Raw genomic sequence first — 281,485 nt, forward strand, 5'->3', positions numbered from 1 at the left:
TTTTGATGAAGCGACCCAAACAGAATTGTGAGTGGTCTAGCACCAAACTTCTTCTCTTATGGTGGGGAAACAAAGCAACAACAACATTTCCGCCACATGTCTTGTTCTCCTTGGGGACACAATCTTCTTCTTCTGTCTTCTTTTCCTGCACTTTGTCTTTTGCCCCTCAGGCCACACACTCGCACAATGTGTATGTGTGTGTTCTCTTTGTGATCAAATATGTCTTTAGTGCAGAATGTATCGGCGGTGCTCCACTAAACAGGTTCTTTTCTTTTTTTTTTCCTTTTCATGCCCACGCTGCCTTTGACCATGACCGTGAGAGCAAGTTGATCAAAAGCAATTTTTTTTTTTCCTCGCTCGCTCAGCTCGCCAACCTTGGGTTTCCTGGTGTGCACCCGCCGCTTCCATTGTCACCCCGCTTGATCCATGTTCAAGGCATAAATAGGAACAAAAATAAATAAATAAGTGGAACCGCATTCAATAAAAATACCAGCACGCTGGTGAAGGGAACACGTCCTTCCGTTTTCAAGTTACTTTTTACACCATGCTAATGCTAAATGCAAATGAGCAGTTTTCCAGCAAGCCTTAAGGCCCTAAATATTTGGCTTCACTTTGCTATTTGTGGAATTTGACGGTAACACTTGAGCGAAATTTAGCACTGGCGGGTTTTCTGTGCAGCCCTTGAGAACTGTTTCCATCATTTTTACATTTATGACCCAAAAAAAAGTCAACCAGCACTTTTTTTTTTAATGAAATTAATTTGATACAGACTTTTTATAGGGCACAGCTTTTTATCAGAAATGAATGGATTTTACCGTGCAACCCTTAAGACCCATTAGATACATTATTTTACTTTGCGATAATGTCGTTGTAGTGTTGTGGTTATTGTATTTGTTTAATTTGCTGCTAACTGTCTATAGGAATTTAACATTAGCAATTGTGACTTTTTCCAAAATCCCCTAATACCCAATGCTTCAAAGCCTTTCTGTAAGAGCCAATCAATTATATTGAGTTGATGTAGTTCATCATCTCTGTTCGTTTTGTTGGGAACGGTTGAAGTAATAGTGTTTCATTTATCGTATATTTTTTTAAAATAAATATAGCCAACCAGGAGTTTCATTTATCGTAAATTATTTTATTTATTTTATTTTATTTTTTAAATATAGCCAACCAGGTGTAAGACGTTCATGCATCTTGCTAGGTGCTGCTGTTTTGGTTAGTAACAGTGTTCAAATGGCTCACCATTCAACCATTTTCCCCCTTTGGCCGAAGGAAGATTTTCAGAAATTTGCATGGAGAAAGTAGGCGAAAGTGAAAAGTAGTAACGAGTTGTGTGGTACATTCAATGTCCTCCAATAAAAATATTTCTCTCTATGCACTTAGTATATACAATTGCCTTGCAGCCTGAATGCGTAGTGATGCATTCAAGTGCGCGGGGGGTCAGCGGGACACCACACGTGTATCCTTTTTTGGTTTGTTTTTAATCTTATAACGTCCTTGAGCCCGAAATCTTTTCAAAAGCTTGCGTTGATTTGTTTTTATTTATTTATTTGTGCTCTGTAAATGGAAACAAAATTAAGATAAAGAAAGTAAACATTGCAAATAACATTTGGAGTGTGGAGTAACTCTGAGCTCGAGATGCGTTTGGAGAGAGCGTGCTTGTGGAAAAAGGAATGAATTAATGAAATGCGGTGATTAAAATTTGAGCAACCGCAGTCTTGTTACTTCCAAAGGCTCCTTTTATTAGTTTCCTTTTTTTAAGTGTGAAATTGTGTATATGTTTGCGCATGTTCATGTGTGTCTGTTTTTTTGACGATGTAGGGATGTGATTAATTGCGACAGAAAATTACCTTGAATGTAATTCACACATTATTTTATGTACCATGTTCTGTATGTATCACAATATTTACATCTCTATAACAAAAGTGCAGTAGAAGTGGCTTACATGACGAGACACGTGAAAAAAGAAGCCTGACGTGAAAAGACACAAAAGTCAGGTATTTTTGGTGGTTTGCCCTTTTCGGCACAATTTGGTCATTTTGGGCAATTTTTGAGCATCCTTGGATAAGTCCAACACAATTCATTGGTGTGATTTGAACTCGTGGGCATAAATAAAAAAATTAATTCCGATTTTGAGGAAAATTCAGCCCCTAATGCCAGTTTCACTTAGCAACCGAAAATTTAGTAGTCGTGTCTATTATGAGTAGATCAACAAAAAAGTCTCAAGAACCCACGCCCCAAAAACACATACAAAGCTTTCCATATTGGATGAAAGCATCATTTAAACTGACTTAGATTGAGTTTCCCTTCACTGTCTTATTTTGTATAAGCCATCATATCAAAACAGAAGCGTTTATTTAAGCGACATTTGTTAAACTTTAATTGTGACGCACGCACGAGCACACGCTTCCCCCTTCCACCAGTCCTCTGGGACCCTCTAACCATTAACATGCCGCCGCAGCACGCCTTCTCCATTTAGGTCTTGTGTGCAAACACACACAAACACACAAAAATGAAGATCTCAGAGGATTTGTGGCGATTATTTTGCCTGCAGACGACAATACTATTTGTTTTTTTGTGTCTGTACACAATTGTGATATAATTGTTTGCTTTCCATGAACCAAATCATAACAGAATTGTGAATTTGTTTTATTAAATAAAATTACATGGCGTAAATAGGAATTGAAACTTCCTGAACGACATCCTTAAATCGAAATGGACGACTTAACTGTCTTTTTGAGCCTTTTTTTGTGGGTCTACTAATGATTGTTATATGTCGCTAAGTGGTGCTGAATTTTCAGTGGTATCCAAGTCACCTACATTGACTGTGAAAATGAGCCACTTGTCAACTATATAAAATTAATAATAACGTTTTTATTAAGACCAATGAAAGACACTTGAACTGTCTGTGCATGTTAGTGTGTTTGTGTGTGTGTGTCAGATGACCTGTGTGTTCCTCACTGGTGCTTGTGCATTTATATGCATGTGCACAATGAGGATGTCGGCAATGCCGGCAATAATTCAATAACTTTATTTCTGTATTGAAAGGAGAAATAAGAGCAGTAAGCATTCACCTGCTGTGAGGACAAGTAGATAGCAAACGCATACGCCACTTGACAGATTTTCTTTATTTATTTTAATGCAAGTGCGGCAGAGGGCAGGGCTAGCAATCTGTTCAAAGTGAATATGTAATTAAGAGCTTGTAATTGCAGACGTTCTCAAATTTTTTAGTTCGACTTGAAATGGGGCCCGAGCCAAGGTCACAGACCCGTTGATACATATTTAATACGTGAATATGAGTTTCATTAAAGCAGCTTTTGGCCCATGACCACATTTACTGTATTTACTACTCATGACTTTCTCAGATTTATTTCTACAGAGATATTTTTATAATGACATTCAACAAAATAACTGTTATATTATGCTAAGGAGCGAGTGAAAGCGGATCTTAAACCAAGCTGATTGTATAATATGCCGTTCCCTCGGTGCTGCTGTTTTGACTAGTCGCAGAAGACGTTAGCTCTTTAATTTCCGTTATTTCTACAGAGGCATTTTTATAATGACATTCAACAAAATAACCGTTATATCATGAAAGTGGATCTTAAACCAAGCTGAAAATGATTCATTGTATAATATGCCTTTCCCTCGGTGCTGCTGTTTTGGCTAGTAACGTAAGACGTTAGCTCTTTAATTTCGTTGGGTTGCACTTTGGCGCAATTTTCTCCCGACAATCAAATTGTCAGCTAAGCGCGGCGCTGAGTTGGTGACATCTACGCCGGGCTCCGGTGGCTCGGCACTCTGCCCCAAATGACTCCGCCCCAGTAATGGCACCCTTATTGTTGACGCGCTATTCTTCCGAGGCGCGGTGATTGAAAAGAAAATTGAATCTCCTTTTGATGTGTTAAATTTGTCCATTAGCGCGTTTGCACACAAAGTGTTGGTGGAAATGACAGTGGGGATTGCAGGGGGCCTCTCAGGGGCGTCCATATTTCATTTTCCTGGTAGCTGCACCTTACAATGCCAATAAAGGCTTTCTATTCTATATTTGATTGGACAGGAAATATAAATATACTGTATGGACATCTGAAATGACTTTTTCTCTTGACAAATGAAAGGCCTTGATAACGTGGCAACTGGTAGACTCCATCAAAAAGGTTAAACGCGCGCATAAAGGATGCCGGTAACAACCGTTTGCCTTGTCAGTAAAGGAATGCTCTCGTTTCTCAATAGTCGGCAAAAGAAAAGGCGGCTTTGTGTCTCAATAAAGCATTCACCTGTTCTCTGTTGGGATCTTAAGAAATGTCACAAAAAACCTATTCAACTTTGATTATACGGTGTTGAATTGAAAAAAATAATAATAATCTAAAAGTTTTCTCACCAGTTTCAAAATTACACATGAGTGTTGGTGTTTTAAAAAATATGATTTGAAATGTTTCTTTAAAGTCATAATAATATTTCAAATTCCCAATTGCAATCTAGAAAATGTAATCCATTTTGAAACTTAATTCAATAGGCTGAAAGCAATTCTCAGTCTAAAGTTGAAAAAAAATTCAATTTCACAACTCAAAAATTTCAACAATGACAGATGGCTGGTGTTTTTGTTCTACACAAGACCTTTAACACAAAAAAAAGAAAACAAAAAATCCCACAACCTCCTCAACAGCTGACATATGAATTCTGACATATTCCCGAGTAAAGACAGAATGAATCCCTCCGGTTTTGCTTCAAAAGGCCAACAGAGACACTTCAGTAACCTTTTTGTTGGCCGTTTGTTCATCTAGTTGTCAATGATTCATTCCCAAGGATCAAAGACCTTGAAAAGTTCACATCTTTTCATAACAACAACAGCAAACATGCGACAGGCCGCATATGCAGCAGGTGGCATCCAAACGGTGAAAATAAAAATAAAACCATATGTCTGGCTTGGTGTACATTTTTAATGGAGCTGCTCTTTGATGCTGAAGATGCTCTTTGATGGCGAGCTGGCGTCTAAGCGCTTGTTAAGTATTTGGAGCAATTACTGTTACGTATGCAAAGGAGTAAACATCACGGCTAAATTATTTAAAAAGAGCCCCCTTCCTCCCTCAATACCCCGATGAAATGCATTTTGTTTACCCGATTAGCTTTAGTATAAGTATACTAAGTACAAATAAACTAACTATAAATAAATTAAGTATACTAAATATAATATAATACAAAATATACAAAATATAATATATAAATATGTATAAAAAGCACTTTTCAACTGCAGAATTTCAAAATGTCGCAAAGGGTGGTCTTGGTCCCCCTTGGCCACCCTGTAGTGTCACACTTGATTGAAATGCTCCAACGCTCCAAAGGATGAGTGCTGTAGTCCAGTGATGCTCGTTAATCAGTAAACTGCTAGTCATGACAAGATGTCCACGGGAACATTGGCCTCGGAGCACAACACTCCAGAGCTTGTTTGGTTCAGCAGACGGGACGTAGCGTTGAAACGTTTGGAAATTTGGAGAAGGTGTACGTTGATGAAATGAAGACCAGCGATGAACTTCTCCACATTGACGTCCATGTGGATCAAAGTGAAGACCGCACCTCCGTCCTGGACCTCTTCAGGACGCTGAGACCTCACTGGAGGCCACAAGACATCCGAATGAAGGCCAGTCGCCTTTTGTGTCCGCTGTCTTTAGCATCAGATGTTTGTCTGTTCCTCTCATGCTCTTTTGGCCCAGCCACTCTGCGACATATCTGTCTTTCACCAAAATTGGCATTCCACAAAACTGGTCACGACGTGTGCATCTGTGTTTACGTCACATGTTCCTCTCGCTATGTTCCACCCAATCTGCATCCCACCTATTTCTCCTCTCTAAGCACCAACCCCACCCGATCAAAGAAAAATACCAGATCCTCACATTGTGACATCATAAAGTGAGGACCCCCCTCCCCCGTATTTTTGACGAACGCTGTTCTGATTTTAGTGCTGTATTTTACTTGTCATAGCCGTTTGGTACATTTTCTTTCCCTGTCATTCTGAAATGTCCTACTTTGTGCGACCTCCGGGTTAGAAAAATATCGAAAGAAATTTGCATATTTCATAATAAATAAAATGCCATTGTGCCACAGGTAATATCTAAAATATACAAGTATATGACTATAATTAACTGTGGAAAATTAAAAATAGAATGATACTTTCATATTATTTTCATATTTTCTCCCATTTTTTGTCAATACAGAGCCACAAAACAGTAATACGTAGAACTAAACCACAATGTCTTCAGAATAGAGGTGTGTTGGGGTAACGACAAGAAACTCATTGTGTCGCCATGTTGGCTCAATCAGAGTCTGAAATAGAGTTTATGTTTGTTAGGTGACATCACATCGGCCGGATGACCTCTCCATCTGCGGCGGGTCTACTAAAGCACACACGCTTTAATCACGTATTGTGCTTTTATTTATTTGGGGGGGGGGGGGGTGGGCGACCACGTACGAGTGACACCTGCTCTGGGACTGCAGCTGAGAATGAGAACGTGTGAGCGATGTGTACATTGTGTCATGTCTGGTGTCAGCAGATACTTCAACGGGGAGCCCCGAGTGTCAGAACCGGACCGTGTTCATTTTGAATGATGTCGGACGGGCTCGTGCTAGTACTGCTTGGAATATTTGACCTAATCTGCACCAAAAATTCTTGGACTGAAGTCCAGTTAAATTCATGACATTATTTTTGGCCACCTGTAGTTGGTTGTCTGTAAAGTCCTTGCCAGAGGATCTAAGTATAGCAGACGCAGGGAAAAGAACTCTTTTTGATGACCCATTTCAACATGAAATATTTGTAGATCAATGGATTGATTTCTATTCACTGCTTCTTTTGATTACCGACTCGTTTTCGCTAGTCGAACATTCTTTCATGATCCTCAGACGTTCACCGAGGGCATCACCAACCAACTGCTGGGATGCTCGGTGGACGAGTCCGACTGCGTGCTGGTACGAGTGTACGGTCAACGGACCGAGCTCTTTGTGGATCGCCAGCGGGAGATGGAAATGTTCCGCCTCCTGCACGCTCACGGCTGCGGCCCGCAGATCTACTGCAGCTTCCGCAACGGCATCTGCTACCAGTTTGTTCCTGGAGACGTGCTGGAGGACAAGCTGCTTTTCCAGCCCTCCATATACAGGTCACAACAGTTCATCCTCCAATCATTGCTGAACCTTTGAGCTTGGGATTTTTGGGGACGGCTGTGATTAGGTTTTTCTAGTGCACAAACCGTAACAATAATGTCATATTTCGTTGACATAGAGCAGAAAACATCAGGAGATAAGAAAGTGTTCTTCTCCCCCCCGCAGATTGATTGCGACGGAGATGGCGAGAATCCACTCCATCCGTCCAGCAGGCGCTCATCCCCCCGAGCGTCTACTGTGGACAAAGCTGTCTCGTCTTCTCACGCTCTTAGAGGACAGTAGCAAGAGGTACCCTAAGCATTCTCTCAGTGGTTATGAGGTGAACCCTTGTCAGCACCGTGACAGAATCCAGCAACATTTTCTTGTGCCGTTATCTCCTTCTCAAGGCTTCCTGGCATACCACGCTCCGTTACAGGGAGTCAACTTATTATCATGACTTATAATACAATGTGTACACAGACAGTATTTACATTATCCTTGACAAAGGGAGAGATAGACTCACTTAAGGACATTTAGGAGTAATAAGTCATTGAATTCCTACCATGTGAGCACTCAAAGCATTTTACAATATTGTATTTTGGAGTTATGAGCCACCACTTGAATAGAAGAACCACTCAAATATTAAAATTCAAGATTCAAACACTTGCAATAAGCTGCTGTTGGCCACAGCTCTCATCCAGATGCTCACTCGCCAACTTACCAATCAACTCATCTCACCCACTAGCCCACGCCTCCTAGAGGCACACACTATTGACAGCAATATGTACATTCTCTTTTGTTATATTTTATTATGATTCATAAAGTACATATTTTGTCTTTAAAAAAGTGAGGTTGTACAATTTTTTTTAACGCCATTAGAATTAATTTTCAATTTTACATCTTCTAATAATTGCGACGCAACAACAAATTGTAGAAAATATAAACACACGCCTAATATTTATCTAATGTCATTCACCCTTTTTTTTTCAGCCAGGCTGCACCTCCCATGGAGGCCCAATAGATGGTGCTATACCGTGAGCCATAATTACCATGCCACTAGAAGTACCAGCATGTATGTGAGCGTGTGTATTCATTAGTCTTTACAAGACGAGGCATCAGAGGCACTTTTGTACTCTTGAGCGTGAATGTGATCTTCAGAGGAAACATCCAAAGAAAGAGCAGGAAGATGGTGCACCTGCAGAGGAGGTCTTCAGCCTCGGTGCCACCCGCTGCGCATAGATAGGCGGCGTGCAGCTGCAACACACGCTCACGCACACGCACACACACCGAGGGCAATAGTGCATGCAAAAAAAAAAAGAAGGCCACCCGCTGGGTCGCTGGCATGCACTGGCGCGAGCGTACAAGAGCACAAAGAAAAGCCACGGTGGCGTCGGAGTCATATGTTAATAAGTCGCATTGATAAACGGAGGAAATTCCCGTTAATGAGCAGGAGGCGGACGCCCAGAAAGATGGCGTCGGGTTCAAAAGATAACGCCTAATCGACGCACTTGAGCAGAAAGGGAATCAGTCGGTTTTATCATGTCGGGGCCGCGGTTTAACGCAGGTGATCGACTGTAATTATCCAACGATTGCTTTAAAGGAGACTTTGGAGGCCGCCGCAAACAGGAAGTAGAAAGATGGAAGATTTCAGTATGTTCAAAGGTTTCCGAAATCAGTATTCTCGTTTTCCGTTTCACTGAAAGATGTTATGACATCTGATTGCGGCACTACGACAAAAACAACCAATGCATATGGTGAATGATATATTTATTTTTGACATCTTGTCACCCAAAACTTCCAAATGTGGTTTATTTTCTTTTAATTGCATGACTAAACTAATTTGGACTCATCAAACTTTACCACTATGATCCGCCCGCACACATCGACAAAAACTCAATGATTTGCAATTTACTGTCAACCCACTAATCTGTCCAGATCGACGTACTTCAGATTTGGCAGTGATCTGACAAAAGGACAAGTTTGTATTTCAAGAAATCATGGAAATGGCCTAAATGAGCCTCGGTGGCTGGTTCGAACCAAAATGACAGACTTCCTGTGCGTTTTACGGCATGGCTTTTTTTTTTTGTGGGCCTACTCATGATAGATAAGCCCTTCCAAGTTTTACTTTGCAGAGTAATTCTGGCTTCCTGAATTTTCTTCAAATTCTGAGGCGCACGACTAGACCAATGACATGTCATTAGACTCTGCCACCATGCTCTTTCAACACTTGCAAGCAATCTGTATAGGAGCTGATACTCTAAATTTGGTAGTGATCAAACAAAATCTGTAGGGTGCGGTTTTTTTTTTTGAAGGAGTCCTAGGAAAGGCCAAAATGAGCCTAAAAATGTCCACCTCAACCCAAAATCAAAGGATCTCTGTGTCTTTTCGGACATAAGACTTTTTTTGTGGGTCCACTCATGATAGACATGTCTACCAAATTTCAAGTCACTCAGTGAAACTGACTCAAGGGGGGGTGGGCTGAATTTATAAACGATTCACACCCTACTTCATCCCGCTTAGGTCCTAAAACCTCATTCTGAAGTTGTTGTGAGGACAGTGTTACCATTGAACACGCGATGCTGCCAAAACGTTTCAATTAAACATGTTCCTAGCGATGCAAAACATTTCGTCCCAATCATGCAAACTCGGATCTAAAACGCAATTATTTTTCTTTGTGGTTTGTGCCATTCTGCAGTTCCACATTCAACCCTCAGTTGCCCGGCTTGGCGAGGTTGTCGGCGGAGGCGGAGTCACTGGAGCGACACCTCTCGTCATTGGGCTCGCCCACCGTGTTGTGCCACAATGATCTCCTGACCAAAAACATCATCCATGACCGCCAACAGGGTAAACCGACAAGGGGGAGGGGGTTGCTTTTGGGGACGCCTTATGAATTATTTTCACATGCGGGCATGTCGCAGGGCGCCAGCCTTCGCTTGTAATTAACCTGCATGAATACTGCTGACAATAATAAAAAGTCTGTGGTGGGTTTATATGAGGAAAAAATGGTGGTGAAGTAATCACTTAAGAAAACTGCAGTAGTTGCTCTTACTGTGTGACGTGTTTCATTTAAAGTTGAGTGCACTGTCAAAATCAAATTAAAAAAAAAAATAAGTGTACAATGCTTAGATTAATTTAGTTCCTTATCATCCATGTTTGTTATTTATTTTTTAAGGTCTTCAGCATGATTACACTTTTTTTTTTAATGAAAGAAGCCAGTGTTACTAAGAGCTGTTTTGTCCATTTTTCTACGGCAACAGGGAAGGTAAGATTCATCGACTACGAGTACGCCGAGTACAACTACCAAGCCTTCGATATTGGCAATCACTTCAATGAATTTGCTGGTAAGTTCCAGTGTTGTATTTCAGGTATATGTATTTTTTTTTCTGAATCTGAACTTTTTCAATTGGACTTCAGTCTTGTATCTTTTCTTCTCCAAAGTGTGAGCCCTTTTGCCACCTCTCAATTATCAACTGCAGTTAGCTCATGACACGCAGCCATTTTCTTGACGCCAAGTGATGAGGTCATAGCGCGTAAATCATGACAGAGACAGCTAAATATCCAGCAGACATTTTGTTTTGAACTGGCAAAATACTACAATGAGAAGTCACACAAGACAAAATATGAATAAAACCATCTAGAAAAGGATCAAGAATTCATTCAAATCATAATAATCCAAATGACAGAACTTGCCACGAAAAAGTTTCTTCTACAAATTTAAATAAAAACCAGTACACGATTGATTTTCTTTTGTGCTCGGAAAGGCGTTCAGGATGTGGACTACAGCCGCTACCCAAGTCGCAGCCTGCAGAGCGACTGGCTTGAGGCCTACCTGTTGAGTTACAAACACTGCACAGGGCAAGACGTCAGCGTCACCCGAGACGAGGTGACGCGTCTCTACGTACAAGTCTGCAAGTTCTCCTTGGTGAGCGCTGCCGCTTCATAACGACTGAGAAAAATGGTGTGATTGTCTGACCTAGCATGTGATAGCGACACTGCGAGTTGATTGAAAAGCGACAAGTAAAAGAGAGATGTAAAAGACTTTTTTGAATGTAATTGTCCTACTTATCAGCCTTAAATGTGCTCTTGCCAGTCCAACAATGACACAAGAGCCACGTGAATATTTTCAAGATGAAACAGGCGGAAGAAAAGGGAAAATCATTTTGAGACAAAACCCACAGAGTGTTTCTTGCAAATCTACATAAGGGGGTCCTTGAGACAATTTTGCATCCATCCATAAAAATGGCATTGGGAAATCGTTTTTCAGGAGTTTCCTTTTTTATAGCGAACGATCATCTAACTCAGGGGTGTCAAACTGATTTTTTCGCCGGCCACATTGTAGTCATAGCTTCTTTCGGAGGGCCATTATGACTGTCAACCCAAATAAATGTACGAGCACCTCATATTATATACAGTAAAAGCTACAAAACAAACCGACAAATAACTCGTTTTCAAATCAGACGAGTAAAAACTGGTCAAATATTTAAAAAAAAAAGATATTAAAAGTGAAGACAATTTGCAATTCTTGTCATGACACACGAATTTGATGCACAATTTGTCTTCGCGGGCCACATAAAATGATGTGGCGGGCCCTATCTGGCCCCCGGGCCTTGAGTTTGACACCTGTGATCTAACTGATGACTTTTGTACTTTTTACTCTAACCAGGTATCCAACTTCTTCTGGGGTTTGTGGGCAATTCTCCAGTCTCACTACTCCTCCATTGATTTTGACTTCCACAGGTTTGTGCTTCCTTCAATTTATTTGGTACACGAAAAATAACCACATCAATTACGGCTTTGAAAAGTCCCCCCCCCCTCCGCCCCCGTCTATCGTTCTTTGTGTTTGGCCCGCACCACTGTGATGATCCAAATCACTATTGACACCCGGCAGCCTCCCTCCCGTGCGCCCCCGCTCGTCCTTCGTAACCTCTTGCGAGATCAACAGCAGCGCCCTCGCCTCATTTGGATGCGGACCTCGTGAGGAAATGTGATCCAGAGGGGCGCTGAGGCACAGAGGCGCTATTGTTCCCGTCGGGCCGTCGCACCCGCGTCCCTCGAACCCCACCGCCGCTACCGCCGTCTGCTCCCAGGTCGCCCCCGAGTTAGCGCACAGCCGGGTCGGGTTACCCTCATTTAAGTGTTAACTGTTGCCGAGCACGACGGGAAATTGACGGGATGGCGGGTCTGCAAGGCTCTACGACCCCCCGAACCCAAATACGCATACAGTGATACCCTGACATACGAGTTCTTAGTTACCCACAATGTTGTGTGATTTTAGTTTGTTGTGCGGCTCCATAACATTAGCAAGTTGTTTGTCGACAATGTGTGGATTGATAACTCAGACATATAATCATTCCACAGTGTTGTGTCGGTCCATGTTTAAATTCTGAAACACTTTGCAACTTATTGTCTTGCATCCAATTCGTCTCAATTCGTATGTTATAAAAAGCTAGCATGTTTAACAGCCATGAGCATTCCATGTTTTGTGGACAAGTAAGCTGTTGTGTGGGGACTCCGCAATGTTGTGTGCAAGTGCATGTGTGTTTGTGTGTGTGTGTGGCACTTAACATGAGTATGCTTTAGTACCCCAAAGTGCTTTCAGAAGAAGGTAAAAGGATCAACATCAGACTTTTAGAGTTAGAGGTAAGTATCCATGAAACCAATGCAACTAAATGTTGTAAAGGTTGTCTGAAGTCATGGAAACGTGTGTGCATGTGTGTGTGTGCCCATTTCCTCCCACTGTTCTCCCACTGAGCCAAATCTCCACTGACTTCCCGACGAGTGACAGGCGTCTGTGCGGCCTTGTGCTTTAATCCGAGCCAGATGTGCATTGTGACAATAGGAACGTCTTGACTCCGTATTTACTTTGCTCACTTTTTGTGTGTGTGTGTGCGCGTGCGGTTTAAATATGCGGCGGCGCTGGCTAGACAGCCCTGTTATTTTGACAAAGACATTATTATGAGGAAATGAACAAGGAGGAGGTCCACCATAACTGCAGCTCAAGTCCATTTTTGCACAAAAAGGACATTGTGAAAAAGAATACCTGCTTTTCATTTTTCCTCTCACAAAAAAATGTCTCAGTTTCACCCGTGATCAGGATAAACGTTAAGTACGCCACTTTCTGAAGTTGTCAGCTTGAGTTAAAGTGCATATGAAGGGCACAGACTGTGATGCTTCATTTCAATTTAAAATGAATGACATTGATGATATTTGAATGTCACGATTGTCATATTTGCTAAATATTGAACCAAACTGATTGTCATAGTTAAATCTGTTTTTCTACATCATTTATTTTCATGGTTCTGGCATGTTTGAGGACACAAATGAAGATGAAGCAAGACTGGGATGGATAAAATGACTCAAAAAAAACAACAACCCACTAACAGGACTTCAGGAATTCTCTATGTCTAGACAAGCAAAAAAAAAAAAATCTCAAATCTCAGAATAAAACACACCACTAAAAGAAATAAAACAATGTGACAGTGACAACAGGTGAAAACAAAATCTAATGAGTTAAAAAATACAAATGTAATCTATATATGAACAGAATCGAGACAAAAGTCGGTAAAACTCCCCCCCAAAAAAAAACGAATGGCCGAGCCGACTGAACACTGCTTTGTCAAAAATTATATTTCAAAAAGGGCCAAGGCTGGTGGCATTCTTTGAGGACTTTAATAACATTCTTCCAAAAGTACCTTTTGACCCAAAATAAAGGCGAGCCAGACAACTAATCCACAAAACCATCCGTCCTTAAAAGTGTGACCTGCCACCATTGGTGCGAAAAAAAAAAAAGTAATAAAAAGTTGAAAAGAAAACTTGAAAAGTTTGTCAACTGCAAACTAGAGAACAGATCGATATTAGGGGCTCCTTAGAAATGAATTATTGTCTTAATATGAGGTGACGAACTTTATTCGGAAAAATTACGATACATTTGAAGATCGGTGAAAATATTCCGTTTAAATCATCATTTTGTTGTCCTAACAACTTGTTTGTGTTTTTGTCTCAGGTATGCCATGGCGCGACTCAACCGCTACTTTGAGAAGAAAGAAGAATATTTTTTAATGGAATGAATCGACCGGGGAACGTACAATCAAACATAACTGGAGTATGAACACTCTTTGGAAATAAATATATTAATAATCCAGTAAAAAAAAGTATTTTTGATATCCAACTATTGGTGTGGACTCTTTTTTCCCCCTTCCCTTCTCTAAGCCGCAATATTACAACTCCCGTTATTGATAATGAATAAATGGAAAGATTTTGTCCAACAACAACGTTGGTTCCAAATGAAACGTACAGCTAATCGTCATTTAACGACATTCATTAACGAGTGTCGCCCTGGTGACGTCTGCTGGGTTTGTTTAATCGTTCCATCAATGCTTACGATACCCCCCCGCCCCCAAAAAAAAGAACCGCACCGCTTCTCCGATTTAACAGTCGGCTAAATGCATGAAATGCTTTCTTTCCATGAGCACATTGTTTCCAACGCCGCCATGCCCGCGCTGGCCTAAACATCATCACAAAGCTCTTAATCACACTTTACTTCACTCTCTGACACCACACACACACACAGACACACACAATCCACACCAACCTAAAAGCCAAAGACTTGACAAAAAAGGCTTTTCTGTTGCTTCGAAACACGTCACATCTCATTCAACATTACCTTCAAATGTTATTTTTCCTCATTAAAAAAAAATCTATTTAAACTATACTACCAATAGTGCGTGGTCTCTCACTAATTACCGTAATTTTCAGAGTATAAGTCGCACCGGAGTATAAATCGCACCAGCCATAAAATGCCCAAAAAAGTGAAAAAAAACCATATATATGTATATAAATCGCTCCTGAGTATAAGTCGCCCCCCCACCCAAACTATGAAAAAAACCCGCGACTTATAGTCCGAAAATTACGGTAGATATCGAATGCATAATTAAAAAAATAATAATAATTAGGGTTGGGAATAGGGTTAGGGGTTAGCGTTAAGGGTTAGCATTAGCGGTTGGGGTTTCAGGCTAAGGTTTTGGAAACAGATTAGTGTTGTGGAATCAGACGTAGAGTTAGCATTGGGTTACAGCCAACCACCATTAATATCAGAAATATTATTTTATTTGTTTACAGGGGTCCATTTGTACATTTCCCCTCTGGGTTTGACACTTAACAACCCCACGTTTACTCCACCCGTCCAAGCCACACTCGAATAGCAAAGGTTCATCGTCTAATCTTTCTGAAAGTTTCGTTTATTGTGTCCACCATGGCGAAGGTGGCGGCCACAATTCTTTACTTGTGCCCACGGTCGTAACACTGCTGCACTCACCAAGGCTGCAGCCGTGTCTGATTCAAACAATCGGCGCTACATTTAAAGTGGCGTTCTCCCCCTCCCTCGCCGGTCTCATACGTATAATATTTAATTAGTAGACTATCACACTTAAAAGTACCCAAGGACTTTGCCTGAAAGCTGAAAGAATTGGCCTTTTGTCCATCGGAAAAAAATTGCTTAAGATTTCCTCTAATTGCATTAAAAGAGAAGTATAGGCCTTTATGCTACCTTTCAAAACACGCAGCTACAGCTTCCAAATGATATTTAAAAAATATATATTTAATAAAGCGTTCTTTTATGTGGATAGTGCATTTATTGTCAAAGGCTTGCCAAGGCTGCTGACCCCCCGCTGTTCTGCCAACACCCCCTCACCAGTAGATATGCCATCACTTTTCATCGCACAATACTAACACTGATTTCTTTTCACATATTTATATTTTGAGTCCTTGCCTCTGTCACGCACAGCAGTATTTCAAATGATCACATGTTTTGGCATCAAGTGTGGTCAACTTTCCTTGAAACAACTTAGCAACAATAAAACAGTGGATATTTTATCACATCAGAACATTTTACTTACCTTATGTGTGGTTCATCATATGCATAGTCCAATTTTTGGTTTGTAATCCAAACTGCAGGAGATAAACATCCATCCATCCATTAGCTGAATTGCTTTTCCTCATGATGGTCGCAGAAAAACACGTTAAGCTGTCCTAGACTGGTTTAGACCAGGTTTAGGGAACCCTGGTGGCATGAGAGCCATATCCTCCATGTTTTCCACGTCTGCCTGCTGCAACACACCTGATTCAAATGATCAGCTCATTACCAAGCAAACTGATCATTTTTAAACACAAATTTATGGTTTTGGCAAAGTTACAAACTGTCCACAATTCAATTTTGAACATTTCAGAGACAGTCTGAGTTTAACTGTTTCGCTGAATTTTAGCTGATTTAATGGAACAAGAGGGGTCCTGGGATTGACCCCTGGGGAACCCCACAAGTCATAGGCCTTTGGTCGGACAGTTATCAATGCCTTCCTTATCATCATCATCATTATGATGATCATCATTGCTATTGACAGTATCCATCCATACGTACATCCATATTCTACCACCCACCACCAAAACTCCCTAAAATGTCATTTTCCTACTGATTACATATACTTTTTGTATGAAATTGAAGTATATTTTGTGGTTCCACTCTGGCATTAAGGTTATGATGAAACCGCCGCATATTCACTACATAAAAATAAAACACACACAAACACTTGGGCGCGCACACAAAAGATGTGTGTGACACACAGGGTGGCGCTGAAGTCCTTTGGGGAATTACAATTAGGATTTACGATGTGGCGGCAGAGGAGGTGGCGGAATCGGCTGACGCTTGCCGTGCTGTCAGGATGTGTGGCATGATCTCACACACACACACACACACACACACACACACACACACACACACACACACACACACACACACACACACACACACACACACACACACGGAACAATAGGCCGCATTTACTGTAACTGTCCACCAAAATATAAAGAAGATGTGGAAAAAAAAAAGCTCAAGTTTGGGAAAAGGAATCTGTGTGTTGGAAACAATTAGAAGTGTGGAAAGACATTGGCGCACCAGCCGATGGTGTCATGGAAGTAAAAGCTCGGGCAGCGGCACCTGCAACACACACAAAAACACCCCAACACGGCGCACATGAGCGTAAAAATGAGGAATGATCAAAATGCTGTAGGAGTCTGGTGAATGAAAATCTATAGTTTGCTATTTATACGGCATTTATTTCTTCCTTTTTTTTATTTTCTTTGACATTTTTCAGAAACAAGACTTCAAGAAAGCAGTTTTTATTTCTTATTTATTTCTTTTTTTTTCTTTGATTGTCTTTGTCACCAGTATGACGTATACTGACACTCTTTAGAGCCACATCTGGCTAATAAATACAATGAAATGTTAAAACGCACAATTTGAAACACCAAAAAAAAAAAAAGTTATCACAGGAAAAAACTGTGTGTGTGTAATGAGGTTTAACAGAGGCCACATTGGAGGAAAATGAATAAACAAAAACCTGCTGGCCAAAGACTACAACTTGGGACCAAAAACAACATCACCTCAGTCAATAAATTGAAGATAAAATTGAAGTAAAATATACGAAGCTGTATCCAGTGCTTAGGATGTGTGAGGCGAGCAGGAGTTGGCTCCCCATGTAACGCGAGTTATGTTCAGGCTCAGCTTGTGAAGCTCGTCTAAATAGTATCTTTAAAAAAATGCTAGCCCCCCCCCCCCGCCCCCAAAAAACAGAGGTAATGAGTGTAGAAAGTGGAAAGCTGTTTTAAATCATCACAAAATTAAATAAAATGAGTGAGACACTACAATTGGGGAGAAAAACAGTGCTCAAGTTGGGGTGCTTTACACAGACCATGCCCATGTCTAATGTTGCTATGATTAAAATATATTGTTTATATTTATGATTATTTTTGAGCATTTGATCATTTTCACCAACATTATTAGTTCACAAATGACAGGAAAAGAAAACAACAAACCCTTCTCCTTTTATATTCTGCCCTGTGTAGTCAAAACTAGTCCTTATTTTTTCCTTTTCCTTAATTTTCTACTACAGTGAAAACGTCGTTCTTGATATTGCGTCTTTCCCCCGGAAATGACTTTCTTCAGGTTTCTGATTGGCTAAGATGGCCTTACAGTTAAACTCTGGATTATTTTTTTTTTAAACAGTTATAGCAGAAAATGAACATGGGCATAGGATTTCAATAAAAACTGAGCACATCTTTTCCCTCAATTGTTTTCCTTAATAAATTACTTCCAAATATACATGCCGGGTAGAAAAAAGTACCATTAAAAAAAAAAAAACAGACCAAAACTACTTTTTTTTTTTTTTTTTTAGAACAAAAGTTTGGTGTAAGTCACCTACCCTTGGCCTAGACATTTACAGACGTCCACCAGCCAAATAATTTTTTTCGCAACTATGGAAAACACAATTAGAAAATACAGTGACGAGAAATTTTCTCATCCTACAGTAGCGCCATCAAGCTGAATGAATTGTAAGTGTTGGCCTTTGGCCGCCGAGGAATTCCGAGCAATGTGGTTCACGAAATCGTTGCTGAGAAGCTTAAATGTGTAAGACTTTTTTTTTTTTTTTTTTTTTTTGCAGCATTTGTGGAAGTTAAGACTACACCATACTGAGTGAATGTGAATGTAGGTTTGGCACATTTTGTGAAAAATTTGTTGCAATAACATTAAGAAGTAATATTGTGTCGGACGGGAATTGCTCCCTGTGATTGATTGACATAACACTTTACATCTCTCTCATCGTACAAAACAAAACACATTCACAAGCTGGCACATCATACCTGAGCTGGGATATAGATATAATAATAATGTTGCGAAATGATAATAATAATAATAATAATAATAATTGTAATAATAATAAAATTGATGTGCTGTATTTGTTTGAGACATGAATGTAAGACTATAAGATTATAAGAGCTAGGATTTTTTGTTGTTGTTTTTTTTATATTAAAACTCCTCAAATTTCAAGTTGTGCCAGTCCAGAGTTTTTGTACAGGCAGCGAGCGAACGGCCCGTACGGCAAAAAACGTAATCAACATAAAACACCAAAAAAGTCATAAAAACATCAACATCGTTAAAAAATAAAAATTGAACGAGCTCACTCCTTTTAAAACACTTAAGACCAAATAGCTGCTGAAGAGTCCATGCATGCTGGTTGCAAAAAAAAAAAAACGTGACGCCGGTATTGTCGCAGGTTCGGCCCCTTGTCGTTAAGGTTGCCCTCCGAAAAGTCCTTTGAACGTATTTTGCAAGCGAGCTCAGTTGGCACTGATGTCCTGCCGGGTTTCGTGCTCACTGCTGTAGTCTGACTTTGGCTCGTCCTCGTAATCGTCGTACATGTCCGTGTCGTCGTCGCCGTTGGCGGGGTGGCCGGACATGTCCATGGCGGGCTCGGCCTTGACCGCGTCATACGCGCTCTGGATGACGGGCGCGGTCGGCTCGGGGCTTGCCGAGTTGCTGGAACAGTCTGAGGTCATGTGAGGTGAGGGAGTCGCTCCTGTCGCCATGGTGATGCCGCCCGGGTAAACGCCCATGCCGCCTGCACTGTTACCTAGGGGTAGCGGAGCCTGAGGCCTGTTGGATAAAATATGGAATATGATTAGAATCACATCATATGTGCATATATATATATATATATGTATGTGCATATATTATATTATATTATATTATATTATGTTATATTATATTATATTATATTATATTATATTATATTATATTATATTATATTATATTATATTATATTATATTATATTATATTATCCATGCAGGGCAAGAAAACTCCACCGGCTAACACTGGTCTGTATAATGAACTCATTTGTGCGATGAAGAGAGAGGAGGTGAGCTTTGGTGAGATGTTCTCTCCTCTGTATCGTCAATTAGCGCCATTCACTCTGACACTTTCTATGTCGAACTCTCTTTTTAAAAAAAAACAAAAAAAACAACAGCAGCAGTCTTGTTGAAGAGTGTGCTTGGTTGGTTAGTCGGTTGGCGCAGCGCTGATTGAAAGCACAGGCCTTCTTCAATGACAGGCTTCTCTTTGCTTTAGCTTGACCACACACACACACACACACACACACACACACACACACACACACACACACACACACACACACACACACACACACACACACACACACACACACACACACACACACACACACACACACACACAGACACACAGACACACATACACACACGCACGCACGTACGTGTGCAGGCGCAGTCAATGTAGCATTCAAACATCTGCTTACATTTCATATTCCACCACGTCTGTCTGCGTCCAATTCCAGCGGCCGCAAACTCGCCGGTATTGTCCTTGTTTTAATAAATGACACACTATTAAAAAATGGCTCGCGTTGGAAGCCTTCTGCTAAATCCATCCGTGAGACGCGGACGGCTTTAAACGTGTTCTGCGGCCTGGATTCCATTAATACAATGCCACTGTTCTCTCTTTTTGTGGCACACGCGTTGCGCTCTTAACATGGGGAAAATATGCTCAGGGAATTCTGAGAAGTTCTTTTTTTACTTCAACAAATAGACGCGCTTAATATTTCTTTTATTGTCAGATGCTATGCGCCAGGAAAAAGGCCTTGTGTGAATTGCATTCGTGACATTTCTGCAAGCGTCGATCATTTTATACGCGCATGTTATGATGTACACAACCACATGTCGGAGTCGAGTGAAACACAAAACATTGTTGAAGCAAACCGCAAATCATGGGCGCACACAACTCCTACATTCTGGACTTACCCGACGAAGAACTGCCGCATTTCCTGACGGCGCGAACGCATCATTTGCTTGTACTCGCCGATGCGTAGCTTCTTGCCGTCAATGATGCAGGTCCTTTTGGGTCGTGGTTTGTACTTGTAGTTGGGGTACTTCTCCAGGTGGATCTTACTGAGACGCGCTTGCTCCTCGTAGTACGGCTGCTTCTCCTGGTTGGCCATCGCCTTCCAGCGGGAACCTGAAAAACACAAGGTCGGAAGGATGGCATTATAATTTTAAAACCGTTTAAAACTGCTGTACCATGTAAATAAGAGTGCAATCAATGTCTTGTACCGGACAATCCAAAGGACGGACGTTTATCGATGTTTATCACCAAGCGACCTCACACATTAATGCTGCCAGTTTAAAAAAAGCAATGAGTCCAGCTGTGTTATGATGTTCGGAAGACACTCATTGTACACATACAAACAGCTCTAAACAGTTTTCAGGACCCCCTTCAAGGAGTCATTTGGGTCACAGGATTAATGCAGAAGCATTTTTACAAAAAAAACAAACAAACAATCAGGCAGATGTATGTCCTATGTAGTTGAAGTTTTTATTACATGACTCGACTGGCAAAAAGTTAGGGCCTGGGACTTGCTTGGCTAAAAAAAGACAGATAAGCTACGGTGATGTCACAGTTTAGCTAACGATAGCCGTGGACTAAATTTAGACATGGTGGAGTTTGGGTTCAGACGATTACAAATGATATGATTAAGACTGTATTTGTAAAGCCAAGACTCAAATTTCTTGAAATTTAGTCAGGACTCAACTTATGACTTTGTATATGTGACTTACTCCCACCTCTGTTAAGATCTGTTCAAAGTTCTTAAGCAGAGTCACACCGTGTGAATAATGGTCACAATGTCAGAGCCTTCATAAAGTGTAGAAGCAACACTGTGTGAACTGTCACCTAAGATGGTCAGGAAGATACTGATTTGTATCATATGCTAACCGGCTAATCGGCCCAGAGAAGCCATCAAAGGGCGGAACTGGAAATAATCGCGGATTTTCGTTTTTCACAGAGATGTCACAAGCAAACTGGGAAACATTTTCACACCTGAACCATCTCGTGGGAACCAATTCAAGAGCCATGTCTAAGTATGGACTCAAGCGGGTCATCTGCCATGTTAGCCGATCTACGGTTAAAATATTAACTATTCTCATTATAAAAATTTCTGATCATTCGCACAGATTTTAGCAATTAATATAATATTAGACCACTATCCATACTTTTAAAAATGATCACATTTTCCTCAATTTTACTTGAGTCCAGCGACAGTGCTTCAGCATTTACATGCACTTATAAATAACCAAATAAATAAAATGCCATTGGAGGATAGTATCGCAATCCTGTCCACTCACTGTGTCCTTAAAGTTTTACTTGAATTTTGTTTTACTATTACTTACCCTTGCATGGCAGTAAAGGAAAGTTCAATTGTGATTTAAAATATCGCCTGCAATTAAGAGCAATACCACATGCTCACCGAGGATCTTGCTGATGTTGGAGTTGTGCATGTCTGGGAAGGTCTGTAAGATCTTCCTGCGCTCGTCCTTGGCCCAAACCATGAACGCGTTCATGGGCCTCTTGATGTGCGGCTCAGTGTTGCCCCTGCCGCGCGCCTCCCGGAAAACGCGGGCCTCCGCGATGTTGCTTCCTGCAAAGAAGAAATGTATCATGTATTTATTTGTTTATTGGTACTCAACATTTTTGAAAAATCAGCCCCTCAAGACAGTTTGATTTAACAGCATGAAATTTGGTAGCCATGACAATTATGAGAAGACCCATAAAAACATGTGAAGAACCCAAAAAAAGCCACAAAATGTCGACTATTTTTATTTTGGTTTAAAGCAGCCATTTCGGGGTAAAGTTGGCCATTTCTAGCTGTTCAACTTTTCAGAGACATTTCGTATTCTCGACAGAAGGGTGACGATAAATGTGAATATGAATTTTTGTAAACTTCCCCAGCCAAACCTAGTTTCATTTCGCATGAAATTTGGAAAGCATGTCTATCATGAGTAGACCCGCAAAAAAAGTCTTGCCTGCAAGCTTTTGCAACTGCAGAATTAGAATGCGGCTTTACTGGACTAATAAAAACAAAACGTTCGAGAGGCTAACTTGTTGACCTTGAAACGTTGTGTTTAGTTCTTCTTTGCTGAGCTTGACAATAAATATTTGCATTGGTTGAATCCCTGAACGAGGCACCGGGACACTCTTTGTAGCGGAACAGCTACAATGGGACACCAACCTTATAAGGCTTCATTGACATTTTTTTAGCATTGCAACATACCTTGACCTTTTAGGGGAGATGAGTTTGAAGTCCTAATCAGTGGCAAATTTTGTATTTTATACCAATTAGATTGAATACAGAGCAATGATTTAATTGTAAAAATTGATTAAACGTGTCTCCTAATCCTAAAATTGGTCAATTAGCCCAAGGATGGTCATTTATTGGTAAGTTATGATTGACCCCTTAGAATTATCTTACATTCGTACCAAAGGTTGAAAAACTATTTTAGGCTATGCAACACTCTGTAATTAGGTAGAATTAAGTCAGTATAAATGTTTTTTTTAACTCATTTATAGACAATAATATAATGAAGAAAAAAAAAGTTTTTTTCCTTAACCAAAACCTAGCTAGCGCAAAGTTTTATGCTATGCTACAACTTAATTGTATGTGTTTTTTTTCAGTGACAGAAGCTGGTGCTGGTTTTTAGCTTGGCACAAGACACAAGGCAGCGCCCACGGCACATTCCTGTAACAACGACCAAAACCAAGCGATAGCTCACCGTCCAGATCCTCCGGTCTGGTCAGGTCGATGACTCGATGGACCATCTTCCCAGCATCCTCCCCGAGCTTGCCCAGGTGGTGACTCAGCGTTTCGTAGTGCAGACGCTCCTGCGGGAAGCCGGGAAAACAACAATGTTTTGTCATCTGTCATATATATTATTTTATTTTTCCATTTTTACTAACAATAACATCAATTGACACATTTCTGTCAAAATTCTGAACGGAATCATCTCTTATCCTTCTTTGCCGCTCTCTATTTTTATACATCTGGTCTTGGGCTCTTCTAATTTGAACGTCTTTGATGGTAACGACGATAAAACTAATTGCCGGGTTGATCTGGCCCGTGTTCATACGCCGCCGTGGTCTGTCTTAAAATCTAATATGAAATTCCCATCATGCACCGCGAGAAGCCAAGAAGCAGCTAAAAGGACAAAAGTGCGGTGGAAAACATGGACACGCTCGGCGACTCTTCCTCCTCACGTCCCTCCTCCTCCTTTTTCTGGTGACAGAGGCATTTTGTTTGACGCAAGAGATGGTTGCCGCGTGAAGTCATGCTGGCAGAGCGACTGGAACTTGTGGGCCACGGCGTATAGAAGTGTGTGTTTAACTGTGTGTGTGTCTGAATGTGTGTGTTGGAGGGCCAATGTCAGCACCACGACGGGGCTGTAATCAGGGCGGCCGCAGAACATGTGCCCGGGCAGTGCCGCGCTCACCGCAAGGAAGCCAGCGACTAACAAAGGCAGCTCACAAGAAGAACGAGAAGAAGAAAGACAGAGGAATGGAAAGTGGAGAAGTAGATAGTGAAGAAGATGGATGACAAAGGTGAGAGAGAGCGAGAGAGAGAGTCGTGGGATTGCTAGTCACTTAAAAGCTTGTTTTCAATGTTGTGTGGCTTTTAAAGAAATTCTAAACAAAAAACTCCCCACCCTGCCTCCGCCCCACACGCACTACACTATTTAAACACAGGTACGAATAAAAGAAAAAAACTCACGAAAAACAAGAAAAAAATTGTAAGACTTGAGTGAATTGACTAAACAAGGCCTCCGTTAATGAAATGCGACGAAGGACACTTTGCGTCAAGACGAACAATTAAATCGAGCGTTAATTAAAAAAATACATCCGCAAAGATCGTCGAGTCTTTTTCAAATATTTCATAAACAACATCCTTCAAATATGTTGTGTAAATTCCACTCAGAATGCCGTCGAGTTGTCTTTCCGAAGCTGACTCGAGTTTACGGTGTCAACTCGTCAACGGTCCGCAACGTTGCGTGTCCGTATGGTCAAGAATTATTCCGCTTACTGAAAGTCTTCTTTCACAAACATCTTTGTGCCGCGAGAAAAAACGTCTGCCTCCATGGAGAACCTCTGTGAAAACTGCCAAAGACCTAAACGGGAAATCTGTGCTTTTCTGTAAACCTCGCTACTGCTAGCTATAATGAAACACGGGAAAAAAAAAACCCAATCTCCCGTATAAAAAGTGACTTTTCCATGCAAACTAACAAAGAGGATACGGCAGGTGCTCATTCAGCCGCCATCAACGCTTTAATGACTCAAGAAGCGGCACACACATCATCTCCCGCTTGTGGCATTGTTCATAAACTCGTCTTTTGTATCAATTTTACTCGCAAGCGACTGTGGGCAAAAGTCATTTATCTACACGCTTCGCCGACTCGGCGCTAACAATAGCATTAACAATCCGGCAGCGGCTTCCTAAACGGGCCGCTTGACTCTTAAGTGGGCTCGGGGAGGTTTTTTATGACACACGCACGCACGCATAAGTGCGCACACACACACACGTTCGGGCTATTTCAATCGTCTTTGGCAGCCGTGAGCCAGCTGGAAGCGGCGTAAGCGTAAGGCAATACTCCACAATGCCGCTAACTGGCCAGGCCTCTCGTCTGCACACCGGCTAGAATGACACGGACGCAGTGTGTGGCGTACACACACAGACACACAAAAAGGAGATTACTTTCAGCTCTTAGTTAACGTTGTCTATGCGTCAAATTGAAGCAGTCTGACAGAGACACACAAACATTATGTCCAGAAAACCACATTTGCTCTAACCGCTGTTCTTTTATTTATTTATTTTAAAAAAAAAAAAAGGTATTTCCTTTTAGACCAAGTCAAAATAACTTATGCCCACTTGCACCTAAAAGGAGGCGGAGTTAGGCAAGCAGTCCTTTGATTGGTGGATTGTTAAGTGCAGGTAAATGTCAATAAAATCGGAACAAAACTAGCATATAACGCAACACGGCTTTGTAAAAGCAAAATTGTTGAAATTCAAGGTAAAGAGAGCGAGGCGGAGGCGCTGAGTCACTTGTTCTGCGTAGCATTCACAAAGTTCCATTTATGAATTGTTCAAGACACAGTCAAGCCTGTTTTTTTCCCAAACTGTGTTTGAAGTGCTGTTGTTAGGTAACCAAAATGCAACAACAAACACTCGCGCGGCAATGGTTATGCGGTTATGCAGGGAACATATCTTTAATGACAATTAGTGTTCCAGTTGCTTTTCACTTGCGGTCGCTGCACAATGTTGTGTATCCGTGTTTATGTTCCAAGGACCGAAATCATTTATTCGTTAAATCCGGTCTGCAATTATAATCTTAGGCCATACTGACACTGCATCCTGACAGCTATCAGTAATCCGATGTGTGGTCACTCCACAACTTTGTGTGCGTCCATTTTATGACATGTCGAGTTAAATGGGGGGCGGGGATGAAGTGGTACTGTCATGCCCTCGCATGTGGGCAGGGCAAGCCACAGTCACCGATGCACTTGCTTATTGAATGGGATTGCAGACTAACCAGCCAACCAGACTCCAACCAGGCACGCATCCAAAACACAGATACTACATTATGCACATGAATTGCACTTTATATAACCAGTTTATTTATTTCCATTCTATTTTATTATGTTTTATAGAATACAGGGTTATTTTTGTTGATTAAAAAGCCCCCCCAAAAAAATATTTTCCACAATGTTGTGTATCCATGTTTATGTATGGGGAACTTATTCGGCAGTTTGAAAAGTTCCTCTTCATCTTAATAAAGAATTTATTAGTGCACACTGTTTTGGATATCTTCTCAATGTTTATCAGCATAATGTCTCTAAAGAAAATAATCTTGGGAGTTAATAAAATAATAATATAAAATGAGATCTGACAAAATTTGGAATATGGTGAAGACGCAAACAAGCCCAAAATTTAAAACAAACACACAAATGCACCACTGGTGACCTACTTAGGCTGGTTGGGTTCAAAGGCTGTGCCCCCTAAAATATTCATAAGGATCCTAATCCTCACCCGCCTGTCTAATCATTCTTGCCCTGGTGTCTAATCGTGTTTATTGGAGACGTCATTGGGGATGCCCAAAAGGAAAGATGGCAATGGTGGAAAGACAACATACACATTGTCCAATAGCGTGAAAATATATTTAACATAGAAAGGTTTTTTTTTTTTTTGCATAGATTTTTTCACACACACTAATTGTATCATTTTACTGGATCAGTCAAAATGTCTTTAAAAAGATAATTATCTCTATTATAAAATGTTAAAAGTTGTGCCACATAAATGGAAAAACGCAAGAACACACAAGGAAAAAAAAAAAGCAATTTGACCAGATGGCTCACCTTGTTGCCGTTGTTGAGGGTCATGTTGCTCAATGCCGACAGTTTGGCCTCCAGACTTTGGTGTCCAGGAGGAGCAGCATGATGGTGATGAAGATGATGATGAGGTGGCGGTGGGGGCGGTGGCGGAGGTCCCTGCTGGTGATGGAGCTGCTCTCTCTGGATCTGCTCCCTCATGCTCCTGGCCTCCTGGATGGCCTTCATCACGGCGTCCTGGTCCTCGAATAGAGCCGTGGAGTTCAGGCTGGAGAGGATGTCTGACAGAAAAAGAAAAAAAACCCAGAAAGACTGTGATGCTTAATTTGGTGTCCGGTTATTCAACGGTTTCAAATTCAGTAGCGATTGGGGAGAAAAAAAATCTCGGATGAGTTTTTGAAGGACCTCAGGAAATGAGTCTTGAAGAGTTTGTTGTCTAGCAAAACTGGCTTCTTGGGCTTTTTTTTTTTTTTTTTTTTTTTTTTTTAAATCAAGTGCATCTTAAAACTCAAATGCATCTATTATCTATCTATTTGTAAAATAGATTTTTATATTTTTAAAATATTAAAATATTTATTCATGATAAATATTTATTCATTACAAAATATTTAAATATTTATATATTTTATACTGTAATAAACTGCACAAAATATATTTAAAAATAATTTTCACATGGTAATAGTTTTTCCAATTTAGATTTTGGAATGCAAAACTCTACGGAAACCACTAAAGAAATACCTTTACTGTGTTTATTGTGCTAAATTGCGTCTTGTAACTTTAACAACATCTTTGTCGCAGTCGCTCGATGTTTTCCGGCCACCTTGTTTACGCGTTTCCCATTCATGAAGCAGATGTACATGTAAAGAATAAGAAAGCGGGTAAATAAAAGGACGCCAAAGTTTCCGTCGCCTTTGCCGTTTTAACTAGCAGACGAGTGAGGAAGCACTAAATGCTTGGGTGGCCGTTAAAACGGGGAAGAAAATAGCACGGTCTGGTGAAATTGTTTTCATGAGCGGGGGGGGGGGGTTGCAATGAGAGGCTTTAGATTAGCTTTAATAACAGATAACAGATAGGTGGGCTCATAAAAAGGTCTGGGGCTCTGGCAGACAATAATGTGAGGAAGCTCTTTAAAAAAAAAAGAAAAAGAAAAAGGGGGCAAATTAACGTTCTGGATTTCACTGTTTCCGCTGGCAGACTTTTCATGGAGGCTAAATACAGGGCTTTGGCCTCCAGTAAAACACAACCCGAGGTGTCTGCAGTCTACCGGGCACGTGCCACCCTGGCTGGTGGGGGTGCGAATGGGCTCTTGTTTTGACTCTGGCATGCCGACAACAAAGTCAGCTAAGGTTCGTTTATGTTGGCGATTGTTAGCTGCGGAGAAGCACATTTGTGCCCGCCTGGGAATGTTGTTTGGAGTTTTTGAAACGCAACAGGATTGAACATTTTGAAAACACGACAATAGTTGCTTCAAATCAAAATGGTAGACTCCCTTCTGATGCTTTGAGAGTGGAGTGCACCTTACCCAGGGAGTTGTTGTAGCTCATGGCGGAGACCGGGCTGGGGATACGGGCCTTGGCGGCGCCGGTGGGGCTGCTCTTGTTGCCGGAGAACAGCGTTTGAGCGGTGGGCGATGTCGGCGACATCTTGGGCCGGGCCGAGAGGTTGAGCGGCTGCGTGGAGCCTTCTTCCAGCTGACAAGAAAAAAAAAAGATTATTTAGTTGTATGTAAATACGACAATATTTAGAGGACTGCATTTTTATTTGTATTAAAATGCACTAATTATTCAATAGTGATTTAAGGATTTGGACTTTTTGAGTGTGTGTAATGTATCGGAATTTTATATGCGTAGAAATTCAGTCATTAATTGTAACAGTTTAAATCAAAGTTATTAATTTTTCTTAATAGACTTTTTACTGGGCAAAATCATTTGTGTTTATTATAGGTAAGGTGTTTATTAAAGGAAGTTATTTATAATAGTTGATTAATATTAAGAGTATTAGTCTGACTGATACAGGTACACGGAATATGTGCTTACTTCATATTAATGAATCATACATGTATTTGAAAAAATGTATCCATCAATTTTCTGTGTTTTTGTGTGTACGTGCGTGCGTGTTAGACTAGCGGGATGCCAATTGACTCAGTGTGTGTGTGTCTGTGTGTATCTGTTAGACTGCGGCGGGATGCCAATGGGCTGAGTGGACGTGTGTGCGCGCGCGTGTGTGTGTTTGTGCGGTTGTGCACGTGCTTCGTGTCTGGCGTGGAGTTCTGAAGGCGCTGCGTTCGAGTTTGAGTGCGGTGAGCGCTGACGTGCGCCCATTGTGACTCGCAGCTGCTAACCCACGCACACACACTCGCTCAGCGAACACACACACACACACACAAGCACACATGTGGCTTCCATTATAGCGCCCGCTCGTCAAATAAAGACGAGGCGTGCGCTCTCTCCACAGTGAAGAGGTCTGGCCTGCAGCCAAACAGCAGCCAGCGCCAGTGTCACTTTGTCAGTGTGTCTGGAAGTGTGTGTGTCGGTGTGTGTGTGTGTGATGGTATTTGAAAAAGTAAAAGGGAAAGTAATGGATTTCCACACTCACCTTCACCTGCACGAGGGGACTACCCGCTCGCTTCTCGCTCTTGAGGGCAGAGGGCGACAGCGGGACGGGCGTGTTGCGCCCCCCTGGCGGGGCGGCCGCCATCTTGGCCCCCGGCGAGATCTGCATACTCGCCAGCTGGGCGGCGTACAGCTGCTGCAAGAAAAAGAACGTCAAGAAAAACCGACAGACTGTTCGCGTCGGTCGGTGGCTTTTTCCTCTTTGGCTCCTCCACGCACACACGGAGACACACACATGTACACGGAGACACACACATGTACACAGCAAATCACACGTCAACAACTCACTCAACAAGAGTGTGCCACTAACAGTTTGAGGCGATTGTTTCGCTTTAATTCGCGTCCAAACACCAAGTTCTTGCTCGACTGTATCTTTAGAACACCCACGTCGTGGCGCTTGTGCAAAAAAAAGCTCTGGTTGCCACGGCGGCTGCGAGTGGAAACCACTCAAATTAAATGAAAGCCTTTTTCATGCTAAATTCTCAACATGATCATCAAACTTTGATGCCGCACCAAAATGGCTGCTTTACACTAAAATGGCCGACTTCATGTTCATGGGTCCTTGAGACTTTTTCGTGCGTCCTGTTATCATCGACATGCCCGCACAGATTTGTGTTCAACTCTTTTCCTTTTTGTGGTCAGTATTCAAAATACTTGTCAAACTTTTATGCTACGCCCACATTGATAAACAAATAAAACTTTTTATTGCCACCCATCTGTCTGATATTTGCTTCCGATTTGCTCATTTGGGCACATAAATTATTCTATCGATCGGTTAGTCGGCATTAGTGGGCCAATTTTGGTAGGAAGGTAAACTGAACACCCATGAACATGATGGAAAAGAATATTTGAGTAAGAAAAGCCCTTTAAAGTGGATTTTTTTTTATTATTATGACCAGAAGCAGTGAAAAAACAACAGTAGAACATAAAAAAAAAAAACTTGCAAGTGATGATCCTGCAGCAGTGAAGGGGGGAAAATAAACACTTTTTTCCGACCGACCTACTTAGCAAGAACCACAGACCAGCAAACCAAAGTCTGGACCATCCGAGTATTACCCAGACCACAAACAGGAAGAAAAAAATGTGAAAAATATGTGATATTGTTCAAACTCTTATAGAATGTGAATGGACCGCTAACATTTCCCTGAGGAACTCCACTCACAAAAACGTTTGACATCGTTAACTTTGTATCTTCTAGTGCAAAAATCGTATAAATGTACTGTACATAATACAATTTTGGGACAAAGGTGTACCCGGCCTACCGCTCGAGGACAGATGGGATAGGCTCCAGCGCGCGATGTTTGTGATGCATCTGTTTGTGTATATTTGAAAACAAGCCAAAGGAATATGCAATGTTAGCTTCTGTGCAGTTAGCTCAATAAATGTCTTGGCAGGTTTTAGGCAGCAAGTCACATCTGTTTATTTTAAGTCTACAAGGAGCGGTGAGTGAAGATCATGGTGTTAGCTTCCTGTGCTAACTAGCTAGCCGGTATAGCTAATACAGTTTTTCTGATGGGAGCCTTTTGCGTGCTTTCGCTCTTTCTGCTCTAGCATCTGTTCCATCCCATCTTTATCCTCTAATCCCCCTCTCAGTCGAAAAGAAGCCCACTCTTCTCCTCAAGTAGTGGCAGATCCGATTTCCCTGTAGTCAAAACTGCAAAGCTGGCGGTTGGGTTCTCGATATTAAACATAAACAGAAAAAGGGGCCTCGCCGCTGCCCGACACAAAGCCTGTGATGTCACAGCACTTGTTTTCCTTGGAAAGCCTCGGTGGGCCGTCAAAATCCCCGTCAGAATGCGACGTGAGCGGGACTAAACGCTGTATGGTGGCGAGGCCCGGCTCCTGTCAATCAAGACCACAGCAGAGCTGCTTCTCCGAAATAAATTTTGGGGGTAAAATGACACTATTTAGGGGCAGTCTGGAGCCCTGTGTTAGAATAAAAAAATAATTCATAAAATGTTTGGATACTATGTCTAAAAATGAAGGCCTCCCTTTTAATAATTATTTATATATATCATTACATCTGTATGGATTTTATACGTATATAAAAAAATACAAATAACTTCATAGAGTATATTTTTACAATACATACTTTAAAAGTAATTGCATTCGCTCTAATGAACTAATTATTGAATGTTTGTATTATATAGTTGTGAGTTAAAAAAAAAAACATCGAATATGCAATATAAAACATTAAAAAATGTCTACAGGCCTTCAGCACAGTAAACATCTGAAAAATTCTCTCCAACATATTCCAAAAAATTCTTCCGATAATACTTATAATTGCATTTAGGCGCGTTATTGTTTTGACAACAATGTCCAAACATGTGCTGCGGGCCTCGCTGCCTCGCAAACATTACTGGCATAATTGCTCCCTCGTAAACAAACTCCCTCCGCGCCTCTGATGAAACGTTTTCCTCTCTCATTCAGGTTTTCGACTCGGCTGACGCTTTCACTGTGCTGTGTCAATAGCAGCTAACGAGACCCCCGGTACACGACAACAATGCGACCTCAAGCAATAAGAATGAACAAAGTGCGCCTGCCAAACCTTTTCTGTCTTTTTGCAAATAGACGCTCCGATAACCATTAACGTTAAGTGCTATTCTCGCAACACAGGTGTCAAGCGGCCGTAAAGAGTATGATGAATTGCCCGTCCAGGTGTTACGCTTTCGGGAGGGACGGAATTCCTTGTGCCGCGATTCATCGCAACCAGACGCTTTTGTCTGATGGGCGGGCGGACGATAAAAGAGCGCTCGTTCGCTCGCGTGGCTCCCCGAGCTTGCTGGCACACGCACAAAAGAATATGTTTTGAAACACGCCGAGCACCTCAATCACCTTTAATTCTTATCATTTGTCATGATTCTGGCAATTCGCATTTGTATTTAGGCAACTAACTGGCCTTTTGTGGAGGTTTCATTCTTACTGGTATCGTTGTGTCAACTTAAGTTTTCTTTTGGGGGAGGGGCTTAATTCTGGGGGCGAAATACCGTATCGCACCACTTGAACTAAAGGACGCGTTTGGAGTTTGGTTTATCGGGCCGATGATTCTTCCTCTACAGAAAACAGCGGCTTCAATGCTTCGTGTTTCGACACTTGTGTTCAAGGAATGTTTTCCTTTCCCGAAAGGCTGCTTTTGTTTGCTTTGTATGCTCTTTCTTTCAATGAGGATGTAAAGAAACGAAAGCGTCTCTTATTCCATCAAAGTAAACCAGCTTTTCTGTGATGCCGAGGTCAAGGCAGTAAAACCGTTTATGGTTTTTGATGGGTTTCTTTTTTTTTTTCCTACTGCCAAGCATTGTCGAACAGAAAAATGCACCAAGCCATCGCCGATTAGCATCATCATAAACATCGATAAATTATTCAAAAATCTCTGGAGTTCCTTACAATACCAATTTTACTCACTTATATGTAGAAAATTATTGTTATTAATATTATGATTATTATGATTATTATTATTAAAATTCTCCAAAAGTTTTATTCATTTTAACTTTATGTTGAAATGTTGACAGCTCACTTAATTAGAAAGAGTCAGCATTCGAGTGTGTCACCTGTAGCTGAAGTGGACTGAGCCCCGACGCTGCGGCCGCCGCCATTGTGGAAGGAATGAACTGCATGGGGTAGTTGTCACCTGTAGAGAGCACACAGCGGCTTCATGTTTATATTCATATCCTGGTCAATTGCATACACTTTCCACTTCCACTCCATTCTCCCGAGGTTGGATTCTTAAAAGGCTTTCCATGTCCGAGCCTTTGTTCCAGCCAATAATAACTTTTCAACAAGCACCCCTTACCCTTAAAAAAAAAAAACAAGTCTAATAATAATGTTTGCCTCTCTTGAGACAAGTGTGCTCATGTAGGAGGACATTTTGGTGGAACACCTGGAGGAGCACGAGGAAGAATGCGCGACTATACTTTTGTGTGCACCTTTGTGTGTGTTGTCGAGCCCGCGTATACTTGGATAGTGTACATAGTATATGTGCACCTAATACTATAATTGACTGCTGTTGTTTTATTGAGGTCATATGTGAGTCATTATTATGTGAGTCACCAATTACGATGAGCATGTTATCAAACTGGCTTGTACCTGAATAGTGTGCCCATCAAGTTACAATGAGAATGTTTTTTTTATTGCTTTCCCACATTGGGCAGCACATTCGGATCCAAAATTGCCCAACAGTCTCATTGTAGCGTGACTAGATTCAAGGTGCTCAGCGCCGGATGTAGCAAAGCAGCCCCAGACCGTAATAGAGCCTTGTATACCAACAATTTTGTTTGTGCAATAAGAAAGAAACACTGTGTATTCGGGTGTCACAATTCTTTCCTGAATATAATAAAATCGCAGGCATGCTGAAGTAAAATGTGTGTCGCTGAGAATTTCTGAGGCTGCTTTGATAATGTCAGGACCATCAAGGCGTTCAAGAGTGAACTTTGTGTGGTTGTTGTTGGTTTTTTAATACGCTTTAAATTGTTTTTATGTGTGAAACATGTCTGTGCCTACCTGAGACGCGTGTGCGAGTGTGTGTGTGTTTGTGACATGCCCCACACTGCAGATGTTTTGTGCAGCTTTCAGCACGCAGTAAAAAGAAAAGAGACATGACATTCCAGCCTGGGCTGTGTCCAATGTATTGTTGAGCGCCTTGTAAATCTCTCCGCTTGTTTCCAGAACATTCCTCACCTGACACACCTCATTAACGTAGACTGAGTTCCCAGTATGTGCGTGTGTGTGCGCGTATGTGTGTGTGGGACAGTGTGGGAGGTGCCGCTGATAAGAGCTGTCTTTGTCAGAGAGACAGATTGTTTATCCAGAAAACATTTATTTCCTCCACATTCATCCCCACATTGTTCCATGTGTGTGTGTGTGTGTGTGTGAGTGTGTGTGTGCATGCATACCTGGCTTGTACGACATGCCCGGTGGGAAGAGGAAGCCTTGCTGCGCGGCGGCTGCAGCAGCCGCCAATGATCGCTGGTCGTGAGGGAACACAGGGATCATGAGGGGCGGCATGTGACCTTGGACCTGAGAGGTGGTCGAGAGACATCAGCGTGCATGGACAAAGACAAAGAGAGAGAGAGAGAGAGAGAGAGAAGAGAGAAATGTTACTTGCAAAACTTTGTAAATGTTACGCACTGTTTCCCCAAAATAAAAATATTGTTTCTATAGAAATTATGATGGAAGAAAAGAAAGGTGTGCCTGCGGGAATTCGAGTGGTTTACCTTGTGTGCGTGTATGTGCGTGCGTGTGTGTGTGAGAGAGAGAAAACATGATTATTATTCCCAAATCAATAAGACCGTTGCCCTCACTTAAAAATGTCCTGACAGGGAAGATTTAGGAATAGGTTTTTGGGAAAATAATGAAAAAAATACAGTTCTAAAAGTAAGTACTAATAAATCAAAAAAAGACACAAAGGTAAATAGATAAATATTGGACATTTTGAAATAAATAATCATATAAAATTTCAAATAAATTAGAACAAATATGGAAATTATTATGAACATATTTGGTATAACTTACTGAACAAAACAGAAAATACAGAACAATCTAATAATCATACATAATTAAATCATGACATATTTTATAATAAAGTTTAATGCAAAAAAGTCTTCATGTGAGCTTATGTGATGTTAACCCGCATGTAGATGGCGGGTAGCATTAAAGGGGGTGGGTTCATTGTAGAGTGGACCCCCCCCTCAAAAAAAGCCTCCATTCATTGTGCTCCTCTGGGAACGCTGGGACTGACTGGGAGCACAAACACACAAAGATCTCCTTTTACCCACAAGGTGCCGAGGGTCCCGGCCCTGCCCGGCCCCTAAGAAAACACAAGGGCCCCTTCCTCACTACACACACGTGTACATACGCTGACACACTATTAATAGTCGTCTTGTGCGCGGGGGCAACGAGGATGGTGACGTCTCCATGGCGACCAATCGGGCGAAGTAACAAAGTGAATTGGAATTTTTGAGTGAGTCATGTGACTGGTCGGTTGCCAGATCTGTTTTAAAAGATTTGTTTGCAATGAACAATACACTTCAGGCCTTTTCAAACAGACCATTTCAAAATGTTTGCAAACATCGAAACGGCCATTTTGTGCCAAAAATCCGAGCAACAGAAAGTCACTTGACTTTTTGGACGCTTTCGATGGCAACTGATGTCGACGGTAATCCCGACGAGGAGTGCCAGCGACGTCATTTGACGTCAAACGTTAACTGCGTGAGTTGGGAAAGTTCACGACCAGCAGATGGCAGCATCTTTAGGAAATGCTAGTTCCACTCAGCAAATGACAATTTGTAGCAATGTTTGTCATGAGTTGAACTACAAAAAAAACGTTTAAGATACCAAGCTTGTAAAAACACACACCATTTTGTTTCTACCACCATTTCAGGGTCACCCAGCATTTTTTTCAGAAATAAACCAGAATATTTGAAAAATTCAGCCTCTGAAGTCAGTTTAATTTATAGATATTAAAATTTGGTTGGCATGTGGACCCACAAAAGTTTCTTTCTCGAAAGAGGCAATTGTAAGGTCATTTTGCTAAACGAGACAGTTGGACGACACTTAAACATGAGAACCTTAGTCATGGCATCGTCATCGTAACATAAGTTAGTCATTGGAACATGGCGGTGAACTTTGACAACATGCCCGAAAACACAAAACTCAACTAAGTCATCTTACGCGTGTGTTGTGGTATTATATTGCTCTCATAAATAAAATAAATCTTGGTTAGAAAATTGATTGCATCATGCGTTTTCATTTATTTATTTTTTTTTCTTCTTCTTGCTTTAAGGACTTCTGCACGTGACAGGAAGCGTTTCAATTGTGAGTCACGGCAAACAGTAACCCCAAAATGATGTTTATAGGTTTCTATAGTGATTCAAATAACACATCACGTTGAAAATATGAAGTGAGGTCTGACCATAATAATAGAACAATACATAAACAACAACCTAAAGATGGAAGCGGAGGAAAGCGCTTGCACAAGAGCTATAAATGAAGAAGAAGAAGAGGAGGAGGAGGAGTGTGGCTTTGCAGTCATTAATTAGCCCCGTTAGCTTGGGCCCGCGCACTGCGGTCGGGACCCGAGCGCCTTTGTGGGTCCTGAAGGGAAATGGGCCACATATGAGAGCTATTACGGGGACGGCCCTAACAAAGACGCGCGCCTGTCAGCCAACATGCGAGCATTGCTAACAACACACACACACACACACACATATATAACAATGAATGATAATAATGAATATCATAAGTGCAAGTTCTGTGGGAAAAAAACATCCATTTAGGGACAACTTTGCGAACAAAAGGTCAAGGATTCATTTATAAGAACATTAAAGGAAAATGAAGGCTGCTGAGAAGAGTGTTAACGCTTGACACAAGGACATTATCATTATAATAAAAGGTGGGACCTCGCAAAAAAAAATAAAAATGGCTTTATACTTTGCGTACTTTCGTCAATAGGCAAACTTAATGTCACTGTGCAGACTTTCAAGCCTAGTTCAATAGAAAGAAAGTGGAAGTGTGTGTATGTGGAAGTGTGTGTGTGTGTGTGTGTGTGTGTGTCTGTAACCATATCTATAAGAAAAGGGGGCCTTCGGAAGTATTTCTTTAACCCATGGACATCCCCCCACTGGCTCTCCACACCATTTAAAACCACATGACAGGAAGCCTGGTCACTTTGAACTCTACAGCACACACAAACACACACACATACAATTTTACGGGAAAAAACATGCCTCTGAACTCGCACAAGTTGGGAAGCTGTTTTTTGCAACACTTGTTAAGAGATGTGTTAAGAGAAGAGAAGAAAAGAAAATATGTAGGAAGCAGTAAGACACCAGCTTTTGGCAGCCGTGTTAAAATCAACAGGTTTTTTTTCTGAGGGGGGGGGCTGTTGTGTCTTGTTCAAATTGAGCCAATGATCACAACCCCCCGACACACACGCACACACACATACTGAGCCCATACTGAAGGGTTTTTCAATAAGAGCGCCATCTGTGCATCCAATAACAGTGAAGCTCTGCTTCTTGACAATGAATAAGTCTGGCAGTGGCTTGAAAATGAAATGATCTTAGCACAGCCTGGCTGGCAAGTCATGAGTAGAAAAGACTAAATGGGCCGTTCACAAGAAAACTGACGATTGCGGGCAGGACCAATATTGTATAAAATCAGTCATAAAGTACTTTTTTTTATTTTTTATAATGTTCCTTTTGTTCCCCCTCAAACTGCACACAAAGTGTGTCTGCAGGGAGCACAAACAGTAGCGCGTGGTCATCTCTGCAGAGAATTCGGTCGAGAGGATGTCTGGATTTGATAAGTGGAAGCAGACCAGCTGAACAAACGGAGCGTTTTAGTAGCAAAAGAAAGAGAGGCCTTTTGAGATTTTCTCTAAGCTCTTTATGGATAAATATAGAGTTTGGATTCCATTATCATGGGGGGAAACTAGCATGAATGTTAGCGCAAAGCTATAATTTCAATGGCATCAAGTAGCAAATTCCAGAAAAATAGTATTAGCCAAATGCAACTTTTCTTTGGCTAAATATAGTATTTGGTCAAATACAATGGAAAAAAAGATTTACCAGACTAATTGGGGGAAGACGTTATCCATTCGAAAAACACCCCTAAATATGTTTAGTCGATTGGACACACTACTTTTGAGCTGCTAGCTAATAGTGATGCTAAGCTAATGTCCATCGTCTCCATTTTCTTTGATGGGACAGTCGCCCCTGCCAACATGGCCGCCATTCTACTGTGTCTGCTTATCTACGACAAAAGAGCAGCACAAGCTGGAAACACGTCAACATCATTCTTTTGATGGCACCAAAGCACTGCTTCTAACCCATCATGTCTCGCTCTGGCAAAGAGCGGACGATTGCGAAGAATTCCGAAATTTACAGACATGGTCCACGACTATTCATTAGGTCAAAAATATCGACGGATAGTAGGAGTGAGCGGCGTTGTGTAAATGAACGCTGTGAGATGTTGCTGGGGGAAAAAGAAGCTCCAACTGTGAACAAAAGCTTCTCAGTTTATGCTGGGCCTCCATTTCTGTCTGTTTATTTGATCAAAGCGGCGACCTCGTTGGACAATCTCGACCCGCTGTCATCTCCAGGGCTATCAACCCCCCTACGGACCGCCTCCTTTGGATCTCTCATGCCAGCTCCTTACGGTGTGATGTAGTTAACGAGCTCTTGTGTTTTTTAACTTCGTTTCGCCACGAGGACCCCCCCCCCCCCTCCCCCTTGAACCTTAATAAAGCTCGCGTCGGACTTCATTAGGGCCGCCGAACCGCGGGGGGGCAATAACTGGGATGCCGGTCCATGCTGTGAAGCTCTGCAACCGGAGCTGGTTTCAACAAACCGCTCCTGAAAGCATAGCAGCGTGTGATTATGGAGATCTCAGCTGGACCGCTTGTTTCACGCCAGGCCGGAATTGCTTCAACGTGCCGCAAAGTGCGCCAATGAGGAAACAATGGCACGTGTTGGCCAGACGCCAAGAGCTCCGTCCGTCGTCATGGCTACGGTCCAGGGCCCGGTCGCCGGTGGGGGGGCGACCGATCCGCTTCCATCTCAACCAGAAACATTATTTATCATCACAAAGTTTTCATATTTGGCCATGGTGTTTAGAATTGGAGTTTTCCCTCGATATTATCCATCTAATAAAGTCATGTGTTGCATTCAGGAAAAATCTGAAATCACAGCTTCCCCTCATAGCTGATTGTGCTGGATAAAAGGTGTTGTTAGAAAGTGAGAGAAGAAAGCACAGGAATGAAAAGAAGAACGAGGATGAGTGGGAGGACGGCTGGGGGCATCGATCGCTGCCGGGGTGATCAATGCGAGGGTGAGCGACCCGGCATGAACGCCGCAATTACGGGGTCACCGTACACCCGTGCGTGTGCGGCCAAAGAGGCGCACCTCTTCGCACGGAGAATAAAAGGCAAGGTCTGGACCTGCCGTGTTATTACCGGCGCCCAACAACACGCCGATCGATGGGAAGGACAATGGACGTGTTTGAAAGAAGGACAGAGGGCGAGGAATTAATGACAGGAGGCATGTGTGTGTGTGTGTGTGTGTGTGTGTGTGTGTGTGTGTGTGTGTGTGTGTGCGTGTGTGTGTGTGAGATGCAGTAAGTATCTAGTGTTTGTTAGTTTTTTTTTTTTTCAAAATGCTTTGTTTCATTTAATTTTAGTATGTGGCTTTTCTTTTATGTACATACAGCATATTTGTCAAGTGAAAGATTTAAATAAAAAAAATAAAATAAAATAAAAAAGGTCACCAAGTATGGTAAAAAGTAAAATGATTGTTTTTGCTGCAGCTGTACAGTGATGCCATCATAAATATTTCGATATTTAAAATGACTATATATGAAATCAATATTTCAATATTTAAAATGACTTCCAAAAGCCCATATCAATCTACAAATGTCCAAATATTTTATTCACCAAGCAAAAATTTGAACTAAAGCTAAACCTGGCAACATGAAGCCTTTTATAGCAAAGTAAAACCTTCCCATACACTCGCGCAGCCTTTTTGTGACGAATATTATATTGGAATTTCTTTATTAGGAGGAAATATGGGAACATTGTCAAAACGACCTTCCTAATGGAACTAGAACATGTCAGGCATTCACCAACTCACCTGAATCTGCTGTTGGAGAATGTTGATCTTGTGTTGTTGCTGCAGAAGCTGCTGTTGTTGTCTGGCTATCTGCAAACACGCGTTCGACTTTGTTAGATTTGAGGAGGCAAGTTTCACTTTTGGATTTAAAAAAAAAAAAAAAAAGTGGTGTTGATTTAATGATTGACATGTCAGCCTGTCCACTGCAATTGACTGAAATGAACCGCTAGCTAACGGCGGCATGGAAAGCTAGGTACTTTCCTATTCTAATAGTTCAGTTTCTTTTTCTTTCGTTGATACCATTAGGTAGATTTTCTCTATTTTTAGGTCTGGAAAAAGTGGACGTGTCTGAGCCCGTCTGGCATGTCACAACTCGAAGCGATGCATTTTACTGAGCTAGCCTTAGCGCACATCCGTCGACACCCCCTTCTCAGTTTGTTTTGCTTCAAACATCACAGCTCCATCGCCGAAGGTGAAGCACCTGACGAGGAATAAAAAGCGAAACCGCTGCCTCCGAGACGGCTCGTTCGGTATATTTATTCCGCGACGTAATTACAGGCCCGCCGAATGGAAGGCGGCAACCCATTTGCGCACATGTCATATTTCATTAAAGGCACGTTTTGTCTGCAGGGCGTTAGCAGCCTATCATGTCTCAACAGCCGGATGACTGCTGGATGTGAAGCTATCTTTTCTTCTCCCGCCATCTTTCCTTCCTTTGTCCGCCGGCGAGCTCTGGAATGTAATTGTGACGGGCGCCCGGCCAAATACGCAGCCTGTCATACGCTGACCAGACGCTAACGCCGTCGGTGCTAACGAGGGGCGACTTTACCGCTTTGGTCTTAATAGCCACGTGCTAATTGTTTATTAAGTGTGACACCTGCAAACCCTTTTCACTTTGGGCTGATGTGCTAATGACGCTTTTCAGCTAATAACGCATTTACACAGACAGGAAGGTGACACCTGCAACTTTTCCAGTTTACGATCAAAAAGTTTTATTTGCTCGTCAACGGGCCCAAGGTAAGACCCATGTTTGAACCCGTAATGTAGTGAGACCATAAAAAATATTGTTTTCTAACAGTTTTTTACCCGCTTCGCAAAACACAATGTATTTAACCAAGCCAGTTCAATGCTAACATGATTTTAAAAAACAGCAGAGACAAGCAAATGGAAATGAACATCAATTTAAACACTTTTTAACACATATAGAGCACAAATTTACTGTACCTGTTCCTGCTGTTGCCGGGCAAGCTCCATCTGATGCCGTTGCTTTTCCAGCTGCGAGGCAGCCATCTTCTTCTGCTCGTCATGGGCGCACAGAAGTTGCTCCCTCAAGCTGATCAACTGGCTAATCATTGCCGATAGTTGGCGTTCCTTCTCCTCCAGAGACTCGGCCGTCCCTGCAAGCACAAAAAAAAAGACATGTCTAAAATACAGTTCTTTTTACATTTGAAAGACCATTTATAGAAGTTTTTGATTATTTCTCGAGATGGATCATTTGCTTTGATGGGAAAAAAAAGTTTTTAAATGTAAAGAAAAATGTGTTGGAAGATATTTCAAATGTCACAGACGTCTGACTCACTTCCCACTCAGTTCAAGTCGTGCACATTTTTCTTTTCAACCTTGTTGAGGAATTTATGAAAGCCCCACCTCAAATTATTCATTTTCAAAACTAATGAGAATTTCCACTGAATGTAGCTTTGAGTGCTCTTTACTTTCAACTCAAAAGACCGCTTCAGCCAATGTCACGGCAAACTTGTAACAATACAAAGTTCTTCTTCACGCCGTGGAGAAAATCGGGCTGCTTATTAGTCATGCCCGCACACGCCGAGCCAGCATTTGTCACGTTACGTCTGCGCTCCCACAACAATTAAAGCCGCTTGCTTTTACAAGCTTTTGTCACATACTTTCGTCACATACTTGACAGTGTAAGCAGAAGGTTATATAAAAGTTGCTGATGAAATGGCAGTTTTGTTTTTCAGTGCTGATGCACTTGTTTCAAAATGGTGGTCCACAAAATGTCTCAACGCACTATAATACGTTTTATTATTTTCATTTTAATTGAAGAACCAGCTTGCTGTGCCACAAGTGGATTTGTCCAAATGTAGAAGACAAAATTGCAAATAAAGTTTGTTGGAGGAGTTTGACGGCTGTGCGTGTCGGAAAAACAAGCGCGATGTGTGTGTTGATGTTTGGTTGCAGCGTGTGTGTGTGTGTGTGTGTGTCTACAAGGTCCTGCCCTGGGGCCATGTGGGGAGACTGAAGGGTGGCCCCGACATTACCTGCATACTAACAAAGTCTCCATTGTAGTCCCCCTTTTGTGGGGGCCCCCCCCAGCCGAATATGCCCCCCAAAACACACACACACACACACTCACAGAATTAGCCCATAGCAGCCCCGTATCAAAGGCAACATTCTCCTCTGTTTTTGTCTTTGTTTTCGAGGCTCTTTACTCTTTTCTATGGCAAGCAAACAAGCTTACCCGGCTGGGTTCTCATCGTCTTCCCGATCCAGCTCCTCCAAGTTAGGATTGGAACACGGTCGGGCAACCAAACCAGAGTGAGTCTGTCCTGACAATCAAAGTTTTTTTTCCTTCTAGTTTTGATTCAGGTAGTCGTGGATAAGCATGTGCGGCGAACGTGGTGTGTGAACATGTGATTGGTTGGCTGGATTGAGGATGGATAGATTGGTTGATCAATAATGGTGGAATTGTGTGTGAAGCCAACTGAGACAGTAAGCATTGTGTTTTTTTCCCCCCCACATCATTTTCATTCATGTAAAACCTGAAAGTAGCGCCAGGTCAATATTGACTCGGCTGTTCATTGGCAGTTCAATTCTCAGTAAAACACAAGTAAATTTTCCGTGTTTGTTTTGCAAATGTTTGACATCGGTCTTTGTTCATTATGTTCAAACACAGACCAGACACGCCCTCTGTGCATACATACTGTAGACTGCATAATCAGCATTCATCGTTTTAGCATTACGATAATAGAGAATGCTGATAAGGACTGAAAGACACTGAGCCTCAAGGGCCAAAAAGATTAAACAAGAACAAGTTGTCATTATAACGCTTACCCAATACAAATAAATATAAATAAATAATTATATATATATAATAATATCAAATATATTTTTCAAACATATTTTTACCAAAATTATTTTGAACATATATGCATACGAATGTTTTTTACATTTTGTTTTTTCATTTTTATAAGAATATTTTTTCCCAAAACATTTATGAACATAGCACTCCCGCGACCCCCGTGGGGACTAAGCGGTTCAGAAAATGGATGGATGGATATACATCCGAATATGTTTTTTTACATTTTTATAAACATATTTTTCCAAATTTATTTTGAACATATATACATACTATGTATACGTTCAGAAAAATTTTAATGACTTAAAAAATAAATCTATACTTTAGTAAAATTATGGTTTCCTTGTTGCAAAACTTGCTCAAAATGTGTAATCCATTTTACACATGCATCTACTCGCTCACGTTGCAAAATCTCAACATGACGCCGCACTTTTCCGGCATTTGTCATGTGGGAAAATGTGTTTATGGACGTCACCGCCTCTTCATCAGCGCCACATTTACATTGTATACACTTTCCAGTCAACTCTAATGCATCCGGGAGCGCAAGCACGCTCAAAGTATTCACATGAAGGAGAAGAACGACAGCGTGTTTGCGCTTTTATTAGCCGTTTGATTTACACGCGTTCTTAGTTTACATACCACCTGCCTTGTTTTCCCAAGAACAGACATTATTGGAGAGTCTCTATTTAGACACAGACAAAGATAGATCGGCAGACTCTACCGACCTTTGACGTCGCCCAGCAGCTCGGTGGCGTCCAGGCGGTCCACGCGCTCCTTCCAGTCTTTGGAGAGGAGACTCTCCATGCACGTCGATTCTGAAAAGGCAGCGAACGGCAGAGCGGGTGAGCTTTGATGGCCGTGGAAAGCAGTTGGGATGATAATATGAGATTTGGTTTAAAAGTTAGGCATGGCCAAATTGCAATTCCTTTGTAGTTAGGACAAGTTCAACAAAATGTGGCTTTTATTATGTGGTTGCTGGCTTCCCCAAAATGATCAGCGCAATCAGTTTATTATTTCCTGTCATTCATTCATATGATGTTGACAACCCTCAGAGTTAGCAAAAGCGTCTTTTAAATAGCACCCCCCCCCCTAAAAAAAAAAATCCTCAGTCTCAAGACACATACACACACTTGTAACAACGCGGCCCCCGAGGGCTGGACTGATTTGGAAAGGCGACGTCGGGCAACAATAGCTCGCTTGTGGCGGTCGGATGGCGACAAAAGGCCGCACTCACTGGGGCGGCGCACGTCGAGTCTATTGGGAGGAGCTTCATTGTCACAATCACGAGACGCCTGCTGCCTCCATTAAAGCTCGAGTCGGACGTTTACACAGAGATGAAGATCGAGAAGCGCCAAGCGACAAATAATAAAATCAGACCCCTTGTTGAATCCAAATCCTGATGCTGGGTCAAAACCTCAACACAATTCACCGAGCACAAAAAACCAGCACTGATTCGAACCTTTTAGGACCCAACGGTGGGTTAGCTAATATTTCACCCAGTTTGGGTTACTTTCAAGACAGCAGTTTTAGGAGTATGAGTAAGTATGCCAGCGGGACTAAACAAGCCATTTTGCCAAATTGAGCAGCAGACGGTGACGTATGAAATCAACTCATTTCGACGGGATTTATCGCGCAAACCGACTCGTCGAGCGCTCCCGAGGAACTGCAAGATGACGCCGGGCCGCATTTGCACACAATTTATAGATGCACTTAAGCAGGAAAACGCAACTTGTGTGGACGATTTACGATACCTCCCATGGCGGTAAACACAACGTACGAAGAGGAGGCCGTGTTTTCTTTACCCTACATGGATCTTTATCTGTCGGGATCAAGTGCTGTTTAGAAAGGTGGCCTGTATGAAAATTCCCCGACGTCTCTTCGTCAAGTGGAGGAAGAGAGAGGTGGCTGAGAAGTGTTGAGTGAGAGGAGGACCTTGCTCAGTTTTTGGTTATTTCTTATTGAAGTTAGCTAAGCCTCTATTGACCAGCCGCCACTGGATTGAAGTTTCACACAAAGATTCAGCAAAATCGCATTCATCCACCGTTTGCCTTTCACACGGAACCCAGCATTGCGTTCATCACAACAGGGCTGGAGAAGTCAATGTCACATGTTCACACCGCTCTTCCCGGCATTGCCACTTTTTCACACAGAGAACCAGCAAAATGTGTGCAGTATCAGAAAACTGGCATTTGTTTATCACACAGAAGCAAGTGAAAGTCAAGAAGAAATAGGAAGCGAGCAACAAACAGGAAGAAGGGAGGAAAGAGAGGAGGAGGAGGAGTAGAAGTGGCGTGTGCGAGCAGCTGTCCTCACAGCTGTCCTGCACCGCTGATGTCTGTGTCAAATCAAAGTCAACATATGTCCAAACATCAGCACACACGCTCACGCCCACATACAAACTGATCATAGGATACCACTGTACAGCTCGGACCTTTAATTGTACACGCACAAACACACACACGCAAAAAAACACACACACAGTACATCAGTGTTGTAAAACCATTATAGTGCAAAGCGGTTTGCCCGGCTGTGTATAGGCACGGTGTCTATTTCACACGCACACTATTTTCATCGGTCACACGACACCCACTCTCGCTGGTCACAAAAACACACACAGGCAAACATGCAGCAGGGTTGAAACATCAGTGTATGTGTGTGTGTGTGGCGGGGGGGCCTCAACGGTCGTATAATACATTTTAGCCCCATGTAACACTTTTCTCTTTCATTTCTTTTTATTTACAGGAGCATACAATCTCTTCTATTTTTGTATTATGAAATGTTTATTTTAGTATATAGTATATACAATTAAAATATGAACTATTAAAAATATATAAAATATTAACTATTATTAGTTATATATATATATATATATATATATATATATATATATATATATATGTAAAATTAACTATTATTAGTTAATATATATATATATATATATATATATATATATATATATATATATATATATACATATATATTAAAATATCTTTTTATTTAAGGATGTGTCACAATGAGAAACTTGCAAATATTGACTCAAAATAATACACAGAGAATATGTTTGTATTGTGAGCAAACGAAATATTTGAAAAACAGAAAAATGGATTCTTCCATTGTTTCCTCTAAGCGGGGTGCAAAAATGCTTTGAAACACAAAAGGCAAACATTCCAATAACATGCACGCTATGAATCATCCAAATTGTTTGTCTATTTTAAAGATGAGAGCGTCTTATGCTGTCAGGGGGCAAAATTGCTTCTTTGTACTAAGCACGCTGCCGAAAACCTCAACCGTTCAAGAACCCTGCTTCTGGTTCCACTTTAGTCTTGATACATGAAACCGCACGCACGCACACACACACACACGTGTGTGCTTTAGACAATACATGCGTTGTTTTGGGCCCTGAGCCCGATGGGAGTACCTCTGATTTGGGTCACAGAGGAGCGATAGCAGTGAGGGGGGGTAGTCACAAGGGGCGCATTTTATCAAGAAAGCGGCATGCGTGCATCAGTCGGGGTTACCAGACTCCCTTCTTTACATTTTTTTCATTTGTGTTATCGTATGTCCCCCCCCCCAAAGAGCAAATGCTTACTGCTGCTAATATGTCGTCAGCCTGTTACAGTTAAATCACAATGCTAATCTCAACACACTCGCACATGCACACACTCAGCTCAAAGTGGCAATCTGGCGGAGTCAAGGCAAACACGGTGCCCCCGAGCCAAGACCTTGTTAATTAGCCAATGAGCTTAGCTCTCGGGCCCGGCCCAACTGGGCTGTTAAGCTGTCATCACAACGTCTTACACCTGGCTCGTTGGATCCATAAGCCCCCCACACATGCACAGGGGTCAACGTGGGCACACTCCTGGGAAGGAGGGGCAACTTTTTTTTTTTTAATTTGAATTTGGATGTGAATCCTAATTGTGTCTTCTGCACTGCCCATTTGAAAAAAAAGGTCTTGCTTTGGAATAACAGCCAGAGTTGACCCTCCGCCGATTATTGATGCGTGCGAGTGTCACACGGCATCATCGTGCACGTCAACACAGTGCGTGCTCGGCGCTCATGAAAAAATCATGAGTCCAGCGTCCGTCATGGTATGAGACAACATTTGACGTTTTGCTTTGAATTCCTACAAGCCGTGGTTACTTAGCTAAGGCTGAGCTGGCGTGAGGGGGCGGGGACAACGCTAACCTGCGTGACTTCCGCGGCGCCGCCGATCTGATCTCATGTCATGCCTGAACATTTTATTCAGTCCTGTATGAATACGTTTTCAATTTCAGTTTTTGGGTAAAATAGAAAAGTATATTGATTTATTTATAAATATCATTTATTTTGTAAAATGGTCAGATTATGTGGTAGGTACAACGTTTCCAAATTGTTTTGGTAAAAAAAGTTTTATTTTTTGTATTTATTGCAAGAAATTTTGCAAAAAGAAATTATGACATTTCTGTTCAAATGTTTAGTTGTTGCTAAATTAACTCAGTTGAAAAAATGCCCTAAGGTTAAAACCATATATATATTTTTTTATTAATAGAAAAAATACATCTTTTTCATGTTTCTGTAAGTCTACGAAACATATAAAAGATCAATTGGAAATTCAAGCTAATGCGGAAATGTGAGTGGAGCTGAAATTCACCTTTCCGATCTCAAACCTGTCTTTTCATAAAGGACGTCTTTCCCGCTGTGCGGCGATACAGCGAGACCGCGCCACCTTAACGAGCACTTGATGGCACTTTTAAGGAGCAAAATCCATCGCATTGTGTTCATTAGCGTGCTTGCTAACAGGGACGCCGCCCACATTCTCGTTCCGAGCTAAGCGAGCACGGGTCACGTTGTGTTTGATGGCTTTAACTAATGAGGGCGGGCCCTTTCCAGCAAGGGGAAAGCGGGAGGAAACCATTGTCCAGCTGTCAATCATCTGACAAAAAAAAAAAACAGCTCCTGCACGAGAACCTGTTCACCAGGAAGGCCTTTGACTCCAAGGAATTGACATCTAAAGCCTCACTGATCAATAACAAAGACACGTTGAGCCAAGTCATTGACCAACTAATGAGAGAAAAGCTTGGCAGCTTGCTGGTCATCGCTTTCCAGGCACTGAATGACGCTTTAAGCTTTAGAAAATCGATTAATTGAGAAAAAAGTCATTATGAGGAACCTGACAGTCTGCAAGCGGGGCAACAACGTTTCACTTGTTCACGACGACGCCAGCAAAATTGGTACGACAGGAAGACATGCAACCTGCGACATCGAGAACACAAGTTCATATCTTGCGACGTGACGGGAAGAACGTAAGAACGCCGGGCGGCCATCTTTCAAGTAAAAAGACTTCACGCTGGATAACGCCCGAGGCCGTCGCATTTAGCGCATCAGTGACAAAGTCAAAGAGAGATCAAGCGGCGCTGTGATATCCAGATTACTACGTGGCGCCGTGACAGGCTTCGTGGATGGCGTTCCGCGCGCGTCCGAGGGCAGGCCCGGGCATGCTGAGAGACTTCGACGCTTCTCCGTGCGAGCGCTTCACATCAGACAGGCGTGAAAAAAAGAAACAAGCTGCATTTGCACTGATTGATATCGGCATCAAACCAGCCAGAGTCGTTGTAATTTGGCGAGTTCAAAAAGAAACTTGCTGGTGCAGAAGACAAAGTAGTTTCGGAATGTACACACACGCACACACACGAATTCTACGCATGAAATAAATATACGGTTACAAGTTTTGTCATGAAACAAAATTAATTCCTTAAGTAAAGAAAGCAGTGACAGCAATTAATATCCAAATGTATTAATGAGAGGCGGGGTCAATTCCGGCCAATCACAGACGAGCATCCTAAGCTCGGACACTTACCGTCTTGTTCTGTCTTGGTCATCTCCACCAGCTTCTTCTGCTTCAGCGTGTCCACCACGTCCGCCAGGCTCCCCTTGCGGCGTTCCGGGGTCCCCAAGGCCAAGCCGGCGCCCGTCGCCATCTGCTCGCCGCGATCCCGGGAAGACTCGTCGGGCTTGGGCGGCGAGGTGGAGCTGGACCGGTATGAGTAGATGACAGAGGAGCCTTTATTTGGGCCCTCCGTTTCCTGAGAAGGAAAAAAAAAAAGCTCAGCTTGTTCGTACATTTCGGACATTTATTGTTTTTATAAAAAAAAAAAAATTTTGTTAGACTTTTAATAGTTGGTTTATTTGTCTAGAATAGTCAAATTTGTTTGTTGTTGTTGTTTTTCACCAGTTCAAAGTTTTTATTTTGACCTTTTGTTAACTTTTAAGATTCAGATTTTGAAACACACACACACACACACACACACACGGAGTAAAGCGTCAAAAGTCTCCAGAGGAGGACCCTCACTGGGCTGCCTCCAGCAGTGCCTGCAGCACACGAATACAGTTCATGCGTGTGTGTGTGTGTGTGTGTGTGTGAGTGTGTGTGCGTGCGTGTCTATATAACTATGCAAGAGATCTCGCCTCTCGCGCATGTTTCATGCGTGTTTCATGAGCCGTGTTCCCTCTCTCACCATCGCAGCCAACGCAACGTTGTCCCAAGAGTCACCGTCTGCTCGCTTCTCTCTGATTGGCTGCGGCTGCTCGGGCGGGGAAGGTGACGGCGTCTCCTTGGGGCCGTGGTCGTCCAGCCAGGCCGCGTTGGTGTTGCTGCAGCCGAGCGCCCCCTCTCCCTCGGGCGCTGCGTGAAACGGAGGCGATGCTCGCATGGAAGACATCATTCTGGGAATGGAGAGGGGAGGCCTTATATGGATAAAATATTCAACAATGTTGTCGGTTTATTAAACTTAACACAAAAACAGGCTCGATATTTGGTAGGAAAGAGTGGTCCGATCTTTCCTGAGGGGTTGGGTGAGGTGGGGGGGGGGGACCCGGCGACAAACAATCGCCCATTGTGGGCGGCGGGACGAAGGGAAACCTGTGACAGATGAGGAGTACCCCCCCCCCCCCTCCCTCCCAGAAATAAAGTAAGCACACAAAACGCAGCATTGAGCCGCCAGGTCCCTTCGGCCACGTGGAGCCCAAGAGGAAGATTCCGGAGGCAAACAAACGGGAACCGGAGGACTTTCTTTTCCAAGAATTGTTTTCCCCTCTCAGCTAGAAGAATGAACAAAACAAAAGACCACCTGCTGGCTTTCCATCCAACGGCGCACTTGAATTCCCTCCGAGGAAATCATGCAAATTAGAAATGAAACAAAACAGCTTTGCTACCCGTACAGCAAATCTTTAGAGTCATGTTTGAAAATTCTTTACCGGCCTAAGTGTCAATAGAAATGACGACGCACAGTTCGGGTTGATTTGGATTGCCTCTTGGGAAATAACGTATCGGCATTATTGTAAGATATTAATCCAACCACACACAATGTCTAAACACCTCGAATGTTAATGCTTCTACGTTTTTCGAGCATGCTTCTTTGGGACGACACCCAGGTGCGAATAAAATGCAGTTGAGTGGACAAATAAAGACAGAGAGGGAGCGAGAGAGAGATAATAGGCCTTGTGTGTCTCAAGCCTGTGAGGAGCCTTGTTAGAGGGGGCGCTGTCAGAGGTCAGGCCTCAGGAATGCCCACGCATACACGCCCGTTTTTTCCCCCCTGGGGATCGCCCCTCGACCACCACTGCCATCATTCCGCCGCTGTCACCCAAAATAGAAACATTCAACGGCGACACCTCTTTGACGTGGCTTTGAAAGCTCTGTCAAAGGCCTTGTGGAGGTTTAAAATGCAATTTTTGTACAAGTGTAAATACTGGGGAAAATATGTGTAGGTCTTTCAGGGTTCATTCAAGGTCACAAACGTTTGCCAAATGTTCTTTAACAGTCCTGTTAATATTTGTTTTAAATATTTTTTAATTCTATTTTTTATTATATTTTATATATTTCTTTTTAAATATTTTTTAATTACCGTATTTTCCGCACTATAAGGCGCACCTAAAAACCTCCAATGTTCTCAAAAGCCGACAGTGCGCCTTATAATCAGGTGCACTTTATATATGGACCAATATTGAGCCACTACAGCAAGCGTGTCCAAAGTCCGGCCCGCGGGCCAAATGTATATATCTTATATATGGACAAAGTTTTAAAATGGGCCATTCATTGAAGGTGCGCTTTATAATCCGGTGCGCTTTATAGTGCAGAAAATACGGTATATTTGTTATTATATTTTATATATATATTATTTATTTTTTATTATATTTTAATAAAATAGCTGAAATAGCTAATAGTTAGCTCCTCAATAAAGTCTTTTTGCCGAAAATGTAAAAAAATACTAATCTTTTGATATCTAGCCCCAAAAGAAAGCACACTTGACAAATACGCAATTGTGCATGTGTGCAATAAAGGCGCTCTCTCATCATCTCATGAACTGGAGTTTGTTGCCTTCGTTAGTACAGAGATGGAAAATATCAATCAAACGAAGGAATGTGTTTTTCTACAGATAAACACGATGTTTGTACAGTGGGTGTAAACGCCGACGACTATGCCAACTGTAAACCGCAGTCCAGAAGTGGACGTATTGACCAACACCCCGCCTTGTTTTTGCTGGCAGGGCAACACACCCTGGCGAGCGCAAACACAAGAGTCGGCATACATTTATCGACTTCACGCGTACACAGGGAGCCATTGAAGGCGGCCATTGAAGAACACTGGGCCCTATGGACGCCTCGTCTCACCTATCAGCACACTCGCTCGTTCTGTCAGCACTGAAGCGGAAAAAAAATATATAAATCACCAAATATTAAATCATTTCTGTCAAGTTGAGAGGACAGACAATCGACTTTTTATTTCCATTTTTTTGGTAGTCTCAATCCACAAATCCGTTTGAGCAAACGTTGATCTAAAAGGACAAGACGGCACCGCGGGATAGCATGATTGAAAACCACAGATTGCACAAAGACTTTTTAAATTTAAAAAGCGCACAATGCGTGACCAAGTTCTAAAAATATCTCTCAACGACCATTGTGTTCAACCAGGGCGTAAAAGTTTGATGCAACAAAAGGATGAAGAGCCAAACAGGTGGCTTTTAGCGCACCCGCGAGGTGCTAAAGTCTGCTAATCTCAGATTAGGAGTGACAAGTCATTTCACTGGATGCTCCCTTGATAATCCCAGTGGCACTTTTCCGTCCCTTCCCTCCGACAATGAGCTTTGTTCCTCCCGTCTGATCCGATCCGAGGAAACGCTGTCGGGATTTCCTCACGACCGCGCACACTCGGAACTCAATTTGAACCTCAATTATTGATTGTTTTAAATATGTAATGTGTGCAGATGGCACTTTTATTCAAGGTCAACGTAATTCAAAAAAACTATTTGGAGCTTGGTCATAGAAATTGAGTTTCTGAAGTTGCGAGAGTGACTACAACACACACGTCCGCTCTATTTTTACCGTACAAGGTATCCATTGTGCATTAACGGCGCCTCGGCTAATAGACATTGTTCATGGTTTCGCTTCAAACCGCTCTGTAATCTGGCCAATCAGAGCGCCCGTTATTAGCACGAATCTAATCCTTCAAATCGGGGCAACTATTTACAACTCAAGTATGTTATTGACGTGCGAATGCTGGTAATCTCTGCACTTTAAGTTTTCCTCTTTTTTTGAGAATATTTGTTACTCTGCCTTGGAAGACGAACCGAGCGGCTCTGTGCTTTTCGTCCAGTTCCTGAAGCTGATCTGAGAGTGCGTGTGAAAGTGAGTCTGTGCACGCACACTCACGTGTGGTGTGAATCGCATCATCCCGCCTCCATTTGTTGTGTGTCACCATCAATTAGTCCCGTCCCGCAAAGAAAGTCAACCCGAGGGGATTGAAGTCTTTAATTACAGTGTGCTAGTCTGCACGAGTGTAATCTGAGCTGTCGTGGCTTGGTCACTATATTAGGTACACCTGGACTATGTGGAAGATCTGCAAGAGCCGCTTGATACACACACGTCTTTCAAACGTCAGCGGAATCAACTTGGATTTTTATTCTACACGTGACCCATGGTCGTTTAGAATTCGTCGGCCGAATGTTTGACGCCTCGTTGATGTTAAACGAGAGTGTCACAGTCTACAATAGAGTGAAATGGGATCAAGAGGAGGAGGAAGAGGCTTTGTTAAAAGCTGGCCTCAATCCCATCAAGCAAGAAGAGCAAACGGGAAGATCAGCAGCTGTCCCTTTGCAATAATGTAAAGACGAGCGATGCTAGGCAATATTTCCGATATTGCACAATTATAGTGCCGCCGTCTAGACGAGACATGCAGAGTGAGACATGCTTCTGATGTCTTCGGCTAGCATCTTCTTCTTAAATGTTGTCAATCTACGATATGGTTTTTTTTTTTGTAATTTTAATGCGTGACTTCAAACCTGAGTTGTAACGCAGAGCAAACAAGCAAAGTGCAAACATGACGAGTGACTCGCGCACAAAAGTCACGCAAGGTCGCTCGACTACTTTGATCTGAAATAAATCCGCTTTTTGACCAAATTCCTCATTGGCGACCGCACCAGATGGGATAAAAAACGGTATCGATCCATCCCGTCCTCGCCGAGGCCATGCGTGACCTCAGCCGAGGAGGATCCGCCCGGAGCAGACAAAAGCGCTCATCTCCAGGAAGACGCCGCTTGCGGTTTCCTTCGGGGAGACGACACGCGAGTGGGGAAAGAGTGACTCAGCCCGACAGCTTCCTTTCTTCTCGCCGCAAAAACAGAAGAGAAGCGGGGGGGAGTGATATGTGGAGCAGACCCCCGCTTCCAGAGACAGCTCGGGCGGTTTGGGAGGAGGCCCACAAGACTCGGGGATTGTGCGCTCGCCTCGATGGGTATGATTTATTTCCAAGTAGGGGATGGAGAGCCGAGTGCAACTCAAGAGAAATTTGAGCAAAAATGACGAAATTCTAAAGAAATCTCCGACATTAAAAACATGCATCCAAAAACAAGGTTACAATGAGCTCAAAATTAAGGTACTCCAATTTTAAGAAAGTTAAAAAGTAGTGAAGCCTGTTCACTGTTTAAAGTCATCACAGCAAACCTCACCAATTTTATGAAGGAAACAATCAGCCTGAATATTCCCCGCGGGCCTTTTTGAAACGCAAACATTTTGAAGCGACATTAATTGTGTTCAACTCTCACGCCTTCGCTACACATCAGCAAAATGTGGCTCCTGTTTTTCCCACCGCCGAGTAATTCCCTTTCCTCACCGCCGTCCAAATGGGATCAGTTAGCCAAAGTCGAAAGCTGATCTAATGTCCGGCCGCCCCTCAAATGACGCTAAATGATGTTTCGTGCTGCTCATTAGCACAGCTGCTTGCAACCTAATGCGTAGAGCGATGGTGAAGGGAGATCATTATAGCTAGCGGACCAAACAGGTAACCTCAGCGCGCATATTAGCTAGTTAGCTCGTTAGCTCGAGATGTCCAAGTCTTTTCTTTTGATGTGTTTAAAGCAAACATGCAATTGGGGAACATCTGTAACATTTGAAGATCACCTGACAATGGCGCCTCTTAACCTCATAAACATGGCGCTAGCATCCTAAATGTTGACCGTGGCGCACATACATTGTGTGAAACCAAATTTGTACTTCTATAACAAATAATTCGACTAGTTGGGTGAACAATCTAGTTGGTATATCGGGGCAAACCAACAGACTTTTTTTTACACATCAAATTATATTTGCACTGCCTCTTGTTGCTAGGCAGAGTTTGCAGGGGCACTACCGTGGTTGCCCCACTACAGCCCAATTACAGACATCAAAATGAAACTTGTCAGTCAGATTCATGATGACGATGTTTGCCTGGCAACCTGACAACGGATCCCAGGACAGAGAAAATCGGCAGTAAGAGGAACCACGAGAATCCTCGCCGCTGTTACGGCAGCATCAGTGATCTCAGAGATTTCGTTAGGGCGCTCCTGTCATCTCGCCGACGACACGTAATTGCATCTACCCGTTGAAAGGACGGCGTAATGCCATTTGGGGCGTCGAAGAAATTAAAGCGAGCCTGCACGTAAGTGAATACCCCTGCTGGCAAGCTGCAATCAAGACTCGGAACGCCACTTCAAAGAAAAAGTCGGGCGTCCGGCCGGAGCTTAATTACATATCGTGCTCCAAACGCCAAGGAACAAACATCATCCAGTTACGTCAATCATTATTCAAACGATCCCCGCTTGTTTAAACCGCATGCTCGTTATCATTTAAAACACTCCTCCTGTCACATGTGGAGTGGATCAACAGGTCTCGGTTTTAAGATGCACTTAAATGCTGTTATTTTAGGGAAATTTGAAAACGAGCGTGCAACTGTTGTCGGTTTTTACACATCAAGTGATACATTGTCTTACACGATGAATTTCTTCTCGACTCCAAATGATATTCCTACTTTTGCCCCCTATTGAGCCACATGGTAGCGTGGAATGCTAATTGGCATTTAAGATGATGTCTATAGATAACCTAAGACACAGGTGTTAAATTCCACACAAATCCAAAAGAGCATTTACAAGCTTGGCTCGGGGCTGCTGCTGTTTTGGTTAGCAACAGTACGCTGCTGTTTTGGTGAGCGACAGCACTCAAAAGGGCCCCACCTTTTAAGTTTTCCTCAAAAATCCATTCAGAACCTTCACGGGATTAAAACAATTACATTCTGACAAAAGAAAATTTGAGTCAAAGTATAAATCAAACCCTTGGAAATCAAAGCCCCCACCCCTCCTTCCTCCCATCAGCAGGATGCAGATTAGCGCCGGAAACCCAACACCGAGCCTCGTCGGCCCGCAATCCAAACGGCCACTCAGTGACCTGCGGCTGACACCGCTCACGGGCCGCCGTGGCCGGTCTTAATAAATATTCTTAAACGGGAGGATTAGCCATATGGCAGGATCACTCTTTTCTCCAACCTCTGCCATCTGCACTTTTGGTACGCGCTTTCTCGCTGGGCTAACGCCAGCTTGTGTTACCGGCGGACTCCTGATATAATCTTTATTACTAGCGTAGGGGGGGAGTCCATTAAATAGGTGCACTGTCGAGGTCCCCGTGTTGAGAGCTTGCTGGCACGGCGCCCGCTGGCCCAATTTTCTCCACACGCCCGCAGAGTGAAAGCGGCTATTGAACAGCGCAGCGCTCGGTGCACCGCGCTAAACAAGCGAGTAATCAGAAAAAAGGAGACTCACACAACTAAGAGGTTTGAACAACTCCGGCACGCCCTCTTCTCACTTGCGGACGACTTGGAAATTCCTGAACATCACCTGCAAAGACAAGAGAAAATCTTGTTTAGGGGATTTACTTAACTGCAGCTGGGAGAGGCACAAAAGAGTACAAAAAAAGAGAATTATTTTATATACACTCCCAATCCTCACAAATTCTGTACAGAGAGTGTACAACGGCTTTGATTCGACAATGTGAGGCTAATTGAGAACAATCAAGAAATAAAGAGCGATCAGAGCGATATGTGATGTTTTATTCATGCCAGCCAAACAATTCGATCGGTCGCTAACAAGTTCTTCTTGTGAACATAGCAAGTCATTAAAATCAAACATAAAAAAATGATTTATGAGCTTGAATTGTTTTTTTTTTTTCTTTGTTGGTGAGCTCATCTACACATGTTCTACAATGTCAGAAGAACCGGTTTGGTGTGCTATGCAATACTTGGCTTCACTTGCGCACACCAAACCTGTGGTGCACCTCACAAGACCTGACCTCTTACAATTTTTAAGAACATAGATGAAAAGCAAATAAAGGCACAATGGATACTATGGATCTCCTTTGAAGTTTACACCTAATGACGTAATTGCTGAGAATTCGAGCATGCCATGCGTGATGGCGGCATAGCATGATCAATGTGTCATACGTACAACGTGCGAACTCTCAGCGAACCCGGAGGCGCAAGACGCTGGCTGAGAAAATTGAAGAAAGAAAAAAACATTCAGCCTGTCTGAATCTGTCCCGTCAAGTGCATGTCTATTCTTCAGCCAGAAAATCTATATTGTACATGACTACCACTGACATAGTTGTGTTTGGCCGGGCTGAATTAATATATAATATAATATAATATAATATAATATAATATAATATAATATAATTACTGTTAATATGTAGACAAGCAGAGACAAAAATACATTGTAGCTTTTTCTTCTTCCTTCCAGCCGCACAACAAACAGAGGAGACAAATGCTGTCCAGCAGCTGTCAAACAAAATGTGCCCAGCTCACATTTCTTAGGCAGAGCTGGCAAAAATATTCACATGCTGTAAACATTTACCTCTCACCTATGTTTTTTTTTTTTTTTTTTTTTTAATGTTATTCAACATTCTAAACGCCAGAAGCTGGTGGTTTTCAAATTTACAGAAGTCTATTAGTCCAAAAATCATTCTTGTAGCTGACAACAAACAAACAAGCGTCTTAAATATTCTTGGAATGTTCTTCTGCTTGTTTTTTCCACTTCAAAAAAACACCACGGTCTTAATTAATCAACATATCTACCATAGTTGACTTTTATTCTATCTATTGTTTTTTTTTTTCCACATTGTATCGTCAACCATGTAGGTTAGAAAAAGTTATTCCCACAAACTACAGAGACCAAGATCAAGCTCCTTTTTGTTTCCACCCCAGACAAAAAAAACAATAAAATATTTAGGAAGATGTTATATGTTGTAAGATAAACCCGCTACAATTTTCTCAGAAGCTAATTACAAAGTTGTCAGCATAACAGTCCTATCAGATGGACATTATTCTGAGGGTGAATACCCACCGTGGCAAACGCAGGCAAACAAATGTTGCCACATCGCAGCTGTCAGCGCCATTTGCGCTAACCAACAATGAGCGCCGTCTATTTCACGCGACAGGAAGCGCACCGGAGCTCCCACTAATCACACGGCCAATTAAACCACAATGAGCCGCAGTTGACCCATAAACGATGTCTCTCTCCGAGGACCGCTTGTTGTCATTTGCGGTTGATCAAATGTGACGAAAGCGTGAAAATGTGATAGAGTCCCGACGGGCAATTGAGATAACCGGAAAAATAAAATTAGCTCAGTTTTTTTTTTTTTTTTTTTACAAGACAAAACCCGTATTGAACTATTTTTGAGCCTTGAGGGCCACCATACATGTGCTCACAATGGTTAGGAGAGTTAAAAAATACGAAACATCCAAATATGTGAATCCGTCAGTGCGAACTGCGAGTACTTTTTGACCCTTGGAGTGCACCGTACTTTGGAGAAAATCCCAAATTAAAACCGTCAAGAACTTTTCTCCGCTCTGCATTCTACGTGAGTGGTTTTACAATTCTCAACAAACGGTACACGTGACAATCCATGACCATCGCGGTTCAGTTGCTCGAAGCAATCAAGAGTTTCAGTTCACGTCAATTGATCAAATGAAGAAGCAGCAAGTGAACCGGTATTTACGACAATGACGAACGTGTCTTCACTTGCGGCCTGACAATGACGAATGGTGGTTAATTACAGACGAAATGCTTGTCTAATTGTTCACATTGTTGGGAAAGGGCCAATGTTTCAGTCTGGGTTGGGCCTTGAGCACTCAACTCCTTTGTCTGAGGCTTAGCATGGGTAGGTAAGGGTACTCCAGGAATTTTAAATTTTGGTTTTGTAAGGCGAAGTCATTGGCCCTAACTCTTTCAACAGGTTTGGGTTTAAGGGTTTAAGGCGGAGTTTAGAGGGTGGGGTTAGGGGTTTAAAGTTGGGGTTAAGTATTCGGTTAAGGGGTCATGGTTGGATTTAGGATTTGGAGTGAGTTTAGGGTTAGGTAGCCTTATGATTGAGGGTTGTGTTAGAGTTCAAGGTTTGGCTTTTGAGATAGGTTAGGGGGCTTACAGTGGAATTTGGGGGTCTGGTTCGGGTGAGGGGTTTAGGGTGTAGGACTAATCTACTGGAAACAGACTTCAGGGTTTGGGTGAAGGTGGGATAGTGGTTCAGGTGTGGGCTTGGTTTAGGTATGGAGTTAAATTTGGGCTTTAAGGAAATCCGGGTAGGGTTAGGGGTAAGGATTCGCAAAGGTGAGGTTATGGGGTTTAGGGGTAGGGGTTCAGGGTGAGGCTTGAGGGTTTAGGATTATGCTTAAAGTTAAAGGATTTAAACTCGAAGCTCGGTCAAATAGTGTAATAGTTAATCTCAAGGTTTGAGTTACCGCAATCTCACTTAAGACAAGTCATCGGGATCTTTGGATGGCAGATGCGTGTCTTTTGTTAAAACACATGTGCACGGGCAAGTTGTTATGAGCACACCTTTGACGACTTGGATCGACAACGAGGATGTTTGCATGAGTGCAAAAGCTTTTGTGTTGTGCGTCTCATAAAAGAGCAAGTGAGGCTTAAGTGACAACACGCATTCTCTCCGCTGAGTCACTCGGCGTGAAATATCGCCAAGACGGCGAGGAGCGGCTCGGGGCCGGGGCAAGCGCCGGCACATACGTCCGCACCTAAGTAGCCCCGAGGAGATTACATTATGGGCGCACGCCATTGTCCCGCGTCTGCCAGACAAAGCTGTGCAAACGCCGCGCCTTGCCGGGACTGTAAAAACAAGAGGTGAATGTCAAAAGCATCTCTTTTGTCCGACCGCCGAGGTATGCACAAACACACTCGCTTGGCGTGACTGAGAAGAAAGGAGGGCCTTGTGAAGAAGGGAAGGAGTTGGGAAAAGAAAAGAAAAAAAAGAATGTCTTTACGTGAAAAGAGCGTGAGAAGACCTCCGCGGAACCCCCCTGGCAAGAAAAGACACCATTCAGACATAACATGCGCTCATTTGATGACCCGTGACTGCAAAGGACAAGAGACGCAAATTGTGACGTATTCTGAAAATTAATCTGGTTGGAATCGAGATAAAAGTTCTGATTCTACTTTTGATCCAAGGAAGTAGCCGGCTGGTTAATAAAAAATTGGAATTGTATTCCCCCCTCCCCCCATTTGAGTCACAATTAAACTGTCCCCCCCACACCTGAATATAAATGGTAGCATCCCAAGAACCAGGAAGTAGGTCGCAAAATGGAAGCACAACAAACAAAAATACATAACACGTTATTTTAACACTTTGGCATTCGAGTCGCAACCCCCACTTCTGAACACAAATGGTAGAGTCCGTGCCGTCTCCTCGCATGAAGCCATTCTCCACAAACCAGGAAGTAGTCTAAAGAAACACAAGAATGATGCATGACTCCGAAACATTTAATGCAAATGTCAATCCTGTGTCATCACCAATCAGGAAGTAGCCTTCTCGCAAACAAGAGAACAAACAACAAGACGAATATTTTCACTTGTCTACTTTCCTACCCACCCTTGCCTCAGGTGCCAAAATGGTACACTCCTTTCACTTATTGACATCCTTTGTGAACATGCCAACTTGTTACCAGCAAAAGAAGAAAACTAACAATCATAACAATAGCTTATACTTCTTTAGGACTTTATTTCCTCTTTTCTCCATTTGGGTCATGATGGGAGCTCCCCAACTCCTCCAAGCATTATAAATACCCATCAACTGATGTTATTGTCTGTGTGCTATTCATTTAGTTTTTTTTGCTCATGGTGAATTATTTTTTTAGCACCAGGCTAATCAGGTTCACTACTTCCTCGTTTTCGTCAGGGCGCATGCCGCTGATTGCAGAAATGACTCGAACAAAATACAACACAAGCCAGTCATTCATCATGGAAGTCAGCCGCCGCCGCCACTTGTTGAAAATGAGGATCAGATGTGTGAAGGAGCGCCAGGGGAGCAGCGTCCCGGGCTGGAGTCAACCTTGTCACGACCCGAACAAGGCTTTAACTGTCACGGGCAATTAATATGAATGGGGGTATGGGGGTATGTGTCGCCCCCCCCCTCCCCTCCCGTCTCTAATTTATAAGGCCGGTGCCGGGCTGTAATTAATTGCCGCATGCATAAATGTAAATGCTGGGAGCAATTGGCGAGAGAAGCCGAGTGATTTAGACGACAGTGCGCAAATCTGCAGCACCATAAAACAGCATCCCAGCTCACTGTATAAGGGAAGGGAGTGTTGAATAAAACCGTCGGCATTTCCATATGTGTACAATTCACAGCAGGGAGATCTTATGGGCGACATCTTATCTCAACTTTGAAAAAAAAACTCTGATGAATACCCATTTATTAAATAAATAAATAATTGATACTCGCAATAATAGGGTAGTCAATGGCTAATTATAACGCGAAGTGGATACAAAAAAAAAAAAAAGATGGTCATTTTTTGGTGGGGGCGGCTATCTATTATCTGATTTCAGAGTCTCGTGTCTCTGTGGAAAGTGCACGATTCTGCAGAAAGTCGCCATTTTCATCCTGTTAAAACGGTCATCTGTGTCATGTACACAGGCCCCAAGACTCCTTGTAACCAACTTAAGCCTGCCGGAGTGTGAGGAAAAACACACACACGCGCGAACACACGAGCCACAATAGAGTCTTTATGACATAAGCTCCTTTCGACTACAAATGGGATTTTTCCTATAGGCGGCCTCCAGCAATAACAAGTGACATCACAGGCACAGAGACGTATGTTTCCCATATTAAAGCGGCTGCTGCTGCTGCTGCTGGAGAGTGACACTAAAGTGTTGCTGAGTTAGCGTTCCTTGTATTTATTTATTTATCATCCCTCGTGCACATTAAACGCATCATTTGCGCCCGAGTGTCAGCAGGCCAACGTCGCGGCCGCCGTTGTCGTCGTAGTCGTCTCCTTGGCTCGGACTGCATGGTGGAAACCCGAGGCGGGAGCGTAGTCAGCAAGAGTTTCAGTTATTTTTTTTACCTCTTATCAGTGTTGTGAAGTAACTGAGTATACAAACTTTGTAACTGTACTTAAGTCGATTTGAAAAGTTTAAAATCCTTTTTACTTGTGTACTTTTAAGTACTTTTTTTTAAACTAACTTCAGGGGTTGATATATTTTTATATTTGATCAGATTTTATTTTTTTTTTACTTTGCATGACAGCAAGCCAATGCCACCGTGGTTTCTCCTCGGCTCGAGTTGCATTGCGGAAACCCGAGGTGGGGGCGCAGTCAGCAACAATATGGCAGCATTGCGCGTAGCTTGTGCTAATCCAGCACTATGTCCAGGGCACATTACACGCATGTCGGCCTCAGCATCGTTTACCGATACGACTCGCCGCCAAATGTGGCACACCAGGAGGAACTTCTGGAGCTGTCCGTCAAATGAGCTATTTTGGGACCATTGCAGAGACAGTGCTCGACAAAAAGTGTCATATTGTGCTTTAATATGGACACTTTCCATTTTAGTGAGATGTCTACTTTATGTTGAAATCTATAGCATTTGATGACCAGTATTTTTTTTCCTTTATTTCACATATGTACTGTTTAAATATATTTCAGCTTTTCATTTCTCAGAGAAATTAGCTTGCACATCATTTGTACGACTGCTCATGAAACCTTGCCGACAATTTCTATCATGAGAATTTACGATGGCTACCCTGAAAGATATTATACGTATTTATTTACATTATTTCCGAAGGGGGAATAAAATAGCATTGAACGCTGTTAGTAATATTTTGGCCGGTGCATCACTATCTGGATGTGAGCGACAGCAGACTATATAAATACATTTTGTGGTCCAAAGTGGTTTTTATCGCCGGCGTGGTACTGATTAGTCAGAGTGAGTGGAGTGTGCCAGCAACAATGAGGCACCGTGACGACGGCGCCACCAATATTTCATCTTTATTTTTTTGACGCTCCTAATAGAAACCTGCTGCACCACAATGGTCTCTCCAGTCTGAGTCAACAATGCGAGACACAATTACACATCACTTTCAGTCTAGCATTAACACTCTATTTTTTTTTATTTGTTTAAGGCACAGGGCGTGTTGCAGGGGCGGGGTTGATGAAAAGAAGTCTTAAAAGTGTTTTTGTTTGATTAAAGCTTATACAATAAAAAAAAATACCATGCTAATATGCTAACATGTAGCAAAATAGCAGAGTAGAGATCGATAGAATTGATACAATTATAACATGCTAACAATTGGTAAGCTAACACAGCAGGATAGTAAACTGAGTAGCAAAAGATTATGTCGCTATAAATGTACATCTGCCACTAAGTCATCTTCTCACTAATACTTGAACCCCACATCAGTCATCTGCTAACTCTCTTTTTGGCTCTTGACCATTATTTTGTAAGGCCCTTTGCTTTCTATAACTATTTCAGTTCATTAATTCAACAAATATATTGTTTGTGTATGTGTTTAGCAAGCATTACCGGAAGATATATTTTATCCTTGTATAGTATTTCCACTAAGAATGAGAACAATGCTAAACATCTGAATGCTAACATATAGCGAAATATCAACATGACTAGAAGAAGCGGCATGACATTGAGAAATATTCTAAAGATCTACATTTTTTGTATATTATTTCCATTACAAATGTATACGATGAAACGTGTATTTACTCCAATCCAAAGTTAAATAGTTTTTGTGTATTTGTCTAATTCAACCGTTACAGCAGAGATTTGTCATATGAAAAAAAAATCACTTGCGGAGAGATGCATTTTTTAAACAAAAGATAAATAATTGATATTAAAGGTTACTATTGATATTAAAGACACAGACGAACAAAAACTAAACTAAAGTAAATCCTGGGAAGAATTTATGCTAACAGTGTACTAAACTTTAGCAACTTGGACAAAGAAAATGCCAAGTTTGGGGTCCCGTGCGCATGTGTGTTTCATCTTCATTGAACAGGGCCTCAGGCGTCTTTCTTTATTCTTTGTGTTTGCAACGCTGCAATTTGGGTGTGCCCGAGATAAATATATACTGTATAGGCCTACTAATGTGCACTTACAGTAGGCTTGGAACACTTGCGAGTAAATGTAAAATTTGCGTTTAGACAACATATGTAGCCTACTAGTCTATGGCAAATCATTAGGAAAGGAAACGTTTCAATACAGACACATTACATGGCTTGTTAGCATGTTAGCATTTCATCAAGAAATAGTACCCAACAATAAATGTAAAATTATTATGAAGCTTATTTAGATGACGCAGATGCAGTTCAATAAATCAATGTGGAACTCGGTTTGGTAGAAGCTTTATAAGCTATATTAAGCTAGCGAGCTTTTGCGTTTGTGGTCTAGCTAGCAAACGGCCTTGTATGTGGACCGTCTTTAATAAAGGCGTTTAGTTCTGTACTTATATAGTGGTGGCGGTTCTGACTAATGCCAAAAAGCTTAAGTGCGTAATTGTGGTTAAGTTTCGCCACACTTAAGAAATGCATACCACTGAAAAGAAAAAGACTTAAAATTATAGCTCAACAATTGTTGAAACAATTGCACATATTATGAACGCTGATGTTCAAACATGTTTTGTTTTTACAAGCAAATCTTCTTTTTACACTTGTATGATATTAGCAAAAGTAACAGAGGATGTTACAGAAGTATTATTGTGCTTCCTCAGTCGCATTTCTTGTTTTTTTTAATTGAGGTGTCACTAATTTTCCCCGCTTTTTTGTCAGAAACTGTTGCTTTTGGTGAACCCACCCCATGCTCGACTGCTGATTACTAAAGAACAGGGAAAAAAAATTACAGTGAAAGAAGTGCGTCTCCCCTGACAATATGAGCAACTTTGAAAATGGCTGTCCACTATATTAGAATATCCAAATATTAGGAACAGCCATTTGACACGCTACTTCCAAACGCTCTTTGTATGATTCGCAGTGAACGCAGAACTTTTTCTTCTTTCAACCGGGATATCTCTTGCGCTCGACTGATTGTGAGGAAGAGGAGGAAGAGGAGGGGGTGGGAAGTCGCGGGTCTTCGCAGAACAGCTATGCAGGCCGGGGGACAATGTGCTGAATTGACAGCCTATATATAAGTCTGCCATTTGGACGCACTAATGCCACTTTACCTTATGAGGGAACGTTGGGCCGCAGCACCTGCTGCGCACAGAATGCCATAGGAGATCAACTTCTGACCCCCCACATATAAGACCCCCACTCAGATTGTTTTACACACAGGACAGAAAATATGGTGTGTGCTATATTAAATTGTCTCCGGCAAACAAACCCCCCACAAAGGAATTATTATTTCAGGCGTCAAATCACTTTTTGTGTGTCATTTGTGCATGCAGAAAGCAAACACGCGTGAGCGTTATCTATGAGGTGTAGCGAGGGGACCACCCCGAGGAGACCGCTATCAGCCGCCTGCAGGACAACCCCCCCCCCCCCGCCCCCCTTTTCGAGCCAGCGTGTCCTCCCGTACCCTCTGCCAGCCACTTGCTGACTTCACAATATCAACGCATGACGATCAGGCCTTATTGTCTTCTCCTCATGCTTCTACTCCATGTTGTGATGCTCTATTTTTACACATGACTCATGTCTTCGGACCCCCCACCCCATCCCAAAAGAGGCGGAAAGTTAATAGGATAGGACCACCACCCACTTTAACCACCCCGCCCCCCCCCCCCTCCCCCAAAGTGGGGTCAGCTAGTCATGTTACTTCGACACATATTAGCAATAAATAACAAATTCACTTGGATAATATAACGTATGTGCGTCGAAGATGTACAACGTGTCATTAAAGGTCTGGCATGAGTCCAACGAGTACATTTTGTACAGAGCAGACAGTACGGAAATAAATTGTACCCGATTTACAGATTCAACATACACTTTGAATGTCTCACCTTGATTTATAGTTCCCATATTTGCAATGTTTTTTCAATTCAAAAGGATTAAGGAGGCTACTTGTGGTTATTATTCACATTTTTGACATCAGTCAACATTTTCATTCAATCCACTAAAGGGCAAGTGCTAAAATATTGATGTCCTACTGCGGTCTTTATTTACATTTTTACGTGAAATGTAACATTTTTGCAGAATGAATGAATCTGCTTGCGGTCATACTTAATATTTGGATGTCAAATTGAAAATTTTTGCAGTATTGATGGTCTACTGGTGGTCACCGTGAACAGTTTTACTTCAAATTTGAAGTTTTTTTATAAGACTGATGAGTCTTTTGTGGTCATTATGAACATTTTAATGTGTGCAGTATTAGCGGGTCTACTTGTGGTTTTTATAAACATTTTTACTTAAATGGATCATTTTTACTGAGGCTCATTAGCAACATTTTCCATTTCCACATTTTTGCAGCATTATAAGTGTGTTGAAGGTCACTATCAACATTTTGACTTCAGATTCGAAATATGACATTAAATTACATTTGTTAATTTATATTTTGCAGCATTAACAAGCCCACTTCATTGATTACTGTTTTTTCTTTAATCAACCAGTGGTCTTTTTAATGTTGAATGAAATGCAACATGTTTGGTGTCAAAAATAAACATTTGTGCAGTTGAATTTGCTTGTCGTCTTGACTCACCTTTTTTTTTACAGAATAAATGAGTCGACTTGTAGTTATTACAAACATTCGGACTTGAAGTTCAATATTCCTGACACATAGATGAGTCAAGATGGCACCCCGGAGGTTCTTCTAAACATTAGTGCACTTCATACAAAATAGTTTTGAGATAATTACAACATTTTGCCAATGATTTAGTGAAAGCGAAAGATGTCTATATTAAGATCATTTTAGAATATTCAAATTGTTGCTGCATAGTGACATATTGCTTTCATCTGAAATGATGCAACTCACCAAATAGTCATTTTTAACATATTTGCCAACTTTTTCCAAGTCTCCTGCAGGAGTTTTATGTCGATAGTGAGAGTTGTTATTCCTAAACATTTTTTTTCCTGTAAAAAGTCACTTTTTAAAATCAGCATTAGTTGTCTGGAGTGACACATTGCCTGTCATGATTCATATTTGAACTTATCTTACTGGAATAATCGGAAATGTGACAAATTGGACGTGAGTGACGTTTCATTATTCATTTTTTGTTTAGAGGACCAAAACTTTTTTTTCTGAAAAATAATGGATTTCACGACACTATCTGAACGCAACACATTCTTTTTTCATGCAATATTAGTGATTCTATGGGACATAACTGTTTCCACAATTTGCAACACCAGATAGTTTGCGCCTACATCAAACAGTTATTTATTTGTAAAATGCAAAACTATCATTTATCTCATTCAAATGTAAGATACTTGCTGCATTACTAAGTCGCACTGGTGGCTATTAAAAAATATTTTTACTTTGTCTACAACTTGTTGCAGTATTAGTAGATTTAGACTGATTGTGCAAACTTTAGTGCATTTTGTGCGTTGCTGCTTTATGATTATCATAAAAAAAAATGTCGCTTAACATATTTATTTGACGTCATCAGCATGGTGTGAACTGAGTAGGTCTTGTTGAAATAAATAACAAAGCATGATTAGGGCGACTTTTTGTACAACTTTCCACAAGTAAACGTTTCTTACCTGCACGCTTTTGCGATGAGACTCTTGATGCCGCAACTTTGAATCACAAGAAGCCGAAGACGTCCAATCCCGCGCGTAAAGTCACCATTGCGCACTTGGGATGCGGTGGATGGGTGGATGGGTGGGTGGGGGCGGAGTGGTGGGCGAACAAGTCCTCACACACCCGGAGAGAGCGTGAGAGTGTGTGTAGGGGGGGGAAGTAGGGGAAAGTGGGAAGTTGGGTCCCGGTCCCGTAGTGCAGTTCTTGTTGTTTTGGGGCGGGGGGGAAAAAAAGAAAAAGTTAGTCCTTCCTTCCCCGTCCGGCGCGATGTGGACGTGAAGTGAGAGTGTGTGTGACCCAGTGACTGATAGAGAGACACGGAGCGGAGAGTTAACCCCTCCTCTCTCTCACTCCCTCTTTTTCTCTCTCTCTCTCTCTCTCTCTCTCTCTCTCTCTCTCTCTCTCTCTCTCTCCCTTGCTACCTCTCTCGCTCTCTCTCTCTCCCTTTACCCATGCTCTCCTTGGGGGGCCCGTTCAAGAACTTTGGGAATAAAAAGTTATCTTTCGTTCTAGCACCGCTGCTCTTGCATTTATGTCATAAAATAAATAAAAGAAAACAAAGTAAATAGCATTATAATCTCACTGGTAGTTAAGTAATTAAATACCTGTACTGGCAAGTCAGAAGCAAAGAATTTTTTTTAAAAATGTTGAATGGTTACTTCACTGGTTCTTCTATATCAAACAATTTTCTTAGGTTCATTTACCTGACATGTTTCGGCGGGTTCTTTCGCCTTCATCAGAGTGTCAGTGATGTGATTGTGACGCGTCTTTATCAGCAACAACTAATGTTGAATGGTGTTGTAGAGTCATGTTTTGGATTTACAGGAAAGTAAAAAGGTCAAATGATGGCAAAAACGTTTCACGTGATCAGTTTTATATTCATAGTGGATAGTTTTGTACAGATTTGAATAATATGGCAAAATAAAATTGGATTTTATTGAAAATATGTTGCAGAAAGTGTTTCTACTTTGTCCCTCAGTCTGCAAAAGTAACTATTTTCAAGAAAAATGTGACTGGGCAAAGTTATGATGCAAACATTTTACATTTGCAACAAAAATAATGAAGGCTAATTGACGTGACGTAAACTAACTAATCCAGCAGAAATGTTTGTTAAATACAACATATTGTCCAAATACAGAAATGTGGTTAAATGGTGGATAATGTTGTTAAAGTGACATTTTAGCTCCATGAGAAGTCAATGACAATGAAGTAAAATGAAATATCATGGCTTGTATTAAGTCTATTACCACACCATATTCTAAGTATTTTAACATGACAAAAATAATTGGTACATTTTATCGAGATCTTACTGTTATTATTTATCAAAGATGATTTGAAAATGGTACAATCGTTAAAATAATAATTAACGGCATTGCAAAAGTTTTTATTTTACACTTTAACCACGGTGTACCTAATCTTAACTTCAGTAGAAGCCAATCAATGAAGACAACCGTAATCATAAGAAAAATGACCAAAAATACAAACTAATGCCTACCTAATACCACACATGTGTCAAACCGGAACAAAATCACCATCCGTTAAAAATACGGACGAAGAAAGTTTGTGCGTCTCTTTTACGTTAATACACTTATTCTAGCGACATCTATTGGTAGGTCTTATGCATGACAACCAATATGTGCTGTAACTCGCAGCTAAGGAAAATATTAAATAATTTGGGAGTGTATAGCAATAATAATAATAATAATAATAATAATAATAATGCAGTGTAAAAAGGTTCGACTTTAAATTAAAAATTAAATCATATATGTTTTCCACCACGACATAAAATAGTCACGTGAAACGCTTTTATTGACTTTTTAGTTTAAAAAAAAAAAATGTTGCAAAATGTTGATGTTTATGATAGAATAGGCAGTTCTTGCTGAAGATCGATTTTAACATTAGTTTGTTGAGCTGACGAAACTGTTGCAACATAAAATTTTAAGCCTTCGCTGAAAGTTAGGATTTCTGCATACGGTAACAGACTGTCATTAAAAACAACCTTTTTTCAGGATTAGTTTTACGAAATAAATTAAATTGTATTCCCACAATTCTACCGCAGAAGGCAGCAGAGGGCCAGTGTTGCATTGCTACTCTGCAATCCTTGAAAACGAAGAAGACTGAATCGGAAGTGACGACACAACGTCCAGTTATAGCCGTTTCTGCATGCCACGACTGTTTTGTTATTTATGGTGTTTCTACCCAACTAACAAAAACTATGAGTTCTCCGCGTGAGAAACACGGCACTAAACGACCAGCGTCTTCGAGCGAAGTGAGTCAATTGATCGAAATGATGTGTTAGTCGGCATAAAAATCCGCGGAATGTACGAGTAGAGGGTTAGCTTCTGATTAGCATTTCGGCTAATGTCCAAAAGTTCACCCTGCTACCTGAACGCAGCGGTGGTCTTGTAAACCATCTTTAAAACAGTCAAATGAGAGTATTGCGCACAATTAACAGTCGATAATTGATGTATAATCTGTTGTGTTTGCTTGTGCAGGAGGAGTCGACCCAGTGGGCCTCGGCTGACCTGGGAAGCGACGAAAGGAAGCAGAAGTTTCTCCGGCTGATGGGAGCCTCCAAGGTGGTCCGCATTAAAGCTGACATGTTTTGCACGTCCTCTCACTAATTCGGAAATGGTTCCGGGTAAGGTTGAGGGGGAGCTATTTGTTGCACACACCCTTGTGACTAGAAGAAATTTCGTGAACGTGAAATGTTTGCATTTTCATGAATTTACAAAAAAAACAAATTGGAATACAGTTTTCGATCCTCTTATTTCTTTAAATGATCACCTATGAGTTTGGTGCCACCCATGTTTAAGTGTATTGAGGCACTTCCTCATTGCTTTTACTCCATCTTGCAGAATTTATTAGCCATAAAACCTCTTTAAATTTTGTCTGTTTGTGGCAAGGTTTACTTCCGTGGTTCTGTATTTCCCAAATCCACCATCTCATTTACATTTTTCCAAATGTTTCTCGCTATCATTGAAGACTGATCTTTTTTTTTCTGAAGCGTTCCTGTCAATGTGAATTCAGAGTGACGTTTCAAATGTCTTTTTTTTTTTATTTATAGAAAGAACGCACTGGACGTCTTGTCATTGGCGACCACAAGTCGACGTCACACGTCCGCAGTGGTAAGAATAAATTAACTACAATTGTAACCATTAAAACTTTTAGAAACAATTGTCTTTTAACCAGATATTTCACCGCAATAATAATGGATTACAGATTAAATATTGTAGTTATGTAATCTTGTTATATGTGAATAGCAAAAAAAATATTATTTTTCTTTAGGCACAACTAACATGTCTTTTTTTCCCCGCCCGCCCGCTCGCCGCGCCACTCTCTCCGTGTGCGGAAGTGAAGCGTGCGCGGGCGTGCCGTGACTACTGTGTACTCCACAGGAACGGAGGACGAGCAAATTAGCGAGCGCCTTGAGATGCAGTACCAGCGCGGCATGGACGAGAAGTTGTCGGGGCGCAACCGGCGACACTGCGGACTCGGCTTCAGCGAGGTGAGCGGAACGCGCCGTCTCACAACCAGAGCTGAGTTTGAAGTTTTTGTTACCCCACAGTCTGAGCCGAGTGAGGTCGTCCCGCCTGCGTCGGAGACACCCACTACCGAGTCCAAAGACCTTGAGGACAAAGTGTGCGACACAAACAAGACGGAGAGCGCAGCAGAAAAGGACACAAGCGTCCCAGAAAAAAGCGGGACGGAAGTGAGCGAACGGAAAAGTGCTTACAAAATGTCTTTTGTCAAGTCATCATAGGAGATATTAAAGAATTATTTTTTCATTTTTTGCACCGTGCGTAATTAATGTGTTGTTGCATGTCCCAAAATCACTGGTTTACTTTAAAAAGAGACAACAGACACAGGTTCCTCTTATTTGTTCATTTAGTTTGTAAAGTGAACGATTAATCGTCCTTGTTAGTAGCAAATACATACATTGTGTGACCACTAGATGACGCTACAAACTGGTCAAACTATTTCATAAAAAATAAAACTGTGATGTAAAATGTTTGTGTTGCGTTTTTAATTTAAAAGGTCTCCCTGTGTTCCGACATTGGGTCTCCTTTTGAGGGGCAGTGGAGGTTGTCACTCGCGAGCAGAGGCAGCAGCTTTGGCTAAGGGGACAAAAAAAAAAAAAAAATTGTCACTTATAGAACATATTGACAGATAAAGTCAGAATTCAAGAGTTGTACTTTAAGTTTGAAGCTGACAAATACAACTGTTGGATATGTTAATGATCTTGAATGTGTTTTTTCTTTAGAATGTATCAACAAATGTTCTTGTCTATACTTAACCACAACGCTAGAGGGAGCCCGTGAGTCAGGCATCACTGTTCATCTGACATGAACTACAATGCAAGACTGTAGTAAATTCCAAACCTGCCACCAGTTTGCTCTTCCTGGACGCCTGCGAAGCGAGCGTCTGCGATGCCTTCATTATCTTCTCCTGCTCTTGAAGAACCAAGTCCAGTTCACTCAGGTCCAATGACGCTGACTGCAAATTCTGAACGCTGGGGTCACAAATGTTTCTTAGAGTCAGACAGCCTGGTGACCCATCCCAAACAAGATGGTGCTTGTCATTTTGTAAATTAATCTTAATTCGACGTGTTCCTAATCAAGGGTCCGGTCGCTTACTTGGACTTTGTGAGGATCTTCCTGATACGTTCCGTACGAAGACTTCGCTTTTCCTCCTCCTCCGGACTCAGCGGTTCCTCTGGATCCGACTCCACATAACGCTCTGGGATGGACACCTTCTTTGGCTTGGACAGCTGCAAGACACAAGATGGTCATCATCACCATCGTCATGGACACCATCATCGAGCATGTCCCACCTCTCTGCTGATGTCGAGGTCGTAGTCCAGAGGCTCCACGTCCACTTCTCTCACCAGCCTGGCCTTGGCCATCAGCCATTCACCTCCTCCCTCCTTGTGACCTTCATCGCTTTGGCCTTCTGCCCCGGGACGCTCCTCCCGACAATCGAACTCCTGAGGGAGGCAACCAAGCGGTGAAAACGTGATAATTCTACGCAGCCACAAATCAGCACTGCGGATTAATAGAATGTCCATCCGGGTAGATTTTAGTCTCATTAGGCAGGCACAAGATTAAAATCTTATATTACATCAAGTGTGTGTGTAGTGTGTGTAGTACTTGTGTGAGTAATCATCCAAAGCCATGCAATGCGTCCTCCGGGTGCAGCCGGCAGCAGCTGGCCACTTCCGTGCTTGCGTTCAGGGAAGAAGTAGTGACAAAAGGAGAGAAAGAAAAAGCATGCAGACCCGATGCGGGCCATAGACGAAGAAAACGGCGGTCCTGGGAAGCAAACACTCTTTATTGTGGAGTGCAAATGTCTACAAGAGTTGCTTCTTGGCGGCATACAGTTAGGAATCTACTTGACCTAAACGCCACCCCCCACCCATCCCCAGTGAAAAAAAATAAAAAGCATGTCAGGGATTTATTAACTTTTAAGTTAAATCTTTTTAAATCATGTTCGAAATAAAGATTCATTCATTCATAACTTTTAAGTTAAAACAATCAACTTGTTCCTTGTGTTGTTTATTCATTATGACTTCTGATAATATTTTATCTTCAGTGATGTAATTTATATATATATATATATATATATATATATATATATATATATATATATATATATATATATATATATATATATATATATATATATATATATATATATATATATATATATATATATATATAAGGCAGCCTCTCAACATGGATGCTAAAGTAGTGAATTTAACACAATTGAAGACGGGGGTGGCGTTTTTGGCCTGTGTTGACATCTCATGTACTTTTTTTTTTAAACACACAAAAATGCTATAATTTCCGTTTATCCCAGTGGGATAGAGTTAGCTGCGTCGTCTTGAGTCCTTGTTTCCGTTTTTGGTTCCCATCAGTCATTTGCTCCCTTGTTAAAACTATTCTTACATACAATATATATCGTTTGTATTATTGCATTTCTTCAATCACGACCGCATTTCAGCATAGCTTCAAACCAGCTTGGCTGGTAAACAACAGACCGCGAACTCGGTTAAATCCTTTTTTAGAAAAAAGAAAAAAAATGGCATAAAAGTATCGGTACGTTCGTGGAATAAATAAGATAAATAAAATGTAAGGTTCGACGTCCTGGAAGGTGATCAAATATTGATCACTTTGTTGTGATTGTAATGAACTTAATGGACAAAAAGTGCAATTTTTAAGCATGATGTCATCGTTAGCGTTATTAGCATCACTCGGTAAAAATAAAAAATTTGCTCAACTGAAGTGCCGTATTATAGAAAACCTATGAGATTTTCAAAGATAAAACAAAAGTGATGGCTAAAATAGTAAAACATTTGGGACCAAGGCAAAATCGGATGGTGTGAAACAAGGCACTTAGATTTTGATGAAAAGAACAAGGTGTGGGAAACCATCTTTAGCCACCAACATTCCCTGTCCAACCTGAAAACATACCAACTATGGCCTCTAGATCGATAGAACGAATCGCTACAAAATATATTCCTGTATACTGTACAGCTATATACTGAAAATATCCCTCAGTAGATAAATAAACGCCTTAGCTTCTCTGTGGTTCACATTCAACGTCCGGTCAACGAGGTCCAACAAGGCTCTCCCATTTCCGTTGTTCTTAAAGCATTAACCAAGCTAGCTGGTAGCTCGTTAGCTCATGCGGCTTAGCGCGTTAGCATCCCTGCTAGGTTACTATGCGGCTGGCTTCTGCGGGAAAGCGCAAGGGTGGAGGCCGTCGCCGCCGACTGGTGGAGGTAACGTACGGAGGCGGGCGGCGGGGCACTCGAGCGCTCGCCCTGGCTGAGGTTGCGCTTGCGCTCGCGCACCAGCGCCCTCTGGTGGCGCTTCATGCGCTCCAGCTGCTCCTCGGCGCTCATTCGGCCGCCGCGTTGGGGAGGAAGCGTGCCGCCCGCGTACTCGGAGGACAGACAGTCCAAGGCACTCTTGGGTCGCTCCTGCTGGGAAACACACAATAGGGAAAAAAAAATGTAATATACAGTTTTGGAAATGATGACGAGTTCAGTAGGCGTGACCCCTCACCCTGTCCACGGCGGTACCGGGGCGTCTCCTCAGCGTGACAAAGGACGACAGGGCATCCGACTTGTTGGCCATCTGCCATGACGCGCCCGACAGACCTGCTAACACGTGATTGAAATAAATAAAGATGACATGACAAAGCTGCTAATAACACAAGCCGAGTGTTACATAATACCTTTATGATCAAGGTGGTGGTTGTCTGCATTTGTGTTTGGGTGAGTAATTGCCAGCAGCTCAGGTTCGCTCAGGTATGAACGCAAGTCAGTCTGCAAGCACGCAAAAATATCAAATATTACAATTTAGGAATGCACTGTGGAATTGTGTGGAAAGTGGATGCGACCGTACCTTACAGTCTCCATTGAGGACATAGGGTGTGCCCTCCCGGTCCCTCTTCCTCTCGTCAGACTGTCGCTTGAGGCCTCGCACCGACGTGTGGCGGATGGCTGCCGACGCCTCCTTGGGCAGCGGCGGCACGGCGGGCGGCGTCTCCTCGTAGTCGTACTGGCGAGGGAGCGGCGGTCGGGGGGGAGCGCCGTCCTCTGCCTTGGGGTAAACCACAATTGTTGACAGCGGATGTTCATGCGTGAGATGACACACCGTTTGTTATGGTCCACATGTCAACATTTTAAATAAGCAATGATGTAAAAGCGCTTTTCATGCCGCTGACCTCTCAGACCCGACTAGGCAACGCTTCACTTACCCACTTTGGCACAAAGTTGTGAGGCAACGTTTGCGAGAAGACGCTCGGGACGGAGCTACGGGGAGGCGGCTGGACGTCGGCGGTGGAAGAAGGCACGCTGGGCTCCGACACGGAAGGCACTAACTTCCTCTCTGCGAGCAATTTCATCAAATGGTTCAATTAAAAAAAAAACAACGGATTTTAGGGGCGAGTCCAGCCAACCAACCCGGGTTTTGCACAGAGTCGATGGTAACTTTGTAGTTGGTTTTGCTGCCGCTCAGTCCCGCCATCACGTCCTCGATCCTCCACAGCTCGCGCTTCATCTCGCCTTTTTCTTGCTGCGTCGGTGCACATGCGCACATGTAAATTCTGTCCCGTCCTGATGCACTACCGGACCTCACCTGAGGGGTGGCGCTGTGGTTCATGCGGGCCTGTAGCGCCGTCCTCAACTGCTCCACTGAATTCTCCAGCCAGCCGTAGTCCTCCCAGGCGTGTGTCATTTCCTGCGGCATATCACAGCAACACAAAAGTTTGTTCTCCACAAAGCACGGTTGGACGAGGTGAGTGGGGAAGACCAAAAATCCCATCAAGCACTTCTTTGTACCGTAGAGAGTCGGGATATCTGGGCCCTTACGGACACCAAGTCCTCTTGCAGGAGTCTCTGCTGGTAGTAGATCTTTTGGGCGTGGGCCGGCTGCTCGTGAAACAGCTCCATCTGCTGGTGGGACACGTCCAGCACGCTCTCCAGCTTGTCCTAAGGGTTGTCATGTGTTATTTACAATCGCACACTTTTATGACTGCTCAACACGCCTTCACCTTATCCTTCTTCAACGAGCTGATCCGCACTTCCAAGTCCTTCAGGATCTTGTCTTGCTCGCACAACCGACTCAGCTTCACCTGCAGGGGGCAGTAAAGAGCTTTTGAGTTGGTACTTTGCCAACCATAGAAAAGCAGCTTTAGGTTGGAGTCTTTCAATTATCTGACGGCTGAATGCAATGCAATGGCCCGCCTTTGCTGTGTTCCGCATCAAATGTAAAAACGGATAATCACCGGGACCGGTATTGAGGTCGTTACACAAAGTGGATGTGTCTAGCTGACACCTTGAATTACTGTCAGGGAGGCAATGCGTCTCATTAATCAAAGTGCGATTATGTCGGTGCAAAGGTTGCTTCACTTTATCAAGCGTGAACATTCATGTAATTATGTTGTGCCGGGAACAAAGTACTCCTCCGTGTCGGAACTTGAACTGGTCACCAGATGAATAATTGATTCTGCATTTTTTTTTAATTTGATCCACGGTGACGCATTTGGATTTTACAAACCTCAAGTTGTTATGAGAATTAAAAGTCGTATAAGGTGAATAAAAAGTTGTACTACAACAATTGAGATTGTAACAATGTGAATACTCACATCCACGTCACTCTCTGCCACCTTGACGGGCTTCAGCGTTTGACTTCCGGCCACCTGCAAAGAAGATCAATCTTCCTTTTCTCACATTTTGGAACTTCGAATGCTGCAGAAACAATGCAGATTGAACACAGACTGCGATGCTGTGATGCAACTTGGCGTGCACGACAACAACAAATACAGTAGAACAGCGGTTGCCATGGAGACCACGATGGACACTTAGAAGCCCTGCACAAGTGGACGCGGCCGCCAAAATCTCAACGACTCAAGTGGGGCGTTCGATTTTCGACTAAATGAGCGGCAGGGTTCTCCTGTGCTAGCATAGCGCGCTAATACCGTGGGGGTGGGGCATTTTTTGATGCCGGCTCAGAAAAATCACTCGCGGAGTATCAAAACATTTACCTTTTACTTGTTTCAGTTACTGTGAAAGAAAATCCTTCACAATGAAAAACATTCAAAACGATCGTGCCACCACCGGCAATTTCTCAATCGGGGTGTTATGATGACACATCAGAAAGGAAGATGGCGCTCCAAGCAACTGGCGTCATTTCCACCACCACGCATGCACTGCCGAGCCGTCTCATGCCCACTTTGCGCCGCCGCCGTGTGTGTATGTGTGCGAGTGTGCGTGACAATGAGTGGGGGTGGGGGGGGACACGTGACGCTGTTCAAGATTCAATTGAACAGTCGCCTCCACATGCACCAGCACGCTGTATATGGAAGTGAATGCGCACACACAGAGCTTACGGTCAATAGAGGCCTGAGAGGCCCAGCAGTGCAGTGCAGTAGCAAACTGTGAACTGCGAGGATCAGGGGCTCTAGAGCTCTGATCTGCGAGTCAAGAAAAGAGCGGCAGTCACATGTTGGCGGCCGGCCGCCTCTGCTTAAAAGACTCGGATTAACGTTATCGCCGTGATTATTTGTGAGTGGGGGAGGGGGGCCTTGCAAGTTAAAAGAGGGCTGGAGAAACGGTGGGCTTCACATGCGTCAGTGTTGTTAAGAAAATCAGCAAGAAAAAAAAAAGGTTCTGACCTTCAGGTCCAGATAATCCAGGTCTTGCTTCAGCTGCTTGTACGTGTCATCCACCTGCAACCAAGTGATATTTTTATTTCACTATTATCGCTATGAGATGATAAATTGTGTGTGAATGCTGAGACGACGTCGTCATGCTAAAGAAAGTCATTGAGGACCAACAGGTTTTATTGCAGTACCACCTTTCACCACTAGATGGAAGACATGTCCCAAATGACTTCAATTATGTTGGGATCCATTAAGCAACTTGACAGCTATGAGAGAAATGCACGTCTCAGCACTCACACACAAATCAAGTGATATTTGCATGGACTACAAAAACAATTCAAAAACAACTCAGCCCATTTATCTGCACAAGCGTCACCACTGCCGCGAGCACAACGCTAATAACACAAACCAATGAAAACATGGTCAGCCCCAGTCCAACCAATGTCACTTCCACAGTCAGCAAAGCAACCAAAGCAAACAGAAGCCAGGGAAAAGCTACATGCCACATGCCAAAAACAAGCAGCACACGGAAGCCGACCAACCAACACGGCACGCTGCTGCCTCTTTGTAAACGTGAGCCTGTCCCAAGATGATTGATGAGGATTTGGAGGTAGAGGCTGCCACTAAACACCTGTAATTTGCTGGTGAGCTAGCAAACATTGGTTTCTCGCATAGGGGCAACCTCTACCAGGGCCTCGCGATGATGGTGGACCGCCCACCTGCGTTTGGCTCAACAGACTGAGGTGGTTTAACGGAGGACTGGGGACGGCGGTGAGGAAGGGGTCGGCGGTCGACAGGCCGTGGTGCTGCAGCTGCTCCAGCGTGCGCTGGCGGGCGGCCGCCATCTTGGCCTGATGGCGGCGCAGCTGAATGAGGAGCAGGGTGAGCTCATCGGGCTGTCCGTCGTCGTCATTTTCACCACACACACACCAGAGTGTTATATGTCTTGTCAGGCTTTACAGATTGAGTTTAATCTGCAACATTTTTTTTTTTTTTTAAACCGTAAAGTCCTTTGAGTTGCACATGTTGTATGATATAAGGTGCTATACAAATAAATTGGATTACAAGGATGAAAACCTTCAATTGAAACCCAAGCCTCAAACCCTTGAAGCCATAACCTAGCCTCAAATCCGACTTTAGCTGAAAGTTAGAGGATTAGTATTACGTGACAGTTAATAACACAAGAGTCACGGAAAATTCATCTCCACCATTGTTGCATAGATCATTTTTCAAAAGGATATTTTACTTGAGTCAGACTTACCGTTTTTCCGTGGAGGCTGGGCGCACTGACCGTGTGTGTGATATAGTTGGATGGAGGCAAAGAGCGCCTCTCCATGGTGGACACCTACAGCACACAAAGTCTATCGTGATGCAACCAGGCTTTAAAACACAAATTTAGGAGGAGGAGGTTTTTTTTACCTTGAAGACTTGAGACTTGGTCCTGCGAGGTGAAATGGCAAACATTGTATCCATTGCCGACGCGTCGGTCGAGGGTCTCACTGTCACGCGGTCGATCGGCGTGTGCGGGGGGCGGGCGGGCGACAAGGTCCTGCTGCTACCCGGCGGAGGCCCCGGAGGCGGGATGTCGGCGGGCGAAGGCGGTACGGACACGCATCGTGGCGGCCCGTTGTGCTTGGCGGCTGGAGGAAGGGCGGACGGCGGGCGGGGCCCGAAAGGATAGTCCGGGGCCGGCGTGTAGATGGGGGCCGTGGGGCTGCCGTGGCGGTACTGCTGGCGCTGCTGCCACTCGTACAGCTGCAGGATGGTGTTGGAACCCGGGCCGGCCAGATCGGGGGTGAGGCGGAAGTGGCTCATGCGGTCCTGTGCGTATTTGTACTCGCTGGGACGTGCCGTTGGGGGGCTATTGCGGGGGGTCTTTGGCAGGGTCTGGTATGCTTCCAGGGTGCCGAACTTGGGCTGGGTGGGCGGCGTTCGGCGGGGGAGGGTGTTGTCTCGGGATGGAGGACTGTTACAAAATACACACAAGTGTCACGACTTTGACTCGACATTCTTTACATTGTAGCGGATTGGCTGCATATGTTGACAAATTCGCCTACCCTTTCTGCACCTTGACCCACTGCTCTACTTGTTCCAGAGTATTCCGTCTCCTCGTTTCCTGGGGGGCTTCCGGCGCCCTCTGGTACGTCTCTGGCGCCCTCTGGTACGTCCCCGCCGCGATCCCGTTAGGCTCCAAGATGGGGCTGTGCACCTCCACCAGACCGTTCCTGGCGCTGACGCCCGGGGGCAGCGTGGAGGCGGACCGCGAGGGCGCACGAGACGGCACCCTGGAGACGGGCGCCGACGTGGACACGTGGTCCGACGCCAGGAAACCGGTGGCCGTGAGGTTGGCGGGGAGGGAGGCATGGGTGTCCATCTCCATGGTAACGGGAGAGTCTTTGTGGAAGCTGCAGCGGTCGTCCATGTCGTGATGTATGGGCTCCAGAAGGACCTCGTGGACGGTGTGTCTCTGGGGTTCTGGAGCCTTGTGGTTGTTGACGTGGTTGTTGGTGTGCGTGACGGTCTGATGCTGCATCATCTGGAAGTGAGTCGACTGCTCAGATGCTCTGTGGAGAGTCAAGAGCCAAAATTGAAAACCCAACCCTGACTTGAAAACCTAACTTGAAGCATGACAAAAAAAAAACAGTCCATGACTTAACCCCCAGGTCCAAATGCAGCATCTGAATGCTTCACTGAGGATTTTTAAGATGCCCACAGTTCCCAACTGCGTGTGAGGAGAGCTGATGTTGTTTGCATGAGTTGTCGGAAAGCTGCCAAGTCAACTTTGAATTTAATTTGGCCTGACCTGACTGTTTGGGAACTCACTTAACGGGCAATTTAAAGCTCCACTGCTTTTGTTCAGAAGGGACTTGGGAGGGTCAAGTGACGGTCAGGTCAGCCACAGAGGATAAACTGGAGTATGGCTGGACCCAAAAGTCAAACCAAGTTCAAGAATGAATGAATGAATAAATACGTTTTCCTGACCTGCCGCCTGTGTTGACGGGGCCTCTCATATTGGCGGCTTGGTTCATGGCCCTCAGCCAGGCGTTCATGTCCTCTTGCGTGTCGGCGCTGAAGAAGTACGTCCGCATGCCCGTGTGCTCCGCCTGAGAGCCAATCACAGAGCTGCGTTTGTAAACGTGCGAGAGCCCGCTCGGGTGGACGGCCTGCGGGGGGGGACAGAGAGCACAGCAAAGGTTTTCACCAAATCCGAGCAACCTGAGGGCAGACAAGGCTAAGTACACTGAGAAACGAGGACAAAGACAACGGCGGCAGCCAGTCACGACTAACAAAGACAGCTTTTGAGCAATGAGAGGGAAGGAACAAAACAAACAAAAGCCCAAATGTTTGCGTATATCCGTTTGTGATTATTTTGCATAATTATTCCAACAGGTGTCCATCCCGACAGCAATGTGAAGACAAAACACAACACAAATACATCACTAGCACAAAAGTATTGAGACGTGGACCATGATATCAATTATTGTCATTTTTTTCCTTGCTCAATGGCACTGAATGCGCATCTCTGAAGAGCACCTAAGGGAGTTCATCAGAGTGCTTTTAGTGTCCGCGTGGGTGGCTACGCGCTAGCGTAATATCTGCAGGAAAGTAAGAGGTGGCTATTTGTTTTCTTGTCCATGAAATGTGGCTATTGTGGGAGAAGAGGGGTGTTATTTGCTTTCACTAAAAATGCAGGATATTCATCTTTCCTGGTAGTTGGTTGAGCTTTATGAGGCCAGAGATGTACGGACACAGAAACAAGCATTCACACCCACGGGAGAGCAAACTGGGTTCATGTTCAGGCCAGACTGAATACTTTCTACAAACTTTATACCTGGCTAGTGCTAGCTGCCTTCAAACATAAGCGCAGTTCCCCTATCTTAGCGAGCATATAAACTAAGCGCTCGAACGCCCCCAACTGGACATGAAGAGTAATAACAGGCAAGATGCTCTTAAGTGCCCCAAACGTCTGTTGCTAATGCTAACCAGCTAATCTGGCTAATTGAGCCACGTCACGAGTAAACACTTAAAATATCCGATTTTTTCTTTTCAATTTTTAGACCCCCTCCCAAAAAAAGTCATCCATCAAGTCAATCCCTAGTCTTAAAAAGCAGTTAGGTTTTTATATGTAAAATTCACAAAATCATTGGATGATGTCACAGTCTTTAAGCGGCTAATCGCGCTCCCGCCTGGTTTCCTTTCACTCGCCTTGCTTTACTTTCCATTCATCGCTTCCTTCCTGTCCTTTTTCCACGCACATATCAGTCTCGCGTGTCGTCGGAGCTATTTAAAGGCAGCATTGTGCTCGTAAAGATAAGCCTGAGCGCCGCACAGCTCCTCCTGATAAACATGCATTCTCCCAAACTGAGGATTGATTTTAGAGTGGGAAAAAAAAAAAAAGTATCCAAATGGAGACAAGAATAGCCTTTGGGTGTCTCCCTTTTAAGTCTGCTGCTTTAATGGAAGAATACACACTCAGTGCTCTCCATTTGTAAAGATGCATTAATCGTGTAATGAGGAATATAAACCTTTCAAAGACACATCTTTTTTTTTCCCTTTCTTTCTTCTCAGAGCCATTATTCAGTGGCCGCTAACCACTCGTCCACGGCCCCTGAAATTTCGCACCATGATCCAGTTCCTGGCCTAAATAACGTTGGGGACCACATCATCGGCGGACTGCATGCAGAAAAAGTTAGTCTCGACTTGAACAAGAAACCCACAAATGTAAAAATACGAAGAGAAAAAGCAAAAAGAGCAAATTGACACGACAACAAGTTGCTCACCATCATGCAGAGACAGATGACAATGTGCAATGTACAGTTTAATCCCACATCCAGTAAAGGGGGAGCGAGTAAGTACCTATTTTACGCGAGGACTGTCAATGGCGACACACTCGCAGGGGTGTGTCCCGGTCGGCCAGCCAACAAACGGAAAGAGAGGTGGAGGGTGGAGGTTTAAATTTTCACAATCATCATACACCAATTGATCAGCCCTCACCTACAGACTTGTTGCTACTGGCACTGAAATTTTTTGTCATGTATTTCTTTAATTAATTAAGGAAAATAGGATTAAAGTTACTCATCAAGACAAGTTGACAGTTTTATGTTCACCTTTTCTCTATTATCACCTAGTTAATTACAAATGACAAGATGAAATATTAATGACACCATAATAAGTTCTTCAATTGAGCTTGGCTGTTTGGGATGCCTCTAATGACGGCTGTGCATGTTTTCCCTTCAGCGCCACGTCCAAAAATAAGTTTTATCTATAGCCGGAGGCGCAGAATCCCCAAACGTGATCCAGCGTGGCCGCAAGCAGCTCCCACGACGGCATGCCGACAATAAACACAACGCCAATAATTAAAATAGGACTTGGACATTCATTCGTAGTGGCATCAGCAAAGTCTTTTGTCATTTTTTGGTCAAACAGCAGTATGCAAAGCCACAAGATTATTCTAATCCGGAATGTTTTCCCCCCCCATTATAGAATGCGAGCGAGTGCATAATGTGCTTGCATCCCCGCTAAGTCCAGTAGCGGAGTTGTGCCAAAGGGAAATCCACTCCACAGCAGCGTCAATATTAAAACCTCCTTTGACAGCCGGAACAAATTTGACTACAGCAGGTGCTCTTTGCCAAATCACGCCGGAAGGCTTGTTCGCTTACTACGTTACAACGTCCTGTGTATTTACGATGGAATCTGCTTGCTATTGCTATCCAATAAACTTGATTTAAAAGTATGACGTCTATTCTCGTTAATGGTAGTTAAAGAGTTAAAATCTGTCTTCATTTTTGCCTTCTTAAATTAGATGTTACTTTTTCATGAGTCCCTTCAACGTGACTCTACTTGTTGATTGCCCTTTTTTTTTTAAAGTCTGGATATTACTGCTGTGAGAATCTAATTTTCCTCACGGGGCTGAATAAAGTATTTATCTATCCACCAGATGAAACGTCTGCTCTTGATGACTCATGAGCTCATTTAGCAAAACAACAAACACCGGCGATAAACAGATAAGTGATCATACTGCCGACAGTGCCAGATGTGTTCATCTCCTCTTTTAGCAATCACTGGTACCCGTCTGTGACAATCAGAAATTATGCCAACCTTATGTCAGACTTAAGGTTTTGACTCTTCTCCATCATCAGTATTTTTATTTTTATTATTTTTTTAATATGTCATACTTAAGGTTTCGACTCTTCATCATCAGTATTTTTATTCTTTATTATTATTTATATTATTTATTAATATTTACTATAATTTATTATTATTTACTTTTTTTTTTTTTATTAAAGCCAGATCTCAACCGTATTTATTACGCGGGATGCATTCCGAATTCATCGTTAATTAGTACATTACAATCGCTCGGTTTCTGCATAAGTTAACGAAGCTAAAGCGAGGAAGAGGCCAACGTACCTTGAAGGCATACTTGCGGCTGATGTGGTCCTCAGGTCCCACGGGTGAAATGACATAGCTGGGAAGCGGAATGCTGCCCAGGACCGCCTCCTCTCTGCTGTCTGTGTGTGTGTGGGGAGGGAGGGAGGGAGATGATAAAATTATGTATCATTGGCTAATTATTAGGACAAAAGCAGAATTAACCTCAAGCGGCGCTGAGAGAAGGAAAAAAGATGTTAAAAAAAGACCCTGACACGTTGTTATTTCCTAGAGAAATTGTGTTCCACCTTTGAGGTTAATTAATTAAACTGAGCCAATGATTTAACAGCAAAGTGAAAATCAACAATTCCCAAATAAGCCAGCATCTTAATGACTTTCTATAAATAACACAGTATTTGTTTCTGCTGTGCATGTGAGAGAGAGAAAGTACTGAACAATTATTACATCATAAAATGTACAGTACAAAGATGCAGAAGAACCTGTGCCCGCGTCTGACGGCCCGGGTGCTGATAAAGCCGGACAAAAAGGGGTGGTAATTGTTTAAAAATAATACAAGGACCTTTGGAGGAGACATTCCCGAAATGTCAGACAACACTGCACTCTCACACTTGCATGATGGGCCGGACTGGAGTCAAACGGCTTAAAATGTTCTTGAAGCTCTTAAGCAAAATTGAATGGCGAGGCGGCTTTTCATCATGTCGAGTGCAGAAAAGAAAACATCTTTGAAGTCATGAGAGAGAAAAGGGCGAGGGGGGGGGGGGGGGGAAGGAGATGAAGAATTGATTTCCTGGCTTGAGGCGAGGAGGCGTTTCTGAAAGTGTTTTGATTGACGTGATGAAGATAAAATGACACAGAAAAGTCACGAAGAGCAGACGGAAGGGGATGTCGGTGTAATTCTTCATCTTAGCGAGACATTTCAGACAGTTCGTTAGGCTTTCCGATACTTTTTTGCTGTCGCCGATGCAACAACCGCGAGCATTCAACCAAAGGATTAATGAAGATTTTACCTTTGTAGTAGAAGAGGCAGAATTCAGACAAGACGAACCACTTCCTCTTCCAAAGGCGCATCCCGGAACTGTCCTGGAAAAGGAAGAAAAAAAAAAGGATTAGCCGAGTCGAGCAGTTGAGACATATCGCTTGTCCTTGTTCAATGGGTTTTTTGGAGTCGTGAACACAGACCTGTTTATACAACCATCCTCGGACCACAACAGGTACATTGGGGTTCCTCTTGATGGCATGATCTCGCTTGCCGAAACTGTGCACCCTGGCGCCGACGGAGCGAGAACCCTGAATGAAAACGTCAAGTTCGGTCAATGGCATTGAATGGATCAGTTTGCACCTAGTCAATGTTTCATGTCTTATCATTTGGGCTTTGCTTGTTGTGGCTACTAAGAAAAAAAATGAATTCATGTTTGGATGTAGTTCGTCCAGTCTTGTCCTATCCATGTTATTGCATGCATTAGTGTTCTCTTGGGTCAATTACGCTAAGGCAAGTGAAGCTAGGATATTTTAGTAGTAGTAAACAAATTGACAAATTTGTAAAATGACATTGTGCATAGGACAGGATAGAATTGATCATGCCAATTTACTGGCATTTTAGTCCCTGCGGTTGAATTTAACATGATGATAGTCAGCGCATTGGTGTCAACAATCAAAGAGCAAGTAACCCTAAATACTGTCTGCAGGTTTATTGGTCGGGTCACATTGACTCGGAATAAGAAAAATACATACAAGCTGCAGCAATGTGCTTAGGATAAGATGGACTGAATTCTATTAGAAAATATAATATAATCAAATTGAAGTAACCTAAATACTGCGCAAGTTTATTGGCCGGGTCAAATTGACCCGTAAGAAGAAAAATACATGCAAGCTGCAGCAATGTGTTTAGGATGAACTGGACTGAAATGAATTAGATAATACAATATAATCAAATTGACACAAATAAACACATTTGGCAACAGACTACAGTCCCAGCAGCACTTTGTCTTCCAGCGTGGACCTTCGCCCACACGTCAGCGTGATCTTTTTCAGGAAGGCCGACTTGTTCTGGTTACATAAGCGCAGCTCCACATGCATTAGACCACCGGCGACCGAAAAACTCAATAGGCTATTAGTGAGTGGGAGGTTTCAAGAGCTTTCATGTGACCTGCAAGGCTACACTACGACAAGAGAAAGATTCAGAAAACTGAAAGCATCACCTCAAATATGTGTCAAGTCGTACCATTCGGGGAGATGACGCAAACATTTTCCGTTCGAGCACATCTTGAAGTCGGACCCTCAATTCAGTGAGGGTGAAAGGAGCAACACGCTATCATATTTTTTGACATTTTCATATCATACACTGCCGAGAACAGAATTCATCGGAATCCCCATCAGTTCAGCTTACAAATCAATTCAGCAAATCACAAACTGTTTGATCATCGTGTGCTTGTACCAGGAATAACCGGCCTTATCCGCTGTGTACACATTCATCAAATCTCATTACACAATCTTCTGGTCGGATATATCAGCAGAAAGCAAGCTTCGGGCACTGTCCGTACACACACAAACAAGCGTGCACGGGACACACACTTATTACGACTGTATGATTGAGTGAGACGCTACGCGAGGTTTGCACAGCAACAAGTTGCTCATTTGGAGGCGATTGGTTGTCCAAGCATGATGCAAAGTCACACACAGACACACACATTGAGAGAATGCTAAGCATGTTTCATACATCCTTGCTGTCTGTTTTTAGCTAGGGGCTAATGTGCTAACATGCTAACAGGTCAGAAAACAGTGATTCTCTTGGAGTCTTTTTTAGCTGGAGGCTAATGTTCTAACATGTTAACAGGTCAGAAGACTGAGTGATTTCCTTGGGACTCAAAAAGTTAAGACTAAAAAGTTTTAAGAGCGAAAAATTGAGGTTGCTATTCGTTAGCATTTTTAGCACTCTCTTCAGCGAGCCTTTCAAGCGTCAAAATTCTTTGCGAGAACCTTTTGAAACATGGCGACTCGGAAGTAAACTTGCCCTGAGCTGTTCATCAAAAATTAAAAAAAAAACTTCCCCTGCTTCAATCGGGGAGGACAGGCCGGCTCAGGTATGTTTTTCAAGTCCGTTTTATGTGGCAAAGGCAACCCACGCTGCAAACTTTGAAGCCTCAACTGTCTAGTCTGACATCAAAAACAAATATGAAGACGTTGATGTGCAAAAAAAATTTTGCTGGGCGGGATGCAGAGGAAAAACAGCTTATTTACATCTGCTTACCCATTCATAACAAATACTACATTTATGCTTTTTCAAAGAAGGCAGTGAAGAGGGAGACAGAAATGAAGTCGATGACTAATTCATCTCTGACCCATCATTTTAAAATAGCAAATATCAAAGTGCATTATTGACAGTGACTTCTTCCCAACCTGTACCTCATGGTGTCAACTCAATTTGTTGGCAAAATGCTGTCTAATCATCCCTTGTGATGTCTTCAAAGTGGATGATTTTTTTTTTTTAATCCTTACAAAAAAAAGAAGCCGAGACGAAATAGGCCGCAGCAGGAATTCCTAAATGGCTCTTTCTAGCTTTGAAGCTTCTTACTCGAGAACATCACCAAATCTGAACGAGGGGGGGCGATGGAAATGAGAGCTCAAGGGAGGACAATTGTGACACACGACTCGAGGTGGAATGTGCGACGACGCGCTTCCTCTGATGTTTTTTGTCAGAGGTGGAATGAATGAGATTCATTTTGCAATGGCAATGCGCCACACCGGGGGGGTCGGGGGGGGATATCTTTCCTCGGAAACTCTTGTCACAATGAAGCAGCTACATTTCCCTTGATGTTTCATGGCAGGGCTGATGAGCCAGAGCACTTGGGGAGGGAGGGGAGGGGGCAAACAGAGGGCACGGTTATGGTGGCGGGGCATTTTGATGAATGCCCCGTCATTGAGCCATCTCACCCCCGTGGCACATTTTCAATCTTACAGCTGAAGCACCTGTTGAGCGGTCATGCAATGTAAAGAGCAGCAGAAAGAGACAAGAGCAACTGGGCAAATAGAAAACAAGTCGAAATATTGAGCTAGGGGTGGAATAAGTAGATGTAAGCGAGGGATAGCAAAGGCTGCTGCAAAGAAGTCTAGATGAGGAAAAAAAAGTGAGGCCAAGACAATGAACAAAACAGCGTGACAACCAAACGTTGAATAGAAAGGCTTGTCAGATCGACAAGAAAAGTTAGCTTTGATTTCTACAACTCAAATGACGCGGAAAGCCTTGCAGCGTTTTTACTCTTTTTTTTTTTTCTTTCTTTTCTTTTTAATCACGTTGGCAACAGCTGTGATGGCTGCGAGGCCAAACAGACAAAAGAGCCAAAAAAATAGAAGACAATAGTGTGTGTGTGTGTGTGCGCGCGTGCAAATCGCATCCACTCGGCTCACACACAAAAACAAACAAAGCAGTTATTAGAATCGTTTTGGATTCGACCCAAATGATTCTTTTTCTTTTTTAACATCTCACCCCAATAGCACCGATAAAAAAATGGTGGCCAACCAACCTACAGCATTTAAACTGCCCATCCCTGGCTTAGTCTTCAAGCCAAGTACGTCGGGGCTGGATTAATTGTGTGTCACTGACCTTGCCGTTGGGGGCGGCGTCCGCGGCAGAAGAGGTGGTGATGGTGGAGACCTCGCTGATGGTGGTATTGGAGAGCTGCTCGACGCCAGGGTGGGACATGACGCGAGGACCCGGCAGCCTGCAAAGTGCAGAGAACATTTTTGACACTTCTCCAAACTGGCATCGTCACAGATAGAAAATTCAACCTGAGTAGAATTTGAATATCTACGGGAAGGGAATGAGGCAAGCGCTTTGAAGTTACCAGCGATGGAGACGAGAGCGAAACTCCCGCTGGGATGGCGCTTATTGAAAACCGTTCGTGCTGCTTGGGAATTTTAAGCGCTTCTCCTCACTGACAAAAATGCGTTTCTCAATGAAATGTCAAAAACTAGCTAGGTCACATGACTCCCATTCAAAAGCAACAGAGGTCTGGCTATATTTCAAAACAAGAATATAAATTTGATGTTTACGATGTGTCGTTCCATCTCTGCCTCGCTCGGTTGTCCCTCCTCACCCCCCCTTCCCCTCTTGTGCTTCATTAAACATGTCTGTCCTCCTCTTGTGCTCGTGTGTGTGCTCGTGTGTTTGTGAGACGAGCCAGCAGGTTACATTGTTCCCGCGCTGAGTCTGCTGATGGATCGGTCTTATTAGCGGCGGCGGCGTGGGCGTCAAGCAGGCCCGTCGTCCGAGCCGCTCTGATCGAGATGTGATGGCGAAAGCGGTGCCATTTTCTGTGTGCGCGTACGAGCGCCACTTGAGAATGCCCGCTTTCTACTTTCTATCATATTCAAATATATGATATTTTTGTTTCACGTCAACTCTGACAGCTCACGTTGAGTGGAAACTGCAAGTGAAGGCTTGGCCCGGGTGTGTGCGTCGGCCGGCTGGTGTCAGAGAGGTTATCGCAAAAGAGTGGAGTGGCTCAAGTATCAGGACTTTATATAAGTGTGGAGAGCACCTTATCATGGTCTCTTATTTTGGAAACGCCGGAGAGTCCTTTTCAAACAATTGAACACAAAATTTAATGTCAAATAGAGGTGACAGAAGATCCCTAGTCATTGCGCAATGCTAAGCTATGCTAATTTGTTGATCATGCTAACAGTTTACTAATATTACCTCGGAGAGCCTTATCTCGCTCTCTGTGACCAAACTATTCAACACCAACCTTAAGGTGCATTTTATATAATATTACATCATAATGTCTATAATAAGTCAATTATATTATAATAATGATATCATATTAATAATTCATATAATAAGGAAATACGAAAAAGTCAATCGTTCCTCTATTCATAACCAAAACGGGTTTCCATAGAGCTACAAAGCGCTTTTAACAGCTTTCTGATTGCAAGTACTGTAATGAGAGCACTCCAGCAACGGAACTGCTCGTCCTTGACCCACCAACATTTCCTAGTTTGCCTCTTTATTTAGAGAAAAATAACATGTGGAGAAATGAAAGCGACACTGCCAGACAAAAAAAAAAACTCCAGCGCAGACATTCTGGAAAAATTATGCAAAATGTAGTTAAAAGAGCTGTCTGACTCAGCATAAAAAGAAGCAACAAAGCATCACTCACTGTTCTTGAGGGAGAAAATCAATGTTCTCTGAAGAAACTTGCCCGGTCACGGGATGACGAAAGGTAGTGCTCCTCTGGTTATGACTAAAACCAAAGAAAAAATAACAAGAGGGAGAGGTTAGCAAAGTTCGCTCGTAGCCTCAACGGGATGACAAGCCAAACAGTCTGAGCACAAATGGGATGATAAAAGGCCCACCCACACCCCACTGCCCTCGACAGTGTATAGCCTATGTGGACTCAGCACAAAATACTGGCTCGAGCAGGACTGGGCCTCCACGGTATTCAAAGAGAGATAAACAAAATGGCCGACCACTATTGCCGCTAGTTAATACATCAAAGTAATCCAAAGAAAACTTGGTGATACCAAAATAAATAAAAAATAATAAGGCAATGCTGTGACATCATCCTCACAAAGGCATTTATTGACTTTCAAGTTACAACTTCTGAGTTGTAGCGTTAATTTTTAGCGTTAGCCAGTGCTAATTTAGCTAGGTGCTTTAGAATTGGCTCCAAACAAGTATTAAAGTGATGAAGGAGTACAAAAAACAAGTCGTAAAGACTTTTGAGACTTCCTGTCTCTCCAGTTTTCTTGAAACGTCTTATGATAGACATCCAGACTAGGTTTTGTGTAACAAACTGGGTTTAAGGGGCCGGCCGCTCTTCTGAAGCAATCCCCCTCTTTCTAAGAATCCCCGCCACCGAGGAGCCGCCATGTCGTTGGCGTCATCTCACCCTCGCGTTTGACCTTCCATCCAAATGTGAGTGGCATTTACCAAAGTCAGGAGGTAAATGCTGAGGGGGTTACATAAACACTTGGGGGCCGACTTTTGTGTGACACAAAATAGCCATCTTGCTAACCCCCCCCCCATCCCATGTCATGCAAACACACATGCACAACACATGATCTGGCCTTGCAATGCTGCACCTGTTGTCGCACACAATTTCACAAGAACATCCATCACTTGACAGTTGCGACTGTGACTGGTACCTCAATTGGAGGGCTCTAAAGAGCTACACGTTTCTAATCTACATCCTATGACTGAATATCTTTGGCCATTGGGGATGGCCCTCAATGAGATATCGATGTTGTCCTTCCTTTAGACAGAAACCCGGATGTGCGGCAGACATTGTCGTTTCAAGTTATCTGGTAGTGGGTGTTCTCCGAGTCAAAGGCCCGCTCTATTTAAAGGTTTTTCCACACGAAATGCGTTTGAAGTGCAGCGAGGCGGAGCGGCGTGGCGAGAGACAAGGTCATTCCCATTCCGCCACCTTGTGTGTGTGTATGTGTGTTGGTTGGTTTAGAACAAGTACAGTAGGTAGAATAATGAACCCTATAAAGTTGACAGATCTGAAAATATTTCCGTGTGCACGTTCAGCCATCCACAGTTCATAATTAGAAGACATATCTTCTTGATGTACGAACATCCGTCCAGACACACACTTGCCATGCCGCTGCTAAATAAATCCCGACAGGAAGCAGGCATGTTGTTTACCTTTTGTCCGCGTGGTTACTTTAAGGGCTTCACTACTTCTCTATTCCTCCGTGCGTGAAAATGTGCCGACTCTCCGCCGGCATGCTCAGAACTAGAGGCAATGTTGTATGCAAATACACACACACACACACACACCCACACACTACATTGAGTCAATGTGCTGAATTCCAAGCCGGCTTGAGCTGTCATTGAATTCCAGCGAGCATACGGTGCTGACACATTTGGTTCGTTGCTGACATCTTCTCTTGATCGGGTTTCACATGAGAAAAGCGGTGAGAAGCTTTTTAGGATACATCAAATATTTGATTAGGGGGTTTATGATATATAAAATACAGCCTTAACGCTCCATGATTGCAGTTTTAAGTTTGCACCGTTAAAATAACAAAGCATACAAAAAGCCGATAATAAAACACTCCGGTGTCTCATTTTGAAATGGATGCTTGTCAAACTGTGGAGTGCTTCTAATTATTAATGATGAGAAAAACCTTCAAGTGAGCAGCACTTAGATTTCAAATTTTCTTATTCTCCTAATCAACTCGAGAAAACTGAAAGAAATTAGTCGCCGGAAGTTCAGAAAGGCAACACACTGATGATTACAGTGCTGAACAGGTGAGTCAAAAGCACGGGCAGAGCTAACGGGGGGGACGGCAGGGGCACTCCCCTCCCTCTTCCCTATAGGGCACATATGAATTTTGACAGCATTTTTTGAAGATTCAAAGTTTGTAAAATTGGACCCTCAGATATCCTTGTACCTTCCACGACCACCCCCAAGGAAAAAAAATCTTATGTAAGCTCACAGAAATCGAAAGTATTAAAGCGCATCGTGATGCTTGCAGCTAGTCTCATAAATTTGCTAAGCACTGCCTATTAAGATTCACTGCTTGCATATTGCTGTCATGGCACCATCGCTTCCCGTCTGTGGCGACTCAACAACGTATGCGTCAACTTGCCAACAAATGAGGGGAAACACCCAGACAGGCGTTAAAGCTCGTCTCACGCCGTAAACACTTCACCCGCTCCGTCGCTCTGCTTGATGCCAAATGACAAATGGTGGAGGAAAAAGAAGCCCCGTGAGATAAATATGCAGATGTGGAAGCTGCGAGACACTCCGAATATGCGATAATACGTCCACAGCAGTTTCAAATGAAGCCGTTCTTTGAATATAAGAAATGAGTGTTAATTAGCGGCTGGAACATGGGTTTTATGCTGAGCGAGATGGATGATGCAAAGTGAAAGGAGAGGCAGAGGATTACGTTCTTAATTCTAATTCATTCATGTAAATGGGGCATTAGCGACCGCTAACACTTAATCCCATTGGCGGCAGTGCTGGTGGAATAACAAATGAAGACAAATACAATAATTACTAAAGGCCGGTCTGTCATCTGGAGGTCGTGGTAGATACGGGCGCTTAACCATTTTTGACATTTTAACCAAATTTCTAAACATATAATCAAACATTTGATGGGAAGATTTCGGAAAACGGCTCAAATTGGTTCCAACAAATTAAGATTCTTCCAAGATAGTCTTAATACAGGTTTACCGAGGAACCAATAAGTGGCGCCGAAGTTTGTTTCAGAAGCTATTGCTAAGAATCAATAATGTTCCTGCCCTGGGGTGCTATTTTATTGCTCCTTTCAAATCTTTTAATACCACTCTGCTTGGTGTCGTCTCCTCTGCTCTTTCTTTTTGCAGCCCTTGTCACCTTGGGTTAACGCTGTAAAGTGCCACTTAATTGTCGCGCCGCTGAGAAGCGCCGTGACAATTCTTCAGCGCTGATGAGCCTTCTTGATTGTCTCCGCATTTGCGTCTTGTTTTGGGAGCGCGAGGGGAGGTGGGCGGGTCGGGCGGTCCGTATCGCCGAGGCTCCATCGGAAAACAGCAGCCTGAGCCGCGACTACTTTGCATTATGATGCCGTAAGACAGAGGAAAAGTAGCCCTCAACGCCCGCCCGCCCGCCCACTTACCCAACCAGGCCCCTGAGAGGTTTCAGGACATCTTGTTGCCATGGTAACTTCTAGATGAGACCATCTATAGCTTTAAATAAGCCCCCCCTACTTTCATGTCCAGCGCTGGGATGAGATTAGAGTACTTCCAGCAACGCCTCATCAAAATATTGTGCGTGCGTGTTTATTTGCGTGTCTGTGTCGAGCTGTTAGGAAGGGAAACGAGGCAGTCGGCATGGCGACTGACAGCCTGGCATGCTAATAGACGACACGTCGACAGCGCATTCACATTCAAAAAACATTTCGCAGTGTCCTGAAAGGTCCTCACAGGACAGAATTTGTGTGTGTGTGTATAAGATTTGAATCAAAGCCAAAGTTTACATAGCGGGGGAAAAAAATGGCAAATATCAGGCATGTCTCAAGGACATAGAAAAATTAAATTGGAATGATTAAAAATTAAATTTGAATGATTGAAAATTGCTCTTAAAGATCAGGAGATGGGTGACTCATGCTGGACGATGTCACTGGTTTTAGCCATCCTCAAATTTTTCAAATTCCCTTTTTTCATAGCGAATCTCAAAATTGCCAAAGACATGTACCGTATTTTCCGCCCTAAAAGGCGCACCGGGTTATAAGGCGCACCTTCAATGAACGGCCCATTTTAAAACTTTGTCCATATATAAGGCGCACCGGATTATAAGGCGCATAAAATAGAAGCTATACTGCATCAAACTGAGGTTGACTAGGGTTGCGGTATGCATCCACTAGCCAATAACCAACGAGCCCTCTGTAAACAATCGCATTTCTCAAACGATCTCCTATAAAATGATCAGAACTGACTAAAGTTCGATCTAACGCATTGGTACTACTTACCTATGTTTCCCTTCCATATCGATCCGTAGATTTACTCGAAACATTAACAGAGCAGCCTATTTTGACATGAAATAGCCTGGTACGTATAGCAGCTATCGCAATAGCATTAGCCATCCGCAAAGTCTCACGAGCCTCAGCTCGCAATCTCCCATGAGCCTCAGCAAAGTGTAAACAATCGCGTTTCTCAAACGATCTCCTATAAAATGATCGGAACTGACTAAAGTTCGATCTAACGCATTGGTACTACTTACCTATGTTTCCCTTCCATATCGATCCGTAGATTTACTCGAAACATTAACAGAGCAGCCTATTTTGACATGAAATAGCCTCGCGGGTACAACAGCTATTCGGTGACGCCCCCTGACTACAGTTGCCGTAATGCTGGGAAGCGATGCGACCTTGTAATTTACTAGTCGTACTAAAACGTACTGAAACATTTTGGCAGAGCACTGTGTACAACCAGTATGGATCAACAAATTCATCAGTTGATCCATATATAAGGCGCACTGGCCTATAAGGCGCACTGTCGGCTTTTGAGAAAATTTTAGGTTTTTAGGTGCGCCTTTTAGGGCGGAAAATACGGTACATACCACGTGAGATGATGTGGCCGTAAAAACCCTGCCATCATGCGTCTTTGCTCCTTTATTCACTTCCTGGCAACAATGAATAAACTATAACAGAATAGCGGAGGAAAGATACGTCACACACAATTCCTATCTAAATTTAGCAACAGCCGTAAGTCCAATTCATATCTTACTTGCAAACATCACCAAATATGATTAAATATCACGCTAACGTCACATTAATACACACACATGAAGCAACACTCACCGATGAAACCACAAAAGCTCGCTACGTAGCACAAGCTAGCTAGCAACTGATTGCAAATCGCTTCTGCTGTGCCACAGTTGATATGCTAGCTACTTCAAAGACACAAATGTCCACGCCCTTTCAAAGACCCGACCAAATAAAAGGTCTAAATTCAGATTAAACAATGTGACAACACACATGACCTGAGCCAGCAAACTCTTCGAGGGTGCATAAATCAAGTGCACAAAAAGTGGTTACAATTACGACTCATTTGAGCCGATTCCTTTGTAGGAAATTGTCCAAAAGGTGATTAACTAGTTGGAAGTATCTTAATAAACAGTGATTTCACCACCCAGCGCTTCAGGCTTGAAAAACATTTTGACCTTATTTTCCTTTGCAATTTCCAGGAAGTCTCGAGTAAAAGTTTGTTTTCGTGTTTCCAACATTGCGTCAATGTTTGCACGGCGCTAATGAGGCGGCGAGTGCGACGTACTTTCCCGAGCCGACTCCATTTTTCTTTTTCTTTTTTTTAAGCTCCTCATTGTGTGTGGGCTTGAGAGCTTTGCACAATGACAGGATCTGCCCTGCATTGACATTGAGGATGTGCTGCCGGTACGACTGGCTAAAGCACCCAAACGGGTGATAAATGACAAGTTTAGTGGCCGGCAGTGCTCCATTATGATGTCACACAAATACACACCGGCGCCTCCGATTTCATCATCCGGGTGCTATGCAATAAACTACATGAGTGATGTTAAAGGCCTTGCTAATATGACTGCAGACAATTTGTAGTAAAACACCCTCGCAAAATCTCAAGAATCAAAGATTATCTGAGTAACGGTGCTTTTTGCGGTCTGACTAGAAAATACTCGCCGATGAAAAGATGATGAAATTAACACAGCAGGAGGGACCCCTGATTTAAAAATGTAGTTTGCAGCTCCACTCATCTCCATTCATCACTTGCCTTTCCAAAGTAAACACATTAGCTTCCCCATTAGGGACACAAAAATATACAGCACTATTTATTAGCTAGCCATGCATAATATAGAAAAGTTGTACAACATAGGAGAGAAAGTCAAAAATGATTTCTATTTTTAGGTTATGTGCTCCAGTTCTGAAATTGAGCATACACAGCGGTCGTCGTCCTGCGCGTTTTGGACCTCGGAGGGAAAAGGAGGCGTATTGAAACGAGATGCTACGCTTCATTAGGAGGTTGCGACGGGAATCACGTCAGGGAAGACGAGCGGCACAAATGTGTTTGGATGATTCTGGCCCATTTAACTGTTTTCACTCGACGCCTTTGAGGCCGCCGAGACGTATGACAGAGTCGCCGCAGAAAGTCTCCACTGAATGCGTTTTAAAATGACATTTTGTTTCGAAGCGCAGTGCATTTTCAGCTTGTTTTTTAATAATGGGCGGCACGACAGGGTAATTAATATCTCTAATTAAGTATGTTTGAAAGGGGCCATGTTATGAAAAAATGACTAATTACAGTGATTTCCGAATTACAAAGAGCATCTGATTAAAAGCCATCACAGCTAAATTTGGCTATTAAGAAAATGAGTACATAGTTATCTCTACATTAAACAGATGGATTTAAAAAAATTTTTTTTCGATATTTATAAAAAAAAAATAAAAAACATTTAGCCAAAATAAAGAGTAGGCCGATACTGAAACCTTGCAGTAACCCCATTGAGAAAATGGCTGTCATGATTTGGCGCCAACTAGTGGCCAGTGCGACTAATACAGCCCAAATCTGAAAGAGTTGGTCTTAGCTCAAAGCTTCAGTGTCAGATGTCACTGTGAGGGAAAAACAAGTCTTGTGTCAAGGAATGCTGAATGTTCCGTCTGAGCGGACTGCCACCGTGACCTTCGGGGTGTAATTCCGTGAGGACCTCATGTCAAAGTGTCAGTGGCCTCCAAACAAGATCAAGAATGGGAGAAAATATCCAGAGTGAATGACAAGTCTGCTAGAATTGGGAGCTTGATGTCTCCAGAGGAAAGGGGCAAAAAAAAGCTGGCTAACCATAGCATCGTTTGTTTTTAATTTTTTAAGCATCCTTTTCGAAATACATTTATTTCCCGACCTGCCCCCAGACGGTAGCGGCAGCGAAGGTGGTAAACGATTCGGCACTGGAAAGACTTTCATCTGTCACACACATTACTCAGCGGCGTATCGTCCATGCGCACACATACTGTAAATATTTAAGAGACTCATCAATCATTGCCTGACAGACGTCTTATTGCCGCCGCCGCCTAACAGGCTGAAAACGAGAGTTGGAGAACATCCGCAGACTTCTTCCAATTTTAAATATGCAGTGCATTAGTATTCGCCACTTCAATTTTTGCCACGTTTTTAGTACAGCTTTGTATCTTTTAAAATATTAAAACATTGGAATAAGTTTGAAGGTGAACAGGAAGTCCCTGAGTGGGATTTTTGTATCTGCCACAGGTGAGGGGAAAAATAATCCAAATGAAGCACGGCGACATTGAAGCATCAGTTGAAGGACAGTTATTTAGAAAGAAAGAAAGAAAAAAGTATAAATGAGACAGCAGAATCATTTCAACTAACTATCTCAAATTTCTTAAATGCAGAAAACGGTGGCGACGAAAGTCCCCGTAGATTGCGATAGGAATGATGACGATTGAGTTGTTTCGGACGATTTATTCAGATGAGGGCAAACTTCGGTAACCTGCTCGACGGTCCGAGCTGTGAGTCATTCCGTGGCTAATTCCCTCCGCCCCGAAGCAATGATCACTGCCTACCAACACCGCCTCCGCTGCTGTTCACAAATAAGCACAGGGATTTCAATAAATAAATAATCTTTACTTGTTACTTGATATCCCATTAAAAATATCCACAACACAACTAAGTTCAAAATATCCACTAAAAATGACCAAAATGGAGTATTACTTCCCAATAAACATTTCTACCATGAACGTTAGCTTGTAGCTAGCAGCATTTTTTCCAAACACTCCCAAAAAAAAAATGAACTCTTGACTTCGCAACTTGTTTTTGTTAATCGTACCTATGACAGAACTTTGAAGAGCCGATTGGAGAGTAAAGAGGCCTTTTATAGCCAATTAAGGACTTCCTTTTGGGAAATCTAATTCAAGACATTGCGGAGCTGCATGAATAACACATAGCGACAATGAATCAGCGTCACAGCGCCCCGGTAGCGACCGTATCTGATATAGAGGCAGACGTGGGCAGGGGTCTGCTCTTCGTCGGCGGCCATTCCCTCGGGGAATGGAGCTGAATGGAAGGAGCAGGTTGGAAGAGCTTTTTGGTGAGATTTTTTTTTTCTCAGAAAGACCAACAGCTGCGTAAACTACATCACACAATACATGTATTTTTTTTTCGAGTCGACTTTGGTTCACAGGTAAAACCAGTTTAGTATTTCGGTTGGAGCTGAGTGCACAATTAACAAGCGTGGAATAACCAGTTTGACCGCGAGTCACCGAGTGACCTAGTATAATTTAAATCAGGCAACGTTTAATCAGACTTTTATCTCATATATAAGAAATGATATTATGGGTGAGCATCACTCAATGAATAATAAAATCGCTACTGCAATGAAAATATTCAAGCAAGGACGATTTTGGTTAGTCAGAGTTCACCAAGGCCCAACAACCACAATTTATATCCAAAACATTTATTTCCTAGCACAAGCTTCAGCTCGACACAAGGTTTTGTGGAAAATACGTCATAAATACCAAAGACCAATTCAAAGGATATCAATGTTTATAATGAATGGAGGCTTTATTCTCTCCAAATCGAGGTTTTTGGATTCAAATGTGCCAAAAACGCCTTAGGAGTAATTCTGCATCTAATTCACGTCAACATCTCGACACGCACAATATGCAGATGAGCCAAAGAGGGGGCGGGGTCTTTGAGCTAGCGTCGAGTACAGCTGTAGTTTCAATTTTCTAACAAAGCTTCACAATGCCTCTGCATTTTGTCCAATTGTGCGTCAAAAGAGATCAAACCACACTAGATGAACGCAGATAAATTAAAGATGCAAAGTTAGAATGAGTGATGCCCTAGTACAGACACCTGAGGTACACCACAGATGAATACAACCCTTTTAAAATCAAAAACAAGACTCTAGAATGCTATTATTCATCAAGACTTGACTTTCCAAGCGAGAATCTCACCAAATTCTGTACACACATCAAGGCCGGTAAAATTAAAACCCTATTTTGATTCCATTTTACACAAATTTTACTTGTGTGTTCTACAATTTGCGTCTCTTTCGCTTTGCTAACTTCTACAAAAAATCTTCAACATAATCTGGAAGTACGTGAGACTGAGAAGCGAACCTGTCATCCAACTGAGTCAGGTGTGGCTAAGTGTTTTTTGTAAACCATTTAAAACATACTTCTAGCAAGACAGCTAATTTGGAATGCGGTTTTGTAGGTCGCATACCTGCAAGGAGCGTGGTAGAAGGGATATCCAGGTTGAGGTATGTGATTGCAGTATCCCGACTGATTCCACATGATGATTTGATTTCAAGTCCAAAAAGTGTGCTTTTCTATTTCAGGTGATCTCACGTTCGTCAAATGAGATCACCGAGTGGCTTGCACACCTGGAATGGAAGTCAGACCCACAAAGAAGTACTCAGCAGAACCCCAGACAAGCGCCCCAGGTGAGGAATGACATCACAGGCTCCCGTTGCAATCCCGCCAAGAGTCAGATCTTCCTCCTCCCCGAGGCTCTCGAGAATAATCAGACAAAACAGCTGTCTTTGAGGCCAACCCCCGCCGGACGTCCATCCTCACGCATCCCTCCCGCAAAGTTCACGGAATGTCGACAATTCATCCCAAATCTGTGTCTGGGTCGTCTTTTGAGAGAGAGAAAAGCGACCGCTGGTTTTGTACTGGCTTTTCCCGCCTCGTCAAAAGAGCAGCGAGTGTCTGTAGCCGGAGGAGGAGAGGCGGGACGTGGAGAGGGAAGAGAGAGAGAGGGAGAGAGAGAGGGAGGTATACAAAGCTAGCCTGCCTTCTGATTCCTGCCTCGTGCACCACCGACAGGATGCACGCCGCTGTGGGACGGAAAGGACGAGAGAGAGAGAGAGCGAGAAGGAAGCGAAACTGTGACTCAGGTGTCATTTGACACCTGAATGCAAAAACCTGAGCTTGCTTGTCGAGCTTGCGTAATATCAGCTAACTGTCCAGAACAGACACCATTGAATGCTTGGTCAGCAAAAAAAATAAAAGCTCTTTTTTCAAACGTTATTGACGTTGACTCTTACCGTGAGAAAATGCTGCACGGCTCCTCGCAGAAAGAGGCGGAGTTTTCTCAGCTCGTAAATTGGGTCAATTGTAAGCCATTTGACCTTTGAGCGTTCCGACGGTACATTTCATCTTCCTCGTGGTTGTTATCAAAAGCATTTTTCAAGCAGTGCCTAAAAGTCCGCTTAAATGAACCGGCACGGTTCTCTCTCTCTCTCTCTCAACTCCACCTCCCACTGCTTTGTTCTCTTTTCATTTCCTTTAATGTTTAATTCATAATCCGCCGCCACCATTTAGCATGTCACTTGATTGGTAGAGCGATTAGAGCGAGTCGGAAGGATGTTTGATTAAAATATTCCCGAGGTATCACGAATCGGCAGATCCTCAAAATCAGGTGACTCGGGTGCCAAAATATCTGATCGGACGATCCAAATAACCTTGCGAGTCAAAGCGAAATGCAGCATGCAAACAAACTGACCTTCCAGTTAAGCATGCGACAGGTGGCCGATGAGCTAAATCCAGGTGTGCGCCCGCCATTCTTGGAGCGAGCAAAGGTGACCTGGCACAGTCCTACACCTGGCAGAAGGCTGTTTACATTCTCGGAGCAGCTACACCGACCAGCAATAACTCTTACATTAGATTGGGCCTTCCTAAAGCGTCGTGCCCTGGGGATGCGCAACATTAAAAGTGTAATGGCTGTATAATAATTTGATTAGCTAATGGGATTCTCTGTGATTGACTAGTGAGCAGCCCAGATCAAGCCCCGCCTCTTGACCCCAGTCAGCTCATGATAATAACAATCATAATATTCCTAATAATAAATAATCATATATAATGAATTATACATAATATTATAGGATATATCATTAATTATATATATAATAATATTTATAATAATAAATATAATATATATTAATAATAATCATAATAATAATACATATTATAATATATATTAATAATAATCATCATAATAATAATCATAATATTCATAATAATAATAATACATAATAATATATAATGTTAATAATAACAAGTGAGGTCTGACCAATTAATCAGACAATAAATCCTTTCAAATCATTTAAAAAAGGTCAGCTGATTTTTTTTTACATTAATACAACACAAGATAATGACATTCAAATATCCAGCCCCAAAAATAACCAACTGAAATTAAATTAAAAAATGCAAACACTCCCGCAGCGACTCCTTACAACTAAACTGTCACAGACCTTTTGTTGCCTGCCTCCTGTTCACACACTTGACAAACACTTTCAAATGACATCCACAACAACAACCTGGCCCATCTGTCCTATTTGAAACTCAAATGTGGCCCTTGAGCAGAAACGTTTTTGCACTCCAGATGTAAAGACTATACGGAAATATAAGATCTGCACTCGGGGTAAAAATATATAGTCACAGCGGAGGCGAGGTGAAGGGCTCGGTAATTGGCTAGTCACATCACAGTCACCCAGAAAGTGAAGAAAAAGCAATTGTCATCTGGGAGGAAACAGCAAGACAAGAGATTGGAAGGGATGGAAAAAGAAAGAGAGTTTGTTTTTATCTGGAAATATAAGTCTAATCTGGCTTGGAAAACACAAGAGAACGCAGCCTCTTATCCACAAGCCTCACGGCAGCAGGAGTGCGACTTGAGCTCGGGCTTACGGGACCCGTTGCGTCTCTTAAAGCCGCCCCCTCGCCCGACACACCTCAGCGCTCGAGGTCACACCGCTCCAGCCTACGCTCGGCGACGTCAACCTCCATTTGGCCTCAATTACTCCAAGATGCAGTTAAGCCACGATCTTACATCCATTTATGCTTTTTGATTATCCTGTTCAGGATATTTTTTTTCTTTCACTTTAGGAGCCCTGAGTCAAATCTAAAACCCCATTCAACACTTTCCTTCCTCGTTTCCTCTTTTTCCTTCCGTCACTGCCTGGTGGGACACCTTCCTGTGGAGAACCTGATCATCAATCATATTCCCAACCGGTTATTAAGCCCATAGAGGGGTCTGCGTGTGTGTGTGTGTGTGGGTGAGTGTGTGTTCATATGCCTGCAGGCTCTGTTGAACCCGATTCTCATCCACACAAACACACGTGCACACACAAAAGCTGTGCTATTAATACGCTTCCAAGTCTGCGCCTTGGGGCATCACCACTAAAATCTGACACTACAATTAAAACCAAATCTTATTCTTTTTATTGGACTGGGTCCAGCTGGTTCTGGGTCAGTTCTTGCTCACGTTTGATTCGCAAGAACCACTTTCCAAATGAGCTTCTTGCACCTCTGGGCAAGTCTCTTTTGAGTCATTTAATTATGTAGTAAAGAAAACACTGAAGGGGATATGAGAGGATGTGTCTATTAGCATATTTTAGCATCTGTTATGAATACGTCAACAGTCGGTGTTATTCCACACTCAAAACACGACGTGAAGATTAAAAAATGATTACGCACGGAGCAATTTGTGGACCTGTTTCTATTTCCAGAACAAGCTTCTACCTCCATTAGGATGTGTCACAGCTCAAAAAATAATAAAGAGCAACCCCTGACCACACAATGCGCCGCTAGCATCTGTGTCCAATATAAAAGTAGCATTGCCACCTGTGTCGCAGGTAAAAACTCCCTTTCACTCCTTCACGTATAACTTTTGATGAGGCCCGTTTTCTATGCGAGGCGAGCCCGGTTCGCAGAGACGGAACGAAGCTAATAACGATTCTGCGAGCAACAAATTGGACTCCGGCGGCAGTAAATAGCAATCGAATATTAAAAAGAGGAACGACTGCGGCGGGTTGCGCAAATGGAGGCGACAGATAAGTGCGGCGCTCAAATTGCAACGCTGGCGCTTTTATCGTGATGAGATCGTCTCATCTGCGCGACCGCCGCATGTCCGTCGTGTTGATTCAGTCCGAAAAATAACTTCGGATCACATTTTCTCTAAGGGGAAAAAGTGGCATCCTTGAGGGTGTTGTAACTCCAATGTTTGGCAGACTGAAGTTTAGATAACCGATTCATCTTAATTAATCAAAACTATACAAGTATAATGAATAAAATACATGACTAATTAATCCTTTAGTATTTAACTTTACACCTCGTTTTTGCTTATTTCGTGAGTTAAGTCACGTGACTTTAGTAAACTGAGCCGTGATTGGTCATTATCTGAGCAACTGTGATGTCATATTCAGTCGACAAGTAGTACTATGCAAAATGGCCGCCTCCTGAGATGAATGAATACATTTGAATGAATGACTTTAAAATATCACAACCAAATGGTGTTTCCCAGTATTTGTTAGCATTAAGCTAACAGGCTTTAAAGCAAAGTTACATGTTTTTTTTCAACTACAAAAAGTGTTCTTTGATTTTTGTTTTATTTGACGGTAAACTTCAACTGGAAGTGGCTTGAAACTTCTTTTTTGAAGAATTGCTCACGATCTACCGAACTTGTCCTCGCTGTCAAGTGCTCTCAAAATTTTGCTCACATTTCAAAACATAAATGCCACAATAATAGCTCGGCTACCACCTGCAGAAATACAAACTGGCAGGATGCTACATTCTAATGGACTGCTTTTTACCGCTTGCGTCACTCTCACAAAAACACATCTGATTAAAAAGCATGCCCAGACAAAAAATGATTGTACGTCAACGTGCGCGTGTTCCAAACAACCCCCGGTAGCCACATTAGATACCCGCACATGAAAAATGTGCTCGGCAATTGGAGAAGTTAATTCCGGTGGCTTTTTGTCAATAAAGCAGCAACCGTGAAGGAGAAAAATCCATACGAGAGACAAATGTAAGTAACGGAAAAACTCCGCTGCTCTTTTGACGAAATCCATTTTCCTCTGCTGGTTTGAACGGTGGGGCGGAACGTGACGAACTGCCAGGAGACGTGGCGGCAATTATTAAAGTTGTCTCGTTATGATCAGCTCCGTCGCTCTTCGAAATAACTGACTGCATCCCTGCCCCCCCCCCCCCAGGGAGAAACAGCTGGAACACAAGATGAGTCAAACAACTTGTCCCATCAACTAGCACAATATTTCCATTTCCACCAATCAAATCATCACGTCCATTTCTATGTTATTTCACATTACCTCGAATCACGTAACAGATTCCTCGCGGGGAGTTCCCGATGCTCGTCGGTCATAGCAAAGATAACGCGGCGTTTGACGGGAACCGACTTGAGCCCGCCTTCATGGATCGGCTTCCGGCTGCAGCAAGTCCCCATCCTTGCTCGAACTTCCACGCCGGATGATTAGCGACGACAAAAACCACCTAGCTCCACGCGACTCGGCTTCCTAACTAACCCCGTGGTGGAAAAAAAAAACGTTTTGGTGACCTGGCAACCTCGCCCATGTGGTTCCGCTGACACAAAGGCGATTGTCTCTTCCAAGCGGGCCGGCTTTGACATGGTCTCAACCGTCTTGTTGTTTGTCCCTCAATCGCTCCATTGTGTGAGGCCTCCTTTGCTCCGGGTTGGACACAGACGGACACCCACCGCGATTTCCAGTCCCAGACAAATCAAGCTGCTCGGTTGTTTTTGTTCAGAGAAAATGGCCGCCTTGTTAACACATTTTCTCACCTGTCTCTGCTGTTGCTTGTATTTCCCCACCCGTCCTTTTTTGGTCAAATCTGTGATATTGTCTGTAAGGCTAGCAGACACAATGAGAGGAAATAGCAAGTTGTTTTTGTGTTGCAGGTAAGCAGAGCCAGATGTTCTACAGTTCCGTGTTGACATTTTGACCGTGGGGGTATGAAAGAAATGCCAGCGTGCAGACCGATGCGCAGAACTGACATTTTATTCCGAGCCAAACGCGGTACAAAGGTCAGATAGTCTCTCGATGATTTCATACGCATCCTCCCCGAGGCTTTTCTCGAATAATGGCCGGAGGTTTTAGAACGATTATACCGAAAGGAGTACTTTGAATAACTAGCAGTCAAGCTCCCCGAGTTTAAATCAGATCCTCCGCGAGGTCTCGAGGATTAATCCTGCCGCCTGAGGGCCAGGTTAAATATTCAGGACATTTTATTTTCAGGCTAACTTCAAAGACACACAAAGCTAGGCAGTGAAACATCTAATGAGAGCGTCTGAAAATAACACAATTGTTGTTTCATGGCTATTTTCTTGCTAATCTTGCTAATTAACCCGCTTCCATCTCAATTAGCCTCATTCTAGTTCATGCGTGAAACTGAAAGAGAAGCTAGCTGGAGAAAATTGTACTGCTTTTTGGGGTCCATCTTGTACAAGATCATTATGGTTCTCACTTTGCTAATTAGAGCAATTTTGGGACATACTGGAGCTTTCGGAGGACTTTATCGGTCCAATCTTGTGTTACATCACGTTTAAAATGTATTGTGTTCTTGCGCCGACAATACAGCGCAGACATTTCAAATTTTCGTTTGATGTTTGAAGCACATTTTTAAAAAAAAAAATAACGGTCTATCTGTGTCAGATCTTGTTCGTAATCATTAGAGTTCTTGCTTTGCCATTGAACAAAGAGAATTTCAAATTTTGTTTTGATATTTAAGGCTTTCTTCTTTTTTTTACAAATATACAAAGAAAAGTCTAAATCATTACAAACCACCTTTTTTGTCCACCTTTTGTTAAATATTTTGAGTTTTTATTTCACCATTGAGCGAAGAAAATTCCAAGGTTTTTTGATGCTTTAGGGATACTTTTTGGAAAAAGTCCATTTTTTGGGGTATACATTTTAGGATTCATCTAACATCATTAGAATTCTGACTTTAATATATTAAAAGACTAAATCAAAGTAGGAATAGGATTCATTATTATTATTATTATTAGTGAGGCTTCTTTGCATTTGTTAGCAAAAACAAGAAAATTCTGTTTTGATAAGAAAAATGAAGAGCTTAGCTTCCTTTGTTTACCATTAAGAAGCGATAAAAACAAAGTGTTGTGACACACACGCACTTTCACGTATACACACAGCTGCAGATAAAACATTCGCCGTTGGTGCTGCTCGAGTCAGAACGCAGTGAGTCAAGTGTGAGTCATTGTCTCTCTCATCTCACCTTGACATTTGCATTATATTAAAAGACTTTTCATTTTCTTCCTGACTTCTAAAAAGAAATTCCTAGCATTCAGGTTTTTTGGACACTCTATGATCACTGCGTTTAAATGTCAGCTTGAACACTTGTTTTTGTGCCACTCAAAAAAGGCCTCAAAAAGTGTTTGGCCTTTTTCAAAATCGTTAACTGGCCGCCGGGGTAAAAATCTATTAATGATCCACGCCGTTCATCCTGCTCCATACCTGACATCTCGGCCAAGCTGGTTATTAATTGACTACGTAAGGTCAAAGTCTGCCGGATGAGTCGTGAGGCCAACGTGTGACAAATAAAACTGCACACGAGTCGATATTGCTCGTTAAAAATTCAACACCGGCAACCGAGCCAGTGTTCTCGAACTTTAACATCTTGCCCCAGCCACCCCGGAAAAAAAATCGGCAAACACTTTTCAGCCGCCGCCATAATGCCAAAACCTCAAACATCTTTGTTTCTTACAGAACAAAATATTCAATATTCATCTTTCTCGGCCTCTTCCCTAATTCATTTTAAACCTGAACAAATCCGAAGTAGTCCACTTTGCTTCTTCGGTAAATCTCGATGACGAATCCTTTGTGTTGGCTCTCTTCGGATGCTCATTCGGTACACAATTCATTCATTGTACGACAAATCAAGTCGACCTTGGCCCGATGTAAGACGTATGCTTCTGAAATGTTGCGAAGTCTTCCTAGACGCGCGACCACGCACACTCCTGACATGATGTAAGCTGATTGGAGATAAGCCTATTTTGTCGCGGTCTCCCCATAGCGTCACACACTTTCAAGGCTTTTCACCTTCTCCGTACTGTATTTGGTTTTTGTTACCATGACAACACGTACTTTATTTAACTTATAATTCCTATTGTATTGATAGAAGCAAAAACAACTCTGCCACTCACTTAGTTGGCTTAACTAGGTCAATATTTGATCTTCTAAAGTTGTTGCAAGATAAATTAGTAGCCGCTCTCCCCCCCACAAAAAATGCATAGTTGTCTTTTTGACAGTGTAATAGTGCTGATATTGAACAATAATTAACCACACACACACGGAAGTATGTTGGGGGGGGGTCTTTGAGTTCAAACGCACCACATTGAGTCCACAAGTCAGAGCGGTTATTCAACAAGTCCAGGCAAAGTAAACTTCACCCGGCGGGATAAATATGCCAGCAAATAGCCGGCAGGCAGACAAACATTATGTCACCATATTTATCAGCACAGCACGACTCGCGATGGGGGTGCTAAAAAAAAAAAAGTTACTTTATTGATGCTATACTAAAAGTGACCTCGCCATCTGGCACATCTAAACACAGGAGTTGCATCAAAATGAGATTAATAATGGATTCAGATAATATAAAGGATAATAATCCAAATTGTTCAGTACACTTTAACACACTACAAATATCTAACAAAAAGAAATAGTTGGCCACAATCTTACAGACACTACGGCCATCCATTTCAAGAGCTTCATTTAAATGATATTGAATGGAAATAAATTGGCCACAACAGATCCAATAAGCACTGAGAATTAATAAAGGACTAAAACGAAACGCAAATAGGTTAAATAAACAGGTTAACACGAAACGGTGTAATAAAACAATGCAATAAAGCACTAATTAAATTATCCTCAGTTGGAATTGACACTGCAAGCGAGGTATTCTGTCAACAGTGTTTTGAGCCTCATTTCTCGACCTTGAAGATAATATTTGGTCGCCTTAGCGCACAAGTATGTCGGGATTCAAAAGATGCAAGTCGCCTACCGTGACAGAAGCGACAGGCAAAACATCCCCTGCGGCATATTTTATGCAAAAAAAAAAAAAGCTCAGATCGCTTTTCACTAAAAAACATGACAGATCCCTTTCAAGTAGATATTGACATATCTGTCCCACTGTGGGGAAGTTTGATAGCATTTCTTCTTGTCATTTACGCTCCCTGGCGTAAAAAAGGTTTACCTAAACTTTTGAAAACAAACAGTTCTGAAAGATGAAATGAAAGTGTATTGGAAGACAAACAAAACAATTTTGTTGACAATAATGGTAACAGTTTGGACAAAAACATTTAAATGTTATGGAGAAAAATCAGAAAATATTACCAAAAAAATCATTGCCAAAATTGTTGAAAATAAAAATATTAGGTGAAAAGAATATAAAACATCTACCTGAGAAAAATATGTAAAAATCTTAAAATACGATAAAAATATCAGCAAACCTAGATAGGTGCAATAAAAACTCTTGAGGAAATATTAATATATTATTCCACGCAAAATACATTAAAGCCACATGAAATGCAAATCCAGGTATGTTCCTAATGAATTGTCCCGGAGGGTTCTCCTAGCAACCACATGTGCTTGTGGCTTAACGAGCGGCAGCCATTACTTTAAAGCGACGCTAACTTGATACAGGTGACGCGTTCATGAACACTTCGAAAAAAAACTTTCATTTCCTACTTACTCGATAAAGTAGCTCGCACCTTCATCCGTGAAGCCTTCCTCCCATCCTTTGGGCAGGTCTAAAAAGATGAAATAAAAAAAACTTGAAAGTTGAAAACGCCGAGTCGTGTCGACAAGAACCGGGCCAACCGGGGCTAAAGGAACCGAGGCGTTGCTAGCTTACCTGAGCGGATCATATGTCCCGAGTTGACCGGCTCGGAGGAGCGGGGGTGCAGCCAGGTGGTCTCCCGTGTCTGGTCGCTTGTTCCCGGACGCACGCACGAACGCGCGGGAGAGGGGTGGAGGAAGGTGGCGAGAGAAGAGGATGGGGAGGGGTGGAAAAAACACCTGTTACGCCGAAGCGAAGAGCAAAAATAGGCGAAAAGAAACGGAAGGGGGCTGACTCACTTGATGAAGAAGACCCTCCCGTCCCCGCACACACCGTACGTCCAGTGTTCGGGCAGGGAGTCCCGGCCCAGAGGTGCCGCCATGATCCGCTTGTCCTAGTTCATCTCTCGGCTGAGTCTCCCCGGAGAGACGCGATCACTTAGCACGGGCCAGCGCTGCCTTCAGGGACGCCGTCGAGAGGCGGACATCGGCCAACTGTATGCGGGAGAGGGCGCTGATGACTCAGAGCTTATGCGGAACGTCACTTTTGAAACTTAAACCGCTTTTTTTTGTCATGCGAAATGATTTATTCGGAAAAATAATTCGCAAACATGTTTGTGAGTCGGATGAATATTTTTTTATTTGAATCACATCTGCCTCTCAGGCTTGGATCAGAACTGCACCCTGTGAACACCTTTTCAAAATTCGACTTTTACGGTTACGTACGGTCCTGTTGCTTGTTGTTTTGACGTCTGCATGCTGTAAATGCGTCATCGCTCCGCCAGCCGTTTATTATTCCACGCAAACGCACACACGCTATGTACACGATGCGTTCACAGTCACCTGTCAGGAACGCTGAGTTCATCGGAATCTCCTTTTGCATCCTGGATGAGGCGTGTGGTGGCGTGCTTGTGACAACACCCGCTGCCGCCCTGTCATTTTCAAATCCGCTGTTAACACAAAGAAAAACAGTCATTTTCCAACAAGTTCATTCTCCGTGTGATGGAAAAAAACAACATTCTGGCCCCGTCCCAAGAGTGAGCACATTTTCCAAGTCTGTGTGCTTATCTCAAAAGTGCTTTTGCTTGGCAGAACTTTTTTTTTCAGGAGGCCCGGAAAACACCTCCCGACGAGGCAGGTTAAGGAAAGGGCGCAGAAGTTGGGTCTCTCTTGGGTTTGCAGAGTATTTGTGTGGACAGATAAAATGTTCCCCAGGAAGAAAGCGTAATGGAAGGCAGTGGGGGCCAACTACTGTAGTCGTGAGAACGCGTGTAGGTTACACTGTGGAGCAACCTGGAATGGTAATCTCAAAATAACCCAGCCAGTATTTGCAACAGTGGTGGGAAAAGCAGACTCACTGGCAGAGCTAGAGGGTGGGCCAAGGGGGCACTGCCTCCCTTTGAAATATGCTCGAACCTCCTAGGTATAATTGAATTTTGGGTATTTTATCAATTCTATGGGATTTTTATTTCTTTATCAGTCTTTTTTGAAGATTTTTTTCAGGGTTGGTGCAAAAAGAAAAAGGTTTTATTTTGCGGACCCTGAGATATCCTCCCCCCCCCCCCGGAAAACAAAATCCTAGCTCCGCCTCTGCACACAGAAAGACATACAAGGTGCAGGATTACAGAGATGGATTTCAAACACCTCCCTCCTCCTCTCACTACAAACACTGAGGGTCCTTTTGTGCACACACAGCCAGGGGGCAAAAGTGCACCAATACGTCAGCCAAACATTCACATTGTTGGAAGTTAGATGAGGAAAGAGGCGAGGCAAACTTGCAACGATAAATCATGTGTATCACCTTCAGGTGAAGTAAAGCATAACACTTCTACTGCCACGTTGTGGTGAAAGGAATTGTCGCCGTTAGAAAAGTCATATATAAAAAAAACAATATGTGACGCGCACACAGTTGCAAAAATGAAGATGAATATTATGCTTTATATATATATATATATATATTTTTTTTTTTTTTTTTTTTTTACGTATTATTTTTAATAAAAATTAAGATGAATATTATGGTTTATTTTTTTTAAATATATTTTCGAGCATTTTACGGACTATTTTTGAGTAAACAGTGAGAGTAAAGATCACACCTAAACCTAAAAACATCCTTCTGGCACGATGTGAGCGCCGCCGCCACACATTTGTGTCTTGTCTTGTGCAAATGAAGGCTAAATAATGCATGGCTGAGCGCCATGTTTCAACTGACTGCTGCTCGCAGGCCTCACTCGAGCTCCCTTTCCTTCGGCTTCCATTTCAACAAACTCAGCACAAACTTTCAAGTCTTCAAAACAGCTCAAACTCTCCCAGCATGATGCAGTGCACTCGTCAACCGCTGCTGCAAACTATCAGCACAATAATTTTGCACAAATATGACCTAAAGGTATATATATTATTTATAATATATATAATACATCAATGTCATGTACTGTATATTATATCCTATATTATAAAATCACATCATTTATTTGAATGTAAAGCAAATCTCTAGAATATTTATGTTACTTTGTCGCCCTCTTTCGGTGGTCTTTATACTGCAACGTGGGAAATAAACAGTTTTACTGATTGTTGACGACGCATGGCGCAGTACATATCTTGACCACATGAGGGCGACAAAGTCCATCATGACAGCTCGAAACTCAATACGATCTTATCTGACATGCACTTAAACTTGTGATGGAGCGTTGGAAATCAATGTTACCCTAAAATAGCTGCTTAAAATCAAAATAACAACGTCCCCGTGTCTTGAGAATATTTGGTGAGTCTACTCACTATAGACGCTCCAACCAAATTTCCTGTTGCTAAGTGAAACTGGTTTGGAGGTAGAATTCATCCACAAATTCTGAAAATGAACAAAATGAATGTAAAATAGCGATTTCAAACTAAAATGGCAGATTTTCTGTACCTTTTAGGTCTCTCGCATTCTTGGAACTTTTTTGAGGGTTTACGCACCTAGCAACTCTGATATGTGTCTTACCCTTGAATGAAGCAGTTTAGCGTGCTGCAGTCAGGTTGCATCATCAGCTAATTGCCACCCTTGAGGTTGAGCGAAAGAGCAGATCTTCATCATCATCATCTTCATGATCTCCATCGTTATCATCCACATGTGCTGCAATCTCCTGCAATCTTTTCCACGCCGTCGATGGTTGCCTAGCAACCAGAGTGGAGCCAAAATGGAAGTGTCGTTGACATTTTATTTGCATTCATAATTAAGTGCATCAACATATGAACAATACCCAATGTCAACATGATTCATGTTAATAGGAACTGCCTTGTTGTGTGTCAGCAACAACCAATTAGGATCACTGCATGTGCGCGTGTGTGTGTTGCTAATTGATTGCGCCCCCTAGGGACGTCATTTCATCATACGCGCTGTTGTCTTACGACAGTCTTACAAGAGACAAGATGAACGGGCCTTCGAGAAATAATTTATTTCTTGGTTGGTTCATGTGTGTGTCTTCGCTACACAGATAAAAGCTTGGGTGGCAATGTGCGTATGTAGTGATTTAAAAATAAAAATAAACCTCCAGAGGCTACTCAGTGCCCAAAAAACAAACTCAAAATTGATTATCTTATTTTTTTATTGATGTCATTTTTTTTGTTATTAGCACTTAAACCAATCAATATTAGTAATAATCGACATCCAAAGTCACAGCATTACCAAAAGTCTTCTATTGTGTTAAGACAATACAAAAATGATACTGAAAAACATCAAGTTATAATAGTTGAGGGATAAATTAAAAAAAAAACTCGCACCTCATCTTCAATAAATATTTCGAAAGTCAATTAAGCCATTCCTGTTTTTCATGGCATCTAATGTACATTCAGTATACACAAAACAGTGATTTTCATACTAGGTCCCAATGCAAGGCAACGAACAAAAATGCTGGAGTTACCATCACAAAGTGTCAGTCAGTGCAATAATAAACACTAAAAACAACTATCAAGAAAAAAAAATTCTGAGGTATAATGTTGTGAAATGTCAACAACAATCCCATGAATAACACAAAATAAATATTCACTGCAAGCAAAAAAACAAAAAAATCATCCTGGGTTCGTGTGGGCGTTGACGTACACACGCATCTTGGCCCGATGCGCGGGTTCCAAGCAGTACCCGACGACTCGCTCCAGCTCGCCCACGCGGCGCCGAAAGCGCTCACGGTCCCGAGCCATCTCCTCCCAGGGTCCTTTACGGGAGGCGGCGGCGGCAAAGCGCCACGCCCGCATCACGTGAACCTCTACCACCGGAGAGAAGCGGACCTCACGCTATAGGAGAAACACAAACAACAAAAACACGTCAGCCAGTCAGCCTTTTTACGTATATTTCAATCCACATGATTAAAGTGTGTTTAATAGATGTCATTGTAATTATTGACATCTATTAATTACGTCTTGTGTGGAGCTGCTGTGTTGATTGTGTGGCTGTGATGCAATCCATGTTGCGAGCTGGCAACAAGTCTCAGATGACTCGCTGGAGTCACGTGAACAGTCCACATGACAACACGCCGACCGATAAACAAGTCGTTGGCGCACTGCGCACACGCCTCCCATTCCATTGACGACACGCCCCAATTTAAGACAAAAAAAATTATATGTGTGTGTTGGTAATCTCGTACCTTTTTGGGGGTTTCGGGTCTGCGTATATCGGGTGTTTGACATTTCTGAGTGGGTCGTTGCCATGGCACCCGTATGACACGGTCGGCGCGTTGCGTGTCACGTTGGTAATGTTTCCGGAGTGTTTGGGGTGTGGCGTGTTTAGCAGGAGTGTTTTTCACAGGCTCTGGAACATGTTGAGGCTGCTGGTGGTTTAGACGGGCCTGGAAATTGAGCGGGTGGTAAGGGTCGTCTTTTCGGCCGAGGCTCCTCCAAAGCTCGTCCTCGTCCTCTGAGGAAGAGGCAAGGCCGCCCTCGCCGCTGTCGGTACCCGCTGAGACGGGCAGCGGCGCTGTGCTGACTGTGCAGGCGGTGAAGCACATGGGGTTATACGGGTCGTCGGAATTGGAGAAGAACTCGAGAAGGCGTTCGTTCTCCTCCAAGTCGGCGACAGACACGTCAGAGCTGGACCAGCTGGACCAACTGGAGTCGCTGTCAGAGCGGCTGACCCACATCTTCAGGCCCGACATTTCCTCTGTGACTTTGCCTCCCGTCATATCAGCTTTGGACTTTTTCACAAAGAGGTCGTAATGGTCGTTGCACGTGGTGGACATGGACTCCCACATGGCTTGGCTTTCCTGGCTGTCAAACTTGCTAGCGTCGCCGTCCTCCTTGGGAAAAGCCGAGAAGATGTTCCAGTCGCCGTGGAAGCCCATGTAGACGCTGTCGTCGGGAGCCAGGCCTGACAGCAGCGTCTCAGCCTTGCCGCCGTCGTCGGCACAGAGGTCTGAGAGGCCGTTGGGGTGGCCCACCATCATGCCGGCGTCGCCGTCAAACAACGAGGAGAAAAGGAAGGACTCGGTCGGGTTGTGCTGGCCCATCTCGTCTGTGATCCGGAAGTGCACCTCAAAGCGAAACATTTGGAAAACTGGAAGAAGTTTTGAAAAGGGGAAAAAGCAGAAAATCAAATAAAAAATGGAATCCTTGACAATCACATTTTTTTTAAATCAACAGAGCTTTTTTTTCCTCGGGGCAAAACAATAATTAAAATTGGAACAGCTATAATATAATAAATCATTTAAAATGTAGGTATTGCATCATATTTTCTCAACTGAAAAGGTATTTCCCGAGTCTCCCAGTCTACGTAACCCACAACATTCCACGGTGGCGTAATACGCATCTTAATGTTTATAAGTTTTAGTCATACACGTAAATATAATTTTTATTGGTAAAAAAATAAAATAAATTTCAATCTGACGAATTGTCTGAGTTAAGCTAGCTGAGTTAAGTTAGCTATTACAAACTCACCACTTCTTTCAAATCCACGGTCCAAAACTAATATTAACTCATCAATGTGCTTTCTATAAACTGTTTTTCAGGAGTCCCGGACTCCGTTGTCGTTAGAGACCAGAGCGAAGTGAATCGATGGACAATACAATGAAAAGGTAAATAACGAGAGCTCGGGAAAACACTCCATTTTCCGCGGATGCATTGAACGCACCGCGGACGTGCTGGAGTGAACGAGTAAACTGAAAAGTCGAACGTTTTTGTTTTCTTCTTACCAGACAAGAAGGTACAGTAGATGACCCGAACCATAATCCAGAGTTGCCCCCACAGCACTGTCAACATCTGCTTGGTCCACGGCAAAAGTGCCATTCCCCGGTTGCCGAACCTCTCCATGGTTGTTGTCCGATCGCAAGTCATTGCCGGAGACATTTTGGACGGGGAGAAAAAACAACAACAACTCTAATCACGTATTCTGGTACTCTTCGTCGAAGACCAACTGGCTCCGCGTCAACGACAGATGAATGTCACTACACGGACGCTTCTTCATTTTCTGCCAAATTAGCGCCATGTTTTTTTCTTGTTCTTTCTTGGTCAAGCCTTCCCGTGTTGTACTAGCGTCTCCATTTTGTCGATTGTCATATCTCTTGCGTCTTCTAGTAGTGGCGAGTGAGTCCCTGTCGTGATAATCTTACTTTAATACGTGGGGATGACATCACACTGCACTGTGATTGGACAGAACAAGAAGTCCAAAGGCGGGGTTTGATCTTCTTTGAGATTTCACTCGTCGTGCTACGTCATTCAGCATTCTGATTGGACAGAACGAGTATCGGTCAAACCATAACATGGTACCGCCCTCTTTTGTACGTCACAGGGACGCTGCGAAAGTACACGTAATTTCCCGAACAGGTAGGAAATCCTCACAACAGAGAAAGGAGATTGGAAATGAAAACGCTACCGATGGGATTGTACACATTTACCAAATCACATAAATGTTCGATACGCGTTTGTGAATTAGATAATGTTGGTTAAAATTAGAGTAAAAAAAATCAAAATTTGTGGATATGTGGTAAAAACCCTGAACTCAGTTCGTGACTAAGAAATCAGTGATAAAATTGGATATTGGCATTAGAAATTTAACCCCAGAAAGAAAAGCTGGGCTGTTATAGAATACAGTGATTAAACACTGTCCAAACCATCTTGTGACAATAAAAAATATACTCAAAAATCTTTCTATAAAATGTCCTTCAGTGCTGAATAAAATTATTTCAATGAATAAAGAAATGAAAATGAAAAAAAGGACAAAGGTAGGTTCATATTTGAACTTTCATTTATTTGAAAAAAAAAGCTTTTATGCCACCAGAGCAGAAGCTGTAGAAGACTCACTGCGAACAGAAGGAAACAAAACCAAGTTGTTAAACAATGCTTACAAAATCAGATCCACTGATGAATGCATACGTTGATATGAACAATTTGTCTTGTACGAAGGGGACTGGCAGAAGTGACACAACAAGCCGCTCTGCTAATTTACCTCCAAGTTTCACTCTAGCACAACAGAAATATCACAACTCTCCAGATGAGGGAGAGCAGGACAATGAAATTGTGCCACGACTGGAAAGTAGAACAAAGCCAAAGGCGACTGAATACGTACTACTTCCAGTTGGGGGCCAGAACTCTCTTGGTCTTGTAGTAGCGGGCCAGCCTGTGGATTCGGCTCTCGATAAGAATCAGGCGGAACTTGGCATCCTTGTCCTGTACGAGGACGAACACAAAATAATCAAGAATTGAATTGAACAATCGAGCGGTTTTTGCACGCGGCACCTTTCTGTTTCTCTCTAGATGCTTCCTGACGGCCACGGCCTTCTTGATGAGGTGGTACAGGTCCTCGGGCAGGTCAGGGGCCAGGCCCTTGGACTTGAGAATCCTCAGGATCTTGTTGCCCGTGACAAAACGGACCTGAGCCACACCGTGGGAGTCCCTCAGAATCACACCTAAGGGCCAAGAACGCACAACAAAAAAGTTAATAAATGTAATTTACCACAATGCAGTTTGCATATTTGTAACATTGTATGTTATGTTTAACATACACGGCACCACATACACAAATAATATTTAAATGCTCCCATAAAAATAATGACCATGCGTGCTAAAATGAACAAAGCGACGATGTCCAGTTGATTTACCAATCTGAGAGGGGGTCAAGCCCTTTTTGGCCAGCTTGAAAATCTGCTCTTTAACGTCATCGGATGTCAGCTTCAGCCACTGTAAAACGGGAAAAATGTATTATAGCGTATACTTTACACAGGATAAAATGGTAGCTTGTGGTGACAATTTAGCTGCTATTACCATTCATACCAATTGGAATTATTCAATACATAGTCCCATAAATTGTGTTTCTCGTTGGCTACATAGGATGATTACCAAAGTCATATTTCAATATTTTTGGAAAACACATTGCCAGTTTTTATTAGACTTGCTAGTTTTTTTTTAGACATCTTTCTTTCACTTATCCACCAATTAGGCTGCAGCTTTTGTACATAATATAAAATTAAGTGTGCAAAAAACTTGTTTTCCTAAAATCCAATGAAATAAGACTTGGGCGATTAAACTGTGTGGTCGACAATATTGGTGTTGACGTTCCTTTACTTTAATCGTGATATGAAATCTTCAAATCGTTTGCATGCAAAAGTGTGGGACTCACGGTTGGGACACTGCGTCTGTACGGCAGAGCTGACTGGGACAAGCCCTTTCTGCCGGGGAAAGAAAACACATTTAACTGTCAATGTAGTGTGCAGAATTCCACGTTAGCTCGACTAGCATCGTGGATAAACTGCTCGCTTGAGAAGACTATTCTAAACGACACTATGACAACAATTATGATTTAACCCATGACATGATCTCTATAACACTGCAGTAAAAGAGAGGTATACTAGTGCTGTCGTGTGCTTTACATAAATCAAGTTGATCAACTTGAGCGTTTAATGTTCTAGTAGCATCGGCTAACTACAACTAGCACAAAGCTAACAGACGGCCAATGGCGCGTCTGCTTCATCCTTTTTCTAGCTTCTAGAACCGTTTTAATGCGTCTGAGTTGGCCAACTATCGCTCGTTACATGCTTAAATTCGCTTTCGAGTCGTCAGAGTTAGCCTGTGAAGGCGAAAATGTAACTTTAAAGGCAAAACTCGGCGTTTACCCGGGAGCGTGCATGCGACCCATGATGGCGGTAGAGGAAGAGAGGCCGCACACGAGACAGAAAATGGGGCTTTGCGTTTCCGCCGGATGTGACGTAATTAGGCAAAGAATGACGCAAAAAAAATCAACTTAGTTAAAAAAATCTTTCGGGTTGAATTTGACTTTAAATTCCTCACCTTACTTCAAAATAGACATTAAATTCGTAAAGAATTCATTATATATATTATAAAATATATAATTTTTATATTATAAAAACATTGCTGTACATCAATATGAGCAGCTGACCCTCTTGTAAACAGATTTAATTTGAAATTCTGAAATAACCTAGACATATTCTTCCACCAAATAGAGTTGCATTCCAGCAACAATGTGATAATAAAACACTATTACGCAGGCAAAAACTCAAGAGACAACTTTCAATTTGTTCCAAAAAAACATTTAATTTGCTTTAGGAAAGAGGGATTAAAGTCCACACACTGTGCCATTGAGGAGTGAAGGTACAAGTCACCAATTAATAATAAATAACTGGCCGTGTTAACACAAATGCTCTCTTTATACAGCACTAGAGTGAACCAAAGTGGGATTAATTATCATTAGTTTCACTTTTTTTCACCAATGGTCATCATTGTCATGATATATGAACACACCTGCATGTCATGGAAAACTTTATTAATTTCTTTATTGTAAGTTTCCTTGTTCCCTTTATTTCTTTCTATGAGAGGGTAAAAAGTGCTGAACGGGAGAAACCCGGAACATTGCAAATAGACATGTAGGCACTGCAAGTGAAGTCACAAACTCCCCAAAGTGTGCTGTCTTGCCATTAACACCAGCGAGTGTGCAATTAGTGGACGCCCACTTTGACCATAAAAAAACAACAACCTTGCAAAAAACTTAGCAATTTCCACAATACATCTTCCTTGTGAGGTGGTTATTAAAAATAAGTGTAGCAGTAAGGCCGCGTTATTATAAGAGATTGTGAGCCGTCACTAAGGCACCTGTTTGAGTGGTAAATTCGTGCTGCTGTATTTAGCTAAATTTGGCACATTTTGAGGGGGGGGGGGACTGTTTTATTGCAATACCGTGAATTTCTTGTCAAATGACCTGAAACGCTGCGATAAAACAGCAAACTTGACATTTCCAGGAAGAGTCCTGTAATTGATTATTTGAAATCTGGTGGGTTCAACTACCCAAATGTCTGCAAGTAATACCGACAACTTAACACCTTCAGGGAGAATCCGGTAGTTTATAACCTTAAATCCGGCTTGTGAAACCATCCCAAAGTGTTTTGCGGTTAAAGCAGCAAAATGTGAAGCCCCCTAAGGAAGGAGAACATGTTTATAAAAAAAAAAAAAAACCTTGTTTCTAGTCCTTAAAAAATAAATGTGTCTATCTCTCTCTATATATTTATATTTACTCTTGTGAAAGTTTTGGTCCTCTAATATCAAAATGTACAAAACATTACATCTCATTGTTATTAGGAGGAGAGACAAAAAAAGGAAGCGGCGATTGATTGTTTTGTTTTTTTAGAAGTAGGGCACGGCAGTGAGCTTGTACCACTTGACCGTCTCCTTGCCCAGGTCAAAGTCTTTGAGGCGCAGCGTGATGCCACCCAGAAAGTAGTTCTCGCGGAGTGACTCGGCACTCAGCACGCTGAGTTGCAGCTCGCGGAGGCCCAACGTCTCCTTGCTGTAGCCGCTGTACACCAGCTGTGGAGCAAAGTCATTTCATGATGTATAAGCAGTTTACCAAAATGATTTTGAACCTAATCTTGTTTTTTCTAACCATTTCATTGAAGGTGGGGTTCCGAGTCTTTCTCGAGATCTTGGTCTTGCGCTTGGAGGTCTTGTGTGGATCCGGGAGCAGGTACGTCTTCACGTACGGGTTTGGATCCGTCCCCTCTTCAGACACCTGAAATGAAAACGTGAAGGCTAAGAGAAGGAACCCGTTGGAGCAACACGTTGGCTGTTGCGAGTGTTTACCAGATCTCGGATGTGCATGACCATGATGAAGAGGTTGCTGTTCCTGTACGAGACGGACAGCTTGATCTCGCCTTCCACGCGGCCCGACGTTGGACTCAACGGGGGTTCTGCGACAGCGTAAGATGAAGTATCTCATAGATATAGAGTAAAGGCTGCTCATTTGCATCTCCTTACCAGGAGCTCTTTGGGTCGCATCTAAACCTTCCGTCTTGTCATCCCGTGCCACCGGATGAAAGAAGGTGTAGATCAAGTCGCACTAGACGAGAAGGAATGTCTGATCAGATCACAATAGGTGACATTTTACTGACACGCATGCGTGCGTATATATACCTGTGTGACCTCAGCTGAGCTCCTCATCAAGTTGTGGATGTAGTTGTTCAGCTCCAGCTTCCTCTTAGCGGCCACCTCCTTGATGTGCGTGCGGCCTAGCACCATTTTACTCGGGAAACTGGTGAGAAAAACATCACGTGTGCAAATAATCAAAAAGTAAATCATTATTCTATCTGCAGTTCACATTTCATCCACACGAGGGTGCTGGCTGACTTTCTACGAAGCCTTTTTTTCCCTCAAAAGATTGAGGAAGTCGCCATGATCCCATTTTCGTGAGTTCATCTGAGTCTTTCAATGTCACAGTATGTTCTCTGGTTACCTCCACACCAAAACAAAAAGAATAAAATGCAAAACGCCACTTGTGGGAGCATACCTTGGAAGCTTCCAGAGGGGGAAGAGGATAGTGAGTTTGTTGTGGAGCTCCTGAAACTCATCAAAAGTGCGAAAGACAAACTGGGGCTCGTTCTGCCCTTCCCTGAGCAACCTCACCACATACGTCTGAGCAATTCCAGTGAGGGAGAGAAGAAAAACAAGTTTAATAATTAAACAGAAATCCAATAACTACACCAAGAAAAAAAACAAACTCACATAGTGTTTGTCAGGGTTGTATCTCTTCTGGAATGAGAAGATGGAAGCGTTGAGGATGCGGCCGTCCTGCTTTAAGGTGTATGTCTTGGGCGAGAAGGACAGGATGGGCTCGTCGTTGGCCGGCAGACCCGAGAAGCGGAGCTGGGCCAAGTTGTGGATGAAGAAGTTGAACTTGGTGGCCACGCTGCCCAGGCTGGACTCGATCAGTCTGCGGTGATGTTATGAATTTGGAAACGTAACGTGTAATTTTCTACTTGACCTTACGCAAGTGAAACACCATTTTGTACAGGTATATGCTGCCATCTAGTGGATACAATTCCTTATATTGGCTGGATTTAACGAGCCCGGTTGAAGATGCGACTCAAATATCAATATTGGAGGAATAATGACAAATAATTACATAATTTCTATAATTATTGTGAAGGTCAGGGGTCAACATACCGGGTGAAGAAGATGGTGGCCTCTGCGTCAGTGTTGTGCGGCTGCAGCGCGTCATAAACGTACTTCAGGTCCTGGGAGCCGGTCAGCTCTGGAAGCCCCGATGACGTCATCTGAGGCGGAACGAGGTCAACACAGTTCAAAATAAGGACAGATTTTTAAAAGGTCGGATTCATGAAACCCTAAACATACAATCAACTTGGCAACTAGCTTGGACTTGCTCAAGGGCACCTCGACCGTTGCCATAACAACAATGATAATTACAAGAAACAACTAAGTGTTTACCAGTGATAGCAGGTTGAGGAAAAGGCTGGAGTGCTTGCGAATGAGGTTGTAAGCCTGGCAGCAGAGGTCGACAAACAGCTGGAAGCGACTGGTGGGACGCTCGCCGCCGTTAATGACGTACGCCATGTCAGAGGTCAGCACAAACGGTGCTCGGTCCCTGGCAAAACAAAGAAACAATCCAAAAGAATGCAAACTCATCAGATGGAAAGCAAATGGCAACTCAATCAAAGGCGTGAGGGCTTCACTGTCACCTTTTGAAGCTGCCAAACATCTGAGCGTGACCGAGGAACTTGCCAAAGTCGATGTGGAACATGTGGCCCGTGGAGCGCAGCATGATGTTGTCATTGTGCCGGTCGCAGATGCCCAGCACGTAGGTGGCCACGCAGCAGCCGGCACAAGAGTAGATGAAGTTCTCGGACGCCTGCGAGCGGGAAATCATCATTAGCGACGCCACAACCAATTTCCAAACTGAATGCCAACCTTCCGTGACGTGCAACAGTTTTAAAGAAAGCCACAACATGAAACAAAGCAATTGACATGACTGCAGAAGGATCTCCTGATTTACCTTCTCATACTCGTCCTCGGCGGGGTTGTACTTGCGCAGCCACTCGGCCAACGGTTTGTCCTTAAAGGAGCCCGTGACGCCATACTCCACCTGGATTTTTCTCAGAGTGTCGGAGGACGGCACCAGCTCCACCATGCCTGGCGACGACACCGCAAATTTGAAGCTTTTAAGAGGCCTTGAAAACGGATTTCCACTGCCAGGGTTTGTAGGCGTTTGGTACCTTTGTCCTTGCCGGTGGAGATGCATTTGAAGTTGACAATGCGAAGGTCCAGTCCTTCCTGCAGCCAGATGCGGTCCATGATGCGAATCATCTGCAGCGCCAACATGTCCTGCCTCAGATCTTCTCCGACCTGAAGACCGAAATGAACAATAATGCCTTGCGTTGAACATGGAAAAAAAAACCAACCAGCGTGAAAAGGCCAGTTAGCCAAATGACTGTCATTTCAACTTGCAGCCACCAGAGGGAGCAGTGCTCAATTAATAATACATTCGTTCTCACGACCCCAAAGGTAGCAAGAAGCAGGGATGCGAGATTTGAAACACTGTTTGCGCACGTTTCTTCAGACGTGTGTTGTACCTTGAACATAACATTGATCTCCTCTCCTAGCGGGTCAGCATTAACCAGAGCCAGCTTGAGAGGAAGAGCGTTGGAGTTGAAGAAGGAGCAGGCCTGCCCACACAAACAAGTTAGGACTTTATTTATTTTACATTCAAGCAAAACCCCCCCCAATAAATATTCCCCCTGCGCGTGTGCGTGTGTTACTTTGATGTTGAGTTCCTTGGCCACCAGACTGGGGAAGAGGGGAAGTCGGCAACGACTTCTCTGGAAAAAGTTCTGAACGGTTTCAAGACCCTCAAGAAGAGCCACCTGAACACACACACATCAGCATAAGACATTGGCAACAAAGCGTGGAGATCTCCATTGTCTCAACGACAGGCGGACAGAAAGACAAACTGACCTGTCTCGTGGACCCGCCGGCCTGTCTCACCCTCTCGGCCACGGCCCCGAGCAGCGTGACCAGCTGGGTTTGTTTCTCCAGCTCGGCCCGCAGTTTGGTCCCGCACAGGCACAGCAGGGCGCCGAGCACGCGCTCGTAACGCCGTCCCCACGCCGCATCCTGCACGGCGTCCTTGAGCAGCCTTTCAACGAGAAAAAAAAATAAAAAAGTTCCAACGTTTGCCTTAAATAAAAGTGCATGTGTCGCTCACCAGTAGAGGTAGTGCGCGATATTGATGTTGCCGAGCGCCCGGGAAAGCAGCAGCATGACGAGGGCACTCTTGAGGTGACACTCGAACTTTAAAGCCTGTGATGGGGGGGGGGGGGGGGGGGGGGGGGGAAATCCAAGAAGGTGAGGAGCGAAATTGTTAAACGGGCGTGCGTTGTGTGTGTCTCGACAGCCGTACCTGCACCAACTGCGGTAGGTAGTCCGCCAGCTCGTCATCGGTACTCTTCTCAACCCAGCTGACGGCCACCCGCCTGACCTCGGTGTCAGCAAACCTGCACACACACGCACACACATTTGAGGACTTGCCACAATGACAGACGAAGCATAAACGGCTCATACTTGGAGTCGAGCAGTTCCAGCGCAGTGACGGGAGGCAGCGGGGGCCAGTGGTGCAGCAAGGAGTGGATGTGAGCCATGCTGGCCCAATCCCAACTGGGCGCACTGGCCAACACCTTGGGCAAGCTGCTGGGGTGATCCCGCCGGCAATGGAGTCGGTGGTCCCAGAGAAGCTGGTGGTCTGCCCGCCTCAGCCTGTTGGGGGAGGCCCACATGTCAGGACTGTCTTACAATCATCCTTTTGGAAGGATTTTAGAGCTGACTGCTCCATCCTCCATGATATTACATTCAAAGATGTTTAACGATGCCATGATAGTTGAAATATTTTGCATGACAATAACTCCAACTTTGTTATTGAGTTGACCCTACGCACTGGTCGACAGCTGACCTCTTTGTATACGATATTTGCTGCTCTCCAAGGATCAGGCGAGCACCAAAACACAAAGAGGGCAAACACAAAAGCCTTGTGCCCACACGGGACAGCGACACGAATGGCAAAGAAGCGGTTGCGGGCGGCGAGCGAGCGAGGGCTCGATAAGAAAGCGCTCTGTGTTGATGTGCCAGTTGTGATTTTGGGCAGAGGGAGAGGATATTAGGCTGGAACTGGATCAGTGACAAAACACACAAATAGGAAAATGCCGGATGCTGTTCCTTTTTTTGTTATTTTAAAATACTCTTTACCCAAAATTGGACGCTCGGCTGCAGATCTTCTCCAGTTTGCGTCGGAGGTCGCGATCAAGCTCCTCTTTTGGACTTGGCTCTGAACTGGCAGGTTCCAGAGGTCCCACATACAAAACATCCAGCGCAGGGTTGGGGAAATCCACCTGTCGGTGACACTCGCAAGTCAGTCTCAAGTTGATCATAAATAAATAAATCTTTGTCGAGCAACCTCTAAAATCTCTCAAGGCACTCGCGCAGAAAAAAAAAAAACTGTACTGACCTGCAGCACAATTCTCTCCGCAGACATCCTTTTGCGTCCGCCTGCAGAACCAGCAACGCCTCCCTGTAATGACGCCCACAAACACAACAGCCGGGTGCCCCTGGCGAGAACCCTGAGAAGCAGAGCCGGTTTCGAATCATCTGCCTGTGCAGGATTGCGGATTTGAATTGCGACCAGATTGCTTCTCTTCCTACCGTCTGAAGTCAAACAGCGGCATGGAAACTTTGCCCAGCATCTCCGGGGCCTTCCTCTGTTTGTTGGAGTCCGGGGAGCCTCCGGCATTCTGGTTGAGCACACCGTACAGGGTCAGGCCCAAGATGGACTCCAGCGGAAGCACCGCCACGGCGATGGGGAAATGAATTCTTGACCCCAAAAAAAAATTGGAAGATGATTTGGTTGTTGTCGTGGAGAAAAATGTGATGTAAATAAAAGCCCGCGATTGGTCACTTACATCTCGTCCCATTTGATATGGTAGAAGTAGCTCTTGTACGTGCCGACTCGCTTGGACTGGACCGGCTTGAAGAGGTTCTTGCCGTTGTGGGTGAGGGAACACACCAGGAAGTATTTCTCGTAACTGTGAGGCACGCACGACAAAAACATGACATTATGCAACATTAATGGGTCGCTTTTGTTGAATCTTTAACGGGAAGACAAATGTGGCCTCGACGCACGATTTTGCAGTCGGCGAAAACACCTGCACATGTACGCGAAGGTTCTTTTCGTTTCTCTTTGACATCCAGGCGTGCCCACGCGCTCCCGAGAATGAGGAACAAGTCTAATTTTAACAAGTGTGTGGGTGGAGCAACTTGCAGACGGGTATTCTGTAAATTGCATTTTCATTACTGTTAGACTGTTTTTTTAAGGTTTTTACGCTTTTTTCAATTCCATTTGTGAAAGGCAAATTGATCCGAGATCCGTGTTAGAAACAGACAAGCCTCGCGCTCTGTGCCATCTGCGTTGGCGGCTCCGTTACTCGCCCTGTGGCCCAAGCAGATGGATGACACGCAAGCCAAACTCAAACGCAACGTGACCTCAACAAGAGAGCATCACTCGATAAAAATGTCTGCTAATTCGCATGTGGATGGAAAAAACAGTGACGACGTTTGCCACCGGCTTGAAATAAATCCGGGCGGCGAGTTTGCAGAAGCCGGTTATTAGGAGGAAAATTGCTACGGAGGGATAAAATACTAGAGAGAAAAAAAGGATCGTAGTTTTCATGGTTAGGGTTAGTTAAAAACGGACTTAGCAGCGAGTAAATACATTTGAGAGTAAATTGAGACGAGATCAGCATTTTTAGGACGTTTTTTTTGTTTGGCAGTGTGCCATGAGATTTCATTGGCTTCAAGTCGAGACTCTAATTTGATCTGCATTGTAGTTATTTGGTAACATCACACTTGTGTCTCTGAAGTAGCTTTTTTTTTTCTTCCTCTCCGAATAAAACAGTTAGCACACACATTTTCTGTGCGCGTGCAGAAAGACAACAGTTTTGTGATTACAGATGCACGACAAGAGTTGGGAATGGAAAATTTGTCCATGTTTGTTCCAGGCACGCACTCGTGCAGTCAGGAGATAAAGCCAGGTTGAAATCCGACACTGGAGTGGAAAAACAAGCTGTGAGGAGCAACGCTGGACTTGTTTGTTTTGATGTGCGTTCTTTGAAAACGTGTTTTTTTAATCCTCCCTCATCTCAATCCATACGGCTCAATCACGTCTGCGTTTTACCTGCTGACCCAGTTGGCCGGGATGCCGTGCAGGGCAAAGAGGGTGAACTGGAGATGGTCCGTGGTTCCGGAGGCTTCTTTGCTGCTCTGCACCTTCTCGGCCGTGTCTCCGTTGAGCGAGGGCGAGCAGAAGGAGGCGGACGGCGCGCAGAAGGAGCGCAGGTAGAGCTTGGCTAAGTCGTACACGGCCTGGGTGAGCAGCGCCATGCTCTCGTCCACTGGGCTGGCGTGACCTGATGAGGAGGTAAAGGTGGATTCAATTAACCAATTAAAATAATCGCAAATTCTAATTTATGTAAATGTAACAAATTAATGAAGACATCTTACCGATTAAGACAAAAAAAACTTAAATGAATGCACCAAATACGGTTCTTACCGTTTGCAGTCTGCCCAGATGATGGGGACCCCAACTAAAACAGAAGACTCATTTTTAAGGACCACATACACACCAACAAATATGACGCGAGTGTTTGAAAGCCCACCATTGGCGAGCGCGTCCTCGGCAGATTGACGGAGTGTCGCAGCCTTTTGATGGCTTCGGCGACAGCCTGAGTCTCCACCTCGTCCAGAGCGCAGCAGAAGTTTTTCACCGTCTGCACCACCCGGTCCACAGTCTTGTACTGGGTACTCTGAATTTAGAGATGCAGATGTGTTTTGTGAAAAAATCGGCTCTGAGGCACATCGTGTGCTACCGTTAGCGTGTGTCGCAAAAGTGGACTCAAGAGATGACGTGGACTTTGCAACATTACCTCATCTTGTAGGCAGATGTTAACCTGGTTGTGATAACCTTCCAGGTAGTCAATGAGGCCTTGTCTAGCAGCACAGAGGCAAAGAAGAAAAAAAAAAAAAGGGAAGTGATGTCCATGTACAATATATGACATTTTTAAAAACTACATTTCCAGGATTACATCATCCCGCTCACTTACCTAGTGGCGGTCTCCTTGAATGGTCGCTCCACGTAGCTTAGGTGTCTCTCCAAGTTGATGGATGCGTTGTCATCATCCACCTGAGTTGGCACAGACACAAGAACGATTAAGCAGCTGATTGTGAGCGTCAAAAAAAAAAAAAAAAAACAGACTAGTGAGCGGGTTCGCCGGATTGAAAATGAGGATGAATGGCCGGGCTGGGAAAGCGGTTAAGGAGGACATCTCAGTGGACATGGAAATGACTTACAGTGCGAGCCAAGTCCCGTCTCATGGTGGAGTGAGACAGAAGCTGTAATGTGATCTCATTCTCCCACTTCCTGCAGTTCTGGACGTACTCATGGCTGCCCAGGCTGTGTTTACTGCGACGCGGGGACAACGCAGATGCGAGGTTACGCCGAGCATAAGCACGAATGGCCGCTTATGAACACGGAGGGGAAATGGAATGACGGCCAATGTCGTGAAAAGAGCTCACTTCTGCAGCACTTCCTCCCGGCCGCACACTTTGAGGAGGTAGCTGGAGAAGTCCACCTGGTCCAGGTCGTCGTGGACCCAGCAGAGGGTCTGACTGATCAGGAGCTCCACTGGAGAATTCACTGTGAAGAAAAAGAAAAAAAAAGTCTGATGATGGGGAAATAAATGGCACTGACTGCCTTGGTGGAGGCCTCACTTTCAATTTCCACTTTCATATTGGAATGCATGAGGAAATCCAGAAGCTTTCCGGTGGGATACTTTGTGGTCCGCCATGTTTATTGAGTTCTCGTCATAGTGGCGGAATATATGATACGGTGCTTGCAATAGATGGCGGACATTGTGATCGGCCAACCTGCTAATGTCCGTCCCATGTTTTAAACGGGCTCATAATCCAAACCAAACCTGTTCTCGGGTCAAAGTAAATAAAGCCGCAAGTGTGTTGTTGAAGTCTCTTAATGGCATAGCTTGTCGTTTATTGACACAAAGAAGCTAATTTTGCTATGTTAGCGTCTTAAAATGAAGATAAGGAGAGATAAGGCTTTTCCCCAAAAAGAAAAAGGGCGATTAAGTGAAATATACTGGAGACCACCCCCGGATCCAGTAATAACAGCCCTCCACCCACCGGAGGAATGGAGGCTATTTTGTTTCAGCCTGGAATCGGAGCTCACATTGAGGGTAAGACGCGATGCGCGCCAGAAAGGTTTTCAAGATGTGCCGCAGCAGCTTGCGTGAGCTCGCGAAAGAAAAGCCCATTCCAAGTCAGCAGAGGCAGAATGATGAGAAGTAGGGCAAAAAAAAAAAAAATGGACTTAACCGCAAAATAAAAAAATGCCTTGAGGACACGAAAACAATTTTCCTTACCGTCACAGGTGAAGGTCACGGGCTGCTGAGAGTCGGAGATCTCGATGGACACCTTCACGGAGCAGCTGGTGCCGTCTCCTCCGACGTCCCTCTGGGCGATCACGGGACTACGGAAGTAGCCGGGGTTGCTGGACGTGTCGCCGTGAGGGAATTTGGAGCGCAGGCTGCAAGGGTGGGGACCAAAATGAGAAAGCTGTGTTGTGTAAATTCATAACGTTGCCCGGACATGGTACCTCGCAACATCTTTGCAGAAGGCCACCACCTCCAGGTTCTGAGCGTCTTCCGTTTCCAGGGCATCGTTCTTCAGTAGACCCTTTCCTCTACCCTTGTCCTGATTGCGCAAAAAAAAAAAAAAAAAATTAGAAGCACGCTGAAAATAAAGAGGAACACGCCAGATGAGACATTTCATACACAATCGCTCTGATGTCATCCTTCAAGGTTTTAATTCCAGGAATGCTGACTGTTTATGAATCTCTTATTTTTCCGTTCAAAATGGTGGAGGGCATGATTTATTTGTCGTTAGGTGGGAATAGAAAGGCCGTGCTGCGGAAGCAAATCTGGAAAGGGGTTTTCTGGAGCACGCACACACTTGTGAGATAAGCGTCTCACTGCCGGGAAATGGCAGTAACACTTTGTACAATTTTACGGGACTGTCTGACAGGAGGAATGCACTTCCCGTGGCGCAGGAAATGCTTAGCGCAACTCGGCAAAGTGCTCAGTCACGGCTTTGGGAAAAGTGTGACTGACATCGGTTCTGGCGAGGAGGAGGAGAAGGAGAAGAAGTGACGGGAGAGAGAGAAATGCTTGGAACGTGGACGTAATCGGCGTTTCCTCCCATCGGAATCGTCTCGGGTGTTTGAACGCGCCAAAGCGCTTGTCGGGCGGCAAGTGTGTCACAATAACACTGACAAGACTTCCTGAAATACTTGAACATCAGGTCATCCGGTTCGTAGTGACCCCCGTGAAATATTTTGTTTTTGAATAGAATATCATGTGGCTCTGTCGTCAGCCGCCAATTCTTTTGTTCTTGTATTTGATGGCGGATAATCAATGTGAGATTGTGTTAAAGCGCTTTGATGAGTTTGAAGGTGGGGGAAAACAATGGAGGTCAAAGGTCATTCACAAATATTTTGGCGTATTCCACCGATGTAGACTCAATTTGACCTTCTTGTGGCAGCGCATTTGCTGAGCTGGCAATATTTATATAAATTGTCCTGTGCTTTTATCACGACCGGCACATAGTAAGCAAAAAAAAAAAAAAAAAGGCTGAATCAAACAAACAAACAGAGTGCGGTGAGACAGGCCGCCCTTTGTTGGAGGCGCTCATGTGATTCCCACGTTGGTTAAAAAGCCTTTTCTGCCTTTTCATCGCTGTGATGCCGGCCGGCCGGGGCAGCGCGAAGACGGCGGACCGACCGTGAGAAAGGCTCGTGTTCACACCGCCAGTTGGAATGTGACAAATTGCGCACTGTCATGACCAGAAGGTGGAACTGCTGTGTGTGACAAACACGTTTGACACAAAGTGGCACATTGAGACCACAGGGAGGAAAAAAAAAAAAAAAGTGACCATAGAAAATGTCATTTTTAACAGCTGCTATGGCAAAACAAATTGTGATCAATTTAAGAGCGGAATTTCTTAAAATCCAAGACCGCTCTGGTTCAGTGACTATTTTGACCTTTCTTTGACCTTTCATAGTTGACCGCTATCATTTTTGCGTGTTGGCGCCAACGATCACGCAAAAATCAATGGCGTCCCTAACAGATCAATTAATTGCAACAACGCCGGAGACAAATTGCGAGCAGTCGGCGGAGCGCGTCTGCCTCGTGTTTACAAACATGCAAATCGATGTGGGCAAGTGCTGTTGCAAGCTCACCACGCTTCCTCTTTCGAACGGGAAGTGAGCGTGGGTATGATTTGGAGTCAAATCTTCAAAAGACACGCATAAGAAAGAAAAAAAAAAAAAATCAAAACACGTTTCACTTCATATGTGAGGAAATTCTTTCGGTCAGTAAACCAAATGAAAGGTTCCATCGGGAGACTCGGCTCCTACTGTTGCCATCTCCGGCACGGCAACAGCCAAAGCATCCACTGTGCTAAGTGCACCGCAATTAGAGCATGAAATAAAAAAAGATCAAAAGCGCTGAGGTGGTCTGCAAGTCGAGGAGTTCACATGGTAGCTCTGTCTCGACGGCAACAACCTGCGCCGAATTGAAGATTAAATTGCCCGAGCGGATAAAGATCAACAAGAAGGCGGAAAGGCAAGGCAAGACAAGCGGGAACACGCTTGATCGGTCTGCGCTTCAGTGTGTTTGGGGTATGTCCTAAAATTTTGCTGACACATCCGAAGGGGGGGGGGGGGGGGGGGGGGAACCATTATCGCACTTGGATGAACTCCGAAGGGAGCGGCGTTGTTTGGATGGATGCACACTTAGGGTAAGAGCAGGAGCCATTTTAAGAGCTTTTAAAAAAAAAAAAAAGGGCATGCATGGAGAGGAACTAAACTTAAATTAGGCAAACACCTTGGAGAGATTGGCTAACAACACTGACACAGAGTCAGACGGCTTCTAAAGTGCAAAGCAATATTTCGGAGGAAATGCACAAAACTTGTGCAAGATTTAAACGTGTGCTACTTTAAGACAGCAAAGTCTCAAAGAGCAGACATGAAGGCGTTGATCGAGGACATTCCACACGCCGGTCGCCATGGCGACCCTCTTACGTATTGCCATGAAAGGTTTTCTTTGCGATGAACAGAGTGAGATGCTTGTTGACACTCGTTGATATTTTAACTGGAGCTATTTTACGAGACAATCCCGCTTCTTGATTTTTACATTCATTTGGATAAAAGTATCGGGGGTAGGGGGCAGTTTCTGTAAAAACAAGTCAAAATTGCCACCAAACAACATATGGACATTTAAAAAAAACAAAAACCCTTTACCCACAGCGATGTCCTGAGGAGATGTTCTAAATATTCCTCACTTGTGTTTCAAACCACAGACTGACAACAAAGTCCGCTTAATTGGAAAATGAAGCAGCACTGAACTGCTGATTGATTAGATTTAGGTGTTGTGCACCTACCTGACAGTTTGCTTTGTGCTGTGAGGAACTTCCCGGGATGTTGAGCGAGTGGCTCCTGGTGACGGCGGCCCCGGTCGACGCCCTCCTCTGTTGCGACCGGGCCGACCCGGACGCTTCCCCCTTGTTACTTTTTTCTTCAGTCTCCAGAACGGCGTCCCAGGGATCCCCGGCGGGAACGCCCAGCGCCTCATCGGGTTGGTCAACCGGCGGCGTGCCCGCTTCCTCGTTGTCGGGTTTGCGCTTGGTCAGCGGGTCCAGGTCCAGCCAGTCGAAGCGGCCGATGCCGGTGGATTCCGCGGCCGCCGGTTGCTGGGGCGCCGGGTTGGGTGCCAGGGAGGCGGCGCGCGCCGGAGCCGAATCTAAGTCAGTGCAGGTCGACTTGCCGTTCTTCAAGTATTCCGAGGTGCTGGCAATCTTGTCAAAGAGCTTTGCCATCTCGGGGTCCACAGCAGGCGGCGGGGGGAACACCATGGCGGCGGCGGCGGCGCTGGTGGCAGGCTGGATGGGAGCAAAGGCCAGGAAAGAAGTCTGCTGGGCAGGCAGCGGCATGAAGGGTGACATGGCTGGAGGGAAGCCGTTCTGAAACGGCTTGGAGAACGAGGCGGAAGGGAACAAGGGTGCCGGCTGATGGGTGGGCGTGGACACGGCCGAACTCGACGGCGTGGACAGGATGGGCGTCCATTGGGAACCTTGGAAAGGGGAGGAGCTACCCGTATTGCCTCCGGGATAAGAAGCGCTGAGGTTAAAGCCCAGCAGCGACGACGGGCGGGTTACTTTACTGTTGGCCCCAAAATCTTCATCCAGCAGGAGCTTCTCCAGCTCCTTGTTGGTCAGCTTGTCCACATCGATGTCCCTGAACTTGTTGGCCTCCGGCTGCTTCTTGGTCTCGGGGAACACAATGAGGTCCTTTTCTGGTCTCTTGGCGGCGGGCAAACGTTGAGAAGAAGCGGAAGGGACGCTGGCAGACTTGGGCTTGGTTGACTTGGGAGGAGAGGACTTCCCGGTGGGAGAAGAGGAGAACGTGTGCCTCTTGTCCCTCTGAAGCTTTGCTAAAGCCTCCTCTTCCATGCGAAGGGCTTCCTCTTTACCCACAAGCCCCTTAGGCTGGGGGACATCCATCTTAAAGCCATTACCTCTCGATATCTGGGCCATGGCGTTAACTGGGAGGTGCCATGAGCTTGACGCCTTTTTACATCGGGACTGCGAAGCTGAGCCTCATACACCTACGATGAAAGGACACAGGAGCTTAATACGTGTCAAACAACTTCCCGCCACCACCTTCAGCAAGAAAGCACACTCCTCAAAGGTGCCATTCATCTCGCCACGGGGTCGAGCGAGTTCCTCCTCTCGCCAGGCACTCCGAAATGCCCCCCCACCCCTCACTATTGTGGTGGAGGAGGCTGGCTAGGGCCACAGCTCGCCTCACACCATTGTGCGCCTCAAGAATTTGGCATACTAAGCAACCTGAGGGCTGGCTCCCTCTCCCTCGCTCTTGCCCTCGCTCTCTCAGCAACAAGATTGTGTTATCAGCTGTGCTAACACCGGCGGGGAGTCGAAACAAAGCTGAGATAGTCCGGAGTCATCATATTTTGCCTTCAAAAGTCATGTGATGTCAGGCAATTCATTGTCGCATCAACCCAAAAAGTCAGGAAAAAAATGAGCATGTAAAATTTAAAAAGGATTCATTCTGGGTGTTTTTCTTTGGCTTATTAGCATTGTTTTCAGATAACCACCATGCAATATATCACAACATTCATTCTACAAGTGTGCACAAGAATTCAAGAAGTTATTCATGAAGCGAGCCGACTCAGTATTAATACACTTGTTAGCAAAGTTAAGCTAGGCTGCTAACTACCAAGTAGCTTCTACTGCTATATGACAAAAAAATGAAGTGGGAGTGGAAGGGGCGGCGTTGTGGCGCTTTAAGACATTAAAACAACATTGGAGCTGTCGGCCGCTGTGCTGTTTAAGTATTCAGGAGGCAGCCGAGAATGCTCGCTAGAGTGGAAACAAATGGAGAATGCGTGCAGAGGTCAACATAAAATAAAAACACTTGGAAGCGACATTGTTCATTTACTTCCTCCATAAAGTGACAACATACTGCTACTTTCCAATCAGAGCTCCAAACTGCCAATGTTAGCACTTTGATGGATCAAAGTGCAAGAAGCTCTTGAAAATAGAAAAGATGTAACTGGGGGCATAGTAGACACAAAGCAGGATGGTAAACCTCTCAAGATGATGCACAGAAAGGTCTGGATTGCTATCAGCTTATCATCTAGTGCCCAACTAAAGACATCATTGTCCACAAAAGTTGTCCACAGAGTCTAAAATGGCTAAAAGGAAAGTAGTCATTGACATGTTTAGGTCTTGGATTGAAATAATACATATATGTCAATATAAGCATTTTTTAGGAAGGGCTGTCGTCCATTTTGATTTTTTTTTTACTGTTCTTGCTCCCCCTTTTAAGATTCGAAGCACAACACTATCATCAAATGGAGCAAATAAAGGTTTATGTTAAATTCCGACTTTTTAATCTAGTTTTAAGCAAACAATTAAAACAGCGCTAAGTGCCTCTAATGATGTTTACATATTATACTATTGATACTGATTGGTAAAGCTTTACAAACAACAATAGAGCTTGCATGATAAAAACAACCTGCACTCACCTGATTCACTCCAGTACGAATTCCTGACACTGGGCACTAGCATTTAGCTTAATGCTAAAACATAAGTTAAAGGAACTTGTGTTTTTTAGAATATCGGTTAGTTTTTTTGTTAATTGTCAACACTCGTTTTCGAAGCGATTCGAACTTCCAAGTTGAGTTGGCTGCTAAGTTAGCGGCTAACAAAATAAAAGAGCGACAGCCACGTTGAATTTCAACACACGCTCGGTTCGCTTTTCTTAACAATGACGACGGTAGAGTTGTTGTGAGTTCGATTTAATGATTGTTAAAAGTAAAGACGACTCGAGCGCCTCTGTCCCACAACAAGGAAGAAAAGCTTTTTTTTTTTTTTTTTTTTGTCAGACGGGAAGCGGCCGCTTCCAACCCGGAGGAGGAGCCGTGGATTCAAGGCGACGACTGACCCAAAAAAAAAAAAAGTTTGGTCTTAATCATTTTAGTGAGAGAGGGAATGTATCACTTTCTCACCTTTTATCGGTGCGCTGTTCGGAGCCATTTTTGTCCCGCAGCTGCATTTCTTTCCATCCACTTTGCACAGCGGAGACGTCAGTTCCTGTGGAGGTTGGACGACCCGTTTTTTTGGAGGGGGGGAGGTACTGAGTTGACCGACCGCGCGGTGAAAGAGCCGGTAGCAGCGCCCCCTTGTGGACAATTGAGTTCGACCAAGTTTACTTCCGCATTTCTTGCCCCAGTGTGACCAAAAACAAAATCAAAAACACTAAGGTACGAACAGAAGTTTAGATTTTTTTTTAAACATGACTTACTATGTAATTAATTTGTTTGTAATTGTAAATATTGTTCATGGTTAAAAATTTGCTTCACAACTTACATGCTTTATTGGTTTATTTCAATAATAGATTAGTAGAGTGTCTGACATTTTTGAATGAATGAATGAATGAATGAATGAATGTGTTAATTTCAGCATATGCAAAATGCGTAATATAGATTTCTATATGCATGGGTGTGATTATTTTAATGCGTGTTTTGCAGGGTTTTATGACATGTGCCATACCATAATTCTTTATATGAAATGTAAAACAACATAACATAAAATACGATGAAAATAAAAGGCAAAACTCACTTGAAAGAAATCTGATACATTGATAAATGAACATGTAGATATTTACGAAAATATAGAAAATAAATACAAATCTTAATAGTATTAAATATAAACGAATACATTCTTGACCCCAGCTTCCGTGCAACGCTATAAAAATATTAGCTATATTCATTATCGATTTATTATTTGTAATAATATTAACGTCATGCCAGAGTTATAACATATTAAATATTCAATAAAAAAATGCAAATGAGTCGAAAGCGTCACAAAGCACAGACCCCGCCCACCCGCTGATTGACTGAGCGCCACGTACGTTCTGCTTAATCAGCTCGACCACAGCCTGATTGACGGGTTTGTAGTCCAATCGGAATCCAGCGCGACTGCACCGCTGCTATGACGTCCAATGGAGTTGGGCGTGAGAGGGGCGTCACCATGGTGACTCCCCCCCGCCCCCACCCACCCCGGCTTGAAGGTTGATGCCACGAGCTAGTGGCAAGCAGCAGGTGGCGGTTGTAAACAAACATAAGCTAAGCTAACAAGAAGCAGTCAAGAAGAGTTAAAAGTGCTTCTGGGAGCAAGTAAGTATTATGAATGAAAATTCGTTGAACTGTTTTAATTATCACAATTTACTGCTTGATGCTTGTTTTGGTGCCTTCTTTTTCTGGCAGAATTGCTTCACAAGCCAACAGATGGTTTGCATCTGTGACGATTCACTGCGTTTGTAGATAAAAGGATGAAAAAAAAAAACAATTATCTGATACTTGGGATGTTTTAAGAATGAGTCTGACCAATAATTAATGTACAGCGTTTCACTGTTTCCACATTTTGGTATGGTGGAGCCTTTTTCAAAAATGGAAGTAAAAAGAAATCTAAATAAAAATTCTATACACAACACCTTATTATGACAAATTGAAAAAGTGGTGTTTTTGCAGGTTTTTAAAAATAAACACTACGAAGTCAATCATTCTTGCAGCATGGTGGTCAAGTGGCTGCACATGTGCCTCTGAGTTTTGGGTTCGGACCATCACTTTTGGAATAAACCTGTACCCCCCCAAAACAAAAAAGTGAACTACTGTCAATAGCGCTGCATGTGCTGACGAGTACCTCCAGTTCAAATTTCACATTATCATGTTTCCCCAGCATGTTTGCCAATGATTATCATAATTTTTATTTTCCAAAGCAGATGGCGATGGTGCTTGGTAAGACGCTGGCCAGTTGTGTTCTGGTTCTGCTGAGTCTGTGGCTGTGCATCCACTCACTGCCCATTGTGGTGGACCAAAGCAAAGAGAACATAACCAGCAAAGAGGGCGAACTGGATCCCCCACAAAGTGTAGTGAGTCCCACAATATATTTTTATCAAATGAATTGGGATATCATCACTTCACAGCTACTTCAAAGTTAACCAGGCAAATTTGTTATTGTAAATTTATTTATTTAAAGTTTGGTGAATGTGTCCATGCGCCACATGCAAAAAGTGCTGTGTATAAAGTGATTTTTTTTTGCACAATTAATTCAATAAAATGGGCTTCTCCTCACCTGCACACGTGATGCAGTTCACCTTTAAGTATCCAGGTTAAGAATAGTAATTCACTCCATATGATTCATGTCTCAGAACACTGGGCTACACTATGACCGCTACCTCAGGGAGGTCATCGAATACCTGGAGAAAGACCCCTACTTTCGGGAGAAGTTAACCAACACCAACGTCGACGACATCAAGGTAAAGTACGGGAAAAAAAAAAATCTGTTGACTCACACACTTGTTGCACTACTGAACTTTTGTGTCAACTCGCAGGAAGGTAAACTCGCCAAAGAACTGAACTTTGTCCACCACAATCTACGCACCAAGCTGGATGAGCTGAAGAGGGAGGAAATGAGCAGGCTGCGGATGCTCATCAAGGCCAAACACGACTTGGAGGCGGGGGATGGTAACTATCCAGTATGCGGCTGTTACAACTTGCACAGGCTGTTGACAGATTGCACACAAGCAAAATATCATGAATCATCAATATTTTTTGTCCTTGCAGGCTGGAAAGTGGACCACAAAGCCTTGCTGAAACAATTTGAGCATCTCAACCATGACAACCCGCATTCATTTGAGCCGGACGACCTGGACCGCCTCATCAAAGCGGTATGAAAACGTACGTACTGAATATGTCATATAGAAGATATACCCATGCCCCCCCCTCGAACAGGCTACGAGCGACCTTCAAAATTTTGATAAGGAACGCCACAATGAGTTCAAGCAGTACGAGATGATGAAGGAGCACGAGAGGCGGGAGAAGTTGAAAGCCATGTCGGAGGAGGAGCGCAAAAAGGAGGAGGAGCGCTACCAGGAGATGAAGAAGAAGCGCGCCGACCACGCCAAAGTTAACCACCCGGTAGGTCGGCAGTGTTAAAAAGTCACAAATGTTATTGTACTTAACTCATTCACTATAGATAGACTATTTGACCTGGGCTGCCTGACAAAAAAACATACTGTGAGTTAGCATTTAGCATTAGCACATGCCCAAGTTGACAACAGCGCATGGTTGGATAGGGAAGCGAAGACCAGCTGAAGGAGGTGTGGAAGGAGTCAGACGGCCTTGACCCGACCGACTTTAATCCGAAGACTTTCTTCAAACTGCATGGTAGGCCAACAGGCACAAATAACTCTTGTTTCCGGACGCTCATATTTGGCACTTCTGCGCAGACAGCAACGGGGATGGCTTCTTGGACGAGAACGAACTTGAGGCCATCTTCTCGCTTGAGGTATGACATCATTCCATCGCTATTTTTCTGTCCGGACCGACATCTTAATAGATAGAGCAGAAATCTACCAGCTCACATTGAAAAATAGTAAGCAGCTTATTATTTCTTTTAAGATATAAAATTAGTCTTTAGATTCTCTAAGTTGGCTACTTTTGTTAAGAAAATGTTTTTGGGGGGAGTTAATAAATCATTATGAAATGTTTCTGTATCTTGAATTAGTCTCCCTAAAAAATAATTGACTTGTATATTCTGCGTTCAAGCTTGACAAGATGTACAAGTCCACCGATAATGAATACGACATGATGCGGATGCAAGAAGATCGGCTGCGCATGAGAGAGCATGTCATGGTTGAGGTACGATTCAGAATTCAGATACTGGAAAGTATTTATGGATTTTTATTTAAAATAAATTATATATATTTTTTTAATTAATTATTAAAATTATTCAATACAATCCCCCATATTCAAAATTACATTTGGAAAAAATGAAGAAACTCTAGCACTGTGCACACATGATATGATGTGTTCAGGTGGACACCGACAAAGACAGACTGGTGTCGCTCGCCGAGTTTATCGAGAGCACAAAGAAGATGGAGTTCAAACAAAAGGAGGAGTGGGAGGTAAGAATGTTTTTTCCTCACTCCACTAGTGGAATTCCTGTCACACTTATTGTTGAACTGAACTCATGCGCTGCTTCCAGACGGTGGAGAAGCAAAACGCACCTTTTACTGAAGAGGAGCTGGCGGCATTTGAGGAGCAGCTGTCCCAAGAGGGCAAGATGATCATGCAACAGGCGGAGGAGCTGCAGAAGCAACACGAGGAGCTCCAAAAGAAGCAAGAGGCGCTTCACGCGCATAAGCTCAACATTCAGCAGGTCCTTAAACGCAACATCCTTCAGTCACAGGATGGCAATGCGCTTTAATTCATTCATTTTTACTTTCTCCATTTAAGGCCATGGATGACCTGGAGAAGAAAAAAAGCCAATCCAAGTCTGACGTCAAGGGTAAGGGTAGGGACGCGGCCAAATACTGAAAATGTGAGCTCCCCTATAATTGTTTGGATTGCCATGAGATGCCACAAAATGGTGGCAAAGGACAACTTTAGCCTGTTGGTAATGATTGTTCTGTTCTAAACTTAATAACCCCCATAGTTCAAGTTGTTTTCTTGCCACCAGAGGGCGCCAAAGCAATACTGTTATTGTTTTGCCAAGAGCACGTTAACGGTTTTTGAGAATTCGCCCTTTTGTTTGTGCTCATCCCACAAATATAATATTGCTTTGGCGCCATTTTGTAGCATCTTTGGTGCTAAAGATCTATGTTGAAGAAATATGCAGATGGATAAAAATAGCTGAGACTTTCAGGCAATACCAAGAAAAAAAATTCTCTGGCTCTTTAAGCAAGAAGGTATTGTTACCTTTAAACTTGTGACATGGTGATGATCGCTTTCTCTTTTGATTGCAGAGTCTGGAGGCGTGGGAGCTGCAGGTGAACAGGCGCTAAACGGGACATAATTGACGGGTGTGTTTGTGTGCGCGCGTCATTTCAACCTTCTGTTGTTTGTTTGAAGTACCATTAAATAAAAGTCGGGTTGCAAAGGCTTGGGAATTTAACGTGGGGAAATATTTTTAATTTACCTATTAGGGGCCAATCTTTAATTTTGTCAATTCCTGCTTTCCAACTTTGAAGAATTCCTGAAATGTTTCATTGTATTTATTCATTTATTGAATTTAATTTATAGCTACTGTTGTAAGAACCACATCTTCATAGATGTTTACTTTTCATGTCATTTTATTTATTGAAATAATTCGATATTTGGAATAATTCCTTTGGTGTTTGTGATATACCATTAATGCATCACACTTCCTGAGTTCCAACATTTGATCACCATTTTGGTCCGAGTGACAATAAAGCGAATGAAGTGGCAAGTTTACAGTCTTTTAAATTTCTATGTAAAGAACTAATCAATCAACTAACAATTCTAAATAATAATTTGCAAAAGTACAATTAATGCGGCTCAAAATGCGCAGTCTTCATGTGTGTATGTGGAATTCATTGCAAGAGTTCAAAACCGAAACACAGAGCATGCAAGGGGTGTGGCCTGAAAAATTGTGTGCATGGTAGCGAGGAATGTTCAACCCAGGCTCCAAATTCAACTGACTTTTCATTGTATTGTTTTGCGGCAGCAAAATGAGTGAAGCTTCTAGTTGATGCCTTTCACGCTCGCCCGTAGGAGTAGTTTAAGCGCTCCATGAGATAGGCGCCCGAACGCACCGGGGGGTACTTGTCAGATCCGTCGATGCATGTGACCACGGCCTCGTCGTCAGGCTGGACGAAGAAAGCCACAGACTGGCGAGTGCTGCTGCAGTCGCCGGCCGGGGGAAGCAAAACTCTGTGGAGCTGATGGGCACGTATGAAAGAGAAGCTTTGTCAGGTCTCATGATGTATCCCCCACTCCACTCTCCCTCCCTAACCACAAGCTGCCTTAAATTCCAGTAATTTAAGGAAATATTTTCTAAACTGTGAGGCGAAGCGACGGGAAAATAAAATAGAACAAAATAAATCAATGGATTCAAACATATAAAGAAATAAGGATGCTTTTTCCCCCCCTTGAAAATATTCTAAATATACAGTATTTGTTTTGAACGTGCTCACCACGGACACAAAATGATCGCTGGTCCAACGCTGCATCAGGTCAGCGATATTGACGAGAACGGCGCCGGGCACGCAAGGAGCGCTGACGAACTCACCGGAGCGACGGCGCACCTAAACACACACACGCTTTAGCTAAAGACATTTGGATTCGCGTCATTTTTGTTTTCATACTTGGAGACCCTCTGCGTTCTGGAACACCAAAGTGATGGTACCGTAGTCGGAATGCTCTCCGCATCGCAGCTGACCCTCCTTGGCTTGCTCGCTGTTCACCGGCGGGTAGTACAGCGAACGTAGGGTTGTACAGTTCCCCTCGGCTATGGCAAGACGCACATGGTGCAATTTAAAAAAAAAAAAAAGAGCAATGCCTTTCTTTGGACTAACCTTTATGTAATTCAAGCTAAATTAGTACGTCGTACTTCCAATCAGGCGGTGTGCGTTCAGGAAGATATCGGGATCCAAATCCAGACTGTGGGCCATCACCCTCATAATACGCAGGCTCAGCTCTTTGCAGCGGTGGAAAAAAGATATCTGGGTCTCTTGGAATCCTGGGGCAGCCTCAGATGAGGGCCATTTCTACAGAGGAACACAAATCACGCGGATTCAAGGGATGCTACAAAAACAGTTTGTACTTTGAGCCTGTGGTACAGAACAAAACGCTTACTATGTCAGGATGTAGCGAAGTCACGTTAAACGACTCCTTTAGATCTTCCGGTCTTTCTCGATTTAACCTGAATGTGTACAAATGCAGAATTGTAAATGGTTTTTATTGATTAAAAGGACAGCACCAGTTCTGGAGCTAACAGACTTTGACATCTACTGTGTAAATATCACAAAAGTAGTCTGAATATATTATATAACCACATTTTCTGATAAGATGCAGTAAGAATGCCTTATCAGTAGAAAAAGACAATATTCCATTTTGATGATTGATCACATCTTGTTATGTCTGATGAATGGATTAACATTTAAAAAATGCAATCGTGACAACAAAACTGATAATAAAACAACACTATTCGGGTTGTATGACCCAACTTGGCTTCTGTAGAAATCTAAATAATTAACAGACACAGAAATAAGACCTTTCACTCTCCATGGATAACCAGCCGTGATGTGGACTGATTGGAAAGGAGAACTTTCTGAACGGCATCTTGAGATGGTCTGGCTGCAGGAAGAAATTTCTCGAAGCATCCATGACACGATCAACCTACATGAAAATGCTCCTTTTTACTTGTTTTCCAAATTCCGAAATGAAGAAGTCATTCCAACTGCCAACAAAATTACAAATACGTCAAGAAATATACAAGTCACAAACATGATACTCTTCTCTCATACTTGAGTGCAAAATGATCAACACAATTCTAGAAAGAGGGTGATTTGTAAAAGTTGCATGTACAGGAGATTATATTTAGCTCTAACAACAATGAATTATTTACGTATAAATTTTGATGAACTAAAATACTTTTTTACTTCGTTTCTTTTTTTTTTCTTAATTATTTCCACCACTAAGAACTTGTTCATAATTGTTTGCCTGGGTAAATAAAGGTTAAATAAAATAAAAATAATTACAACGACTATTTCTGTTGCGTCTTACCTCCGCCTGCGTGATGCCAAAATTCTTCAAGAAGACGAAACCCACTTCCATAAAAGCCTCTTTTAACTCTCTGCTAAGTTCCTGGAGCTCAACATCGGAAATATCCTCGACGTTCAAGCTGGCCACGCTAAAATCTACCACCGGGATGCTCATGGTTTTGAATGAAACGTGCAAAAGTATTCCGACTACAGCAAATTTGGTCCCAAAATGACGCTTTGGTGGGACGTAGTTGGTTAGGTGGCAGTCACGTGATCACTGCTGACCAATCAGACGGCCGGGTTCGTGAACTCACCTTTGGATGCCAACACAGAAACACACAGGTAATGTGAACACAATCCTACCACGTTTTAACACAATTCTACGCATTACAAACACAAGAATGTCGAAGAGTGGAGCGTTTGTTTCGCCGGTTGTGGTTTTATGGGGATTTATGACGTGAGCGGTTCCCTTGTCTCATCCGGAATGCATCCAGAATCTACGGAGCCTCGGCGGGGGCCCTAATGGCCTCGTGCCTTACCACTGGACTCCCGCTAGGTGAGTCGTCAAAAACACTCAAATTAATGCATTATTATTATTGTCATTATTATACATTATACTGTAAATAAGATATTTCACTTTTATTCTCACACTTCCTTTGATACTTTTTTAAATTTTGTAATGTTTGCAACTAGGAGGGAGCAGCTCTCCGAATTTCGTTGTACAACAAAATTGTAAAATGACAGGGCATTCTATTCTATTATTATTATATTTGGCGTAAATAGTATCTTTGTAAAATGTTGTCTAATTAGACAACAAACGGGGCAAATTTTTTTCTCCTCCTACCTGTGGCTCCCCAGCACCAAGTCCCTTAGTCGAGCCATCTCACTGGCACAAAGGTGACAAGAGTGTGATGAGAAGATGCCGATTTATTTTGAATCAAATCCAGCTGGATGATAAAATTCCGAAATGTTCTCGAGAAGAACAAGATGGCTGCTGAGTTTGAGGTCTAAGAACCTTCCTGATGTTGCAGAGTGTCGTACCGGCTGCCGGATGTGCTCTACAGGGTTGCAGGAGGCTTCTACAAGAGCCTCTACAAAAAAGATGAGGAGGACCATGAACGGTATAGCAGAAGATAACCCGCTGAAAATCAGCAATATATTAATGATCATTGTGTTGCAGGTTGGTGCCAAGGACGGAAAGATGCTCCAGCTTGCCAAAGCACCTTCGGGCTGACCGGGACGAGACCACGCCCACATCCGGCCCGGCGTCCAATGAGATGGACATATATGTGCCCCTCACTCCGCCCCCTACTCCCACCTTGAAGCCAGAACTGCGTGACAACATCATGAGGTCTGAGGAACTAATTAGAATTCAATAAAACTGCTGTTTCAATGGAAGTCACAGGAACATTTATTTATTTATTTTATGTTGTTATGATGTATATATATTTGAATACTTTCATCCTGAAGCGAAAACCCCATTAAGATTATTTTTCTGAACCAGGCCTGCCCCTTTACTACAGTTATGAAATCAGCGCTGTCGTAAGCTGATCTAGAATGTTGCGCAACACTGCCGAGCATGCCTGTGAGAGCTTGTGTGTGAAGCGTCCAAGAGTTGAAAGGATGTATGGCCGGGCTGAAGAGTGGAATATATCCTTTGCGGGTTGCGGCTTTCGCAGTGTTTACTACATGGGAGCCATGACGTGCATCCTGGAGCGAGCGCCAAACCTGGTGCACGGGGCCTCCAAGATTTGCGGTGCGTCGTCGGGATGCCTGGTGGCGGCGGCGTTGACTGTGGGACTCCCCATCGGTGAGAAACTTGAGCTTTAAAAACAACCTGTTACACTCGCCCCATAAATGCCTCGAGTCATTTGAGAATGAGTACATAGCGAACTGCCACACTCTGCCAACCAAGAGTCTAAATGGCAAGCCTGTCATACCATCTATAATTGTCCGATTTACAAACAGGAAAAGTAAGATAAATCTGCTCAAACAAGGTAGAAAACTAAAAGGCACCAACGTGTACATTAATGAACACCTCACCAAGAAAAATGGTGAAATAGCTAAGAAAGCAAGAGCTCTTAACTGTTTTTTTCATCTTACCGTCAACATACACTGCAAGTATATATATATAAAAAAAAAACTTACCTATCAAAACTAAAATGAAGCATTGGAAAAAGAAAATGAATAAAACCTAAACAAACACACTCTAAAGTGTATTAAAGTAATGGAATTCAAAATCTAATAGAAATAACTATCATGAAAAATCCAATAATATTACAATGATACCTCTGTAATTCACATAATTCACATGAATGGAAAAACGTGACATCATTTGTCCTAGACTAGTCATTCTCGAACTTTTATGCCACCTTAAAACATGAAAAATCATAATACTTCACAATATCTAGAACTTCTTATGCATCTGCAAAAGAGAAGCGTGGAGAGTCTGTGTCTTCAAAATGCTACACTGTTATTTGTTGACTACGGTTAAATGGGGCAGGTGGGGGGGGGGGGGGAGTACTGTAATAACAGTAATTGAACTCAAGTCCATAGAGTCAAACAAACAAAGAGTTCATTGGTTCACAGATGCACTCACACACAGGTCAGCATAAAAGAAAACAGATTGCAGTGTGTATGACAGGTTCAAGGCCAACAGTGTAGTAGTTGACATAAACACATTGCAACATTATGATGACGTTTTAAAACGTGATCCTCAGAACATTTGTACATGGACGTGTTATCGGCGGCTAAAGAAGCGAGGAAGCACCGCTTGAGCGTCTTCCACCCGACCTTCAGCCTCCTGCGAACGCTGCGCGACTCCCTGCGGGAGAAACTTCCGGAAGATGCCCACCGGCGTGCCTCGGGGAGGCTCTGCGTGTCCATCACCAGGATAAGGGACAGGAGAAACGTCCTGGTGTCCCATTTTGACAGCAGGGAGGAGCTCATACAGGTGGGTCGTTCACATTTGAGTGTTCGACTCCAGAATTGATTCATATTATTGAATCTATTTTTGATTGTATTTTTGGCTCGTTAGAATCTCAGAGTAGAATTCAAATGATAGTGTCAACCTTTGTGTTTGAATCTCCATGTTTGATTCCATGTTTGATTCACATGTATGTGTTCAAATCTATCAGAATCAAATCAATGTTTGACTCACATCATAGTGTTCGTGTTTGACTGTCGCGTTTGACTCCATGTTTGATTCACATGTATGTGTTCAAATCTATCAGAATCAAATCAATGTTTGACTCACATCATAGTGTTCGTGTTTGACTGTCGCGTTTTACTCCATGTTTGATTCACATGTGTTCAAATCTATCAGAATCAAATCAATGTTTGACTCACATCATAGTGTTCGTGTCTATGTAGGTGCTAATGTGCAGCTGCTTCTTCCCAGTCTACTGTGGCTTGATTCCACCTTCCTACCGTGGACAAGTGAGTCAATACCGTAAAAGACAAACCCAACTATCATTACCTTTCTAATCGGTATATATCTTAGCTATACATGGATGGAGCCCTGAGCAATAACATGCCGCTGTTGGAGTGTCCAAACACCATCACAGTGGCTCCATTCTGCAGTGAGAGTGACATCAGCCCCAAAGATGGCGCTTGGACCGCCATTTCGGTGTACTGCAATAACCTCAGCATCCAGGTGACCACGGGAAACGTGCGGCGCATCTACACCTCCTTCCTACCTCCAACACCTGAGGTTAGACTCTCAGTGTTTGACTCCATTTGTTTGATTTGCATAACTGTGCCCAAGTGACTCCTTGTTTGACTCACAGGAGCTGGCTGAGATCTTCCACAGTGGCTACACAGATGCTCTTTGCTTTCTGAGACAAGAAGGTAAGACTAATTATCAGTCATTTTCCTTTTGATTCTTTGTTTTTTGTACACAAATGTACGTGTTCCAGATTTGCTGGCTACATCTTCCCCGGAAGAGCTGGTGGACATTACAAAGGAAGCTTTGGGGGATCAACCCTGGAGGCTGGAGCATAAACATGCACATAACCTTCCGCTCAATATCAAGAGAGGTGAAGCCATCAAATATTATAATATTTATTATAATTATAATATTTATAATTTTAATATAATGTATCATATATATAATTATATATATAATATATTATTATTATATATAATATAATATATATAATATATTATGATAATTTAATTATAATATAATACAATGATAAAAATACAGTGTATATAACAAACAACATGCCCAAGTTCAAATTAAAAATAGAATCCAAGTCAGTGAGTGAAAAATAGAAAGTAAAACTTTTCATAAAATTCAACCAAATTTCCCATAATATCCTAAAAGTGGGAAAATAATTGTATTATTTTTTTTGTCCTTTGTGTGGTTGCAAACAGTATTGTGTGTGGCGTGTAGGGATGCAGGTGATCGAATTGGAAGCCAAAGCTTGTGTCTAGTTGAAGTTTTTTACTACGTGCTGACTCCACTGGTGGTTGCCGTTGAGTTGATTTGGTTCCTTTTAAAAAGGTAACGTTTAAATTCTAATTAAATTAATTCTGCCTAGCAACAAGTCACAATGTCATTTTTTCCCCTATGGGGTCCTTCAATATGTGACATATTGTAATAATGACTTTCATTGGCAGCCTCCTAAGGACTACCAATAATCTACGAAGACAAAACAGCAGTTGCCATGACAACAACTGCAGCAGGTGTATATTTGTGTAGCTTTTAACCCATATTTAGCTACTATACAATTCGAATGACATTTTTATCTATTTTATTCCCTATTTAATCACTTTATATGTATTATTTAACACACTCAACCGACTTTCCGTTAACTGTTATAATTATGGAGCTTGATTTTGGGTTTTTTTTCTCTTCCAGCGTGTCATCGAAGAAGAAACGCAGCACTGAAAAAAAATGATTGACAAATGTGCTTATTTAATGTTGCTGTGTAGTTTTTGACATATTTATGTATCGGTTTTGTGAATATTTAACCTTGCACAGGAGGATCCAGTAACTTATGATAAAGATGTTTTACTTAATCTTTTTTTCCAATAAAAACTCCCTCAACAGAACAGGTGAAAAAACACCAAAATGCAATGATTTATAAAAAGCACCATCAGAACATTTTTAATGGACACAACATAATCATAAAACCCTTGTGACATTTTCAAACAGTAAATTGATTCTAAAAAGTCCTAAAAGAAAATTAATTTATGATAAAAGGCTGCTGAGGTAATTCCAAAAGACAACATCTTTTGTATACTCGCTTGTTTACTGCATCAGTGTGCAGTACAAATGTAAACAGGATTCAAAAAGGGCACCAAAGAAGCGTAGGTAACAAAAAAAAAAAAAAGAAAAACAAGTGCGACTAAGTTTTGAATTAAGGGCTTCAAGTAGGACTCTCATTTGCACACAGAGTGGAGATGAGAGTCGACCGAGTATTGGGACACATCGCTTGATTTAGAAGTGGACAAAAGTATTGGGACAGGGGACAACCCATTACAGAGGTGTCTCAATACTTTTGTCCACTGGACAAAAGTATTGAGACATAAGACAGTGATTGAACTATAAAAGGCATGTCCCAATACTTTTGTCTGTTGAGTTGGAATGTGAATAGTAGAAGACAACAATGCTAATGAAGTTAGCATTTCCATTCCATTATGTCTTTTCCTTTTCTGCAGCTCTCAGCTGTTGCAGAGTTCCAAGTCCACTTCCAAGTTTCTCCATGGACAGCCCAAACAAAAGTCCCTGCATTTTCACCTGTTTTTAAAATGGCTGCCGTCGAGATCATCAAACCACAAACTAAAATTTTAAAAATGCGCAGAGAGAATATTCTGCAATATGTCTACAAAGTCTATCTAGGCGTGTATATTCCACTAAGGAAGAAAAGTTAAAAAAATAGAAACAATTTGTCCTCATACATCTGGGGCCTGGCTAGCTCCTCCACCTCCTTCTTCTGCGCTCACGTCTGGAATCTGATCAGCTGGCGATTCTGTCATCCCGTCTCCGTCGGGAAGTTGGGAACTCTTTGACGTGCCTGCATTCTGTCCTCCCTCTTCTGGTGGAATTAGAAATCGACTGTTATTACGTTTTGTTTCTCACACTGCAAAATGAAACCAAATCCACCCTTGTCATTCTTTTGCTGTGATTTCATTTTTGTCTCTCCATCCCAGCTTATGTGGAGGACCGCGGGTGCCTTACCGGCATTATTTCCCTGGCTCGGTGAGTCAAAATGCCCGTTGGCCTGACTCTGACCTCCCTCGGCCGACGGCTCGACATAAGCTCCTCCGTAGGCGTCCTCGTAACCGGGATCGTACTGCTCCTCCTTGATGGCTACTCTCTTGGCGTCCTCTGCGGAGGGAGACGGTCGGTGAAATAAACAAAGCGGCGACGTACGACGCTCGAAACGATCGGCGTACCCTTGGCCAATTGTAGGTTGAACGAGTATTTTATCTCCTCGATCTCTTTGGGCCGCTGGATGCCCTGGAGATGGTCGCGCAGCTCCCGCAGCTTGATGTAGAAGTGCACTTTGTCCTGAGCGCGAGGGAACTGAGCGCAACGGGCGCTGGAGGACGGCATCAGGTACAGAGCCTGACGAAAGAAAACATTCAACATCTTGTGCGCCATTGTTAGAGCGAAGACTGGAGGGATGTTTACTCACCACCTCACAGTCGGGAATTTTGTGCGGCTGCAAACCAAAGTCTAGCGTTTTTGGTTTTTTACCAAATAGCTCTCGACAGAACATTTCATATATGCCTGGAAGGGAGAGGAGGGGCGACCATTATTGCTGATGTAAAATATGTAGAGCAATAAAGGATTGGCCGAGACTTACATTTTCCATTGAACACGGCAATGAGAGGTTTATATTTCATCAGTTTCTCCACAAGAATTTTGCCTCCTTCGCGCAGCTCTTTGCTGACGGGACAGAAATCGAGAAGGTTGGAGACAGCTTCTCAACGACAAAAAACACAGCGGGTATTGTCGCTAACCTTGACAGGTCTTTACTGCCCGGCGTGGCCCTGGACACCATGTTGGTGAAGCCCATTTTGTACTTGCTGGGCAATGTGTCGTCGTGCATGTGGTTGAGCTGCTCTTCGGTGAATCCCGAAAGGAAGAGGCACTTCCCTACGAAGAAAAATAACAAAAAATCTCAGTCGAGCTAACTTTGATTTGCTGATTCTGTAAATGCTTACAAAAATGATTTCCAGGACCAGGAAACCATCGTCCGATGTAGGCGGCCATTAGCCCCGGATTGATACCGATCTGCGAGAAAAAGAGTTTTACAAGGTTATATCGGCTGCTTGCCTTTCTTTTCAAGCAATATCAACAAGTTCTGCTCACAATGACATAGTCCAGATTGTAGTCCAGCAGGTCCGGCAGGGTCTTTTTCATCACTTCCTCCTCCGACATGCCCTTGAAACGATCCACTTTCCTCTTCACCTTTTTGAAGGTCTCATCGATCTTCTCCTGCTTGCCGTCGACCGCCTGACCCTCGGCGCCCTTTTTGGGTTTCGGGCCTGGTTTGCCCTTGGGCGCTTTGGGTTCTTTCGGAGGCTTGGGTGCTTTAGGAGGTTTGGGTTCTTTCGGAGGTTTGGGTGCTTTCGGAGGTTTGGGTGCTTTAGGAGGTTTGGGTTCCTTTGGGACCTTTGGCGGCTTGGGTTCCTTGGGCTGAGCTGCTCGGCCACGCTTTTTGGGCGGAGCTGCGTGGAAGATTCAACAAAATTTGTTATTGTTGTGGAGATTAAATTGCATTATAAATGATTTCTTTCAGTTTGATTAAAAAAAAAAAAACTTTTAAACAGGGGTGTGTAGACTTTCTATATACACTGTACGTTTTGTCAAGTTAGCAGGCTCCTGCTGCTCCATCATAGGCTCAGGCTGATCCATGTGCGGTGGAGCTGCTGCTGCTCCCCCGGTGTGTGCCTCCGGGTAGTGCGGCGGATGGTTGTAGTTCGAATATTGGGCTTGAAGGGCTTGGAACCGCTGAGCTGACTGAATCCTGAGGCAAGAAATTGAAAGAACCCGTTAAAATCTGTGTCTCTTGATGCTCCCAATGCAAAACACCATCAAAACACATGAAAGTTGAAATCATACAACAAAGACTGGATTTAATGTAGGACTTGATGGTTACTTATTTGGCCTATTCTGTACAACTCACCACTGTTGCAGATACTCCGAAGAGCCAACAGGCAGGGATCCGTTCAGCTTATTGTCCATCTTGTGGGTTCTTTAACTTCATTAAATAAAATCCAACATGCGTCGTGAGTGATAAAATGGGAGTGGTACATGCAATAAACGGATGGTTAACAAAACATGGAGAAATCAAGAATCAGGCCTTTTTCCCACTCATTCTTACTCATAGAAAACTTGTGTATAATGATTTTGATTGTGTTTTTCAATCGAACCCTATTTAACAAAATACAACTGTCATTGCGTCATCAAACATTCCCGTGCATCAGCTACACGTGAGTACTTTTTAAAAATTAAATACCTTTTCTTCCACGGCTAAATGCTAACAATGCTAACAACAAACCACGATGTAAACCTCAATTTTTATGAACAACTGGTTCCATTGTTATCAAACGTTTGATTTGTAAAACTCAGAATTTCCATTCCGTATTAATTTGTACAAATTAAAAGAAAAATATTTATGAAGTAAACGAGACACAAGTACCCTTACCAAAACTACAGCTAATATTAGCCACCGGCTAGCCGCTAAGCTACCGCGGATGGATGATCTCGCTTGAACGATACACCAAAACAGCGTAACAGTTGAGAGTATAAACATGAACTAGACGTACCTAGCTAACGGTTGTTTTAATCCGATTCTCCGGGCGGGGAAGCAGTCTTATTTTCCCCACATATGCCGCTCTTTTTTCAGAACATTGACAGAGCTTCAGGGGCAACAAAGACGTGACAGCGCAGTCTCATTCAACTTTGACACGAGGCAATTCCAAGTCTGAGACGTAGGGGTCGGTTAAAAGAGGAATAAAATACAATGAACCAGCGACTTTATTCAAATTATTGTGTGAGACATAAAAAATATTCACTGTAGTTTTATACATTTATATGCGTATCAATCTCTTTATTCTTTGCTTTTGTACAGAATATTACAAAATTGAGAAATACCTAGTGGACTATTGGTTTGAACCGCTAGGCTTTTAAACGTGAAGATGTTTTCTATTGGCTAAAAGTTTGTGACGTAGAACGCGGCGTATATATAAAAAATCGAAGCGTATGTATGCTTAGCAAAGTAAAACCAGTAACCTTTTTAAATCGAAACCAGTAAGTTTGGATAATTACGTCTCAAACATTAAAAATCTGACTTTTTCCACCCATATGTACAGTACACAAAGAACCATAGCAGGAAATTGATCATTACGATTTTAATAGAAATCATAGTCAAATCACTTGTCTGCACAGATGGTTACACATAAAATTTCATTATTTCAAAATACAGTACAAAAGTAAGTAACCAAAGAAAAAAGGTGATAGCAAAAGCAATAAATAGTGGAAAATATCACACCTAGTACAGTACATGCTCAGTGAGGGCTAAGTTGAAACAGTTGTGTGCAGTCTTTTTCTTTTTTTTTTAGTGCATTCCACTAAAATTCTGCAGTAAACTGTGTGATTCCTCTTGTGTGCCAATTGCAGTGTGCAAATGTCACTTCAATAAAAGTTTCCTGGACTGCTTTGCCTCACATTCTCATGCTGACCACTACAGCTTTCGTATTCGGGATCCAGCTGCTCCTCTTTGATGGCAATCCTCTTTGCGTCTTCTGCACAACAAAGAAGCAATAAAAAGAAAAAAAAAAAACGAGGGTAAGGAAGGAATCCCAGAGTTGCTGTATGTGGCGAGGGGTTACCTTTGGCCTGCTGCAGGTCAAAGGAGTAGTCTGTCTCCGTCACGTCCCGGCCGGGCACTAATCCACCTTTCATGTGGTCTCGCAACTCCTTCAGCTTGATGTAGAAGTGCACTTTGTCCTGCGCGCGGGGGAACTGGGCACATCGCGGACTGGATGAAGGCATCAAGTAGCACACCTAGACCAAAGGAAACATGCTATGGCTTTTTCTTGATGAGGGTTTTAAATATGTGGCTGTGATGTTTTGTATACCGTTTCAGTGTCAGGGATCTTGTAGGGCTGCAAGCCAAAGTCCAGGTTCTTGGCCTTCACGCCAAAGATTTCCTTGCAGAATATTTCGTAAATACCTAATAGGATAAAAGATATATATATGTATAAGCAACTTTGAGGATGCATAAATAAAAAATATTTTTTTAAATGATCTTTGAATGTGCCTCAAAATCACTATGACTGGGCAACATGAATGTTTTTTTAAATAAATTATTTATATTTATTTATAATAAATGTATATAATTATAATAAAATTATTTATATATAATTTTTCTTTTAAAAAAAATATAATAGTATCAAATATAAGTCTTAAGACCTTTGAATGATATTTTTTAATCTGACAATAAGATGGGAAATAATATTTCATCACTTGATGTTGTACCTTTTCCGTTAAAAGCTGCTATCAGCGGTTTGTATTTTTGCAACTTTTCAAGCAACTGTCGCCCTCCTTCACGGATTTCCTTACTGCAAAGGAAAAGAAGACAAGCTTGAATGTCTTTTTACATTCAAAACAGTGCCGGTCCCTTTTTTCCTTTTCTTTCTTTAAATGTGAGGCATAATCACCTGGAAAGGTCTTTGCTGCCAGGTGTGGTCCTCTCAACCATGTTTGTAAAGCCGATGCCGTATTTCTCCGGCAGGCTCTCGTCATGCGTGAAGTTGAGCTGCTCCTCGGTGAAACCGGACAGAAACAAACATTTCCCTGCGGACAAAGCAGGATAAAAAAAAAATTACAAACTACATGAATAATGAATAGAAATGTCAACATACAGAAATGGTTGCCAGGGTTGGGGTAGTGGTGTCCTTTATAGGCCGACAACAGTCCCGGGTTGATTCCAATCTGAGGAGAAACATGAGGGGGGTCACCACGGAAACACATCCCAAAGAAAACCACACGCTCCTCAAACAAAAACCTTACGACGCATCTTCTGACAATTGTGCACTTTTTATGAATTCGGTATGTTCTTTATAACTCACGATCAAAATGTCAAGATTGTAGGTAATAACGTCAGGCAGCGTTTTGGCCATAACCTCAGCCACTGACATGCCGTTGAAGCGGTTCAGTGTCCTTTTGGCCTTCTTTGCTGCCGCCTCGCTCTCATCCTCATCTTCCTCTTTCACCGCCCCGCCTCCTTCGCGCTGATTCTTGGGTGGGCGCCCTCGCTTTTTCTTCACCGGCATCGCTGCTGCAAAAAATAAGTACATATGATAGAAAAAGTTGGCCTAACTTATAGACAGCAGTCATGATCTATTTTCAATCGCACTTATTCTCAGGGAATATTTAAAAATAAATACATATTGCAGGTTTTCATTCACCTTGAGGTGGGGTAGCGGGTGGAGGTTGGTGGTGAACATTCAGCTCCTCTTGCTGTGTTGGATGTTGATACTGAGATTGCTGTTGTATTGCATGTTCATACTGATTCTGCTGCTGCTGTTGTTGTTGCTGCGGGTATGCAGGATGCTGATCTTGCTGCTGCTCCTGCTGGTAGACGGGCTCCTGGTAATGGAAGTAGTTCTGATAAAACTGCTCCTGGTAGAGCGGCTGCTCCTTGTGCACCGACAGTTCAGTCATGACGGGCTCATCCCTGGGGCCCTCGCTGTAGTGGTTGTGGTGGGACATCACGGGCTGCAGCTCGGGGTGTTGCTGGCTTGACTGGTACCTTGGAACAACCGACAAGACATTTAAGCATTTTGGCGATATCCATGATGTCAACTATTGCACAGTTTTGGCTCCCTGTGGTTTCCATAAAATTGTAGGACAATTTACTGTCCATCTAGTGGTCAGTGAAGACACATGATGAATGCACAACACTCTTTAGACTACCCAAAACATGCAAACAAAAAAAAAAAAAAGGAGTTGCTCACAAATGGTGGTGTTGTTTTCTAGTTTTACGTGTATATGCGAATAATTCTGCCTTCAGATTGCATTATACTGCATGCACAAAAATGATCATTTGAATAATTGAAAAGAAAACAGAACAAGCCGAGATGACGATTGCATTTCCTCGGAATTATTCCAGCAACAACTCACCACTGCTGGAAATAATCCATGGGCACAGTCAACGGTGTAAACTCGTTTTCCTCCATACTGACTGTCAATTTACTTCACAAAAACATCAAGATTCAGAGAACAACGAAGCTGTGCCGAAAGAGAGCGCATTGCAGTGCTGCTTACGCTACCATGACAAAAAACATCTCCGGATAATGGCACTTGTCGCTTTACGTTACGTTTATCAAACGATTTTAAATAATATACACCTGGCGGGATAAAACAATCACATATATGCCAAATTTGACATACCTGTCATACATTTTAAGGCTTCGGATTTTGAGACGAGGGGGCAGGGAAGCTATTTCAAAACAAAGAGCATCGAAACTTTGCGATGTGTTCGCTTACCGCCACCTATCGGTCGGAAGGCGTACTTTTTCTTCTTCTTCATCATCTCGCCGTCTCGGCAACTTGATGCGCGTTACCGCCCTCTATCGGACAAAACGAAAGGTGACGACTCCAACCCGGATGTAATCTCTTCGGCATGCGACCTGTTCGTGTCCCGGTGACCGTCAGTCCTTGGGTCGGAAACAACGTGTTTACACATTTAACAATGCGATAATTTACCATTTTAATGCAAACATTTAAAGGGAAACGTGTAGAGCACTTGCAGGTATTATTAGGAGCCTATTTGCTCAAACATAAGCATGTAGCTTTTCATTTTAGCAATGTACAGTCGTGGCATGATATGTGTTTGTATTTGTTCACAGTCCGAAAGTGTGCATGGTGTTCCACGTTGAAGTTGTGCAAAAATGCCTGCTGGAGTGTCATGGACTCGTTACCTGAGGATGTACGGAGCATGTATATTGGCCATGTTTGCCGGGGCACAGGCGGTCCACCAGTACTACCTACCAGACCTGGTGAGGCGACTGAATTCAATATTTCACATTTACAAACGTATTCATCAGTCCACACATGTGGGTGTTAATTTATTACGAAGTATTGACTGATTTAAGTAGCTCTATTTTATGCAGGTATCGTATCAAAATTCTGGCAACGCTGAGCTGTTCAAGACAATTTTCAATTTGAAGTTGTGTGCATTTCTTTCTTTTCCATCAGAGTATACCAGAGGTCCCCCCAAAACCTGGTGAGCTAAAGACAGAATTACTGGGCTTCAAACTCAGAGAAGCAGCCGCACAGCAGCAGATGAAAGAAGAACCCAAGACGAACTAATCTGGAGATAATTTATAATGTCAGGACAATGGACAATATACTTTATTACAGTCATCGGCGAGGTGGAGGAAGACGGTGCATCATCTCCTGCTCATCGGATAAGCATTGTAGAAAATTTAGTTCGTTTCAAAATGTAAATAAAATACAATAAATAAATCAATGGCATTTTTTATTGCTTGTAATGAAAATTTGCTAGTATTTAATTGTTGAATTTTGCCACGCCACATTTATGTATGAAATAAAGTTTTTATTGTTTTGATTTCTTTGAGACACAAATGTCGCACGACGACCCAATTTTTTTGTGCGGAGACTTCGTATCCTAGCAACCGAATATCAACATTCAGAATTGAAGACAAGATGGCGACCGAACGGGAGAAAGAAGCTTCTGCTTACCTGGAAAAACACAAAATCTTCGACCTCATGAAAAACCTCACCAGCATGCTCTTTTTTTACAGACCAGGTTAGCCTTTTATATATTACAAACAACTGTTTTTTTAGGGCAGGTTTTTTTTTTTTTTTCCGGTAAAACGACTCGAGTTTACCAGCTAATTAGTAGGTTAGCTGAACTAGAAAGTCAGTTTAATGGTTCTTTTCTCTGATTAAATTATTATTGTTTATTTGTAGTATGTGTTCATTTAGTTTCTTGAGCTTATTGTATATTTAGAAAGTTTATAGATATCCTGCAATTGTACAGAAATACTATGAAATGTTGCTAATCTTAATAAAAACAGTCACTGTCGACCTTTCCAGTTTGATTGGTCATTGGCAGTTTGATTGGTCATATTTTATTTTGATTGTCTTATTTATAAACTTAACTTTTTTAGCCGACGTCACTATTTATTGCAGTATATATATTTGTCTTAGTCTTTTCATCTATTTTCACGTTGTTTTCTCATTTGCTCTTCATATTATTTTTCATCTATCTGATTTGTTCTTTTTTTTTTTTAGATGATCCCAAAGAGTTTCTCATTGAGAAACTGAAACAACTAAAAGAAGCTCGAGATAACGGCCAAGAAGCGCCCAGTCTCCTCAGCCCTTCCAACCTGGATGCAGTGTTTGGTCTAGTGGACCCAGCCAATCAAAGACATGTCACGTTTACACAATACAAACAGGGTGAGTGCCAAAGATATCAAGAAAAGAAACATCTTTACATACTGTTCTGTTAAACGGGCCTTTCTTTCTCCTCAGCTCTGATCTCACTGGGCATGAAAGACATCAATGAATGTCCTGATGGTGTAAACGAAGACAAAATATCCTATGATACTTTCATAACAGAAGGGTAAGAGAGGTTGTGGGAATTTAGTTAAAAGTCTTTATTTTTGGATCATAATATTGTGTTCTTTTTTTTTACAGGATGATAAGCTTGCAGAAAGGCTCATCGACATACAAACAACCCTAAATATTTATTTTTACTCCTAAAAGTAACCCTTTTTTGTTTCTTTATACACTTTTGCAATGCTGTTCCATTTTATGCTTTGAGACAGACCTATATGAGAAGATAGCATGACATTATTTTATAACAATACAAATAAAACAATGGAGCATTTGATTTGGTGGAACTGAATGATGTGAATCATGGGTATTCACAGTAAATTATGATTCATGACTTTCTTCATTTGAATGCTGCACATTTGTCACTCATCCGTTTGTCAGTTAATATTGTTAAAACAAAATATCTTTATAAACATATCAATGAATAAAAAAGTGAATTGATTGCTTAATTTTATTATGAACATGGCATTCAGTGTGATGTAATATTTATGTACTGTATTTTTTTTAGTATTTTATTTATATATTCTATCTTCTGTATTTACAGTATATTTGTTTTTTTGGTTTGTATTAAGTCTATTTTTATGTAATTGTCTATCATTTATATTTACTTAAGTATTTTAGTTAGATATATTTTCATATGTACTGTATTTATATTATTCATTTTAGTACTGTTTTGTAGTTTTCACCGGAGAATCAATGGCCGCTTCCCGGTGGGCGTGGCCAAGCCGAATACCGGAAGTGACATGGCTGCCTCCTTGCGCGAAGCCCTTTCTCCTGTCTCCGCTTGTTAGTCTTGGCTGTTTGCTTTTTGCGTTTCTCCTCCTTTCTCAACTGTCACCGTTTTCCACCCAGTCACCGTCGCTTGGATCCCAGCATGGGCACCGTCCACGCCAGGGTAAGAAAAGCGACGGAAACGTGTTGTTTTTGGCGTTTGACCTCTCGCCGTGTGCGGCTGCGAAGGAGAAAAGGGAGGGAGGCCCTCGGTGACAGCGTCCACCCTTCGACGACACATTGGGCATTAGGGTTGCTTATTAACGATCACAATATGCATTTTTATATCTCTATCACATTTTGTTTGCTGTGCATGTTAAGATATTAACCCAAAAATGCTGAAAATTGAGGTTTGCTTGGACGGAAGATGCCAACTCGCTGTCTTCATGCCTTTTTGTGCATCATCTTTGTATGATCTGGGAATGGAAAAACATCAGGAAATTCATTATTGAAATCACAGTGTGCCTCTGATGATTGTTTTTCTTTCTGCAACATGGTGTTGCAGAGCCTGGACCCTCTGCCCATGCAGGGTCCAGAGCTGGGAATTCACGCCGACGACATTGAGCCTCCTGAAATGGAGCAGGAGCCCAAGCAGGAGATTCTGGAAAACAAGGATGTAAGATCCATGTAGTTGCCAAGCATGCTACAAAATATCCTTTTGTCAAATAATGTTTCTTTTGAAATCCAAAGGTGGTGGTCCAGAGGGTGCATATAGACGGGCTTGGAAGGACCAAGGAGGACCTGCTGTCTTACGAGATCTCAGGCGTTTTCCGAGCAAAGAATTTAATCGATGTATGTATTGTAAATACGACAACGTGAATCTCCGGCTTGTTAACTGAGTCTTCGCTGCTGTGTTGTTAATTCAGGTGATGAAAAAATCCCACGAAGCCAGGCAGAAGCTGCTCCGTCTCGGAATCTTCCGAAAAGTTGAAGTTGTTATTGACACCTCAAGAGGTACGCCAAACACAAATGCCAACTGTACTTTTTCTCATCCAAAGCTACTTTGGCTTCTTTTTATATTCAAGGTGATGACGCTCTTCCCAACGGCCTCGACGTGACCTTCGAGGTCACCGAGTTGAGGCGGATGACCGGCAGTTACAACACGATGGTGGGCAACAATGAAGGAAGCATGGTGAGTGTGCAAAAGGACCCGTCTCACTTGAGTTGTCACTACTCAGTGATGGTTACAATAATGCGTCACGGCAGGTGCTGGGAATGAAGTTGCCCAATGTGTTCGGCCGGGCCGAGAAACTCACCTTTCAATTCTCGTACGGCACCAAAGAGACTTCCTACGGCCTTTCCTTTTTCAAACCTCAAGTGGGGAACTTTGAACGCAAGTAAGAACACATTTTGGATTTTTTTTTTTACAAGACTGAGGTTATTTGTATTTTTTAAGGTCAAGTGACTTTCCATCTCTTTGTTTTTCCCCTTTCGTGTAGCATCACGTTCAATGCCTATAAAGTAACAGGTCAATTTCCGTGGAGCTCCCTGCGGGAGACGGATCGTGGCGTCTCGGTGGAGCTGAATGTAAATACCCGCAAGCAGTTACGTCATTGCGAAGAGAATTTTTTGACTCTATACCATCCATCTTTGCTCAGTTCCCCGTATGGAAGACCAACCAAACCCTGAAGTGGGAAGGCGTGTGGAGAGATTTGGGATGTCTGGCTCGCACCGCCTCCTTCGCTGTCCGGGAAGAGAGTGGACATTCCCTCAAGTCGTCACTGGCGGTATCTTTGATTTTAATCTATCAAGAAATGCACAGTTGTTCCATAAACTGCCATTTTGAATGACATTGAGTCGACTAACGATGACATCACCACCTTGGATGACATCTTTCTTTCCCCGTCAGCACGCCATGGTCATCGACACCAGAAATTCCTCCATCCTGCCCAGGAAAGGCGTCCTCTTGAAAATCCATCAGGTCGCTTGCAGACCACTTTATTCTCCATTAATCCACAAACATATTAATTTATTCATGTATTTATTAATTATTCCATGTTTTGCAGGAGCTTGCCGGTTACACGGGAGGAGATGCCAGTTTCCTCAAGGAGGACTTTGAAATCCAGCTCAATAAAAGCCTCTTTTGGGACTCTGTAAGATTTCCACATCTTTTGTCATTTTAAAGCCTGTAAAAATATCAAATGATTCTTCACCAAAATCCTTCTTTTTTTTTTTTTTTTTTTCTCTCCCTCGCAGGTTCTGTCTGCCTCCATGTGGGGCGGTTTGCTGCTGCCTATTGGTGAAAAGCCAACAAGCATCGCAGACAGGTTTTTAGAGTTTTCTTGTTCTATTTTAAATGGGGAAAAATGATCATAATTTTCTTCGTCATCCCTCCAGGTTCTATCTGGGCGGCCCCACCAGTATTCGTGGTTTCAGCATGTATAGCATGGGCCCCCAGAGCGAAGGTGAGATTCATTGTCAGCTTCGAGGCTTCTTTTTGTGTTTGTTAAGTTTTTGTGTTTTGTTTTTTACTGGTATGACAGGCGATTACCTGGGAGGAGAAGCCTACTGGGCGGGAGGCCTTCACCTCTACACTCCGCTGCCCTTCCGGCCAGGCAGGGGGGGCTTCGGCGACCTCTTCCGAACGCATTTCTTTCTCAACGCTGGGAATCTTTGTAACCTTAACTATGGTGAATAAGCTCTTAAGAAAAAAAAAAAGAAAGATTGCTATGTCTCAAAAGTTTAACAGGTTTGTCTTGGTTAGGGGAGGGCCCTCAAGCACATTTGAAGAAGCTGGCTGAGTGCATTCGCTGGTCATATGGACTTGGCATTGTGTTGCGTTTGGGCAACATTGCCAGACTGGAGCTGAACTACTGCATTCCCATGGGAGTTCAGAGTGGAGACAGGTAAAAGATTTTTCTTGGTCTCTATTTTTTTTTAATATTACAAAAATATGGAATTTGAATATGTTTTCTTTGCCTGCTGTTTTCCAGGATATGTGATGGGGTGCAGTTTGGAGCAGGAATACGCTTCCTCTGAAGCCACGAGTCTCTGTACAACGGAAACGCCACGGCGCTGAAAGGGAAGACTGCGAATATTAGATGTTTGTTTGCAACTTATCACTTCAATGATAAACACGTTTGCACTGAATTCGCGTTGCTCCGTTTTCTTTTCCTACCTTTGAAAATATATTTGTACTGGATTTCTTAGTCTTTTAGGCTCATCACTTTTTACAACCCTAGCAGATGCCATTGTGTTTAAAAAAAAAGTTAGGTAATGTAAACAAGAGACTTGGAGAAGCAACATAGTATTCCCATCAAGGATGACCTGTGCAAAATACGTTGACTTGTGTCAGCTCAATAACCAACAGCCTGGTATTCAAAAATTCTCCATATAATCCGAGATTATACAATTGAGGTGTTTATTTTCTGTTGTTTTATTATTAACCAATTTAGTTTTTTTTCCCCCCACATTATTTTGATTGCATGAACGCACCTTTGGCTTACTTTTTTTTCTCAGTCATTTCGACTTTTGTCCTTAAATTATTATTACCAACTTTTAGTTAAGGACTTAAATCAATACATGTACAGATAAAAAAAATTATGTATTGAATGGATGGCTGCGTCAAATGAGCGCCATAACTGCGCGGCACTTTCCGCTCATTTTTTAGTCACATGCGCCTTAATCCGCCTTGTGATTGGCTAAATGTGCACATGCGCCTCGTCATTACTTCCGTAGCCGCCTAGCTTAGCCCGCTCTCGTCCGCAGAACGTTGCAGGTATTGCAGACGACGAGTGAGGACTGATCATCGAAATTTCGCCTCCCTACTCCCATTTTGCGTACACAAAATAGCGGTGTAGCGCCACGACCCCTGTTAATCATTGATAAAAAGAATCGAGAGGGTATTTTTTTAGTATTAGTTTTCATTTGAGCTGAGTGCCAGGCACATCGGACGCACGCTGATGGCGGTCACTATTGAGGATCTCTATCGAAGCTACGGGGTCCTTGCTGATGCCAAGGACGACGTCAGCCAGGTAAGGAAAAGAGCAAAATACGATATCTGTGTTAAATTCAAATCTTAGCGAATACGCTAAACTTTCATATATATATTTTATTGCTAGTTGCTAGCTTACGTAAGCTTGTGTTGTGAGTAGGGAGGGGGGGTGCTAAGCTAGCGGCTAGCTTTGAGCCGACTGATGTTCTCTTGTTAATTCACAATAGAACGTTTTTTGAGGCATTTTTTGTTTTTTCAAAACACAATTGGACCTTTGAAGTATTTGTCCTTTCTAATAATTAATAGAGTAATAACAGGATAGCGAGAAATGAAATGTTTTTATTTTACTCCGTTATATTAGTTTGACTCATTTTTCTTTCCTCTTTATTAAACTCAATTCCTTCCCTCAGTCTTGCTTTATTCCACCTCAGATTTGTTTTCCCCATGTCCCCTTTCCTTCCCTTAGACTTTATTGTTATGCAAACTTTTTTCTGTTTACCTTCCTTCTGTACCCGTCCTATACTGCTTTAAAATCCCCTTTCTTTGTTCTTGAGTGAAAAGGATTTGCCCCTATTCAGGATACAAGTAAAATAAATATGTCTGTTACTTATTCAGACCCATTTTACCCCTCAGCAGTTTTGCCTGTATGTCCAGAACTAACCTGACTACTTCAATATCAATTGACTGTTTTCTAATGAGCAAATCAATCAGTGACGACAATTATGTTGAACATAACAAATGTGCTTCTTGTTCCCTGCATTTTGCAGCACAAAGACGCCTACCAAGTCATCCTGAATGGCGTGAAAGGCGGGCCCAAGGAGAAGCGCCTGGCGGCTCAATTCATCCCAAAGTTCTTCAGCAGCTTTCCGGAGTTTGCGGATGCGGCCATCAACGCCCAGCTGGATCTCTGCGAAGACGATGACGTGTCGGTAAGTGTGGCGACGACGCGCAGTGTCTCGAGTATTGAACCTCAGGCTACGTTCGTGCGCTGGCATATCCAAGCGTCTCACAATCCGCTTGCTCACTATGGTCCAGATTCGACGGCAGGCTATTAAGGAGCTTCCGCGGTTTGCAACTGGCGACAACATCCTCAAGGTGTCCGATATTCTCACCCAACTCCTCCAGACAGGTATTGTATTGGATTTATAGATACCAAAGTGGTACCTTGACTTGTGAGTGTGCAGCAATTACAATTTATTTAACCAGGTTTTTTTCTTTACGTTGTCTGTACATGAGTAAGGTTATACTAACCTACAAAAAAGTGTTGGCGTTTGTTGTCACTCATCTTCACGGCATTATGAAATGAAGTATATCTGCTTTCCTCTTTTAGATGACACCGCTGAGTTCAACCAAGTGAACGTTTCGCTGATTTCCATCTTCAAGATTGACGCGAAGGGTACGCGAGTGTGCTTTTCAGTACGTCTTTGCGTTCCCCCCCCCCTCCCTACTAACTTGATGAAGGACGTTGCGTGTCCCGCAGGCACCCTCGGCGGCCTCTTCTCGCAGATCCTTCAAGGGGAGGACATTGTGCGCGAGCGGGCCATTAAATTTCTGTCCACTAAGCTCAAGACCCTGCCCGAGGACGTCATGACAAAGGAGGTGGAGGAGTACGTCTTTGCCGAGACGAAGAAGGTTTGCCTTGTGTCTTTGTAAATTCAATTTGTTGTTGCTCTTGTTGACGATGCCCCCCGCTCGCTCGCAGGTGCTGGAGGACGTGACGGGTGAGGAGTTTGTGCTGCTGATGCGCTTGGTGTCGGGACTGCGCGTGCTGCAGACGGTGAGCGGGCGCCAGCAGCTGGTGGAGCTGGTGGTGGACCAGGCCTTCCTGGAGCAGGCGCTCAACCCGGCCGACCCCGACACGGTGGACCGCCTGCTGCAGTGCACACGCCAGGCACTGCCCCTCTTCTCTGTGAGTACACCAACATTTTTTTGGAGATTAAACAGAGCTTAGAGTTTCTGAAGATGTTTATTTGTTTTTTGGGGGGGCAAAAGGTCACTCACGATGTGTTCCATTCTTTCTCCTTTAGAAAAATGTTCATTCCACACGTTTTGTGACCTACTTTTGTGAACACGTTCTGCCCAACCTCAGCACGCTGACGACTCCTGTGGCCGAGCTCGACATTCAACTCGAGGTCAGTATCTAGTTCCTCGATTTGTCGTTTTAAAAGTTTGTATGCGGCGACTCGATTGCCTTTTTCACGTCCGTGTGCGTAGGTCCTCAAACCGCTGGCAGAGATGAGTCCTTTCTGTGGTGACATGGACAAGCTGGAGACCAACCTCAACATGCTTTTCACCAAGCTGCTGGTGGGTAAACACATCGGCGCTGGGTTCGGCACAAACTGGTGTCATTGCGCATTGCGGCTCTGTTGACAGGCATTCATTTTGCACATTCCTTTTTTTTCCATAGGAGTACATGCCTCTGCCCCCGGAAGAGGTGGAGAACGGCGAGCAGCAAACCGGCGAGGAGCCCAAGCTGCAGTTTAGCTACGTGGAGTGTCTGCTCTTCAGCTTCCATCAGCTGGGCAAGAAGCTGCCCGACTTCCTCATTGACAAAGTGGACGCCGAGCGCCTCAAAGACTTCAAGATCAGGTGCGTGTCGCTCACAGTCGAGAGGCATCACACTAACGGAGAAAATGTCACCTTTTGGGCCCCATCGAAAAACCCGCGCGCGTGTCATCGGACTTGCAGGTTACAGTATTTCGCCAGAGGCCTGCAGGTTTACATCAGACAGCTGCGAGTGGCTCTGCAGGGCAAGACGGGAGAAGCACTCAAGACGGACGAGGTGGACGCAGCGGTCGCTCTGAGTCTGTCGCTCTGAGTCTGTCGCCACGTCAGTGCTGACCGGGTCTTTCTTTTTTTTTCCAGAATAAGATCAAAGTAGTGGCCCTGAAGATTACAAACAACATCAACGTCCTCATCAAGGTTGGTCGCAGTTTGACGAGGAACTCACCCAAATGTCCTTTTCGTGTCCAGACATTAAGCAATTCTCTATCATTGGCCCACAACTCAATTGTCACTCTGCATCTCAGGACCTCTTCCACAACCCTCCATCATTCAAGAGTGCCGTTTCTCTGTCTTGGAAGCCAGTCCAGAAGACCGAGGCGGCAGCCGTGACGTACGTTTTGACACGTTGCAACGCGGCCGAGTCTGAAATGTCCTTGCTTGACTGACCAATCACTTCTCCGATCTCCGCCCGCAGTCTGAAGCGTCCGTCCAGCGACGACGCAGGCCCGGTCGCCAGCGTGAAGAAGCAGACGGCCCCGCAGCCTCGGCGGGACGCTCGGCAAATCTACAACCCACCCAGCGGCAAATACAGCGCCTCCCTAGGAAACTTAAACTACGGTGGGAATGCAAGCACACCACATTGACCTTTTAGTAGTAATCTACCGATATGTTGTTCTTGATTATTTTATGGACACCTTATGGCTGGCCATGATTCTATTTTGCAAAATTTGCGTACTGATGACCAGATTTGCTTTAGATAAAACATAATTAACAACATCAAAAATGTCATAGCAGTTTGCTAAATTTTTGGTACACAAAAAGTTGAGTTGATTTGTCCAAAGCAGCGACACTATTTGAAAAGTGTATACTAATTTACAAATCAATAACAAATATATTTGCCAGTGGATTGTTTTGCGTCGCACGGGAGCTTGAAATGAATAAAAAAAACTTGGAAGGATTTTATTTTATTTTTTTAATTCATTAGTTCAATGAACAACAAGAATGAAAGCATCTTTGAGTTTAAAATTTATCAGTTTAATAGGAAAAAAAAATCGGAATCTTTGCTTTTCCTCATGTATAGATTTAAATAAATCAAAATGAAGTAAAATGCTCTTGGATCCTGATTTATAAATTTGAAATGAATCAAAATACAAATGAAAAATGCACCTCTTAAATGATACTGAAAGTTTGCGTGCAGCATGTGCAGAAACACTCAACATAATTCAGATCTCTTTTCAAATTGGATTTATTTTGTATGACTTGTGTGGGCCATTGCTAACGTTGTGGTTTCCACCGACAATGTTGCCTACAGAGCAGCGCGGCGGCTTCAGGGGCGGACGGGGACGGGGCTTCGGCACCAGAGGCAACAGAAGCCGAGGGCGGATCTACTAAGGCGGGTCACAAGGGGAGGGGGTGTGCTCGCTTGTCACTCATTGAACTGCATCACGCCAAAATCTGTACTGTCAATCTAAACGGACACCACTTTTGTCCCACTTCCATGTTTAAATAATTAGTTTCCATGTTTTTTTTTTTTTTTTTTTAAACTCCTCCTCCTCACCTCTTCCTCACAATGGACTTTTCTATCCAGACCAACTAGAAGTCGTCAAGAAGCCAAGGCCCGTAGCACTAGCTCCTCTCCCTTGTTTTTATCTATGACGTGTATTCTTGTGGAACAAAAAGACTGCAAAGTTGTGACACACAAGTAGTTTTGGTCCCGCTGGGAATTTTTTCAAAAGGAAAAAGAAGAAAAAAAAAAAGGAGTCCTCATTTTGTCCTGCAAAGTAATGTTAGGGTGCATTTTTTTTTGTTACCTGTTTATTTAATCTTGTTTTCATTTTTTAAATTGTTGTTAGATGATCTTCAGTATGGATTGGGCAATTATTAGAACTTTGTAAGAATTGACAATGTCGGATTTTTATCATAAACTTGTATGGAAGTATGAACGGTGGCTGTCATGTCTTCATGTACGATAAATGTACTGATCGTTTTTGTTTCCAGGAGTGGGGGTGGGTGGGTTACAAAGGAAACACGAAAAAAATGAATACATAACTTAGCGTGTCCCTGCTGAAAATTTTCTTTAGTATCCAACCTCATGCTAATTCAATTTCGCACCCAAAAAACTTAATTTAGTAGTCTTAACCATTCCAATTCTGAAAAAAAAAAAAAACAGTGGATTAAAAAATAATCGGAGGAAGCTCTGTTTATTTTAATTACCACTCTGCGCATGTTTTTTCTGTCTTGGGATTTAGTATAGAACAAAGGAACAAAAAAAAAAAAAGAAAGTAAATGTTGTGACAGGCTCTCCCCTCTCGGGGGCGATGCAGACCAGGGTTTTCCCTCCTGCCAGAGCAACAACCAGTTCTATTTTTAGCCCCGTTGATCGTTTCAGGCTTCATTCTTTCTTTGTCTTGCATACAGAAAAAAAAAATACATAAATGTTTTAAGCAATGTTCTTTAAGCGAAAAACCATTCATTTGTATGGAATACACCAAATGATGTTTTGTGCCATTGAAAGCATTTAGCAAACATTTTCACATTGTACTCAAATTCTCCAATATCTGCCTTGTTATTGACGTGATAAACGTATGTCGCAATCATGTTTCCAAAAAAGCCCCAAAAATCAATGCAAATTACAATGAACACATTTTAATTGAAACACACAATCTGGGTCCGTGAACTGGATGTTATTGCATTATATTTTGAATGAAAAGACCCATCTGTCTGATTTATTAATTATTATTTTTTTAAATTTTGTCTCAGCAATCCACTCAAACCGTCCATCTTCCGTGGTACTTTTCAGGTCCTCTTTGAACGTCGCCCCTTTGACCAGCAGGGGGCGGTAAGCAACCGTGGGGAAAGAACTCTAGTGATTGATCGTGACCAGGTATTTCCCAAAGCACGCGCGCGCGCACTCATACACACACACTGCAGAATTTAAAATAATCATGCAGTGATACAGAAAGAGGTGTGGGCGGACAGGGGATCAAAACTAGATGTGATATGATTTGGATCCGGAGTTTTCTTTTTCCATGCCTTTCTATTCCCATTGAAAGCAGAGTGTCTCCGTTTTCAGGGGTTAACAAAAAAAATGTAACCATTAAAAAAAATCCTAAATTAATTTGCTTTCTATTTTTGTCCCCCCCAATCAGATCCTTCCTATAACTCACACATCGGATCATCCGCTCCAATGGAAACGCAAGAAAGAAATTCCACCAACTGACAGGTAACTTCACTTCTTGCCTCTTACGACCCGCTTGGGTGCAATGGTGTTACCATGGCAACCACCCAAACCAAAGTAAATAAATCAATTCTTCTCCCAAAATGAGAATATAATATACCACAATGCAAAGTTTTGGTAGAAACGAAATGAAATGGAAAAAAAAGAAAATCTGCATAAAATATGTTGTCTTGAAATAAGCAAATTTTTTTCTTATTGTAAAACATAAACATATTGGAAAAAAAAATTTAAAAATGAAAAAATATTAAAATTGAAAAATTCAGTAGCGAACATAATTATAAAGTAAATTCAATTAAAGAGAAAGGACTTCATATTTCTAGTTAATATAGAATGCCTGTCTTGATTAAAATATGAAAAGAAATGGAAGAAAACAAAAAAATCTATTCTTTTTCGTCACCGTCTGATTCTTGAGCCAGTCACGCAAAACCGTGTCCCAAAACGACCGATACGCCGGAACCGAATTTGCGTTGCTTCCAAATTCACCCATCAAAATTGCCTGCTCTTGAAGCCGCCATTGGAGCACGTCCGTTTGAGGTCTGTAAAAAGGCTATAAAAAGAATCACCTGCGTCAGCGATGCACTTTTTTTTCCTCCTTTTGGCATCACCGAGAACAAACGCCATATTTATACCCCAGATAAATTAGTTTTTTTTATTTTGAACCACTGACGTTTAAATGATTACATCCTTATCATTACTATTGTCTTTGGAACTCTCCTTGGTGCTGAACCACCATGTCCTAATGTGAACTGTCACAGATATACGATGATATAAAACCACAAAGTCATTTTTTTTTAAAGCAGAGTTCCTCACATACGCTTTCCCACCACTTCCTGCCCTACCAGTTTGTAATTGAGTAACATCTCGCCCACCAAATAAGAACTTAATCCCTTTTGTTTACATCAGCGGTTATGCCACGCAATAGCTAGTTAGCTACGCCACCACTCCAAAAATGCACCCACCCCCTTTGTATGGTCTACAAGCATGGCCGCTCTCGAGTGCTTCATCTTTAGCTGTCCGTTTTCCAAGTCATATTACAGATATTTGATTGACAGTTGAGTAGGGCGGTGGTATTTTCCCGTTCTTCATAATCTTAATATTCTTCCCTTTCCTTTTTTCCCTCCTCTTTTCCTCCTTCATAATATTCGCTTTCGAGTCGGTATACCCAAATATAATAAGCGCATACTGTATCTGTATTTATGTATGTATGTATGGATATGCATGAAAAGCCACCCGCCCCCTCATGCGCAATGCTGGGAATAGTAACAGTGCGGCGAGGCAGCGCTAAATATAGCAGCCAGTGAGTGTTAACATGTCAACTTCAACGGGAGTGCGGAGGAGCGCTTGCCGCTGCACGTGTGTGTATGAGGTGTGTGTGTGTATATATATAAATATAAACCCGCACATGAAGTTTGGCGATAAAAGTGAATCATCGCAAATATGCCAACAGCCACGTACACAACACATGCCAAAGCGGTGACATCATGTTAAAGCACACAAGCGGCTGCCATCTATGTGGAATAAAAAAACAAAAACAGAATGAGCACTTCAAACACCTCTAAAATGTTCTATAACAAATAAATTGATGGGAAAATATTTGATGACCAAAGCCTATTCGACCGCCCACGCTGCTCTTCTCGCAAAAGATGCTCCATTTACGCGATTTAAATGAGAAGTCGACCCCCACAAATGGTATTTACGATATTATGCACCCCGCTCTCGTCCAAACGCTGCCTTCTGATTCATGTTGTGTTTGGGGAATATAAATATAAATAAATATAAATCCACCCATTTTTATCCATCACAATTGTTCAGACTCAGGTAACAGCCAATCACGGCTCAGCTTGCAAACATCACCTAACCTGACTCAGAAAACAGATGATTGGGCGTAACCTTAGCAACCATGATGTCATTTTCAGTCCACAGCAAAACGGCCACCACCCTAAAATGAACATTTTTGACTTGTCTTCCCGTTTGACTTAAGTTTTTCCGGTGAGGCATCCAACGAATGACGGCTTTGTGTGGTTGAAATATTGAATTTCTACTCTTTTCCTCCAATCTGAACTTGTTTTTGGACCAGATTGTTTACGCATTATGTCACACCCAAAACATTTGTCATCTTGATAGCCATCTGCACTGTTCCATTGATGACGACTACATCAGAGTAGATGCACCATCTTGAGAAGGTGGTAGTGGTGGTGGGCAAAGGAGGAGTAGGAAGGTCTATTTTTACCACGGCTGCATCTTGGAAATAGAATGCGGGCTAAAAAAAAAAAAAAAAAAAAAGCTCAGTTGGAGCTCCATTGAAGACGCTTGTGCAGCAAAGCGTGCGCTTATTTGATTGAAGGAGACTTTAAACATGCTCCCTACCCGTCCTAACCGAAGCGTGTTACGTAATGGAGCATGTGAATGTCAGGAGTGAGGGAGGAGGAGAAAAAGAGGAGGAGGAGGAGAATGTCTTGCCTTCGTTTCTTTTTTTTTTTCTTCAATTGTGCACATCCCCCCTTGAATTTGCGTTTTCCATTGAAATTAACTGGAATCAAATCTCATTTGAAAATTGTATCATAACGTGGATCTTAGGTTAAATTGAATTGAATGTAAAGGAAGATTTCAAATCGAAATTACTCACATTTGAAATTCAATTTAAAATTACACATCAAATTTATTATTTTTTTTATCAATGTTGAACTACTTTGAAAAAGGGTAATATCTAATCCCCCACCAAATTTTTTTTAGACAGTTTCCCCCAGTAAAATAAAGGATTTATTTATTTATTTATTTATTTATTTATTTATAAAACTGAAATTAAGAATACATTTTACTGTGTTTAAAATGAAATTGACATTCAAACCTAAGCAAACTTTCATTTGACAAAATACATTATTTTTAAAGATTAAATTAGTATGGCTCACTATTTGGCAAGTCCAAACTGCCCCCCCTGAATCCTTTTCCTTTTGTTTTGTTTTTTTGTCCTCGCCAATTAGGATCTTGTTTGTTCAATTCATCATCCAACAATAATCCCGTTTAACTCGCTTAGGGGAAAAGCAGTATGGCAAAAAAAAAAAAAAAAGGGGGGGGGGGCAAGTTCACACCCTTCTTTCTTTTTCCTTTTTTTTTTCCTTTTTCCTTCTACACACATATATCCCAAAACTCCTGGCAGGCGGTGTACTCTACTCTTCACATGTCCACCGAGACGCCCCCCTCCATTCCTAAACACACACACACGTACATCAGCGGAACACTCCTGACACTCCTGCGTTCATTCACAGTCTGCTCGCAAAACGTTGTGAATGGGTGAGTCTGGGAGTGATGAATGAAGGAGTGAGTGAATGAAGAAGCCAGCCCTCCTTCCTCTCAGTCTCAATGGGCTTGTCCTTCCATTTCTTTTCTTCGTCTGGTCGTGGTAATAAACACATAAGGAAAGCAAACACGCACATTAGCATAGTGTGTGTGTGTGTTTTGCATTTGTGACAATAGTGTCCTCTGGAGATGCTTTATTGTGTGCAGCAGAGCTCCCAACCAAACATGTGATGCCATGGATTCTGCGTGTGAGTGTGTGCTCAGTCTAAAAATAGCCCCACTATAGCTCTGCTCTTCCATTGACATCATTTAGGCAGGAGAGATGAAAAAATAAATAGTGGGGAAATCGGGATGTAGGGACACAGTGGGGTTCCTAAAAAAAAATCTCATTTCGATATTTTTGGGGTGTATAGTGATTGTATTTTTTTTTGGTCATGAATTTGTGACAATAAAAAATCAGCAAATGCCACCAAGTGCAAATCTGTGAGGTCCAGTCGATGAAATGAATATACCTAAAAGAAAACTAGAAAAAACATGTTTTATTTCCCCAGTGACTTAAGATAGTTAATACTGGCTCACATTTGACAAAACAGTCAATTACAATCGTTTTATTGTTAGCACTGGAAAGTGACACCCAAAATCGGTATAAGGTTCCGAAACGGGATGACGACAATTACTGGAAAGATGCGAGCCACCAACATGAGTGGGAAGCCACCAGCAGATGGGAAGGGACATTAGAACAAATTAAAAGGGCGTGTGCGTGCGTGCGTGCGCGTGTGTATTTCCGAGTGCCTTCGTCACGCCCAACATCTCGCCGTGTGTCGTCAGCCTTGGCAGCCACGCCTGAGTGCTGCGTGACTTTCTCCAGTGACGTGCTTCTGTCGTACAAGAACCCCCCCCTGCTCCCCCTACTCCTGGCGGGGGCTCTCCTCCATCTTGTCCTCCTTTTTAGGCCTCACATGATTGATCGCTGGTTCTTTTAGGCAACGACAATCAAACATTTATTTATTTAATCTTCTCTCGAGCTACCAAGCTAAAGGGCACACCTAAACATTGAGAAATTTTCCCAAAATAAATCCAGTAGCCAATAAAAGCTAAATGTTATCAAAAAATTTTGTTCACCTTTTTTTTTGAGGTACAAAGAAAATATGCGTCCATCCCAAAATGTTTTTCTTAACCTAGCGGAACCTAGCCTGTTAGCTAACAAAGCTAACAGACATTTTGCACATGAAAAGGCATCTTTGTGAATTTATTTTCCCTTTTTTTGGGGGGGGGGGGGGGGGTTAAGATACAATGGAAATGACCCTCAAGCCCAAAATGAAAATGGTATCGTCCACGTTATCTATTCTTTGTGCTTTAGTTTCCGTTGTTGCCCATACAGTAGCCTGCTCGCTAACAAAAACAAGTAAACATTTGTCCCATTTCTAACATGTTATAGCGCCACCTATGGCTTTGAAGTCCGTTCTTCCTCACAACTTGAAGACTTCTCGAGGTGAGTCGTCAACACCACCCAGAATGGATGCATCTTCCTCCACTCCTTCCTCCACCAAACGTATTCACGTGTGTTTGTGTCACCTCTAAAGCTCCAAGTACCAAAAGGCGAGAATCGCAACCTCCCACGACATCAGAGCCTACGGTCCACCTCAATTCAAGTGGATGATTCATAACTGCTAATTTTGTCCTGACGCCGCGTGTGAGTGAGTGTTTATCTTTTTCTGTCTCTCTTTGTCACTCTTTCCTTCACACTGGAATGTGGAAAAACACAAACGCACAGTGGCGGCGTGAAGCTGCGCCAAAAATACAAAATAAACAGCTTCAATCTGTGCTCATCCAGTGGCGCCTCGAGACGTCGGTGTCACGACTTGGATTTTCCAAGAGCCTTCATTTGGCTGTTTGTGAAGTCTTGAAGGCTTGTTCATTCTTTTTAATGAATTTATCAATTTAATTTATTTCATAATTTATATATTTAATTTATTCATTTAGTTATTCAGTGGCCAATTAAAAGGTACAACAAAGAGAATTACTTAAAATGACCTCATAGCTAAGCGGCTAAGTCTGCTAATGCTAATGCCTAGCGAAATGCTACCAAAAGGGGCGGAGCTAGATACTGGGCAGAATGTGGGTCGGTTGCTCGCCTCACGAAAGTGAAAGACAAAATAACAGCAACGCCTGTCTTGTTACAAAGAAAGATGTCCGCATTGTTCCGTTCATGGACACAGCTTAAACGACCTCGCACTGCGGTTCAGCACCACGGACAGCTCCCGCTCTGTCAATTCGTTATTAACCAGCCACTTCCTGGATGGCAAATCCTGCTGGTGACGTCATAGCGCGGTGATAACCGCTCTTTTTCTACCCTTCATCTTCTTCCCTTTGTTTGAATCATTCTGGATTTTTTTTTTTTGTTATTCTCAACAAAAGGTCCTGCGTGTCATGACGTTTATATCATTGTTCCTCAACGTCAGGGGTCTTCAAGGTGTTCCCGTTCCCCTCCGCCTTAAGGTTAAACGGGGGGAACGGGTTGTTGAACGTAGTCGGCCGGGAAGGCAGGAAGATATTTTTAGACCAGCTCGAAAGAGAGCGAGGGAAAGAGACGCACAGCGTGTAGACGTTTCCATTCTGACGTTTTTGACCCGAAAGATAATTGTAGCGCCATCTGCTTGCATCCCAATGTGGAATCTCATTTGTTTGTACGTGTCCTTGTGTGTGTGTAGGATGATGATGGTGGTGGGCTATTTGGGTGATAAAACATCACTCCAAAACACCCTGACCTTAAACGCTCCCTCCCTCTGTCTGTCTCTCTCTCTCTCTCTCGCTCTGCTTGTGAGCTGAATTAATTTGATACTATTTTTGAAAGTCAGTGTTTCTAAGGGATACCTAATGACGCAATGACGTCAATGCAGGTCAATAACACGCCGTCGGAGAGAGGGGGAGAGAGAGAGAGGGGGGGGGAGAGACACTCATGACAGCTAGAGGGAAAAGAGAGAGAGTGCTGCTTTTTTTTTTCTCAGCTCCACACAGAGACATGGTGCTTCTCCAGCCCAGCCATGGTGCCTTTATTTCTGGGTACAACTTGACTGTGAGCCCTCCATCCTCTATTCTTGCAGGGTTTCCATGAAAGCATGCGTCATCTTCTCATGCCCTTTCGCTGTCTGGAAACACGCACACACAGATTTTGGCATGCTTACTATACAGCCCATACCCGGAGCTTCATTTCTGGGTAAGACTTGGCTGTGCCCCCCCCCCCACCTCTCCTCCATCCCTCGCTAGATGTTATATTTCTATGCTTTTTCTCCTTCTCGTGTCCCATCTCTGTCTGCAAAGACACACATACGCACGAACAGTGAGGTAAATCGTGCCCCCCCCCCCACCTCCTCACCTCCTGTTCTCTGATTTGGCGCGCTGCCTCGTATTTGTAACTCTGCCCCCCAACCACTTCCTCTCTCTATTCTACACCTCCAACATCATCCCCCCCCCCCCCCCCCCCCCCCACACACACCTCCATTAGGAATCAGGAATGCCGGCAAACATTTGCGTCTGGGAGTGAGCCAGGGAGACGAAGCATTGGCATCGGAGTGACCTGCCCCCTCCCAAAACACTTTTAAGGGTAAGTCTTTCCATTTGTAGTCCAGAAAGTTTGACCATGTGTGTATTTCTTTATTTCTTTGGAGGACTTCATGTGGGCATAGACCCCCCCCCCCCCCCCCTTCCCATCTTATCCGGGTAATTTCAAGACAAACTTGACGTGGTTGCCGAGTGGATTTAGGTGAACGTGTCGATCCGTCTTGGCGGAGAGGTTTGTTGGGGGGGGATCTTTGTGTGATTTTCCAGACACTCCACGAGAGAGAGAGAGAAACGAATGAGAGCGAGCGAGGACGCATGAGGCTGCAGTGATGCGTAGGAGTGTTGTTCACATGCCGGGGGATCCTCTGCCGCGCCGCTCGGCAACAACAAGCAGGGAACACACAAGGCAGGTTAGGAAAAAAAGCAATCTTGTAATACATTTGTTGGGCTCTGACACCATTTGTCTCTTTAACACAACTTTATTGTGTCTTAGCGCTTTGCTTGGGGAAAATGCGCAACTGTCGTATGAAAAAGAAATAGATAAGAATTGCAAAAAGTCAGCAGTAAAGTGAGAAAGTCAACAGCAGCAGCAGAAGTAGCAGCAGAAGCAGCAGCAGGTTGCCGTGGAACATTGAGTACCGCGTGGGCTGGGCTGCACCACCCCTCTTGATTGTTTAGTAGGACGTAAGTTAGCGGATGCTTGAAAGAACATTATTACATCCATCAGGTCGACCAATTTGATTTTGATTGATTTTGAAATGGCTCAAAGAGCATCATCCTCCGCAACCGGCATTTGGGGTATTTTGTCCTGATTTGCGATTGAATTTCGAAGTCATTTTTGAATCATTTGTTATTTTCTTCCGTTTTTGAATTGTGGTTAAAATATTGCTTTGAATATTTGCTGTTATTTTTTAAAAGTGACATTTTGAATCTCTGGTATTGTATTTCCTGACTTTGTTTTTCTCGTAGTATTTTGTTTTCACAAAGGCGCCTTTAATTTTTTTTTCATTCATGCAGGGTAAATTTTTTATGCAAAGGCTGAAGAATGTGTTTGCATTCTGTGGGTGAAGTGTCTACAATTACTTTTGTGTCAATATTTCTAAGATATTTTAAATTTAATATTCAATTTAGTGTATTTTTCCTCATTTAGTTAATAGACTAGAATTTTTCTTTTTTCTTAAAAGCACAGTGGGGTTGAAATATTTTCAATTGTTTTGTAAGTTAATTTTTTTCATAATTTTTTTTTTTACTTTGCTTTAATTTTCAAACGTGCTGTGTTATTTAGAGAGTTTAAGCAATAATTATTTTAAAAAAAAAACATATTTATATTGCTGCCTAGTGTTTCATTCCTCCCACTCAAAAAAAGTCTATGTACTCTGTAAAGTTTCCAATTATTTTCTTCTGTCGAGTTACTGGAGAAATCTCTCGGTCGAGTTTGTCGACACCATGCGGTCAACCTCTAGAACTGCACCTTTGCCCTCTGGGCCGCAAGTCCCATTGATAAGCCTGTACCCTGCTTGATTCAGGGCATTTTTTCCTCCCCACCCCCCGAGGTGTCCTTCGTGTGTGTCCACGGTGACGTCACACACACTTATCCCATTGGTTCTTATTTTCCCTCGGGGTGGTGGGGGGGGGGGCATCAAAGGAAGGCAAGTAAGACTGACGTGTATTTTTCATGATGTGCGCGTGCGCGTCCACGCACCCTCGCCGTGTACAGTTGGCCCACAGGCAGGGCTAAAAATAGCACCAACCGATGCGACGGGCGCAGCCCTTTTGCTCCCCCCCTTTGCCTTGCCTTTCCCTCTCCTCACTTTTTGTCAGAACCGCCTTTTCACTCATGTCCACTTTCGACCATTCCACCCCTCATCGCCCCAAAAAGCACCCACTAGTGCAATTCCACGCGTGTATAGCTTGCATTATGCTGTTACAAAGAACGCCCCGGTTGTTGTTTGCGCAAAGAGACAAAGGACAAATACAGTTTTATAAAAATATATACTTTAATTTTTTTCAAATCTCTAAGTAGAGCAAAATATCGCACGGTGCACGTGATATATTTTTTAGTCTTTTTTTTTTTTTTCCTACACACGCAGGAGGGCAGCAGCAAGCAGCATCTTTCCAAGCAGGCTCCACAGGGCGGAGGGGGGAAAAAAAAAAAGTGAGAGAATCTAAACGTGACGTCAATGCCTAGTAACTGACGCAGCCCTTCAGCCCCCCTCATCCTCCCCCCCCCCCTCTCAAAAAAAGAAAAACTCCTTTTTATTTATTTCCTTTTTTTTGCAGAGGGGTTGCTTCTAGTCTCGTCAGCAAGTCGAGCATTATTTGCTCGACTAGAAAGGAGAGGTTTTGTTTTTGTAGAAAAAAGAAAGGACTGTTCCACTTGTGGAGTCGCGTCGTGCCAGGTAGATTGCGCCTTCATCATCATCATCGTCATCATCATCGGTATGGTGGATGTTTGGTGGAGAGTGGACAACAACAAAAAAAAAAAACATCGCTGCATTGGTGCAACAAACAACGGCGGCTCTCGTGCACACTTGTGGAGGGCTTATTTGCATGTGGCTCCACGTAACATGCTTGTCTTCTGCTAAAAATAGCCTGATAGTTAGTTTTGCATGCTCTACAACTAGCGATGCAAAAAAAAAAAAAAAGCAAGGGTGGGGGGGCGGGGTGTGGGGAGGCGGGGTGTCAGTAAGGCGATCCCGGGGAAAACTTGCAGATGTTTTCTTCAGGGCTTGGGGGGGAAAAATCTTGACCAAATGTGTTTTTGTTTCCTAGGAGGTGGACACGGACGCAGTCAGGTGAGTGACACCGATGTGCATGCTGTACCTTTTTTTGTTTTTCCTTTTCCCTCCTTTTTTTTTTACCCCTTCTGTGTCGACGCCGGAATGGCAACCGCGCACACTTCCTGCAGGCTTGGAATCCCCCCCCCCTTCCACGCTGTAAGACCCCCCCCTCTCTTCCTCTTTGTCTGTTCTATCTCTATTCGATGTGTGTGAGACAGAAGGGGTGCGGGGGGTTCCCCGGTTTCTTATTTTGAAAGAGGAGGCGCACACACACATGCATGGAGTTGGAGGGGGGGGGGGGACAGAGGAAGAAAAAGGAGCCGCAGAGAGTGAGAGAGGAGAGGGGAGACCCGGGAGCTGTCCAGCGTCAGTGGTGCTGATCGCACGCCAAGTGGCAGTAGTGAGCTTGTTTTCAACCTGCGTGAGTGTTTGTGGGGAGATTTTCTCCTGGGCAAAATATTAGGAACCCACTATTCAATATATTTTCCATTTTTAATTCCTCATTTATTTGTTGTGCATAAAATTATCAGGGCGGTGTGGGTGGGGCGTCACATTTTCGCGCCAAACCAGCTTGAGTCCCGCTAGCTGTGGTTCTTCCCGCAGGTGACCAGCAGGGCGCGCAAGAGGGTTCTTGCGAGCCCTGCTATTTTCGCCAACCGAGTTCAGGGTGAATGAGCGCGCCAAGTGAATGGGGGGGGGGGGGGGGGGTAATAGCGGCCCATTACCTTAACCCATTTCTTCCATACTACCCCCCCCCCTCTTTTTTTATGGTCATTCTGCATCAGGCAAAGCGCGTGGAAGCTGAGTGGAAGGGCGGGTGGGGAGGAAATTGGGGTGAGGAGAAGAAGGGAGGGGGGGGGGGGGGTGCTCATCTCATCCCGCTCCGTCGTGACGTGGGTAGCGTGCGCGCTCGCTGGCTGCGTCAGGAGAGAGGCAGTCACTGTGCAGCCCAGACGGCAGGGGGGGAGAATCGTGACTGAGGGGCTTGCAAATGAAACGACCACCACCACCGATACCATCATCATAAAAAAAAAAAAATAGCCGGAGTCCAACCATGCCCAAAATGATGCCCAATATGAAGAAGCTTGTTGTGTGTGGTCTCACTGAAGGAAAGTTTACAAGGAAGGGAGGGGAGGCGCTTAAATGGGTTTATTTGGGAAAGGAAGCAGGTAAGTTTATTAACTTCTTCCCCCTCCTCTCTACACGAGCATTGTTTGGATGCTGCGTGGACACTTTGCATTGCGGCGTTTTGATTGGTTTAGCTCTCCCTCACCTCCCCCCCCCCCTCACTCCTAATTTAATTTGCATGTGTAAAAAAAAAAAAAAGCTCCAGGAAATAGCACGATCCCTCTATCATTGATATTGATCACAAATTGGTTACCTCCCACCCCACCCATCATTTCTTGTTTTTTTTCCTCTTTTTTTTATCTTTCTTTTTTTTTTTTTTTCAAAAAGGGGGGTCCCTATGCGAGCGAGGCTGCGATTGGCTGATGACGATCTCGCCCGCGCACCAATCGCACGCCTTCCCTGCACTCTATTTATTGCCGGCAGTCTACAGCCCGGCTCCCTCCTCGCACGGAGCGGCTGCAGTAGCAGCAACAGCAGCAGCAAAAAAAAGCAGCAGCAGAAGCAGCAGCAGCAGCATCTCTTTCAGCACTATTCAGAGGGAAGGGAGGAGAAAGGGGGATGCATGCATTTAGTGGCATGCAAATAGCTTCCAGTGGAGAGGAGGAGAGAGGGAACAGAACCACGGACAGCTCTCAAATTGCGGAGATTCCCCTCCCTGCTATTTCCATTTATGAGTGTGGTTGTTCGTGCGCGCGTGTGTGTGTGATGCCGATATAGCTGGAGATACACTCAAGTGCAGTGCAGGAGAGCGAGAGGGAGATTCACGGCAACAGAAGTCACGGAGGAGCACCCCAGCAAAAAAAAAAAAAAGAGAGAGAAAAAACAACAACAAAGAAATTGCCCTTTGCGAATCTTTTTGCGGTCTGGGCTTGCTGTTCTGAGCTCTGCATCTGGGAAGCCCTTACCCCAAAAAGCATTCGCGGGGGGCGCACTCGCCGCCGCCAACATCGACGACACATCGGGAGGCTGGATTTCATCGCAGCCACTCGTGGAATTTCCCCTTACGCGCTCCTCGCTCGCTTTTTTTTCTTTTCCATTTTGTTCTGTTTTTTCCCTGTGTCGCGGTTTTCATTCTTTATGCTCTTGTCTTCATTTACTCGTCTTGTCTGCACTCAATTTGTACCCGTGCACCCTTTCGTCATCTAATTGTAGGCTTCAATTACACCCCCACTTCCCTTCTCACACTTATTTGATTTATTTTTTAAATTGCGCTTGACTTTTACTCCAACTCTTGCATGCTTCCCTGCATGTGCAAATGTTTTATTTTGTTGGTAGCTCGACAAAACACACCAACTTTGTGAGTCAAACACAAATGCACACCAAGTTCCCCTTAAAGTAACTTTGTTTGGACCTCCTTTAGCCCTCCTGTTATGTTGCGGGTCAAATCGGCCCTTTGTAAAGTTGAGAAATAAGATATACTTAAAAAAAAAAAAAAAGTACTCTTTTACCTTACATGTATTTTTAGTTGGCTACTATTCTGACTTATGACGCGTAACATGTTTTTGTATAAGAAGCAAACATAACAGGAGGGTTGAAAAAAAAAAGGTTTGTGATCATAAGCCCACCCCCCTCTCAGTCGTGTTTTATGAATTGAACGCACCTCAAGCCCCCCCCCCCTTCTACCCACACCCACCACACACACGAATACACGTGTGCACCCCCAGACCACCACCTGACCCATTCAAAAAAAGAGAAGTGCAACATTTCAATTGAACAATAATAAGCGCTTAATGGGCTCCAATGGCCCTTTTAACAACAAGGAGCACACGAACGCACCACTTCCTCCCACCGATCACGCGTGGCGTGCACAGACATAAACACAAAAGTCACAGGAGCCGCGTGATTGGTTGCTCGGTGACGTCATCTGTCCCGTCAACGCACCATTATCATCAACAACATTAAGTGCGTGCGATGACGTGTCCAACAGAACAATACCGCAAAAAAGCGTAAATATCCATTTATTATACAAGAAATATGAAATGTATTGATATTATGATGAGGGCAGACAGCAACATTGTTGTTATTGGAAAAAAAAAAGAAGACACAAGACAGAAATTTATTGATAATGTGATATGATGAGGGCATACAGAAAGCTTAAACCGCAGTCCATGATGAAAACGCCGAATTTTTTTATTGATGATATGACATCATTATGATGAGGGCTGTTTTATAGGCTAGACAACCCAACTTTATTTATAGAGCACTGCAAAAGCAACAAAGCGCTGTTCATAAAAGTAAAAATGAGACATGCAGTATGTTAATTACAGAAAAACAGGAAACAAAACAATAGAAATGTACACATGAAGTTTTTACAGCAACATTTTTTAAAAAAAAGCCACGTGACAAGCATGCAGAAAGTTTACGAAGACACTGTTGACGGTTGTGGCAAGACTAAAAAAACTCAATGACGAAAAGAGCACGTACGTCACCACTTGAAATGCATTGCATTCAAAAAAACACACACAAGACAAACATGTGAGAATATGATACAGTAAAATGATGACATTCGAAGTTCTAACAACGGTACCAAAAACTTAATTCTCTCGTCCCACTTCTTGCAATACTTTGCAATAAAAAACACTCACGTCGAGAAAAAAAAACTAAAGAGTGCTTAAAAACAAACCGATGAGCAGAAAAGTGACGTCATAGGAAAACACACAGGAACTCCCACTTGCAAAAACGTCTCACTTCTCGTGTCTGTTCTGTCTCGCAGGTGAGGAGGAAGTACAAACCTGAAGACCACGACCAGGAGGCCGATCTCGTCGTGCACAGGTGAGCCACCATGCTCGTGTTTGGGTGTGACGTCGTCGTCCACCATGAGAGAGGTGCGCAGACATTGACGTCATCACGAGTTTGTTTCCACCTCATCTGTACTTTGGAGATACATTTCAATCAAGTCAACTTATGTAGGAATATGTAGTTGGAATAAAATATTCATTAACTCATGCTGGTTGACAGCCGGAAACAAAATGGACGCTGCAAAACAAACGTGTGTGTGTGTGTGCGTGTGTTCGACACACGTTTATAATAAATACTAATTGAAAAAAAATACAAGCAATTTGGCAGTCACGTGACTAATGTAAAGCTGTAATGATACGCAGTTAATTATAGTAAGTGAGCTATTTTGGTGACACTTTAAATCGGGATTTATTCAGAAAACGACTGACTGAAATATACACAAATAGATTGGAATCGAATTGTGTATGAGGAGGGACGTCAAACTCATTTTTTGTCACGGGCCACAGTTATAAATGCAAAGTCACCTTCAGTATGTGTACACAACTACTGTTCCATTTATTTTAAGAAGAGATTTAGTGGGGCAAATTCTTGTAACAATTGTTAAAAATAAAGCAAAACAAAATTGAAATTTGGGTAGTTTTTTCAACCAGAATCAGAAGGTGAAACTAATTTCACAAGAAATATAAATTCCAGCCACACTTGATTTGCTTTAATTGGCCAAATCTAAAATTTGAGCTTCACACTTGTGTGTTAAAAGTCGTGGGATTTCTTGTGCTAGCTGTAACAGATGTCAGACGTCATGTCTCTAAGATCAGGCACATTTTAGGACCAAATCTGTCAAATGGAAAACATTTAGATTGCTTTTGGCATACTTGGCTAATTTAGCGGATTCTGATTAGTCAGCATTAAGAGTTGATTTGTACCTTAATACCTTCGCATGTGGGCAAGGAGAGCATATGCACCGCCAACTGTTTATTGAATGAGACAAACAATCAAAAACTACAAAATTAGAACAATCACACCTCACACATCTATGAATGAAAGCCAGCCACCCAACCAAAAAGTGCCGCCAAAATCAAATTTGCCTCACACTACCCGCGCCACAACTTAGACCTGCTTTTAGCCGGTCTAAGGTCTCGTCTACTTTCTGCGACCAAATTTTTAGGTGTGCCGGGCGTGTAAAATAAATAAATAAAATAGAATAAAATATCACCCAGGTGCCACAAAAACCCATACAAGAACTTCTACGAGGCAACGGTTATTGTATTCTATACTTATAGCAAAACAAAAAGAAGAAAAAAACCGATTTGAATCCAGCATGTTAGCGGATTGGCTTGCGAGACACTCTGCAAATACGGCGACCTGCTTTGCCGCTTATATCGTCACCACAAAAAGCTGATTAGTGCGAATATCTCAGAGGTTAACTTTAGGTGATGCTATGATGGTGGTATACATTCATTTCTAATATGTTGCTCTTCAATTGTCGTTAGAAAACCTTTTAAATTTCGACAGGAAGATCAACTAGATTATACAATCAATTTGCCTTTGTTATGTGTTGACGAAACACAATGCTACCTTTGCCCACCATTCCTTAGATTATATTACTATTTAAAAACATTCATTATTTAAAAAAAATACCTTTCCAAGTATAAAAACAGTGGCTTACTTTTTTTTTTAGTTGTGACCGATACAAAAAGCGAAGCACTGCATCAAGCTGTACATCTTCCCACCTAGAAAAAAAAAGTTTTCTGCTGATAACAGTCTAGATTTTTTATTAAATCCTGCTTAATTTGAACAGAAACACAAAATTGTACCAAATGTTTTGTGTGAGTTCCACGTGAAGCAACAAAACCAGTCACAACACGCTATGGCGGGAAATGTTGCACTTTAACAACAAACTTACAAAATAATATTAGGATGTAGTTTAACAACAAACAATCCTACAAAATGATATACTACTTTTATACATATTTTATACATACTTTTGTTAGTTTTTTTGGGGGAGGTGTGGAAAATCTTACTAAATCGTCTCTTAGAGGACAGACAGTATTTACACACACACACGAAAAAGAAATATTGCATATCTGGATTTATTCTTTTACACAAATGAGGCAGGAAAATGTACTCACGTTTGAAATATTGCATGTGCAGCATAAAATTTAAATGCGTTGCTGATTTTAGGGCAGGATGGTGCAAAAAATATGACTTCAAAAACGTTTTGTATTATGAAAGATATTTTGAGACGCACACTTTTTTTGTCGGACAGCGACGGTATGTGTGATTGTGAGGCACTTGTGTGTGCCGTTGAGATGACTTCACCTAAACACTTATTTTTATTTGTGACAATTACGCTACACGTTTATTTAATGATTTTATGATGACTGCAAAATTAGATTTTAGGCTGTTATTCTTTTTTTTTTGCTCTTTTGTGTGTGTGTGTGTGTGTGTGTGTGTGTGTGTGTGTGTGTAGGATATAAGCCTCAGCTGTGTGACTTTTTTAGCATGTAAAACGTTTGGTGGACACATCTTAAGCTGCTTGTACTGTTTTTTATCAATAATCAGACACGACATTTGATTGTCTATCAAGTTGTGTTGTTGTTTTTAGGTGTGTACATTGATTGACTGTTGTTGTTTTTAGGTGTGTACACTTCATTTTCTATAGACTTCTTCACATGTAAAAAAAAATTGGGAGGGAATCGTATAAGGACTTTAACACCACATTATTTAATGAGTGGACTATTTTACAGCAGTTGAAGCTTGTATGTTGTGTTGATTTGGTTGTTGGTTGCTTGTGTGTGCTGTACGGCCACTAAAAATATTACTGATGATGACTGTAGTGTTTTTTTTTTCCTCCAAGAATTTAGCCCTAAATCATTCGAAATATTTGACCCCAATATTTGTCTGTCTGTATTGTACTGACGATTATTTTTACACTCATTTCTGGGGACGTTTATTTGCTGGATAAGTTTCCTAAAAGTGAATCTGAGACGTTCTAGTAAGAATTTAATCGGAAAACGTACGGAAAATTTGGATGCTATTTTGTATTAATAAGTTGACTATTTAACAATTTATTAAAGTGTGTTGGATGTGTGCCTTTCGCTATTTGTTACGTGTGCACTGTAAGGTTTAAATCTGGATGTTGACGGAACACTTTTGGCGATGTCTGGATTTGAAAGTTGGGTATCTATTTTTTGGGAATGGCATAAATCCTTCATGGTGCCTTGTTGGTCATTTTGTAGCCATGTGCTGGTTGGCGGTTCTGAAAATGGGAGGTGTGCGCATCTGTGGGCGTGATCACTTCTCATTCCATTTAAATGCACAGAAAAGCATCTTTTTTTTTTGGTGAAGTGGGCAAGTGGAGATTGCTACCAAAAACATGTTTGACCAACTTTTTGGGTCAGTTCCTTTTGGACGCATATCGGATCATTTCTCACCGTACAGTTTTTAGAGTGTGCACAAAATTATCCTTGTTTCTTCAGTTTCTTGTTCATTTTAACTACCTGCTGCAAGCAAAGGTTTGTCCAAACATAATAACAACAAAAAGAGCTCGCATGAGTTTCATTTTCAGACCAGATGCCATTTTCTTAATTTCCTTGATAATAACCAAAAGTCTCTCAAGGTCTGTGGGCAGTGTACTGCCAAAACAGCGCACATAGTTTTTAAAAGTAGTTTTAAAAAAATGATGTCAGAATGAGGACGACGAGAGGCGCGCACACAGTGAAGAAGGAGAACAAAAATCCAAGCATTCGGTCTCGTCTCGTCCAAAGTACAAGACGAAAAAAAGTCTTTTTCTAGCTATTATTACTAATTGTACATTTTTAACCGGCACAAAAAATAAATAACGTGGCTCTCTCCCCCTCTCGACATTTCTATGGAGGGACAGAGAGTGTGTGTGTGTGTGTCTGTAAGCTGTGTATTGTCACTCTTGGTCGTGACTTATACAACACTCTTCTTTTCGCTCTCCTCTCTCTCTTTCTGTCACCCTCGCTATTTATATTTTATATACGCCTGAGCGGGAGGCCTGCACACACACAGACACACGCGCACGAGCAGTGGCGAACTGTGCATTTGGTAACCTTTGCCTTTACATTCCTTACCGTATGGCCACGGCCCTCAGAAACATCCATGCCATGTGCCCTGTACATATAACGTGCACTGACGTTAGCCATGGCCGCAATGTTGAGTAGATTATGAGTAGTATTAAAAATTAAAAATACATTTTAAACTTAGCGAACGACCCGGTGAGAAGGATGACTTTACCTGTGGCTTTCCAGGTCCGACTCTCTTATTGTCTTATATATTTTTATTTTTCATTTTTTATTTTTTTTAAACTCATACAGTTAGATTGATTTCTTGAGTGTATTTTATACTTTATATTCTCTATCTGTATTCCACTTCCTAATACTTCCACTTTGGCAATTTAATTATAGAAGTCATCAATACTACACAAAATTGGAATACACAGAAGCAACTGTACCACTCACATCATCCAGTGCGGTTCAGAATCAGTATTTGTATGGGGGAAAAAAAGTAAATCAAAATGTATTATTTTATCTTCATCAACAATGATCATGGCAGACTTTGAATCGTGGACATAATTGTGCACTTCGAATGCGTCTCGACTGCATTGTGCGGTTAAGAGCAGTGTTGTAAAAGAGTGGGGGGGAAATTTGGTAGCAAAGATCTCAAGGAGAAGATTTTTATTGAAGGACCCCCAAAGAATAGCTAAAATGGCTGCTTCAAATCAAAATGGCTGACCTTGTATGCATATATTGTCACGAATGAGTGGAGCAGGGCGACCAAATGCGGTTTGGACCAGGGTTTATTGAAGGGAAGGGAAGTGGGTAAACAAAGACACAGACTGGACAGAGACTCATGGCCAGCAAACAGAAGTCCACTCGGACACGGAACAGAATCTGACCGTGAGCCTCCACACAAGACTGGGGGGAAACTGGACGAGCAGGACAAGAACACAAGGCGTGGACACAGACGGGAGATGACAGAAGACACCGACCATCACAGCGAGTAGCGCTAGGACCTACAACCGCCACCGGCTCCTATCCGCAACGCCATCGGTATCCACCCCAGCGTCGCCGGACCCGCGGCCGCCGTTGGACCTCGTGCCGGCAGCAGCCGAACCCGCCATCATCACCCGACCCCGCGACTGCAACATGCAACTCTGCCTCCCGAATGCCGCCGATTGCGGTTCTGTTTCCCCGAATGCCGCCGATTGCGGTTCCGTCTCCCGGAATGCCGCCGATTGCGGTTCAGTCTCTATCCCGCCTGTGTCTGTGTTCGCCCACTTCCCTTCCCTTTAATAAACCCTGGTCCAAGCTGCATTTGGTCCCCCTGCTTCACTCATTCGTGACATATATATATATAGTCATTAACTGTCACAAGTGAAATCTGCAAAATAGCGAAGACGTGAACCAGGTATCTACGAATTCGTTTCATTCCCAAGCTGTGATGATGCAAACTGAAATATTTTGAAATTTAATGTTACCCAGCTGTCGAGTATACATGATACAACAAAATGGCCACCAAAACAGCAAACGCTAGAGATTTTTTTGTGGGTCTACTCGCAATAGACTTGTCAACCCAATTTTATGTTGCTAAGTAAAACTAGCGAATTAAAAAAGATGAAAACAATGTAGATGGCATTTACATTAGGATTCACCTCATCAGCCAATTTAAATCAATAATTGTGTGTCTTATGAAAGACAGAAGGGAAACAAAATAAAAAAGATGTTCCTAATTCAGTGTTGAAGAGTCATGTCGGCCATCTTGTTGCGACAAGCCGAAGGGCTGAGTAGTTTTGATAAATGGATGCAATGATGTTACCATGACACCACTTGACTTGCTCTTCACATGTTTATTCTTTGTGCATGGTCAACTTTAAGCATTACTGCAAATTCTCCTTTTCAAGGAATATAATTATATATTGGAAAGAATTCCGAGAAAACGCAGATGTATTATTTCCTTTGACAGTGAACATAGTTCCTGGAAAACTCCCACATGCTAGTATGTTGTAGAACCACACTTGTTTTATGAATTCAAAGTTTTACGGAGAAGAAGCTTTACAATTGCGATGCATTGAACTAAAAAGTGTACATTTATAGTTTTTTCACTTCCCCCTTTCTCACATTCATCGAAACAAACACATTTTGTTTTATTCTGCTGTACACGAGGCTTACAAAAATGTATTTCTACTTGACAAAAAAAGTATCAAATATTTGTTTTTTTTGTTGCTGTGTGTGTGTGTTATTTTTATATTTTGAGATGCTCCACAGTAAATCTCTTATAGTAACTAAATGAAAAACAGAAAACTACATTTTGAATTGGTAAAATATCAGAAAGCTGTTTTTTGTTCACACTGGGAGACGTTTCTAATATTTTGGCTACTTTATGTAGTGCCACAAATAAAATAGGTGTGGAATTCAAACTATAGGTAAAGATTTTTTTTCATCTTAAACAATAATAATAATGGCCACCATTATTTTCCACTCCTTTCTTAACCCTCTTGGACATGAAGCTCACCACAACTGTGACTTTACATGGTGTGTGTGAGAAAATTTATCAGAGATGGTGTGTGCTACATTCTGTGATACTAACAGACGTGAATGTGTGTGTGTGTCAGTTATTTCAATATACTGTTATTTCATTTTTTTTTAGGTGCATTGTGTCCTTTGCCATATGTTGCAGAAAGATCTTGAGTATTGGGAGCATCATCCCCTCCCCACACACACACACACAAACACTCAGGTGAATGCCTTTATGATCTCGTATATAAAATGACTGATAATAATAATTGTGGAGTTGCGTAACACACACATGCTCAAAAAACCATTTTTATTTGACAGGAAATGGGTGGATATTTAAATGATTTAATTTGTAAAAAAAAATAAAATATGTATAAGAAAAAAAAACACACACACATCCTATACGACAACTTTAACAATATTTCATACACGTGGATAAAAATAGTTGAATTAAAATAATTGATTGGAAGAGTTTTTTGTAAATATTTTGTTTGACGTTTCCCAACTTCTCCCTCTTTCTCTTTGTGTGTGTGTGTGTGTGTGTGTGTGTGTGTGTGTGCGCGTGCTCAGATGACATACAGACGTCCACCTGACACCCAGAGTAGGTAAGTTATGCCCCATAATCTTTTTATTTCATGTAAAAATGTGATATTCCTGTCCGAAGAGTGTATGTTGAGAACGCCCGGCAGTTGTATGTCTTTGTCGTCACTTTGCACCCGTTTGTCGTACTTTGAAAGAGAATATTACAAGCTTGACGTCGTTGGCTTAAAATGTTATGATGAAGATGATGATAGCAAATAGAAAGATAGCAGATAGATGTGTCGCTGTCCACTTCGGTGGTGCTGAAACGAGTGTCTAAAACCAGCTAAAAAAAAAAAAAAGCAAAGATGGGTTAAAATGGTTCAAAACGTATTCCTAATGTTATCATTAGATTAGATACACGTATTATGTTTTTTTAAATTTTATGTTCACTTTATTATATCTTTTTTTTTATTTTTTAAAAAGTATCACGTCTTAATTTAAGTTGCTCTGTACAGTATACACACAAAAAGATAAGGAGAATTTGTGACGTACTCCACCAATACATTATATTTTTAATGTACGGGCACGTGTGTGTTTGAGTCTGACAGTTTAAAAAGTAAATCTGAGAGATGTTTGGTTTAGTTTAGAATTGTGTGTGTGTCACACTAAGAGGTGTTGCTAATAATATGACCCTATTCTGCCCTGTATAGCTCAATACAGTAAAGTTATAACAAACATCTGAGTGTGGTCATCATGTTAAATGCTCTCAGGGAGTGTCAATCGAGGGGGGTGTACCTAATCTAGTGACTTGTGACTGTTTCGTGAGAAGGGGCTGGAAAAAATAAACAGCTCAAAGAGTCTGTGTGTGCATGTGTGAGTGACCGAGCTAAAGGACACACAAAAACTTTGAATTAAGATAGTTATTGTTCGAAGATAAACTGCTTAAAAAGTCAGTATCCAAAGTTTTCCTAGTATTGAATTTCCACTTTTTCTGTCCTGTTTACAGCCTTTAGGACGAACCACGTGTCAAGGAGGATACTTAAAAATAATGTAAACCAAATTGTATTTGTATTTTTTGTGTGTGTAAGAGTGTGAGTGTGTTATATTCTTTCCATTTTCATATGTACTGTACATTGTGTGTAAAAGTTGCAATGTTATAAAGATGACGTCACGAGTAATATACATTATAATGTGGCATAAGTTTATCCACTGTATGTGTGTGTGTTGAGCTTTGGTCTCGTGCACGCGCATCGGCTGGCACTTGTGATGCGTTTTGCGAGCTGACGCGCACGCACGCCGGCCGTGCGAGAACATTTTTGTAGTCTTGCATGCTTGCAGACTACGTGACAGGTTTCACGTGACGTCGTCACAGCTCATTTCGTGCCCATTTTACGTTTGGTTTTTGCGCGTGCGTGCTTGCGTGTGCGTGCCAGAAGTAATGGTATGGCGACTGCACTTGTGTGTCTGCGTGAGTAATGGGTGAGAAATTGTGCAGACGATGTGGACACGTGCATGAACACCACGTGTATATATATATATATAGGGTTTTAAAATAACATGTAAAATAAAATATATTGACAAACGGACTGTCCCTGTGTTGTTTATTGAACTAAACTCGTATACGACTCCGACTGGCATGATGGGGGATAGGGGCGAAAGTCTCGCGAGAGTAGGATCAGCTGGCAGAAAGTGTTGCTGGGATTTGTAGTTTTTCTTTTCAACCGAGCGAGACTTTTGCCATGACTACAATGCTGCTATGATGGATGGATGGATGGATGGATGGATGGATGAAAGAGTGAATGAATGAATGGATGGATGGATGAAAGAATGAATGAATGAATGAATGAATGATGGATGGATGATGAATGAATGAATGAATGGATGATTATGGAGGGATGAGGGAGGGATGGAGGGAAAGATAGATAGATAGATAGATAGATGGATGGATGGATGGATGATGAATGAATGAATGGATGATTATGGAGGGATGGAGGGAAAGATAGATAGATAGATAGATAGATAGATAGATAGATAGATAGATAGATAGATAGATAGATAGATAGGTTTCTATGCAGTTGACGAGCGGATACCTGAAATAACCAAGTGAGTGACTCACGTCCGAGTCGTCATGCGATAACGTCACGACCGACTTGTCGCGCGGCTAATCGGTGCTACCCCCCCATGACGCCGCGGCTTGCATTTCCGACCAATGAGATGCACCTTTCATTCATAAAGTGGCGTGGGCACTCTGGCTGGGTTTCATAATGCACCCTGATGCCGACAAACCTGTTCGGCCCCGACAGCCAATGGCGACACTTCTCAGATTCCCTTGGATCCGCTTGCTTCACAGAGCAGAAGCCAATGGGAGGCGAGGAGGGCCTTGAAAGGCGTTGCGTGTGGCCAATAGAAGCCGAGGTAGGCGGGGCGTGGTCAAATCAGGCTCGGCAAGTGTTGAGGGGGGAGGAAGTGAAGGAGCGTGATGCTACAACCTCCTTATAAAGCCTCTCTCACGTCCTGCCGTGGAAATTAGAAATTTCAGCCTTACAATTGAGGTCTCTTTCACTCGGTTACTCGCACGCACACTTTTGGACTCGAACACCACCGACGCCATGACGTGGACAGACGCTGGGGACATGCTCCGTAGGGCCGAGACGCCTCTCTTCTGGGTCGGCGCCTTCACGGTGGCCTCGCTGCTTCTGTGGCTCCTCTACCGGCTCTTGTCCGGCTTTAGGGTGTGGGTGCTGGGCAACGGGCAGCTGATCTCCCCCCGGCTGGGCAAGTGGGCAGGTGAGTGCCCCCCTTCTCCTCCCTTACTTCACCTCCACACACACTACTTAAAAGTGAAACCAGGTGTGCCCAAACTTCACTTTTGGCGCATTATTTTTTATTTTTTGGGGGGGGGCTGCTAGTTTTTTTTGTAAGCTCAATCAAGGTTGTTGCGGTGGTTGCATAACTGGCGCAGGTAAGCAGTTGATTGCATGACAAGATGACGGCCATGAGGTTCAATTGAGTGTGACTACATTTTGATTTCCCTACTTTTTTTTTTGGGTGTTCGGCTATGGCGCACTTTTGATCCATCCTCACAAGCCACATGGTCCTATTTTGAATGGGTGACCTACATTTAGATGCCTTAAAAAAATATATTTATATTGTCCATATTTCGGAATAGGTTGAACCTTAGATGGATATTTTTGCGTGTTTGGTTGTTTTTTTTTGCAAAGGTAGACTCGTTGGAATCTCCCCTGCCAGGGTTTGACCCACTTTTGCATGGACGAAAAATACTGCGCAGTGTGCCAGTAACACCCCACCGCCCCCCTCCATTTATCGTGACGAAATCCTAATGTGCTAAAAAATAAGGTAGATTGATGAATGGTGCCTTTAGGGATGACTAATGCGCATTTCTACTCCCCCCTCCCCTTCCATGTCACAGATTTTGCGCACACACGTACCCGGTGCCCATCGATGAGTCATGCACTCGTTCACCGCTTAGTCATCCTTTGACCATCTCGGAATAGTCGCCACACACCCTTTGCACCCGTCTTTTTGTCGCATTGAGAAATCCAACTGCACTTGAACGCATCTCCTTCATTGATTTATGAAATCATACCTTCATTAAATTAGATTCCTTCCGAGTTATGCATTGTTATAAAAGTATACGTGAAAGTGATTCACGTGTAATTTTAAATAGTTCTGCGAATGATCTCCGTGAAATAACACTGAGTTAAAAATGAGCCCAGAATTTGGTCTGAAGTTGGTGCACTTTTACAATGTGAACAGCTCTACTTTTTTTTTTTTTTAATCAATTAAGTGGACTACAAGTGTTCATCATATTATCTTGCACTGGATGGTATTTCAAATCAAATTGCAACGTGAACCCCCAAAATATCTGCTTCAGTTCCCATTCAGATTGCATTGTACTGACTTTGTTGAATGTGGCCCAAAACCACAACATCCAGGTTCAGATTACTTGCAATGGACGCATAAGAGGAACAAAGTTCACTTTTCTTTTTTTAAGAAACCTACCTTGTTTACCTCAAACCAACACAATAATTGATTTAGTTCAGTTTGCTTTCACATTGCAAATGTGAATAGGCTATTCTCTTTCTGATCCTATTTGTGTTGATATTGCACATCTTTGAGACTATTTCCAGAGGTGATCTTCATTCTGTTTCACCCCAGTTGGCATCTAAAATTGTTTTTAATGTGGATAGTGAATCAGAATCAGATGCGGTTTCAAACCAATGTGAAAGCAAAAAGTCCTTTTTTTCCCCCCCACATTGTCATTCAAACCTAGATCCAGTTCTCTTGCTGGTCTCTTTAGTTCGATGCTGCCCCCCCCCCCTTTTTTTGCTGTATGTAGTAATGTGGAAGAAAAATGCTGACGATGCATTCTTGAACTGCAAGTGGGAAAACCCCATTAAAAATTGGAGTCTTGTATATCGGTGTTCGTCATGGTCGTCTTCTGTCTTTTTTTTTTTTTGTGAGGATGTCGACCCCCTTTTCCAAACACCACTCCCATTGTCGCATGGAGACGTTGCAGCCCAGACGGGAAGTGCGCTTGATAAAGCCTTACGGGCTGCAACGAGTGCTCTCGCCCGGGCTGGTCGGACCAGATACGCGAGTCGGGCCTGTTGATTTGCTGAGTGGTGTGATTTGTCCCTGTGTTCTGTTGTCCTAAACATAAAGAGCACCCTTATCTTCAGTGGAAAAAGTCCCCAGTAGGACTTTTACAATTGAATAGTTTAGATTTTTCTCGTGCTTGCAGGTGGTGTCAAGGTATGAGCCGATTCTCAGAATTTAGTCTCTCAGGCGAAGGCAAGGCTGTCTAAAGTATAATTGCAGATTCGAACAATGCCACAGTTAAAGCACCCTAATTATGGTTTTAAAGGAATGATTGAAATTCTTGTAATTGTTGGATTTGAAAGGTACAACACTTGAAATGAAATCCTAGTGAGGTAAAATGTCAAAATGTAGATTTTAATAATTCCTTGAAATGTTACTTTAAGTACTCAATCACAGTGTTTGTAGGAATAGTCCCCCCCCCCCCCACACACACATAGTAGTGATTGGTTTTACACGGTACGACAAAAATATAAAACAGACTTGGGTAAAAATGCAGATTTGTCATTTCAACTGCTGAACCTTTTTTTTTTCTTTTTTTTTTAAATCAAAGTTTATAAGAAAGGGTGAGCATCTATGTTTGACAGACTTGTGTTTTGCAACATGTTGCACAATGGAGACTCCAAATGCCAATCTTGGTGGGAATGTGGCTGTGAAACTGCATTCCCATCTTGGAGCTCTTCACAGTCTCCTTGAAGTTCATCCATGCAATTTGTTACTTAGCGTCAGCGTCACGGGCTGAATTCCGCAGGCACAAGAAACAACGTGTGCTTAAATCGGTACAATGTGTGACGTCAGTTACGAGAACGCGTGAGCTTCTTGAAGTTTACAAGGCAGGGGGCGGCGGCGTGTGCTGGTCCAACTGGTTTGTCAGCACGTGCTCAGTCCGTTAGGCTTAAGTCTGATAACTAGGGGAAGTTAACAGAAATCACTGGAAATCTTTGGGAAGATTTACATTTAAAATGGCGGCCTTGCTGAATTAGCTCGTGAAGCGCCTTCTCAACCAATGCCAACCACCAGGGGGCGATCGCACGCATAAGGCTTCATTATGCCGCCCAAAAAACATGCACCATACTAGCATAGTGATACTAGTTTGGCATTTGTAGCGTCACCTATCCGCTGATATTTGCGGAAAAGCATATATGAAATTATTCTCCTAAAAAGAGTCCTGAAGCTGTTTGCTTTTTTTGGTAGAAAAAAAAAAAAGGGTTACACATTATGTATTCTAAACAAGCACAACACTTGGAACGTGTGCTAGCTTAATGCTAACACACAATGAATGAATATTATGAATCATGTCTGCAAATAGAAAAAAACAGCACAGCAATACATGAGGATGACAATATAAATATTTTGTCTTTTGGCTGAAAAAGTTCCAAAAATAAGTTTAAAATAAGTTCCAAAAAACGCGTGCTAGCTTAAAGCTAACACACAATGCATGAATATAATGAATCATGTCTGCAAAAAAACAGCACAGCAATATATGAGGCAGACAATATAAATATCTTGTCTTTTGGCTAAAAAAAAAAAAAAAAAAAGTCACAAATCCTGTCGCTATTTAACAGGAAAAACACAATTCCAATTTTGTGCGACTTTTGTTCCATATTTTACTTTTGGCAACAATGAACCAAAAAAGTACATTTAAAAAATATCACTGCTCTCCAGAGAAAAGTGCGTCACTGCAGAATTAGTGAGTTTTTAAAAAATCGTTTTAGAGGTACCAGTTGTATTGGCTTTTTATGTGTATCATTACAGATTTGTATGCTTTGGGTTGTGCTTTTTGACAAAGTTTTTCTTTTTGACGGGGAAAACGCCTCAACGCGAAGGGAGATTTGTGGTTTTTATTGCACGATGCCATTGTGATTCACTCCACTCAGCTTCTCTGCAATGAGCAGAAGGGATTTTCCCTGGTCTTCCCCTTTACGCAGAGCAGGTGCCTCCTAGTGGTAGGATCGAGCTAGTGCAGCCAATGTGAGTGTGTCAAAGCGGCTTCCCCCATTCACTTTCTTATGGGCGCCCAGTAACAGCTTCACTGTATGCGTGCAAAAGATGTTTCCACGTGTAGATTATTCATCTTTAAAAAAATCCTAATCATTTATTTGAAAAATATTGTCAAATATTACTTGGTGCCATCATGTTTCTTTAGTACCCAGTATTATATAAAGCCAGTGCGTGTTCTACTGCATGTGTGCATATGTGTGTGTTAAATTCCATGACAGGCAAGGACCTCACTGTGCCTCTTCTAACTTTATTAAGAAAACAGTGGTATTATATAAGAGGCATGTAGCCAACCTCCATTCATGTACTTGAAGGCAAATGTGCATTTATATGTGAATGATGCGAGTGTGTGTGTGTGTGTGTGTGTGTTGGGGGGTGGTATGGATATCTTAATCTCTGTGAATGTGCTTCCCTCAACTGTTGTGTGTGTGTGCACGCTTTGTGTAGATGTGTGTGGGCGGAGAGCGAGAACACCGCCGTTCATGTGCTGCACACGCTCAGCGACACGTGCCGCAGCCGGGGAAGCTGGGAAGAAAAAAAAAAAAAAGAAAAAAAGCTTATGCTGTAGCTTCCCTTTCAAGCTCCTCAGCAACACGAGCAGAGCAGGATGGAGAGGTCGTTGAGTCGTTCAGCTTCGGGATCTTCTCATTCATTTTTCTCGTTTGGTCCGCATTCCTTTGGTGATGCGATGAAATTAATTGGGAATGATGGCAAAGTGGTCACATGGCAAAAAAAGAAGCGGTTAGTCTTGACTGTGGCGTTTTTGGAAATGTGGAAGTTTTCCAGTAGTATGTTGTGACTGATCTTTATTTAAAAAAAAAAAAAAAAAATAGTATATTACTTTTCGACTTGATTATAATTGGAGGATTTGGACAATTTGAAGTTGTAAATCACAAGTGTCAAACTCAAGGCCCGGGGGCCAGATCCGGCCCACCACATCATTTTATGTGGCCCGCAAAAGCAAAATCATGTGTGTCAACTCAATGTTTCTTGTTAAAACTCTAAATTCTCTTTAATAACAGTGAGATATTGCAACATTTTTGTTATAGTCCTACTTTCCCAAAAAAATGTTTTGCTTCCACCCTGTAACAAAAATTTGTTTCGCACCCCTGTTCTAAATTGTGACTCGATGATTTAAAATAGTTGTCTATTTTATTAGATTGGTTGTTGCTTAATCCAGTTGTAATCACCTTCTCATGTTTGACGAACTCGATCCACGTTCCACGAGTACACCATCTTCCCTTTTGACATCGTTTACGAGCCAAACATTCATCATCTTTTGGCTCCACCAGTTCATGTATGTAATCGGAATTCCGTCGTGCCTGACTCGGGAAGATTCTGACGATTGTGCAATCGTTTGACGTAGAGCTTGTTCTCACGAAGACTTAGTAGGAGTTTGAACGTCATGCGTAACTGGTATGGCACTCGTGTCGTCAAATTCCTGGAGCAATTAAAACATTTTGAAACCAGTTTTTTGGACAATTGAATTCAGAAATAGTCACTCCTAGTGTTGTAATGGAGAAATTATATATATCTTTTGTCCACTATTCAAAAATGTTGGTCAATGCAGGATCTGTCTTTGGTTACCATGACGACCGGGCATTGCGATGAAGCCAGGGTCACTCTGTGGTGAGTTGGTAACTTTTCCCACCCATTTCGTGACAGGATAAAGCCATCGCTGGCTAATTGAACCTTTCTTAATTTGAATTTCACATTCCCGCTAGTCGTAAACAACCACTTGTCCATCTGTACGTGTTCTTATTTGAGCACCTTTGCGTCCAAAACGAGAAAGTACGTGTTGATGGTACACTTTGCATCTTTGCATGGCGGAGGATTGGGAAATTTCCTCAAGAATCACCTCAATTAGTTGGAGAAAAAAAATTTTTTTTTTTTTTTAAACAATGGTGCCCCCTTTTCTTTCCTCCTTTTTTTTTTTTTATAAAAGCTATTTTTTGCTCCCCGTCCAAATATAGATGCTGGATCAGTCTTGGTTGGCTCTGAAGTACAAGTCCTCAAGCCTCCCTCCTCCCCCATCAAGTTTTATTTTTGTCGACTTTTATATTACCCATGTGACTTTCTCCCTTGCTATTTAAAGAAATATACACGTCTGCGTATGTGTGTGTGTGTGTGTGTGTGTGTGTGTGTGTGTTTCCACCTTGTGCTGCATCCCTCCCTTCTCCTTTGCTCAGTGTAACGTAGGAGGCCTCTGCTCGTTGATAGGCGAGTTTGGGGTGCGACAGATTACATAACAAGAGCAGGGCATACGAGGACCGCAGTCTCTCCTCACTGAGAATCTTAATTGAAGATTTGCTGGACGCTTATTTTTGCTACTGTGCCTTTAAGACAGTGATGGGCATATATATATATATATATATATATATATATAATTTTATTTATTCTTCCCCGTCGATTTATAAAAAAAAAAAAAAAAAGTCTATATGGCATCTGTCGGCTTTTCATTTAGTGGGCCTGCAAAATATCTCATATGATGAATGAGGGTTCACTTCATTAGGGGAAAAAAGGCTCTAGGATTGCCTCACAAAGTAAAAAATGTATCTGTAGCTTTATTAGAATTTCTCCCGTTCCCAATCAAGTGTGTGTGTACGTGCGGTGTTTCCCAGCATGCAGCTTGGATGCTGCAGCCCCGGTTGTCGTGGCGATGATGCTGACGGTGACGCTGGTGATCTTGTTTGGTATTCAGGTGCATGCGGCAGGCAAGCATGCAAGGCGGGAGGCGATGGATGGATGGATTGGGGGGGATGGAGGGAGGGAGGGGGGATGAAGGTAGAGGGCGGGCGGGGGTTTAGCTCCCAGACGAGGCAGTCGCTGCTATTTTTACTCCTCCTGCTGCTTTTTTTAGAGCCGCGCCGTAGCGAGCAGGCAGCGGCCGCTCCTCAGCCCAGGGAGGGAGGATGGAGGAGGGGGGGGGACAAAAGGCTGGGGGATGTCAATACCTCTGGACGTGACGCTTAGCGCTGAGGCGGCGTCGGCGGTGCAAAAGCGCCCCCGTCAGGCTTCTCGCGACGCTCGGGAACACAACCGATGCCAACGGGAGAACTGGGCTGCAAAATCCAATGAGATGTTAATTCAATATAGATGTTGTTGTTATGGACTGTTTCTAATAATTTGATCAGCGCAAGGCTCCGCTATTCGACGAGGTATAAATGATGAAGCACTGCTGCGAAGAGTGAAAATTTGCCCCCCCCACCACCCCCCAAAAAAAGAATTGACTTTGCTGTATCATATTTGATCTCATAAGATTGTGCAGGTGCATCTAATGTCACGTCGATAAGAATAAATGGGAATGCTTTCATGCATCTCTTTTCAATTAAAACAATGAGAAATGTCTGCACAATGAATAAAGGAGCTTGGTGCCCCCCCCTCCCTCCCGCTTTCCATTGTATCAGAGCCCACTTCCACACGCGCACACACACACTAAAGGCGATACACGCGCACGCACACATGCAACTGTTATTGAGAGAATGGTGCTATTATATAATAGGTGGGAGGAGTGTTGTCATTCATAAGTACAACACGAGGAGATGGAGATGTGCGTGAAAGAAGAGGAGGAGGAGGCAGGGGCATGATGTATTTCTCAGAGGGAGGGGTGAGGGCTTGCTAAAGGAGCACACTCAACGAAAGCTTATTATTTGTGTGTGTGTATATGCAAAATACATTTTTATGTTCATGTAAATTGATATTGAAGTAACACTGGAAGTTGCTAGGCTGTCATTTAGGCATTCAAATTAAACTATCACCCTTTGTGGACTTTGGAGGTGATGTACCATATATGCAAATATGTAGCTTAGGTAATTCTGCTGTTCCTGCGTGACTTTAAGCCGCTTAATGATACCCTGGTTGGAATTAACAATGAAAACAGCAAGGGCCCCAACATAGAACCTTGTGGAACGCCGCGGGACTCGAAGCGATCAAGGTTAATACAAAAAAGTCTTGCTAGCCAAATAGGACCTGGGGCGTTGCCAGAAATGTGTCACTTGGATATGCTCAATTGTTATTTATGGAGGTTTAAACTGCTCACCAAGTGTTGCATTACTTGTCTCTCAGCAGCTTATTACTCAACCGGTCAATTTGAAAGTCACCAAAAGTGACATCAGTCAATTAGCCCCACCCAGCCGCTGATCACCTGGAATGTTTGACATGCACTCGTTGCACGACACGCTTGAATGCAGATGCAATTTGGTGGCGTCCCGCAGGAGTCTGGTCCATATACCTTTTTTTTTTTTTTTTTTTTTTTTTTTTTCTAAATATAAATGATTTGCAAATGTCTATATGTAATATCCACTCCTTTGAAATATTTACAATTTGCACTTACTGGATCTAACATTTAAAGTTTTTGTTAAATTCAGTATTATTCCTAACATATCTCACAATATTCAAAATTGTTCAATGATAATTAGTGATTGGGTTGTAAGTTATAGTTTTGCTATTTTTGTATTGGGGGCATGTCGTGCTGTCACTATCGAATATTTTAAAAATCGATCATTCCGCCAATTAATTGATTTGTGTTGCTTGTCAAATCTGTGGAAGGAAAGTGATCATTTTATTCCTCCTCCCCCTGTGGCGTCCATTGGTATGATCCGCTCCCATTGAGGCTTTTGTGTCGGCGTGTTTCATTCTTAACATCGAGGAGGAAGATGGGGGGGTGCTGAAGAAAGAGTCCGATTTTAAAAAAATAAATAAATTCTGCTTGCCTTTTTCACTTTTTGACTTTGTGCTACTCTTGCTCGCCTTCCTCTCCTGCCTTCCTCCCTTCCTCCCTCCCTCCTTCCTTCCTTGCTTGCCTCCATTTCTCCTTCACACGCTCCTTCTCCTGCTTCGCTCCACTTCTATTTTTAGACGCCCCCAGGATCCCTCCACATCCCGCCAGCCCCTCATCTTCTTCCTCCTCCTCTTCCTCCTTCGTTTGTCATCGCTCCCTCCCTCTCGTCTCCTCGCCCGTTGCTCGAGAATGTCCTCTGTGCCTCCATTAATCTTTCATCAACTGATCATAGATGCGTCGAGCACACCATCGTGGCCATCGGCTTTATTTCCCAGTGTTTGTTTCGAATAATCATCAAATTCATCAACTTGACAGACACACTCGGCGTCCGCTCGCTTTTAAGCAATGTACGACAGCGAAACCAGAGAAAACCCAAGTTGAGGGGCGGAGCTACGAGGTGGCCAAAGAACAAATTCACAATTGATCTTTTAGAATCCGTCTTTAGTCAAGAATGCCTTACTGTTGCAATTTTTATCGGTATAAGAGTGACTTTACCTTTTTGTGGCCAAATTTGTGGGATAGCGCTACTGTATTTTTTCTTATCCTGTAGACCACAGGTGTCAAACTCAAGGTCCGGGGGCCAGATACGGCCCGCCACATCATTTTATGTGGCCCGCGAAGACAAATTGTGCATCAAATTCGTGTGTCATGACTAGAATTGCAAATTGTCTTCACTTTTAATAATCTTTTTTTTTTTTTTTTATATTTGACCAGTTTTTACTCGTCTGATTTGAAAACGAGTTATTTGTCAGTTTGTTTTGTGGCTTTCATGGTGTATAATATGAGGTGCTCATACATTTATTTGGGTTGACAATCATAATGGCCCTCTGAAAGAAGCTAGGACTACAATGCGGCCCGCCAAAAAAAATGAGTTTGACACCCCGTATGATGGATGACAGAAACCTTTGCCCGGGTTTCGTTGACTCAACAGTTCTCCTCGGCCTCTAGGCAATTGTATTGTAGGCGATGATCCTGCTAAGCTGCGATGACAACGTGCGTCTTATCGACAAGCATTGTTGTCACAGGGAATCTCAATCACTTTGGAGCTTAGCTGGTGTACCCTCGCCTTGACAAGTGGTCCAACTTGAAGTCGAGGTGTGGCCATGCATGAGCTTCACGCTTTTGTTTGGGATGCAGTCAAGCGGCATGGGCGGCCATGTTGCTGATATCACGACAACCTGCAGAGTTCAGCTACTAAAAAAATTGTTTGTGATGTCTATTAATCAATCTACTACTAAAACCGCTGACAGCCTATCTTTGTTTTTTAGTCGTGACGGGAGCCACTGATGGAATCGGAAAATCCTATGCGGAGGAGGTGAGTCTCTTGAGTTTGTTTTCCCCTTTTCACAAAAAAATCTGAGAACAAATATTTCATTTTTCATCTTTATACTGTAGTTATTAAAAATGGATTTAGTTGACACACTTCTGGGTGATAAAAAAAAAAAAGGCAACATTATGTTTTTGGAATTATTTGTGAGCCTGTAAACTGACGTGTTCTCCTCCCAGCTTGCTCGTCGAGGGTTTGCCATGGTGTTGATCAGCCGCTCCCAACACAAACTGGATGACGTGGCCAGGTCACTTGGTAAGTGCGCGACTTTGACCAACAACATCGTATCTGATCCAACTGTCATTAATTTGTTTTGTGGTGTTTCTTCAATTATTCTTCTCTACTTCCATCAAACTGCTTTTTAACGAGTGCTTGGACATGCAGTCTGTTGGTATGCAGCGCCCTCTGCTGTTTAACTATGACACTGCAGTATGCTTTTCATAAGGATCCTAATGCCCAGGATTCAATTTGTGTTTTGACTTTTAAATAATTGCTTTTCGCATATTAAATGGTTGAAATAGATACAGAAAAATAAGATGTTTCCTTGTTTTGTGCCACAGAGGACCGGTTTGGAGTGGAGACAAAGACCATCGCGGCGGACTTTGGCAAAACCAACATTTACCCGACCATCGAGGCGGGACTGTCAGGCCTGGAGATCGGTGTTCTTGGTAAACAACTTTGATATTTACTCTCATTCCTTTTAGGAGACAATGTTTGTTTTAATTTTAGACCAGTTGTTGGCTTTGTCGTGACTCTACTGAAGGCTCATTGTACGTTTGTTTCGTCGTCCCACCACACACACACACAAGTCTTGGGTAGACTGAGTCACTCTATTAAGCAAAAAAAAAAAAAAAAAAAAAAAACAGGAACACTGAAACAAAATGTAGAGTGTAGCTTCAGGTCATGTACACAAATACAATACATCTTGTGCAATATGACTTGTTACATTGCTGTATATGACTCACTTAAAAAAATGCGGCAGAGTCAATTTCGCATGTACTTTGTGTGAAAAGAACATTTAAAGAACTCTTTGTCCTTGTTTTAAATCCAGTTGCACTACTGGTTATAAGGCGTGGCGGACTGAACAGTTTCTCTCCTTTGCTTCTACTGCCCCCTTCTGGATGCTTTTAGTATGACATTCACTTGTGGAGCTTTGTGGAACAAATTGAAATGTATTCCATGTGTGTGTTTAACAGTCAATAATGTTGGTGTGTCCTATCGATACCCTGAATACTACCTCCGTATTCCGGACCTCGACAATGTGAGTATGACCTTTTCTTATTTTTGTTGTTGTCGCTGCATTGATTTTAATATCGTGCCCAACGTGTGTTTCAGTTCATCACCAACATGATCAACGTCAACATGACTTCAGTGTGCCAGGTACTCTTGATCCATTTGAGGCAACAGCCTCCATGTAAATGCCATTGTGTTGCTCTTCTGTTGCTGCTGCTCCTCCTTCTTCTTCTTTGGTGGTACCTGCAGTGTCTCTCGTTCCCAGAGCAACGGTGGACTACACCAACGCCGTCTGCAACCGCCACCCACCCACCCACGCATCTCTCCCTTCTTTCCCACACACTTGCTTCTTCCCCCAATTCTTTAACCCTGTCAGGTTGTTTATATTTATTTGACATGCTAACTTGTGTCTGTCGTTCACCAGATGACCCGCCTGGTGCTGCCCGGAATGGCTAACAGGTGAGATTCCTCTTTTATTTTCCTCCCATTTACTATTTATTTTTTTAGCAATGCTCGTTAATGTCAGATTGTCCTAAGGAGCTTAAGGTATCAGTGAGTCTTTCCCCGCCATGGCAGCTTCCTCTCCTTCCCTTTGTTCACAAATGCTGACAAGCTTTCAATTCACACAAAGTGCCCTCCCCGCCCCGATTGGCCTGGCGCACGGTCACGTGACTGGCGTCGGCCAATGGCGTTGCAGGCACATTTTGCAGCCGTGTGAGGCCCGAGCATGTCTCTTTCGCTCTCTCGAGCTCTCTCTCTTTCCTCTAGCTCTCTTTAGACTACATCACTGCAGCAACAGACTGCCATGGCAACGTACACTGCCAGTGTGTGTGTGTTTGAGAAGGCAGACGAAGGGTTCCCTGGGAAATTGTTGATGCGATTTGATCCAAAAATAGATGCATAGAATAGGTTCAAACACTTGCGTTGTTGTTTTTTTTCTTTCAATTTTATTTGATTGTTTTTATATTAGTGTACTTAGCAGGGGTTAGCTGAATGTGAGATGTTTAAAGTTTGTTAGTGTGGACTTTATCTTCTGTCTCGTTTTCTCAAAGTGCACACTGCTGCTTGCACAAACCGTTCTTCATCGAAACACCATTTTAATTTGTTTGCTTCTCAGTGTAAATCCTCTATTTGGTGTTTCAGATCCAAAGGTGTCATCCTCAACATCTCCTCGGCCAGTGGCATGTACCCCGTCCCTCTGCTCACCATCTACTCGTCCACAAAGGTTTGCGCGCTGTCCTCATGCCACTCATTTGAAGCGAAAGTTATGAAGAATTTCCCATCAAAATCAGTTTTTTCACCTCCCCCCCCACTCTAGGCTTTTGTGGACTTCTTTTCCCGTGGCCTCCAGGAAGAGTACAGGCGTCAGGGCATCATCATCCAGGTGAGGTTTTGAGAGCAAGGTATTAAAATGAAATAATATCGAACAAAAAAGTCATCTGAATCAATCCAGTGTGAATACGTATTCATAATTAAAATACTTTTTTTCGATTTGACTTATCGAGGAATATTCTGTCAAACTTTCTGTGTGGACCTTCTGATTTTATTGCACCCGTACTTAGCGTTCTTGTGACACCTGGCGGTCAAAGACAGTACTTCACTTTGACCTCTGCAAGCCCCATCTGAACACATCTCAAGCAGTTTTAGCACGACGCATTGAGCCACGTCGGTGGACAATTTATTTTTAAAAGGGAATCTTTCATTTGCTGACTTCCCCGTGTTCCTGTCCGCCCGCAGAGCGTGTTGCCTTTCTTCGTGGCTACCAAGATGACCCGCATCAGAAAGCCCACCCTGGACAAGCCCACCCCGGAGCGTTACGTGGCCGCCGAGCTCAACACCGTGGGCCTGCAGAGTCAGACCAACGGATACTTTCCACACGCCGTCATGGTAAGACACCTGTGCGACAACAATCAGAAAATATTCATCTCAAATACAAACTTAACTGTTATTTCCATTGTTCTTCTCAATCAGGGCTGGGTGACCACCAAGATAGTTCCCATCGGCATCGTCATCTTCTTGGGAGCACGCATGAACCGCCTCCAGCGTACGGGATACCTGCACAGGAGGAAATTGCGCGAGCAGAAGAACGGAACCGGCTTGAAGACAGACTGAGACCAACAATGTGACCCCAACGCAGTGTTTAACAAGTGTGTGTGTGTAAGTGCTCCCTTCTGGGGGTCCTGTCAGAGAACTCGGGTGTGTGAGTCTGTGTGTTACTGAAGAACCTCTACAAAAAAGACCTGCCATGTTACTTGAGAGTAGATGCAACTGCCTTAAAATAGGGAAGAAAACAATAATTAAACTGTGGTTTGTTAAACCCTGCTGTTGTAAGCAGTGAAAAATGGTGGTGGGCTTTTTTTTACATTATATATATATATATATATATATATATATATATATATATATATATATATATATATATATATATATATATATATATATATATATATATGAATGTAAAATTATTTATTTTATTACTATAAGACCTCACACATACACAACCTGTTGCTTTAAGAGTGAGTTTCCAAGTCGCGTTTAATTGTCCGTTAAGTGTTGACATTATTTATTATGATGGCTTGTGCTGGAATGCTGTTGCAAACCAAGGTATCACTGTATTTGTTTTGTTTTGTTTGTTTGACAAGCTACACAGAAGTGCCTTTCAATGGTCGTTGATATTTGAATTACAAGGGAACAAGACATTTTTCTCTTTTTTTTTTTTTTTTTTTTACACACACATACCATTTTGGTGTGCCTCAATAATGGACCAAAATATTCACAGATGAAACCGTAACTTCACATATTTTTCAGCAGGGATAGTCTGAGTTAGGTGTATGCAATGTTCTTATGAGTGCCTCTGGGTTGATAGCAATCTTTTTATAATGCTTAAAAATTTCCACTCTATAATATGCAGTGTTTACTTCCGATTGTAGTTTTTTTTGCTACCGTTTGTTAATAAAAGTACACGTTTGACAGTTGGGGTGTTTTTCATTCACATTTCCCGAACGTTTCCTGTATGTTGGTTAAAAAAAGATACTGTTTAAATATAAGAACACAATTCCGTAAAAAAGAGACCAGGTGCTAAAATAAATTACAGAAGCGAAGAGGAACCATATATTAAATCTTTGTTCCGGGTAGTATTTATTTTGATGTAACACAGCAGCAATGGCCGCCCTGTCGAGCGTGTCGTAGCTGAAAGTACTTACTTTCCTTTACATGGATGTTTTATTATCCCTCTAGGTAAGTAATTACACTATTTCCATTAGTTGTACTTTTATCATGTTAATGTAATACTATTCTCGTGATTCTAGCTCAAGTTACACGAACGAAATAGCATCGTAACTTAATCTGCCGTGTTCCCTATTGAAAATGTACAATTAAGTGAATAACAGGACCTTACCGTAGTTTCGAATTTGATTCCATAAATATAGAATAGACTAGAATGACAGATTTTTGTGTTGTCGTGCGTTTATGGCTTTGGTTTTAAACAAGTGCTACGTGCAAGCCAAAGAGAGAACTGGTTAACTTGCATTAAAATACAGTAATCCCTCGTCTCTCGCGGATAATTGGTTAAAAAAAAAAAAACACCCGCGATAAGTGAAATCCGCGAAGTATGGTCACCAACAAGCAGTACTGGGCAGGCTAACGAGTTAGCGGAAAGATGCTAATTCGCGATCGTGCTAACACGCGAAAACGGACTTTTAAAGGAATGTAAACGAACATTTGGAGCAATACTACATTGTCCCAGGTTAGACACATTTCCTCAATTTAGAAGTTTTATTTTGACTTTAAAATGTTTTTTAAATTTTTGGGGAAAAAAATCCGCGATGTAGTGAAGCCGCGATAAACGAAACGCGAAGTAGCGAGGGATCACTGTAATACGAACGTTTAACTTGTGCATTTTAATAATACGAACGTTTAACTTGTGTATTATATAAACTTGTGGCGCACTGTGAAGTATTTATTGATATGGTTTATTTTTTTGTCTATAAATAAATTGGATGGTTATAGAAACCAAAAGTTCGAATTTGAATAATGACCTTAACTCTTCCCTGCACAGTTTATGGCAGATAAACGACAGCGTGCCAGGGTGCAGGGCTCTTGGGCCAAACAGTTGCCCAAACCACCGAGACCAGCAGGTATTTTATAATTCCTTATATACACTCAAAATCACTTTCAAATTTTGTTTTTAAATATGCGTTCTCATTTAATTTGGCGATGTAGCTCCTCAAAGCCAAAGTGCCAATGCAGCTTCCGCATCCTGGGGAATACATCGACAGACCACATCTGGGAATGTTGAGTTCCAACAGCCCATTAAGGTCTTTTACTGCATTAAAAAAAATTAATAAAATTCATAAATATAGCATTTGATCTAAAGACATGTATTGTCTTCTTTACAGCAAGTTAGAGATGTTCCATCAGAAAAGGTTATTGAGTAAGTATTGAATTTGAATGGGAAGTTGAAAACGTTTTTTGTATTCCATACATAACACTATTTTTTATTTTGCTTTCCATAGCCAGGCAGGTGATTATGAGATCAGCCATGGACCGTCAGGGGTGTCAAGGTCAGCAATGAAATGAATCGAATGCCAATAATCTGTTCACTCCAATACCCCAATTATTTGTTGTTGCATTTTGAAGGCATTAGTTGGTAATTCTCCTAAATGTTCCCCCTGTTCATTCCGTTAAGATTGCGGTTGGTGCCGAGATTCCTTCCAGCTGAGGAGGCTGACTGGATGTTCGCTAAGCTCCTGGCTGAGCTTCCCTGGTCGCAAAAGACCAACTTTAGACAAGGTGGGTAGAAGAAGTCAACATGATCATCGACTCAACAAATCATGTTTTCATGGCTCACTTTACAAACGCCACAACATTGCGTCCGCGTTCACAATTAGATAAAGTACGCTCGTGACAGACGCTAATAATTTCTCAAACTTCTGGGGCGTTTTATGCTGACTCATCAATTTTGTGCCCCCCCCCCCCCCTTTATTAGGTGAGGCCTACGAAGAGCCAAGGTTGACATGCTGGTTTGGGGAGTTACCCTACACGTATGCTCGTTCCACCATGGCGGCCAACACAAAGGTTTTCTAACATCCAATCCTTACCAAACACTGCTTTTGGAAATCTTTTTGTAATTGCTGATAGTGGCCACAAGATGGTGGCAAAGCACTACTTGACTTTGTCACACTTTGTGACTGAGCTGCCTCCCCCTTAGTGGCACCCGCTGCTGTTGAACCTTCGCCGAGCGGTTTCCGAAGCGAGCGGCGGCTGCGGCGGCGACGAACGCTTCAACTCGCTGCTGTGCAACCTGTACCGAGACGGACACGACAGCATCGGCTGGCACAGCGACGACGAAGCCTTGCTGGGCCGGCAGCCCGTCATCGCCTCGCTTAGTTTGGGTGATAGCAGGGTGTTCAGCCTACGCAAGAAGCCACCTCCGGTCAGACAAACACATTATTTTATTTTTGTCTTATTTATTGTTTTACAAGTCTCCGGGATTTGTTTCATTTTGTGCCATAGGACAAACTCAGTGCTGTATTTCTGACGCATTGTCTTTTTTTATGTTATAGGAAGAAAACGGTGACTTCACTTATGTGGAGCGTATTAAAGTTCCTCTGGGTCACGGTGCTCTGCTTTTGATGGAAGGAGCCACGCAAGATGATTGGCAGGTACGTTCAACTCCACCAATCACTTTCACATAGAAAGTTAGTGGCTTCACATTTTGTCACACGTTATTGATTTTGAAATGCTTCTCTTTTGGTCCCCAGCACCAGGTGGCGAAGGAGTACCACGACCGCGGCCCTCGCATCAACTTGACTTTCAGGAGCATCTTCCCCGAGCCGCAGGGCCACCGGCCGGGGACCAAACTGCACTTTACCAACCGCCAAACAGACATGAATGCTACTAACTAGAAGCCAACAGAAGCAACAAAAAGAACTGCACTAGGTGAGATTTTCAGTTTTCTCAAGAGGACCCCTCAGTTTGAAAGGGATGAGACGCATATTTATCTCGAGTAGCACTCAAATGTTTGGTATCAATTAATGAGTACAAGAAGTGGCACATACTGATGTGACGATTCCATTTACCCCCCTCTTGTTGAACTTATAATAATAATAAATGAACAAGTTTGAGACTTTCAGTTGTAACAGTCAAATGAGATTTATGAAAATAGTTAAGCCATTGAGCCATATGCACATCCAAGGCTAATTCGTTCAAATATAGTTAAAACTCCCTGAAGTCTCACAAAATCCCCCCAAAAAAGGTGCACATTTCAGAATCTGAATTTAACCAAGAAGGTTTAAGGCAGCCCGTGTTATCATTTCACACATTACGAACAAACGATTTCAAATTCCAAACTAAAATGCAGAAATACGTCACTTGTACATTATTGCACTACGCGGTGCTTTTTTTTTTTTTTTTTTTGCAAACACAGTTCACACATTTGGCACACGCTTCGGGTCCACTCGGTACAAGCAACTGGGATACGAGTCAATGTAGAAATAAAGACGAATTGGTATGCAAATGTTGAACATAAAATGGCACATTTGGCAATCTGCAAATGTTGAGTTCTGTGTCATTTAACATTTACTGTGCAAGTGAACACTGCTTGATATTTTTTCAGAAATAGAGATGGGTGGGGTCATCAAATCAAAATTGCTCACTTGGACCTGTAGTGTGAATCCAACCTCGGTGAACAATGCAAAATGAATACACACACACACAAAAGCCCCATAAGTTAATTTGAAAAACAAAGATTCCTCCTCACATACAACCCGATACACACCGCCGTCTAAAACTGCCATGCTACAGTAACCTTCCACATATTTATGGTTCACTATTCACCAATTCTGTCAAGATTCCGAGGAAATCACAATGCCACAATGGATGAGCTATTTTTAGAGCAGGTACTATGGTCCTTGGATAACCCGTGCAACCATCTTAGCCATAGCCAACCTTGCAGACGCCACAAGATGGCGCCAAGGCACTTTGTTTCTATTAAGCACCGCTTTGGCTTGTCCGTAAAGGTTCCTTCGTTTATTTCAAAATAGATCCTTGGCACTAAGATGCCAAAAGATGGCATTAAAGCAGTACTTTCATTTTCTACAGGCGTTTGGTGCCATCCTCTGGAATGAGAAAAAGCAACAAAAACTGTGAAGAGGTCTGAGGAAGGTTCCTTAGAAAGAAAAAATGCAAATAGTGAACTGTAAATATGCAGAAGAACCCTGCAGCTTAACGTGGTTTTAATCAGCTGCAATGTGCATCAAATGAGGGTGAAAACAAAATAATTACCACAAAAGCACACAAAAAACGGTAACAATTATTATTTTTTGACGATCTAGGAGTGCAACGTTAAAGGCCGACTTAAAAAAAACACAAAAAAAAAACAAACAAAAAAAAAAAAAAACGAGGCAGGTATTGCACACATGATGTTCGATATATTCAGCTTCATGATATCTAAAACGACAAACTCCGTTCTATCCTGGTTCGGGTCCGCCAGTAGGAAAGGTGCCCGTCCCGGTCCTGTTAGACGTGACGGACGTAGGCGTGACAGCGCCACCCGTTGGCGAGGCTGAGCCGCTGTGTTGGGTTTTGAAGTAAATGACATAAAACAAAGGCAGAACGATGCCGATGAGCAGCATGGCCACCACGGCGTTCCACCACTGAATGCCCCAGTCGGCCCCCTGGCCCTTTTGTCCTTTTTGGACGGGCCTTTTGGGTCCGTCGTCCAACAGCTCCATGTCAAAGTCGTCCGAGTTCGGGATCAGCCTCTCCATGTCGTTGTCCACCTCTATGAGGAAGTCCGTAATTTGCTGTCTCTTTGGCTGGGCCTTCGCCGGCTTTTCCTCAAAAGAGTCAGTCGGGCTTGCGTACGATTCCGTTAAAAAGCTGTGCTTGGCCACGGGGATTTTGATGCTTTTCAGTGCAAATAAATCCTGCTCCTGTATGAGGTTGTTCACGCGCTTTATGTCTGCCACCTGTTCAAAGGAAGAAGTGCGTCACGGATTTGACCTTATTTGACCATTATCGTTTACGCCCCGCATCATTCTCCTACCTTGCATCCGTACTGCAAGGCCAGCTTGTTGAGATTGTCACCGTCCAACACGTCCCGTTCCAGCAAGTGGAAATTCCTGAGCCTGTCCTGCTCTGACTCTTGGTAGGGCCGAGGCCTCATTTCCATCAGGCCAAGCTCCTCCGCCTCTTCTTCTTCTTCCTCATCCGACGACGAGGCCATGCCGTTGACTTTCCTCTTGAACATGTAAACCTGGCCGTCGGCACTGGCGTGGACGTCCACGGGGGCCTGGAACGCGTGCGGCACATGATCCCCGCGATGCATTTTTCAACACCAAGCCTGGAAGAAGAACAATTCCAACAAGGATGAGATGTCTCAACAAGGGCTGGTTCTCATTGGATAGTTTTATACATTATTCAAGAGTTTCTTCATTGACAATTGTGGTTCTTAAATCTTCGTTGACACAATGTAGATTCATTTGGTTGGTTCATTTGCACTGATGTTGATGCACTACGTACGCTCATGAGCGTTTATACTATTTTTAAACTGGTGTGACTTTAGATCCTGTTTGTTCAAATATAACAAAACATTACATGTAGAGTTTAATAAAGATGTCATGATGTGAGCTTGAGCCTAAAACGTGTTATTTCCGTTTTGGGAGGATTTCCTATTTCAACGTGAATGAATGCTGGTACTTTGAGGATACTGAGGTTTAAATGTAATTGAAACAAAAGTGACTTGACAAGTTAGTGAGCACTAAGTCCTTTTTCAGGTTTAACTATGTAGCTAAAAACCAGACGGGCTGTTACCATGGTAACCCATTTGCATTTGGACATGGCTGCCTGTTGCTATAAAAATAAAAACAGGTGGGCAGCTACGACTCATCCAACATGACGTGTAAAATGCAATATATTTTAATGTTTTACTGTGTTATGTACAGCAGGTTGGTTAGATGACGTTAAGACTGGAGAGGTGCCACTTTTGATCAGGCAGCTGGGAGACAGCCGTTTCAGTTAGCTCCGCGTTAGCCTAGTTAGCGTATTAGCTCAGTTAGCCTTGTTAGCGCTTTACTCTGGTAGCGTGTTCCCCAAACGCGTAGCCAACCTGACGTTTGTTACTTCTGCTATGGTGTTCTTCAAGAGCAAACTATATAAAATTGCCTACACTGTCGCGCCTCCAATGTAGTTTGTTACCTTAAAGGGGAAAGCAACAAAAGGCACCACGCTCGTAACGCTCGCAGCCCCTCCAACAGCTACTTTGCGCTAACTAACTTCAAGTTGGCATGAGTGACGTCAACGGGCGCTTCTTCTATGGTTGTCTAAAAGCGGACGCACTAGGCTGGAGACTCATTACCGCCACCGTCTGTTCTATCACGAGAACTGCATTCCGTTTCACGCTGAGACTCCGCTCGGATGTAATTAATACACTTCTTGGTGGCAAAAACGAGTCACGTCACAAACCCCGTTTATGTCACTTGACTAAAGCACAGTGATTGAGGAAGCAGAATAAATTGCCTGAATGATGACGTCACAACCATCCCCCCCGCCCCCCGCTGTAATTTATACAGTGATCTCTCGCTACTTCGCGTTTCGTTTATCACGGCTTCACTACATCGCGGATTTTGTTTCCAAATTAAAAAAACATTTAAAAGTCAAAATCAAACTTCAAAATTGAGGAAATATGTGTCTAACCTTTAGGACAATGTAGTATTGCTCCAAATGTTCGTTTACATTCCTTTAGAAGTCCGTTTTCGCGTGTTAGCACGATCATGAATCAGCATCTTTCCGCTAACTCGTTAGCCTGCCCAGTACTTCTTGTTGGTGACCGTACTTCGCGGATTTCACTTATCGCGGGTGGTTTTTGGAACCGATTATCCGCGATAAATGAAGGATTAATGTATATATTTTTCCATCATGTCGTCAAAGTAAGGAGCGAGTAAAAAATAAAAGTAAGAGAAACCCACAGTGCTCGCATCTGGCCAACCAATCCAAACTATAAAAACACCGCTCCAGTAATTTCGATTAACAGTGTCCCGTAGTTGCAGGCTCCCGAGTCTGGCACTTGCACCTGTGCCAACGACCTGCCGTTTTTTCACCTTTGCTGCACGGTACAAGCCTCCGCCTTCTGCTCTTACAATACTTTACATCTGTTTCGCCCACCAAAAGATCCTGGCAGAAGTGTAGTTTGTTTGGCAGGTGTTTCGAAGCGCACAATATTTGGCCAGAGGCACTCAACAGACGCTGCGGTCGCACATGTCTGAGTCAGGGATGGCGTCTGCTGCTTGTAAAGTGGAGCTTTTGCGAGAGTCACACAGATATTTGGATGCGATTGAAGTGGTGGGAGGTCAGGGCCAACAAGGCCATTTGTGTTCTGCACGATGGAAACACAAAATCTTCATTCACTTATTGAATTATATTTTAGCTGAATTTCAAAGGACATGAATTGAGGCAACTTTTGCTAGACTCTTCTTGTTTATTAATTTTTTTTGTCATGTTACAAAAATGTTTAAAATAGCGACTTAACGACTCTTGATACGATAGCAGTGCAATACAGTTTTACATTTTACAGTGGAACGACTGTTCAAATCATATTTTGTGCAGAAAAGTGGTAAATCGCGTTTTCTGTATTTTACGATATGTGTCACATCCTCGGTATGTCTATGGTTTGGTTCTCTTTACATGTTGTTGCGGTCTTTGTCCACCTGAGGGCGCAGCAGGACAACAAAAACGCTCTTGCTTTATTAAAACCCACCACGGTGTGTCCTTACCTTGTTCACAGTGATCACACAAAATGTTACTAATAAACACACGAAGACATGAAACAGACAAACTATTTGAGTAAGACAAACTATTTTAGTAATGACATCGAGGATAGTGCTCACCGTTTTTGTGCTCAAAGCAGGTGCAGACTATCGGAAGGCCTATGACCTTAATTGTGAAAATATTACTACTTTAATCTTTTTTTATGTAGTGTACCACATTTTTTAAATTTATCTTTAAAATCAACTACACTACTACCACGCTACACTAGAATGTTTACCTGTTTGAATGTACAATACAATACTTTTATTTATTCCTCCATTTGTATAATGTCCCCTAAGTCCCCCATTTGACAGAGAGCTAAACTACGAGCATTTCCGGCTAATAGCGGTCATGCACATTCTAGTGTCGCTCTCCGCATATGCATAGCCACTCAGCTGGAAAGCACCGATGACCTCGAGTTGACTCCAGACTGCACAGTTGACGCTTGACGCGAATCAGATATTGTCCGGTTGCTTCTTTTCATTCACAAAACAACACAGGATATCAGTCTGCACTTTGACTTTATCACCATTTTGATTACTGCAAAAATATTCTTCTCCCCGTGAAATCGCTCCACCACGTTAAAAAGGAGCAAGTCACAAATTCAACCCTCACACCTCGACGAAGGCGTTAACGATCATAAAGCTAATGTTGCCTTAGAGGGGCAGATCATCATATCATTTACATCGCATTCGGATGCGGCGTGGAATGTGAATGTTGAGCAACAAAGCGGCATAATGTGCTGTATTTCAGGGCCACTGAACAGCTTGTCCAACTGAGAGAGAGAGAGTGAGAGAGATGGAAGTGGGGGGTGTATAAAAAAGTATGTACTGCTTGCACATGTTGCCCCGCAAACCATCTGAGTGGGCCTTTCCTTTAAATGATTCAAAGAAAGTGGTCAAATATTTATGGAGGTGAAAGATTCATGGTTGCCACATCTATGAACTTATTGCTCTGCGGCCGCATCATAGTTTGATATATGTCGTTGACAAAAATAGAGCTGATTGTCCTAGTCAATAAGAACTGTAAAACGTGGTTAGCATCATATCGTTTTTATATTTAATTCATCTTCCATGTTTCAAAAGTACTTGTCCTCATTAAATGTGATCATTTAATTCCCGACTATGTTCACCGAGCACGGCTTTTGTAGGAAATTGTTTTCATGTACTTCACTACATTTGATTAATTTGAAGATGTCACCGCAACGTTTGTATAATTTTGTGTTGACACAGGCCTTGTTTCCTTCTTGTCGCCATTCTCCCTCAGATACGTTTGATTATTTGCCTTGCAAAAACTAGAGTGTGATGAATGTTGACATCAACAGCGGAGTGATTGGAGCTTTGTCTCGGAAAATCGTCGTCATGAAATTCTTATGGGTTAAGGTCACGGCAACAGTTCCGATTTTTATCGATTAAAGGTCGACCCGCCAGGTGAATGTGATTCACGTCTCCGGGGCACAACGATCCATCCGTCATCTGTGAGGAAACCTTGAAACCTACACAACTAAACATTGTTGTCGCATCTTGACAGCTCGTATGAATGTCATCATCTGACAACTTTCAAGGATTGTGCTTTGATTCAACAACAACTGCAGTCCTTTGTGATCTATTATCGATGATCAATTTAAACATTCCGATACCAGTTAATCATTGAATTTTCTGTGTGAAGGCAGCAAGCACACATTACGATGGCATATCAACGATAAGGGTCCTCAAAGACTCTTAGAGCTGATTTGCTGATAAGTGCAGTGCAGTAGTGGTGTAAATTAATTTGGATCCCCCCCACCCCCTCCCCCCCTCGCCCTCAAGGGTGACCCTACACCCGCTGCCTACTCACATGAGACACAACCCTGGCAGTGGTGGTCTTCATGCAGGCCTCCAGCATACAGTGACACATAACCTTGCCCTGTCACCACCCTCACCAGTGTGTCAGCTAACATTAGGCTGATTGACGTTGAGCCAACACTCCAGCGCTATGAGATCTGGGGCTCTGTATAACCTCGTCCTAGCTTAAACCAGGGCTAGGACATTTGGGGGCATGGTGCCAGATCATAAGGCCATCTGCGCATGTGACCCACCCAAAATATCAGTCGTGAATTATTCTTAAAAGAAACAAGAAACAGAATAGCTCAATTGCTAATAGTTGTGATGCTAACGTTTCGCTGGTAGTTGTTATGCTAACGTTTCGCTAACAGTTGTTATGCTAACGTTTAGCAAGATAGCAATTTGAGCGGAGAAAGAGCTACAGCACCGAGATCGAAATTTTGAATGGCTCCTTGTTTTTAGGTACTTTTGGGGAGAGAATAACTCAGAAGCTTGTTTGACTGATACATTATCACATTCTTTTCACTAGCGTTGCTTTGCAGTTTGAGTGTTACCAAGGCTGCTGACACCTTGCTAGCTTTTTACCCAGAAGAGATAATAGGCAAAAGGTGGGAATGTAAGCTGTGCCTGTCAAAGTCAAATCTACTCAGATGCTAGTGTGACTCCCATCTATGAGCCTTCTGACCTGAAGCTACAAAAGCTTAACAAGCTGTGATGTTGACAAGAATGTTTAATGATGTACAGGGACCTCTCGCTGCACGCTTCAAAGAAACCCGGTCGTCACTTCCTATTTTTTTTTGAAAGCCTTTGCTATGTAACTCCTTTCTACAGAACATAAGCAGTCCAAGAGGCCTGGATATGAAATGGTTTGATCCACAGTGCCTCTTCAGGTCATTCACTAATGCGTATACGTGGCATCAGGGTGACGCATTTCATGTTGTGCCGTTCTGAGGGAAGCGTAACTTGTAAAGCAGTGTGCATTTAAAGTGCTGTCATGTGGCGACCGGCTCGGCGTTGTTGAATCGAAGGTTCCTTGTGACCTTGGGATTTGAATAATGCATTCAAGTTGTTTAGACACCGCCAAAGTGATGCCTGAACCGTTTTGACCTTATCTTCCAACGACGACTGCGCAAATGAGATGCGATGCCGTTCTATAATGTGTTGAAGGTTGTGAGATTTTCTTGTGAATTGGACAAACAACATTGTAAAAGTTATGTACTGCATAACTAAGCCTTACAACCCAAAAACTAATCCTAATCCTAACCCTAATCCTGACCCAACCCCAAATATAGAATTTTACCTTCAAGATCGTTTTTTTTTGGTTCAGGACAGTATCCAGTTTCGAGGCTACGGACAACCATGTAAAAAGTTCCGTACTGTATAACTAAACTCTTAACCGAAAAAAAATAATTTACCCTAATCCTGAACCCAACACTAAACAGAATTTTGCCTTAAAGGTTCACTGTATACGTGAATTGCTGTTTCTTAGAAAAACACGGAAAGTTGAGAAAGAAAAGTTAGTTTGTCGAATTTATTTCATTTTATTAGAAGAATCTATTGGGAGACTTTCAAATAAAACAACTTAATAGCAACCATCTTTCCTTTACGACTTAATTTCAAACAATACAATAATAGAGCAGCGCTTTATTAACCCAATGTGAAAAATGTCATGACCTAACATTGAACAACATCTTCTGTCCACATATACAGTATATGTGAAAATCCTCAAGAGAAAAAAATAACAATTAGACTTAAAAAAAAAGAAAAGAGGAAATGATCATCATGAGAAAACAATAGCTATGTTTCCAATGGCGCTTTCCATTTGCCACATTCTGGAGGAAAATAAAAGAAGACAAGGCAAACTGAGAGTCAAATCAAAGGTTAATTGGAGCCAGGAAAATGTCAACCAATTTTACCCATCACCCACGAGGGGAAAACTGCCCTTGGTGAAAAAAAAATGGGGAAATATCTCCAGTGTATATTAGCTTCTCGTCCATAATGGCCTCCTGAAGAGAGCGATGATGACATCTTTTTAGCACTCAGTATGTTCCCCCTCGGAGGATTTTAGGTTTGCGCAAAATACCATGCAAGGCTTGTGTGTTTGTGTGTGTGTGTACGTTTTGCGGCAGAAGATACAATGGCTCAAGGGAACCGACAGGTGTTGGCAGCAGCCTTTGACACCTCCATGGTTGGCAAAGTGTCCAATTTAATGGTCCTAGTTGACATTTTTATTTTTGGGGTAAAAAATATACTAGGAAGTAAAATGATGTGAAATGGAAGAATTAATTCAACTCAGAAATCCAAGATGAAACTCAACCTCAACATTGAGTACATTTTGTTCAATGTTTCAAAATGGCCGCCGCGACCCTGACCTGGATAAGCGCTGATAAAAATGGATGGATGGACTATAATGGATTTTTATTACATTTTTAACCTAATCCATATTTATTATTTGGGATTAAGGGTGAGTTAGCATTTTGGTTTGGGATCGTGTTTAGGATTGGGGTTAGGATTAAGTTTCAGATTCAAAATGTATCGTTTTTTCGGTATGTTATGTACCTAATGGCTAGCTAATCATTGTAGTTGATTTTGCAAAAGATTATGTGGCTAATTTGTGGCTCAGCAATTTTAAAACAAAAATAAATTACAGGTTTTTGTCGACTCTGTAGATCCGAATGAACACGACGCAGTCCTTTGAGATTTCATAAAATTCTTACATGGATCACATGACCTGTTCAGTGGCTGGCAATGCAGTGACATTTAAATTGATTGGCTATTATTAAGACTATTAAATCTCATTGTCAAGCGTGATAGATATGTCTCTGCCTCTGACAAAGGACAGCCGAGCCTTGATCTTCCCGGCAGGACCGCTGCGACTAATGCCGATAGAAAAGGATTAGTCTCGGAATAAGAGAAGGTGCTGTAGTCCGGTCTTAATTGGCGAGTCCTCGGCTTGATCCAGTCTTGAGGCTGCCACTTGCTGAACTGGTCAATTAATCTTCCCATCCCTTATAATGAGGCGGGGGATTTCCGACGTCTGCTCCGCTCACACAAAGACAGAATGTGTGCCCAAAGGATCTTCTGCCCCTGCACAAAGTGACCTGACAATTAAAAAGATCCCCCCCCCCCCCCCCCCAATCTTGCCAGTTGGCAAATATCTCTGACCCAATCTCACATTAAAAGGACTAACAATGACTTCAAATCAACTAGCGCGGGCACAAAAAGAGGGAGAACGCGCCATGAAATAAGATTGTTGCGGTCCAACTTGTGACCTCCTATCACTCTGCCCTTCTTCCCTTTGAGGTTAATAAAAAGCGACTTGTCGGATCCCCCCCCCCATCTCCCCCGCTGTGGACAACAAATGCACTCGGGGCTGATATTAATTTAAAGATAGATGACAGTAGAAAAGGTTAAATATGTAAGGTTAATCGTATTTGACCTTGAATTGTTGCTGGCATTAAATCCAGTGAGTGAGAACGATGATAATGGAGGAGCCAGTAGCAATCAAAGGCAAAATCTAAAAACAACAATGACGTTTGACCTTGACACACATTTCCTTCCGTCTTACATATGAATGCCAGGCGTCTGTCTTGTTCCATTTGCAATTGTCTTTCCTACTACCCTAAATGGTAAACACAGCTGCTAACCACACACTTATTGGTTAAAGTTGTGTATCGATCATTTTGTAAAATTGTAGATGATCCATCATGGCTGGTTGAAACCTATTGAGGATGGGATTTAGCATTTAGCATTGGCTATCTGTCTAAGGATTCTTGCTTAATCCTCAGAGGGATTTAAGAGAAATATTAGAAATTTGTACATACACTGGGATTAATCTAAAATGGCCATAACACAACTACGATGTCGGAATTTCTGTCAAATTGTGTTCAGGGGTTCATGAGACGTTTTCCATACGTTCTTTCAGAGTAAACATATTTTGGGTGGGTATGTTTTTTTTAATTTTATCTTAAATCCTAAGAATGATTATCCAATGTTGACAGCAGGCTTTGCCCACATCAGTGTTGGGAAAAAAACAGCTTCTAATTGGGACGATTTCCCAAATCAAAGTTTGTCAAGCTCTTAATTAGGCCTTACATGGCTGCTCCAAAACAAGATGGCCGCCTTCCTGTTCATTCAAAACACTTGGCCACACACAGGGATTCACAATTGTGAATTTTGAACCAGTTTAACAGTCACCATTGTCGGCCCGATTGTTTTCCAAGCAGATTCGGGAGAAAACATTTATTGAGGACAATCAGTTTTTTTTAACGCAAGGGAGGGAGTGCTCAAATTTAGTCCAATTGTCACCATGTGTGTTTTAGTCCTCCTTGAAAGTCTTTTACCGAGTAAGGAGTCTCTTTTCAGATAGTCGGGACTCACCGTGATGGTGGTAGTGAATGTAACCGAACCTGCAAACTTGACATTTTATGTCCAAACACGACTCCTTTCGTTTAACATGGACAAAATTGTTCAAGTCTTGTTTTCATAGCAGGGAGCACCTTAAGTATGGGTCAAAATCAAGAGTCAAGTCTTTTTGGCTCAGCCTTGTGGAGCGCAAACTCCAGCGAGAGTAATTATTTGTGGAGGTTTTTAGAACCTCGGGGGGTGACGGAGTGGGCGGGAGGGGCATAGGGTGCGCTGGAACGGAAAGCACGCTAGTCCCACTCACGCTTGATGCTCAGTGAATCTGAAAGGTCATGTCATGTTTTCTGGCAATTGACTCGATTGGTTTGGATTGTGCAACATAAGGGAGGGACGGACGCGAGTGTGTATGTGTCCTTTGTGTGTGTGTGTGTGTGTGTGTGTGTTTCTGCCTCTTTGCTGGCAAATGTGCCCCCGGGTTGCTTTTTGGATTGACCTTATTACCCCCACGCAGTGACATTCTTGAACCCTCTGACTCGGTGACAACGGTTAACACACATTAACTTTGCATTGAAAGTATTCATGAAATGTTTTCAAAACAGTTCCAGCTGTAAAGCAAACTTTTTAAAAAAAAAAATCCTTAATCTTGAATGAACTGAGCCTAATTAGCTGGATTGATCGTGATCGTCATCATTAAACACAGATACCTGAGAAGCAGAATCTCTCTCTCTTTCTCGCTCTCTCTCTCTTTCTCTCTCGTCCCTTGTTATTATTTATGGAGAAAGCTGCAAATAGGAGCGAGTGTTCCCTCTAGGCAATAGCCCACAACATGTCGTTCTACCAGCAAATCCTTCGCCGGGCTTCACTCCTCCATGCCTACGCGCTTGACTTCTGCACTCCAGCAGATCGGTGGCAGAGGTCCAGAATCACTTAGATCATTTTACCCGAAGCGCAAAAGGGGGCAGAGAGGAGCTACTGACCCTGGGCTCGTCAAGGCGGGGCTTTACGCCTCGCTGGCTTCCCTGGTGTGACATTTCTGCTGTATTTGCCCCCGCCCACTGCTCCCCCCACCCCTCTCGTATAGAAGCACCAAGGAAGGAAAAAAGAAAAAAACCCAAACGATCATTGTCGGTGGAGATATCAATCAAATGCGCAGCATCTGGGGTCACTCTGCTGTTACTGTCACGCTTCTCATGCAAAGTGACAATAATGACAGAACGTCATCAATGTTTGCTAACGTAGCCCGTTAAAGCAATACGACGTTGCAAAAGAGATATCATACCTGTCTTACCCCCCGTCATCTCCCCCCCCCAGAAAGAACCCTGGCCCCTCCCCCTTCTGTCCACTGAGGGTCATACATCAGTCATGACATTATTAAAGGTTCAATTGTGCCTTAAAACAAGCCCTCTTCTCAATGAGGATGTGTTGTGGAGCAGATGGGGCTTACGCCAGAGCGGCTTTAACGTCTATTTTAAGTGCTTTGGAGACAATGATCTAATGAGACATTTACATTTTGTTCCGAAGGCTTTAAGGAAGCTCAGACCCGAGTCACGGTCGCTTGTCAAACATGCCAAAGAAAAACTCGAAGGGCTCACACGTTCTGCAGATCCATAAGGTGCTGTCAAGGGAGCTAGCTAGCGTTTAGGAAGCTAAAAGCTTCAACACGTGTCTACGAAAGCCCGAAGGTTCTCTTCCATTTGGTTCCCCTCCAGTGCTGTGACCTCAATTCTCCACTGCCGCTCTTGCGTACTTTTTCGGAAGCTGCTCAAATATCAAACGACGCCGACGCCGCGCGTGAACATCCTAACCCACCGCGGCGGCATCTCGAACTTGGCGAGCCTGTAAAATGACACTTTCAATTGGGGTCAATTGGACCCCTGCTTCTGGATTTCCGGCAGCCTTGTCTGCCAAGGGCTAATCACAGGCCGCCGATATAATTAAAGTTACAAGCTGTAGCTCAGCGAGTGTAACTGAATATTTAAGCAACATTAAAGAGTCATTGGCAGTCAAAACCAGACTGCTTGAAAATACAGCCAACATGTGACAAGCTATGTGGGAATTGGTGATGTAAGATTGTCCAACAAATATCAATTCATTTTTGTACATGGTAGAGGTAATTATTTTAGTGTCAAAATATTCATCTTGACTCTGAATTGATGACTAAAGTGGGACTCTCGGTTCTTCTCTCCCTCCCAGACAAAGCAAAACATGTCGACGGCGTTGAAACGGCCCTCTGGTAATTATCTAATTGTTCAAGCCGTGTCTTTTTTTATGATTTATGGTCTTGTATCAGTGGCCGACCTGATTTATAATGAGCCTACCCCTCCCCACACTTGTGAAAATATGAACCTGAATTATGTGGCACCGGTCCAATTATTTTTTTTTTGTCAGGCCGAGGCGCCCGGTGACATTGACAGTGCGCGTTTGCGAACTGAAGCTTTCACCTGATCACAATAATATGATCAATCATTTTCCATGGCCCGACTATACCTCTCACGCTGGCTGTCTGGATGTGACCCTTTGCATACATTTTTGCTTTAATCGGGAATTTATACTGTCAGGGAACAATATGAGTCCATTTTGTATTCGTGCATTATCATCAAGCATTCACATCATTTTTTTGTAAAAATAATAATTTTTCCAGGTGAAAATTTATATTCGGTGGCGCTGTGGGTGTAATACACTCCCCAATAAAAACATTTGTAGGCGTGTCCGTCTTGATTAGACCCACAAAAAAGCATCAAGAAGTCATGGAAAGTTTGTTTTTATGGTTTGAAGGGGCCAATTTTGGTTGTTTTGAACCTATACTGGAATTATGTCGCTAAATTGCAAAACTTTTGTATTGTTGTCATTAGTGTGTGTGTGGAGCGGAACAATTTGATGACTCGTCATAATAAATGTTTACAATCTGATCATTTCCAGGGGTCATTCAAGGACAACTGCTTCCTTATTGCAAAATTCAAATGTGGCTTACTAGACAACAATTTAACAACTTAGGTCGACAAAGTCAGATCTTGACTAAATTATTCAAGTCATAGTTGGACTCGTGTCGAGGAAACTTTTGCAGCCACTGGGTAAAAAAAGCGATGAGGGAGCCGTTTGGAAAATATAAAAAAATAGAATTACTTTCTGGATGAGTTTTGGCGGGATTAATGCTGAAGTTGGTGGAAAAAAAAAAGTTTCAAAACAATATTTTACCTATTCTAGGTACTACGGGGAGAAAACAAATCTAAAATTTGGCCCACAGTGATGAATGGATCAGGTGTTTCCAAATCCTGCTGTATTTTTCAGGGAAATGACCTGAATCGTACCTTCCATTAATCCAGGCGCTCCCCCCTATTATTAAGTTCAGGGCGCCGAGTCAACAAACAAGCCACAATGTGGAGCAGGTAGTAGCACCACAAGGACAGAGTTGACAGAATACATAAAGCCCTCCTGGACAGCAGGAGGCTGCGACGACATCGGGTGAAGAATAGCGCCAGACACAAGCACATCCACTATCCAGATGAGCCCCCCTTCCCCTCCCCCTCCCCTTCCTCAAATTAGCACCAAGCAAAGAGACCCGCGCTGGGCGTGTGTGATGAAAAGATGCACGGCTGCCACTATTTGTGCCGCCGAAGCATTCATCAAATTAATTACTGGCGGATCCTAGCACCTCTCTGATATATATATTTTTTTGTGGAGTGCAGTAAATGGGGCCTCAGACTGGAGTTGACAGCAGAGGCCTAATACACCCATAGCGCCGCCCCCCCCCTCTCTGCACATAATTAATCGAAATCTTCACTCGCTTGACAAATTGGAATGATGAATCTATCTTCTATGAATAGCTTAGGAGAAAACGCATAATCAGTCAAAGCTATACTGTTTGAAGCAACATCTCACTCCTTCTCGGACTCTCTCGCCATCGTCGGGTATGATCTATTAGGCCGCAAAGCAAACATGCCTTTTGAAAAAGCTCCCGGTACCTCGATTGATAACTTTGGCTTCTTAGCGTAATAGAGCGGTCAAGGTGGAGAGTTCTTTTCTTATAGTTCAAAAGAATGGGAGGGAATATAAATCAAGAGCTAGTGTTCTTTAGCGGGGAAAAGCAAGACGCGTACAGACGTTAACATGACGAATGTTTGGCCGTCGGATTATTTTTTACGGGGAATACTGCTGATGTTATGTGTCAACAAAATGCAATTCAACTTTTGAGAATTCTGAGAGTTGAAATGGATCGGGGGGCTCGTTATTTTACACGTTGCACATTTTTTGGTTAATCGGCAAATCAATCGGGTTTTTTTAATGCCGAAAATCGGCTGTCGCATTTTGAGAATTGGGGCCCTACGGGTTAGTTAGCATGTTGTGATTATTCGATGACGTCACAAAATGGTGGTTGTAGAAAGATTTTCAGCTCAGCTGTTGCTACAAATTCTGCCGATTTTCCAGTTTGGTGAACTGTGAGTGAGCCTCAGCCGCCATTTTGTTTGAGCCGACAACTATTTTTTTTTTCGGTGATTTTTTGGGCGTAAGTGGTGATTTTTGATGTCGCTTGTTCATATTTTAATATTATTATTATTATACAGTTTATATAATAATATATTATTATATGTTATATAATATATTTATTATTTATCATGTGGAGCTTCACGTTTTCTCAGTTGCAGCCTCATAAAATGTCCCCAAAACTCACGTGATAAGTCTTCAAGTGCGAAACTCATCTTGGCTTTGTATCTAAAAGTCTTTTCGGTACAGCCAGTCGTTTGTTTAAAGTTGAAATCATCGATACTGGTTGTTACCTTGTACTCAGCTCCGCACACATTGTATAGTTCCACTTTTTTTTTTTACAACATCGTCACAAGTGCGAGTAGATGAAAAATCACTCAGCGTGTGTATGAGCACTTGGGTGAATGTGAAGGTTGTTGCTTTGAAGGACATACAGGATCTTGTCTATGGTAAGTAGTCATCCCTAATAGCTTTTGCTTTGGATGTGAAATATAGTCTTGCCACATGCGCATGTGACATTATTGCGTTCTCTGGGGAAAAGTGCACCGCCATCTTAGTTCAGCGGGAAGAAGAACAAGTAAGGGGGCTAAATAAAGGCTCGGGAAAAAAACTGTATCAATCCTTTCACTTTGGCTTTTTCCCCGCCTCTATATGCAGCAACGTGCGTTTTATAATTGCGGTAAATTTAATCTAACAAACTTGTAAAGCTCGGGAGCTTTATTTGATACTTATAAATGAATGTCTCCAATATGTTAATTAAAGTGTGATGTCGATCTGCAAGCTAGTTTGAAAAAGGAAAAAAAGTTTCAAGCCATGTGTCGTGCGTGTTTTAATGCCTTGAGCTACAATTTCAAAATTTCAGAGGACACATTTTGGAACGCACTTGGTCTTCAAGCACCTTGACTGAAGAGGTGTTTGATTGAAATCTTTGCTGGGGAGCGTGACACCGTCACTTCCTCCGCGTCCTCCTATTATCTGAGTCTAATCCCTCTTCGTCAAGGCGCCGCGGGCAGCGACGCCGACCATCAATTAATCACTCGCGAGCCCCGCTGAGCGCCCTCGAGTCCATCGTTGTACCCAGTTCTTCAAATCCAAACACAAATTTTAACATTTAATGTGCAGACCTCCAAAGTCCAAATCAAAACTCTGATAGAATCAATATTTTCCATTTCCGCAGATTGACTCATCAGCTTAACCTCCGAGATGGGCCCCCCGACCACTTCCTGTTTGAGTCCCTCCGATTTATTTTTAATTGAAAGGAATGTCCGATCCCCCCACGTATCGGCATTTAAGGTGAGCTCATTTACTCGGTTCCACTCTGGAGGCTTGAGTGCTCCGGAGCTAAGCCGCATTCTTAGAAGTCTATTGTCTTATTGCAAAGCTTGTGAATATTGGCTAAAGCCATTTTCCGCTCAAGTCCCCCTCCCCGGGTGCAGCTCCTCAATTTCCCGATAAGCAAATTTAAAGTCAGGTAAATGTCATAGCAAAATATATTTTTGTTCAAACTCCAAATACACCTAATTTTTTATTTTTTTCCCCCCGCTGGTATTCCTTGTCAATTTAACATTTCGTAGCTCAGAGCGCCGCATAACAGAGAGGTTGCAGAGTTCATAAATGAGTAAGACTCTCCAAATGAGTTTGGTGACCTCTTAAACTCCATGAAATTAATATAAGCAGACATCCTTCTTGCCGAGGGGCTAGCGCAGATCACTTAAGCTCTTGTAGTTTCATCAAACTTTTATAAGCCTACTTTTCAAGACACATTGTTGCCGTTGCCGCTGACTACGCCCAGCATTACGGAGCCAAACAAACCTGTACTAGCCCCACTTAACCCTTCATCAGGAACGTAGGGAAGGGGGGGCCGCTAAGGGCAAAAAAATCACCATCCACATATGTAACATCACCCCAAGGCTTTTCACAAGAAGCCTTTCCGATTTGTTTTTACAAGCTCGCCAGTTTGCAAAGCTCACGGCTCCGGGTAGTCCAAACATTTCATTTATGACTGACACTAAGTAGCTCGACATTGAATTAATTAGCGACACCTGATTTGCGCTAAAAAGTCGTCACGGAGTGCGAACATTTTATTACGGTGTTACTATTCATAGTCGACCAATTCAATTATGATTACAGTTTTGGTCGCATTACAAATTTTTCCGCGATAGGTGAAAATCTGAGTACGATTTCGGAGATCAGCAGTCCGCAATCCGGTATCAGTTGGTATCAGTTACCGGGACGAAATAATATGTCGACGATTTATCGTGATGTCTTTCCGGAAAGTGTGTCCAACTCAAAATTGTAATACCTTCATTTCCATTGATACCACGCACCTTTTTATTTTAGCTAGCTTACCAGCTGCACATAGAACGGCTAACATCTGGCGGTCAATTTCTACCGAACGCCGTGATTGGTTTTAATAGCCCATTAGCCTCGCATTATTCCAACACCGACATTACTCGGTTCTTTTTGTTGGGGATGCGACGTACTATTTGTACCTGTTCTAGGGAAGCGCTTGTAAAGACTCCCCGGGGATGAGTAAGATTGTGTTAACAGCGTCTAAACCTCGACAGCCTGCTCATGAATCTTAATGTTGATCTTATAAAATGAGCCGCGCGGCGTCTAAGAGAGTAACTCACCGAGCGGTCGGCGGGGTGCTAATCTGAGCGTGCCTCTGCAAATGAAGCGAGAGAGAGAGAGACAATTGGGCCGTTTAAATACGTAAAGTACTCGAGGTGTTTGCTCGGGAGGCTCTTCAGGCTCCTTCAGGTTAAGCGTTTGAAGAAAATGGGGCGGCAAAGATAAATGGGGCGGACGGCCAAATGTATTTTATGAGGGTGAAAATGACCTCGACGAGCTTATGCCGTTTTAGCACCCCGAACCCTCGGAAGATTTACAGACAATTTCGGAAACAATATGGCATTTAGATTACATTAAATAGAATACTTTGCCTGCAGTACTTCACCGATGAAACAGAAAGTGAAACTTGCCAAGGGCCTATCATTTGGAGAGATTAATGAACATGAGAGAATTCCATTCTTGTCTCTCTTTAATTAACCTGTTAATCCTTTGACGATGGATTATATTAAGAAAAAAGTGGGTTATAGAGTGTTTGAAGGGTTAATGACTTATTGTGAGTGAAATGCAGAATATAAAAAGTTGCATCGTGAGCTGTTACCGACTGCTCGGAGACCCGCAAAACACGTAAACACATTCACATAGAAGCTGCTGTATGCCACATCTCACACCCTGTCGCTCACATCATGTTAACATCAGCTCTTAAAGGCTTACATTCGTTTGTATACATTTTATGAAATATGTTGCGTTTGACATGCGTGGGAGCTCTCTGCCCATGCGAAGGTGGGGAGCGCTGAGAAGTTAAATAATTACACACCTCAACCATATCCGCTCGTCTCTTTCTACGGCGCTCCGAGCGGGTGAGAGTGATGCGGCGCGTGGCGTGATGAGATCATTAGGCATGAGTGAAAAAGCCGAGGTCAACACCCGGGCATTCTATGTAATCATCTCACTTACATGCACCATCAGTGTGTGGAGAATGTGTGCTTTTTTTTTTTTTCTCTCCCCATGCAAAGCTCACCTCAGAAAGAGAGAGAGAGAGAGAGAGAAAGAGAGAGAGAGAGCTCCACACACACTGACTGGCTGCTTCCCCCGTGGGCAAATAGATGCGAGATGACATGCTGGCTGCTTCTGTGCTGAATGTTCACTGAACTTTGTGGCGAGAGGTTGCCACTAAAGAGGGTTCAACCACAGGTTAATATACACACAAACAGCAAAAAAAAAAAAAAAAAAGCCCTGCAAAGGATTATGAAATACTGAGATGACTGACAAATCCCTCTCCGCTGTTAGTCTCCTAAAACAAATGTGTGCCTATTGATGTGGTCATTAGGGTGACCATATATGGTAACACTTAATGTAGCATTGGTTATGTTTAACTGGTATTAGGATTATGAAAACATTTCAAACACACACACCCCTAGCCCCAAAATATGAATGTGAAGGACTAATAGGGTGGAATGTACTTCCCTGTAAAGCCAACTCACACACTTGCTTCTACAGTACCATGTCCAACACACTGACCTCTAGTGGTGGGTTCTACACATTGCGGAGAACTCCCCTTTAAAAAATTAATTAGCTCTCCAAGTAACACAATAATGGCCAACAGTGAAATACGGATATCAGAATAAATAATAATATTTTTTTTTTTTAAAGAATTAAATACAAACTTCAAATCATACATAGAAAAAATCATCATGAGGATTAAACAAATTACATGACAAAGTTGTAATGGTAAAAACAACACCCCAGGTTTGACAGGAATAAAGTTGAAATATTTGAAAAATCAAACAAAAAACAATTAATTACATGAAATACATTTGTCGTTTATATATGTATATGTAAGAATAATTAATCTCATAGGAATTATGAGAAAAAAACGTTTTTTAACTACAAATCAACTGATACGATTTTAAAGTCTAAAAACATGCTAGCTTTGAAACTCTGTTTTTCTTTTCTTACCCGGTCACCAGCACCCACATAAATATTTTTGTCCTAACAGATAATGAAAACGAAATGAAAATGAAAGTCTTAGGAAAAACGTCAACTTATGAGTGTTCCAACATTTAATGTCATTGTGGGCGAGCGGGATTGTGACATCGCTTATAAATTTGGTGAAGCGTCTGCTGCATGCGCCACATAAACACATCTCTACACTAATTGACAAGTGTAATTCGGCTACTTAATTTTTTTTATTGAAAGCTCGTCACAGATATATTTAGCAAGCCAGGAGCCATTTAAATAAAGAAACGCCATCAATGTAGTGACATAGCCTTCCTACTCTTTGTGGTTTTTGTGATGTGGTTGATGTTTTTCGTCCAATTTTCCTTCAACGGCTTTTATAAATCATGTCCTTGATGGGCAAACCTTGGTAAATATTTTCTATAACTGCAGGAGGCCTCAACAATGGAGCCGTTCCCAATAGTTGCTGTGTGTGTGTGTGTGTGTGTGTGTGTGTGTGTGTGTGTGTGTGTGTGTGTGTGTGTGTGTGTGTCGTACTGTCAATCAGAAGGTTCAGGGCTTTTCACTCCGAGTTGCTTTTGTGATTCCTCCAAACAGAACACAATAGGCCAAATATTTCGATGATGGTTGTGGAATCACGGGTTAAAGGGCATTCACACTTCAACAAGCTGCGACTAGAGGTGACTGGAGGCAGGCGAGGCGGTTTCAAAGAGACGCCACAAAAATAAACAATCGGATATCCAAGGAGTGAAACGTGTGTTGTGTACCGCAGTGTTACTACCTTTTTCTTCACTTTATCATTTATCGGCTAGCATAGTTCTGCTTATCTCACGCCAGAAGTGTTTCATGTGCTGTTAAAGATGCATTTCAAAAGTGGCAGCACCCGAAAAAATGTGGTAGAAAATTAATACATGATTACATTGATATAATTCAACAAAAAGCGGCAATCATTTTGGTTGGAGAGCAAAGGAAAAAGTGAAGCACACTTTTTGGGTGTGAACTCTCATGCGAGAGACCGTGGAGGCGTAACCTGAGGGGCTGAAGGCCAGCCAGCCAGCCAGGCAAGGCGGGCAGGCAGGCCGGCCACCTTACTGGGAGTCAAATCAGAGGCGCTCACTTGGCACCTCATGCCTGACTGGCCCATGACCCGCAGGGGCGACACCCATTTCTGGGTCATGTTCGGTCCTTTGACCTACTTAACCACTGACGAGTGCGCGATGTTTTCCCACATTCGTCTTGTAGAGCAATGTTGATTTGTACCTTCCAACTGCACAGCCACTCTTGCAATGTCCTTTTTTTTTTTTTGTAAATTTTTTTATGCGCAGTGGTTTGTTTGTTTTAAGACATTGACATGATAACTTGTCAGTGAAGTTGAGTGTATTATTATTTTTTTAATTTTCATTCATTTAAAACATAATTTTCATTAAATGTAATTACAATTGATTTTTTAAATTTTCAAATGTAATTTCCAATATATTTTACTCAAGAAAATCTAAATAAATTTGTAATCTAAATAAATGTGTAATTTCATTACATTTTAATATAAAATGTATTAAAATTATTATATTTTGATAGATTCGATTTAAGTTAGGATAAATTGTTTTATTTAATTTTTAATTTAAAATGTAATTTTCAAATATCATTTAAAGTCAATTTAATATATTTGTTCAAATCTTAATTAGTATTTATGAATTCAATGTTAACCGTAAGGTATTTATTTTATTTTAGTTAAATTTATTGTCTTACCAGTTGAATTTTGACTCAAAACTATACTTTTTATGTATCTATTTTTTTATGAATTTTGAATATTTGAAATCACATTTTGTACCAAGAGGAAATTTAACCGTAATTACATTTTGCAGTTTTCATTTTTTTTAATTTAATGTATTATACTAATGATAACCCCTTCAGCAGTGTAATGGCTATTTGATGGCCACATTTTGACCCTTAAGGACTGCTTACATCTCTTTCCCCCCTGAAGAGCCGTGAAGAAATATCATTTGCCTATCCGGTGAATATCAAGCCCTCTAACCCCATCTAAAAAACAACACCCAGTTACCTCACATTTCTGAAGTAGCTGCTGACCCTGGAATCAAACCACATGTGCACGCTCACATTAGGCGCTCCTCATGAGAGCTGACATGTGATGATCTCTGGCGGGTACGAAGACGCACGCAGCGGGAAAAGTGGTGAAGGGCCACTTGGAGCACATCAGCTGCTTCCCTTGTTGTCACCCTCTTCATTGCAGCCCGCCAGGCACCGCACTCCGAGTCCAGTGCACAGTACCATCCCCCAATCTCCTCGTGTCCCTCCTAATGGCCTTTACACTTCAATGTCAGCTCCCCTGGAGTAAAATCACTGAATATACATTACCTGAAACTTGAGAAAACTACGGGCCGGTGGTTGCTCCCAATATTTTAAGTACAAACTCCCAAAATTAAAAAAAAGTATCACCATAATAATGTGTAATATGTACAGTTCTAAATAAAAGGGGAAAATGGATTTAAATAAACAAGGCTAGCAGTTAGCATGAAAACAAGATGGCCGACAGGTGGCTAATGATAACAAATAAAAGCGGAGAATCATTTTAGCTTAATATGTTAAGTGCTGTGTGTACTTGCGCGACCTCTATTAGCTCATGCGACACGTGGCAAAGTGCGTCGTTTGAGTTTGTTACGGCGGCAAAGCGCCTCGTTACCCCCGCCGCGCCGTACTCTGCAGCTTGACCAATTACTTTTGACGCTGAGCGGACGTGACATTTGTAGGCTCCGTACTCTGCAGTGGCTGCACACGTTAAAAGATGCATCGGGCATTTTTTTTTTTTTACCCCCTTCCGGCAAATAATTCATGCGCTGCTTCAACCCCTGGCTTGACTCTGTGAACTTAAAGGTACACGGGCCTTGGAACATATGCACGTATTACGGTGAAATTTGTTGGCTCAACGTGAGAACGTTTATGAGGACAAATGAAGTTTTCATGCCAGTCACAAACTCCCTCACCACATGCGTTACTGTTTATATTCATGCAATGACATTTATAGACCACTAAAGTACAGAAACATCCTAATTGCCACTGAGAAAGTTCCACAGTTAGAAAAAAAAAAAGGTTGCTGAACGATTAATCGATTATCAAAAATAATCTGAAAATCGATTAATCCTTGCGCCTCTACATACCACGTATGTAAATTTCATTAGAAATTATTTAACTGTACCATGAAGAGGAAATAAGTGGTGTGTTGCAATTGATGACTTGTGACATGCCTGTAGCTGTATTTATTGCCAACATGGACGCCATATCAGTGAAGCATGTCGTTCACGGTCACGTGCAAGCTGTCACGGCGGAGCAAATTACACGCATATAAAATCAGACGTGGGTCATCGGAAGCTGATTGTAAAAGCCTCCTTCCCTCTGCTGAGTACATGTTACCTCTGTGGCAATTTGTCAAACACAAACACTTGCACGCTCCAGGAATCATGTGCCCCCTGGTGGTGATGTAATGGAGCAGAAAAATAGATTTTGATTGTTACGCGCCAGCCGCCGGCGCTCACGCGCCTCTTTGATTAATTTGCATAAGAAGGAAACAAGTCTGTCAACAAGTCATTTGTGGCGGGCCTCAAATGACGTTTTTCTTGGTTTTATTCCAAAAGCTCAATTTAGCCATTGAGAAACAATGATGAGGCCATCCGTCCATCCATCCACTTTTTGATAGCGCTCGTCCTCATTAGGGTGAGCTGGACTCGATCCCAGCGATCATTTTATGAATGAAGCGGGATACACCCTAGACTGCTCACCGGAGCTGAAATTTGCACCATTTTGGCACAATTTGTTGGGCCTAATGTTAAGGCAGGACTAAACGATTCCCATCGATGGACAATTTTGTGTCTTCGCTGAATTTGCTGTTTTTGGAACCCGGTCTAGTGCTGGTTGGGGATAAAATGCATTAACTGTGTTTCAAACAAGGTCATTATAGTCAACGTAAAAGTAAAGTTTTTTTTTTTTAAATTGTTTTGAAATTGAAATTACCGTTAGGCCATACAGACGAAAGAACAACGTTTAAAACTTATACTGAACCGAAGTTCTTCCTTTCTAAAAAAATAAATAAAACTAATACTAAAATTAAGAAAACTGAACAAAAACAAGCTTTTTGTAATAAATAAATAAATAAATAAATAAAAACTGCTCTTTGAATTAACGAAAAACCATTGCATTAAAAAAACAAAAGTCTAACTAGAAATAAAAACTCGCAAGTTATTACCACCCAGATTTTGAACCTGCACTGTCTCGACTGTGATGTGTTTTCCTGAAAAGCGTAATCACCAAAACCACCGCTGTCCAAATCGCTGCAAAGTCCCACCATGGATGAGTAATCACTATTACTGTGCACACACAAAAAAGCAACACACAAACAAGAGACACACGACAGGAGTGTCCATCCAAATGTTTTTTTGGACTTTGTGATTGTGTCGGGAGGTCAGCGTATGAAAGTGGACCCGGGACGGCCATTTAATCCCATCAACAGAAACTGCATTCCTATAATGAGAAATAAATAACACGAGCATGCTCTCAGATTAAACAAAACTGAGATTAGATCATTTTCATTGCTGGCATTAGGGCAGCAGATCCGTTTTTTTCTCCCCCTCGCTTAATCCAACAAAGTAGGTCAGTGTCTATTGAGTATTAGTGCTGTGGCTGTGATCCTGTTGTTTCAGCTTCAGGACATGGAATTAACCCCGATGCTGGCTAAACTGGATAGGGCAGAGGTTACTGGTAGGGTAGCCAGAGGGGGGTGCTTGGGTCACCGCTGGATTTCTGACACCCATTGCTTCTTCCCATCAGCTAAATGACATCTATGCTGCTTTCTGCTCAATCTGCATTGTATAAATAGTACTTTGTTTGGAACTACAGCACAGGAGATTATGTCCCTCTGAGGACTCCATACTTTGTTTTCTGTTTAATAGGGAAGTGTACTTTAAGGCTAATTTGATGAAACTAGAATGGCCATCCATGCTAATTTGGACCAACATAGAGTACCTCCTGGATAATGGGCTCATTACCATCTGTGCATCCTTTTGGGGAAATGTGTAGATAAATAATGACTAAAGAGCCTTTAACTGAGTTTATTAAACCAGGGGACATATTAATGAGAATGAAATTATAGTTTTGAAAGTCACAGTAAGACCATAATGAAAGAAAAAAAAAAGTGTTGGGTGAACTTCACAATCTTGGATTTTCCACCATAATCGGTTCTTTGTCATTTTACATTTTTGCTTTGTCTTTTCATTTGTCCTCCTTTTATTTTAAGTTTTACAGCAGGGGTGTCAAACTCATTTTTTTGGCGGGCCGCATTGTAGTCATAGCTTCTTTCGGACTGTCAACCCAAATAAATGTATGAGCACCTCATATTATATACAGTCAAAGCTACAAAACAAACTGACAAATATCTCGTTTTCAAATCAGACGAGTAAAAACTGGTCAAATATTTAAAAAAATTTGAATTTGATGCACAATTTGTCTTTGCGGGCCACATAAAATGATGTGGCGGGCCGTATCTGACCCCCGGTCCTTGAGTTTGACACCTGTGTTTTACAGTATCCAGAGTTACATCTTTTCTAAGCATTCTTTCTCGCTAAAATGGCCTTGCGTATGAATGTTGCTATACCAATATTTATTTTTATTTTTTTTACTGTAATGTGAATTTATGTCATATTTGTTTTACATTCTCCCAGCTGAGTGATTCCATCTTCAGCTGGCCAGTAGAGTAATCTGCGAGCAGCAGGACCATATAATATCAATGTCCTAAATAACAACACCCAACATAATGATTGGTGTGTGTGTGTGTGTATGTTGATCACAGATCATGGCGGATTAGTGCATTTTATGTGCGATGGCAGTTGAAGCCTCCATGCATCTCTTCTTTGGAGGCGCACGCACACACTGCACCACACACTGCTGCCCTCCTAACGTGAACGCGACGATATTGTGACAGATCCAAAGCGAGTGGCAAGAGAACAAATCACAACCGCTGTCATGTAATTGGGAGAAAGACATGACAGTCAGACCGAGAACATTTGAAACTATGTTGTTGCCCCAGAGAGCAAAAAAAAAAAAAGTCAAGTTGATTTAATGTCATTTTTAAACAGCAGAAATATAATGTAGCCATTAGCCTTTCTATTTTTCTATTTAGGGATGACTCTGCAGCTACTTAAAAATAAATAAATAGACTATATATCTACTTTAAAAACTGCATCTGAATCCAAATGATTTTATTTTGTGCCACCACTTGCCGAAATAAAAAGAAAAGTACATTTTCCATAGTATGTTCGCTTTCATAAAGTTTGTTTTTACAATGTTGACAGTGTGACACCGCAATGGAATGTTTCTGTTGCCATTCTTTCCAATGGGAAGAAAAAATTAATTTGATAGGTCAACCAACATCCTGGAAAAGATGCCTTGTCAAGATATTTTGATTTAATTTACATTATAAAAGTTTCAGTTGGGTAGGATCCTTTCAACCTTGGTCAACCAACATCCTGGAAAAGATACCAGAGATACTTGTCAAGATATTTTTGATTTAATTTATATTATAAAAGTTTCAGTTGGGTAGGAACCTTTCTTTTGGTACACGTTTCTGCTGAAACGTTTCTAGTGACGGACCATGAGCCATATTTAAAGGTGAGGAAATGTTTAGCAAAGTTTGTTCTGTCAGACAAGGACATGTGCAGCCAATAAGAAATTTTGCCTCTTTTGTTTGATATTATCGAACCACTGAAGACAAGGACACAGACCAAATGTGCTGCCAGTAAGAAAAGTTTACCTCTTTTGTTTGATATTAGTAGCATCAAACCAAGTATTCAATTCTTGACGCTTCATGTGCATATGAAACCACTTATCATGGAAAAGTCCGGAATGTATCATGGGAATTCCCTCTTTGTTTAAAACTTGGATGTCCAGTACTGTAAAATATGAGGTTTTCATTTGCCCGTGAAACTCACTGCAATATATCTGCTAATATTCCACTACTAGTATGATATTGGATGAGTCCCACTGGGCTTACACGGAAAAGTCCAGTGATGCCGGTGAAGGAATGTTAGATGCCATTGGAAGTGACAGCAGCTGCTCTCTCTGTCCTCGTGCACTAGTGATTCCCACACAGTGAGCAATCTCCCCCCCCCCCCAGCCAGTCCATAAGGTCACTTTTATCGGGATCCGTCTCGAGCCCCTTTTACTTTCATGAATTGATTTGATCTGTTGAATGGTGATGCTATTCCGAGAGGATGGTATTTACAGCAAGTAGGTACAAATTGGTCCGATTGCAATTTTGACAAGTGTGCTTTAGTGTCGTAAACACGGGCTAAATATAGGAGTCTCTGACATGTTTACCTCATGCGCCCCAGACAGTGAGGAGGCAATACGAGAAGGCAAACAGAGGACTGAGGAGACCGGAGCTTGAACTGTGAGGAGAGTGAGAGGGGGAGTGAGTCAAGATGGTGAGTAAGAGCACGCGCATGTTGACGTCATACAAGGTCAAATACGGGATGAATGTGGCTTTGTAGCTTTTAGAAATGACACATTTTAAAGCATTTTTTTCTCGGATAAAATTGTAAGGCCCAGAAAGTCGCCATCTCTGCATGGAAAAGCTTCTAAAGTCAAATTTGTATGATATAGAATAAGTGTAAGATTTTCAAAACATTACAGTTGTCAATTCAAAAAGTGAAACCCATAAAGATGAATTAAAAGCAAAATTACTTTTCAGAAGGCCACTTTCTACTTAATTTCAATATATTATGGTATGTTATAATTATATTTTTTAATGAAATTAGCTATAAGCTAAACTCGTTAGCTATAAGCTAAAATCATCTCACTCTGTGTAGTAATACTTTCTAAAATGACCCACTGAAAACATTTAACACCATGTTCAAATTTATCGTGTATGAACATCAACCAATCATTTCTATGACTGCATCAGGACCTACAATATTAATTTGTGCAATTAATTGTATTCATTGACATAATGTTGCACGGCAATCTCTTTTTCAATATTGACAATTTTAGTGATTAAATATCAATATTGTGGCAATAAGAGCGTAGCAGTTCATCTCCATCCTCCAGAGGGCAGTGAAGACACACGATACAATGTCAAAGTAGCACTTAGTCCTCTTCCAAGCTTGTGTTCTCAAGTGTGTTGAACAGAAGCACACCACACTACACTTCACACATACAAATCCAAAGGCGTGTGTAATTCATCAAAGCTTTTATGGAGCCGCCGACCTTCTTGCCTACACTTAATGACACGATAACCCGATGATTGTGATGTTTAGTTTGCTTTATTTTACGCCTGTTTGAAAAAATGTAATAGAGATTAGCGTTTTTAAGGGAATCCGTCACTCATGAGGAAGAAGCAGATCGGTACATCCGCTTGAATTCTTGGAAAATGAACGAGAGTGCCATTTAATGCTACATGATGGCTAAACGATACAGGATGCACAAAGTCTTAAGGACCCATGCCTGAAATTGAACAGAAGACATTTTGGTTTGAAGCTTCTCTCACCATAGCAAAGGAACAAGACCAGGTTCGGTTTCTCACGGAACCGTGATTGAAATTGAACAGGAAGTCGGCCATTTTGGTTTTCAAGAAACCATTTTGAGGTGAATGGCAGGCTTTGTAATTTGACAAATTTTCATATTTTTTGGCTCTGTTCAAAGGAACTTTCACAAAAGAAAAATTTTTTAGACACTTAAACATACTTGGCTTGCATGCGTACACACAAAACCTCTTTTGGCAACCATCGCATTCTGATCCAACGTATCTTTTAATTCAACCCTGAATTATCTTCTTTATTAAAAATGGATAAGGCTCACTGTGGTTTGCCTTTATTAACAATAGAAAGGAATAAAACGATAGCAGACAAGGCGGGGTCACGGTGGCAATCTTCCAAACAGCTTTTAAACGCCGCTTGGCCATTGATAAACAACCACGCCTGTAATTAATATTGTACGCTCGTGGTAAAAGACATTCTGCATAATTACTCCAGTGTCTCCCTTTGGAAAATATGCGCATTCAGTGATATTATAAAGAGGACCAGTATATCATATAAAGTCATAAATAATGCGGCGGTAGGATTAATGAATTATATACACATACAGCCTCCTCCTCTTCTTCATGCGGTATTTTACATTTAACCATGTCAGCAGTTATTGATGCACTCTTTAAACAATGACTGTTTACATGCCTCTTTAATGGAAGCATTTTCCAACGGTACTCGATGACAGCGCAGTTTAACTTTAGCTGAATAATGTCGGATTTGCTGAGTGGATCAGAGTAGAAGTTGAAGATGAAAAATACAATTATCATGGCACCCCAAAAAATTCTAAATCCCATTAAAAAATTCTCCTATTAGTTACGAGAATGAAAGCAGGAAGTTTGCTGGAACGACTAGCAAGTGATAAGGGAATAAACAGTGCCCCTGCTGGTCATACCAAAGTAGTGCACTCCACTTGAACTCTATTGCATTCATTCAATATTAATAATCAATTCTGTAATTTTTGTTTTTAAAGAACTAATTAAATACCTAAAGACAAATCTACAAATATAAGCTGGCATGATATAAATCCATCCAATATAAATAAATACAACTGCATGAAAAATATAACACTTTAGAATCAAAGCCATATTTCCACCTGAGAACAAAATTGACTGTTTTCACGGCTGACATCCATCTTGCATCCCCCGAATATTTTCTTTGTTCCAGTATAATTATGCTTCCTTAAAAGTGTTGATGTTGTTTCGGTGACACCCCCTAACAACGTAGTGTACTCTCAACGAGACCCAATCAGATGAATGTCGTGACCATCTTTGCAGTGCTCATCCTCGCGTCTGTTTTCCTTCTCTCGCCTTTATTTTTTTACGCCCGGGCATGTGTGTGCGTGAGATGTTGTCTTTGATGGCTGCTCAACAAAGAGAGGGCTGTCTTCGGCTGTAACCTTTCTGCACCAGAATCTGGAACATGACACATGTCAGGCTGTGATAAATGGTGCAGAGTCTCAGTAATTTCACCAGGAATGCCCTTGAGATGCCCAAAACCCCAATCGCAAATGGTATTGTGTTGAATTAAACCATAAAAAGAAATCCTCCCCACCCTTGACATGATAGCGACCATACGCTGGAAATGAAGATTGTTGTTTTTCTTCTTCTCGTTGTTGTTCTATTCTATTACGTGTACTATTTGGTCTCCTGTGTGCAAAGTGTATTTATGCAATGTCGCTTTGCTTTTACCGGCACTTGAAGGTTGTGTTGTAATTAGATGGCTACGGTGGTGATCAATGCCCTTGACATTGTACAATTTGGAGTTGTACAAATGTGAGTAGAGAAGCCACTTTTTAGAATCCCACGTCGCTTTGTAGTCAAAGGTATTTAGAAGTTATTGTGCCTTTTGCTGCTGTAAAATGTCAATTCTTGTTTTGGCGGACGCTACATGCTAAAGAAGGTAAGTTTGGCCAAAAGAATGAGGAAAATAATAATAATAAATACAAGTAGTCATGGCAGCTAATGTCTTACGTGTCGCTAGTTTAGCAGTCGTTTATGTAAAACGGATTCATGAGGACTTTCTCTGTGGTTTATGATGCTCTACTAAGTGATTGTGCCATCTAGTGTTATGTATATGCAATTACCAACCACTTTTAGGATGTTAATCATTTGCAGCTTTTTTTAATTTTTAAAATAAGTGCTCAGTCTTCTGTAAAAAAAAAAAAAAAAAAATGGCTTAAATGTGTGATCATAGCAGTGCCTCGAACAATAAACTGTGGTATAGCGGGATGCAGTGTAGAATTTTTTTTTTAATAGTAGCATGAATTTAAGACATCCGAGTCAGTTTTCATCTAAATGAAATAAGTACGTACAAGCTTGGAACACAAGTTGTAGTGGCACCAAGGTAATCTGATTAGGACAAATCGGCACTCTGTTTCGCAAGTATGCATTTAAAGTGGAGAATCTAATGACTATGCAATTAGGCTTAAACAAAATAGATGATGGCCGCTGACAAATAGTATAGACGTAACTCCCTACGGAGGGTCTGAAAAATCACACAATGCAGAATTAGAGTCCCTGGGAGTCTCTCGCTGGGTTTTGTTGTGAGCGCTGATTTAGCTGGCAATTAATCCACAAAAGCAAAAAAAAAAACAAAAAAACTGTGGCTAAACTACCCTGCTCTGAAAAATAAAAAAAGTTGGAATCTTAATTAGGAGCGATGTGTTAGAAAAGCAATGAGGCCCCCTCACCCCCCGTTGCTGTTTCCATCCATAATGGCACGAGGACATCACATGCTTTTTTGCTGTCATCTGCACAGTGCAATCGGGGGCCCCAGGACTCTTGGCTGAGGGGGGGGTAGGGGGTATTGGGGGGGGACGCTCTTCATTGTCCACAACTTGAGCTTCCTCACTATTGCTATAGTAGCAATGGGCAAACTTTGATGCTCAAGATATAATTTGATTTTAAAGATGAACCGACAAGCCAAGACTCTTGCAGATGAGGTAATAAAATAAAATAAAATAAAATAAAAAAAATGGAGTATTTGAAAAAAAAAAAAAAGATTATATAATGACAATTCTTTGTCTGGAGAAAAAAACCCCGAAAGTGTATTTAAAGAATAATAATATATAAATAATAATAATAATCAAACATTTAATATTTTACGTTCAAACAGTTGAGACATGTAATGTTTTTGTGAAAAATAAAACTGTTTAATTCGGAGAAAAATAAGAAAACTGATGCAACAAAAGATATGAAAGCAAATGCTCTGCAAGCCAAATTAAAGACGGGCCATACTTTTGCCCACCACTTGTATTTCTTAGTAGTTTCACAGTATTTCTTGCCAAGGAGTTCAAGATTTCCACCACACAGCAAACGCTTTCCAGCTTCAAAAGAAACGGCTAATAAATCATTGTATCATATATGCATAGCTTTGCCCCATGTGCACTTCTTTCTTTTTTTTTTTTTTATATTAGCTGTTTCAGCTATCGCCGTTGGTCATCGAGGGGTCCCCTGTTTTTGAAAAATAGCCCTGGTTTGACTATGCCTGTTCAGCTGGCTGCCTTCAATTTTATACCTGCAAAGTTTCAATCTCGGGCCTCCTCGCGTCCTTTAACACTCGGTTCCCACACTTGCAGCCTCCCCCAGGCTGCCCCCCCCCTCTTTTTTTGCGGGATTACTGGTGGAGACCGCTCTTGTGCTGTTGTTTTCAACCTTGGCGGACAGGGTGGTGGATAGGGGGGGGGGGGCTGGTCTTCTCGGCTGTGTATTCTGGAAATACGTCAAAGAAAAGCAAAAAGGCAACAATTTTCTGCTTGAATATCCCTCTGACTAAATCCATTGATCATCCTCGGACTTCCAGGGAGAGAGGGAGAGAGATGGAGAGGCATGTTTTATCCTCTAATAACTCCTACCTTCACCCCCACCCCCCCTTCTCCTCCTCCCGCCTTGCTGTTGTTCTGTTGTTGTTGGTCGCACTTGCGCTCTATTCCTGGGAGAACCCGGCAAGATTGAAGTTATTTTATGCTTCAGCTCCCCGGGTCCCAATTTGAAAAGTCCTGTGTGTCACTTTTCACACTCAGCTGCTGTCAGATAGCAGGGAGCGCCACACACTTCTGTCTTTTCTACTTCTCCCGTTGGTGGTGCCTTGACAAAATGGGTCAAAGGAAAGCAAGGCAGGGTTTGTGTACGTTTGGAAAGTTTCATTGTGGGGAGCGCAAATCATCTCATTGGGAAATATAATTGATGGTGCGAGTCAAATCTGAAATATCAATCCCCAAATGTTTACAGTCCAAAACAAAGACCCCGCTGTTCCAATACTTTTGGAAAACATACAAGCCATGGCCTCTCTCGTGTTTTTTTTTGGTCTGGCCTGTTTAGTCATGATGTCAAGGGGGGCACAGTAGTGGACATCTAATTGTGCTTTAGCAGCGCTGGCACCTTCCAGACTGGACCCTCTTCACCTGCCAGCAACCTTGCTCTCTGGCAGACTCAATAAACTGCAGCTAATTGGACGCCGATGACAGACAAGCCGGCCCCAATTTATTGCAGTTTGAAGACAAGCCATTCACCTTGCCTCCGCGCTCCCCTTGAGTCATCTCGTCGCAGCATCGCTTTCAGAACCCCCCCCCCACACCCTTCAACCCCACCAAAGCAAAAGTTTGGCATGTGATGTCTCCATTGTGTGATGCAATGGACATTGGAAAAGCCATAAATGTGAATATGAAGACTTTTTTTTCTGAGCCTCGTTGCCTGGATTGTATTATTTTATGGCAGTTATTTAAGTGTATGACCTATAATAGTAGTAACTTGGTTTAGATTTATTTCCGTAGTATATTTGATGAAGTTATATTTTACAATCTATTCTAAATGTACATTGGGGCCCCAGCAACAATGACGTTTGATATAATTTTTCTGATGAGCTTCGCAATGAAGAAGGAAATTCAAAATGATTTGGTGGCGACATTGCTTATGTTGATCGAGACAAAATTTGTGTGCATTGTACCAAGATGCGTGAAAAAGTGTCAAGGACCCATATCGGAAATTAAACAGGAAGCCGTCCATTTTGTTTTGGAATCCGCCATGATGAAGTTGGGAAGCTATTTTGCTTCTGCTATTTGATGTGCGCATGAAATGAGAATTTCAAAGCTTTTCCGTGGAAAACGGAAGAAAATGGCCAAAATTTGGTCATCATAACAGGAGACACAAAAAGTCCCACTTTGACAAAATCTTACAAGGAAATTTAATAAACGAGTCCCAGTTGCTAATGCTCAATTAACAAGAAGTATTTTTTTTTTTTTGCACGTCTCTTTTAATTTAGGCGGTGCATGGCATCAAAGTAAAAAAAAAGCTTTCGTGTTTATTAACCATTGCACACAGCTAAATAAGTTTTAATATTATTTGACTATCCGAACATTTAAATAAAGTTTCCTTGCAATTGTCACTGGAAACAGCATTGCCCTCGTATAAAAATCAAAGCTTCCCTCAAAATGGATTTTTGTGAGATACCACATTGTGAGTCTGCCATGTAAACATTATGTCCGAGCCTTGACACTTTTGACGTACTCTGCCAAGCACATTAAGTATCTGAAAGTGATAAAGCTTCAATTTGCTACACCATTAGACTAATTACCGCCATAATTAAGCAACTACTTGATTAGAACTAATGAGCACCTAATTATCCAGGAAGAAAGGATCAGGTGGTAATTAATAGAGTCAAGTTGATGTCTTCTGACTTACCAGTGGCCATTACCAAGCATGAGGGACTGGGAAGAAGAATGAGGGACAGACAAAGGAAAATACTTCAATGTTTACCTCGCCCCCCTTGTAGCTAACACCAAACAACGGTTTCACCAGCATGTTGCTAATGTGTTCATTTGACGCAATTACACTATTTACTTTGTTGTTACCGATAACAAGTGGACTTTTACTCTGCGTGTGCGCGCGCGTGTGTGCGCGCGCGTGCAAAAGCTATCACTCGACTGTAATTGCATCCCACAATGAACATCCCTGCGAGATAAATAGAGACAAATCTAAAATTTATAGAATCCCGCCATTTGCATAAAGTGTATTATCTAAACATAAGTGAAAAGGGAGGGTGCCCAAAAGGTCATTAAAATTTAACCGTATCGAATGTGGAAATAGAGACATAATCAATCCATCAATCGGCTGCTTATTTAAGGTGCGCGATTGCAATAAGGCGCACGGCAACGGTCAGGCAAAAATATAATATGCATGACCGAGTGAAATCTGACACTTTTTGATGTATACTTCTTCTTTATATTAATGTTTGAATAATATGTGGCTGGAGGGTGGGCTGTGAATTAAAACAGAGAATGAAGGTACGTCTTCTCCTGTGATGTTGAAACATCTGGATTAAGCAGACGCTAATTCCTTGAGTGATTCGCAAACTTTTGATTGCCACTACCAGGATGTATTGAAGAAAAGTGTTTGACTAAAAATGACTCCAGACAGTTGGAGGTAGCCCCATCCCCCCGCCCCTGCTAGCATGCTAGCATAATATTTTTATTCGCAGACACTCCAGAGACTAAACACAGACCCTTAACAAGTAAACTTTCCATAATATGTCACCTTTAAAGTTACTTTCAGGAAGCCTCAGAAAGAATAGAATCCTCCAAACCAATGCTAATCCCACATGGGCTCGTTTGACATTGACACTTCTATGCTATATTCACAAAAATGTTATTGTGCAGCTTTTTTTGGGTCTGTGTCATTTTGACAACATTCCAGTGCATGTGTACAGGAAATAGTTGTTATCGCCGTTATGGAAATTGTCCAGGGAAGGTGAAGGACATTGAGGGAAAAGCTTTGGGGTCTTCCTTTAACAAGCCAACCATAAGAGTAACTTTTGGAACGTACACAGAAGACAAGCGAACATCTTCATTAACCACGATATATTTTTAACTTTTTATGAACACATTTTATGAACACAAAAAATACATCTCTCAATTTTCTGAGACTTAAAGCTTATATTTAACTTGCTGGAGGTGCCTGGGGGAATTACTCATGTAGTGGTAAATGAAGCTTCAAATATGTTTCATGAACCAGTTGTATTTTTTGACTCCTCCAGATGTGACTCTCTGTTCAACATGTAGACAAATGTACTCCGATTTGCAATTACTTAAACCACTTTATTCAAACTAACAGTGCCATCTAAATGAATCAAACAATACAACTGGTTCATGAAGCATATTTGAAGTTTCATTTTGCCATCATTACTGGGAGGCGAGTGAAACTTAACACATGCTATTTTTCGTCTTACTAAAATTATCTCAGACAAATGAGCGATTATGTACCCATAACAAGTATCGCTTTTGTTACCATGACAACCGGAGACTGAAACTTGCGACAAGAGTGGCCTCTATGTGTGGATGCTCAGCCCAAGTGAGGTGTGGGCAAAAAAAAATGAGCTCCATTTTGATTTTCTAATTTATTCATACATTTAAAGGATGATATAACATCACATGACTACTTCTGTAAACTTCTTCTTTGTCTTTAAATAAATCATCAAATAATACCTGTAGATAAACGAGAGGTTCTTTTGTTAGTGTTAAATATTTAAGAAGAAAAATAATCCAATACAATTTTGCATAATTTTGCATTCTAACGTATAAAAATGGAACTACCGTGAATACTTACTGCTCCTTGAAGAAGCCTTGTTCAGACTCCATCTGCATATAGAATAAGACTTAACCAAGTGACTTTGCCCTTCCCCTACTGCACCAAATTGATATGCGGTCTAATCATCTGCTCGGAGCAGACGAGAGACGTAAATGGAAGTAATTAGGGCTATGTCAAACATAATTAATAAAACAGGTTCAGCTTGTGAAAACACTTGTCAGGGGGATGAAGAAAGATTCCGCCTCGTGTGTGTCTCTCTGACGCCACCCTCCTTGTTTGCTTGTTGTTGTTGTTTTTTTTTAGGGGGGGGGGTTCAACTAGGTCACACTTTGCTACTATAAGTCGGCGCTGCCCTCTCGTTCTCGGAGACTCTCTTACTCAGGCATGGAGGAGACCTGAGATGCGGAGGGTTGGAGGTGGTGCACGGGGGAGGGAGGGGTGGGGGAGACGAGCACCAGCATCCTCTGGAAGGGAAATAAATGTCCCTGTCCATCCAGCGCCTGGATGAAATTAATTGCGGGCTCCTCATGCTGTCTGGGTACAACTGGGGCATTAACATAAGCAATTTGCGTCCAACTTCTGCTTAATAGAGCATCGGACCTGGCCCCGATAAGGCTTTTAAGGTCCCTAATGCATTAGCATAATCATAATATCCAAATATTATAGCGCCGTGATTTGCTGAAGCCCATTCATTATTGATAAGAACAAAAGGTTTTATAAATTACAAAAAGGAGAGCGCGACCTATAATTACAGCTGGCAAATTAGGCCGCGGCGTTAAAGTCGCTTTTGAGGGGGGAAATAATGATGTTGGAGACCTTTTTTTTTTTTTTCTCTCCCCTCCGGACGGAAACAAATAATAGATGCCTACACGGAGGGTTGAGGAGTACGCTCGCAAGTTCGAGAGGGACAATGTCCGCACAAGACCGCATGGCGGGAAGCGTACCTGATGCGGAACCGGTGGACTGAGTTGCGTTTGAGAGCATGTGTGCCTGACATTGACACATTATATATATATATTTTTTGTAGAATTGCAAACTCTACCTTTAATTTAAACATAACATGGAAATAATAATAATGATGATGTGTGGTAATATTTAAAACATCGGACAAAGTCATCTAGTAGTAAAAAAATACTCCTGCAAAATGTTCTTGTTCCTGTCCAACACAAGAAATGACCTCGTTGCAGAAGATATGACTTTCATCGCGGAAACTTCTTAATACAATAAAATTCCGTCAATTGTTTGCTTTCCAAATGAATATTTACACATGATTGATGCCGGAGTTTTCAGTGGGATGAGATTATATTGCACTTTCAAACGAGCTGATTCAAATTTGGCACTGAAAATAAACCATTACAACACACGGTTTGATTCTGTGTACAAAAGGCAGACTTTGTATTCCTCATTCTTCGTCCATATCAGACCAAAGTGCCTATGGGAGTTCTTCTCTGTTATCTCGCTTATTTTTAGGGAAAAAGGGTGGACTAAGAGTCCCCCCCCCCCGTGGTTCGTGATGCTCCTCGCTCCTTATCAGTCATTAAGCTCTCTTTATAGCGTCACTTGCGCAGGTCGTACATCCAGAAAAACGATGCTATCGAATGGGGGGGGGGCGGACATATTGTGAATCAACAGCTTTGTTAAAGGTGACTTAGTGTTTCCGCTTCCTCTCCTCGTCGCCCGTCCAAGTTTTCTAATCTCCGTCTGTCCACAACAATAAGAATTAATTAGCCCGCTTATTTTCCTCTGGATGTTCCGAGGCTCCCCATCTGGATGGAAGCGGGTCCTCTGTGGGCCTGATTAATGGCGTGCGCAGACAGTTGCCACTTCCCCCAGCCATGCCGCGTGGTCTGGGTCACAACTTCCAGAAGGCAACATAATGGTGTGTGTGCGTGTGTGTGTGTGTGTGTGTTGGGTGAAGAAAAAGTCTTACCCAAGTAAATTTCACTTGTGGTTGTAAAATGTGAGACAGAGACGAGGCGATTTTACAGGGTGACAAGGGGTGGCAGCTGCCCCCTCTTGCCACCCCTACCGCTGGCAATGAGTATATCAATATTAAATTCAAAATGTCTTGATAGTTTCTGTAGTTTGTGCAAATGTCCTCCTGCAGTACACGTGTTTGGGAAGAATCGCTCGTTAGCCGGACCAAAGCGTCACTCCTCCTAACAGGCCCGTCATTCGCTTGTCAGTAACGTGTCAAAGCGAAGATGACATTTACAGCCTGCTCAAGTCACTGCCTCTAAAGCCCCTCAGGGGCCCCCTCTTGTAATAAATGCTTACCGTTTGTTAACAAAGAGGTCAGGGGGTGAAGGTTTATTAGATTTTCTCACACAGTCCAAAAATGTTTTTTTACATGCTGGTCTTCCATTTTCTACATCCTGCGTTCAACTTTTTAGTGAATGATGTCTTTGCTGATTGGCTAGGAGAGATCACGTGGCCACAAGACTGAGGCGCGTGGCATCTTTTTCAAGTAGTTGACATCATTTTTGTTTGAATTTTTTTATTTTTCACTTTTTTTAGTCTATTTTGAGGGGCCAGATAAGAAAAAGGAGTCCTGTTTCATTCAAATGAGCCACAGCTCATCCCACTCCAATGTGGCTGCCATTTTTTAAATGTGCAAATTCCATAATATGTCCTCAATATAAATCAGAAATATATTGGATTGTAAAAATCCTAGTCTGTATTGTAGTAGCCCAACCACCATATTGAACTTAACCCAGTGGAGAGTAGCAGCAGGAAAAAAAAAAAAAAGATGAAGACCGCGTGTCACAGCTTGAGGGAAAAGCCTGAGTGCAACATCACACCCGACTCTTATCTGTGCTTGCATCCCCCCCCCCCCCGAGAGTTGCGTGTACTCCGGCAAACCGCGGGATTCAAAGGTATATCAGGTGCGTGACCTTAGGCTTTAGTGAAGATCTACCGCCAAGCAAACTCGCCGGGGCCACTGTAAGATTTTCGCTCACCTCTCTTATGTCATAGCGTCAAACTTCCACACCGACATACCACGACACGGATGTCTTGCAAAATCCATTCGGATTCCCGTTTCTCCTCATTAACCCCCAAGTTCATTGCTTAATGTGTCACGGGGCCAAAGGCCATTGTAATCTTTCTCAATGGACGCGGCGTTCTCGATCAAACCGCCTCGTGCTCGGCGACCGCTCGCATTGTTTTATTTTCCTGCTGACGTTCCGAGCGAAGGTGTGAAGGGATTCTTCCAAGTCTCCGAGGAGCGCCGCCACCCCGCCCACCCCCTCTTTGCAGTATCCTCAAAGCGGCGGATCCCACCCACCCAATTGTTCCCTACATAATCATATAAAAAGATTCAGGAAGAGTTGTTTTTTCTTTTTTTTTATTGTTGTTGTGCTTTTCCTCCGCCGAACAATGCCCTTCCGCCGCAGGGTCCCATAACGGCTTACCAGTCTGCTCTGGGCGCACCTCCACCCCTCATCCCGCCCTCGCTATCTCCTTTTCCTCATCTGGCCCAGGCCCACTTCCATGTCCACGTCCCATTGTCTTTAGCTGAGGCAGCACGCGCGGGGCTGAGGCCAGTCCAAACATACTCATCTCTGGATCTGGACGCCCGCCAAGCATTATTCCAAAAAAAAAAAAAAAAGAAAATTACCACCGAAGCAACTTAAGACTTGTGTTTCACAATGGAACAAAGGTGGCGGTCAGCGTGACTATCAAAGAAAGAACGAGGGAGGATCACGTTGTGATTATTTACAAGGCGTCTTTTCGTGTTTGGGGAAACCCAACCGTCAAGTGTGCGTGGCAGTTTTTGGGTAACTTTCGGATTTATTTCTCTGATGAGGGCATTTTTCTCTCATTTTCATATACTTATTCATATTCAATATACATATTTTTCAACATACTTTTGCCTTCACAGTATGAGCACTTTGCAAGTTGAAAAGAAAATGATGTACCAAAGTTTTGTTAACTTTCCTTGTTAGCTGTTAGCTGAGTTAGCAAGATGCCGATTGTAAATAATTAAGAGCAAGTCTTTGTTTTGTGCTCAAGTACATTTCAGAGTACGTAATATTTACTTCAGTCAAGAAATTCTGTTCTTTTAACACATCTGTACTTAAGTACGGATTGTGAGTACCTTTTCCACCTCGAGTGTGTGTGCATGTGTGAGTGTGTGTGTCACCATCCTCTGTCAGGAAAAGCAAAGCGGGAGCGTTCTCCGGACAAAGCTCCTTTGGCCGAGGAAGCGCTCCTCTCTATTGGCCTCTTTGTGGTCCGGCTAATGGAGCTTTCCTGTCAGCGGGCCGCACACTCCCCGTGCCGGGTGCGTTACGTGATAGAGAGCCTCTCCGGAGCGCCACGGGAAGTTCTGCGATCGGCAGATAACGACGCTGCTCCCTCGTCTTCACACGCAGTAGTCGTGCGAGCGGAATCCGTGTATCATTTGTTATTTTTATTTTTAATCGGCAGTCAGGTATAATATTAAAAAAGATATTTCGTGTTAATCGGTCACACGCACATTTTTTATTTTATGTATTTCAATTTCAGAGAATGGGAATGAGTGGAGCCACTACGGTTGGCCAGAAAGTAGGTCGGCTGTGTTCACACCCACAACGGCGCAAACGCCTTGTTCTAAAAAGAAAACTCCAGGGCTCCAAACATGTATGTTAAACACTCAAGATCTCACTGAGAGCCAAGCAATGTCGAGATGAAGAGACAAGGAATTCACCGGGGTGGGGGCGCGGGCACGGGGGCCGTTCACACTGTTTAACACTCTTATCAAATGTAAGCGGAATCAAGTGAATAGCGGCCCACAGAGGAGCCGGGCTCGACTATTCAAAACCAATTATAAAATGATAATCCAGAGGTGTCACTTGTATTTAAATTTGCCAGTTAATTCAGGCATTTGCGCTTGTGTCAGGGGGATTTGTCAAGGACGCCGCCGCGGTCCCCCGTCCACACTTTTCTCACGTCGTTTAATTTAGACAGGACGTTAGCGTTTGTATTAACGTTATTATTCTCCCGCTGGGGGAACGTGTAACAGCTTCAAGATACTGTACCTGTTAATAAGAAGAAACCTGACTTTTAAAGGAGACATTATGCCTTTTTTTTTTTTTTAATTTAAAAGTTCCCAGGTGTTTTAAGCAAATGTCTGTGGCAAGCTTTCAAATATCTTATGCAGCAAAATCTTTGGGGGGCATCAGGCGGTTTTGAGGGGGCGGTGCTTGCTCATGCAGAAATGAGCAACTTCTCCAAAAAAAAAAAAAAAAGAAATAATTGAAAATAACTTTGACCCCCTTTCCCCTGAATCTAATAAGGATTTAAATTATGTGAAGAATGTGTGTCGTAAAAAAAATCTAACTATATTAACACACACACATGCAAATATTTACATTCTGCAGTCTCCACAAAGAAAAAGTAATTAGCCATGGGATAAAGCCCAAAATTAATTGTCCATCAAAAGCAAATGTAGTGGAAAATATAATTTATGGAAGGGTGGTGAAAATGGTGCACTTAAGCAAAAGTCTACATTCACTTGATTAACATTTAATTGGATTACTTTCACTTTTGAACATGATGAGTTGAGAGATTTCCAAAAAAAAAATCAATTCTCTAACTTTTAGGAAAATGGCTGTTAATGTGTGTTTGGGAGGTCAAGCATCCCATATTGTGCCACTGGGGCCATACCAACCTCCCATTTGAAGCCATGTCTGCACTCAATGTCGTCCTCTCTCCGCTTTGGCCCTTCAGAAAGGACTTGCCCTTCTTCCTGTCAGCTGTCCGCTGGGACCGCCACTCTCCATGTCGCCTCATTGGCATGCTAAAGAGGCCCTGATATTACATTTAAAGAGGGACTTACACTCGCCTATTGAGGGCTTACATCCAGGGCATTTTAATGTTTTTTTTTTTGTTTGTTTGGTTTTTTCCTCTTCTAGCAGCTTCGGTTCTTGGAAGTCATCCAAGTAGATTGAAAAGATAAGCGAGGTTGTGGAGCACGCATAGAGGGAGCTTATTGACAGCGTCGAGCTTGGACAAATGGAAACAATGCGCTTGACTGTTAGCCACTGACGGGCTTTGCTGCTTTTATTATTGCACGAGGAACATAAGTGTCCCAAGTGGGCCCTTTTTTTTTCCCTTTCCCCAAAGCTTTTCTTTTCCTTCTTCCTAGAAAGCCAATCCACAGCAGCAATTTGTAAATCAAGAGCCAGGCAGAATGGCCGATGTTTTTTTTTTTTTTTTTTTTTGAGACGGTTGAAGTGGTTGCCCTAATTTCCCCTCCCATGTTTATTTCTCGATTCTATTGTAGTTCTGCTATTTGTTGGTATAGAGTGTAATTATTAAATTTATGATAATGAAAATAATTTCTTTTAGCTGTGCCAAATGTTTGTAAAACGTAAGTGTGGAGGGAGCAAATAAATCAGCGTGGGGTGTGGTGGGGGGGAAACAAAGTCGGTGACACGCTGATAAACCCCTGCCCCGCGTTTATGTGCCATTTTGCAAGGAAATCAGAAGGTAATCATGTATGAGAGCCGAGGTTAAGGCGCAATGTAACAGACTATTAAGTTTAATATAGATATGTAGAGTAAGCATATGTGTGTGGGCGGGTGGTGGGGGGGGGCAGCATGAATAAATCTGGGTCACGCCAGCCTGCACGCTGCTCAATTGAACTCTCAATTAGCCTCTGCACCAGCGTTTGATTTCACAAATATAATTCTGTGACGATTAATGCAATGTAGCCGCTTTCTCGGTCGGAGCCGTTTGCTGTTTTCTGCCTTAACCCCATGACACAGAAGTTCAATACACTATTTGAGTTTGTAGGTTTTTAAAAATATTGCATCAATAAATATAAAGACATAATTGTTTTGTGTCCTAACTTGCAAATTGTGGCGCTGTAAATGAGTGGAAAAAATAGTAATTATGAATATAGTTTTCAAAAATATAAATAAAGGCAATCGGTGACATTGACGCATATTTAAAACAGGTATACACTTGTTGAAATGCACTATACACTATCAGGTGAAAAAGTGTGTGTGTGTGTGTGTCTGTGTGTGTGTGTGTGCGCGGCACAAAGGCATGATGATGAAAGTGATCTATCACATGACGCCAAACACTACAGTCAAGTGAGTGGCTGCTCTCCGTGTTGCCTTCAGGGGCTCCTAATTGGATCTGTGTTTTGCGAGACTCTCAGACCTCCATGACTTTAGTGTATTAAAAAAAAAATCCGCTTTTTGTTTTGGCTAGGCATCATTGGATTGTCCTCCCCCCATCTGCACGGGAGGCAAAAGAAATGATGTGATATTAAATTTCAATAACACGTTTTCCCAGCTCCTCCAGAGTACAAGCAATCAGATCTTAAATTGGATCTGTAACGTATGCTCACTGACCCACAAATCGCTTGGCCATCAAACAGACTCATTACGTGGCAGATGAGTGTTTGTGAGCGGAGCGCTTGGGGGGGGGGGGGGTGTCGTGTGTCGTACCGCTAACACGGACAAGGTATTTAAACGTTTCCTTTTTTTTTTTTTTTTTTTTAAAATGACATGTTTCATTTCTTCCAGAGGGGATGCGCTTCAGACCCTCGAAAGTAAATGTTGCTAAAAAGTCATCAAGGCAGAATATTAAAATGCCATCAAATAAGAATCCCACTAATGCGATGGGGTCGGGGGGGTGCAGGTACACAGGCGGCTGGGGTCAGGGAAGCGAGGTCGTGTAGGGTGGGGGGTGTTTCCGGGAGAAAGACTATTTGTTCCCCTTGGCTGGCTTTTTTCCCTCTTCAATAATTTATTAAACTAGCTAACCCCCTGCCCTCCCTTTTTTCTTCTTCTTCTTCTTTGCCCGTCCACATCATGTATCGCTTAGCTTAGCCCACCAAAAGGTGGAAGTAGTTCAACTTGCCTCTCATCTGAGTAGACTTGACATCATTTATAGTTTGGGTGTGCCTTCATCTTGAATGCCTGCAAATTGTATTCAGGGGGGGTCATTTCTTGGTTTTTACATCCCAACATGGCCGCCCGTGTTCGTCTCTTTCTTTTGAGGCCATTACCAGGCTGACAAGCCACCAGCTGTCTCTAATTGCCCACTAATGGGGGTGCGTCGCTCTGACCGTTTGTCCGTGTGTTGCGTTCCAGCTTCGACAACGGGGGTCCTTCTGGCTGGTCAAATCAAAGCGGATGCAAAAAGCCGCACCGCGTTATTACGTCCTTACCGAGGCCGCAGCTCATTTCTTCACGCACCCAAAAAGTCGGTGTGTGTGTAGGTGTGTATATGCTAAATAAAGGTTTGATTATTTGAATGAGCTATCACCTGGATTTGAAAATGTGTCACATGTGCCATTTTCCGCCATTGCTGTTTTCCATTCTTGTCATCCAAACCTTGCCGGAAGACGAGGAGTCTTCCCCCCCCTGCGTCATCTGGCCCCGCTAATAGATGTGAGAAGGTCATCAGACATTAGCGGCGGCGCGAGTACGTTAGCATTTGTGCAGGGCCGCCGCTGTGTGTGCGTGTGTGACGGCGTTGGGACAGGCAGGCCTTTTCACGGTGATGAATGGCTTTTTTCAAGCGTTCTGCTCTCTAGTTATGAGAAGGCTGACCTGGTCATTGGACGACTTTATGACGCTATAAAAAATGTATGTCAGTTCGCAGTCTCTAATGCCATCCCTAAATGGGGGAGGGGGCAGCGGGCGGGGGCGGAATGGTAAAAAGGCCATTTACCGTTCCTCTAAATAGCTCTCTGACCGCCCTGTTATTCTCCTTTTGGATTTTTCACCTTTTTTTAATCGCTAACATTTAAATCCCGGCGTGGGTTTTCACACTTAGCTAACAAAAGGTGCTACCACATTGGTGTCATCACCTGGTCAAATCAAAAACCATTCAATCCCAATGTTGTCATAATACCTTCAGCTACGGTTAGCTAATTCCGCATTTTTAGCATTAGTCAGGTTCCAACCAAATTATTCCACATTTAGTACTTGTGCCACCTCTGGAACTTGTTGAAGCGTGAACACCTGAAATGTAATCAAAACCCCTCAAGAAGTTGGAGGCGGATAAAGGAATGTTTCCATTACCAGATTAGAGAGGCAAAACAGAGCCATAGTTGCGGCGCTGGCGGTTGGCAGTTGGGGGTGAACCGCATGACTCTGTCTCTTGGCCAACAATCAATCATGGCTCTCTCTGCAGTCTCTTTAATCTGAAAACAGCTGTAATCTGCGCTCATTGTTGCCCGACTAGATTGTTCGGCAAACTATTACCATAACTGTCAGCCCGAATCGGAGAAATAATCTCGTGGCCGGGGACAGATGCGCTACCTCTGCATTATTGATACGGTCATCCGAGGGAGAGGGGGGAATTATAAGACGTAGCTCTATTTACAAAGGGAGATTGGCCCGCCGCTTGAGAGTGACTGAGTCGGACAGGCAGCGCTCGAAAGTGAGATACGGCTGAGCCCGGGTGGAAAAAACACATTTCCTGGCTCGTCGAGGGTCAGCTCACCCCTCGGGTATACCTCTTTGCTGGAAATGAGTCACCGGCATACACAATGGACCGATTTCGGGGAAGTGCTTTCTCCTTGGGCTATTTTACCGTATTCTAATACGTACTGTATCTTGTTTTTGTTTTGCTTGTTGGTTTTTTTTTTTTTTTTAAGCCGGTGCCATGACCTCAGTGTTTAACTCATAGCCGGGAATAAACGTTGGGTCCCCGCAGGGATTTCTTGTTGTCTACCTAAATGAAATTCAGGAATGTTAAGCACAAGCGTTTCCATTTCAAGTGGCAAACCACATCAACTAATGCATGTTTATTTATTTACTCGCACTGTAGGTGTGGATGGATTTCGTTTCGTAGGTAGACCTCAGACATTTGAACCGTGAAACTTTGGACTGCGAGGCCGTCCGGTTGAGGGTTTACTCCATCGGACGGTTTTCCCCAGCTCAGGACGGGACATTGACTTACGTTAGTCTCGGTGCGTTACAACTACGACTGTACACAGCCATTATTTCAAACTCGGGGTCACTGATACACACCGGTACACACCAGTGACTCGTTCACCTGGCGTGGGATTGGTTCCACCTCACTGACCGCATGTGAGAATGGTTGTTTGCATGTACCCTGCCGTTAACCCGTCACAAATTTGGTCCACCGTGCTCAGTATGGAGAGATATTTGTGAATTCAATAATAAGTCAAAAATTGGGGATTAAAAATAAAACATCTTTTCTGTAGATTCATAAAACGGGACAATTTGATCCACAACATATAACGATGCGATCCGAAATTCCGTGTTTCTGCCGAGTTATCCAAATACTTAACTCCCTACAGTGGACAACTAAAAAGCAGTCATGGGAACTTGCCGTCATTCAACATGAATTGACCTCCCCTAAAGAACTAAACAAAGTCCAACATATGGTATGTCAGAACCACTTATACAACCTAGAACTCGGATTATTTACATAAGATGTCTTTGCGGTACTCGTGTATCGAAACAAACGCAACAGTTTAAAAAAAAAAACATACCGCAAATGACTGTTATGAGACAGCTCTAATCCCCAAAACATAAATCTGTATTTTTACAACCCTCACTGACATGTTATACGTGTACAGTTAGTGTTTTGAAATGTTTAAGCGGACCCGGTTTAACGACTCTATAACTTTTATCGTCATCATATGCTCGCAAACCGAGTCCTGCGATTTCTACTCGTGCAACTTGTATATATTAAATTTAGAACTGGAACTGGCATCCAAAAAACTCCATTTTCCATTATCGTATTGAGACCAGTGAGCGAGTTTCAGTTGGATTCAAAACTTCTGCTTCCATGTTTTAAAATGCCTCACTGGTTTTGTAGTTTGTGTGCTCGTATTCCTACAAAATGCTCAGCGTCAACTATTTGCCAGGCTTTGCTTTGTTGCAACATGTGGGCCCTTGTTGGCAAAAGGCCATCTTTGGCAGGCTCCTGAAAAAGCGATTACAAGCGCTGGCATATGGATGGACAAATAGTTCCCCCCCCCCCCGTTCAGCGCATCCAGTCTGTGCCATCTTCACGCCCTCAAAAAGAGACGTGACGGATGTGCGGAAGTGTCGGCTGGGCTAGGGCCAGCTCCCGCTTTTGGGCAGGCAGCGTGAAGCTTCTGCTTTGCTGTCGATTCTGAATTCAGGATGAAAAAGTGTGCAGTCGTCTGTTTGAAACCTTAGCTGGCAATGTTGACGTAACTTGGAGCAACAATTTTTCCAGTGTGGGCAAACTGCGGGTTGCGTACACCTCGGCAACATCGATATGCAGTACTAAATTGAAGACTCAGCTCCTCTCTTGCTTCTCAATACGGTTGTAATATTAATCGCTCTTTGCAAAGGATAAAGAATACATACCAGTGATTATTTTCTCTGTTGCCATACTTTAGATATACGGTTGCGTAAATGCTAACAACAGCGCCACATGGATGCTAATTGTTAACTCATGTTCTTTTACAATTTCCTTTTGTATGTTAGCACTTTAAATACTCAAAATGTCTGACAGTACCATTGTGCTATTGATTCATTATTTCATTTTTAATTTTTAATTGTATTTTAATTATTTATTATTATTTTTTAAAATATATTTATTATGGTTATTTTTCGGAACCGTGTCAAAATTGAGCCTTTGTTCACTTACGTCGAGCGGAGAAAGATCACATTTTTTTTATACCCCAAATAATGTGGTATTAACTTTTTTTCTCCAAATCTATGGATGCTCATTAATCATCCTGACCTCCATATATTGCTTTTGCAAACTTAATCCTGTATGTAAATTTGATCACGCATTAACACCGGGCTCACATGCCGTTATAAGTCGATGATACAGCTTTCAAATTGTCCCATGCGCTCTTATTTCGAAACGCATTTCTTCATGTCTGGAGCTGTTCAGGCGCCAGTCGGTGGCAGAGGTGGCGCGACCTCCTCGGATCCATAATTCACACCTGTTAGTCGACTTCCCCCTCACTCCCCCCTCACCCTGTCATTTGTGAGTATACTCAGGATTAGAGGTTAACAAAAGAGAAACAGGCCAAACACCGCCGCCGCTACAACAGATCAATGTCAAGTAAATAACCTTTTCTACCTTATTTCCTGACTTGTATTGATCCGTCTGTGCTGTCGGCACTCTTTTTCATTCACTGGCCACACACATACATACTACACCCGCACGACGGATTTTAAAACGCCGTTAACTGCCTTGTTTTTATTTACAGTCTAAAAATGGTTCCCATTAAAAATATAATAATATTTTTTTAGTTTTTTTACTCTAAATTATATTTGGATCATTTTGTTTTTATTATTTTTCATGTATATAATAGTTCACTGGTTTCTTTTCCATTTCTATCCACTATGTACATTGAATTTCTGAAAGGTGATCAGTGGAAGCACCTGTGCTAAATTTTATTTTATATTAATGAGCCACTGCTCCTCCCACCCCTCGACCATCGGGTGTGTTTGTATATTACGATTTATATACAAGCATCTCAAAAGGAAATTTCCCATAATAGAATTGATTTTGTGTGAAATCTTGAAAGAGATAATATGGTCGTCAAAGTTCTGGACAAGGATGTGCTTTTCTACAAATGTCCAAAGACAGATTTCAGCCAAGTCTTTCTTAATTTATCTCATTTTGGATCTTATTGGATTGTGCAGGTGTACCAGAGAAGAGGGACAAGATATGGATCTTCTTGCGTGCTTGCTAAAGCAAACATTTTCATTAGCCGCGCCGGGCTCCGAGTGCCAAAGGTGGCGCGGTAATAAAGAGCACCTGCTGGTGTCACACACACGGCCCGGGGCTTTTCTACTCTGACTTCTGCGAGCTACTCGAGTCATTCGATATGGTCCCGGTGACATAATGTCACAAAGACCACCGGTGATGGCATTCTTTTTGGTGAAACCCAAGGAGTGGCTGGCTTGCCCTAAGAGTTTCTTGAAGGTTTATTGAAAGCGACTCTTGCGCTTGACTTTGCGGGTAGTAAACTTGCACGATTTGTTTTTTTTGTCTTTCTACCATCTCAAAAGTGCTCTGCTGGTTTAGTGCGGGTCAGCGACTTTGGAAGATAACGTTCTGCTTGTTGTTGCAGAAGTAGGCGCAGGAAACAATAAACTAGATCAGATTATATACCAAGTAGAACTTTCTAGAATGCTAACCTAAGTGGAAGTTTCTAATCCAACCGTAACTTGTTGGCTGACGTCAGCACTTTTAGGCAACGACGATTTTAGGTGCCGAACCAAGTTCTAATTTCAATATATACAAGTCGCGCCTAAAAAAGTGTCGGTTGAGAAAGTTTCTGCTGGAAAAAGTTGGCGCGGATATGGAGCAAAGGTCACGGGAGATGATTAATAAATAATTTGTACTAAACGTCGTTTGTGCAGCTTTTTTTTTTTTTTTTGCACGCGCTGGCTTGTTATTGTTCACCGGCTTTTCGGCGAAAGTGAAAGTAGGCCCTCCGGTTTAAAAGGAAAAAAAAAAATGGAGAAAGCTAAAGATGTTCTCCACGGTCTGAGGTCGCTGACCTTTTCTGTAGCTGTCTGCGTTGCACCTCGGGGCACCTGCTCATGTCAGGCCTCTCTTAGATTCCACAAATCGCGGTTAGCTACTGGTTATTTTCAGCTACGCTAAGTGATCCCCGTGACCCCAGAGGTCTGACGCGCTATTTTTTTTTTTTAAAGCTACAAGCCACAGCCATCGCCTCCGGATCAAAGTCTTCAAAAGTCGGGTTCTACTCAGGCATCCATTGAAATAAGAGCTTCCAGCCTCCACGTTTAGTGTACCCAGCCACATCGTGGCCTGACTTGACTTAATCACTCGCTGGCCAACATGACCTCCTCCACCCCTCCCACAAATTAAAATGCGCCTATGTTTCCTAACCCCACTAACACTGACGGATAGTCGGACAACAAAGTGGCGCAGGCCAACTTGTATTGTCTAGCAATCGGATTTTTACAGTTTTGAAAATATGACACGGTTGTTTATAAGTTATGGACGGCAGACTGAGGAGAGATATTGTACTCTGTTCCTTCCATTCTCTCACTTAATCCTGCTTGCGTTCACTTCCCTTTCCTGTTTCCACCGCCGTTGCGCCGTTCCTCCCCCTGCCCGCCCGGCCCGGCCCGGCCTAGCCCGGCAGGATGCCGCGTCTGTGGCCCCTCGGCAGATAATGTGACGCACACGTGTGCTGGCGGAAGACGGGGGGCCGCCGGCCACAAAAGGACGCCCCCGTGCTACGATAACACGAGGAAGCGAGGGGAGGAAGAGGTGTCTGCAGGAAGCCGGCAAGTCTGCTCGTGAAGGTCCTCACGGAGGGATCGCACTTATCTGAGACCGCGGGTGACACCCCCTGAATACACACGTCGACACACTCCTCACTCTTGACGCCCCCTCGACACGGGTGGAAAGGCTGACAGGCTTTTTATTGGTTGTCATCACAGCGCCGGGATAGTTACAGAGCACCCAGCTGCGACAACTCAAATTGTTGTAAATTGAGCCGCTCGAGGTGACACAAAGCGAGCGTCTTTGGAAAGAACGCATTTTTCTTTCGCAATTTAAAATAGTTCCCAGGTGTCTTAATGATAATTCAGCCGCTGAGAATTTCAGCGGGCTGACTTTACTGTACACCCCCCCCCCCCCCGTCTGTCGAATGATAAACTTACGAGCAGACCTAATCCTCCAGAAACGCCCCCCCTCCCTCCTTTTCCTCACCCGCTGCATCGCTTTACATTGCCCAAACAGATGTAGTCCGGGGTGGAAATTTGCCATGAAATTGGGAGCCGCTTGGTGAGGAGCTGTTTTCATGACAGTGCACTGACTGAGCACATCCAATCTCGCCACATATCCGCCCCACCCCTGACATCCTCACTTCTTATTATGAAGGGGGAGAGTGGGTGGGCTGTAAGATCTCACGTCTGACTCAATAAATCCTTGGCGTTTTTTTTTTTCTCGATTATTCAAAGTACAAATGACTTTGTGACAACCCCAGCTTAAGATTCAAGATTCAAGATTCAAGATTCAAGAGTTTTTATTCGCCATGTTTGAGCGTGCCAAACAAGGAATTTGACTTCGGTAAAACACACCCTCTGTTCAACATATAGGTGACTAACAACACTCAGGACATGTGAATAATGGCAAAAACAGTGTAGACAAATTCAAAAGGTGTGAAGAGCAGGATGTTATTGCACAGTAATGCCTCTGAGACTCTATGAGTGGTGTGAGTTCATCAGAGCAACAGCCTGGGGGAAGAAGCTGTCTCGGTGTCTGCTGGTTTTGGCGTACCGAGCTCTATAACGCCGTCCGGAGGGGAGTAGTTCAAACAGACTGCAACCTGGGTGAGAAGGGTCTGTAGAGATGTTCCTTGCACGTTTCCTGGTCCTGGACAGGTACAAGTCTTGGATAGAAGGGAGGTTGATTCCAATGATCTTTTCTGCAGTCCTGATTGTCCGTTGCAGTCTGTGCTTGTCTTGTTTGGAGGCTGATCCAAACCAGACAGTGATGGAGGTGCAGAGGACAGACTGGATGATGGCAGTGTAGAAGGTCTTCAGAAGCTCTCGCGGCAGGTTGAACTTCTTGAGCTGTCTCAGGAAGTACAGCCTCTGCTGGGCCTTCTTCCGGACAGAGTCTATGTGGCCGGTCCATTTCAGGTCCCGAGAGATTGTGGTTCCCAGGAACTTGAAGGTGTCTGTGGAGAGAATAGTATTACTGCGGATAGTGAGGGGTAAAAGTGGTGAAGGGTCTCGCCTGAAATCCACTGTCATCTCCACGGTCTTGAGCGGGTTCAGCTCCAGATGGTTTTGGTTGCACCAGTGGACCAGCCGCTCCACCTCCTGTCTGTACGCAGTCTCATCACCGTCCTGGATCAGTCCGATGAGAGTGGTGTCGTCTGCATACTTCAGGAGCTTCACAGGAGAGTCATCTGAGGAGAAATCGTTGGTGTAGAGAGAGAAGAGCAGTGGGGAGAGGACGCACCCCTGAGGGGCTCCAGTATTGGTGGTCCGGGTGTCAGATGTGATGCCCCCCAGCCTCACACGCTGTCTCCTGTTGGTCAGGAAGCTGGTGATCCACTGACAGGTGGGGGCAGGCACCGCAAGCTGGATGAGCTTCTGTTGGAGGATGTCAGGAGCGATGGTGTTGAACGCCGAGCTGAAGTCCACGAACAGGATCCTGGCGTACGTTCCTGGAGTGTCCAGGTGGTGCAGGATGTAGTGCAGTCCCATGTTGACCGCATCATCCACTGACCTGTTTGCCCGGTAGGCAAACTGGAGGGGGTCAAGCAGGGGGCCCGTGACCTCCTTCAGGTGGTTCAGCACTAACCTCTCGAAAGATTTCATGACCACAGATGTCAGTGCGACGGGTCTATAGTCATTCAAACCTGTGATGGCGGGCTTCTTGGCCACTGGAACGATGGTGGAGCTCTTGAAGCACGAGGGCACCTCACACAGCTCCAGAGAACGGTTGAAGATCCGTGCAAAGGTGGGCGCCAGCTGTTCAGCGCAGACTTTCAAGCAGGAAGGTGACACGCCGTCTGGGCCCGGTGCCTTCCTGGTCTTTTGTCTCCGGAACATCTGGCGCACTTCCTCCTCGCGGACCTGGAGTGCGGGCGCGGCCTCTGCAAGAGAGAGAGTGGGTGACAACGATGATAGAGGTGTGGACAGAGCAGTTGTGGGGAGAGGTGAGTATGTAGATTGTGCTGCAGGAAGTCCCGTTGTGTGGGAGGACCGATCAAACCTGCAGTAGAACTTATTCAGCTGGTTAGCAAGCCTTGGGCTCTCCACAGGACGGGGGGTTCGTTTCTTGTAGCCCGTGATGCTCTGCAGACCTTTCCACACTGTTGAGGGATCAGGATTGGCAGAGAGGTGTCTCTTCAGGTTCTCCCCGTAACCCCTCTTGGCTTTCCTGACCTCTCGGTTCAGTGTGTTTCTGGTCTGCCTGAACAGGTCGCGGTCGCCGCTCCTGAAGGCCTCCTCCTTGACTTTGCGCAACCTCCTGAGGTTCGGTGTAAACCAAGGTTTGTCGTTGTTGTACGTGCAGAAGGTCTTAGTCTGCACACACAGATCCTCACAAAAACTGATGTATGATGTGACAGTGTCAGTGAGTTCATGCAAGTCTGAAGTTGCAGCTTCGAAAGCTCCCCAATCGGTGCAGTCAAAGCAGGCTTGGAGGTCCTGCCTTGACTCCACTGTCCACTTCCTCACAGTCCTCACCACAGGCTTAGAAGTTTTTAGTTTCTGCCTGTAGGCCGGGATCAGATGAACTAGACAGTGGTCCGAGAGTCCTAAAGCTGCACGAGCCGCAGAGTGGTATGCATCCTTGATCACGGTGTAGCAGTGGTCCAGAGTCTGTGCCCCTCTGGTGGGACACGTTACGTGCTGTTTGTATCTGGGGAGTTCGTGTGCGAGGTTCGCCCTGTTAAGATCACCCAGAACAATGATTAGTGAGTTTGGTAGAAGTTTCTCCAGAAGTTAAAGAAAAACTAGCAGCCTGCCATTTTAAGGTCAGCCTCCATCCCAAATAATCATTTGTGGTTCTAGAAAAATTTTTGTACCTTGAATGTTCTCCCAAAAATAATATTTATGCATGCAAAATTCACAACAGGCTTCAAGAAAATATTTGCGGCGCTAATCTGAACTTCACTCGACGATAAAGGGTGTTGACGCTGCTAGCGAGGAAAAATATGATGCATCATATCATATTTCCGTCTTTTGCGCTTATCGTCCTTGTATTCCTACTGACTTTGCGATGAGGGGCGGGGCTTAGCCAGGACCGGCTGCCTGTCAGTTGGAGAGCCGCTACAGACAAAGCTATCGCCACGACGACGAGTTCCCCTCCACAGGTGACCCCGAACCCATCAAGGTGCTAAATTGCTCTTTTATTCAACGTGTAGATCCGAGTCCTCCCTCACCTTTTGCTCCCGTCTCCCTCCGACGTGCTTTGGGCTTTTGTTCACCTCTCATATTTGCCCGTCATTGTCACCACGCCGTGGTCGGTTCCAGCCCCGGAGGGCAACGGAGCAGCGGCAAAAGCAGAAGCAGCAGACGCGTCACCCTCAGTCTCTCAATTTGCTGCTTTTCATTACCCGCTCTAGCCGACCTACTATTTCAGGCAGGGGGCAGACATGGCCATAAAAAGTCTGGACCGGTGACCCCCCCCCCATCCCCCTCCTGCACGGTCATGGTCATGGGTCACTTAGTGAGTACACGCTGGAATTTGCCTCACTACGGAAATCCCCAACGGGTGAACGACACTGAGACACTTTCGTCTTTATTTCATCTACAGTAAACACCCCGTCACGGGGGGAAGGGGGGTCCCACAGGTTCACGTTTCCGACATTTTTACAGATATTTGGGTCTTAGTCATGTGTATTGTTGAGTCCCCCAGACACCTCAGGCTGAATTTAACATTGCGTACCTACGATGTTCAGTAGAATTGGAAGGTCAATGTTTACACTTTAAAATATGGTGTGAACTATCTACTCATTCGAGGAAGGTTTAATTTGAAGCATATATCTTGATTTTAATCGGTTTTGCACAAGTTCAGTTTGCGGCTCATGTCACACTTTTGGACCATGTGTTCTGAGAATTACCCTTTATCCAAATTATTTTGCTTAGAAAATTCACTTAGCAGTGAATGATTTCTTTTTTTTTTTTTTGAACAAGTCATCTTGTCGACCTCCTACATATCATCCATATTACACGAGACAAGATACCAAAGAGCCGAGTTGTGGGCTGATGTTGCAGCTGGAAAAAAAAAGACAATGGCCTTTTTGTATTTACTCGAGTTTCCTTCCCTAATTGAGTCAGCAGCGACCAAAGTGAAGCGATACAGTTTTTCTTTGTGTTCTATTTAGAAGAAACACCTATTTAAACACATTGTATTTTGCGAGGCCATGCTGGAGCAATTAATACCTTTGCCTCTTGTGGACTTATTCTATATTTACTCCAATAATACTTCAGAAATAAATAATAGCAACCAGGGGTGTTGCTCCAAAGTCTGGGCTCCCATATTTTCCACGCTTGCAGAACCCAGGAAGTCTTCCCATTTCTCCCAGATCGACAGCCATGATGGCAACTAATATTAACTAGGTGTGATCCAATTGTAGTCGCCTAGTCGCCCCTCCCCCTCCTGACGATTTTAGTACTCCAGCCACTGGTTGTGTCCCCCTTGGCGCACACTAACTGGATTTAACCACTGCAGTCTTGACAGTGTTATGAAGCGTTCCTCTCTGCAGGGATGATCTGTTGCTTCTGGAGCTGTTAGTTATTTCCTCGTGTTTTCCACTAGCACCCCCCCCCCCTCCCCCATCACCCCCCATTAACACGTAACACTTAGGAGATCGGCGGGTAAATGATCGACTCGCAGGACAGTTATGGGTCTCTGGCTGCAGATGACGGGGTGCTTTAAAGGCGCCGTAAATTATTTTGAAAGTAAAAGCAAAGGCGGGTGGTTAGGTGGGCGAAGGAAGGTGGTGGGGGGGGGGGGCGGTTGTCATGCCATTAACATGCTTTCTATTAGAAATACACACTCCACATTTCATTTAGGTGACATTTGTGTGGGCTGCTACAATTAAGGGAATATGAGGCTTTTCTGTGCACTTTGTAACACTTAATTGTACACGGGAGCCGTGTTGGCTTTAAAAGAGTTAATTGGAACAGGGAGGGTTTTATTGAGGGCTGGTTGGGGGGGGGGGGAGTTGCTTTAGCAGCCCCTTTGACCCACAGGCATACACCTGGTATTGGGTCAAGTTACAGCTCGGCTCCAAACGCCCGCGGGTCGAGACCCGCTGCTTGGCGCTTGGCCTAATCTAGGGGTGGGCAAAGGATAGCCCGAGGGGCTAACGATCGTCAGCGTCTTTCTTGAACCCAGCCCACCTAGCATTTACATTATCGAGAGTTTGACAGTAGTTGCATGCCCTTAAAAAAATTATTTTCTGGATATAATTTGTATCAAGACTGTTCTATGTATATTTTGAAAAATATTAAAATGTAAATAATCTGTAAATTAAATTATTATGAATATACTTTCTGTGTATATGTTAGTGTACATTAACTTTATTTTTCATTCAATCTAGATAAATAAGATAATCAGTTTAAAATACTTGAATGGTAAAATAAACGTGCATTTAATATGTATTTTTATTCATCATTAATCAAAAAACTAAAAAAATATTTATTTTTTTAGAAATAATTGGTTAATTAATCATAGGTGGTTAATTTACTATAAATACATTTTTAACAATATTGGTTGTTTTCAAATAAGTGTTCAAAATAAAAAGTCAATTAATGTACACTCCTGTTTTACTTTGACACACTTGAATATTATTTATCTCTTTAGTAGTTCGTTCAGTTATTTTCATCCACATTCATTTGTTCATTCATTCGTTTTACGTCATCGACGAACGACCAAACCCGAGCAGTTTATCCGTCCGCTCTGAAAATCAAATGTGGACCACAAAAGTCGTCCTACCACTGCTGTGATTCCTCGCAAGGCAAACATGTTGGATGGGAGGGAAAAAAAAAAAAAAAGTCAGATGTTGTCTTGAAAGGCTGTCTTCTTTTGGCGCTTCCTGCCAGCCTAGCCACAAAGTGATGATTTAGCACTTAAAGGATGGGGAAGGGATTTTGTGGAGCATTAACCTCATCGTGATTTATGAGCTTTCTGAAATATGAGAAGTACATTTTGTCTTTACACATGTTGGAGTGGGCGTACGCATGTACAGTGTGCGTGCGTGTGCGTGTGGCTGAACTCCTTTGTGTGCTTTTTGATACTGAGAAGACTTGAAAAGAACTCACCACAGAATTTAAATCCACACACGCAACTTTTCTTTTCCTTTCTTGCGTAAAATATATTGTTTAAAAAGAAAAAAAACTGTCAGCAAGTCTTATGCAAGGCTCCCTTGTCGTGTTTTTTTTTTTTAGTTTTTGCCAAAACATTGTCCACTCAACTTTAATTCAAACAATAAACACAGCTGAAAGCACAATGGGAATAAAAAAATCAACATAAAATAAAATACTAATAATAAAAACTACTAGTACAAAAAATATATTTTTTTTTAAATGACAATCTTTATAAAAACAACATAGAACATAAAAACACACTAGAACAAAAAATAATAAAAAAACTACAGCCCTCTTTATAAAAACAGCATAGAACATATTTTTATCCCTCTCTCTCTGTGTTCCCTTTGCACTTTGTGCCCTTTGACCTGGGGCGTGTCTGCAAGCTAATTAGGAAGCAGCCCGAGCTTGTGCCATAAGGCAATGCAGCAGCCAGCACACCAGGGGGAGCAGTCACACTGCTCCTTAAGCTCCCCAATTGTCTGGAAGACAACGAGGAGCTTGGAGCGGTTCCATCTTTAGCCCGTCAATGGATATTCCTTGCATGATTACATACATAAGCGCGCTTTGGTTCCCCTCCCTGTGCCTTTTACACTTTGCTCAATTGCACCGCCTGAAGTGGCCCCCGCGGCTCCTGTTTCAAATTATTCCAGCGGCCTAATCCCCCCTGCCTGAGCCCGACCGACTCCTGCGCAACATGCAGTGAAAGAACCACCGGTGGGCAGACAAACATGAAAGTCAAAATACTCTTTATTTTACTATAATAAAGTTCAGGACATTACAAAAAGTCGGCAAGTAGTGTTGCCTAACAAAATGTTTCTAACAAAAATAGTTGAATGAAAAACATTTAATATTAGATACACAGAACTTGTCAAATCTGTCAGCATGACAAGATCCCCACAGAAGTGGTCCGTTTTGTCCTTTGTCGATGCCAGTCACATGACTCAGCACTTCTAACACGCAGAAAACACAATAGACGTTCCCAACGCCAAGCCATTCAGCTGTTTTTCAACAATTGCAGAAAGACGACTCGACGAAATGTGCCATTTTGTGTACAGGCCAACACAATGGAGGCCTCGAGCGGCAGCAACAAAATCGTTCTTATTTACGCCGGTCTAGTTACAGAAATGTCGCCTGGGCGTGAAAGAGAGCGTTTAGTGCATACGGTGCTTGGCGGCAGTAATCCCAACCAAGGAACGATGTTGACGTTAAAAAAAAAAAAACGCTCAACACACCACCTGCCTGTCATTGTGTTGCTAGCATAGAATGATAATTTTCAGTGAAACTATACCCTGGTGGGGAATCACTTGCTCTGCTTGAATGACTTTAAAACATCAATTTTTTTTTTACTCTGTTCATCGTCATGACGGTTCATTCTTTTTCCGTATTTGAGGAATCATTTTGCCAATTTTCACGAGGTCACAATTACCTGGGGTTGCAATCCATCTTTGAAATTTTGCTTTGATTCATGGGTCAATCATTTTGACACATTACATTTTGTGTATTTACCAAAAAACCTTTTTAAATTATTGTTTTGTTTGTTACTATTATTGTAAAAAATTATTAGGCAGTTTTATTATTATTGGAAACATACAGTACTTTTCTGTTGAAATCTTATTTATGCATTTAATTTTTACATTCATTTTCATTGCTGCTATTATTACTATTACTGTTATCATTAGTAGTAATCAACTGCAAACTACTTGCAATGCTTTTTAAAACAAATCAATTTCATGAACTCCCATTTGGCGCTATATTTAGTGCACATTGGCCAAATAAAGCATTCTGCCTTCAGTAATGTAATTGTATTTGCATGGCCAGCCTTATCTCATTCCATTGCACCTTTTGATCTTAAAACGCAACGTTTGCCTTATTGCACACTCCAAACTTATTGTGTGTGACCCTGTGCCTGCGCGTGCGTGAGTGCGATTTGTCAGGATCAGCTAAGCGTCTCTATTAGCACCCTTCCCAAAGTTGCTTATTGCTCCATATAAGTGACGTACGACGGCGCCTCCATTTTGGTGGCAGGCAGTTACGGGGCGGCGGCGGCGATCACGTGAGGAATTTCTCTGGCTGCCCTTGGTTTAATAGGGTGTGTGTCTGATAGATACTCCCATTTCAGCAAAGTAGTGCACAATGCAGGCGACTCGCCCCCCTCCCCTGCCCATCGTCGTCTTTTTTTTTTTTATTATATATATCCTGTTCCTTTTAATGCGCCGTATATGCGACACTTATCCATGTGAACGTTTAAAGACGCGAAAAAGAAAACAGCAGCTTTGCTTCACCTGTTCCAAATAAAGAACATTTCATTCTGAAGTGTTTTTTGATTTTGAGAATCAGCACTTTAAAGTACTGTACTTTATTAAAAACATACAGTAATGATGTAATTAAATCGTCTCTTTTGCAAATTTCTCGACTACAAAAATGGATTCGGCCACCTGGGGGCAGTGCAATGGCTTACAAAACAAAGACATGAAGAAGAGTTTCACAACTGACTCAGTAAGCTACAATAATAAATCCATTGTCAGACAGTATTGTTTGTCCGTACGTGTTGCGCCACCGTTTGTGTTCAAATTTCGTAACACCAATGCTATTCGTGAGTTGTTTTGCAATATTTGTTTTGGTTGTTCCAAATACACAAACACATAAAACTTTAATAGCAATGTTTCACCGTATTGCTATCGTCGCTTCAGACACTCACTGGCCTTTCCATAGCAATTGCTGAACTCTGACTTTCCCACTCCCCCCCCGCACACACACACACACACACACTCTGATTTCCTGTCTTAACAGATGGAGGACGGCGCTGTCGCTCTTGGCCTTTCCCTTCCTGCGGGAATCACCTGGCGTTTGCGGCGCGGCGAAACAACTCGTTTATTAAGTTTCCACGCTGTTAATTTCCCGCTTTGTTGTGCCTCTCAAAGACTTCTGCTTACCATGTGGACTTCCTCCTCTGCACCCGCCACCGTCTTCACATGAAATACGTCATGGCTATTAAGTGTCTGCTATTGTCCCGCGTATGGTTATGTGATTATGAATCAGTATTGTTTGGTTAGCTTTTGTAACTTTGAATAATTACAGTGGTGGGCGGTCAGGGCAAGATTTCACAGTCAGAATCATCGTCCATGTGCTTCGGCCATTTTTGTTTGCCCGCTGCATGCACCACGTACACAGATCTGCCGACAAAGCGACAAATATATTTTGACCTCTTGCTGCATCCATGAGTGAAGAGTATGTTGTCTAAGCAAGCACTGGGAAATTTGAAGGGAATATTGAGATTGGGCAAAGCATATGGCGTCAGGATTTTTATCTGAAGCGAAAGCATCCCTGCCTTTCCCAGTCCTGCAGTGTGACGCTTCCCCCAAGCAGAAGCTCACACTTGAGGTGTTTTCATGTCAGACCAGCAGTGAATTTGAGCCCTCAGGGAGGGAATGAGAAAGGGGCGTGGGGGGGGGGGTACTCAGCGACTCCCCCAGAAGAGGCCGAGAAATCTATACAGCAGATGTATGACGTTATATGGTCAAACTGGCAAACACAAAAGGTGTAAAAACAAAAGTGGCTGAATTAACAGAGAGGCTTTCAGCGGCGTGTTTTGAAAACAGCCCAGCTGAGCGCTCGCATGCATCTCCTCCCTCGCAGCTCTCTTTTCTCCTTGCCTTATATTTACCCTCTCGCCGTCTGAGTCTCCCGGCCACCCCCTCCGAGACGAAACGCTTGAAAAAGAAAAGAATGGACACCATTTTTGCTAATTAGCTGAAGACTTAACAGGCGCGGCGGCGTTAGGCAGAATGGAAGTTTTTTTCTTTTTTTTCTTTTTTCATCCGCCGTCCACGGGCTGTCGAGCGCCTTGTGAAGTGGAGGCCGGCCGGCTAAAAGCAAAAGAAAGGCGAAGAGAGAGCGCACAAAATGCTTCTGTGAAGATGTTGAACAGGCCTCCAGTGGGGGTTGAACTCAGAATGAGGGGAGGTGCCGCAGGGGCTAATTATTAGTATTTAACATTTGGGCGCAAAGAAGCTTTAAATTGGAAGTGTAAATGGTTCTGAAGCCCTTTTCCATCTTTAGAGGTGCTCATAGACGTAGTCAAGTCGGCGGGTTTATTTATCTAATACACGTTTTGTCTTTAAAGCCATCCCCTGTTCATCTCTGGCTCAGTCAATGTGTAGGGAACCACCATTTTGTTTCCGTGACTATATTGAAAACGTATTTTTCTAAATAGTTTCGGTGCCATGTGACATCAGTGAGTCTGCGTGTGAGTGTTTTGGCGTGAGCAGTGGCAAACAGCAGCTTTTGCCTGATGGTGCTTATTGTGTTTGTGTTTAGCCTGACTTTCAAAACAAAACAAAAATAATGTAAAATATACAAAAAAGAAAAAATGAAAACCCCAAAAAGCCTCACGAGACGCTTCTTGAATTTTCTTCCTTCATCCTTTGGTCATTATCCAAAGACTTGGAGAGATGCTTGGGAATGGATTCCACTCCTGGGATTCCACTTCAATTTAATAGGGACAATTGATTTGATTTATGACTTAGAAGTCAAGCTCCCTCTGCATCATGCTACGAAGCAACGAGAAAGTAGCGGTCGATGTTAGCAACATGCCAAACTTTGGCGCATGCAAAAAAAAAAAAAAAAAGACGACTGCACCCATGAAGGGGAACGGGAAAGATGGAAAGTCCAAACATGTACGGGACTTATAAATTAGGAGCTGTCAGTATTACAATGTATATTAATAGTCACACCTCTTTTTAATGAGTTTGGCATTGGCAGCTGTGAGGAAATACAAGCCATCACAGCACCCCCCCGATGAGAGAAGCTCTAATAAATCTCACAGAGCAAGGCTCACCATAAATATGTATCGCATAAAGCATCTGTTTTACATTCTGCATATAAATCAGCCCCGCCGCTGAATAGCAATGAATCAGACGCCCGACGCTTGATTTGATAACAAATCGACGGCAAACTTGGGAGGGGAGAATTTAAAGCCCCCTAACAGGAGCGCTGAGTGCCGGGGGTCACTTAAGAGACATATTGGCGGTGTCTAATCTTTTACAACTTGTACATTTTCAAGAAAGAAGGACGCAGCTATGCACTTGGCCCTCATCTCCCCATTTTATAACATTTTGACTCGAACCGACTCATATTTATTTTCAAATTATGGTTAAAATTGCATTTGACTAATGAGGTCAAGCATCTTTAAGCGGGTTGATCACTTATTGATTTTTAACTTCTTCGTCAATGCGCACACGGGTCGGTGGCTCGGCTCCACTTGCTATTGACAAGCGTGTACGGTTTTGACATTGTGAATATTCAACAAGTAAGTGATTGTCGGCTGTGTGTGTGTGTGTGTGTGTTACGGTGGTTAAATTTGCAACAACCGCTTTGTTGGCTACAACTCCTCATATACAATCACTTTGCAAACATGCAAATGAGCCGTCAACAAGCGGCTAAAAATAAGCATCCCTCTTTGGACGTTTCTGGAGAGTTATTACTCGACGCTAAAATCAACCCCCCGTTTTGCAAACTGAACGCTTTTATTGCGAAACAGCGGCGTTACCTGCTGAGTAGTAATTTAACTCGGCTCCGACGCAGCGTATAGAGAGTCGACGTTTAGCGAGCGAGGCTGTTATCAATGAGATATCTCTGCTGGATGCCTTGTTTGCCTCCCAATTGATGTTTACATGGGAGGCCAATGCGAGAATAATGGCTTGGAGGATTAAAACTAAACAATAAAACACACCGATAACAAGGTGGACTAGCGGTTACCATGTTTGCCTCGCACTTTTGGGTTCTGGGTCTTGAAATGCAGCCTTGTGGAGTTATCCAAGTATTTATTCTTAGCGAACCTTTGAGGTCCTACTGTATGGTTGATGTGGTAGAGTGGGTGGAGTGACCCCGGCATATTCTTATATTTGGGAACCTCGGGACCAAAAATATAAGCTCGACTATGCTGGCTTGTAAACGGAGCAAAACAATCGGAGAGACGGAGAGTCAAAATGGGAGGCCTCTCTACAAATATACAAACGATATTGTGATAGCAGCTGGGCTCCAACATCTGTCTGGGAAATCAAATATCCGGGGAGCAGATGTTCACATATAACCACTGGTGTTATTTTTTTGTACTTCACATTGCCCTTGGCCGTTAGGGCGCTCCTAAAAAAATAAAAAACTTGAATATATCCGCAGAATCCACTGACGCGAAGGCTAAGCACTGCTGCGCTGTTAGCATAGATTAGCTTTAGCTAACATTACAAGTCCTACCTTCTGAAAATCAAAACAAATGTTCAGTTGTCAACATTTAGGTTGTTTGGGTTTTGAGTTTTAGGTGTTGCGTCATAGCAACCCAAGTCAACTCTCCCAGAATTGAGAATTAGCTATCTCCAAAGACGGGACGCCAAAAGGAAGAAGCAGAAGCTAGTTGCGAGGTACATCTAGAGAGCACGTTGTTCTCCCCTGTTGTTCGGAACAAGCAGATGTGTTCGCTGAGATTCAGCAGTCTTTGCTCGCTGCAGGGCTTGCTTGGAAAAAGATGCCTGGCGATAATAGCTAAGGTAGCTCAACGTGATCTCTTGACCCAATTAGCTTTGGCTATTCAATATTTACCGTTTGATTTTTGGCAAAAATATCTTCGTGTAGATTGGGAGTAAATTGATACTCTTTTCGGTCTGTTCCAGAAGTATTTACTGATTTCTGGTTGTATTTTTTTTTTTCGTGGCGAAGATAGCCTCAGGTTTCAAACCATAATTGGCATTGCTGACCTCCAAAGGTCATTTTAGTAAGCTTTTTTTTTCTTTTTTGAATGATTTTCAAACTGTATGGATATTTCAGCAGTTCAACTGACAAGTCAGGCCACGCATCGTGAAATATTTTGAGTATTTTCGCAATTTCTAGACTTAATGCTTACAGCTAATGCCAACCCCAAATTCACCATTTAAGATAAGAACGTAGCAAATTGTTGCTAATTCGTATGGGATTGGTCTCTAACTCCGCAAGGTTTGACAATTTTCCCCAAGCCGTTGCATACACTGTATTTGCCTTAGTGTGCTAATTTATCATCTTGAGGTCCAGGGTCAGTCAGCGGTGCTTTAAAATGTTTACGCTAATGAAATCCCGCCATTAAAACAAAGCTTATTTCATGTATAAGTCAAGACAATTGTGCAATACACAGTGGAAAATTTCATTCCAATTGATTTGCCTCATCAAGATTTATGCTTTCTGTTGACGAAAGAATAACTAAAGAAACGGCCCGTGACAAATAAAGCAGATTACAGAGAAGGTTTGTTGTGAAAAATGTTCTCTACCGCTGCTTTCACACATGCGAAAACGCTCCGCAGCAGCATGTTCGGCGAGGCTCGTCTGTTGCACGGCGGGAGTATTTGGGGATGATTAATTGCTCTGTCGTGTCAACGGTGCGCGCCAAACAGCGGGATCCTCTGCATATGTAAATACGAGCGGTCCCGCCGCAGCAATCTAGAACAGGATTAACACCGGCGAGTCTCAGGATTGGGACCCTATTCACCAATCTTTTCTATTAGCGCTGACATCCCAGTCATGTTTGGCGAGACAAAACATCCCTTTCCTTTCTCCTGATGCTCACGCATACATCTTGTCATGAAAAGCCTACATCCTCCCTCAGACAACACATTCATCTTGTACACTATTTGGCTAATAAACAACGCATTGTCCTCCGTGTGAGGTGACACAGGTGCAAATAAATAGTGGCGTCATTTTGAAGACATCAAAAACGCTAATGCTAATGTTTATACACGCTAGCTAATAGCGGTGGCAAATCATTTGATTAAGGCAGTTTGACCAAGACATCAAAATGCTAATGCTAATGTTTATACACGCTAGCTAATAGCGGTGGCAAATCATTTGATTAAGTTAGTTTGACCTCAAAGAACCAACATAAGGGACTGGGAAAACGATCTAGTATCACCATGACGGCTAGAATAATAATTTGGATGTTTATTGTATATTATTGCAGTATATATTGTCCAACTAAAAGGAGCAAGGCTTGGCTAAATGAAGATGAATCCAACACTTCTCATCTCGTAACGCTGCGCGGCTTTTTACGGGTGAACTCGCAGCCCGCTGGCAGGTAAAGGATTTACGGGCGCTCCATTATTAGGGGGACGGCGCGGAAAGAGAGGCAAATCGCTATGGTTTTCCGAGGATGTTACGACCTCATCCTAGATTACGCCCGGTGACAGGTTTGTCATCGCTGTGCGCTGATGTTCCGTATAGAGTGCTAGATGTTAATAGCGTCATTGCTCCTAATGTCTCTGCCCCCCCACCCCCACCCCCGTGAGGACGACAGGTCATATATTGTGCACATCAGTGGAGGAAAAGCTGAGAGCTGGAGATTATTGGATATGCGATTGAGTTAGAAAGGAATTTCAACTTAAGTCATTTATGTCATGCTTTTGCCAGAACCCGCCGCATTTTTTATGCCATCTGACCTAATGCAAAGTGCGGTCTAAGGTGGAGTTTTTGATCTTTTGGCATTTTTGTAGAAGAGCGCAAGTAGGACTGGGCGTTTGCGCCGTTGTGGGAGTGAACACAGACGACTTCAGAGGGCCTTCGATCATTTCCACATTTGCTCGATATTTATTATGATGATGCATCGACTGACATCGGTCTTATTGACAGCAATGATATAATTAATTAAAAACATTTGCTAGGTGTAGGTGAATATATCGTCCACTATATAAAAACTCTATACACTATATGAGTTACTTATTCCAAGTACAGAAATAAAATATAGATATTTTTTGAATATATTTTCTTTGGTCTTTAGACTTTCATTCACGCATCCTTTAAAAAGAAAATTCACATGACCTAAAATAACTCATCAGTCACGACTAAAGTTTAGTTATTTATCTGGCTTTCAGTCACTGCCAATCAGTCGGGACAGAGAGCGACAAAATCCCCCCTGAGACGAAAAAGTGCTGAAACCGCCAGTGTTGACAGGTACACCAATTTCGGAAATTCCCATTTTCTCTGTAACCCGGGCGAGCCACGCGGTCCGACGGAACGTTTTGTATATTTTGGTTGGGATGGAGAGCGGAGTTGAATGGAGTGAATATTGCTGAAAGAGCGTCGCTCGCATCCAGACGCACACAAAAGGTGGAAATGAAATGACTTCCTTTTCTCGGGAAAACACAGGCGCTCTTGACAGAATAATAGCAGCCGGGTAGATGAACAAGGTCCTGCGCCGCCGCCTCTGAAACAACGGAAACTCTCGTGCCGCCTGCTTGCTTTATTAAATGTGAAGGGACACGCTCCCCCAAAACAAACACCCTGTCCTGAACATTTGACTTCATCAGTGGCAGGATATCGTAGCTAAAGGTTAGTCCCTTTTGCAATTTTACCATCATGGTGATGACGGACTCATCGATGTTACTTCCCCCCCAAATATCACATATTGAGGTAAAAACATGTGGTCATGCATTTGCTAAAGAAAAAAAAATGAACCGACAGATCTCCATGTCGCATCGAAGCGTCTCCGCGACATGTTTTGAATTTTCACGGGCATCAATCTGCACACTGTTAATGATGTAGGACATTAAACAACCTCATTTGAGTCCCCGCACTTCTCCCGTTTTGTTTTTTTTAAAAGCTCCGTCCAATCAAGCAAATGATTCCTCTTGTGCAATATGATAATGACTGCGTGTGTCTTCAAGAGGACAGGGGAGGGCCTCCATAGATTATATTAACGCCGTAAAAGATAATTACCATGTGTCTGCGCATCCTGTAAACTGATGCGCTTGATGTTTGTATCGAGGATTATTAAAGTGTCTTTACTTAATTACTTGAGACTCCGCTTGAGTGCCGATCCAGAGTCGGTCATTTTTCAAGCTCTGTGGAAGGTGAACTATTGATTCATGAATGCAGTAAGTCCTTGAGACTGTTGCTATAGCTTTTTACCAAATTCTGTTATGATAGGGAAAAATGATAAAATGTTTTTTTTAACATATTTTTGATTATTTTATGATTTATTATAATATTTTTAATTATTATTTTAAAATGATTTTATTTATTTATTTTTTAATTTATTCAATGTTTTACCAGGTAAGACAATTGAGAACACTTTCTCATTTACAATGGCGACCTTTATTATATTATTTTATAATTATTTTATTTATTAAACATATTTGCATCTACAAATCCCGTAGCAACCCATTTTGTAACTAAAGCGCTGAGTTGCATAGTTACATGACATGTTTGGCATCTCTGAGTGTGAGAACTCATTGTGCGTGAACTCGTGTATGTAATTTCATTATTCAAAGCCAGCGTACAATATTTTTTTTTTTCCACCCTTCATCATTGTAAGCGTCGCTGATGTTGATACTTGACCTGCGCAGGTTATCATTTGTGTATACCTGAGCCCCGCCCTCCCTCCCCCCTCCACACCCCGAATCAATTGTCTGCTAATCTCTCACTCTCGCTTTTCAATTGTGAGAAAATGTAACCAGCGCAAGGGCAGACCCCGTAATGGCTTGACCTCTGTGTGCTTTTTTTTTTTTTTTTTCTTTCTCACACAAACAAAAGGCCTGTGAGGAAATTTGAAAAGTGGCTTAATAATAATAAATGTTGAGAACTCTTCACGGTAACACTGCTCGGATGATGTATGCGCTCGTCATAGTTTTATCAGCTCAAATATTTACTTTTATTCATGATTACAGCTTTGTACCATTTGAATTTTCTCCGTAGGTGGAAATTAATTCGATTATTATTAGCGCTTCCTTTTTCTCCACCATTTGAATTCATAGAAGAAAAATGTAATTTCACATGAATGAGGGTGAACATTGAATATTTTGAACTCATTTGGATCATTCATCTTAAATTCATGACGATTTTATCCGCTTTGTATATATAATAAGAGGACTACTTTTCGCCACCGTCCCTTGTGTGCTCACAAAATACAAGGACACGCCGCATACATACAGTACATAAATGTAAGAGACGACGGCTATTAAGCGGTCAAGTCATTGAGGTTGACATAAGCACTTGTAATGAAACTAAACTGCAAAATTGTCAACTTATCTTATTTGCGCCATTGTTGCGTGTTTTGAAGGTCTCCTTTGCGCGCTCATTTAGCCCTCAATGGCGCATAATTAGCTCGCTTGCGGGACCTTTGGCTCAGTGAGCGCCTGTCTGAAATGATTGGCGTCATGAAAGTTGAAGCTTCATATAAAGCGGCTCCTACTTTACTGAAGGGTGAATTCAGGGATGGAAATATTGTTCTAGTCTTACAAAGTGCATGCATTAAATGAGCCTTTCATTGACAGCATTCATGCTATTTAAGCTAATGATGTGTTTTGATGTTTATGGTCGTACGGTATATGTTGACATATTTTGTTTTTATAGACTATTTTCATTCATATTCAACAAAAAATAAGACATCATAATAATTTGAATGATTGCAGGCACTGCCTTGACATGAAAACCTGCAGTGGGGGTCACAATAATATATAGCATATAAATGTTTAAAAAAAAGAGATGTTTTAAAACCAAGGACCTGTTGTTGTATTTATTGGAAGTGAAAGGAATCTTTTGGGCAAGGGGCAGGAAGCGTTCTGCCCCGGTGGTGGTCTTGCTAAAATGCTATTATCATTCCAAACTCATCTGACATCATTACCCTTTAAAATAAAAGGCTTATTTGTGAATTTTCTAAGTAAAGCGGCTTTGAGTGTTAAGAAAAGCGCTGTATAAAACCGATCTATTATTATTTTCAGAGATTATATTTTTAATGCAATGCGGATGTCTGTGTGTCGCCACTTGCTAACCTGCAAAAATTACTACTTTCCTATTAGGCAGCAACTTAAGGTGCTACCGAAAGCACTCGAAAAAAATCCAATTGTTTGCGGACTAGCAGGTAGGCAGAGGTTCTGTATTTTTTTTTTGTTTTTTGAAATTTAGCCTAATGAAATAGCTCAGCTATTTCACTTTTGCAGTATTTGCTGTTAACCTTCCTGACTCATCCCGATTTTTTTTTTTTTCTTCTGTCTACACTCAGAGACAAATCCCCAAGCCCCGCTCGCTGCTTTTATTAAATTCGCCTCAATAAAAAAAGCTCAGACAGGATTTATTAGGTGCTCAGAGCGACCGTTTAGTATTTCCCTGCGTTATTAACTGAAAATCAATAGAAAGCAAAGAAAATGGAAGTCATACAAGTGTTGTCGCCTTTATATTATGTCGGCCGTCGGCTCAGATTCATGGTCGGCGGACTTTCTGCTTACATTGCAGGAGCTCAAGTGGAAGTTATTCATTAGAGGAAGCCGGCGGTCAGATACATTCTCCGTGGCACCTCTGGCACATCTGTCTTGGTGAGGCTGGAATGGAGTGAGAAAGGATGCCGATGTGGCCTGATAGAGATGTCACGCGCAACACGCCGCCCGCCCGATTTATGATTATTTTGTTCTTAAGACCTTTTTTAACACCATTATGAGGCCTGTACCCTTGGAAAATAAACTGTAATAGCATTACGCTTAACCCGCTCTCCCCGCTATAAAAGCCATCAGTCATTATTCCGCCGTGCCATTCATTCCCTTAACTTCTGCCATTGTCACCCTTGTGGCGATGACAAGGCTTTCATCTTGATCTTAAACAGAGAGGCTGCTACCTGCTAATTCAATATACTCCCAATGACTCATACAAGGCTAAAAGGCTTCGGCACCTTGTCGTGGTTCAATGTAGCCTGTTACGTTTGGAATTATTCAGAAAGTAATACCAAAAGAATTCAATTAATGGACAAAAAAAAGTTTCGCAACTAAATGAGTGTCTACATGTGTTGCTGCACTGTTTGTGTACAAATTTCCATTGCTTATAAGACTCAGACGACATTTTATTTGCTCATCTAAAGCTATCATGTGTTAGCATTAAGCTAGCTGACTTTTATTGATGTTTTGGTGAATACTCAACATTTACAACAATTGCATATTTTGAAGATGGGTCATTTTGGCAAACAACAGAACAGGAGGATTCATGTTGATAATCACCAAAGATCAGAAATTGAAATTTTTTTGTTTCATCCAAAAAATTATATTTACATATTTGTAAGCATTTTCAAACTGGCCAATTTGACCCACAACAGACCAGGTGGATGTTACTGCAACTCCATTCACCAATTTATATCTCTTGTCTCCTACCAACAATGTCCACGGGTCAATGTGACCCGCTATATCTTAAATCATACAAAAATATGAAAAATTATTTAAATAGATGAACAAAATCAAGGGCAGAATAAGTTCACAACTTCTAACGGGTCAGTTTGACCCACGACACAACAACAGGGTTTCATCTCGAGGCAACGCTACACTCCAAAGTTTATACGACATAATAGCTAAGCCTCCAAGCAAATTCCACGACAGAGAAATGTGGCTTTGTTCACATATTAGGCCTTTTTTCTCAGAAAAACGTGGAAATAAAGAGCTTACCCCGGCGCTAATTGAATTACTCTCAGGGACCTCATGACAGTAATGTAAATATTCCATCACAAGAACCCCAGATACAGCCAGTAATTACTTAAAGCTTTCCTTCACATCTCTCCTCACTACTTTTTTTTTTTTTTATTACCCAAAAGCTTTTTAACATTAGCACTCTCTTCCTGACAAATTAAATGAAATTTCATTAGTCCGGCCGTCCTAATGGCATGAAACTATCATGTTGTTGTACGCTCTTCACGCCGGGGCGGCCCTAGCAGATTAATCAAATAGTCAGCTCTGGAGTCAAACTAAGGCAAGGCGTGGATCGATCGCCGTGTCCGTGTTTGTCTTGCGTATTGATCTGCATAGCTTCAACAGGCGCAGTCCATCACAAAACAATTATTACAATGCCGTGTGCTTAATTAGAAGTGAAAGGAGATTTGGGCTTGTGGTTTATTTTCCACAAATGTCTACCAGCATGCCTGACTGACCCTTGTGTTGTTTTGGTTTAAGTTTGTGATTTTTTTTTTTTACGCAACATAATACTTGTATTATTTGTTTTCGAATATAATTTTTTTTTTTCTATTAAGGTATTGAAACATGCTTTGTCTATGTCGCAATATAGCAGGTTAAATGCTCAACTTGATGTGAGTAAATGCATAATAGAAAATTCAAATGTGCTTAATGAAGCACAAAATCATATTAGAAGAATGTGTGGGTACGAGCCCATGAATGTTCTTTCCGTTGTTTTTTTTTAACAAGCCACCATTAGCTATCACATTTAACACCTTGGCTCTCGTCAACTTTGAGCCGCTTGACCTTTCAACTCTGACGGGGGCAAGGGGGGGGGGGGGTTAAGGTCCTGGCCAAATGCGCATAGGCCACACGGGACCCTTAAGGGACTTTTCAATCCAATTGGCGTCTGAGAGCGGATGCAGATCTCAAGGTTGCACCTGAGTGTTCAAGGGCAGGTCCAAGTGTAATCGGCACTTAGATCATAGATTAATCTTATTTGCTATCTATTAGGCTTGATTCTTGCTTCCTTGGCTTCCCCCGCCAGCCCACCCCCCCCAAAGCCAGGATTACTGCGATAGTTTAAGATAATGGATTCTTATGGAAGAGGAGGTCAAGAAGCGTTCTTGTTTCCCCCAACCCACGTATAATATGATTAATCTAAAAGCCACTCTTTCAAAAGAGGTCCCACCTTCGGTGTCCCTAATTGGCAAAAAGGTATAACATGAGTGGCGGCCAGGCTGCTTTTTGATTGGCTCCCCCTCACGTGTAGGTGAGAGGAAATACAATTTGTGTCATTCACTTATTTACCGATGGAAAACGCAGCCGGCGTAAAGTGCGTTTTCCTTCAAAACAAATCAGCCAGGCTGCACAGATGGGATTTATTCAATATATTACGGCTAATCGGATATTCCTAAGCGTTCAACCTTTCGGTCCCTCCTGTGCATTGTATTGCTATATAATGTCGTACATTGACGTTAATGATCCGAGACCGTATGGATAATTGACATTTCCTTAATAATAACAATAATAAAAAAACATTTGAGTGAGGTGAACACAGACTTTTAAGACATAACAGTAGATATAAAAATGGCTCAGTTAACATTTAAAAGCACTTTAAATGCCGCATAATTGTCCATCAACACAAAAGGTTACATTGAAAGATTTATCGATTTCCCTAAGTAGCTCATTCTGATTCCAAATCTTGCCCTTGTTTTGATTTCTGCGCTTTGCCACGCGCCGGCCAGATAAACGGCAGATAAACTCTGATAAAATATATCCAAATGTGGCAGCCTCCCCGATAACCTCCCTAAGACGCGTCGCTTATCGCTTCCGCTCATCAGCAACTGAATATTTATCGCAAACAACAGCCGCGTGTTCATACAGATTATATACAAGTTGCACATCTTGTTTATTTCCCCTCCGACCCCCACCGCAGCTATATCAAGTAATATTTTAACCCTGGCTGTTTAAGTCAATGAAATGTTAATCCCCCCCAAAAAAATAAAATAAAATAAAAATATAATAAAAAAAAAATATATATACATATATTAAAACATAAATATATATATGTATATATATAAGTGTGTGTGTGTGTGTGTGTGTGTGTATATATATATATATATATATATATTTCTTTTTTTCTTTTTTATTTATATGAATACATATATACGTATATGTATGACCGACTTGAATTTCAAACCATCTGACCCGGATTTGTCACCTCACCGTCTATTTAGCGCTTCAAAAATGAGATTTCAATGACATGGCGGGCATCTGGCCCACCTGCGTGTGTTCCGACCAACCAGGAGCGT

At 42.6% G+C, this 281,485-nt stretch overlaps 19 protein-coding genes, 2 long non-coding RNA genes and 1 other non-coding gene across 49 annotated transcripts; 12 read left to right on the plus strand and 10 right to left on the minus strand.

Annotated features, from left to right (window-relative positions):
• Nucleotides 1-5,395: 5,395 nt before the first annotated feature.
• On the plus strand, nt 5,396-14,294 carry LOC119124856 (ethanolamine kinase 1-like). The gene is made up of 8 exons (XM_037255176.1): nt 5,396-5,635; nt 6,892-7,145; nt 7,315-7,437; nt 9,824-9,972; nt 10,386-10,469; nt 10,890-11,050; nt 11,792-11,865; nt 14,132-14,294. The coding sequence occupies exons 1-8, from the start codon at nt 5,510-5,512 to the stop codon at nt 14,193-14,195; spliced, it is 1,035 nt and encodes a 344-aa protein (XP_037111071.1). The 5' UTR covers nt 5,396-5,509; the 3' UTR covers nt 14,196-14,294.
• Nucleotides 14,295-17,282: 2,988 nt separating this feature from the next.
• LOC119124553 (transcription factor SOX-6-like) lies at nt 17,283-68,113 on the minus strand. 2 transcript variants are annotated; one of them, XM_037254653.1, is made up of 16 exons: nt 67,762-68,113; nt 56,608-56,682; nt 49,999-50,206; nt 49,341-49,566; nt 44,230-44,319; nt 41,632-41,804; nt 40,429-40,497; nt 34,696-34,819; nt 33,355-33,434; nt 29,790-29,939; nt 28,717-28,885; nt 27,222-27,475; nt 23,594-23,702; nt 22,291-22,461; nt 20,789-21,002; nt 17,283-19,612 (listed from the first exon to the last, which is right to left on the minus strand). In XM_037254653.1, exons 3-16 carry the CDS (start codon nt 50,203-50,205, stop codon nt 19,297-19,299), a joined length of 2,352 nt encoding a protein of 783 aa, XP_037110548.1. In that variant the 5' UTR covers nt 50,206; nt 56,608-56,682; nt 67,762-68,113; the 3' UTR covers nt 17,283-19,296. The 2 variants fall into 2 exon arrangements, with proteins under 2 accessions (XP_037110548.1, XP_037110547.1); XM_037254652.1 differs by having other exon boundaries at nt 29,790-29,942.
• Nucleotides 68,114-69,899: 1,786 nt separating this feature from the next.
• Nucleotides 69,900-71,815, plus strand: c6h11orf58 (chromosome 6 C11orf58 homolog). Of its 2 annotated transcripts, none has more exons than XM_037254013.1 (5): nt 69,900-70,070; nt 70,297-70,383; nt 70,869-70,929; nt 71,200-71,309; nt 71,370-71,815. In XM_037254013.1, the coding sequence occupies exons 1-5, from the start codon at nt 70,017-70,019 to the stop codon at nt 71,562-71,564; spliced, it is 507 nt and encodes a 168-aa protein (XP_037109908.1). In that variant the 5' UTR covers nt 69,900-70,016; the 3' UTR covers nt 71,565-71,815. The 2 variants fall into 2 exon arrangements, with proteins under 2 accessions (XP_037109908.1, XP_037109909.1); XM_037254014.1 differs by having other exon boundaries at nt 69,901-70,070; nt 70,297-70,380.
• On the minus strand, nt 71,675-110,388 carry LOC119124264 (pleckstrin homology domain-containing family A member 7-like). Of its 10 annotated transcripts, none has more exons than XM_037254007.1 (29): nt 110,293-110,388; nt 109,750-109,944; nt 109,526-109,602; nt 109,364-109,421; nt 90,517-90,600; nt 88,962-89,079; nt 85,541-85,648; nt 85,369-85,441; nt 84,383-84,483; nt 80,957-81,078; nt 80,032-80,538; nt 79,394-79,940; nt 79,236-79,319; nt 78,694-78,870; nt 77,987-78,040; nt 76,958-77,011; nt 76,364-76,444; nt 76,152-76,301; nt 75,949-76,050; nt 75,774-75,885; nt 75,569-75,699; nt 75,214-75,411; nt 75,044-75,134; nt 74,872-74,969; nt 74,595-74,789; nt 72,636-72,788; nt 72,439-72,572; nt 72,184-72,314; nt 71,675-71,919 (listed from the first exon to the last, which is right to left on the minus strand). In XM_037254007.1, the coding sequence occupies exons 2-29, from the start codon at nt 109,830-109,832 to the stop codon at nt 71,891-71,893; spliced, it is 3,852 nt and encodes a 1,283-aa protein (XP_037109902.1). In that variant the 5' UTR covers nt 109,833-109,944; nt 110,293-110,388; the 3' UTR covers nt 71,675-71,890. The 10 variants fall into 10 exon arrangements, with proteins under 10 accessions (XP_037109902.1, XP_037109900.1, XP_037109899.1 ...); XM_037254005.1 differs by having other exon boundaries at nt 74,595-74,786; nt 74,872-74,966; nt 80,957-81,138; XM_037254004.1 differs by having other exon boundaries at nt 74,872-74,966; nt 80,957-81,138.
• Nucleotides 99,909-100,293, plus strand: LOC119124266. The gene is made up of 3 exons (XR_005098236.1): nt 99,909-99,978; nt 100,056-100,101; nt 100,180-100,293. It is a non-coding gene; the product is annotated as an uncharacterized LOC119124266 (long non-coding RNA).
• Nucleotides 110,389-113,006: 2,618 nt separating the features above from the next.
• ppp1r15b (protein phosphatase 1, regulatory subunit 15B) lies at nt 113,007-116,017 on the minus strand. Its single transcript, XM_037254953.1, has 3 exons — nt 115,605-116,017; nt 114,066-114,970; nt 113,007-113,715 (listed from the first exon to the last, which is right to left on the minus strand). Exons 1-3 carry the CDS (start codon nt 115,756-115,758, stop codon nt 113,494-113,496), a joined length of 1,281 nt encoding a protein of 426 aa, XP_037110848.1. The 5' UTR covers nt 115,759-116,017; the 3' UTR covers nt 113,007-113,493.
• A 621-nt stretch (nt 116,018-116,638) lies between these two features.
• On the minus strand, nt 116,639-118,608 carry rps13 (ribosomal protein S13). Its single transcript, XM_037255131.1, has 6 exons — nt 118,521-118,608; nt 118,028-118,076; nt 117,510-117,588; nt 117,148-117,317; nt 116,978-117,078; nt 116,639-116,711 (listed from the first exon to the last, which is right to left on the minus strand). Exons 1-6 carry the CDS (start codon nt 118,541-118,543, stop codon nt 116,678-116,680), a joined length of 456 nt encoding a protein of 151 aa, XP_037111026.1. The 5' UTR covers nt 118,544-118,608; the 3' UTR covers nt 116,639-116,677.
• LOC119125058 lies at nt 116,803-116,934 on the minus strand. The gene has a single exon (XR_005098430.1). It is a non-coding gene; the product is annotated as a small nucleolar RNA SNORA19 (small nucleolar RNA).
• A 331-nt stretch (nt 118,609-118,939) lies between the features above and the next one.
• Nucleotides 118,940-135,531, minus strand: pik3c2a (phosphatidylinositol-4-phosphate 3-kinase, catalytic subunit type 2 alpha). Of its 2 annotated transcripts, none has more exons than XM_037254426.1 (33): nt 135,411-135,531; nt 132,262-133,484; nt 129,419-129,516; nt 129,186-129,349; nt 128,326-128,446; nt 128,101-128,212; nt 127,854-127,933; nt 127,677-127,740; nt 127,410-127,556; nt 127,304-127,337; nt 126,929-127,160; nt 125,658-125,780; nt 125,401-125,568; nt 125,207-125,318; nt 124,948-125,090; nt 124,270-124,461; nt 124,109-124,202; nt 123,914-124,008; nt 123,664-123,844; nt 123,468-123,572; nt 123,282-123,374; nt 122,925-123,054; nt 122,705-122,841; nt 122,391-122,560; nt 122,140-122,296; nt 121,858-121,967; nt 121,417-121,624; nt 121,202-121,326; nt 120,829-120,946; nt 120,673-120,754; nt 120,499-120,605; nt 120,302-120,427; nt 118,940-120,225 (listed from the first exon to the last, which is right to left on the minus strand). In XM_037254426.1, the coding sequence occupies exons 2-33, from the start codon at nt 133,411-133,413 to the stop codon at nt 120,043-120,045; spliced, it is 5,163 nt and encodes a 1,720-aa protein (XP_037110321.1). In that variant the 5' UTR covers nt 133,414-133,484; nt 135,411-135,531; the 3' UTR covers nt 118,940-120,042. The 2 variants fall into 2 exon arrangements, with proteins under 2 accessions (XP_037110321.1, XP_037110322.1); XM_037254427.1 differs by lacking the exon at nt 135,411-135,531 and adding an exon at nt 134,928-135,271.
• Nucleotides 135,532-136,461: 930 nt separating this feature from the next.
• On the plus strand, nt 136,462-140,262 carry LOC119123906 (nucleobindin-2-like). Its single transcript, XM_037253296.1, has 13 exons — nt 136,462-136,580; nt 137,186-137,335; nt 137,615-137,722; nt 137,798-137,930; nt 138,030-138,133; nt 138,198-138,383; nt 138,542-138,632; nt 138,695-138,753; nt 139,014-139,106; nt 139,283-139,372; nt 139,453-139,626; nt 139,704-139,755; nt 140,213-140,262. Exons 2-13 carry the CDS (start codon nt 137,186-137,188, stop codon nt 140,260-140,262), a joined length of 1,290 nt encoding a protein of 429 aa, XP_037109191.1. The 5' UTR covers nt 136,462-136,580.
• Nucleotides 140,263-140,517: 255 nt separating this feature from the next.
• On the minus strand, nt 140,518-143,249 carry si:dkey-10o6.2 (uncharacterized protein LOC100124608 homolog). Of its 2 annotated transcripts, XR_005098330.1 has the most exons (8): nt 142,995-143,248; nt 142,483-142,607; nt 142,065-142,131; nt 141,820-141,976; nt 141,575-141,717; nt 141,404-141,514; nt 140,840-141,148; nt 140,518-140,809 (listed from the first exon to the last, which is right to left on the minus strand). XR_005098330.1 is itself a non-coding variant. In XM_037255055.1 (7 exons), exons 1-7 carry the CDS (start codon nt 143,145-143,147, stop codon nt 140,966-140,968), a joined length of 939 nt encoding a protein of 312 aa, XP_037110950.1. In that variant the 5' UTR covers nt 143,148-143,249; the 3' UTR covers nt 140,518-140,965. The 2 variants fall into 2 exon arrangements, 1 of the variants encoding a protein (XP_037110950.1); XM_037255055.1 differs by having other exon boundaries at nt 140,518-141,148; nt 142,995-143,249.
• A 1,274-nt stretch (nt 143,250-144,523) lies between these two features.
• LOC119124706 (patatin-like phospholipase domain-containing protein 2) lies at nt 144,524-148,299 on the plus strand. Its single transcript, XM_037254918.1, has 9 exons — nt 144,524-144,782; nt 145,693-145,925; nt 146,345-146,410; nt 146,475-146,684; nt 146,761-146,821; nt 146,890-147,009; nt 147,350-147,479; nt 147,596-147,661; nt 147,837-148,299. The coding sequence occupies exons 1-9, from the start codon at nt 144,530-144,532 to the stop codon at nt 147,874-147,876; spliced, it is 1,179 nt and encodes a 392-aa protein (XP_037110813.1). The 5' UTR covers nt 144,524-144,529; the 3' UTR covers nt 147,877-148,299.
• On the minus strand, nt 148,070-151,891 carry tdg.1 (thymine DNA glycosylase, tandem duplicate 1). Of its 2 annotated transcripts, none has more exons than XM_037254917.1 (11): nt 151,760-151,891; nt 151,117-151,191; nt 150,791-150,957; nt 150,300-150,658; nt 150,152-150,221; nt 149,948-150,083; nt 149,791-149,873; nt 149,620-149,714; nt 149,378-149,549; nt 149,160-149,309; nt 148,070-149,013 (listed from the first exon to the last, which is right to left on the minus strand). In XM_037254917.1, exons 2-11 carry the CDS (start codon nt 151,173-151,175, stop codon nt 148,874-148,876), a joined length of 1,431 nt encoding a protein of 476 aa, XP_037110812.1. In that variant the 5' UTR covers nt 151,176-151,191; nt 151,760-151,891; the 3' UTR covers nt 148,070-148,873. The 2 variants fall into 2 exon arrangements, with proteins under 2 accessions (XP_037110812.1, XP_037110811.1); XM_037254916.1 differs by having other exon boundaries at nt 148,070-149,016.
• A 438-nt stretch (nt 151,892-152,329) lies between these two features.
• On the minus strand, nt 152,330-155,593 carry tdg.2 (thymine DNA glycosylase, tandem duplicate 2). Of its 6 annotated transcripts, none has more exons than XM_037255005.1 (10): nt 155,391-155,482; nt 155,121-155,192; nt 154,406-154,749; nt 154,067-154,272; nt 153,860-153,929; nt 153,656-153,791; nt 153,474-153,556; nt 153,074-153,168; nt 152,825-152,999; nt 152,330-152,737 (listed from the first exon to the last, which is right to left on the minus strand). In XM_037255005.1, the coding sequence occupies exons 1-10, from the start codon at nt 155,399-155,401 to the stop codon at nt 152,628-152,630; spliced, it is 1,302 nt and encodes a 433-aa protein (XP_037110900.1). In that variant the 5' UTR covers nt 155,402-155,482; the 3' UTR covers nt 152,330-152,627. The 6 variants fall into 6 exon arrangements, with proteins under 6 accessions (XP_037110900.1, XP_037110899.1, XP_037110901.1 ...); XM_037255004.1 differs by having other exon boundaries at nt 154,067-154,275; XM_037255006.1 differs by having other exon boundaries at nt 154,067-154,275; nt 155,400-155,418.
• c6h12orf73 (chromosome 6 C12orf73 homolog) lies at nt 155,590-156,467 on the plus strand. 2 transcript variants are annotated; one of them, XM_037255012.1, is made up of 3 exons: nt 155,590-155,728; nt 155,849-155,998; nt 156,198-156,467. In XM_037255012.1, the coding sequence occupies exons 2-3, from the start codon at nt 155,891-155,893 to the stop codon at nt 156,309-156,311; spliced, it is 222 nt and encodes a 73-aa protein (XP_037110907.1). In that variant the 5' UTR covers nt 155,590-155,728; nt 155,849-155,890; the 3' UTR covers nt 156,312-156,467. The 2 variants fall into 2 exon arrangements, with proteins under 2 accessions (XP_037110907.1, XP_037110906.1); XM_037255011.1 differs by having other exon boundaries at nt 155,608-155,751.
• A 107-nt stretch (nt 156,468-156,574) lies between these two features.
• si:dkey-42p14.3 (EF-hand calcium-binding domain-containing protein 10) lies at nt 156,575-157,860 on the plus strand. Its single transcript, XM_037255010.1, has 4 exons — nt 156,575-156,771; nt 157,260-157,424; nt 157,500-157,590; nt 157,665-157,860. Exons 1-4 carry the CDS (start codon nt 156,669-156,671, stop codon nt 157,708-157,710), a joined length of 405 nt encoding a protein of 134 aa, XP_037110905.1. The 5' UTR covers nt 156,575-156,668; the 3' UTR covers nt 157,711-157,860.
• Nucleotides 157,861-158,302: 442 nt separating this feature from the next.
• On the plus strand, nt 158,303-161,444 carry samm50 (SAMM50 sorting and assembly machinery component). 2 transcript variants are annotated; one of them, XM_037255086.1, is made up of 15 exons: nt 158,303-158,478; nt 158,860-158,970; nt 159,045-159,146; nt 159,221-159,308; nt 159,380-159,486; nt 159,561-159,691; nt 159,794-159,881; nt 159,953-160,081; nt 160,204-160,275; nt 160,361-160,447; nt 160,551-160,621; nt 160,692-160,759; nt 160,829-160,984; nt 161,059-161,200; nt 161,288-161,444. In XM_037255086.1, exons 1-15 carry the CDS (start codon nt 158,458-158,460, stop codon nt 161,331-161,333), a joined length of 1,419 nt encoding a protein of 472 aa, XP_037110981.1. In that variant the 5' UTR covers nt 158,303-158,457; the 3' UTR covers nt 161,334-161,444. The 2 variants fall into 2 exon arrangements, with proteins under 2 accessions (XP_037110981.1, XP_037110982.1); XM_037255087.1 differs by having other exon boundaries at nt 160,838-160,984.
• Nucleotides 161,445-162,015: 571 nt separating this feature from the next.
• Nucleotides 162,016-166,955, plus strand: api5 (apoptosis inhibitor 5). 2 transcript variants are annotated; one of them, XM_037254928.1, is made up of 14 exons: nt 162,016-162,328; nt 163,056-163,217; nt 163,324-163,417; nt 163,619-163,704; nt 163,750-163,920; nt 163,991-164,197; nt 164,316-164,420; nt 164,503-164,592; nt 164,696-164,877; nt 164,977-165,070; nt 165,154-165,210; nt 165,318-165,403; nt 165,488-165,630; nt 166,325-166,955. In XM_037254928.1, the coding sequence occupies exons 1-14, from the start codon at nt 162,257-162,259 to the stop codon at nt 166,402-166,404; spliced, it is 1,629 nt and encodes a 542-aa protein (XP_037110823.1). In that variant the 5' UTR covers nt 162,016-162,256; the 3' UTR covers nt 166,405-166,955. The 2 variants fall into 2 exon arrangements, with proteins under 2 accessions (XP_037110823.1, XP_037110824.1); XM_037254929.1 differs by having other exon boundaries at nt 163,619-163,684; nt 163,769-163,920; nt 166,325-166,404.
• Nucleotides 166,956-174,540: 7,585 nt separating this feature from the next.
• On the plus strand, nt 174,541-190,403 carry LOC119124810. Of its 5 annotated transcripts, none has more exons than XR_005098336.1 (8): nt 174,541-174,623; nt 175,053-175,151; nt 175,376-175,518; nt 177,881-177,903; nt 181,730-181,788; nt 188,428-188,517; nt 188,865-188,899; nt 189,830-190,403. It is a non-coding gene; the product is annotated as an uncharacterized LOC119124810 (long non-coding RNA). The 5 variants fall into 5 exon arrangements; XR_005098337.1 differs by lacking the exon at nt 174,541-174,623 and adding an exon at nt 174,656-174,764; XR_005098335.1 differs by lacking the exon at nt 174,541-174,623 and having other exon boundaries at nt 174,899-175,151.
• Nucleotides 190,404-191,257: 854 nt separating this feature from the next.
• hsd17b12a (hydroxysteroid (17-beta) dehydrogenase 12a) lies at nt 191,258-205,065 on the plus strand. The gene is made up of 11 exons (XM_037254801.1): nt 191,258-191,603; nt 201,483-201,529; nt 201,721-201,796; nt 202,102-202,209; nt 202,738-202,802; nt 202,877-202,921; nt 203,199-203,233; nt 203,918-203,999; nt 204,093-204,158; nt 204,512-204,661; nt 204,746-205,065. The coding sequence occupies exons 1-11, from the start codon at nt 191,426-191,428 to the stop codon at nt 204,884-204,886; spliced, it is 993 nt and encodes a 330-aa protein (XP_037110696.1). The 5' UTR covers nt 191,258-191,425; the 3' UTR covers nt 204,887-205,065.
• An 844-nt stretch (nt 205,066-205,909) lies between these two features.
• Nucleotides 205,910-208,899, plus strand: alkbh3 (alkB homolog 3, alpha-ketoglutarate dependent dioxygenase). 2 transcript variants are annotated; one of them, XM_037254793.1, is made up of 11 exons: nt 205,912-206,011; nt 206,221-206,226; nt 206,832-206,910; nt 206,996-207,090; nt 207,172-207,206; nt 207,289-207,336; nt 207,462-207,565; nt 207,762-207,850; nt 207,984-208,208; nt 208,339-208,437; nt 208,537-208,899. In XM_037254793.1, exons 3-11 carry the CDS (start codon nt 206,835-206,837, stop codon nt 208,678-208,680), a joined length of 915 nt encoding a protein of 304 aa, XP_037110688.1. In that variant the 5' UTR covers nt 205,912-206,011; nt 206,221-206,226; nt 206,832-206,834; the 3' UTR covers nt 208,681-208,899. The 2 variants fall into 2 exon arrangements, with proteins under 2 accessions (XP_037110689.1, XP_037110688.1); XM_037254794.1 differs by lacking the exon at nt 206,221-206,226 and having other exon boundaries at nt 205,910-206,011.
• Nucleotides 208,900-209,172: 273 nt separating this feature from the next.
• Nucleotides 209,173-212,084, minus strand: lysmd4 (LysM, putative peptidoglycan-binding, domain containing 4). The gene is made up of 3 exons (XM_037254795.1): nt 211,973-212,084; nt 210,822-211,118; nt 209,173-210,744 (listed from the first exon to the last, which is right to left on the minus strand). The coding sequence occupies exons 2-3, from the start codon at nt 211,101-211,103 to the stop codon at nt 210,244-210,246; spliced, it is 783 nt and encodes a 260-aa protein (XP_037110690.1). The 5' UTR covers nt 211,104-211,118; nt 211,973-212,084; the 3' UTR covers nt 209,173-210,243.
• Between the last annotated feature and the right edge of the window lie 69,401 nt (nt 212,085-281,485).

This window comes from Syngnathus acus, chromosome 6 (assembly GCF_901709675.1).
Source record: "Syngnathus acus chromosome 6, fSynAcu1.2, whole genome shotgun sequence".
Classification (NCBI taxonomy): domain Eukaryota; kingdom Metazoa; phylum Chordata; class Actinopteri; order Syngnathiformes; family Syngnathidae; genus Syngnathus; species Syngnathus acus.

Excerpts from the sequence above, each read along its gene's own strand:
- tdg.2 (XM_037255004.1), bottom strand. Across the intron at positions 154,276-154,405 it reads ACCCGCTACCCCACCTCAAG|CAGCGATGCCGGTGAAGAAA; the intron begins GTGAATGAAAAC and ends TATTTTTTGCAG. Across the intron at positions 153,000-153,073 it reads AGATCCCTGACACTGAAACG|GTGTGCTACTTGATGCCTTC; the intron begins GTATACAAAACA and ends CCTTTGGTCTAG.
- LOC119124264 (XM_037254002.1), bottom strand. The coding sequence starts at position 109,832 with ATGGCGGCACCTCTGGGCCGGGACTCCCTGCCCGAACACTGGACGTAC. Across the intron at positions 80,539-80,956 it reads CCCGTCAACACAGGCGGCAG|AGCATCTGAGCAGTCGACTC; the intron begins GTCAGGAAAACG and ends GACTCTCCACAG. Across the intron at positions 76,302-76,363 it reads GCTCGTTGAAGAAGGATAAG|GACAAGCTGGAGAGCGTGCT; the intron begins GTGAAGGCGTGT and ends GACAACCCTTAG.
- samm50 (XM_037255086.1), top strand. The coding sequence starts at position 158,458 with ATGGGCACCGTCCACGCCAGG. Across the intron at positions 159,309-159,379 it reads TGTTATTGACACCTCAAGAG|GTGATGACGCTCTTCCCAAC; the intron begins GTACGCCAAACA and ends TTTATATTCAAG. Across the intron at positions 159,692-159,793 it reads GTGGGGAACTTTGAACGCAA|CATCACGTTCAATGCCTATA; the intron begins GTAAGAACACAT and ends CCTTTCGTGTAG.
- lysmd4 (XM_037254795.1), bottom strand. The coding sequence starts at position 211,103 with ATGCATCGCGGGGATCATGTGCCGCACGCGTTCCAGGCCCCCGTGGAC. Across the intron at positions 210,745-210,821 it reads CCTTGCAGTACGGATGCAAG|GTGGCAGACATAAAGCGCGT; the intron begins GTAGGAGAATGA and ends TCCTTTGAACAG.
- rps13 (XM_037255131.1), bottom strand. The coding sequence starts at position 118,543 with ATGGGTCGCATGCACGCTCCCGG. Across the intron at positions 118,077-118,520 it reads GGTCGCATGCACGCTCCCGG|AAAGGGCTTGTCCCAGTCAG; the intron begins GTAAACGCCGAG and ends TTTCCCCGGCAG. Across the intron at positions 116,712-116,977 it reads CTGGCCCCCAACTGGAAGTA|TGAGTCTTCTACAGCTTCTG; the intron begins GTACGTATTCAG and ends TTCTGTTCGCAG.
- si:dkey-42p14.3 (XM_037255010.1), top strand. The coding sequence starts at position 156,669 with ATGGCGACCGAACGGGAGAAAGAAGCTTCTGCTTACCTGGAAAAACAC. Across the intron at positions 156,772-157,259 it reads GCTCTTTTTTTACAGACCAG|ATGATCCCAAAGAGTTTCTC; the intron begins GTTAGCCTTTTA and ends TTTTTTTTTTAG. Across the intron at positions 157,591-157,664 it reads GATACTTTCATAACAGAAGG|GATGATAAGCTTGCAGAAAG; the intron begins GTAAGAGAGGTT and ends TTTTTTTTACAG.
- api5 (XM_037254928.1), top strand. The coding sequence starts at position 162,257 with ATGGCGGTCACTATTGAGGATCTCTATCGAAGCTACGGGGTCCTTGCT. Across the intron at positions 163,418-163,618 it reads CACCCAACTCCTCCAGACAG|ATGACACCGCTGAGTTCAAC; the intron begins GTATTGTATTGG and ends TTCCTCTTTTAG. Across the intron at positions 164,198-164,315 it reads AGGCACTGCCCCTCTTCTCT|AAAAATGTTCATTCCACACG; the intron begins GTGAGTACACCA and ends TTTCTCCTTTAG.
- LOC119124553 (XM_037254652.1), bottom strand. The coding sequence starts at position 50,205 with ATGATGTCTTCCATGCGAGCATCGCCTCCGTTTCACGCAGCGCCCGAG. Across the intron at positions 41,805-44,229 it reads GCTGCTGGGCGACGTCAAAG|GGACGGCCGAGTCTCTGGAG; the intron begins GTCGGTAGAGTC and ends TTGTGCTTGCAG. Across the intron at positions 34,820-40,428 it reads TTCTCCAACAGCAGATTCAG|GTCCAAGGTCACATGCCGCC; the intron begins GTGAGTTGGTGA and ends ACCACCTCTCAG.
- hsd17b12a (XM_037254801.1), top strand. The coding sequence starts at position 191,426 with ATGACGTGGACAGACGCTGGGGACATGCTCCGTAGGGCCGAGACGCCT. Across the intron at positions 202,803-202,876 it reads GTATTCCGGACCTCGACAAT|TTCATCACCAACATGATCAA; the intron begins GTGAGTATGACC and ends CGTGTGTTTCAG. Across the intron at positions 204,159-204,511 it reads GTCAGGGCATCATCATCCAG|AGCGTGTTGCCTTTCTTCGT; the intron begins GTGAGGTTTTGA and ends GTCCGCCCGCAG.
- si:dkey-10o6.2 (XM_037255055.1), bottom strand. The coding sequence starts at position 143,147 with ATGAGCATCCCGGTGGTAGATTTTAGCGTGGCCAGCTTGAACGTCGAG. Across the intron at positions 142,608-142,994 it reads TTGGCATCACGCAGGCGGAG|GTTGATCGTGTCATGGATGC; the intron begins GTAAGACGCAAC and ends ATTTTCATGTAG. Across the intron at positions 141,515-141,574 it reads AGAACGCAGAGGGTCTCCAA|GTGCGCCGTCGCTCCGGTGA; the intron begins GTATGAAAACAA and ends GTGTGTGTTTAG.
- pik3c2a (XM_037254426.1), bottom strand. The coding sequence starts at position 133,413 with ATGGCCCAGATATCGAGAGGTAATGGCTTTAAGATGGATGTCCCCCAG. Across the intron at positions 121,968-122,139 it reads TCCTCAACCTGCTATCACTG|ATGACGTCATCGGGGCTTCC; the intron begins GTAAACACTTAG and ends GTTCCGCCTCAG. Across the intron at positions 121,327-121,416 it reads ACAACCCTGACAAACACTAT|ACGTATGTGGTGAGGTTGCT; the intron begins GTGAGTTTGTTT and ends GGAATTGCTCAG.
- LOC119124856 (XM_037255176.1), top strand. The coding sequence starts at position 5,510 with ATGAAGACCAGCGATGAACTTCTCCACATTGACGTCCATGTGGATCAA. Across the intron at positions 11,051-11,791 it reads AAGTCTGCAAGTTCTCCTTG|GTATCCAACTTCTTCTGGGG; the intron begins GTGAGCGCTGCC and ends TACTCTAACCAG. Across the intron at positions 11,866-14,131 it reads ATTGATTTTGACTTCCACAG|GTATGCCATGGCGCGACTCA; the intron begins GTTTGTGCTTCC and ends TTTTTGTCTCAG.
- LOC119123906 (XM_037253296.1), top strand. The coding sequence starts at position 137,186 with ATGGCGATGGTGCTTGGTAAGACGCTGGCCAGTTGTGTTCTGGTTCTG. Across the intron at positions 139,107-139,282 it reads GAGAGCATGTCATGGTTGAG|GTGGACACCGACAAAGACAG; the intron begins GTACGATTCAGA and ends TGATGTGTTCAG. Across the intron at positions 139,756-140,212 it reads ATCCAAGTCTGACGTCAAGG|AGTCTGGAGGCGTGGGAGCT; the intron begins GTAAGGGTAGGG and ends TTTTGATTGCAG.
- c6h12orf73 (XM_037255012.1), top strand. The coding sequence starts at position 155,891 with ATGCCTGCTGGAGTGTCATGGACTCGTTACCTGAGGATGTACGGAGCA. Across the intron at positions 155,999-156,197 it reads AGTACTACCTACCAGACCTG|AGTATACCAGAGGTCCCCCC; the intron begins GTGAGGCGACTG and ends CTTTTCCATCAG.
- tdg.1 (XM_037254916.1), bottom strand. The coding sequence starts at position 151,175 with ATGGACAATAAGCTGAACGGATCCCTGCCTGTTGGCTCTTCGGAGTAT. Across the intron at positions 150,958-151,116 it reads TCGGAGTATCTGCAACAGTG|GATTCAGTCAGCTCAGCGGT; the intron begins GTGAGTTGTACA and ends TTCTTGCCTCAG. Across the intron at positions 149,550-149,619 it reads AAATTCCCGACTGTGAGGTG|GCTCTGTACCTGATGCCGTC; the intron begins GTGAGTAAACAT and ends TTCTTTCGTCAG.
- c6h11orf58 (XM_037254013.1), top strand. The coding sequence starts at position 70,017 with ATGAGTTCTCCGCGTGAGAAACACGGCACTAAACGACCAGCGTCTTCG. Across the intron at positions 70,384-70,868 it reads TGATGGGAGCCTCCAAGGTG|AAAGAACGCACTGGACGTCT; the intron begins GTCCGCATTAAA and ends TTTTATTTATAG. Across the intron at positions 70,930-71,199 it reads GACGTCACACGTCCGCAGTG|GAACGGAGGACGAGCAAATT; the intron begins GTAAGAATAAAT and ends TGTACTCCACAG.
- alkbh3 (XM_037254794.1), top strand. The coding sequence starts at position 206,835 with ATGGCAGATAAACGACAGCGTGCCAGGGTGCAGGGCTCTTGGGCCAAA. Across the intron at positions 207,091-207,171 it reads AGTTCCAACAGCCCATTAAG|CAAGTTAGAGATGTTCCATC; the intron begins GTCTTTTACTGC and ends TCTTCTTTACAG. Across the intron at positions 207,337-207,461 it reads GGACCGTCAGGGGTGTCAAG|ATTGCGGTTGGTGCCGAGAT; the intron begins GTCAGCAATGAA and ends CATTCCGTTAAG.
- ppp1r15b (XM_037254953.1), bottom strand. The coding sequence starts at position 115,758 with ATGTCTCCGGCAATGACTTGCGATCGGACAACAACCATGGAGAGGTTC. Across the intron at positions 114,971-115,604 it reads CTACTGTACCTTCTTGTCTG|TTTTCCAAATGTTTCGCTTT; the intron begins GTAAGAAGAAAA and ends AACTTCTTCCAG. Across the intron at positions 113,716-114,065 it reads GACCCGAAACCCCCAAAAAG|CGTGAGGTCCGCTTCTCTCC; the intron begins GTACGAGATTAC and ends TTTCTCCTATAG.
- LOC119124706 (XM_037254918.1), top strand. The coding sequence starts at position 144,530 with ATGTTGCGCAACACTGCCGAGCATGCCTGTGAGAGCTTGTGTGTGAAG. Across the intron at positions 144,783-145,692 it reads GACTGTGGGACTCCCCATCG|AACATTTGTACATGGACGTG; the intron begins GTGAGAAACTTG and ends CGTGATCCTCAG. Across the intron at positions 147,010-147,349 it reads TCCGCTCAATATCAAGAGAG|TATTGTGTGTGGCGTGTAGG; the intron begins GTGAAGCCATCA and ends GGTTGCAAACAG.